Source organism: Schistocerca nitens, chromosome 8 (genome assembly GCF_023898315.1).
Source record: "Schistocerca nitens isolate TAMUIC-IGC-003100 chromosome 8, iqSchNite1.1, whole genome shotgun sequence".
Lineage (NCBI taxonomy): Eukaryota > Metazoa > Arthropoda > Insecta > Orthoptera > Acrididae > Schistocerca > Schistocerca nitens.
This window is the reverse complement of record NC_064621.1, coordinates 299,256,173-299,544,530: the sequence shown is the minus strand read 5'-3', so window position 1 is coordinate 299,544,530 and position 288,358 is coordinate 299,256,173. Positions and strand designations below refer to the sequence as shown.

General features: G+C 42.2%; 1 protein-coding gene across 3 annotated transcripts; it reads left to right on the top strand.

Annotated features, from left to right (window-relative positions):
* The first annotated feature begins 65,850 nt into the window (after positions 1 to 65,850).
* LOC126198965 (uncharacterized) lies at positions 65,851 to 285,482 on the top strand. Of its 3 annotated transcripts, XM_049935617.1 has the most exons (7): positions 65,851 to 66,009; positions 245,356 to 245,520; positions 259,920 to 260,025; positions 261,126 to 261,428; positions 263,737 to 264,005; positions 284,806 to 284,983; positions 285,070 to 285,482. In XM_049935617.1, exons 3-7 carry the CDS (start codon positions 259,936 to 259,938, stop codon positions 285,208 to 285,210), a joined length of 981 nt encoding a protein of 326 aa, XP_049791574.1. In that variant the 5' UTR covers positions 65,851 to 66,009; positions 245,356 to 245,520; positions 259,920 to 259,935; the 3' UTR covers positions 285,211 to 285,482. The 3 variants fall into 3 exon arrangements, with proteins under 3 accessions (XP_049791574.1, XP_049791573.1, XP_049791575.1); XM_049935616.1 differs by lacking the exon at positions 245,356 to 245,520; XM_049935618.1 differs by lacking the exons at positions 65,851 to 66,009; positions 245,356 to 245,520 and adding an exon at positions 259,709 to 259,833.
* Positions 285,483 to 288,358: the final 2,876 nt, after the last annotated feature.

Here is a 288,358-nt window from a genome sequence, read left to right as displayed (position 1 = left end):
TTGTTTTCTTTATTTGTGTGTGAGGAATGTTTCCTGAAAGTTTGGCCGTACCTTTTTGTAACACCCTGTATAAATGATCTAGTAGAAACTGTCGGATGCTCTTTAAGGCTATTCGCAGATGATGCAGTTGTCTATACCAAAGTAACAACCCCAGAAGATAATAAGAATTTGCAGAACGACCTTCAGAGAATTGATGAATGGTGCATGCTCTGGCAGTTGACCCTGAACGAAAAAAAAAGTGTAACATATTGCGCATGCATAGCAAAAGAAATCCACTACTGTACAGCTACACTATTGATGACAAACAGCTGGAGACAGCGTCTGTTGTAAAATATCTAGACGTAACTACCCAGAGCAACCTTAAGTGGAATGACCATGTGAAACAGATAGTGGGAAAAGCAGACACCAGACTCGGATTCATTGGAAGAATCTTAAGGAAATGTAAAGAAAGAGTGGCTTATAAGGCGCTTGTTCGCCCGATTCTTGAGTATTGTTCATCTATCTGGGATCACTATTGGGTAGGACTGATAGAGGAGATAGAGAAGATCCAACGAAGAGCGGCGCGTTTCGTCACGGGACCGTTTAGCTGGAGAGAGGGCGTTACGGAGCTGCTAAACAAACTCCACTGGCGGATGTTATAAGAGAGGCGTTGTGCATCACGGAGAGATTTACTATTGAAATTTCGGGACAGCACTTTTCAGGAGGAGTTGGACAACATATTACTTCCCCCCACATACATCTCGCGTATTGATCACGAGGGGGAAATTCGAGAAATTAGAGCCAATACAGAGGCTTACCGACAATCTTTCTCCCCACGCACTATTCGCGAGTGGAACAGGGTTGGAGCGATCAGATAGTGGTACTTTCTTTAATGTACTACAATTAATCTAATACAGTCTGTTATAATGACTTTTTTGGGAGAACTTTCAAGCTCTTGCTAACTGGGGACAGGACACTCATGGAGAAGTGCAAGCGAGCAGAACCCTACGGATAAAGGACAAGGTGCTCTGAGAAATGGCGAAGGCTTTTCAGGTAAAAATGCAGAGGGTTGCACCTACTGTCTAGGAAAACGGAGAACCGAACACCCGTGCAGTGGCGCATGTGTTCCAGAGCCAATCAGTATGGAACAATACGCGCAAAGGCGGAAAAAATAGTAAAAAAGGTAGATCCAGTTGGGAAGTTGTGCTTTTTATGGCCTGTGTCCTGTTTCAGAGAGGTGCACTGAAAGCTTTAGGTCTATTGCAAAGAATTTCTGAGAAGCAGCCGGAAGGCGTCAGGACTTACTCAAAAAGAACTTTCTGCAAGATAGCAGTCTCTTGATCGTCCTAAAATACACCAAAACAGGACTCTAAAGAGTTGTAGATTGCAAGTGACGAACAGACTGTTTCCAGCGAAAAAAGTCATTTTTACTCAAATCTTTTCCCATACCCAGACAAAACCCTGCAATAGCTGAAAGTGCCATTGATTGCTGTGCTGTAGTGTAACGTCAGTATGTCGTAGCATTTGATGTTGACGTTTTAGAGAACAATCGGGCAGACTGCGTGCAGTGTAGCCCCTCAGGAATTACCTGAAATCAGTAACGGGTAACATCAGTCCATACTACATTAAATTTAATGGAGCATACCTAATCACAATGAAATAACCTTAAATGTTACGATATGGTGCTAACCCGAATTTTGAGTCCGATTTTTGGGTTAACAAATTTCATATATTATAGGTATAAGCTCCCAAGATAAGTGTTCACTTTTTGGAGGTCAAAGGTTGAACTTAATACGTTGTACCGTTTTTATTTTGTGCTGCATGCAGTTTTGAAAAATCGTTTCTGGAGTAGAATCTGTTTAAAGTTTAGCGAAAACTTTTATATGTGTTATTAGTTCAATTTGCATAAAAACTACATGTTATTATATATTTTTGATGTTGCTGAACACAATTCTGAGGCTATATTTTCAAAATTCAAAATGGCTAATCCAATGTGGTGGACCAAAAATGATGTTTTGACCAATTTTAACCAAAATTTGGCCAAACAGAAGTGTTTTCGTTACTTACGTTTAGTGTGCAATTCATGATCGTATATCAATTCTTCCTCTAACTCGAATTGTTCCTGGAGATCAATTACCTCGTTCTTTTTGGCGAGAAAAGCCAGTCTGGCGGAGATGGATATGCTGCGTCCGGCACGTTGCACATGTTGTTCGGCAGCTTTTTCAGCGAATACGTTTGTATACATACTGCAGTATAAATCATCTTGTGAACCTGCGTCACTCCACGACAAGTTTCCTACCTAAGCCAGACGTCCCCGGTTGAGAGCGTCCCACGGCGGCTGTGTCACTGCTTCGAACAATTGGCTGTAGAAACGATTGTAACCCACGTATTAAGAAATCTTTTCGTGCCAACATTCCAGACACATAAAACTTTTAAAAAAGGCAATTAAAAATCGAATGTTCGACCATTTAGAATGAGAACATGGCCTTGGGTACCGATTAGTCACAGTCGATCCAGAGCAGAGATGTTTTTGCACTCCGCAAAATTGAAATGAAATTGATGACGAAATATGGATCAGTTTAATAAAATGAGTTCAAAATGGTTCAAATGGCTCTGAGCACTATGGGACTCAACTTCTGAGGTCATTAGTCCCCTAGAACTTAGAACTAGTTAAACCTAACTAACCTACGGACATCACAAACATCCATGCCCGAGGCAGGATTCGAACCTGCGACCGTAGCGGTCTTGCGGTTCCAGACTGCAGCGCCTTTAACCGCACGGCCACTTCGGCCGGCAATAAAATGAGTTTTAAAATGAGCATTTAAATGAAATAAGAATGTTACAAAATTTATATAAGCTTGTAAATGTGCCAGCTTGGCAAGTGAGGTCAACACTTGCATCTCATACTGATCCTACCGATCAAATAATAAGGCGTTTCAGCTGTAAAAAATGTAAGCTTCTAAGTCAATGTAGTCAAAAGATACAGCCACTTACATCACATATTTTGGTACTCATAAACTGACTCATGAATAGTTATAGATGAACTATTTCTATACACATAATTACGTTTGTGCGGAACCTCAGGGCACGAGGCCTCCTCCTACTTGTCCGGTTTTTTTATTGGTGTCCAGCTCTATCCAAATAATTAGTATACGTATTATTTATTAGAGACACCGCAGTGGATGATAAAAATTGTAGAGAGAGACCAAGGCTCGAACACAGTAATCAAATTCACAAACATGTACGTTCCAGCAAATATGCAGAGATGAAAAGGCTCGCACAAGATAGATTAGCGCGCAGAGCTGCACCAAACCATCCTTCGAATTGAAGACCACAACAGGATAAATGTAAGAATGGTCCTGCACTCATGGCGTATCTTCTGCTTTGATTTTTCTCCTTTGATGCATCGCTACATACCGGGAAAAGGATGGCGCTTAAGCTGCGTCAGTGGTTTACTTGCGCTTGGCCCCTTATGCTCCCAATACCATAAACAAAAGCCATATTCTGTTATCGCTTGCACTACTGACCGGTGGCACATTCGTATTGCTCAGCACGGACTATGGTCTCTTACCCAGAGTCTTCTTAGACTTCGAACGTAGCATCTATCTGACGTTCCAAAGGGCTGTTAATCGCCACATCCGCGTATCAATGGAATTGGCTGATACAGCTGTCTATCATCTGTTTCTAAGTCGCTTCAGTTAAAACCAGTTAGCAGGAATACTAAAAGCGCGCGTAATCTCAACAGCTGTTAGTGGAAAATGTCATGTTTTTATCGAGAGAACTTAAACCATGGTCAAGGACTCTACCGGCGATAAGATTGTTTTCCGACTCGAATGACAACAGGCGAGCCGTTATCGCGTTTAGCACCGTCAGAGACAGTCGGCGAAAGTTGAGAGGCTGTCCTTCAAGTAGCAGAACACGTCGCTTTCCATCCATCCCCAAATGTAAAAATTTAGTCGACTCTGGAGCCCGCGACGTTGGTGACCGATAAATGTGGCTTGTGCGTTTGATCACCGTGTAAAATTTAGATGTGTTATCTCGCAGGTATGATGTGCAATGGGTCTCCTAGTGTTCAAAAAATATGCCCTGTACTCTAGACAGAGAAACTTCTTTTAATGACAATAGCAACTCACACATGCATGATTTCACAAGACAAATCGGTGAGACGAAATGACCTATTTTAACCAGTTTTCGATCGTAACATGCACTTACAGAGACTTGTATTGAAAATGTATCACCACAATGTCCATGTCGTTTTCAGTCAGTATTCAATATAGATATTAAAAAAAACTAGACAACTGTGAGTAGTACTCAAGCTCTGTGGGTTCCGTGCAAACTTCATTACGTATATATAATAATAACAATAATTTCGTGTGGCTCGATGTCCAGGTGCAAGCACTTCTATTGGATGCCACTTCGGCGACTTGCATGTCTCTACCTACCATTGTTATGCAACTGGGCGAAGAGGACCTACAGTCCAACGTGGAATTTCACATCGTCAGGAGTTGAAGGCTAGGTTGGAAAGAAGACTCCAAATTCGTGTTCTAACCGAGATTCGATCCGGTGATCTTTCGAATTTCAGACTTGAGCTTTACCACTAAACCACCATTCCCGACCAGTATGTAAACAGTTCACCTACAGAATTTGATGAGTGAGTAGACGAGTATCAAAATATGTGACATATGTAGTCGTTTCTTTTGATTGCATTGACTTAGAAGCTTGAATTATTACATCGTCAAGGGACAATAGATCTTAGTATTTGACATAAATTTCAGCTTGATAGCCTTACTCGTTCCTGCGAAAATCAAGGACAGAAACAGCGAAAAGAAAATTATATAATGTAATGAGAAGTCGACAATTTTCGGATTTTTTTCCTTTACTTGAACTGTGAAAAAAGCTTCTTGCCAAATTTGATGATTCTACGCCAAAGGGAAGTTCGCTTTAGGTTTTGGCAAATGAGTTTGCGAGTATCGAAATATGTACATATATGGCCGTCTCTGTTGACTCCATTGACTTAGAATCTTAAAGTTTTCACATTGCTAAGGGACCGTGAGCCGTGCGTGGCTCGTGTTCCCGTCATTAGGTATTTTACACCCTGTTTTTAACGTACTTCCACCTCACTACGTTAATTTAAATTACTTCTGTCAATGAGTTGCTGCTTTGCCTGACCGTGAGCGGCGTTAGCAGCCCGTATCGATATATCCTCTCTCGTAGCAATATATCCGCTCTCGTAGTATCTTTGCTTGACTGCTATTACTTCCCGATCGTTGTCTGTCGTAAGCCAGTTGGTCGCAGTTCGGGTTGCGAATTCAGGTCGGCCAGTCAGTTGGAACGCGTGTGAAACGCAGTCCGGACCTACCGGTCGGGGAGTTGTAATGCGGCAGGATGCAGTCTGGTTGGAGCAACAGTGAGGTCTGCGTCGTCATGGCTCGCCCCACAATTGCCGCCAAGCATCACTTGAGCCGGGCCACGGTCTGGGTGGATCGTCGGTCGGTTTGTTTGTAAAGGTTATTAAATTAAAATAAATGTCAATTAGAAGAAGAAACTGACTTCAACCTTTGGCCCTTTCCACAATCCTATTACCTGTTCTGCCCAGCGGGTTTAGCGGGCGTATCAGACCATAGACATTAGTACTTGATTATCATTTCAACTTAATACCTCTACCCGTTCCTTAGAAACAGGAGTCTTAACAGCTGGACAACCAAAGGGACACCAAAGTGATACCATAAGGGTTCAATTTTTACCGACTGAGGTACGAAATCCTAAAAACAGCTTTATCGGTGTACATTATGAATGGAATTAATGGGAAATAAGCAGTTACCCACGCCAACCTTCCAAATTCATCGCCTGCATTACGATGTTGCATTCGCAAATAAAACCTTTCTAAACTTCTGGCAATTAAAACTATGTGGCGGACTGGGACTCGAATCTGCAACCCTTGCCTTTTGCGGGCAAGTGCTCTACCGAGTGAAATATCCGAGTACGAATCACAGTTGTACTTCCACCAGTATCTCATCTCCCACCTTCCAAACATCACAGAATTTCTCTGTAAATCTTAAGGGACTACAGCGCTGGAGGAAAGAAAATTGCGGAAACTCGATTTAGCTGCAGCCATTACATTTTCAGAAGGCCTTGCCCCGCAGGCTGTAAATATTTGAAGAACGGCATTATTACTGCCAAGTGCTGCTGATAACATTTCTTTATTTAACAACCAGTTTCGGGACACAGGCTATCACCAGGTGCATAAAAGCAAATACAACATTACGTTAGGCGTTATCAGATCAGTGGCGTGATACAACAGTATCCGTGAATTCATCACTGTTGTCACATAGTAATATAAATTCCACCAACAATCATGAACTGTACAGTACAGTGTTCTAATTCATGCTACATCAACAATCAGTATTAGCGCTGGGAATGGTGGCATTTTACACACTACGTACTGAGTATGTACAATGCCTTCGTTCCTAGCGCTAATGCTGATTGTTCATATAGTGTGAATAAGAACTCTGTGTGGCACAGCTTTTGAGTGTCAAATGGCTCTGAGCACTATGGGACTTAATTTCTGAGGTCATCAGTCCCCTAGAACTTAGAACTACTTAAACCTAACTAACCTATGGACATCACACACATCCATGCCCGAGGCAGGATTCGAACCTGCGACCGTAGCGGTCGCGCGGCTCCAGACTGAAGCGCCTAGATCCGCTCGGCCACTCCAGCCGGCCTTTTGAGTGTCGATGTAATTTATATTACGAGGGTGATCCCAAAAGTAAGGTCTCCTACTTTTTTTATAAGTACATAGACCTGTTTATTTCTACAATGGCTTACATCAGTTTACGGCTTGAACATTTAGCTATTTTTCGATATAATCACCATTTCTGTGGATGCATTTTTGTAGACGCTGTACCAGTTTTTGTATGCTCATGTCATACCAGTTCGCCGCCATGCTGTTCAGAAAGTTATGAACCTCTTCTTTCACCTCGTCGTCGGAGCTGAATCGCTTTCCGGCCAAATTTTCTTTTAACCTAGGGAACAAGTGATAGTCACTGGGCGCCAAGCGAGGAGTATAGGGTGGGTGGGTGATTATGTTCCACTGAAACTGTTGCAGGACAGCAACGGTTTGCCGAACGATGTATGGGCGATCGTTGTCATGGAGAACGTGTACGCCCTTGCTCAACATTCCTCTTCTCCGGTTCTGAATTGCCCGTTTGAATTTCTTCAGTCTCACAGTACCTATCAGTGTTAATTGTGGTCCCAGTGTGTGCTCTACCGACTGAAATATCCGAGTACGAATCACAGTTGTACTTCCACCAGTATCTCATCTCCTACCTTCCAAACATCACAGAATATCTCCGGAAATCTTAAGGGACTACAGCGCTGGAGGAAAGAAAATTGCAGAAACCACTTTCCGATCCCAAAAAACGATTGTCATGGCTTTACCGGCGAACTGTGTTTGAATTTCCGCGGCTTTGGCGAAGAAGGATGCCGCCACTGGCGTGATTGTTGTTTAGTCTCAGGTATATAGTGGTATGCCGAGGTTTCGTCACCCGTGACAATTGAGTACAGAAAGTTGTCCTGTTCGGCTGCAAGCCGGTGAAGAAATGCGTAGGAAGCATTAACTCGTTGCCGCATGTGGTCCTCAGTCAGCATGTGTGGTACTCATCTTGCGCACACCTTGGGTATTGCGGTGCTTCGGGAAGCCTCAGGAATCAACGTGCATAGATCATCCGGGGTGATCCGCCGATCTTCACCCATGCTTTGCTCAACCTTCAACACTGTCTCCTCAGAAATTGACGGTCTCCCGCTCCTTTGTCCGTCGTGAATTTCGGTCGACCAGCTACAAACTCTCTACGCCATTTACGAACATTTTTGACATCCATGCACGCCTCACCATACCCTTCCGTCAATTGGCGATGGATTTCAATCGGCGCAGTGCCCTTTGCGTTCAGAAACCAAATAACTGCGCGCAATTCGCACTTGGTGGTAACATCCAACGGGAGCTCCATTCTCAACGGCTGTCAAGCCAAGACTGAGCGCCTCAGCACGGCGTGCTGGTGTTTACACGCAGCGAGTGAAGCACTCTTCATAACAGTGTGACCAACTGCCACAAAAACAGAGCTCTGTACTTATAAAAAAATAGGAGATCTTACTTTTGGGATTTACCCTCGTGTAATGTGACAACAGTGACGAATTCACGGATTCTGTTCTATGACGCCACTGATTTGATAACGCCTAACATAATGTTGTAAATGTTTTTATGAAGCTGATGATGGTCTGTGTACCGGAACTGGCTGTTAAATTGTTTTTTTTTCTCAGCTCGTTAGCATCTACCAACAAGGCAACACAACGTTTCACACAGCTCGCATTGCAGGTGCGTGGTTCGAGGTTCGAACAGCACCAGTATGAGTTTACCGTACTCTCTTGGCCACCAGACGCCCTGGATTTAAATCCAATAAAGAATGTGTGAGACCACTTCGATTGAGCTGTTCGCGCTGCGGATCCTCGACCGAGAAATTCAGTGCAGCTGGCCACGTCACTGGAGTCGACATGGCTCCACAGCCATGTCGGTACCTTCCAGAACCTCACTGACTCTCTTCCTGCACGTCTAGCAGCGTTTCGCGCTGCAAAATTTGGTTATTCAGGCTTTTGACAGGTGGTCACACAAATGTTACTGGACAGTATATAAATAAACTGAAGAAATTAGTGTTCAGGGTCGCAATCCAGTGAATTAGTGCAAAAGAAAAAATACAAAATAAATGAAAGTTAGATATCAAACTGTCTTCAGTGTCTTGTGAATTCGATCAATCAAGATATGACCTTTTTTCAGTTCTCTGTCGTCGACGAAACTAGCTGTTTAAAACATTTTAAGTCCCGAAGCAGAGAGTGAGGCTACTTGGTAAAGGAAATTATTTATTAGGACTGAATTAAACGAAATTTACCATGAAATATAAGCAAGAGTAATGTACTGGTCATATGTGTAATGAACAAAAGCCAGATAAATGCGATAGTATGGTCGTGTCCCGGCAGTCAGTGTTTTGAATGCATACACGTTTCGACGAATTTGTGCTGATAAAATTGACATATAATGGTCTTAGTTTCTGAGTCTGGATTATGCTCATAATCCTATCATTACACTCACAACAGGGGACTGTGGCATTAGTGCCTATGACCAGAGAAATGAGTATGTGTCACTAAGATTTTAGTTTACCTAAGGATGAACTAAGAATAAATTGTGGCATCTGAAAGTAAACAGAATTTAGTCCTAAAAATATTTCATTGTGTGACAAATCGGTAGTTTGCTGCGTTATCATTCTTCCAAATTCGAAATTTTTGGCGACAGTTTCATTTTTGAGTAACAGGAAGCAATTTTTCAATGGCGCCGCAGCTTAGTTTATTAAAACACAGACTCGGCAATGTGATCCAGTACAATACATAACCTAAAAAAAAAAAACCGGACAAGAGCGAGGAGGATGGCACTCTGAGAGTTGCGTACAAACTTGACTATGTATAAGGGGCGATCAGAAAGTTCCTATTCAAATGCCGCAGAGTGCAGAATCGGTACGACAATCAGACAAAATCACTGCGAGCATCGAGGCACCAGACGCACCAGACTGAAGATATTCGTCTGATAAAACTCGGTGCTTTGCTGCTTGAAGAAGTCTGTACCTGTCCGTATGGAATCGTCGATCCTTCAAGACATTTTTTAAGGAACCGAAGGCGTGATACTCACATGGGGGGAGATCAGGAATATAGGGAGGGTGCTCGAGTGTCTCCCACCGGAGACTTCTGCGTTACGACTTTTGTGATATGGAGCCGTGTTTTGTAACGAAGCAGCAGTACCTTTTGGTGCACCACTCCACAACCGTGGTTTTCGATACATATTCTGCCCCATACACATGTTTCATTCCCCGATCATTGTGTACCGGTGTTTATCCTTCGGCAGCCAAGAAAAGGATAACAGCACGTTGGTCCCATTTGGAGGCATTTGGTAATAAAGTCACCGTAGTCCGCGTTTCCGCATTTACCGCATGCACGTTGGGGAAAGACACGAATGTCACACTGATCTATTGTCTACATGTTGGTGCTTATAAACCCACATCTGAATCGCGCTACTTTGTATATAAGTTTCAGTAACAGCCTCAAACGGAAACTGTTTCATCGTCCCTTATACACAGACAATAATAATTTCGTCTGGTTCAGCGGTTTGATACGATCCTTTCCACTGAATGTCATTTCGACAACTTGCGTGTCCTGCCCTATCTCAGTTATCCAACCGGCGAAACAGCACCCACACTTCAACGCGAAATAACGTGTTGTTTCTGGCGACTCCCCACATCGTTGAAATTTGAAAGATAGGTTAAAAAGGAAACTGGAAAATTCGTGGTCCGACCGGGATTAGATTCCGCGACGTCACCTATTTCTGGCAAGCGCTTTACTGCTAAACAACCAAGCGACAAGAATGCATTTGTGTAGTTCATCTACAGCATTTCATTAGTGATTTTGGAAATATCATTACATTGATTTAGAAGCTTAAATGTTTCAAAGGACAGTACACCTTAGTACCTGGCATGTATTTCAATTTAATACCAGTACCAGTTGCTGCGAAAAAGTAGTCTACATACGGACGGACAGACAGAGAGACGGACAACAAATGGTAAAATTTTTTTGTGATATAATAACAGATTTACAATTTTCGGATTTTTTTCTTTACTTGTACTGTGCAACCTTACTCCTTGTCGAATTTCATGATTCTAGATCAACGGGAAGTTCGCTATAGGTTTTGATGAGTGAGTTTGCGAATTATGGGAACATGTGACATAAAAGGCTGTATCTTTTGACTGCATGTTAAAATGTTCACATTGCGAAGAGACCGTAAACATTAGTATGTGACATAAATCTTAAGTTGATAACCCTTTCCGTACCTGAGAAAAAGGGGTCTTAGTAGTTGGACAGACAGACAGAGAGACAATAAAGTGACCCTGTAAGGGCTCCGTTGTTGACGATTGAGACATGGAACTCTAAAAACAGCGACGGTCATCAGTTCTTTTCTAATAGCAAAAAAGAAAAAAAAAGGGACATACGAGTTGTGGGACTTTTAGCTAATAAGCAAAGTGCGCTAGCATTTATCTTTTCAAAGCTTTAAGCCAAGTTAATTTCTGATATATTACGCAAATGGTTAAGATGTGTATGAAAAACGTGCACAAAATCCACGTTACTTCTGAACGCGGTTTGCCAGTACTAGCGATGTACTTACGTTCAAATCTGCAGAGCAAAATGCTGCCGCTCAGTCTCTCTAAGATAGTCGATAGAGTTCGGCACTGAATGTCACACCACTGTTACAGCGTTTGATATTGGGTTAAACGAAATAAAAATGTAGGTTGGATATGTTGCATCCAAGGTCAGACTCAAATTACCAGATACGTTGTTTGTTTATTACGAAATACCGTTTGTTGTCTTCGGGGCAGCGATCAGTGTCCTACGGCGCTGTAATAGCATACAGAGAGCCAACACTTGGTTCAGTATAATTCATATTTATTTATTTATTAACAAGGAGTTGGCTCATTTACTGAATCTTGAAGATGCATAGGCATCTGCAGATGGGGAAGGGGGGGGGGGGGGAATGGAGAAGGGGCAGAAGTTCTCCAACTCCCCCCCCCCCCCCCCTCCTGGAACGCGGAGTAGAGTGTTTATATTATGCACCGCAGAATTCTCATACACTATGGATAACCATCTATTCTCTGGGATATAATAAGTTTCTCGTGTCATCTATAAAATTTAGCTCTTGTAGCTTGACACGTCGTGAAATTGACCAACTCATTCATATCATAAATGGAAATTGTAGCAACTTGCCCCCTTTCCTCGATAAATTTCTGCTGGCGCCCATGCATATGACCCTTCAATTGTCGTATGCGGATTTACAAATCTTTCTGCCTAAAATGGGCTCGTATCGCTTAGTTAATGCAGCTAAAGGGAAGGAAAAATCGGCTTCATACACTGCTCTTCAACACGGGCAGCTCGTTATGGTACGGTATTTTCTAGCCGTGCACGCCAACCATGAAGTGTCGCATTCGCAGCGCCGTAACTTGACACTTCGTAGACCGCCGAAGCGCCGAGTTGGTGTGTGGAATTCTCTCCTCAGAGTAGAGCCCCGTCTCAAACAACGGCCGATAGACTATTAAAATTAAGCTGATTCTTGTTTTATTGTTGATTGCGTTTACTTAAACTTATGTATGGACGTTTTTTGGGTTCATAAACATTTTATTTTTATCCGTTATTACTTTTATTGTAATTTCATGTACTGACATGTTCCATGACCTCGGACATTTGATACTCAATTTGGTCCTACGGAAGTTGACGTGTAAATAAATAAATAAGAAACTAGAAAATATCATTGTAATGACAATCAGCGTGAGTACAAAAAATAAAAATCTTCAAATGTGTGTGAAATTTTATGGGACTGAACTGCCAAGTTCATCAGTCCCTAAGCTTACACACTACTTCAGCTAAATTATCCTAAGGACAAACACACACACCCATACCCGAGGGAGGACTCGAACCTCCGCCGGGACCAGCCGCACAGTCCATGACTGCAGCGCCTTAGACCGCTCGGCTAATCCCGCGCGACAGTACAAAAGATCTTCGTATTGTTGTTGCTTCCTCTGTGTGTGACTGCTAATTAAAATTGCTGCGAAAATAATCAGTTCCACTGGTGAACTGCCAATATACAGGGTGTACCACAATTAACGCATACAGTTGAAAGTACACGATACTAGGTGCAAAAATGGGCTCTAAAACGCATACTTAAAGAGCTATGAGCACTTCTCCATCTTCGCTACTATGACACACATCTCTTCTACTGAGCAAGTGCCCATAGCTCGTAAGGTATGCACTTTAGAGCACATGAGTACCGACACTTTTTTGCTTGTGGTATCGTCTACTTTCAGCTATATACATTTACTCCATTAATTACGATACACACTGTAAAGGAATTAGAGAAACCACCCTATACCGGAGCATTGAGAGGAATTCTTTAATCTGACCACAACTATGAAACATAGGTTTCTAAATAGTAATCAATATCCTGGCATTATTACAATTCACCAAAGGAAAAAAAAATCTTGTTTTACTGGCCTGTAAGCACACCATTACAGCCATTACAAATAAAAAAGTTGAAACAAACATAATTTGCACTGAAAATTATGTCAACTGTGTTTTTGAACTCAACAGGTGTACTCTTATTGATTTCATAGAAACAGTAACACGATAAAAATATTCATGACACGTGGCTGTTTAACTCTCACATCAGCTACATGCAACTTGTGGAAGCAACGTTTGTGTGACAGTCAGTTAAATTGTGTGTAAAAATGAACAATGCCTCCGCCTATGAAATATAGGAATTAATGCCATTCTCTATGTGTGCCCTTGTTTCATGAAGTGTGACAGCCCATTAAACAGTAACGAAAGTAAACAGCGCTAAAGCATGTGAATTGCGGTCGGTGTTCGATTGACCAACGTAAAAGGGCATACTGTGGCTAATATTCGTTACGAATTGCGCGAAAGTTATAAGCCTTCACAATAAGCGGAAGAAACAGATCGTATCGCGATTAGCACATATGAAAGTGACGGTCAAGAAAATGTAAGGTGTTGCTTTATCACTCAGGTTGACAATCGTCGTTTCACAATTCCGCAACTTTCGAATTGAAATTCTAGATCAGGACATTGTACCTGTTGTTCTGACATAGACTTCACCATGTCTCACACATCTTAGATTCTATTGTAAGGATCACCTGTTGATAATGTAAATGCTTTGAGCTGTTCTATATGGGACAGTCAAATTAAAAGAGGCAGTCGGAAAAAATTAAATAAACTGTTTATTATTTGAAAGATATTCACCGTAATTGTTAATACATTTATCCCACTGTGAGATCAAGTCGGCCAACGTCTTTGTGGAAAATGTTTGCTGTTACCTACGGAACAATAATTGTACTCTGGCGTGTACTTCTTCGTACTAAGCAAGTCAACGGGCACGGATGTCTTTCTTCAGGCCCCGCCCACATGTCGCCAAGGTTGTTTCGACTGCGCTGCAGAAGTTTCGCAAGAAAGCCCTCACACTTCCTCCATACAGTCCACATCTCTCCCCATGCGATTTGCATATTTCTGGAGCCCTGAAGGAAGAAATTCGTGGCTGTCGATTTGCTTCGAAGAGGTGCACGCCTGGGTACTATCATGGTTTTGTAGGCAACCGCACACATTTTTCCATGAAGGCGCTGACCACCTTGTCCGATTATTGGATAAATGTATTAACAGTTATGGCGATTACTTGTAAAATAATACTTTACTTTCTTTTTTTCTATATGTCTCATTTCCATTTTACTTTCCTGCACAATAACGTTTCTTAGATCTGTGATACGTTGTCTTTTGACCTTACAACTAAATTGCGAAATCGTTTTAAGATTGTTGTTGTTGTGGTCTTCAGTCCAGAGACTGGTTTGATGCAGCTCTCCGTGCTACTCTATCCTGTGCGAGCTTCTTCATCTCCCAGTACCTACTGCAACCTACATCCTCTTCTGTTTGTTAAAATTGCTTTTCTGCTGTTTCTCTTAGTAATAAAAGTATTTTCCTACCTTTTCCTTTGACTTCATTTTCGAAAGGCAGCAATACTAAACCTACATTGCAGCACTGGCAATGTGGATCTAGCGAAACTTGCCATGAAACGAAGTAAGTCGGGAAAGATTTATTTAACTTAATTTTTTAATTTAAATCTCCGCAATTACTGCCGACAAGAAACAGTGGTTTGAATGGAGAAGTAGAGAAGCACAAAATACTGCCTCTCGAGACAACAACAGCCCAAAACACGCGGCTTTCGCGAGAAGCTGTCCCCAGCCAGTGTTAAAATAGCGAACGTCCTTCGCTCTGGCGCCTGAGTCTGACATCAAAAGAGAAATCCGCCAGCCATGGGTCAGGACTCCGTCCGCAATTCCCAGTGGCCGGATGTCACATCACCTCCTGCTGTTGTGAGTGGTTGGGCTCCTCAAAGCCCAAAGTTTCTTGCTCGTCTCCCACATGAAATGAACAGAATTACGATATGCATTCATGCTACACCCGATCATGTCCATGCCGGTATATACAGCCGATTACCTACTTTGCATGACAGTGTAATAAGGTAGTGAAATGACATTAAATTTGCGTGTATGCAAATTCATATTATAAAAATGCAAGATAGACTGGTCTGACGGGCCTTAATAAGTGTACGAAGAGGCCAGAGCGGCTACCGTCTTGCACCTTTTACCATGGGAAAGACCACAGTGCTCATTTAATAGCAGGCTGAGTTGACCTGGGGCCGTCCTGAAGGGATTGGAAAGAGGAAAATCCCTATCCGGGATTGAATGTGGGATTTCCAGGGACAGAGTGTAATGCTCTACCCACTAGGCCACTACGGCCACAATTACCATAAGAAAGAGAAGTACCTGTTGTGGCGTTCATGATATGCATGGTGAGGCCTTCTAGTAATTGTAGGTTAGGGGTTTGGATGGGGAATAATTGAAAAATGAAGATATAGAAAAGGATGGGGAATGCGCCTGGGGGGTATGTGTAGGTCCAAAAGATTAGGTGAACTTCGAAGATGGGATGGTATACAGCTGATGGGGTAGGTAGATTTCAGAGGTGACTTTACAATCTGGAAGAGGAAGGCGGTTCAAACTGACCAGGGAAGGCATGTGAAGAGTTTGGAGATGTGAGGAAGATGGAATGTGCTGACACAGGATGGGGACACTGTAGCGTTTTGGGAGATGAAGGACGGGCAAATGTGTTTTTGCGTTCCTGTGTTCTTGGTGTTTGAGGAGGTAGAGGATAAGGGTGGGTGAAGGGAGCCAAAATGTAAAGTAAAGAGTAGTGCATGCTGCAAAAGATTTGAAAAGAACATAAATGAGTGGAGATCCGTGCAAAGTAGGGATGAGACGGATGACGGTTGATGCATGCATGGATAATGGTTGTGGAATTTAGTCTCCAGGTTCGTCTGGTTAATAGCTTCTGTGTATTGTGTACTTTCATGTTTAGTAGGTGGGGAATCCAAATAAGGTTTTCATCGACTGTTAGTCTTATATATTTTAGTGAGATGGATGGGACAGTCAGACATCATGGTGAAGGGTGTCTCAGATAGATTATTTTATGTATGACAGGAATAGTACAGCTATGGCGAACTCGGCACACTTCCCATGTGACTAGCACCTGAGAGAGCCCATTTCGGTTGCCTAAATGCAGAGTCAGAGCTGTGGTGGCAGCAGTATTAGTGTCATGCCTATCCCCTGTTCTAAGTGATGATCTGAGTATCTCTTGGAAATAGGCAAATCAGAGAGCTTTAATAAAATGAAACTATACGGTTCCAGAGGCCTTTTCAAGTCTCAAGCATCTATGATGTATATATGCAGACGGAAGTGACGAAAGAAAATTTGTACCAAGGTCAAGATTCAAACCTGGGCCTCCTTCTCACTAGGCAGATGGGCTAACCGCAATGCCACCAAGTGGGCTGAGGCGTGAATGGAAATTTTGACTGAGGAGGCAGGCATGCTAGGGTAGTCTATGCAGCTGTGCAAAGCCGCTTTGCCAGGGTAGCGTTGTAGACAGCCCGTCTGCCTAGTGAACAGAAGACGCCAGGTTGGCGTAGTGGTTAGTGCACCAGCCTACTGAGCAGCCCGGGTACAAATTTTCATTTGTCGCTTCAGTCTACATATACAAGGTGTTCATTTTAACTGAAGATATTGAATATCTAGAAAACTACACATCGAATCAAAAAAAGTTATAGTTCCAGCCTGTTTGTCTCAGAAGGGAACATCCAATGATATCACATTCGACATCCCACTCCACCCCGTGACGGGGGGAGACTTTGAAATCTTCAGTGTGAACCCCATTTTTTTCTGAAGCATTTTCTTTGTTTCGCCACAAATGGCGCTGTAATCGCAGGAATAGAAATGGGTACGACATGAATATCCAACGGCACGTGGAATCCCATCTCCATGTTGTGAGGGTAGGACAGGCCAGAATTTCATAACTTATAATTGGAAACCTACCTTTGATTGTGGCACCATGCACAATCATCAACCCGGCTCCAGGGAGGTAGGGTCCCCTTCTCTATTCCTCCACTGGGGTAATTCCTGTCTGGCGCGTCTACGTCGCGGGGGTGGGCATCCTACACTTCAGTAGGCCGGAGTGCTAGGATGGCTGAGTTCAGGCAGGGACCCAATCCCGTGGGGTATAGCACGGAACCCATGCCCAGGGTTACGGGTGAAGACCTTAATGGCAGCGACGGCGGAGAAGGAAGACTTCGGAACGGCGTAGCAGGCATATGAGGCAACCTTCCTTTCTGGGGATCAAATGAGAAGGGAACCACTGCCTTTTGGTTGAGGAGAAACTCCAAAGGCTAATGGAGACAACCCCAACAGAAAATCCTTTCTTGCGTTAGGCCTAGCAAGCCAGTAGGAATGTCTTCATACATTGCTTTCAAAACACAGACGAGCCTTGTAACGAACCACTCAGTATTTGACCCCACTGCTTCTTCAAGTACTAGTGCGAATGATGGGAGACCAGATGGTATTATCAGAACAAGAAGATGAAACCAACTGGACTAAAAAATAACCTAAATATTGGCACCCTTAATATATTAACCCTCAATGGAAAAATGGAAGAAATGACAGAGTTACTAACAGAGATAAAGTTAGATATATTGGGATTAAGCGAAACTAAATGGAAGGGAAAAGGTGAGAAGAATTTTAGAGGAGGAGGAAAATTGTACTGGAGTGGGAATAATAGGTGCTGGAAGAAATGGCGTGGCATTGATGGTGAATAAGGACGTACAACGCTGTGTTGGAAGTGTGAGATGTATATCAGACAGGATCATAATCTTAAACGTGAGATTCCAAAAAGAAACACTAAAAGTAATCCAGATTTATGCACCTCAAGTGGAATGTGGCGAAGAAGAGAAGCTGGACTTCGAAAATGTGTTAGAAAACCATATAGAGAGTGCTAATATAGTGATGGGAGATTTTAATGCACAGGTAGGCAAAGACAGAAAGGGATTTGAGCAAGTATTGGAATGTTTTGGATATGGAGGCAGAAATGAAGAAGGGGAAAGACTCCTGGATTTGTGCCAGAGGAGTGGAATGAAAATAGCAAACAGCTGGTTTATGAAGAGAGAAAGTCATGTTATCACCAGATACAGTTGGGATGGAAGAATCAAGAGTGTAATTGATTATATTCTAGTATATAGGGAATGGGGAGAGAAAGTAACAAATGTGAAGGTAATTCCAAGTGTGAGTGCAGATGGAGACCATAGATTACTGGTGTGATAATGGAAAATGAATCAGTGTGTGAAAAATAGAAAACAGAAGAAAGTGATGAGGATACAGGACTGGAAACTGAAGGAGAGTGAACGTGCTGAGAAATACAGAGAATTAATCACACAAAAATTTCCAAAAGAAGTTTTCTGCGATGTGGAAAAAGAATGGAGTTTATTCCAAGACACTTTAGTCGATGCAGCACAAAAAGTATGTGGTAGAACATCTGTAAAGGAAAAAGTAAGACAGACAAGTTGGTGGGATGATACCACAATCCAAGCAGTTAGAAGAAAAAATGGAGAAAGTGGTGGAAAACTAAAAATGACGAAGACCATAAAAGATATGTAGAGGAAAAGAAGAAGTGCAAAGAAATAGTGGAAACAGCAAAGAAAAAGGCATGGGAAGAGTTTACAAAAAAAACTTGAAGAAGATGTGAAGAGCAATGATGAAAAATAAAAGGAAGGCTTCTGAAGTACCAGTAAACGTGGAAACAGAGGACGGTACCGTGATTGAAGATCCAGGGAATATAAAAGATCTCTGGAAAGAACATTTTAAGAAACTGTTAAACGCTGAGGAGCAGGTACATGAGGAAACAACAAATAATGGAGAAACTGAGAGAAGTTGGGAAGCAGAATTAGGACAAATTACATGGGAAAAAATGTAAAACGCTGTAAAGAAGATGAATGGGGGGGGGGGAAGGACCTGATGAAGTATCAGTGAACATGATAAGAGCAGCAGGTCCAGTGGGAATGCAGTGGCTGCATAGAGTACTATCAAGTGTGTGGAGAAATAATACAATATCTGACAATTGGAGAACAGGAGACATTGTTCCCATCTTCAAGAAAGGCAATAAAAGACTTTGTAAAAACTACAGAGGAATAACCTTTATGATCATACAGCCAAGATTTTTGAAAGAATTTTACTAAATCGAATAAGTGAAAAGATAGAAAAGGAGCTGAGTGAAGAATAACATGAGTATAGGAAAGGCAGAAGCACGATAGACCTGATATTTTCTATCCGTCAACTGATGGAAAAAAGTTGGGAGTATAACAGAAGGGTGATAATCGTTTTTATAGACGTAGAAAAGGCATATGACTCAGTTAACAGGGAAATACTCTGGGAAGAAATGAAGAAGATAGATATAGAAGATGGATACATTAATGTAATAAAGCCAATGTACAGAGGACACAATTGTAGAATTAGAACACCACTGGGGAACTCTGAATACTTAGAAATAAGACAAGGACTTAAGCAAGGAAATATTCTATCTCCTGCACTTTTTAATGTTGTAATGGATGGAATGAATAGGGCAGTTAAAAATATAGTAAAAGAAAAAGACAAAAAGATGATTTTTGCAGATGATATGGTAATATGGAGTGATAAAGAGGTAGATGTACTGTTACAGCTTGATGCGTGGAAGGTATGGATTAAAAATAAATAAAGACAACAGTGAAATAATGGTATCTGGAAGAGAGAAAGGGATCAGCGGAAACATTACCTTGAATGGAGAATCCCTCAAATTGGTAGAAAGTTTCATTTATTTAGGGAGTGAAATATCTAGGGATGAAAGAATAACTAAAGAAATTAATAGGAGGTTACAGAAGGGAGGTAGTTTCTACCAAACAATAAAACACCTGATTTGGAATAAGGAAGTTTCACAAAAAGCAAAATTCGTATAAGAATTATTACTTTCCTATTGCCATCTATGGTGGAGAAACATGGAGAATGACAGAAAGGGACTGGAGCAGACTGCAAGCAGGGGAAATGAAATTACTCAGAGCAGTTAAGGGAAAAACAAGAATGGACAGAGTAAGGAATGTAGAGATTAGAAAGGATCTTAAACAAGAAAGTACGAGAGAAGAAATTAAAAAAAAAAAAAAGAGATTAAGATGGTATGGGCACGTTAAGAGGATGCATGGGCAGAGACTCCCCAAAATTATGGAAGAACTAAAGACGGATGGGAAAAGACCTAGAGGGCGCCCAAGAACACGGTGGAAAATGGGAGTGAGAATATCTGTAGAAAGGAGAGGTGTGACCTGGCAGCAAGTGGAGGAAGAAAAGTGGTGGGAGGACCGAGCCAAATGGAGAGGGCTCGTCAGCACCCAGATCCGGCAGTAGCTGGAGCGGGATTCGGATATAGATAGATAATTGGAAACCCCATTAGCAATGTTGTATTCCTCCGACATGTCGAACAGATGACTTCTCGACGGGCCTCTGCGGACGTGGCCCGGGGCAAACGCTATTCTAGTTTTCCAATTAGAGTTAAGAGTTCAAACATGGTACCACCTACTTCAATACGCTTAGTGACCCGTGCATGGGGGCTTAATTATAATTAAATGAAAATAATTGTTACTTTTTTGTGACTGTTTGTCCGATTACGAAGTCTCGTACCGGTTGGCCCTGACTAGTATTATTACGCTATCTGACTGCATAGAACAACAACAAGGAATGAAATGGAAATTTTCATTAACACAATTAATTAATTAAGTCCCCAGCAACTATAAAACCTACGAAACCAAAGCACAAGTGTAACTGTTCTGTGTGTGGAAGTATGACTCAACGTACACATCTGGCACGGTTCTTCTTCAAAAGACAAGAATTTCAAATACCATTTATACTGAATTAATTAAAGAAAATACGAATACCATAATTACTCAAGAGAACCACAATTACACTCTAATCCAAGAACACAAGCCAGATGCTTTGTTGACTGAACCTGTTATGACACATTATTTAAAACATGGAAATAATGAAAAATAAATCAAGTTTCGTTACCTTCATATATTGACCAAAATCACTCTAATCATTACAATATATCTCCACACCGACTCGCTATTACCACATCTCAACAAGAACTTTTCAGTATCACATCTCAGCAAGCACTCCCTACTAGCACATCTGAACACGAACTGACTACTACGAGTCCTGGACAAGCACTGACTTCTAGCACATCTCAATAATGACAGCCCGTGGAGGCGGCGGAACAATGCTCTCTAGCGATCTCTGGCGCTGTGGCTCAGTGTAGCCACCTTTCATATGCCCTTCCTCCACGGCTAGAATTTGATGGTATTTTTGCCAGCATTGGTGGTGAAAATACCACCAAATTCGTCAAAAAAAATACAGACAAAAATAAAAGATAATATTAATACGTAAATATCATATAACTAGATAAAATTTTGGCTTTGCACTGACCTTTCAATAACCTAATATATAAAATACAGTAAGCAATACAAATTCTTTCATACATGTGACTTTACATAATAGTTTACACAAGTATTATGTGGTTAAACAGTTCAATCAATAGCGTCAGCAATGACGAATACGTGCAAGTAAGAGTCTCATAATTTTTCACTAACAGTAATACACAAAAAATCAGTTTATACAAATATTCACATAAACGCTTTCCATAGCTCAAGAATAAGCAGTTGACAGTTCCAGCAGTAGCACCCAGCAATGGTCAACAGGTGCAAATACCAACAAGTAACATTTTTTCAATAGAAACAGTCCATCAGTGGCACCCAGTACTGTTGAATAGGTGCAGACACCAACAAGTAACACCATTTCAGTAGAAGCAGTCCATTAGTGGCACCAGCAATGTTGATCAGGTGCACACAGCAACAGGTGACTTCATTTCAGTAGAAGCAATCCATCAGTGGCACCCAGCAATGTTGAGCAGGTGCAGACATCAACAGGTGACATCTTTTCAGTAGAAGCAGTCCATCAGTGGCACCCAGCAATGTTGAGCAGGTGCAGACACCAACAAGTAACACCATTTCAGTAGAAGCAGTCCATCAGTGGTACCCAGCAATGTTGAGCAGGTACACACAGCAACAAGTCACATTTCTCAGCAGAAGCAGTTCCATAAAATACACTGTCACTGATCACACTGTTCATCAGAGTTTATAAGCAGAAATTAAACATGTCCTAGTGGCACCAATATTGTAGAAAAGGTACAAGTAACAGTCCATAATTTTTTTTTTTACAATCACTGATCACACAGTTCATCAGCAGAAATTAAACATATCCAAATGTCACAGATCATGTTGAAAAGTGCAGCACCATCACTAACCAGACAGTTCAGGCATGAACAATAGTTTGAATACACATACAATGCTTTTACACTAAACATACAAATCATAACAAACACACAAATGATATCAGATAATTGTCCTATTAACTATTACAATACACAAATACAGTTAACCTATAATATTTATGGGTGTCAGTGCAAGCCACAACAAACAAGTGAAATAATATTTAGGAGATAGGTTGGGATCGCTTCTCTGGGATTATAAAAGGAAAACACACAAAACACACTCACTCATCTTTCATCCACATTAGTGCTACTGTGTAATTGAATAGTGTTAACTGTGTAAATGCAATTCTGTCAAAATTTTATGTTCATCCTGTGTATCAAGTAGTAGTGGCAGCAATGTATAACAGTCAATAATAGTTAAGTCAACGTCATAGTCATCATGTCAAGACCAATGTTTGCCAAGCCAGATCAAAATGTACGGTTGCTGAACAACTGTCAGTGTACCAAGATATGCAAATGCTTCCTCTCTCAAAAAAAAAGTATATACTGCTTAGTGATTTAACAAGTGTGTGTATAGACAATCTTCCTTCCACTTTAGTGTTCTAGTCTGCCATCTTCATCCTCCTTGTTCCATATGGACCAACAAAAAAAAAAAAATATGCTCCTCATTTACTTTACCTCTTATCCACCAAAACTCCAATAATCATCAACTTAATCTCAATACTTCACTAATACATTTTCAATACGTCGATCATCAATATCATTTATCTTACCTTTTGTCCACGAAAACTCCAATAATCATCTACTTCACCTAATCTCAATACCTCAATAATACGTCGATACATATAAACCTCAGCACCAATATCATTTCACTTCCATAACAACTCTTTCCTCTAGTCAGTCTCCTCGAACAAGTACAGACAAAATCCTAGTGCAACTTCAATTCATCATCCCATACAATCCGAAGACACAGTGTCCACACACAACCTCTGTGTAATCCATCTGACCCAAATTTTCTACTCATTATAAATTACAAGATACATTTTGGTTCCTTGTCCATCATTAAATAAAAGAAATGCATACATGACCTCTAACAGACTTAGTTCGAATAACTCTCAGTAATTAAGTACGATTACGGAGTGTGAATGATCATAATATTTCACAGTGTGTACACCACTTCAAGAATCATAGCAGAAGCAAACATGTGGAGTATTTTTTGTGTCAAGTGTCACTTCCTATTTCAATTGCTCGCGAAAAATGCAGTGTAATACTGTCAATGGTCTAAACCTAGTTTTGGTATGTCATGTCGTTAGCTTCCTTCCTATTAGCATAAATTTATACAACTTCCATAAAACCTCAGCTCATGTGACTTCTATGACTTTCTTGTACTAATGTCGTTCGTCGAATTATAGCAGTTCATTTTCTTATCTTAAAAATATAAGGCACTGAGCGTAAGCAAAACAAGCAATAGCGAGTAAATATACCAGTAGAGAACAGAATGTCAACAAGTGGATGCAGCACAATCCCTACAACGAGGCTCTGCCAAGCGAACAATCTATAATTAATACAATAGTGTGACCTAAACTCTATGTACGTACACAGTATATCAGCATTTCTATATTCTAAATTGAAGAGTAGTTATGACAACAAAACAGAAACGTGTAAATATGCAATCCATACGCACAACAGCAAACATGCCTTACACAATAAACAGATCATTAGCATCACATCGACATAAGCAAATAAATGTTCATATGTAATCTTAATAAGTACCCATGAAGGCGCAAGCAGATAAATCACAAAGTATAACTTACATATCTAACCACATCAGCACAATTAATCAGGTGACAATTATAATTTAAATAAATAAGCACAGCAGGCACATAATTAAAAAATATGACATCAGTGAAAAAGCATAGCAGCCAAGCGATGCATAATATACACAAGTAATAACACTGTTCATTAATCAATAATTGTCAAAATCAGCAAATGTACACAAGCACGTCGCTTCACAAGTAAATTCATAGAACATGAAATTTAGCACAAAGTATGAATCACGCGAGCAGCAAATTACGTCTAAAGTACGTACCTAAGTGGAATTATGTTACCTGAAAAATAAACTCAATTAATAGTTACCCTTTTTAGTTTATTACCTTTTTTTTTCGAAATTACATTCTTCCTGAAATTTTCTCCAAAGCAAGTCGTCTTAACGTCGGACACGCACAGAATTTACCTGAAGGTCTTAAATACTTTATACAACCGTATCCTGAAAAATACTGAACGTTAATAACATAATTTATGAAGTCCTTATAGCTTTATACAGAATTTATTCGGAGAAATTAAACTGTGTATTTATTTACGTCTGTCAGTGCATTCGCACTGAGCGCTCGATCAGCTGTAGGCGCGTGACGTAGGAAGTGATTGTTTGCGGTCAACGACTGCCTTGTGCGGCGCGCAGACTGACTGTTGCTTTGAATATGTGCCGCCGCCAAAACACAGCGCGGTATCCTTGTACTCTCTCCATGTTTACGTAAACTGTTGGTTTCTCACAAGTAGGTCATTCCACAAAAATTTTTACGTTTGATATATGATGTATTCCTTTAGAGCGTCGTGATTTAAGAGTTTCTACTTCAACAGTGTTATCATGAATAATTTTGCGAACTCTATATGGACCGTTATAAAGCAGAAAAAATTTGCGACACAATCCCTTTCCTTTGTGAGACAAACGATGAGACTTAATTAATACCTTCTGACCAACTGACAAAGTTTTTAAACGACCAGGACGTTTAGCTGATTTCTCTCTTCTTGCAGCCGCAGACGCAATATTTCGTAGGGCCAGGTTCACAACTTCAGAATGCCGCAGTTTTCGTGCAGGCGGAAAAGGAACGATTTCAGAAATGCGATTTGTCGGTGCTTTATTTTTTAATATCAGTGTAGGCGGTAAAGAAGTTGAATCATTAGGGAGTTCATTCAGAATCTTTTGAAAAATATGAAGATACTGATCCCACGTTCTGTGATTCTGATGACAATAAAGACGGCACAATTTATTTATTTCCTTCATCCATCTCTCTGAAGCATTAGATTGAGGGTGAAAAAGTGAAATGAAAATTGGTTTAATCTTCCGACGCCGTAGAGTACGAAGCCAAATTTTAGAGCGAAACTGTGATCCATTATCTGATATAACCTTATCAACATGACCAACTTCTTTAAGAAAATGTTTGATGAAAGCGTTAGATACTGAACGAGCTGTTGCTTTGCGTAAAGGTGTAAAACACACATATTTTGATGTCAACTCCACTGCTACGAAAATGTACGCAAAACCATTAGTAGAACGAACCACTGGACCGAACAAATCGACTGCAGCCATGTCCTTTAATTTCGCTGGAATGATAGGAAACAACGGTGCTCTGTGAGAAACAGTTGGCGGCTTAGCCATTTGACATAATTTGCATTTGGCAAGAACGGATCGAATACGTTTTTCCATATTACTGAAGTAGCAATTTTCTCGTAATTTATGAAAGCATTTTCTGGGACCAAAGTGCGCATAACTAAAATGTGTGTACCAAATCAATTTATTGACCCACTCATCAGGAATACAAACTAACCAAACAGAGTTTTCGACCGATTTTCGTTTAAAAAGAATATCATTGCGAACTAAATAATGCTGTCTAATCGCTACGCTTTCCTTTCTCCTCCACTTCTCCTTAATGTCCTTCCAGATTGGATCCTTGTTTTGCTCCTTAGCGATGTCCTGGAGCGAAGACGAAATAAAGTTCTCAAACGCAACACCTTGAATGTACATCAAACAACAATGGTTATCTTTGCAGTCCTCTTCAGCACTTTGTTTCAAACCCATAGGTGCACGTGATAAAGCATCAGCAACAATATTTGAAGATCCCTGTATGTAAACAATACTAAAATCAAATTCCTGTAGATACAGCGCCCATCGTGACAATCTGCCATGAGTTAATTTTGTCGACATAAGAAATTCCAAAGCTCGATGATCAGTGTAAACCTTAGTATGTCTACCAAACAAAAATGTGCGAAATTTTGTGAAAGCCCAAACAACAGCCAAAGCTTCAAGTTCCGTAATCGAATAATTCTTCTCTGATTTAGAGAGAACACGACTTCCAAATGCAATAGTCTTCTGTACTACAACGCCGTCTTCTTCTACCTCTTGAAATAAATGTGCACCTAGGCCTTTGTATGATGAGTCCGTCGCCAAACAAAAATCTTTAGATAGATCCGGATGTGAAGGAAGTGGAGCAACAACTGAAGCATCACGAAGTTGTTCAAATTCTGATTGAGCTTCCTCATCCCAACACCAATTAGATTTCTTTCCAGATAGCTCACATAAACGAGGTGTGGCCAAATTGTCCAATCTAACAAAGCGTCTAAGAAAATTACAGACACCAAGGAAACTACGAACATCACGTTTTGTGGTTGGAACAGCATAATTACGAATAGCGTCTAGTTTCTCTGGATCAGGGAGAATACCTTCTGTAGAAATAATGTGACCGAGAAATTTCACCTGAGAACGACCAAATTCAGATTTTTCTAAGTTCACTGTAATGCCAACTCTTGCAAAAATACGTAATAAGTAATCCAAAATTTTGTTGTGCTCACTCCAAGAACGTTTAGCAATAAGAATATCGTCAACATATGAAGTAATATTGTCACGAAGATAAACAGGTAAAATTTCATTTAAGCTACGAATGAATGCTGCAGAAAATATAGTAAGTCCAAACGGTAATTTCCGAAGTCACTTTTGGGTAAAACAGTCAAATCCGGTTAATCTTTACCTACTGTCTAGATAGATGGATAGTAGAAGAATTGTTTTTATAGATGCAAAGAATAGTGAAAGAGTAGGCAGCGGTGCAGAAAACTAAAAGGGAAAAAGCACCACTACAGCTCGGGGCCCTGTGATCGCTACTGCACATATTCACTTAGTGTAGTGAATCCCCTGAGGACATTAATAGCTGCACATAAATTTCAGTTTGTGACTTAGTAGCAAATTTGGCGGAAGTGCGTACGTAAATTGATCTATCCATGAACATGGATGTATGTCATTCTTAAAATTACAAAAGATCCTAAATTTCCGAACAGTCAAGAAGTGTTTACAGTCAAAGCTTCCGCCTCGCGGCGACAAAGACCTACCGCGTCTGTCCCAGTCCCAATGTCGATTATTGTCAAGTTCGCGCGCCTGGCGCTCTCTTGTTGCATCCCGTAAATGAAACAGATTACTTTCTTCACACCCTTCTGCTAAACTAACACTTGTCAATTTATCTGAGATCTCCTCAACTCTTTCCGATGAGTCACTTAATTGTTCTTTCTGATTATTTACGTCTTCCGTAAGTGTCGCGAGTCGGTTTTCGGTATTGTCACATTTTGTAGTTAACTGTCCACACTGTTGCGTTAAGTTATTTATTCTGTCATTTGGTACGGATTCCTCGATTCTTTCAATTATTTCTTCCTTATCGTGTGCTCGTTGTAAATTTAACTCTGAAAAATTTTGTACTATCACGCGATCTTTTTCTTCCCGTTCTCTGTCCTGTTCCTCTTGTCTGATTTCTGTTGAAATTAAGCTATTATTGTGAGCCTTCAAAATCGGTTGTACTTCTCTAATTTCTTTGTTTGATTCATCTTTCATGTTTTTGAAACATGTCCCTGTTCGTGAGCCTAACTGTGTTTCCATTGTTTCCATCTCGGTTTTACTTGTTCCTATTTGTGAGCCTAACCGTGTTGTCATTGCTTTCATCTTGGTTATAATTGTTCCTAATTCAGTTTTCATTTCAGATCGAAAATTTAATATTGCACTCATCAAATGCTCCATAGTAACTGGTTCGAAATTCTTTTCGCTCCTAACATTTCCCGCAAAACCAGTTTCCTTCGTCATGGCTGTAAAGCTATCTGTGTTCGATACTGTTCCAGAATCTTCTATCGTTAATCTCGTATTCTGTGAATTTCCTGATTGAGAAAAATTTTGAAATGGTTCCGGACTATTTTCCCGACTTATTACATTGTTTTCCACTTCATTATTCAACATACTGTTCTCCTGTGTTGGCGAGTTCGCCATGTTAACAATTTCGTCATTCTCACTATCCATCATTTTTGCCTTTTTCATCGATCGCGTAATCATTTACAAAACGTACAAAACTCGTCACTATATGAAAATTACACACAATGACACTATATCTCCAACAATACCATTCACACGAAATGTTTCCCTCAAACACGATTAATCGAACAATTGAAAAAATTGCACTAAATTGTCAAACCCGTAGACAAGACAACAAAAAAAATAAATTTTGAAAAAAATACCATTACAAGAATGCCAATTACCACATCTACACATGCAAAATAGACTACAATTACTAAACTACAAATTACTACAACAATACTACTGTCTACTATTTTTACAATCAGAAGAATTCCAAGGGACGATCCGAAGCAGCGGTCGCCACGTGCATGGGGGCTTAATTAAAATGCAATGAAAATAATTTTATTTTTCTGATTTAGTAGCTGTCTGTCCGATTACGAAGTCTCGTACCGGTTGGCCCTGACTAGTATTATTACGCTATCTGACTGCATAGAACAACAACAAGGAATGAAATGGAAATTTTCATTAACACAATTAATTAATTAAGTCCCCAGCAACTATAAAACCTACGAAACCAAAGCACAAGTGTAACTGTTCTGTGTGTGGAAGTATGACTCAACGTACACATCTGGCACGGTTCTTCTTCAAAAGACAAGAATTTCAAATACCATTTATACTGAATTAATTAAAGAAAATACGAATACCATAATTACTCAAGAGAACCACAATTACACTCTAATCCAAGAACACAAGCCAGATGCTTTGTTGACTGAACCTGTTATGACACATTATTTAAAACATGGAAATAATGAAAAATAAATCAAGTTTCGTTACCTTCATATATTGACCAAAATCACTCTAATCATTACAATATATCTCCACACCGACTCGCTATTACCACATCTCAACAAGAACTTTTCAGTATCACATCTCAGCAAGCACTCCCTACTAGCACATCTGAACACGAACTGACTACTACGAGTCCTGGACAAGCACTGACTTCTAGCACATCTCAATAATGACAGCCCGTGGAGGCGGCGGAACAATGCTCTCTAGCGATCTCTGGCGCTGTGGCTCAGTGTAGCCACCTTTCACCCGCTTTTCAAATGACCGTACACTGGACAGAAGCATATCTGTGGGAACGTCAGAGCAGGCGTTTCTGATGCGGACGACCTTGTCTTTAAACCTGTTGGCACTTGCTGGTACACTATATCTTTTACATATCCCAACAGAATGAAATCCGGCGACATAACGGGTCAATTAATATGGACACCTCTGCCGTTCCACCGAACAGTGTAAACACGGCCTAAAACATAATGTGCATCAGTTGCGCAACCCGCTGGGTAAAAGTCATGCTGACACCACATACGTTGTCAAATGTCCAGGGCTACATCCTGAACTAGCAAGGTATATAGTACCGGTAGTTCCTGTTCCAAAAATGTTCGATATTTGCGTCCATTCAACGTGCCGTCAATAAAATACGGACCAATGAGTTTGTTCCCCATGATGCCACACCGTACGTTAACTGCCCAAGGACGTGGATTGTCAACTTGCCGTAAAAAGTGGGGACTGTCTACACTCTAGTAATGTATGTTATGCCGGTTAACGCTACCATGGTTTGTAAATGTAGACTTGTCGGAAAATAGTACCTCGGTAAAGAATGTACGGGTCGTTTGCATTTGTTGACGTGCCCAGTCACAAAACACTACCCGGCTATGGAAATTGGCGCCTTGAAGTTCTTGATGTAGTGACACATAGTATGAATTATACTTATGACGATGCAGTGTTCTGACAATACTACCCACGAACATACCGGAATCGCGGTGTCATTGCCGGGTGCTTATCCGTGGGCTGTGGTGCAATGCCGCTAGTACGGCTATTTCATTAGTTTCTCATGCAACACGTTTTTTCGCTTCCTTTTGCTGGTCTATATGCTGCCAGCAGACATAAAGCCGTTCACAGCCTTGTAAAAGAACGAGCGAGCTTTCTCTGGTAAACGTCCGGCATATAAAGCAACAGCAGCCTCAACATTTCTGCTACATTCTCCGTAATTCAGGACTGTTCCATGTCTGCACGGTACGTCAGTGCCGGTCGCTGTGTACTGCCTGTTATGATAACGTCCCCTGTTCGATATATCGGAAGAATACAATGTGTCCGACGTGATTATGACCGCACGATGGGAATTAACAGACTTGGAACGTGGAGTGGCGTGTGAATTCCTAAGGGACCAAACAACAGAGGTCATCGGTCCCTAGACTTACACACTACTTAAACTAAATTACGCACCACGCACACCCATGCCTGAGGGAGAACTCGAACCTCCGGCGGGAGTGGCCGCGCAATCCGTGACATGGCGCCTCTAACCGCTTGGCCACTCCGCGGAGTCTACAGTGTAAAGAGAGTGCCAAGAATACCAAATTTCAGGCATTACCTCTCACGACAGATAACGCAGGGGCCGACGGTCTTCACTTAACGCCCGAGAGCAGCGGCGATTGTCAGTACTAACAGACAAGCAGCACTGCGTGAAATAACAGCAGAAATCAATGTGGGACGTACGACGTACGTACTCAGAGTGCGGCGAAATTTGGCGTTTATGGGCTATGGCAGCAGACAATCGACGCGAGTGCCTTTGCTAAAAATACGACATCGCCTGGAGCGCCTCTCCTGGACTTGTGGCCGTTGGATCCTAGACGACTGGAAGACCATGGCCTGGTTAGATGAATCCCAATTTCAGTGGGTAAGGGCTGATGGTAGATTTCGAGTGTGGCGCAGACCACGTGGACCAAAGTTGTCAATAAGGTACTATGCAAGCTGGTGTTGGCTCCATAATGGCGTGGGCTGTGTTTACATGGAACGGGCTGGGTCCTCTGGTACAACTGAACCGATCGTTGACTGGAAATAGTTTTGTTCGGGTACTTGCAGATCGTTTGCAGCCATTCATGGACTTCATTTTCCCAACAACACTCCATGTCACCGGCCCACAATTGTTCGCGTTTGGTTTGAGGAACTTCCTCATGTCTGAATAAAATCTTCTCGGTTTTCAAGCCGTGTCAGTTCGAATAAAATTCTCGACCTTTCGATGGCTGTTCCCGCCATCGTCGTCAGGAGTAAAACTACTGACTGCCGGGGCTGGCGCGATTTTCTGCTACTCTAGCCACGATTACGGCTTCTGGCACCAACCAGAGGTCGGAAACTACGCGTGCGCGGTAGGTGAGTTGGGAAGCTCGTAATAGCTCCGTCCCGCCGCGGGACCAAGGCCTACGAGAAAGACAGGCCGCGGAGCGTACGTCACGAAGGTAGTCCTGTGCTCGCTCGCTCGCTCAAATCAACAGACAATCTACGTTTCTACACCTGTTAACTCGTAACTAGGTGTGTCCGTACAAATGAAAACTGAATCTTCTACTGGAATCCGCAATTATGGAATCTTACTGTTATTAGTCCTATAATGATGGGAAGTCCGTGGGCTTATTTATAATTTGTTACGGCTGTACTGGCGTACAGTAAAGTAAAATCATGCTAAAATGATTATCAGTTGCATAAGGCACCACTTCCAGCATGTAATGAGTACTGTTAAGCAGAAAAGACTAAATGTTATAAATAAGCCGTTACACCATTTATATCGAGTATTGATCTTAAATTAAATTTTGCTTTAGTACTGTTAATCAGTAAGACTTCATAATAGCAGATTCCAGTGGAAGATGCAATTCTCGTTAGTACTTACACACCCATCTACAAGTTAACTGGTTTAGAAACGCATTTTGTCTGCTGAGCTGAGCTAGTTCAGGACTACTTTCGTGACGTACGAACCGCGGCCTGTCTTTCTCGTGGGACTCGTGCGGGACTGAGTGACGTCAGGTGGCGCGACGTTTGAAACTGCCGCTCCCGCCTCCCTACAAGCGCTAACCATCCGCCGTTGCTTCCTTTCGACGTCCAAAGCCGGCCCCCATGCCCTACTCAGTGGTACCCCTCGTCTCTGTTAAAACTGTTGCTGTTCATTCTAATCTCAGCCGCCTCTTCTGTAACGGAATCCCAGTATATTGGCGCATGGGCCGAGACTCCCGTGTTCTCAGACTGTTTTTTGTGTCCTTTTTCCAGGAAATGCTCAGCTATGACCGACTTGTCAAGCTCCCTTTGTTTAACGTGTCTCTTGTGTTCCGTAGAACGCTCTGCAAGCGTGCTAATTGTCAGGCCTGTATAGATGCTGCCACACTCGCAAGAGACACCATACACACCGGGCACACGAAGAGCTGTGTCGTCTTTAACAAGGGCGCAACACATCTCGCATCTTCGGAGCGGGCCAGAACACTGGTCTCATTCCACGTCTCTGTAGTACACATCCTAATTTGCTGATCCTTGCCCCACAGTATGGCAGGAAAGCCGCCAACTTGGCTTTTTCTGCCGATTCACAAAGCGTCCTTCTTCGGTGGCACCTGAAAGCGTTTGTAATGCCTCTCTTGCTATAACCATTTTCTCTAAACAGGTGTCCCAAATGCTGCACTTCAGACTGTCGGTGGTCGTCGTCAGAAATAACTTTTACTCTGCGTATTAACGTGTTCAGGACCGCTTTCTTGTGTACGGGGTGGTGAAAACTATCGGCGTTCAAATATCGATTAATGTGCGTCGGTTCATGTACACTGAATTACCAAGCTGGCCTCCTGCCTTCCGCTCAACTAAAACATCCAAGAACGGTAGCTTGCCATCATTTAATGTTGGGATGGACACCGTTCATGTGATCCACGAACTGCTGCAGTGTATTTTTATCGTGAAGCCATATCAGAAGGTGTCACTGACGAACCTTAGTAAGCAAGACTTCAGGGCCTGCTCCGCTAAGTGCTCCATGAAGGAATCCACGACTGCAAGAGGCAGTGGTAAGTAAATCGCTGCGCCATCCGCCATTTCATAGTATTCGTCGCGGTATAAGAAGTCCATTGTCGTTGGAACATGATGGAACGACTTGATGACGATTCCAGGTGGAAACTGTTGGGCCAAAAGATCCAATGTGTCTTGTACTAGCACCATCACACAACGTCCAGACTAAACATTAAGTCGTTTCAGCCTACTTTAATATTCTTGAGCGTTTCAACAAAGGCTGCGATTTTATAACATGGTATTCGCACGACGCAGCTGAGGACGTCAGACCAACCGCCACCTATATATTGGCGAAAGCTAAGCCACTGAAATCTAATAGTCAGGAGGAACGACCTGGCTTACGCTTACTGCGTGTGAGCGAGGATTCGGTTGTCCTGCCATCCGACAAAGGAAATGCCACTGTGGTTCTGAACCCTGAAGCACCTTAAGGTGCTACATTTATTAGAAGATAATGCGTACCGGGAGCGTAGTCACGATCCGACACGCGCCATAGTCAGGACGACATGGAAGTTATTAAAGGACCTTCGTTTACCGAATGAAGAGGTGAAGAAATTAATGCCTAGCGCCGCCAGACCTCCCAGGATTTATGAAATTCGCTCTCCGGCGAAGAAGAATATCTTGGATAGATAAAATAAAGCAGTGAGCAGGATAACCAAGTGCAGTTCAATTACGATATATAAATGTATAGAAACTGCGTAGGAATATTCATAGAATAAGGATTCGATATCTGATCGCCAACATATGATAATGGATAGGCAGAAGAAGGAGAAGAAGAAGAAGTCGTCATGCTTATTTGCTTTATGACTGCAGTCGCTTGAGCGGTATTCTAGAACTACACTCCTGGAAATGGAAAAAAGAACACATTGACACCGGTGTGTCAGACCCACCATACTTGCTCCGGACACTGCGAGAGGGCTGTACAAGCAATGATCACACGCACGGCACAGCGGACACACCAGGAACCGCGGTGTTGGCCGTCGAATGGCGCTAGCTGCGCGGCATTTGTGCACCGCCGCCGTCAGTGTCAGCCGTGGCATACAGAGCTCCATCGCAGTCTTTAACACTGGTAGCATGCCGCGACAGCGTGGACGTGAACCGTATGTGCAGTTGACGGACTTTGAGCGAGGGCGTATAGTGGGCATGCGGGAGGCCGGGTGGACGTACCGCCGAATTGCTCAACACGTGGGGCGTGAGGTCTCCACAGTACATCGATGTTGTCGCCAATGGTCGGCGGAAGGTGCACGTGCCCGTCGACCTGGGACCGGACCGCAGCGACGCACGGATGCACGCCAAGACCGTAGGATCCTACGCAGTGCCGTAGGGGACCGCACCGCCACTTCCCAGCAAATTAGGGACACTGTTGCTCCTGGGGTATCGGCGAGGACCATTCGCAACCGTCTCCATGAAGCTGGGCTACGGTCCCGCACACCGTTAGGCCGTCTTCCGCTCACGCCCCAACATCGTGCAGCCCGCCTCCAGTGGTGTCGCGACAGGCGTGAATGGAGGGACGAATGGAGACGTGTCGTCTTCAGCGATGAGAGTCGCTTCTGCCTTGGTGCCAATGATGGTCGTATGCGTGTTTGGCGCCGTGCAGGTGAGCGTCACAATCAGGACTGCATACGACCGAGGCACACAGGGCCAACACCCGGCATCATGGTGTGGGGAGCGATCTCCTACACTGGCCGTACACCACTGGTGATCGTCGAGGGGACACTGAATAGTGCACGGTACATCCAAACCGTCATCGAACCCATCGTTCTACCATTCCTAGACCGGCAAGGGAACTTGCTGTTCCAACAGGACAATGCACGTCCGCATGTATCCCGTGCCACCCAACGTGCTCTAGAAGGTGTAAGTCAACTACCCTGGCCAGCAAGATCTCCGGATCTGTCCCCCATTGAGCATGTTTGGGACTGGATGAAGCGTCGTCTCACGCGGTCTGCACGTCCAGCACGAACGCTGGTCCAACTGAGGCGCCAGGTGGAAATGGCATGGCAAGCCGTTCCACAGGACTACATCCAGCATCTCTACGATCGTCTCCATGGGAGAATAGCTGCCTGCATTGCTGCGAAAGGTAGATATACACTGTACTAGTGCCGACATTGTGCATGCTCTGTTGCCTGTGTCTATGTGCCTGTGGTTCTGTCAGTGTGATCATGTGATGTATCTGACCCCAGGAATGTGTCAATAAAGTTTCCCCTTCCTGGGACAATGAATTCACGGTGTTCTTATTTCAATTTCCAGGAGTGTAGAATCATGTGTATAGTTTCCGTACCAGATGCAGACCATTTTCTCAGAACTTTTAAGAGCCGATAAATGCTGAAGGATGACTGACTACCTTAAAAACAAAGGAATGATGATAGCACTCGAGCGCTAGCTGTGGTGTAACGGTCACGTTCTGGGTTTGAAATTGCAGCTACCCGCAGGATCTTAGTTCGGTCTTGGCGATATTTTGTATTTTAACAGACTCAGCTACAATTCTGCATACTAAGTTTTATGTACACTGTTTCCACTGCATCGCTAGATATATTTTTAAGGTCTTGCCGAAGTACTTGATCTTTAAATGTATACACACCTACTCCAGTATATCACACACGTTAAAGTTCTAGTAAAATACAATGAATAACCATGAAATCTTACTGATGTTTGATGTTGCGAACGTAATTCATCAGAGTTAATGCTAAGGCCAAGCGTTTCAGTTAATCTAAATAGTCTGTAAAAGTAAAGCGTACAAAATTGTAGAAAAGAAAGTCAAACGTTTGGTGAAATGATTTGCCTAAAAGTATGAAATAAAATTATTAGAGAAACGTCTGATGCACCTCATTTTCTGTTAGTGATTTCGATCATCATTCAAATGCACACAGAATTTTCTCTGATCTATTTATTTCTTTTACACAAATCATTTCACAAAATATTTGACAGATTTATTTCATTTTTTATTTTCAAGTTTTATTCAGAAAGCATGATCTTCCTGACACCTCATCTGCCATAATGTCTTCTGTTCTCTAAAATACTAACTTTGGTATTTGATACGAAGGAAGCCTTTTTGACATTTAGATACCGCAACAATGCATCTTTCTATGTGCAAAATAGCAAGGCTTTGAACAGTTGAACTTTTTGACACTTCATTTACATAGCTGGGCAGCAGCTTTTCGTGAAGTATTTCAATTTTTCCTCAACTCAGTAATTAAGTTTCCCTTAATTACCTGATTACTTTCAATCAGTCAAATATTTTCGCGCAAACTTAGACCTCATGATGGTCACTTTGATACCCCGTTTGCTTGTTTCTCGCTCTTTGAAAATTCGGACGAAACCTCATGGTGTTGTTTTCTATCTACTCGTGCGTTTGATAAAAACATATCGAGTGTTAATCATACGATAAACTAGTCTTCGTGTGTGCTGTCATTTCCAAAAAAACGTCGTTTCTATATCTCTAACTGTTTATGAGATACGATTTTTGCGACCACTTCATTCCCGAAGCGTAGGAAGGGTTCGGACGCGCCGCGAGTGACCCGTCCGCGAATATAACAACCAATATCTCTAGAATGAAAAGAGATATAATTCCGCTCTCTACTTTAAATACATTTTAGATACACTGGTTACGTTTCATACGTAATAATGTATGGCCTAAAATGCACTACACGCAAAGTCTACGCCGAGTGGTTTTACCTCTGCAAACTCTTAAGAATTTCGTGCAGTCATATACTCAGTTTCGTACAGCACAGTAACTATGACGAATAGCGAAAATAAATTCAGACCTTCAGCGAGCAAAGATGTCAAGCTGTAAGATGCGGAAGAATCAAACTTTTTCACCAAACAGTTTTCTTACAATCAGATGATAAGTATTTCATAGCTTCCGGTTGCGTTCGCTCCACTGCTTTGCCGAGAAGACGCGTGGCTGTCGCGCTCACTGCCGCGCGTGCAGCAGCGACGAGATTCAAACACGTTTGAATTCAAACGTCGCCTGTTGCAGAGGAAGGAAGCGCCATGGACGTCGCCCACGTAGGACACTTCCGTAACCATACCTGCGGTGGTGTTTCACCGTCTGAAGGTGTCACGCGCTTTCGGTCGCATACGTAGGACGCGGTACTTTCCAGAGAGCGACTGGCGCAGCGCAAGGCGTACGAAACGGTCATCCATGGGTCGAGGGATCGAGTGCCTAGGCGGAAACTACGTTTATTTTCAGTTTTTACGTACTTGCAATGCAATAATCCTCAATATATTAATTTTATAAATACGAGGGTAAGTCAATTATTATCCGCAAAGTAATTATAAAATTTTATTGTAATTAAATAGGAAACTTACAAGAACATCATTTTTCGACATAGTCTCCCTGCGTTTCAACGCACTTGGTCCATCGTTGTACAAGCTTCCTGATGCCCTCATAAAAGAAGGTTTTCGGTTGAGCTGCGAGCCAGGAATGCACCTCTTCTTTCACTGCTTCGTCCGAGACAAATCGACGGCCCCTTAATGCCTGTTTGAGTGGACCAGACAAGTGATAGTGAGAAGAGGCAAGATTGAGACTATATGGAGGATGATCCAGTACTTCAAATTTGAGTTTCTGGAGCGTTTCAGCAGTGTGGGCAGCAGTATGCGGACGCGCATTGTCGTGCAACACAACGCCTTTTGACAGCAATCCTCGGCGTTTGCTTCGAAAAAATGGTTCAAATGGCTCTGAGCACTATGGAACTTAACATCTGAGGTCATCAGCCCCTAGAACTTACAACTACTTAAACCTAACTAACCTAAGAACATCGCACACATCCATGCCCGAGGCAGGATTCGAACCTGCGACCACAGCAGTCGTGCGTTTCCGGACTGAAGCACTGAAGTGCCTAGAACCGCTCGGCAACCGCAGCGGCCGTTTGCTTCGAAATGCAAGTTTTAGCCTGGTAGTAAGCAACTCACTGTAACGTACATTGTTTATTGTTATGCCCCTTTCCCCATAAAGTTCCAGTACTGGACCTTGTGCGTCCCAAAAAACCATAAGCATCAGATTTCCTGCGGACGGTTTGGTCTTGAACTTTTTCTTGCACGGCGAATTTGGATGTTTCCATTCCATACTCTGCCGTTTACTCTCCGGCTCGTAATGATGGATCGATGTGTGAAATCTTATGGGACTTAACTGCTAAGGTCATCAGTCCCTAAGCTTACACACTACTTAACGTAAACTATCCTAAGGACAAACACACACACCCATGCCCGATGGAGGACTCGAACCTCCGTCGGGACCAGCCGCACAGTCCATGACTGCAGCGCCGAAGACCGCTCGGCTAGTCCCGCGCGGCATGATGGATCGATGTTTTGTTACCAGTAATGATCGTGTCTAAGTATTTGTCCCCTTCGTTACCATACGAATCCAAATGTTTTTTTGCAGATGTCCAAGCGCCCTTGTTTATGCAACTGTGTGAGTTGTTTTGGGACCGATCTTGCACAAACTTTATGAAACCCAAGTCTGTTGTGGATGATTTCGTAGGCAGAACCGTGATTAATTTGCAGACGATGTGCCACTTCAATAGTTAATCGCCTGTCTAAAGAAAAGATCACTGAACGTTGCTCTTCTTTGGTGCAAATAGACAGCGGAACAGCCATGATTAACAGCGCGACAGCGGTAACGAAACTAACCTAGCAGCTTGAAAACTGCAAAGATATAACAACAAATATAACTAAATTGCGGATAATAATTGACTTACCCTCGTATTTTCATAAAAGACACGACAAGGAAAGACAAAGAAAACTTTGTGATCGCAAATAAATACCCACAAAGGGATTTAAGACGTTCACGAGAATTTCGTATATAAAATTATATAGTTTCATTATTTTACAGTTGATGATTCACACGTTTTGGGGTAATATTCAACGTAAAAACAGGAGAAACAGTAATCTTCTCGGCATCTAGCAGACGTTATAAGCGAGGCATTTCTACAATTACAGTGTTGTTTTAAAGTTCCTATACAAAAACAAACTGCGTTTACATTCATTAAAGGTTCTTTCTCATCGCAGAGTTTCGCAGCAAACGATGCGAGCGCATCATTTCGCCAAATGTTGACGAGGATAGCTGGTACAGTAACGTGGAATGTATTTTGATGCAGTCTTGTGATACGATTTCTTTTTGTCTCTCCACGAGAAAAGAGCAGCTTTGAAGCGTTTTGATCAAATTCTTTGGTTGACGTTGAAAACAGGGATCGCAGGATTGCACTAGCGGAGTGCATTTTGAGGGAATCGCTTTAATACTGCGCGTTGAGAAACCTCATTCACGTAGAAAAATCTCTTGGTATTATTGTCGACCTGTATGTTCTCTCCTCAAGTCAATTAACACAAGAAGTTTGTTGTCCTGTAAGTAGGCTTTTGTCACATCAGACGCAATAAATTGAGCTTTAGCTCGGTTTATTTGCCATGTAAGTAACGTAAAAACTGAAAATAAAAAAAAATTGTTTGCGGCTAGGAACTAGATCCCACGACCTTCTGATTACCGTATGTTCTCTTCACGCTGCGCCAAACGCTGCATGAAAATTGCTGTAACAGATACCGCTGTCCCTTTGTGAGTGTTGGACGACCAGTAGTTTGATGTTCTTAAGAATAAGTTGCGAGTTCGTCTTTTACTCGTTCTTAATTGCGCAGGCATGCAAGGATACCTATGCAACACATCTCTTTCAGCAGCAAACGTCATCCGTTTTTCTGGGTGCTACAACGAAGTATCTGTTATAAAACATTTAAACAGAAAATGAATTGGCAATAAGATGTTTTAATTAATACGATATAAATAAGTAGTGACTTGTTAATTTACCTTATTTATTAATAATTATTATTCGTCGTGCAGTGGTTACAAATCTCCAACCTTGAGTCAGTAGTCCAACTAATAATACAGAAAAATATGTGCAATTGCGAGAGGACGCAAGATTACGTGTAGCTCGATAGCAAAATCCAGGCAAGATAGAATTCCTTAACAGACCAGAATGATAAAACAAGCCCTGGGAGATAGATTCACACCAGCGACTTCATATCTTTGTAGACAATGATTATATTAGTTGCAATAGAGATGATGTAATCAAGCAAAAATTGTATACATTCACTTCAAAATAGTGGTGAATACTACAGGTTACAAGAAAGGAACAATTCAGTTCGCTGAGTGGAGATACTTGGTCATTCGTTTTACATGACCTTACAATTAGTCAGTGACGATACTTTCCTGCAGGTATCAGCGTTACCATCTTAATCTGAGAGTGTTGCTGGCCCTATGAAACAAATATTTTCTGCATACCGAGGGCACTAGCAGTCGTATTACGCTTCATAGTCTCGAACATTCTATCGCAATTTTTTAGAGTTCCGTCAGTAAAAATGAAACCCCTTACATGATCACTTTGTTGTCCGTCTGTCTGTCTGTCCGATTCAGGAATGGGTGATTGAAATCTATGTCACATACTAAGGTCTATGCTCCCTTTGCGTTATAAAACATTTAAGCTTCTACGTTAATGCAATCAAAAGATACGGCCATTTATGTACATATTTTGACACTCGCAGATGCACCCATCAGACTCAGAATCGTGAAATTTTGCAGGAAACGAGATTTCTCAGTGTAAGTAATGGAAAAAACTTAAAACTGTTAATTTGTGATTATATAACACGAAAAAATATTTTTTTGTTTTATCCGAATGTCTGTTTGTCCGTTTGTTAAGACTTCTTTTTGTCAGGAACGGTAGTTGTACCATGCTGAAATTTATCACATACTTAAGTCCAAAGTCCCTTGATGGTGTAAAAAAATGAAGGTCCTACATGAATGCACTCCAAAGATACGGTCATTTATGTCACATATTTTGATATCTTGCCAGTATCTATGTCGATAACAGGCAAAAACCATCGAAATTCTCGGTTCCCGGGATAGACAGACCATCCACACTGAGGAGCCGAAGAAACTGGTTCACCTGCCAGTAGGGCCCCCGCGAGTACGCAGCAGTGCCGTAACACGACGTGGCATGGACTTGACTAATGTCTGAAGTAATGCTGGAGACAATTGACACCATGAATCCTGCGGGGCTATCCATAAATCCGTAAGAGTACGAGGGGGTGGAGCTCTCGTCTGAACACCACGTTGTAAGGCATCCCAGATATGCTGTATATTTTTCATGTCTGGGGAGTCTGGTGGCCAGGGGAAGTGTCTGAACTCAGAAGAGTGTTCCTAGAGCAACTCCGTAGCAATTCTGGATGTGAGAGGCATCGCATTGGCCTGCCGGGATTGCCCAAGTCTGTGGGAATGCACAATGGACATGAATGAATGCAGGCGATCAGAAAGGATGCTTAGGTGCGTATCACCTGTCAGATTCGTGTCTAGACGTATCAGGGGCCCCACATCACTACAACTGCGCACGCCCCACACCATTACAGAATCTCCACCAGTTTGAACAGTCCCCTGCTGACATGCAGGGTCCATGGACTCATGAGGTTGTCTCCATACTCGTACACGTCCATCCGCTCGTTAAAATTTGAAACGAGACTCGTCTGTCCATGCAACATGTTCCCATCAACAGTCCAATGTCGGTGTTGACGGGCCCAGGCGAGGCGTAAAGCTTTGTGTCGTGCAGTCATCACGGGTGCATGAGTGGGCCTTCAGCTCCGAAAGCCCATATCGATGGTGTTTAGTTGAATGGTTCGGACGCTGAAACTTGTTGATGGACCAGCACTGAAATCAGAAGCAATATGCAGAAAGGTTGCACTTCTGTCACGTTGGACGATTTTCTTCAGTCGTCGTTGGTCCTATCCTTGCAGGATCTTTTTCCGGCGGCAGCAATGTCGGAGATTTGATGTTTTACCGGATTCCAGATATTCACGGTACACTCATGAAATGGTCGTATGGGAAAATCCCCACTTCACCGCTCCCTCTGAGATGCTGTCTCCCATCGCTCGTGCGCCGACTATAGCACCATGTTCAAATTCACTTAAATCTTGATAACCTGCCATTGTAAAAGCAGTAATCTATCTAAAACAATCGATCGATCGATTATAGCGACTATACCAGACACTTTTGTTATATAGGGGTTGCCGACCGCAGCGTCATATTCTGCCTGTTCATATCTCTGTATTTGAATACGCATGCCTGTACCAGTTTCTTTTGCGCTTCAGTGTATATACATAATTACGTTTGTATGGAATGCTCGGTGCACAAGTCTTACTCGCACTTTCCGGATTTATTTAATAAAATCCTGTGGGTATCAGGCCGCACCATTATGAAGCACTAAAAGAACTATTGGTGTTTAGTGTTTGGTAATGATTCGATCTGATACCCACTAAAATAGCTATTAAGCAGAATAGAGATTGAACCAAAACGCATTGTATTATAACTTAGCTATGTGTGCAAGTAAGACAAAGATAATGGCTTTCAAAGGAAGGAATCCAGTCAGATCGAAAATAATAAAAAATGAGAAAATTCCAAAACAAGTATCCCACTTTGAGTATCTGAATATGATATTAGTTTTACTAGGACAAAGAGAAGAAGGTTAATAAATATCAGGTTATCTGCAGAATAATTGGAAGAACTTCTGCAAGGAAAACAAGAAGAGAAACACAAACGAAATTCTATAAATTTACGGCTGTACCTACTCTTGTAAATGGTTCCGAATCATGAACAGTAACAAAGAAAAAATAATCACGTACACAAGCAGCAGAGATGAATTTCATGAGATATGAAAGAGGCTGCAATACAATGGATAAACTAAGGAATGAAAGAATAAGATTAGGTTTAAAAATCATTTCAGTTAATGACAAGACAGAAGGGAATAGAATGAAATGGAAATGTGACAGTGATAGAATGACAGAAAATAATTACCAAAAAAGATAATGAACTATCGGCCGAATGGAAAGAGAGAACTAGGCAGACCTTGCAAAATATCAATGGGTGATAGAAACCAGAACAAGCGATTACGACGCCTAATCCTTGGAAGGAGATGATGATGACGATGATGATGATGGTGGTGATGATGAAAACAACTATTACACTGAGGTTACGGCCGTCTTTGTAGCGATTCTCTTCAGGATGACTAAAATTTTGGGTTCTGAGAATGATGGTCTGCCTTGGACATACCGGCTTATTTCAGTTACCACGTGACGTTGGTTGCCATCTAATAAACTCGTATACATTCCCGGAAGCCAGCAGTTTAGTCGCCCTGAAGAGAATCACTACTAAGACGATCGAAACGACGACATTATACAATCATGCTCATAAATTAAGGATAATGCTGATACATGGTGAAACAACGCTCTTTCACCTCGGCGGTCGTCGCACGGTGGAGCTGGCAGCAGTCCAGATACGCAGAGGTGTGTTGGTGCATGTCATAGTACGGTGCAGCGAGTAAGTGTGTAGACGTTTTCAGACATGCTAATGGTGACTGTGTGTTGAAAATGGCTCAAAGAACACATATCGATGACGTTATGAAGGGTAGAATACTACGGAGACTTGAGGGTTGTAACCTCCCCACAAAATTCGTTCCCATTTAACCTCCCCACAAAATTCTTTCACATTTAACCTCCGCACAAAATTCATTCACATTTAGTGTAACCTCAAAACAGAAAAATTCCTAAACCTCTCAACAGTAAAAATTATAATTATGTCGTTCACATTCAGTGTAACGTTCCAACAAAAAAAAAATAATTCAGTAACCTGGTAATAATACAATGCACCTAACCTCTCAATTAGATTGTCGCTCACTTATGACTTTTCAATAATTGACTGTGAATTTAACCTGGTAAATTTTGGACGTCAGCAGTGCTGCGTCATGGCCCTGAAAGATCATTCTGAATAAAAAGAGAAAAATTCTTACCTCAATGAAGTCGCCGGATAACGCATATATATCTGCTCTTACAATAAATTTTTCTGGCACGGCCCTGTGCAATGCTGGCCGATAGATTTGTCATTTGTGAAAGGGAAACAACTGATTTTTCTTTTGCAATAATCGGGATGATCATGGATTGGAGAAATTAGTAAATTCTTTAAATTGAGATGAATGGTTGTTAAAAGTTATTTTTTATGAGAAATATTATTATTAGGAGATTTTTAAAAACATTTACATGGGAGTTGAAATAACATTACTACATATGCGCGAGGCTGCTTTTTACTTTATACAATAATGCTCAGGCTCCGGCATCGCTGCACCGCGACCGGCCCAGCCAACACGATACACCACACCAGGCTAGAGCAGACTGCAGACTAGCAACAACTTACTGCTTCAGCTACACAGTTCCTACTGCAGTCAACACTGCTCTCTGGTCAGAGATTCTCTTATACCTTGCATATCGCAGGCAGCGCATGAGCAATACATCGAAATTACATCTGCTCGGACCTCTTACATAACCCTCCACTGGGGGGGGGGGAGGGGGGGGGCAAAAATTTGGCAGCGATGGTGAGTCAATTGGACTTTCCATGAGCAACAAATTTTTCTATAATCTACTTAATTAACTAAGTCTACAGTCACAAAGTGTATACATATATGTATAAGTGCAGAACATGAAATGAAGTAGAGTGCACATGCACTGAGTACAGAACATATCAAGAAATGACAAAATGTATACGCAATGAGTACAAAATATATTAACAAATGACATAAAGTGCACACGCACTGTATTTACCGTTTTACAAGAACAAGGAAAGGAACGGGAAGGATTGCATCCTGGTTGTAGCACAGTAGGTTGCACGTACCTGCACTGAAAGTTCATATCTTTCTACAGAAGCACAACACCAAGTGAGATAATCTGAAGTTCTCTTCCCTGAAGTATTAATCAGTGTAGCCAAGACACTGAAATGTCGTATTAATATTCAATGTTATCATTTTGGTAGTACATTAGGTACACCAAACAGTGGGACGATAATAACATCTCCATTGTTCAAGGTGGTGGACAGCATGATGTGTCAACACCACATTCTTGTAGAATCCATACTCTTTCACCAACGTAGAATTAGTGCAAAATCCAAATACAGTGCACCATGATCAGGAGGATGGACAGGACAAACGGATATTGCAGTAATTTCTGGTAATTAGGTCAGAAGGTGAAAGACATTAAGTCTTATGCTAGTCATCATTGAGAATTACACTAGTCTATCAACCGATTTGAGTAATTGTTGGCACTCATTGCCTAGTTACTAAACATTTCTGTACTATGTATGGAGTATTACAGAACATTATTCATAAGTCATCTGATTACAGTAAATATTGGCACTCATTGGCCAGTTAAAAACCATTTTTATGCATTATTCAGAAGTGACCATTCAAAGCAAGAGTTAATTAATGGCATAGCATTTACATAATTCATCTAATTATAGTAATCATTGGCATTCATTGGCCAGTTACTAAACATGTAGGAAGTATTGAATATTACAAAACACTATTCATAACTCATCTGATTGCGGTAATTATTGGCACTTATTGGCCAGTTACAAACCATTTTTATACATTATTCAGAAGTCATCATTCAAAACAAGAGTTAATGAGTGTAGCATCAAGCTACTGGTATTCATACATAATATCATGTAAGTGACATAAGACGAATTTAAAATATAAGAAACAGTGGCATTCATTGGCCAGTTACTAAACGTGTAGCAAGTATTGAATATTACAAAACATTTTTCATAACTCATCTGATTGCGGTAATTATTGGCACTCATTGGCCAATTACAAAGTATTCATATAGTTTTATAAAACATTATTCAGTATTATTCAGAAGTCATCATTCAAAATGAGAGTTAATTATTGGCATAGCATTTATAGAGTATAACAAAAATATTATTTACAGAAATTATTGGCATAGCATTTATGCATTATTACAAAACATCATTCAGTATTACTCAGAACTCATCATTCCAGTGACTTAGGACATATTTAAAATGTAACACACTGTAACTATTACTCAAGGTCTGTGGTCCAATAATACATAGATATAATGGATTCAATACATCTGAGAAATTTGCATTATATTTAGAACTAGAAATACATCTTAAACTAGTAGCATTATTTGGTTGTATGCTGGTAATAGCTGGGACTGGAATTTTTTTTTGTGCTAGCAATGCATTGCGTTGGGATCGATAATTAATTGCTGGGGCATGAAAATATTTGCTTTTGACTTATTGCTGCAAATAAGGATTAATAACGTCAGTCGTCATGAGTCAGCTGTAGCAAGGTTATGAAACAAGTAGAGTATATGTGATGACATTCATGAATGACACACACAAATGGGTAAAAAAATGCAAGTACTAGAACAGGTTTAATGACTAACTGCTTATAGCACATTAATTTCGTGAATAGCTTCTCCTGGAAAAAATACAAAATGGATTATTGAGCTGAAAGAAGAAACGCATATTATGCTGAAAAGTAGTGAACATCGAATTAACAGGTAATGAAACGTGTACTCAATTTGTATGTACTCTAGCTGTCCTTTCCAAAACATTCACCCATTATACCATGTGACATAAGACATACTGTCAAAACGAACTGCAACAAATACTTAAATAACTACATAGCATCTCTTAACTAATAGTAAATATATAAACTTCATCATTATTCTCATCTGCAAGGAAAAACTTCATTATTCATATTACCATAACTTCATTACTATCATCACCTGCAAAAAAAACTTCATTATTCATATTAGCATATTCTTCATATAATTATTCATCATCATTCATTATCATCTGCAAAAAAGACACTTCATTATTCATTATTCATATTACCATTTACTTCATACAACTATTCATAGTATAGAGTTTCTTATTTCTAGCATATTTCATCACTAAAACTAAGATGTGTAGTTCTGTCTGACAGCCTGCATCAATTGCGTCGTATTCTGAAAGAAAAATAATTAGTTAAGACTGCTATCATACGATGTGTATAGTATAATCTTGTTAATGCTTGTTAATTCTGATCCATTTACTCTTCATGCCAAGGTATTGCATTTTCTTTCGTTCATTCCGAAGGTGAAATTCCCATTGCATAGTAATCCACTGTGATTTGTTTAGTTTATTCCTTTTACACGTTATTGCTTTCTGAAAATGATGAATAAGGATTAATATCTTGCATTTAAATCATATACTCATTAAATAAAAACTTGTTTCTAGTGATATAATTAAGCATACAGCATAGCATGACAGAAAACGTATTAGGTCAAAACACACAGTCTCATAATGCAGTAGCCAAAAAAATGTAGAATAGCCAAGATATTGAGATATACGAAAAATGTCAAAGTCATCTGGTGTTTGTTACATCTTAAACATTTCATAATGCATACAGACAAAAATTCTACTTTCGATAGGAAAACAATCATACATACATAAAAAATGGAAAATGTGCACGGTCTGATATATAACGACAAGAAAAGCGACCTGCTAACCTTACCTTGCCGGGCACTTGCCAAGAAAAAATATGATCATTATCAGTAAGTAGTCACATAGCTAGAATTGCATAAGTGGTCATAAAATATGTAAGTTTATCTGGAAAAAATGTGCACGGTCTGATTTGTAACGACAAGAAAAACGACCTGCTAACCTTACCTTGCCGGGCACTTGCCAGGAAAAAATATGATAATCATCAGTAAGTAGTCACATAGATAGAATTGCGTACAGTATAATGGTTTCTAATGGTAACATTATTCTTGTCTTGCCAAAGGCGTTTAATTTCTTTCCACACGTTGTCTTTGCTCTGCTCCTGTGCTATGTCTCGTAATGATGCCGAAATAAAATTTTCGAATGCAACTTGTTGAATATACATGACGCTAGAATTTGCTTGGCAGAAGTTGGTTGCGATGTCTTGCTGATTGTTGCTGAGAGAACGGGATAGTGCGTCTGCTACAATATTTTGTGTACCGGGAATGTGAACAATTGTAAAATTAAATTCCTGTAAATAAAGTTCCCATCTGCTTAACCTGTCATGTGTAAATTTTGCTGAAAGTAAAAACTGGATAGCTCTATGATCTGTGTAAACGTTCGTATGTCTTCCATAAAGAAAATGCCGAAATCTCGTAAATGCCCATACAACACATAATGTTTCAAGTTCTGTAACAGAATAATTGCGTTCAGCAGGTGACAGAATGCGACTCGCAAAGGCGATGTTTTTAATTACTGTAGAACCATCTTCTTCAATTTCTTGAAAAATGTGTACGCCTAAAGCGGTGTTAGAACTGTCGGTGGCAATTGAAAAATTTCTAGTTAGATCTGGGTGTGATAAAAGTGGTGCATTCAACAAAGCTTGTTTCAGGTTGACAAATTGAGACTGTGCTTGGCTATCCCAGGACCAAATAGTGTTTTTACCTGTCAATTGACATAATCTAGGGGTGTCTAAAGCAGAGTAATGAATAAATTTACGAAAAAAGTTAATTAAACCCAAAAAGCTGCGTAGTTGTTTCTTCGTCGTAGGTAGAGTAATGTCACGTAAAGCTTGAAGTTTTTCCGGGTCAGGCGCAATGCCTTCTGCTGAAATTACATGTCCAAGACATTTTATAGAAGTTTTACCAAAGTGCGATTTGCTAAGATTAACTGTGAGTCCTTGTGCACGAAAGGTTTGCAACGGTTGTTCAAGAATCAGATTGTGTTCAGACCAGTTAGCTTCTGCAATAAGAATGTCGTCTACATACGTTGTGATTCTGTCTTTTAGTTCTGTCGGAAGTATAGTATTCAAACCGCGAATAAATGCTGCTGAAGAAATAGTTAAACCGAACGGTAATTCGCAAAATTGATAACAGTCACCAAAACAGAGAAAAGCTGTGTACTTTCTGCAGTTCGGATGGAGCTGAATTTGCCAAAATCCCGAATTCAAATCTAATGTGGAATAAATAGCAGTACCATGAAATTTCTGTAGAAGTTCTTCTAGTGTCTGTGGGCGATCTGTTTCATTAATAATAATGTCATTGATGTGGAGCGAATCAAGTACGAGGCGAAGTGAACCATCCTTTTTCTTAACAATATGGAGCGGGTCTATGTACGGACTAACTGCCGGTTCAATAATTCCTTGGTCAAGCACAGCTTGAAATTCCTTCTTAACTTGATCTCTGTGAATATAAGCAATGGGATAATGTTTGGCTTTAAATGTGTCGTGCTGTTTAACTTGAAATTCATACATAAAACCGGACATAGTACCAGGGACGTTGTCAAAAACTGGAGCTTGCTGTAAAAGAATTTTGCGTAGTTGCGTGCATTCGTCGTCTGTATTTGCACTGCTCTGTTTAACTCTCATAACGTCATAGTCGGCTTCGTCTGGTGTATAATAATTGTGAATATACGTATCTGTGAACAATGTGGAATGACAGTCCGTGTTACGTGATGCAGAAATAACCTCTGTCCGATTAATTGTTTGTTCTTCTGCAGATAAAGAGTGCTGAAATTCTAATGCCAGTTGTACATTTTCATCCTTTAACATTAAATAGGAATTTTGAAAGTCAATAATTGCGTCGTGTTGTACCAGAAAATTCGTACCTAAAATAAGGTCTGTTGTCAATAATGGAACAATCCAAAAATTTGAGTGGAACGTATGACCTGCAATACAAAATGATAAGTGTGTCTGTAACTTTACATCTACTCCTTTACCAGATACTGCTCCTTTTACTTTAATTTTGCCTAATGGTAACGTAGGATAAATATTCTCTTTGTTACATTCGTTGAAAGTTTCCTCATTTATAACTGACATAGGTGATCCAGAATCGATTACTGCTGAAAATTTGGATGATCCAATCTTTACTTCAATGACAGGGTGGGAAATGGTTTTTTGAATAACTGGTTTTTCCTGCAAAAGTGTCTCGGATGTCGTCAAAAGTAATAACATTTTCGTGAACAAGATCCTCTGTGTCAAAAGTATTGCTTACGCTGCTGGAAGATGCAACCTGTACCGTATCTAGTCAAATTCTTCCTGACGTGCTGTTATTTGCGGGAGGATGCTGTGGCATCTCAACTATTTGTACTGTTCTGTTATTTCGTCCTGACGCATTAGGTTCGGGATGATACCTACTGTCTGGTTCATTCATGATAATCTGTTGTTGTGGATGATTTTGCTGCTGGTAAGACCGACTGTTACGCTGAAAACTGTGCTCATTACTTTTACGTCTGTCATGATAGTCATTACTATACGGCGCGTTGCGATAGGAGTTGAAATGATGTGTTTTCTGTACGTACTGATTTCCTTGTTGCTGTGTATTACTATTTGGTGGAGCCGACGCTATACGTGTAGGCGGCGAAACATTAAAGCTTGGTTGACCTTGCACATTACATTGTTGGTTAGGTATGCTAACCGGCTGGTTTTGTTGTTGTTGTTGGGAAAAACCTCTATTGTTACCAAAAGGTGGTTCCTGTTGCTGATAATTTTGACGATACTGATAATTAAAATTTTTTTGTTATTAAAATTCTGGTGGTTGTCATTCCTGGAGCGTCGATCACCTTTGCTATTGAAATAGCGTGGCTGATCGTAATTACTATATGTTTGTTGGCCTTGGTTATGACGTGAAAAATGTTTGGTTATGAAAGAATAGTCTGATTGCTGAACTTCCAAAAGCTGTAAGAGATCTCTAAATGCCGAAATATTTTCTTTATGCTGACCCGTTAAAAGTGACACTCTTAATGATCGTGGTAATTTAGAAATACATAATTGAATAAGTGCAGATTCACTTTATGGCTCACTTAAGTACTGGTTTTGTTGGACCATGTGTTCAAAAAATTGCGTGACAGTGGGAAAATTTGAGTTCTCATAATTCGGTAAACTAATTAGTTGATCCTTGTTCCGCGCTGTGTCGTCTTCGACCAATACGCTGACAGAAAAGCATTCTGAAATTCTTCTACCGAGTAGCATTGTCTCGCGATCGGTCTCATACGAGTTGCCGGTTCGCCTTCCAAAAAACTGCAAATAAATTCAAGTTTGTGTGTTACGGGCCAAGTTGGTGGAAAAGCAAAGCTAAATTGTTGTATCCAATCCAAGGGGTGAATCTGTGTTCTGTCATTTTTAAATACTTTAAATTTCCTAACGGATAGAAAGTGCTTGTAATCAAAATTTTCGTCTCTGAATGTCTGAACAGGTTCAGGATTGTATGCTAGCCTGTTTGTCTGTGACTGTTCGGAATCTAAGTCACGTACTCTCTGTAAATTACCTAAATTATACTGGCTGTGTGAGTGTGAGAAATGTTCCGAATGTGGCGTATGCTGTGCCGTGTTAGAGGCTGAAATATTTTTCATCTCCGTCAATTCGTGCTGTAAAGTTGACAATTTTCTACGTAATGTATTATTGGACCAACCTATCTCACTGATTGTCTGCTGTAAATTTTGGAATTCGGGTGTTTGATTAAACGAAACTGGTGACGTATCGTCTGATTTGGTGTCATTATTATTTTCAACAACATCAATACGACTGGCCAATTCGTCATATTTTTCAGTCAGTGCTTTTACCTGATCATCGTTTTTAGTATCACAAGCATTAATTTGTTTTTGTATTTTACGTGTGGTTTTGTTCAATTTTTTAACGTCTGCCTTGATGGCATCGGAATCCTGTATTAGTTCCAACTTTTCAAGTCTGTTGGTCATTGTCTGAAAGTCTAATGTGTGTGTGTCTGTTTTTGTTCTAAGATCGGAGATTTCATCATGCAATTCGGTGTCCAACTGTTTGATTTCGTCTGATACTGTATCAATATTGTTGTCTACGTATGTTTTTGCTTTCGAAAACAATTTACGCTTATCTTCCTGTCTCTGTGCAGTAATTGTTTCCACGACTCGTTGCTTTACTTTATTCTGTTCCTGTATAAATTTACGGTAACGCGTTTCACTGTTTTGTAGGTGGTGATTAAAACGTTCGTCAATTTGGCTGTTCTGTTGATCAAATTTCGTGTCTACTTTCGCATCCAGTGTGCGTGAAAGTTCTGCTGACATTAATTTAAACTCGTCGCGTAACTGTGTTGCGTTTTCAGAACATTGTTTAGCGACTGCACTAATTTCATCTCTTAAGTATTTTAGTTGTGGCTGCATGTGTATTACTTTATTCTTGTGCCACAGATCTAATTTCTTCACTACTGTTCCTAGCACAAGCCTTAATTTCCTCACGTAATTGTTCTTTAGTATCATGACATTGCACGGCAACGGCTGTAATCTGTTCACTAAGTTGTTTGTTCTGTTCATCAAGTTGTTTGTTCTGTTCATTTAGGTTGTCGTGTTTTTCATTCAACTGTTTAAGATTTTCATTAAGTTGTTGGAAGTTGTTGTCTTGTTTTTCATTCGACTGTTTGAGATTTTCATTAAGTTGTTGTTTGAGATTTTCATTAAGTTGTTGTTTGAGATTTTCATTAAGTTGTAGCAATAGTGCCATAACTCGATCCATGTCAAAATTAGCTGCTGTATTCTCTGTGCTGTGTGATGGTGTATGTGCATTTGTCACGTTTTGTGTACCGGTAACCATTTGGTCATTGTCTGATTCACAAAAAGGTTTCCCAGTCGGATGTGCACTGTTGGTCACTTCATCGGAATCAAATAAACTTGACGTGTTTTGTGAATATTGTTCACCTTCGTTAGAATCATTTATCTGTTCACTGTGTAAATTTTGCAAACCAGGTGTGTTAAACTGGGCAGCGTTCATTGTAACGGAACGTGCCGCGTCATCAATTGTTAAATTTACTGTGGACATAATTGAATTTGTTTGCTCATCATTAGGATCAGCGTTCATTGTAACGGAACGTGCCGCGTCATCAATTGTTAAATTTACTGTGGACATAATTGAATTTGTTTGCTCATCATTAGGATCACTAGCGATCACTAGTGATCGGCTCACACTGATTATCATTAATTAGGGGATTATCACTATTACACTGAGTGTCGCAAGTATTATCGGTCAAATTATTCGAGTCGGCTATTTCACTCATTGCACATCGCGATGTACTGTTAACAGTTTTTCGCGGCATTTTTCACAAATCAAAAATAAGCACAAAATGAAACAAAGACGAAGCAAAAATGGAACAAACACAATTACAACAAAGAGCAATAAATTGCCGCTGATCTGTGAAAGAAAGAGTGACAAATTAGTAAATGCGTTGCGCCAGATGCAAACTACATTTAAGTAAATAAGAGCAGATATATAACTGACTACTTCTCAGAAATTCACAAAGAAAATACGATCCTCGCCGGTTGTCGCCAAGTGTAACCTCCCCACAAAATTCGTTGCCATTTAACCTCCCCACAAAATTCTTTCACATTTAACCTCCGCACAAAATTCATTCACATTTAGTGTAACCTCAAAACAGAAAAATTCCTAAACCTCTCAACAGTAAAAATTATAATTATGTCGTTCACATTCAGTGTAACGTTCCAACAAAAAAAAAAAAAAAAAATCAGTAACCTGGTAATAATACAATGTAACTAACCTCTCAATTAGATTGTCGCTCACTTATGACTTTTCAATAATTGACTGTGAATTTAACCTGGTAAATTTTGGACGTCAGCAGTGCTGCGTCATGGCCCTGAAAGATCATTCTGAATAAAAAGAGAAAAATTCTTACCTCAATGAAGTCGCCGGATAACGCATATATATCTGCTCTTACAATAATTTTTTCTGGCACGGCCCTGTGCAATGCTGGCTGATAGATTTGTCATTTATGAAAGGGAAACAACTGATTTTTCTTTTGCAAATAATCGGGATGATCATGGATTGGAGAAATTAGTAAATTCTTTAAATTGAAATGAATGGTAGTTAAAAGTTATTTTTTATGAGAAATATTATTATTAGGAGATTTTTAAAAACATTTACATGGGAGTTGAAACAACATTACTACATATGCGCGAGGCTGCTTTTTACCTTATACAATAATGCTCAGGCTCCGGCATCGCTGCACCGCGACCGGCCCAGCCAACACGATACACCACACCAGGCTAGAGCAGACTGCAGACTAGCAACAACTTACTGCTACAGCTACACAGTTCCTACTGCAATCAACACTGCTCTCTGGTCAGAGATTCTCTTATACCTTGCATATCGCAGGCAGCGCATGAGCAATACATCGAAATTACATCTGCTCGGACCTCTTACAGGGTGGTCGAACACAGCAGGTCGTAGCACGGGCCCTCCGTGTGCCACAAAGTGTGATCTCACGATTATGGCAACCATTCCAGCAGTCAGGAAACGTGTCCAGGCGCTACAGTACGGCACGTCCACAGTGTGCAACACCACAAGAAGACCGATATCTCACCTCCAGTGCCCGCAGACGGCCACGCAGTAGTGCAGGTAGCCTTGCTCGGGATCTTACCGCAACCACTGGAACAGTTGTCTCCAGACACACAATCTACAGACGACTGAACAGACATGGTTTATTTGTCGGGAGACCTGCAAGGTGCATTCCACTGAACCCTGGTCACAGGAGAGGCCGTAAGTAAAGCCTGGTGTCAAGAACGCAGTAGATGGTCATTGGAACAGTGGTCCCAGCTTATGTTCACGGACGAGTCCAGGTACAGTCTGAACAGTGATTCCCACTGGGTTTTCATCTGACATGAACCAGGAACCAGATACCAACCCCTTAATGTCCTTGAAAGGGACCTGTATGGAGGTAGTGGTTAGATGGTGTCGGGTGGGATTATGATTGGTTCACGTACACCCCTGCATGTCTTTGACAGAGAAACTGTAGTAAGTCAGGTGTATCGGGACGTCATTTTGCACTAGTATGTTCGTCTTTTCAGGGGTGCAGTGGTTCCCACCTCCCTCCTGATGGATGATAACGCACGGCCGCACCGAGCTGCCGTCGTGGAGGAGTACCTTGAAACAGAAGATATCAGGCGAATGGAGTGGCCTGCCTGTTCTCCAGACATAAATCCCGTCGAGTACGTCTGGGATGCTCTCGGTCGACGTATCGCTGCTCGTCTTCAAACCCCTACGACACTTCAGGAGCTCCGACAGGCACTGGTGCAAGAATGGGAGGCTATACCCCAGCAGCTAGCTGCTCGATCACCTGATCCAGCCGGCAGGGGTGGCCGAGCGGTTCTAGGCGCTACAGTCTGGAACCGCGCGACCGCTACGGTCGCAGGTTCGAATCCTGCCTCGGGCATGGATGTGTGTGATGTCCTTAGGTTAGTTAGGTTTACGTAGTTCTAAGTTCTAGGGGACTGATGACCTCAGAAGTTAAGTCCCATAGTGATCAGAGCCATTTGAACCATTTGAGCCTGATCCAGAGTATGCCACCCCGTTGTGCGGCCTTGTACGTGTGGATATATCCCTTATTGATGTCGGGGTACATGCGCAGGAAACAGTGGCGTTTTGTTGCACATGTGTTTCGGGAGGGTTTTCTCAAGTTATCACCAATACTGTGGACTTACAGATCTGTGTCGTGTGTGTTCCCTATGTGCCTAAGCTATTAGCGTCAGTTGTGTGTAGTGGTGCCACGTTCTGTGGCACAACATTCTGCAATTTTCCTTAATTTATGAGCATGAGTGTAGTTGGTATAGTTTTTCATAATGACGCGGCTCGATACCGTAAAAAGATTTTAATCAAACTGACACTGGTCATGAAATCCAGCGGGCGTGTATTGTATGTACAGTTCACCGTACTAGGTTCTGTCAGCCATTCACATATTGTTGAAGATACGTCAGTTTCTCTCGTGAAAATGGATTTTCAATCAGCATGAGTAAGATTAGATTCCCTGCGTGGGTATCTAGATTGAGGTTTCCCGTGACTTCCCAAAACTGCGTAAGGCGAATGACACTATAGTTCCTTTGAAGCATATACGCTGTCACTAGTTCTCTTACCTCCTCTTAAAGACAAGATCGGGACAGCAGTCACAGGACCTCTCAGAAGGCAACCCAGTCAAGGAAACGTTGGCTGGTACACTCCTTTTTCTTTTTTCAACTAGGTGCACCGCTGACGGATCAGCTGCAGGCTGGGCTGAAACCGGTACGAGATAAAAACAGCGCGACGAGCTGAGGATCAAATTCGCTTCGTTGCGGTCACAGTTCTTGCCACACTACCGCTGTACCTGTGTATCCCTCGCAATAACTCGTCACCAGTCTTAGCTGATGTTTGGCCATCTCCCTGACAGGAAGCTCTATTACGTTGTGCAGAAAACTGTGCTAAGGAAACGTTTACTGCCAGGTGTCTGAATATGTCTTGTCGAGTAAGAGCAGCTACAAAATATCACGTTCCTCCTTTAGCATTCTCTTCTCATATTTGTATTGTTGGGAAGGCGCTATGTCTGTGAACGAAACTGAAATCAAGGAGTAATTTTCAGAATTTTTAAATTAACATTAGTCTGCATGGGGATGCTTTTTATGGTTCAAATGGCTCTAAGCACTATGGGACTTAACATCTGAGGTCATCGGTCCCCGAGACTTAGAATTACTTAAACCTAACTAACATAATGACATCACACACATCCATGCCCGAGGCAGGATTCGAACCTGCGACCGTAGCAGCAGCGCGGTTCCGGACTGAAGCGACTAGAACCGCTCGGTCACAGCGGACGGCGATGCTTTTTATGGGCGAAGATTGTATAACTCCGCAGTCGTGTCGATTTGTAGAAACGTTGAAAAAATTTGAACAAGCGACGTATGCTGCCTCCTTTCCTCTCGACAGGAGTTGCAAAAACCTGAATTCATTCATTTTCCTAACCCCCTAAACGGTTTGTGGGGTAGCTGGGAAAATCACAGAAATTCGAGCTTATCCAAAGACTTATCGACAGCTGCTCTACCAGCTCACTTTTCGCGATTGAAACAGGAATCGTAGTGATGCCAAAGTACACTCTACAATACGCTGGAAAGTGGCTTGCAAATTATGACCGACAACGCCTGACAACATGCGTCAGCGCATTGTCAATGCATGTGCGAACATTACTGAAGGCGAACTACTGGGAGGAATGTCGTTACACGTATTGCCAAATGCATTGATGTTGACAGACATCATTTTGAGCATTTATTGCATTAATGCGGTATTTACAGGTAATCACGCTGTAACAGCATGCGTTCTCAGAAATGATAAGTTCACAAAGGTACATGTATCACATTGGAACAACGGAAATAAAATGTTCAAACGTACCTACGTTCTGTATTTTAATTTAAAAAACCTACCTGTTACCAACTGTCTGCCTAAAATTGTGAGCCATATGTTTGTGAGTATTACAGCGCCATCTACCACTAAGCGAAAAAAGTGGTCCAACTAAAACATTCATATTTCTTTACGTACTACACGAATATGTAATAAAATATGAGGGTTCCTATTTAAAAAAACGCAGTTGATATCCGTTTGACGTATGGCAGCGCAATCTAGCGGGCCAACGATAGCACCATCTGATTTCCCCCTTCAAGCTAGACAAGTTTCGTTCTTTGTAGTTTTTTCGTTTGACGCTAATTTCGTGAGATATTTGGCCCGGTCACAATCAATGGACCACCCAGTATATGCAAGTGTAGACAATAATCCTAACTGTTCTTACATTACTGTACCTATGTAGTTTTTGCTCTCTACGTTTTTCTCTGCACGTAAAACGTTTTTCCCTCTCACAAGAAGACAAGCAAGTTAGTGTTGATTAAATGATAGGCATCATGTTTATACTTTCATGTTGTAATTATTTCATTTCCAGCACAGTAATTTCTACTTACAGCATTACGGTTTCCGTACCTATTTTCGCACGTCTCCTCATCGGGTCACAGCTTGGATTCCTTTTGTTTTCCATAAATCTGAAAGGGAGCAAAACTGAGTGGGAGAAAATTGTTTCTTTAGAAAAGGGTGTTAATAATAGTTTCATTGGGTGAAATACATTATACCGCTCTGGCAGGTTTTCAAAATTTGGCCGTCATTGCGGTACATTTCTTACGTTTTCGAGTAGAAACCGTAAAGCAAGTGTGTAACAGATACAGATTTGCAATTGCTAAACGATTAGCAAACGTGTTTGTGCCATGCAGTGTACGCAGATCAGATTACGACCGAAACAAGTAGGTTACAAGTTGTGTAATTGCTTGGGTGCATTGGACGGGAAACATATCCGCAGTGAAAAACTACCTGGGACGGGTTCAACTAAACAGTACCACTCCATAGTACCAGTCCATAGTACCGTTGGCATGCAGTGATGCTGATGGCTTATTCATTATCATTGAAATTGATTATGCAGATAGAAATAGTGATGGAGAGATATTTTGTGCTTCAGCAACCAAACATTGGATTACAATTGGAAGATTAAACTTGCCATTGCCTTAGAGATTACTAGATGATGAAAATGAATATGATTTCCTTATTACTTTGTAGGAGATGAAGCGTTTCTATTATCACGCAACCTGATGCGACCGTACCCACAAAGAACACTCGATAATGTGAAGAGAATTTATTGTCATAGATTAAGCATAGGAAGAAAATCTGTGGAATGCGCATTTGGAATGCTGACACAGGAGTTCCAAGTGCTGATTAGTCCTATTCGTTCTCGAACTACAGAAAGAGTGGTGTGCAGTGCAAACTGCAATATTTCATTCGAAAACATGAAGGTATCCAATACAGTTGTGGTGAACGATAATACAACAACTCCGAAACGCCAACAGTCAGAATACAGCCAAGGAAAGACATGCACTACATCCTCATTCTACTGCTAATAAGGTAAGGAATCATTTAGCCAACTACTTTATGACACCTAATGATTCCTCCCATTTCAGTGGAAGTAATGCATCAACAATAATCAGGATGTACTATAATTTTCTATCTTTACAAATTTTTTTATGTGTAATGTGTATTTCTGTAAAACTTAAAAATGAATTTCTGCACGTTTTTATTTATGTGTTAATACGTAATTAAAAAGTTTTAGTTACGTATTTATTGCATTTATAAATCGTTGATTAGTTTTTCAATAAAATGGATGTTAAAGCATATTGAGTAGGACGTATTTATTTTATGTTAAAAATTTTAATTACTGATAATGAACTTACCTGATAGATTAATCTCCTTGGCTACTTCGTGTCATGCTGTCACCTCCTTCCTTGAAAATGCTTTCAATTTGCAATTTTATAGTTCCGGATATTTCTCCATTTCTCCCAGTAATTTCTAATTAACGATTTGTTCGCACTTTGCGCAACCCAATGGCTGGAATGCAACAGAGAGGCTGGGAGACTCGATTCGGCGACAAGCACGTCGGGACACATAGTATCCAAGTCGCGGCGACTCTGGGGCGCCACTACTGTAGTTTCCCCGTCTGAACGATCACACCTAATAGGACATGCCGGGTCTCTTGGTTGCAGAGTATCTCAGTCACTCGGAGACTTAAATATCCTCATGTGAATAGGGCCTAAGAGTACGAGGTGGTGCAGATCTCTTCTGAACAGCACGTTGAAAGGCATCCGTGATATGCTCAATAATGTTCATGTCTGGGTAGTTTGGTGACCAGCGGAAGTGTTGAAACTCAGAAGAGTGTCCCTGGAGCCACTCTGTAGCAATTCTGAACGTGTAGGGTGTCGCATTATCCTGCTGGAACTGCCCAAGACCGTCGGAATGCACAATGGACATGAATGGACGCAGGTGATCAGACAGGATGCTTACGTATGCGTCACCTGTCGGAGTCGTATCTAGACGTATCAGTGGACCCATATCACGCCAACTGCTCACCCCCTACACCATCACAAATCCTCCACCAGCTTGAACAGTCCCCTGCTGGCATGCAGGGTCCATGGCTTCATGAGGTTGTCTCCATACTCGTACACGTCCATTCGCTCGATACAATTTGAAACGAGACTCGTCCGACCAGGCACATGTTCCCAGTCATCAGTAGTCCAATGTCTGTGTTGACGGGCCCAAGAGAGGCGCAAAACTTTGTGTCGTGCAGTCATTAAGGGTACACGAGTGCACCTTCGGCTCCGAAAGCCCACATCGATTATGTTTCGTTGAATGGTTCGTGCGCTGACATTTGTTAATGGCCCAGCACTGAAATCTGCAGCAGTATGCGGAAGGGTTGCAATTCCTGCACGTTGAACGATTCTCTTCAGTCGTCGTTGGTCCCGTTCTTGCGGGATCTTTCTCCGGCCGCAGCGATGTCGCAGATTTGGTGTTTCACCGGATTCCTGATATTCGCGGTAAACTTGTGAAATGATCATACTGGAAAATCGTCACTTCATCGCTACCTCGGAGACGCTGTGTCCCATCGCTCGTGCGCCGACTATAACACCACGTTCAAACTCATTTAAATCTTGATAACCTGCCATTGTAGCAGCAGTAACGATCTAACAACTGCGCCAGACACTTCCTGTCTCATATAGGCGTTGCCGACCGCAGCGCCTTATTCTGCGTGTTTACATATCTCTGCACTTGAATACTCAAGCCTATACCAGTTTCTTTGGCGCATCAATGTATGGGCGTTGCCGACTGCAGCGTCATATTCTACCTGTTTGTATTTCTCCGTATTTGAATACGCATGCCTATACTAGTTTCTTTGGCGCTTCAGTGTATGATCTCAAAGAATAGTAATGAAATGATGTGAATATAAAATTTAGCCAAAGTAGATAATTTCAAACACAAATAAATAAAGAAATGTTTAGACAGAAACTGAAGAATAAGAAAAGCTGGGACACAAATGAAATTATTCTAGAAAAGAGGAAGCCAAACAAAAAATTAAATTCGTAGTTCTGCCCCATCATGGAATAATTTCTAGTAAAACAACCAAAACTCTCAAAGATTCAAATATCAGAATTGGGTTCTGTTTTGAAAACAATATTATTTATACTATAAGACACGCCACTAGTGTAACGGGCTCATTTAGTGAGTCACGGATATACAAAATTGGACGTGACTATTGTGACGAAGTATACAGGGTGGTCCATTGATAGTGACCGGGCCAAATATCACACGAAATAAGCATCAAACGAAAAAACTACAAAGAACGAAACTCGTCTAGCTTGAAGGGGGAAACCAGACTGCACTATGGTGGACCCGCCAGATGGCGCTGCGTTTTTTAAAATAGGAACCCCCATTTATTATTACATATTCGTGTAGTACGTAAAGAAATACGAATGTTTTAGATGGACCACTTTTTTCGCTTTGTGATATGTGGCGCTGTAATATCACAAACGTATAAATACGTTGTATCACGTAACAGCCCGCCAGTGCTTCATCATACATTACCCGTGTTAAAATGGACCGTTTACCAATTGCGGAAAAGGTCGATATCGTGTTGATGTATGGCTATTGTGATGCTGCTCGGTATCCTGGACGACATCATCCAAGTATCTGGACCGTTCGCCGGATAGTTACGTTATTTAAGGAAACAGGAAGTGTTCAGCCACATGTGAAACGTCAACCACGACCTGCAACAAATGATGATGCCTAGGTAGGTGTTTTAGCTGCTGTCGCGGCTAATCCGCACATCAGTAGCAGACAAATTGCGCGAGAATCGAGAATCTCAAAAACGTCGGTGTTGAGAATGCTACATCAACATCGACTGCACCCGTACCATATTTCTATGCTTCAGGAATTGCATGGCGACGACTTTGAACGTCGTGTACAATTCTGCCACTGGGAACAAGAGAAATTACGGGATGATGATTAATTTTTTGCACGTGAACAAAAATAATAGGTAAAAAGTGAAATCAATGTATCAGGTAATAATTCTTTTAAAAGCCAGTTCATGTGTTCTTACATAGGTTGAGCATACTGCCAAACGTGTTGTGCTGTGTGAAACTAGAGTAATCTCTACTATATTCCGCTAGCTACCTAGTGGTGTGTGGCGGAGGACACTTTCTGTACCAGTCACTTCCCGATTTACCAGTTCCAGTCGCGAATGGTTCATGGGAAGTACTGTTACTGGTAATCCTCCATCTGGCCTAGAATCTCTCTGATTTTATCTTCATGGTGTTTTCCCGAGATATACGTTGAAGGAGGCAAGATACTGGCTGACTCTTCCAGAAATTTACTCTCTAGCAACTTAAACAGTTAACCACGCCGTGAAGAAGTACACCTCTCTTGCAGTGTCTGCCATTGGAGTTGGTTGACCATCTCTGCGACGCTTTCGTGCTTACTAAACGAACCTGTAGCGAAACGCACTGCTCTTCTTTGGATCTTCTCTATTTCCTCTATCAGCCCTATCTGGTTCGGATCCCACACAGAAGAGCTATATTCAAGTAATGGCCGGACGAGTGTTTTGTAAGCTACTTCTTTTCATGTTGTCCTTCATTTCCTGAGGATTCTGCCAACTAATCTCAATCTGGTATCTGCCGCACTCGCAATTAATTTTATGTGATCATTCCACTGCAGACCGCTCCGTATGCATACTCCTATACAGTTTATGGAAGTAACTGCTTCCAGAGACTGTTCTATAACCGTGTGATCATATAATAAGGGGACTTCCTGTCTGTTTATTCGCAATACGTTACATTTGTTTATACTGAGAGTCAATTGCAACCCCCTGCACCAAGTGTCAATTCTCTTCAGGTCTTCCTGCACTTCGCTACAATTTTCTAGCGCCGCGAGTTCTCTGCGTTCAAAAGCATCATCTGCGAAACGCCTCATGAAAAATAATGAACTATAACTCTCCCATGGGGCACGTCCGAACGTATTTTTCTCTACGTTCAGAATGACATGCTGTGTTCTGTTAGCTGGATAATGATGATGATTGGTTTGTGGGGCGCTCAACTACGCAGTCATCACCGCCCCTACAAACTCCCGATTTTTACATAGTCTATTTTTTTTACCCAATCCAATCTAGCCACTGTCACGAATGATGATGATGAAATGCTGAGGACAACACAAACACCCAGTCCCCAGGCACAGAAAATTCCCAACCCGGCCGGGAATCGAACTTCGGACACCATGATCCAGAGGGAGCAACGCTTGTCACTAGACCACGAGCTGCGGACTGTTAGCTGGAAGCTCTTCAGTCCAGTCATAAAGTTACCTGGTATTTCGTACGCTCGTATTTTGTTCTTTAGGCGGCAGTGCGGAACGGTATCGAATGCCTTCCTGAACTCAAGGAACACGGCATCTGCCTGGGCGCCTTCTGCGTCTCGTGGACCAACAGAGCGAACTGGGTCTCACATGACCGTTGTTTTCGGAACACGTGTTGTTTCTTGCAGACGAGATTTTTGGCCAGTCAATGTAAAGTAAAAGAATCACTAAGTACAAAAAAAAAAAAAAAAAAATGGTTCAAATGGCTCTGAGCACTATGGGACTTAACTTCTGAGGTCGTCAGTCCCCTAGAACTTAGAACTACTTAAACCTAACTAACCTAAGGACATCACACACATCCATGCCCGAGGCAGCATTCGAACCTGCGACCGTAGCGGTCGCGCGGTTCCAGACTGTAGCGCCTAGAACCGTTCGGCTACCCCGGCCGGCCACTAAGTACAGAAAGGAAACACGTCCAAAATTTTCTAAATTCATTTCTTTGCATCAAAGGAGTCCAACTGGGTAGGCATATCGTTTACTATGGGCAACAGAATTTGTCCGCAGTCAATACAACGCCTTTAGCAACAGGCACAATTAACTGCTTTCTGCAGGAAGGGAAATGTTCTAGTCGTGTTCCCTTTCGGCTGACAACAGTATTTCCTAGGCAGCGCTGGTGTGACCAGGTAGCTCTGGTGACGTCTGATTATATAGCATTTGAAACAGCTGAACTGTTTGCGTTCGGTGCGAACTAAAACATAACCCAATAGTAGTGCGTAGCGTATTTTGTTAGTTTGTTTCGTGAATTATTAGCTTCATGAGTAATTTGAACTCTTCATAATGAGTTCAACGGAAGAAGAAACTGACATCAGAAAAAAGAAGAAGGGAAACATTAAAGCTACAAATACAAGAGAAATACGATCAAAAAGACAACGTTTCGGGTAGAGAACAATTGAACTGAAAAGGACAACTTTTTCCAGCTAAATAGCCAGAATCAAAGAATTGCGGCCACTGTATTTCGAGTGAGAAGGCTGCTAGATGTCTCGTCAGTAAATGTAAGCATTGGCATAAGTGTGCACTTTTACTATATCTTGTGGATTTTAACAACCTGACAAGCATAAAAGGAGTGCTACATACGTAGACATACCTAGTCCCACAAGATGCAGTTTAGCTGCGCATACTTCTTCAAGTCACAAACCTGTTTGTAATTTTATTTTTGACAATCTTGTGTCGAATACGCAATATACTCTCCACTAAAACGTTAACATGCCGTGAGTAATCAGTTCACAATGGAACATAACGTACAACCAGAAAAGTTTTTGGAGATGTGAAGATGAAAGTCTTACCTGTCCAAACCGGTCAATAAAATACAGTTTTGAACACGATCTTCACTATAAAAAATTTCTTTAAAGTTCGTATAGACTGCCTCTTCTCATTTATCGTTATGAGAACTTCAATCAAACAGTTCTGCCCTATTAGAGTATCATGAATTTAGTTTCAACAAAGATACGCTGCAGGTATCTCAAAGTAAGATCAACACCAATAGCCTTCGAGCTGATTTCTTTTATTTGAGGAATACTCGGATGAATCTAGAACTTCCTGAGGAACCTGTCTACAATGCCAAACATTCATTAACATCTTAAAAATGGATTACTGTATACTAAGAAATGTTTAATTTAGATTCTTGAAGAAAAGATGCAGTTTTGGAATGACATTTTGAGATATTCGACAGCAAAGAGAGATGAAATTGACAAGAATTCTTCAGTCAATGCGTTTATTTTGGTGAAATAGTACCTAAAATGTATTTAGCTTGATGAAAATATGTAACTTAAATTTGTACCGTCAAAATGTAAGACTTTTAATTTTTGTTCCACATGGTTTACTGCAAAAAGAAAACGTGAAGAATGGCAACAAAATTTTTAAGCTGCCATGTTGGATGAAAATTACGTAATCTGAAGCACCGTACAACCACATATTTTTAGAAAAAATAGAATAATTTTGCTTTAGAGTTTTGTATGCATTAGTTTTTTGTCCCTCCTGTAAAATTTGTAGAAGCGGACTTGTTGCCTTTCTGCAGTTAGCATTTCAAATGAGCACAAGTAAAAATTAGGTTCAAAATGGCTCTGAGCACTATGCGACTTAACTTCTAAGGTCATCAGTCGCCTAGAACTTAGAACTAATTAAACCTAACTAACCGAAGGACATCACACACATCCATGCCCGTGGCAGGATTCGAACCTGTGACCGTAGCGGTCGCTCGGTTCAAGACCGTAGCGCCTAGAACCGCACGGCCACTCCGGCCGGCAGTAAAAATTAGGAAACTACGAGTATCATTGAACACCATGACCTATGACATAAGCAAGAAAATAGTTTATGTTTTAAGATACTTCGTAGATATTAAAACATTACTATACCAAAAAATATACCAAAAATGTAACTATTGTAAGATATCAAAAAATAATATTGACTAAACAGTTTGATTTCAGACTTCAGTATTTCCAATTGCTGGATTATAATTGAACAACACATTACTAGCTGCATTTATACCTCCTTTATAAGCTCTGAAAAAATACCGTATAACTTCCCACAGTTTGAGCACTTCACAGTTGAACGGGCTCGGCAAATATTACCGGCGTATTAGTTACGCTCCCGTCCGCTTGGGAGCGCGTCGCGCGCCTCACCGTTGCCAACCCACCCGCCTGCGCGCTGCAGTAGCCGCTTCCCTCTCAGTCAGGAAAGCGCAGCCTGTCCGAAGGGAAGTGTCAGCCCACTGCGCTTCCTCATCGGGCCGCCGCTACAGCTGCGCGTAGCGTACACCACAATTGCTTTGTCGCTTGGGGGAAACACAAATCTCGAGGAACGCACTATCATCGAACACTGCAGGTAAGAAGCGCCGGTCGCTAGGCTCACCTGTTGTAATTGATGCAATTTACCATGCCGGCGTTTTATAACACATATCCGTCTGTCACTCAGTAAGAGATCCTGCAAGGGACTGGCGGCGCTACAGGTGTAGCGGATATGGTTGGTAACGATGCGGTGGGTGGCGTGACTCCGCGCAAGTTAACGTTTAACTGTAAATATCACGGTAGACAGTACAAGCCGGTATGAAGAAGTACACAGTGATAGCACGTTGGAAATCCGTAATTGTGCGGAGCAGTCAGCTTAAAATATAGGCGTAACCACTACGGCTTACTGAACACGTTTCTTACAAGGGAACCTCCCCATCGCACCCCCCTCAGATTTAGTTATAATTTGGCACAGTGGATAGGCTTTGAAAAACTGAACACAGATCAATCGAGAAAACAGGAAGAAGTTGTGTGGAACTATGAAAAAATAAGCAAAATATACAAACTGAGTAGTCCATGGGTAACATAGGCAATATTAAGAGTGACGTGAGCTCAGGAGCGCCGTGGTCCCGTGGTTAGCGTGAGCAGCTGCGGAGCGAGAGGTCCTTGGTTCAAGTCTTCCCTCGAGCAGAAATTTTATTTACTTTATTTTTGCAAAGTTATGATCTGTCCTTTCGTTCATTGATGTCTCTGTTCACTGTAATAAGTTTGGCGTCTGTGTGCTGCGACCGCACCGCAAAACCGTACGATTAGTAGACAAAATGACGTGCCTCTCCAATGGGAACCGAAAATATTTGATCGCAAGGTCATAGGTCAACCGATTCCTCCACAGGAAAACACGTCTGATATATTCTATACGACACTAGTGACTGCATGTGCGTCACATGACAGGAATATGTTGTCGACCCACCTAACTCGCACACTTGGTGAATGGGTAAAAAGATTCTTCTACCTTGCCCGATTTAGGTTTTCTTGTGGATGTGATAATCATTTTCAAAAAAGTGATGAAAACATAAGAGTTTGTCACATAAACTGCAACAAATGAATGCAACAGTTTCACAGTCGCACAGTTTTCTCTGTGCTCTGTCAAAACATTTGTTTTTAACGTTTTCAAATTTTTGCGTGTGTAGACCGTCAAATCCTGCATATGTCCAAGCAAATCTGAACATGTCCTAGAATTTCGGAGAGCGAAGTTAATTATGTGTGAGTGCCTGAACTTTGATAATTGTCTGAAAATAAAAAATTAAAATTTTCACTCGAAGGAAGACTTGAACCCGCAACTGCTCACGCTAACCACGGGACCACGACGATCCTGTACTCACGTCACTCTTAATGTTGCCTATGTTACCCATGGACTACTCAGTTTGTATATTTTGCTTATTTTTTCATAGTTCCACACAACTTCTTCCTGTTTTCTCTATTGATCTGTGTTCAGTTTTTCAAGGCCTATCCACTGTGCCAACTTATAACTAAATCTGAGGGGGGTGCGATGGGGAGGTTCCCTTGTTAGAGTGTAGTATGTGTTGCAAAAATTATTCATTACAAAGATACTTCTAACTGTCGCTTTCTTCGTTTTCCGCCGTTCCTTCATTAATGAAGCATCTTCAGTGCATGTAATACATGTTTTTATACACATAATAAATACATTTTACAGTAGCTACAAGTATAATAATGTTACTTTTTCTTAAGCCACTCTTGTTTGTCAAATCAGAAACAACTTTCGCAGCACAAATTTCGTAAGCTTAAAGTTTTGGTGTTACTTAGGATTCCCAGTGTTGTTAGTTCATATGTATCATCCTGGAGACGTGTTTTGGAGACAGAGTAAACAATCTCCAAGATGACTCACTTTAACTAACAACTTTGGAAATCCTTAATAACATCAAAAGGACAATTTACCCTCACGAAACTTGGCATGTAAAAGTTGTGTGTAACCGGAAAAACAAGAGTGACTGAGAATACTTGATGGACAAGTAGCGGCTCCGGTCTCGTAAGCTGACATACGGCCGGGAGAGCGGTGTGCTGACCACATGCTCCTCCGTATCTGCGTCCAGTGATGCCTGTGGTCTGAGGATGACACGGCGGCCGTCGGTAACGTTCGGCCTGCATGGCCTGTTCGAGCGGAGTTCACTTTCATATATTAAAACGAACATGTATTACAGGCCAGAGATGATGCTTCGTAAATAAAGGAAGCGAAACGCATATTGCAAAAAAAAACAGCCTTTCATTTAGTTCCAAAGACGGAACATACCTCCATGAATATTTCTAGCTGTGACTACATTAAATCTGACTCGGTGTAGTTCCATTTCAGAATTGGAATTGTTACGTTTCATTCATTTCACAGCTGTAAAATTTTCAATGAAATCTGAAACCAATTAGGTAGCCTTAACAAGAGGTATTGTATTGTGTTTTTGCTCTGGGTTGATAAATTTGGAAGCAACCCTATACGTTACGTGCACCTACTACCGTACTCGAAACGAAAATAAGAAACATAACGGAAATTGATCAGATAGACACCAGGTGATAATGGAATTTTTCTCTCTGGTATTGGATGCTTAGAATCATTACGCAAGAGATTCAACCGACGGAAAACACAACAAACCACTACTTGGCACTCCGAGCTATTCCGCTAATAACTGAGCCTCAGCCGATGCCAAGGGTAAAGTATGCCGAGTGATGATGTATTATTTTACGGAAAGCAAAATCGGCCAAATCCGCTTGAATTTACTTTTTTCTTGCAGTTTGTCGACAATTGCTGTTCAGAGATTCTGAAAACATTTCTAATAATCACTTTCCGTTACACAGGGAGTGAGTGATGGAGACGCTAATAACAGTTTCTTAGTGCTACTTTCATGCCAACGATTGCCAGGGAGCCATTGAGTTTGTGAAAAGTATTCCTACCATAAGTATGTACTATAAGTCAATCCTATACTGTACTTTAACTGCGTGTGTTCAGTGTGGAGTGGAAATGGTCGTCAAGTATAGAACTTTGAATGAAAGTTGTTTCTTAGAAATCAGCTTTTCGAAGTGCGAGTGACGTCATATTGTCTGCTATTGTACCGGTAGCCGTTTTTTGTAGAAATCAAAATAAAAAAACTAGAATATTTCTAAATTAACATACGCAGTAGAGCTTTGATTACCTGAAACGAATGCCCAAAATTTGTTTGAGCTGAGACTCGTTTTACTCTCTCTCTCTCTCTCTCTCTCTCTCTGGCATTCGGGAGGATCCGCCTGGTCATTCAGATTTAGGATTTTCGTAATTTCCCCAAATCGCTTCAGGCAAATTGTTCCTTTGAAAGGCACGACAGATTTCTTTCCCCATCCCTAAAAAGTTTAGAGCTCGTTCTTTGTTTCTAATGAGTTCGAAGTCGACAAGATGTTAAATCCTACCCTTTATTCTTCTCTCTCTCTCTCTCTCTCTCTGTCTCTTCGTTACTGAATCGTTTTAAAGACGGCAGTAATACAGGATCACATTCTTGTTTGTTATTCTAACCACTTAGCAGCTGTCTCAAGGTTGCGGAAAACTTCCTCACTGGGTGGTTCTTTTTCATCACTGTCGTCACGACTTTCTTCCTTGTCGACGCAAGAGTCTTGGTCGTCGATAACACTGAGTTGTTATATCGCCTGTCGACTCTTGATAGCCACTGGGCGCGCGCGAATTTGAATTAACCGACTGGAAGGCTTTTGGTTAACCGATGTTTCGTCTGGTCGGTTTTCAGATAACTGATGTTCTGCAGGATTGGAAAAAAATCCATCCTGTCCCAATAGCGACAAGAATATGTGAAGCCCCATCGCACTAAACGCACCTAAATAGGCTTAGGCACGCCTCGAAAGATCAATCTTAATTAGATGTCTAGGAGCACACTGCAAGGCCAAACAACCGAAGAGTAGACAAGATGAGCAACAACATCGCGTTTCGGAAGCTGAAGTTCATCTTTAATTAGCTACCTATCGACATTAGTTTACTGTTGTTTTTTCTTTTTCTTAGCTGTTCGCAAAACTCCGTTTAATCGGAGAACGAGTTTCAAACGACGATTTTCCCGCGAATAATCAGTTTGTTTAGTGGTAACGCCAAGGAACTGGACCAGAAGTATTTCGTGACTGCTATGGGTTTATGATTCGTTCGATTACGTAAACCAAACGTCAGGGTTCGATTCTTATTCTCTTCTAAAATGACTGTTTTCTAGCGCGTAGTTGGTCTTGCGGTAGCGTTCTCGCGCACGGGGTACCGGGTTCAATTCCCGGCGGGGTCAGGGATTTTTCCTGCCTCGAGATGACTGGGTGTTGTGTCGTCTTCATCATCATCCCCATTATGTTCGGAGGAAGGCAATGGCAAACCACCTCCGCTAGGACCTTGCCTAGTACGACGGTGCGGGTTTCCCGCATCGTCCCCTACGCTCTTCGGAGTATGGGACCTCATCATCATCAATACACTCAATGTTCAAAAGTATCCGGACGCCCCTATGTAATGTGGAATTAAAAACTATATTTCGCAAGAGGCAGACCCGCCAGTATCAAAGTAGGCACGAATGATTGTGTTGTCAGTAGAGAAGCAGTACCATAGAATGGGTCTGTCACGAGATCACAGTGTCTTGGAACGTGGACTAGTTATTGGATGTGACCGGAGTAAGAAAATCAGGAACATTTCAACCCTTCTAAAGCTACCAAAATCAACTTTTGACGATGTGATTGTGAAGTCGAAATATGAAGGAACGACCACAACTAAACGAAGACCATGCAGGCCTCGTGGACTGACGGACGGATCATCGAGCATTGCGGAGGGTAATTTCAAAAAATCACATGAAATCAACGGAAGGAATCACTCTTGAGTTCCAGTTTGCTACCAGCAGTCCAGCTATCACAGCGAATGTGAGTACGTAAAAACAATGGGGTGCAATGGCCGAACAGCTCCTCATAAGCCACACATTTCAGTGGTCAAAGCTAAGCGACGCTGGAGGTGGAGCAAAGAGCGACACCACTAGACAGCGGATGTCTGGAAACGAGTGATTTGGACTGATGAATCACAATATACCTTGTGGCAGTAAGAATGCCTGGAGAACCGTGCCTACTATCATGTGCTGCGCCAACAATGGAGTACGGAGGATGTGGTGTTGAGGTACGAGGGTGTTTTTTGTCTGTCGTGTGCAATCTCCTTATTGTGCTTAAGAAAACTAAAAAGATGAAGGATCTGAACACATTTTCCAGCACTATGCCCTTCTTACAGTGGAGGAATATTTCTGATACGACTATTGTTTGCATCAGCATGACAATGGAGCCTGTTATTAAGAAGCATTTGTGAGGCAATGGATTGTGGACAATAGCATTCGTGAAGTGGACTGTCCTGCCTAGACCCGATCTGAACCCAATGGAACACGTTTGGCATGAGTTAGAATATGGACTTAGCTCCAGATCTCAGCGTCCAATCATTACCTTCGCCGGTTTCGCCTCTGGAGGAAGATTGGACTGCTATTCCTCCAAAGGTATTGAGGCACCTCATTGAAAGTGTCCTCAGCAGGGGTCAATCTGTCATAAAGTCGAAGGCGGGACGTACCCCTTATGAATGTTGTAACCTCCCCACAGAAATTTTGAAAGACTATATTTATTAGAAATGGTGCCACAGCTAAGTGTGACCTTCCCACAGAAATTTTAAAAGGACAATACTTAATAGAAATGGAGCCAAAATATTAATGACAAAGACAATTAAACAAAATTTAGCAATCTGACCCAACTATAAGTTCCCATTAAATAATGAAAGATAATCCCATGATAATGAAACTACAGTGATAATCAAAACTCAATTTAACCGAAATGTCGGTCTTTGGCCCTGTGCAAAAATCAGTATTAATTTCTTACCTTAGTATAACTGCATGTGAAATATCTGCTCTTATTCTGCGCCAGGAGGAGATGCATCGCAATAATTAAATTTTTTTGAAGTTAACTGAAAATTTTCTTTAAAGGAAATGGAAGGAATTCGAATCATTGTTTAGTTAAAAATTGCTTTGAAATCAGATTATTATTGGGGCGATTTGAAAATTAATTACAACGAATATAGATTAGATTATGTGATGAGCGCAAAGCTGCATGAATACTTATTTAATAAAATTATACCTCATCCTGAATCTCGACCATTGCTGTGCCGACGCCCGCCGACTGCTCTGGGCTACCACTACTCACAGACTCCTAGCACTAGTGAGGACTGACTACTGCAGACTGACTGACTGCTCGCTACTGCGAGTCGAGCGCAACTGCTCTGGTCAGAGATTCTACAATGTCTCAGCATCGCTGCCGCACAACATACGTGTTTCATAACCCTCCACTGGGGGGGCAAAAATTTGGCAGCGATGGTGAGTCATTTGGACTTGCCATCGTAACAAATTTTTCCTTTAATTAATTAACATTTACAAAATATTTGGATGTAATACATGAATTAAATGTTGTGCGCATGCACCAATTACAAAACATTACAGACAAGACAAAATATAAGTATAAAACAAATCAGGAAAAATGTATATACAAATTATTTGACAGATAACAAAATGCACACGCACTGAAAAGTTCTTTAGCAGTTTCATAACAGGCAAAAAAAAATCATGTTGACAAGTGTCATGAGTGCACATGCACTGCAGTGGAGAACATATCAGTAAAAAACGAAATGTATATACAATGAGTAACAAGTGACATAAATCATAAAAGGTATACAGAATGAACACAAATCATATCGTAAATTGGGAAGAGTGCAGAGGCACTAGAGTTCAGTTGAAAACATATGCACATGCACTGAAAAGCTTTTGAACATTTTCATAACAAATAAACACAAGGGTAAATAATCATCAAATCACAAAAAGTATATACAATAGAGATGACAAGAGTGCACACATACTGCACTTCAAAACAAATCGAAAATGTCTTTAGTATTTTGACAACAAATGGCAAAAATCATGTCGACAAGTGACACAAGTGTACTCGCACTGGAGTTCAATAAATCGAAAAAATGTATAGGCCATGAACATAAATGATGTTAGCTAAAAATGTTTTTCACTATTAGGATAGGAAAGGAAAGGATTGCATCATGGTTATAGCACTTTAGTTTGCACATAGCTGCACTGAAAGTCCATATCTTTCCACAGAATCACAACTAAGTGATACAATCTGCAGTTCCGTTCCCAGAAGTATTTATCAGCGTATCAAGACAGTGAAACGTCGTAGTATTATTCCATGCTATCATTTGGCAGTACATCAGGTACACCAAACAGTGGGACCATAATAACGTCTTCTTCGCTTACGGTGGTGGACAGCATGTCGTGTCAACACCATGCTCTTAAGAGGCACACCAACGTAGAATTAGTGCAAAACCAAATATAGTGCTCCATGATTAGGAGGATGTATAGGACAAATGGATATTACAGTAATTCAGGGTAGTTAGCTCAGAAGTTGAAGGACATTAACTAACAGACAAGCCTTAATAGGTGATTACATAAGTAGTATGCGGCATACATAGCTCAGTTATTGAACATTTCTGTACCATGAATGTAATATTACAGAAAAATGTTCATTAATTAATTTACAGACAAGAGTGGCAATCAATGGCCATCAAGTATTGAGTATTACAAAACATTTTTCCTCATTCAAATGACATATTTACAAATAATTATTGGCACTCAGTGGCTAGCAATTATTGATTAGTACAAAACATTTATCATCATTCAGTATTATCGTGAGAAGTCATCATTGAAAAATAGGAGCTCATTAATGGCATAATTACTAACAAAACATTTAGTTACATTAATTATTGGCACTCAGTGGCCTAGCAACTTTTATCATCATTCAATATTAATAGGAGAAGTCATCATTGAAAACAGTAGTTAATTAATGGCATAATTACTAACAAAACATTTAGTTACATTAATTATTGGCACTCAGTGGCCTAGCAACTTTTATCATCATTCAGTATTAATAGGAGAAGTCATCATTGAAAACAGTAGTTAATTAATGGCATAATTACTAACAAAACATTTAGTTACATTAATTATTGGCACTCAGTGGTAATTATTGGCACTCAGTGGCCATCAATTATCGAATTAACAAGTCATTATTAAAAATCAGTTAATTACAATCATAGCATTAAGAATCATGGGCATAATAAGTAGTCTCATTACAATAAGAAGTCATTATTCAAGTGACATACTATTCAGAGCTAATTAGTATTATGCAGAATTATCATAAACTAGTGACATTATATGGGACTGGTAATACATTTTGTTTTTTGTGCTAGCAATGCATTGCTTGCGTAATTATAAGGAAAAACAACAAAAAAAAAGAGAAAAAATTGCTTCTAGGTTGTTCCTATAAATGAAAAATGTGTAACGTCATTCGTCAGCTGTAGCAAGGTTGTGACACAAGGTATTATATGTGATCACGTTTGTAAATTATATACAAATGGGTAAAAAAAATAAATTGCAAGTACTAGAACAGGTATAATAAGTAACAAGTTTAGTAAGTATCATGAAAAGCTTCTCCTGGAAAAAATACAAAATGGATTATTGAGCTGAAAGAAGAAACGCAGACTATGCTGAAAAGTAGTGAACTTCGAATGAACAGGTAGTGAAATGTGTATAAAAAATATGTGTTCCATAGCTGTCCTTTCCAAAACCTTCAGTCATCCTACTACGCAATATAACACCTGCTGTCAAAGTAAACTGCAACAAATACTTAAATAACTACATAGCATAAATACATAACTTCAACATTATCCTCATCTGTAAAGAAAAAACTTCATTATTCATATCATCATAACTTCATCATTATCATCACCTGTAAACAAAAACTTCATTATTCATAGTACCATATTCTTCATCATTATTCATTATCAGCATTCATTATCATCTGCAAAAAAAATCACTTCATTATTCATCACATAACTATTCCTTATACCTAGCATATTACATCACTTAAAACTAAGATGTGTAGTTCCGTCTGACAGCTTGCATCAATCGCTTTGTATTCTGAAAGAAAAAATTAGTTAAGACTGCTATTCTGCGATGTGTATAATATATTCTGGTTAATGCTTGTTAATTCTGATCCATTTACTCGTCCTCATTAGCTTATTGCATCTTCTTTCGTTTATTCCGTAGGTGAAATTCCCACTTCTGTTTAATTCATTTCCTTTACGCATCATTTATTTCTGAAATTGATGAACAAAGATTAATGTCTTGCATTTAAATCATATACCCATTAAATAATGACTGGTTAATGGTGACACAATTAAGCATACAGCATAACATGACAGAAAAACGTAATATGTCAAAAGCATAGACAGTGTTCAAAGGCAAAAAATGTACAGATAATATCACAATGCAGCAGCAAAAAAAAAAATGTAAAACAGTCACGATGTTGAGATATCATAGGGCAAAAAGTCAAAGTCAAATGGTGTGTGTTATACCTTAACTAGTTCACAGTGCATACAAACAAAACATGAAAACAATCGTACATACATAAGAAAGACAAAATGTGATATTCGTTGTGCTCAGCTTGTTAATTAAAGACTTCAATGGAGAGAGAATTTGATAAAATTAATGCGTCATTACAGAGGATTACATAATTATTCATAAAATGCGTAAGTTCATCTGGAAAAATATGCACGGTCTAGTGTGTAACGACAAGAAGAGCGACCTGCCAACCTTACCTTGCCGGGCACTTGCCAAGAAAAAATACGATAATCATCAATAATTGTTCACATAAATATCTGAAAATGTATTACAGCGTGATAAATCATAAAGTATGTTCATGTAATAAACGGTTTAACATTGGAGATATGGTGATTGCCTTTCGATTTTCTGGTTCTCAAAGTTTCGACGTGTACAACATTAGGGTGAGGAATGCTGCGAATCCGATATGGACCTGCGTATAGAAGTTCAAATTTACTGCACTTACCTTTTAATTTACTGGATAAATAGTGTGTTCGTACTAATATCTTCTGTCCAATGTGAAAGTCTCGGCGTCTACAAACCTGTTTTTGCTGTCTTCTCCGGCGCTCTGCGGCACGTTTGATGTTGTTCAGCGCAATGTCAATTATTTCGTGGTGTCGTAATCGACGAGATGTAGGAAAATTTACTAACTCTTTGATTTTGTTTGGTGGTTCAACGTTTTTCAGTATAACAGACGGAGATAGCATAGTGGATTCATTTGGAATGGAATTAATTACATCTTGGAATGAGTGTATGTGTGTGTCCCAATTAACATGTCTTTTGTGGCAGTATATTCTACACAGTTTACCAATTTCTTTCATTAGTCGTTCACAAGGGTTCGAAGAAGCGTGGTACTTGGATATATAGATCGGAGAAATGTTTCTAGCTCGTAACATGCGTATCCATATAGCAGAACGAAATTGTGATCCATTGTCAGAAATTACTTTCATCACATGCCCTACATGAAATAAGAAATGCTTTACAAATGCTTTCGAAACAGTTTTGGCAGTAGCTTTACGTAACGGAGTGAAAGTAACAAATTTTGAAGTGAGTTCAACAGCGACAAAGATGTAGCAAAAACCTCTGTTAGTTCTCGGAATTGGACCAAAAATGTCTACTGCAGCCATATGTCTTAATTTAACAGGTATAATGGGATATAATGGAGGAATGTGTGAAGTGGTGTCTGACTTAGCTTTCTGGCAAATTTTACATGACGCTAAAACTCGTCGTATACGTTTTTCCATATTTGTAAAATAACAGTTCTGTCTCAGTATAAGAAAACATTTTCTAGCTCCGTAATGTGCGTAACTTAAATGAGTATACCAGATTAATTTGTTAACAAGTTCGTCAGGAATGCATAATAACCAATTATTGCTGTCAGGATGAGAGCGGCGAAACAGAATGTCATTGCGTACAGTGTAGTGGTTCCTAATCGTAACATTATTCTTATCTTGCCAAAAGTGTTTAATTTCTTTCCATACATTGTCTTTGCTTTGCTCTCGTGCTATGTCCTGTAATGACGATGAAATAAAATTTTCAAATGCAACTTGCTGAATGTACATGACACTGAAATTTGCTTTGCAGAAGTTGGTTGCGACGTCTTGCTGATTGTTGCTGAGAGAACGAGAAAATGCGTCTGCTACAACATTTTGTGTACCGGGAATGTGAACAATCGTAAAATTAAATTCCTGTAAATATAGTTTCCATCTGCTTAATCTGTCGTGAGTGAATTTAGCCGAAAGTAAGAATTGGATAGCTCTATGGTCTGTGTAAACGGTGGTGTGTCTTCCATAAAGAAAATGCCGAAATCTCGTAAAAGCCCATACAACACATAATGTTTCTAGTTCAGTAACGGAATAATTTCGTTCAGCAGGTGACAAAATGCGGCTGGCAAATGCGATGTTTTTAATTACTGTTGAGCCATCTTCTTCAATTTCCTGAAAAATATGTACACCTAAAGCTGTGTTGGAACTGTCGGTGGCAATAGAAAAATTTCTAGTAAGATCTGGGTGCGATAAAAGTGGAGCATTCAACAAAGCATGTTTCAGGTTCACGAATTCACAATGTGCTTGCTTATCCCATGACCAAATAGTGTTTTTACCTGTTAATTGGCATAATCTAGGCGTATCTAAAGCAGAGTGATGAATAAATTTGCGAAAAAAGTTAATTAAACCCAAAAAACTGCGTAATTGTTTCTTCGTCGTAGGAACAGTAATGTCACGTAGAGCTTGAAGTTTTTCCGGATCAGGCGCAATGCCTTCTGCTGAAATTACATGTCCAAGAAATTTTATAGAAGTTTTACCAAAATGCGATTTACTGAGGTTAACTGTGAGTCCTTGTGCATGGAAAGTTTGCAATAATCGTTCTAAAATCAGATTATGTTCAGACCAGTTAGCTTCTGCAATAAGAATGTCGTCTACGTACGTCGTAATTCTGTCTTTAAGTTCTGTCGGAAGTATTGTGTTCAAACCGCGAATAAATGCTGCAGAAGAAATAGTTAAGCCGAATGGTAATTTACAAAATTGATAACAGTCGCCAAAACAGAGAAAAGCTGTGTACTTTCTGCAATTCGGATGAAGTTGAATTTGCCAAAATCCCGATTTTAAATCTAGTGTAGAATAAATAGCTGTACCGTGAAATTTCTGTAGAAGTTCCTCTAATGTCTGTGGTCGATCTGTTTCATTAATAATAATGTCATTAATGTGACGTGAATCAAGTACAAGGCGAAGTGAGCCATCTTTTTTCTTAACAATATGTAGCGGGTTTATGTACGGACTAACTGCCGGTTCTATAATTCCTTGATCGAGCATATCCTGCAATTCTTTTTTAACTTGTTCTCTATGAATATACGGAATAGGATAATGCTTTGCTTTAAATGTGTCGTGCTGTTTGACTTGAAATTCATACATAAAGCCGGACATAGTACCAGGTATGTTGTCGAAAACTGGAGCTTGCTGTAAAAGAATTTTGTGTAATTGCGTTCGTTCGTCGTCTGTATTTGCACTGCTTTGTTTAACTTTATCGGAAATCATCTGCATTACGTCGTACTCAGCTTCGTCTGGAGTGTTATAGTTATGTACGAACGTGTCTGTGAACAATGCGGAATTACAGTCTATGTTACGTGTTGCGGAAATGACCTCTGTGCGGTTAATTGTTTGTTCTTCTGCAGATAGTGAATGCTGAAATTCTAAAGCTAATTGCACATTTTCATCTTTTAGCATTAAATAAGAATTTTGAAAATCAACCACTGCGTCGTGTTGTATGAGAAAATTAGTACCTAAAATTACGTCTGTTGTCAACAAGGGAACAATCCAAAAATTTGAGTGAAAAGTATGACCTCCAATACAAAATGATAAATGCGTCTGTAATTTAACGTCTACTCCTTTACTTGATACTGCTCCTTTTACTTTCGTTTTGCCTAAAGGTAATGTAGGATAGGTATTCTCTTTGTTGCACTCGTTAAAAGTTTCCTCATTAATGACTGACATAGGTGATCCGGACTCAATTACTGCTGAAAATTTCGATGAACCAATTTTAATTTCGATGACAGGATGTGAAATAGTTTTCTGAACAACTGGTCTTTCCTGTAAAAGAGTGTCTCTTATATCATCAAAAGTAATAACATTTTCGTGAACAACATTCTGCGTGTCAAAGGTAGTGCTTGTGTTATTGGAAGATGCGATCTTTACAGTATCTAGTCAAATTCTATCTGACGTGTTACTATTATCAGGAGGATTCCGTGGCATTTCTACTATTTGAACAGTTCTATTACTTCTTCCAGACGTGTTACGCTCCGGATGATACCTACTGTCGGGTTCATTTACTAGAATATGTTGTTGCTGATGATTTTGTTGCTGGTAGGACCGACTGTTATTAAACGTACGCTGATAATTGTGCTCGTCATTTTTACGTCTATCGTGATACTCATTCCTATACGGTGCATTACGATAGGAATTGAAATACTGTCTTCTCTGTACGTAGTTATTTTCTTGCTCCCGTACGTTACTATTTGTTGGACCGGGGACTATACGTGCACGCGGCGAAGCATTAAAGCTTGGTTGACCTTGTGCATTCCATTGTTGGTTAGGTATGCTAACCGGCTGGTTTTGTTGCTGTTGTGAAAAACCTCTGTTGTTACTAAAATATGGCTCCTGTTGCTGAAAATTCTGACGATATTGATAATTAGAATCTTGTCTGTTATTAAAGTTTTGGTGGTTGTCGGTCCTAAAGCGCCTGTTACCTTTCCTATTGTAATTACGTGTCTGATCATAATTACTATAAGTTTGCTGACCTTGGTTGTTATATGAAAAGTTTTTATTTACAAAGGAGTAATCAGATTGTTGTACTTCCAAGAGCTGTAACAGATCTCTGAATGCTGAAATATTTTCCTTTTGCTGACCTGTTAAAAGTGACACTCTTAATGACCGCGGTAATTTAGAGATACATAATTGTATAAGTGCAGATTCACTGTACGGTTCACTTAAATACTGATTTTGCTGGACCATGTGCTCAAAAAATTGCGTCACACTGGGAAAATTTGAATTCTCATAATTTGGTAAACTAATTAATTGATCTTTTATTCCGCGCTGTGTCGTTTTCGACCAATACGCTGACAGAAAAGCATTCTGAAATTCCTCTACCGAATAACATTGTCTCGCGATCGGTCTCATACGAGTTGCCGGTTCGCCTTCCAAAAAACTGCAAATAAATTCAAGTTTATGCGTTACAGGCCAAGTCGGTGGAAAAGCAAAGCTAAACTGTTGTATCCAATCCAGCGGGTGAATCTGTGTTCTGTCGTTTTTAAATATTTTAAACTTTCTCACTGACAGAAAATGTTTGTAATCGAAATTATCGTCTCTGTGTGATGGAACAGGTTCATGGTTGTAAGAGAATCTGTTGAACTGTGATTGTTCAGAATCAAAGTCGGGTGCTCTTTGTAGATTACCCAAATTGCACGCGTTGCGCGAATCTGACAAATGTTCGCAAAGTGGCGTCTGCTGTGATGCGTTATTAACCGAAATATTTTTCATCTCTGTTACTTCCTGCTGTAAACTTGACAGTTTTCTACGCAACGTGTTATTAGACGAATCGATTTCATTAATTGTTTGCTGTAAATTTTGAAATTCAGGTGTTTGGTTAAATGAAATCGGTGAAGTATCGTCTGATTTACCGTCATTACTTTCAATCACGTCAATACGACTGGCCAGTTCATCACATTTTTCAGTCAGTATTTTTACCTGATCATCGGTTTTAGTGTCAGTGGCATTAATCTGGTTTTGCAATTTACGTGTAGTTTCGTTCAGTTTTCTAACGTCAGCCTTGACAACATCGGAATCCTGTGTTAGTTCTAATTGTTCAAATCTGTCTGTCACTGTTTGAATATCTACTGCGTGTGTATCTGTTTTTGATTTAAGATCAGAAATTTCATCACGTAATTCTGTGTTCGACTGTTTGATGGTATTAATTTCGTCGGACACTGCAGCAATATTGTTGTCCACGTATGTTTTCGCTTTCGCAAACATCTTACGTTTGTCTTCCTGTCTCTGAGCAGTGATTGTTTCCATTACTTGACGTTTTACTTTATTTTGATCATCAATAAATCTGCGGAAACGCGTATCACTGTTTTCTATGTGAAGACTAAGACGTTCGTTAATTTGAGTGTTCTGTTGTTCGAATTTCGCGTCAATCTTTTCATCCATTGAGCGCGAAAGTTCTGCTGTCATTGCTTTAAACTCGTCGCGTAATTGTATAGCTTTTTCAGAGCATTGTTTAGCGACTCCGCTAATTTCGTCTCTGAGTGTTTCTGTTGCAGCTGTTTGCAATTCCCTTAATTCCTGAGCAACAGACTTAATTTCTTCGCTACTTTTTCGCGAACAAGCCTCAATTTCCTCGCGTAACTGTACCTTAGTGTCATGACATTGCGCAGCAACGTCTCTAATTTGTTCACTTAACTGTCTGGAATTGTTGTCTAATTTTTCATTAAGCTGTCTGGAATTATCGTCTAATTTTTTATTGAACTGTTCGTTCTGTTGTTTGACCTGTTCACTAAGTTGTTTGAGATTTACATCATTGTTGTCTAATTTTTCATTAAACTGTTCGGAAGTGTTGTCTTGTTTTTCAAGAACTTGTAACAATAATGCCATCAATTGATCCGAGGTAACATTACCTACTTTATTCACTGTACTGTTTAATGGTGGATCTAAAATTGTCTCGCTTTCTGTAACCATTTGGTTATTTTGAGATATACAAAAAGCTTTGTCAGTCGAACGTACACTGTCGGTCATTATTTCGGAATTAAATAAATCCGTCGTACTTTGTGTATCCTGTTCTTTTTCGCTAGACAAATTTGTCTGTTCGTCACGTGAATTTAGTAAACCGGTTGTGTTAATCTGGGCAGCGCTCATTACAATAGAGCGTCCCGCGTCATCGATTGTCGTCAAATCAACAGACGACATAACAGAGTTCGTTTGTTCATCATTAAGACGAAAATCATCATGAGTGATTGGAACGCATTGATTGTCAGTGAACGCAGGATTGTCATCATTACACTGCGTGTCACAATTACTATCGTTCACGTTGTTTAAGTCGGTAAATTCATTCATAATACCTCGCGATACACTATTCACAGTCTTTCGCGGCATTTTTACAATAGTCACAATTAATCACAAAACAAATAAGCACAATGCAAAAGCAACACACCAATACAACAGAGCAACGAATTGCCGATGATCTGAGGAAAGAAAGTCACAAATTAGTAAAAGCGTTGCGCCAAATTATAATTATATTTAAGCAAATAAGAGCAGATATCTGACTGTTTTTCAAAAGATTCACAACGAAATACGATCCTGGACTGGGTGTCGCCAAGTGTAACCTCCCCACAGAAATTTTGAAAGACTATATTTATTAGAAATGGTGCCACAGCTAAGTGTGACCTTCCCACAGAAATTTTAAAAGGACAATACTTAATAGAAATGGAGCCAAAATATTAATGACAAAGACAATTAAACAAAATTTAGCAATCTGACCCAACTATAAGTTCCCATTAAATAATGAAAGATAATCCCATGATAATGAAACTACAGTGATAATCAAAACTCAATTTAACCGAAATGTCGGTCTTTGGCCCTGTGCAAAAATCAGTATTAATTTCTTACCTTAGTATAACTGCATGTGAAATATCTGCTCTTATTCTGCGCCAGGAGGAGATGCATCGCAATAATTAAATTTTTTTGAAGTTAACTGAAAATTTTCTTTAAAGGAAATGGAAGGAATTCGAATCATTGTTTAGTTAAAAATTGCTTTGAAATCAGATTATTATTGGGGCGATTTGAAAATTAATTACAACGAATATAGATTAGATTATGTGATGAGCGCAAAGCTGCATGAATACTTATTTAATAAAATTATACCTCATCCTGAATCTCGACCATTGCTGTGCCGACGCCCGCCGACTGCTCTGGGCTACCACTACTCACAGACTCCTAGCACTAGTGAGGACTGACTACTGCAGACTGACTGACTGCTCGCTACTGCGAGTCGAGCGCAACTGCTCTGGTCAGAGATTCTACAATGTCTCAGCATCGCTGCCGCACAACATACGTGTTTCAATGTCCACTGAGAGATGTCCGGATACTTTTGATAGCACCACCTCTAACAATGCTTCACATAAGTAAAAACTGGAATTTGCACTAGCGGTATGGCGTACTCTACATCTACATCTGCATGGATACTCTGCAAATCACATTTAAGTGCCTCGCAGAGGGTTCATTGAACCACCTTCACAATTCTCTATTATTCCAATCTCGTATAGTGCGCGGAAGGAATGAACACCTATATCTTTCCGTACGAGCTCTGATTTCCCTTATTTTATCGTGGTGACCGTTCCGCCCTATGTAGATCGGTGCCAACAAAATATTTTCGCTTTCAGAGGAGAAGGTTGGTGATTGGAATTTCGTGAGAAGATTCCGTCGCAACGAAATGTCCATTCTTTTAATGTGCGTCCCAAATCCTATGTCATTTCTGTGACACTCTCTCCCATATTTCACTATAATACAAAACGTGCTGCCTTTCTTTGAACTTTTTCGATGTACTCCGTCGGTCCTATCTGGTAAGGATCCCACACCGCGCAGCTGTAGTCTAAAAGAGGACGGACAAGCGTAGTGTAGGCAGTTTCCTTAGTAGGTCTGTTACATTGACTAAGTGTCCTGCCAATAAAACGCAGCGTTTGGTTAGCCTTCCCCACAACATTTTCTGTGTGTTCTTCTGAATTTACGTTGTTCGTAATTGTAATACCTAGGTATTTAGTCGAATTTACGGCTTTTAGATTAGACTGATTTATCGTGTAACTGAAGTTTAATGAGTTCCTTTTAGCACTCATGTGGATGACCTCACACTTTTCGTTATTTAGGGTCAACTGCCACTTTTCGCACCATTCAGATATTTTTTCTAAATCGTTTTGCAGTTTGTTTTGATCTTCTGATGACTTTATTAGTCGATAAACGACAGCGTCATCTGCAAACAACCGAAGACGGCTGCTCAGATTGTCTTCAAATGGTTCAAATGGCTCTGAGCACTATGGGACTCAACTGCTGAGGTCATTAGTCCCCTAGAACTTAGAACTAGTTAAACCTAACTAACCTAAGGACATCACAAACATCCATGCCCGAGGCAGGATTCGAACCTGCGACCGTAGCGGTCTTGCGGTTCCAGACTGCAGCGCCTTTAACCGCACGGCTACTTCGGCCGGCTCAGATTGTCTTCCAAATCGTTTATATAGATAAGTAATTGCAAAGGGCCTATAACACTACCTTGTGGAACACGAGAAATCACTTCTGTTTTACTCGATGACTTTCCGCCAATTACAACGAACTGTGACCTCTGACAGAAAATCACAGATCCAGTCACATAACTGAGACGATATTCCATAAGCACGCAATTTCACTACGAGCCGCTTGTGTTGTACATGGTCAAAAGCCTTTTGGAAATCCAGAAATACGGAATCGATCTGAAATCCCTTGTCAATAGCACTCAGCACTTCATGTGAATCAAGAGCTAGTTGTGTTTCACAGGAACGATGTTTTGTAAACCCATGTTGACTGTGTGTCAATATACAGTTTTCTTCGAGGTAATTCAGTATGTTCGAACAGAATATATGTCCTAAAATCCTGTTGCATATAGACGTTAACGATATGGGCCTGTGATTTAGTGGATTACTCCTACTACCTTTCTTGAATATTGGTGTGACCGGTGCAACTTTGCCGGCCGGTGTGGCCATGCGGTTCTAGGCACTTCAGTCTGGAACCGCGTGACCGCTACGGTCGCAGGTTCGAATCCTGCCTCGGGCATGGATGTGTGTGATGTCCTTAGGTTAGTTAGGTTTAAGTAGTTCTAAGTTCTAGGGGACTGATGACCTCAGATGTTAAGTCCCATAGTGCTCAGAGCCACTTGAACCATTTGTGCAACTTTTCAGTCTTCGGGTACGGATCTTTCGTCGAGCGAACGGTTGTATATGATTGTTAAGTATGGAGCTAATGCATCAGCATACTACGATTTAACAGTAATTGGCTGCATGAGCTAGCTCTCATATCGCAGGACGAAGAGGTTCGTGACTATCAGAGATTAAGTGCTAGGGTGTGTGACAAACCTTGGGGCTGAAGACACCTTTCCATAATTTAGGAATATCTACCTCGCTGTTACCAAACACCTGATTTGTAGAGATATACAATAATGAAAATAGGGTTAATAATAGTTCTCTCGATTAAATTGAACTTAATGATTCATTTGAAAATGTCAACGCACGGGTAGTCGCTAAACTTTGACGAAACACAATGTACAAAGTTCTACACATCTCAGAAAACGATAGTCTCCGTAACTGCAGTCCATTCAAAGTAGTGGTACCGTTCAGGTTTTGGAACCACAGACTGATCACTGAAAGCCAACATACTGTACTTAATGGAGCACCTATGTCAGTTACATTTTCAGAACACGCTACCACATTTGTATGTATATTAAGAAAGAAGAAATTCCACAGCGTGCTGAAAAAGTAATGACTGCGAATTTTTCTATGTGACAATTTTAAAATCATTTTAAGTAAAACATTCCTTATTAACATTGCAAATCTTTTATTTTGATGTCTACGTAGTTGCAGCCCTCTGCCACTAGTGAGCTCCGAAGTGTAGCGTGTAACATGGCGGTGTCTAACGTAACTATCTTGGTGCGTGAGAATCAGCTTCTGTAATAGTTTCGAATTCGAAGAGTTCGGTCACGCATGGAGCGCCCTCCCCTTCAGCATCACAATGTCACACCACACATCAGCGAAGCGACATGGGCAACAATCCGATGCCTTGCTTTCACTGTCATCGATCATCCTCCATACAGTTCCGACTTCTTCGAGGACTCCGCTTTGATAGTGATGCAGTGCAAGCAGAGGTAAGGTTATGGCTCCGTCAACAAAGACGGTCTACAGAGGCAGTATCAACAAACCGGTCTCTCGTTGGGAGATACGTGTTTATCGACAGGGTGATTCTGTTGAAGATGTGAGATGCTAGTAACGTTTGTTTTATTTAAAAAGTTTTACGAGGTTTCTCAAAAACATTCTGAGACATAACTTTTCAGTAAGCCTTCGAAGTTTATTCTCTAAATTTCCCTTCACTAATGAATAGTGACGTGTTTTAGGGATACGAAAGAGTGTTATGACTTATGGCTTATGAATATCCTACAATGGTGGTGTTATAAAGCTTGAAATTTTGACAAATGATACATCCATTCTTGACTTTTGTCGTTAACGTTTCTTTTCTCAAAAAATTGCATGCAGCATGATTATAATAGACTAAAAATTATTTCTACAAAAACTTAAAGTATATAACATTTATATAGAAAGAAGTCAAATATTTCGGTGCAAGTGTATTCAATAAAACAGAAAGAAGATTGGCATTTAACGTCTCGCCGACGACGATGTCATTAGGGACGGAGCCGAAGGTTGTTTGGGAGGAAAGAAGGGAACGGATATTAGGCGGGTGCTTTTCCAAGAAACCACGGAAAACTTAAATCTGACTGGGCGTATCGGGAACTGAACCATAGTCAACTCGAATGCGTGTCAAGTGCCTCAACTACTTGTAATACAAAACTAACTTAGCTACGAGTCCCCCACGGTTCGTTTTCATGCCACACTTTCATATGACTCTCATACCTTTTACTCTAGCGTCAGTAAACAAATATCAAGTTATTTCCATTTAATACACTTTCAGAAGGAACAGGGGAAGAAACATTCAGATGAAAATATAACAAAGAATTGTGTTTAGGCATAAGAAAAATTTAAGGCTGTGCCTGCGTCAAATAATGTTATGTAAGACCTTATCAAGGCAGTGACTTCATACCGGGAAGCAGCTGATGGGGTGACAGAGGAAACTGGGCCAGTCTTCGACGGTTCACATTCATTTTTAAACAGCTGTCAGCCGACGTATCGATTTCTTCACTGTCTCTTCCCGTTACACCAGAGCTAAGAAGCTATACTGAGAGTATCAGTTTTGCTGATAACTTTTCATTGTTTAAAGAAAAGGGGTATGATTCCCGTTCGTGCTGTTTTTTCTGTTTACATGGTTAACGTCAGGCGGGTTGGTGTGGGGGGGGGGGGAGGAGGGGGAGGGACTGTTTCATCACTCACCTTTTATGAAACAAATGCAGCTAAAGAGTGCCCACACACATTCTTTACCTCTGTATGCATTGTTGAGCCGACAGTATGTTCTTAGATTCCACCTTAAATCATTTTCACTAAATGTTATGAAGGGAAGTTGGTGAAATATCCCGTCAACACCAAAATCTTTACAAAGTTTCGTGAAGCTAATGTGGCGTCCTAATTAACTGTTCTCTTATTTTTCAATTAATAATAATAGTATTTTTATAATCACACCACTTGTTTAAAAATCTTTCTAATAGGACGACCAATAATTGATATTCCGAAGAATAAGCTGCAGGTTCGTCCTTAACTAATTACCGCTAGCGTGCGAGAATAGCTATAAAATTGCTCTCTCGCAGCAGCATACATAGTCCTTTTTACTGGACACCATAACGAAAATACTATTGCAAAATACTTAAACAGAAAGTGGATTCTATGATTAGGTTAACACTAATAAGTTATAAATAAGTCAAGACTTGTTAATTTATCTTATTTATTAATAATTATTTATCTTAGTGCACTGCTTACAAATAACAGGCGCTGAGTTAACAGTCTAACTATTCTATACTACTACACAAGGCAAGTCCATGAACTATCTACACTACTGGCCATTAAAATTTCTACACCAAGAAGAACTGCAGATGATAAACGGGAATTCGTTGGACAAATATATTATACTAGAACTGACATGTGATTACATTTTCAAACAATTTGGGTTCGTAGATCCTGAGAAATCAGTACCCAGAACAACCACCTCTGGCCGTAATAACGGTCTGGATACGCCTGGGCATTGAGTCAAACAGAGCTTGGATGGCGTGTACAGGTACAGCTGCCCATGCAGCTTCAACACAATGCCACAGTTCAAGAGTAGTGACTGGCGTATTGTGACGAGCCAGTTGCTCAGCCACCATTGACCAGACGTATTCAATTGGTGAGAGATCTCGAGAATGTGCTGGCCAGGGCAGCAGTCGAACATTTTCTGTATCCAGAAAGGCCCGTACAGGACCTGCAATATGCGGTCGTGCATTATCCTGCTGAAATGTACGGTATCGCAGGGATCGAATGAAGGATAGAGTGCGGGTTGTAACACATCTGAAATGTAACGTCCACTGTTCAAAGTGCCGTCAATGCGAACAAGAGGTGACAGAGACGTCTAACCAATGGCACCCCATACCATCACGCCGGGTGATACGCCAGTATGGCTATGACGAATACACGCTTCTAATGTGCGTTCACCGCGATGTCGCCAAACACGGATGCGACCATCATGATGCTGTAAACAGAACCTGGATTCATCCGAAAAAATGACGTTTTGCCATTCGTGCACCCAGGTTCGTCGTTGAGTACACCATCGCAGGCGCTCCTGTCTGTGATGCAGCGTCAAGAATAACCGAAGCCATGGTCTTAGAGCTGATAGTCCATCCTGCTGCAAACGTTGTCGAACTGTTCGTGCAGATGGTTGTTGTCTTGCAAACGTCCCCATCTGTTGACTCAGGGATAGAGACGTGGCTGCACGATCCGCTACAGCCATGCGGATAAGATGCCTGTCATCTCGACTGCTAGTGATACGAGGCCGTTGGGATCCAGCACGGCGTTCCGTATTACGCCCCTGAACCCACCGATTCCATATTCTGCTAACAGTCATTGGATCTCGACCAACGCGAGCAGCAAGTCGCGATATGATAAACCGCAATCGCGATAGGCTACAATCCGACCTTTATCAAAGTCGGAAACGTGATGGTACGCATTTCTCCTCCTTACACGAGGTATCGCAACAACGTTTCACCAGGCAACGCCGGCCAACTGCTGTTTGTGTATGAGAAATCGGTTGGAAACTTTCCTCATGTCGGCACGTTGTAGGTGTCGCCACGGGCGCCAACCTTGTGTGAATGCTTTGAAAAGCTAATCATTTGCATATCACAGCATCTTCTTCCTGTCGGTTAAATTTCGCGTGTGTATCATTTCATCTTCGTGGTGTAGCAATTTTAATGGCCAGTAGTGTGGGAGTATGCATACGGAGAGATTTGAAGTGGAAAGACCACATGAAATTAATTGCGGATAAGGAAAGTACCAGACTGAGATTCATTGGAAGAATTCTCAGAAAATGCAGTCCATCAATAAAGGAAGTAGCTTGTAAAACAATCGTTCTGTGGTGTCACCGCTAGACACCACACTTGCTAGGTGGTAACTTAAATCGGCCGCGGTCCTGTAGTACATGTCGGACCCGCGTGTCGCCACTGTGGGATCGCAAACCTAGCGCCACCACAAGGCAGGTCTCGAGAGATTGAGGAGACCTCGCCCCCAGTTGTACGGACAACATAGCTAGCGATTGGACGTGCTAAGCCTTGCTCTCATTTGCCGAGAGATACAGTAGAATAGCCCTCTGCTAAGTTAAATGGCGACCACCTAGCAAGGCGCCATTTGTATCAGTGCCAATAGCTTACGAGTATGCAGGAGAGATGTATTCCAACAAGAGAATAAAGTTAAGTATTAAAAAAGCTACGTATTTTTCTTTAGTGCATTTATAAGTCTCATGTTCCAGACTTCACGCCCGTCTGCGTTAGCCTTGCGTGCCCTATCGGCTACAGCATTGTGTCTGGGCTGTATGGTCTAGACACAACACGTTCGACCAATACTTGAATATTGCTCGTCATTATGGCATCCGTACCAGATGACTGATAAAGGAAATAGAGAAGATCCAAAGAAGAGTAGCGCGTTTCGTTACAGGTTCATTTAGTAGGCACGAAAGCGCCAAAGAGATGATCAAGTGACTCCAGTGGCAAATGCTGCCAGAGAGGCGTTCTGCATCACGATGTGGTCTACTGTTAAATTCCGAGAGCGTACGTTCCTAGAAGAGCCAACAAAAAAAATGTATTGCTTCCTCCTAAGGATGTCTCCCGAAACTACCATGAAGATAAAATTATAGATTGCACCACACACGAATGCTTACCAGCAATCTTTTTTTCCGCGAACTATTTGCGTCTGGGACAGGAAAGGGGAAGCGACTGGGGTACAAAAAGCACCCTCTGCCACATACTGCTATTTGGCTTGTGGGGTGTAGATGTAGATGTACGTCCTTCGGAGAATTAGAGTTCTTGCTACCTCTGTAATGACCTTGTGCTTCCTTTCTTCTGATGAAGTCGTCGACATGACGTTAAATACTAAGCTCCTTGTTGTCTTCCTTCATTAATAAAAATACGCTACTTCCAATCATGCTCATGTTTGCTTTTTGTCACGAGATCGGACAAGTTTCGAAATAAGTTCACTAGACAAAATGTTGGTCATTCCCTTAAAAGAGCACGCTGTTTGCCTTGGAATGCTGTAAATGATGAACTGTTAATGTGGGACACCTTGTAAGGTACCATCTGACACGAACAATTGTCGCCATCCTTACAAAAGGCCTCGCAGTCGCTATATATGTATGGGAATTGGATACACGCCCTAATCTCCTTCTCCACCCTCTCTCTGTCCACCTTCCCCTCCATCTTTCATTGTCCATCTCATTTTCCTCAGCATCTCTTCGTCCATCAGCTTTTCCCCCGCTCTTTGTCCATCGAGGTAAAAAACAAAACGCCACATTTTCACTGCAGACCACAGTACAGCATTTTATATCTCAGTCGGTTTTAACAGAAAACCTGTACACTATTGTTTAAAAATTTATATAGCTTATGTCTGTCTGAATGTTTAATAGAGTTTCGGGTAAAAATTTGAAGTAAATTGTCAATAACTTTTCAAGATTTTTGCTAACTTTATTTCCCCATTATACAGGGTGTCCCACTCAAACCTCCCTCATTTCAGGGACCCAGGAGAGAAAACCCACAGTAGATACGACAGTTAATAATGCACCACATTGTAGGGCATCTCAGAGAATTTATATTCCCACGTCAGAAGTGCCAAGTATCGTCACCAGCCGGCCGCTGTGACCGATCGGTTATAGGCGCTTCAGTCCGGAACCGCGCTGCTGCTACGGTAGGAAGTTCGAATCCTGCCTCGGGCATGGATGTGTGTGATGTCCTTAGGTTAGTTAGGTTTAAGTAGTTAAGTTCTATAGTGCTTAGAGCCATTTGAACATGAGCGCCACACTCGCCTTTTACAGCCCAGTAAGTCGGCCATAGCCGAACATTGTATTTCCACAGGACATGCTATGGATTATTCTGCCACGAAAATCTTGGCTCCATCGAGATCCTTCTGGGATTCAGTTGTTAAGGAATCCGTGGAAATACGTTTGGCGGAGAATCTCATTAATCGTGATGGCGGCTTTCAATTGAATAAGGCCTGGGACCTGTTGATTTCTTTAACATCAAACAAAAGAAAACTTTTTATGGCTTCTGACATGTCGAGCGACAAGTAATTTTAATATTGAAATTGTGCATTTTATTGTTTTGGACACGTCTGCGTGCATGTTTTACTTGTATCACGCATTCGTTTGTGCTCCATAGATGCAGTAATATTGTAGAGGGCCTTGGAATCGACAGGTGGCGCGCATGCAACGGTTACTTGCGCATGTGCGTCTTGCGGCACTTTTACGTATAAATAGAGCGACTTGCACTAGCAATCTCCAGTGTCAAACACTCGCCTGAAGATGGCTGTAAGGTTGTCAGCCGAAATATCGTGGAAAGAAGTCGACGAGATCCGGCTGCAATCCCGAAATCTTGTGGAATAATTAAGTAATGGTATAGGAAGTTTCTGGCCACAGCAAGTGTTCTGAAAATTTTGGCGGTGCACGTTACGGAGTTTCAGGGGAGACAGTGGAGGACATCAGACAAATGTCTCTCAGAAGGCCACGTAATAAGTCAATTCGTCAAGCATCTAAGCAACTTGATATATCTCAATCAACATTGTGTTGTCGTTCACCAGCGTCTTCGTATGTGTGCTTACAAAGTGCAAATTCTGCAACATCTGACGCCAAACGACAAACCACGCCAACAACGATTGCTGCGGATATGCTGCAGCGTGTTGATATGGATACCACCTTCCTGGAAAGATGTTTATTGTCAGATGAAGCAACCTTTCATCTATCTGGAAGGGTTAATAGGCATAATGTTCGGATGGGGGTTCGCAAAATCGTCACGTTGTCATTGAAAATGTTCGTGATAGCCCTAAACTAAACATCTGGTGTGGGCTAATGCATGACGAGATTGTTGGGCCGTTCTTCTTTGAGGAACAAACAGTGAATGGGTCAGTGTATCTGGACATGTTGGAGCAGTTTGTGTATCCTCAGATACAAGACTTGCAACCCAACATAATTTTTCAACAAGATGGAGCTCTGTCGCATTGGTCAACGGCTGTTTGCAAGTTTCTGGATAGGCAACTTCCCAATCATTGGATCGGACGCGGAGGACACATTGCCTGGCCACCACGTTCATCCGACATTACGCCGCTTGATTTCTTCATGTGGGAATTCGTGAAGGACCGGGTGTGTGCAACCAAAGTGGACGATATTCCTACGTTGCGACATCGTACCACTAATGCGATTGCAATAATAACAGCGGAAATGTTACAAAGAACTTGGCAAGAAATTGAATATAGACTCGATATTCTTCGTACTACAAATGGTTCACATGTAGAGGTGTATTGATGAAAAATAATTTCTTTGAGATACTCTACAATGTGGTGCACTTTTCATTGTCGTATCTACTGTGTTTTTTTTTTTCCTGGGTCTTTGAAATCAGGGAGGTTTGAGTGGGACACCCTGTACACAGCGTATAATATATAGCCTTTGTTCATCGAAATGATTATCAAAGTAACGTGTAAAAATTTTAGTAAACTGGTCAAGTACTTTTCGATATTTGTGGTAACAACGACCTGTCTATAAGTAGTAGTATAGATCTGTTGGACTATTCACCCAGAGCCTGTTAATTGTAAATACTGCACGAAGATAAATACGAGTAATTATTAATAAATAAGATAAATTAATAAGTCTGGACTTATTTATAACGTATTATGGCTAACCCATTCATGCTAATTCATTTTCTGCTTAAGTATTTTGTAATGTATTTTCGCTGCGATGTTCAGTAACACGGACGACCGAAGTCACTGCGACAGAGGAATTTTATATCTGTTCTCGCATACCAGAGGTAATAAACGGACGAAATAACACTCGTTGATACACTGATGGGTTCTTAGCTTTACTCCTGGAGAGGCCGAAATGACACCACAAGCTTTAAAATATTAGATCACGTTATTACAACTTGAATAAGATGAAATATGTGCATAACTTGTAACAATCCATGGCTAAAGAAATGGTTCAAATGATACAGTAGAAGGTACTAGTCTGTTCTCTCAGAGTACAATTCAGTTTAATCTTTTACGTAGTTTGTCTAACACAACTGTTACACTGATGATACAGTAAAGAAACGACGCTGTCGCCTTTGGCGATGACTGCTTATGATCTGAGTGGCACTGCGCGCAGACGTTAAGTACGTGTGCTGATGCAGTAGCATATGGAAACTCTTCTGGACGGGTCTACGCCGTCGTTTCTTTCGCCGATGCTGCTGGCAGCCACTGCGTTTCCTTGGGCTTCCATTGCAAAGTACCAACTTTGCCTTGGCACCTATCTCTCCGGACTACACCACACGAAGCATACATTGATCATACAATGAAGGCTTTCACGACCGGATGGTACTGTTGTTGATAATTCATTCGGGTTATATGGCCGTGGTCCATGGAATTCTTCTATTCCTAACGTTTCGTCCAATACTTATATGGCCGTGGTCCATGGAATTCTTCTATTCCTAACGTTTCGTCCAATACTTATTGGACGAAACGTTAGGAATAGAAGAATTCCATGGACCACGGCCATATAACCCGGAAGAATTATCAACAACAATACATTGATCAGTCAGAACATCAGGACCACCGACCTACTATTGATATAAGCCCGTCCAGGCGATAACAGCGTCACTTAGCGAGGAATGACTACTTGTCAGAGACACGCACGTTGCCCATAGTATCAGTGACCTTGACAAAGGGCATATTTTAATGGTCCTGAGTCTCGGCACAAGTATTTCGGAAACAGCACGACTTGTCGGGTGTTTTACAGGTTCTGAGGTGACTGTCTTCAACACGTGACGAAACCAAGGTGAACTCGTGTCCAGACGTGTTTGGTTGGGCGGCCACCCTTCATTACAGATGGTTCAAATCAAATGGTTCTAAGCACTATGGGACTTAACATCTTAGGCCATCAGTCCCCTAGAACTTAGAACTACTTAAACCTAACCAACCTAAGGACATAATACACATCCATGCCCGAAGCAGGATTCGAACCTGCGACCGTAGCAGTCGCACGGATCCGGGTTGAAGGGCCTAGAACCGCTCGGCCACCACGGCCGGCCCATTACAGATGTCGGACGTCATAGATTGGGCAGACTGGTGAAACAGGACAGGCGCCGGACTGTGGCAGAACTAACGTCAGACTTAAATGCTGGGCAGAGTACAAGTGGTGTCTGAACACGCAGTGCACCAATGGGCCTCCGCATCCGACTACCCGTGCATGCACCATGTGAACACCGCGACATCGGCAACTACAATTGAAATGAGCATGTGATCATCGGCACTGGACGTTGGCCCAGTGGCAGAGTGGTCTGATGAAACCCAATACCTTCTTCAGATGCCGATGGAGGTGTGCGAATCCGTCGTCTTCCAGGGGAACAGCTCCTTGACACCTGCACTGCTGAACGAAGACAAGCAAGCGGCGGCTCCATTATGCTCTGGGGAACATTCACTTGGGCACCCAAGAGTCCAGTGGAGCTCGTGCAAGGCACCACGACGGCCAAGGGGTATCGTGCACTGGTTGCAGACCACGTAGACTCCTTCATGACTATCGTGTTTCCAGACGGCACAGGCATTTTTCAGCAAGATAATGCGCCGTGTCACAATTCAGGGAGTGTGATGGAGAGGTTCAAGGAATACAGTGGCGAGTTCCGATTGATGTGCTGACCCCACAACTCACCAGATCTGAACTCGATCGAACACATCTAGGATGTGACTGAATGTGGTGTCAGAGTTCATCTCCCTCCTCTCCAGACATCATGGGAATTAGGTGACGTGTGTGCAGATGTGGTGCCAACTCCCTCCAGCGACCTGCCAAGGCCTCATTACTTCAAAGCCAAAGTGCCGCCACTGTTATCTGTGCCAAAGATGGACATATCGGCTATTATGTAGGTGGTCTTAATGTTCTGGCTCATCAGTGTATGTGTTAATTGTTGTAGCATATCCCTGCTCTCTGTGGCTGGTAAAATTTTGGTAGAATTCTGTTGAATTGCCTCCAGACTCTTTCCGAGACCGTACTTCCTGAATCTCAGTGTGGATTTCGCCCCTCCAGAGAAACTATTGATACGGTCTTCTGTGCACTACAACTGCAGGAGGAGTGTGGGGAGCAACATAAGTCTTTACTATTACTGTTTGTGACCTATAAAAGGCGTTTGATACGGTGCTTAGAGAAGCTGTCTGGAAGGTCTTAAAACGGTTTGGCTCCCCTGAATAGTTTGTTCGGCTGATTCGAGCTTTCCATAATGACATGACTGGGCAAATGCTGTACCAGAATAAAATATCTGACGAATTGCCTGTTGCTAAAGGGCTCAAAAGAGGATGTGTCTTCGCATCAACATTGTTTGCTCTGTACCTAGCAGCCATTCTTTGATACATCGTATGCAAACAATCAGGTTTAGAGCTTGACAGAGAGCTATTTAATCATTCCAGGCTCCATTCTAAAAGATTTACAAGTGTTGTCAAGGTTAATGAACTGCAGTATGCAGCCGACGTTCATCTACTGCTCAAACACCAGCAGAGCTGCACGTGTCAGTAAATTGTTTTAGTACTGCATATGAACAGTTCGGCAGACCATCAATATCCAAAAAACAAAGGTACTCGCACAGCCAGCTTCTGGAATTACCTTTCCAGATTTCAAAATTTCTGTTTCAAGCACACCTTTGGAACAAGTCGATCACTTCCTTTAACTAGGAAATATATTTTCATTTAACTGCTCATTGGAAAAGGGCGTGTAGTGCAGAATTCATGCTGGACGTGTCGAATTTGGACGTCTCCTACAGCGGGTTTTCCTGAATAAAGATCTGAAACTATGCACCAAACTGATGGTGTATCGAGCAGTTGTTTCTATGCTGCTCTATGGTTGCGGAACCTGGACGCTGTATCGCCTGATCCAAAGAAACTAGAATGCTTCAACCAACACAAGCTCAGGTACATTATTAACATCAAATGTGATCAAATCCTTATCAAACATTACTGTTGTTGAGAAGGCGAAGATGTACAGTATAGAAGCCATCGTTACTGGTCACCAACACACATGGATTGGGCATGTCAACACATGAGAAAGAAACAATTCCTCGACAAATTTTGTGTAGTGAAGTGAGCATAGATACAAGGCTCAGAGGTGCTCCTCTGAAGCTCTATAACACGGATCCAGCCCGAGATTAGTTTCAGTCCGACGCGCGGAGGAAATTCGTGAGGGAAAGCGAAGTGCTTGCTTGCACTGTATTCCACCCATGACACATTTTCGGATATTCCCCATGCTGTTGTTCGTATTATTCTAGCTTGTCTTCCGTGTAATACAGCCGATATGTGCTAAATACAAGCTATTTAGACTTGTAAACTTTCTTAAATTGAACAAAAAAAGCATAATTCAATTAGCGTTACAGAAACAACCCCAATAGATCAATCATTAAATCATTTTTCGACCAATGTTTGAAAAAGATGCTTTCTAATAATGGTTCTGGGAACACTAACAAATAATTCTTGTCCATCGTGGACGAATTAAAAACTGCAAGTGTTGAAAATAGGAATTAGCTGTAGCCAGTCGTCTTTATAGTTGTTTATTTTTCTAGGATGACATTTCAAGATACCCATCTTCATATGTTTACATTAATTTTATTTACGTGTCGTGAACATCATTTCTTTACTAACGGCTTTGCAGAATTTTGCAACGGAAGTTTTTAAGTCAGCTATTGTATGAGGGTGGTTTGAAAAGTTCTCGGAACGGAGCAGAAAAACGTACTTACATCACTGAAACTTTTATGTTCCAGTGTAGTCCCCTTGTAGATTAATGCACGTGGTTCGACGATGTTCCAGTGCCTTGATCCCATCTCGAAAATGAGTTTCCTCCAAGCCTGCAAAATAGTTGTGAATTCTGGCTATCAATTCTTCGTTTGAAGTGAATCTTCGTCCACCAAGAAAAATTTTCAGTTTTGGAAAGAGATAGAAGTCTGACGGAGCCGTATCAGGCGAATAAGGCGGATGTGGCAACATACCTTAGTTCGTGTAATTTTGCCATGGCGACGGCACATATGTGCGGGCGCGTCAAGAGTCGCACCCATCTTGCAGATAATTTTTTCATTTCAAATTCTTCAGTTAAAATGTGATATACCCTTTCATATGACATCTGGCAAGCGTGAGAAATTTCACGCACTTGCAATCGGCGATCCTCCATGACCATTTTGTGCACTTTTGCAATGATTTCTGGAGTAGTGACACATCTTGGCTGACCAATGCGCGGATCATTCTCTAAGTTTTCCCGACCAAATTTAAATTCATTTGTCCACTTGGCAACAGTCCGCCAGTGTATTCTGGAAGTCGGCATGAATGTCCTTTGCTTTTGTACCTTTTTAACGAAGTTCTTGAGCACTGCTCGAATCTCGATTTTTTCCATCTTCACAGATCACTATGCAGGAACAACAACAAATCAACGTCATCGCCACAGCTCTCTTCCAAGAGCACTGACGTCGTACGTGTTTACAGGCACAGTCCAATGAATATCACGTGAACAACTCGTTGTACTAGCGCTGACCTCTCATGGTGATTCGGAGAACTTTTCAAACCACCCTCGTAAAACATCGTGAGCGAAGAAACAAAGTTGAAGACGTGTAAATAAATATAAACGTCTAAAAATAAAATGGAAGTGTATGTTGTCTGTTTTTCAGCCACTTTTCCCGCATTCGTAGATATACAAGTAGGGTAGGTTAAATACCGTCTTTTGCAACTGTAATGGTCTTAATAAGACTTTCATTAGACTTGCAAAAGACTGTAATTAACTTGCATAATTTGTAAAATGAATGTACCTTAAAAACATGCTTTGAGGCACAATTTGTTGGCGTGGCGTGTGGGGAAACGGGTGCCTTTCATATCGGTGCGTTAGCCCACAGGCATTAACGTCACTGGCGCTGTAGTTCTGACTTTATGTGCTAGGAGCGTTACTGTCACCTCACCTGACGAGCCAGCCCGCCAGCTTGAGTATGTGAATCAGGCCCGCGTGTCACTAAAGGTTGCCAGCGCTTGCGCTATACGGACAAAGTCAAGAAGTATCTGAACAGTCTAAACTTTGACCCTGGTAACTGGTACACCGCAGCAGAAATTCATAATCACTGGCGCATAATTTCTTTAGCTGCTGCCTTATATTTAGAGCAGGAACGTCGAAGGCAGGAACACGTCAGAGAGGTAAACTTTGCCAGGCCCAGCCACGCCCTCCACCCTCCATCATGTGTAGTCTATGTGGCCAGGATTGGTCTGCTAAGCGATCAAAAGCATCTGCACACCTGAACTGCGGTGCAGTAATGGAAATGCAGAAGAAAATTGAAAATTCGGATACGAGTATCAGCCGACGACGACAGTACCAGGTTGTCATGTGACTCTACCGCTGACGCAAGTCATGCCAGTGAAGTACTATGTATGTGCCAGTAGGTTGTAAGGGAACAGCGCAATAAGAAGGTCGAGGAGGAGGCGTGACAGAATGACAAAGGAGCTATTGTCTTAGGACATAGCGATGACTACACCACACCGAGAATAATTATGGCCGATTTGTCGGTGTATCAATGCGGGCTGTCTAACATGTCTAAGAGGAATTAGTACGAGGGCTATTTGTCTATTAAAGTGCGATCGGACGCAAAATGTAAACCACAGTGAAATACAAAAATGTTTTATTGAGAACAGTTAGCTACGCCTTCCAGCTGCTTCTCCACATAGTCGCCCCTCCGACTTAGAAATTGTTGTAGTGTTGTACCAACTTTCCAATACCCTCGTCATAGAAAGCCACCGCCTGTGCTTTCCACCAATTCTCTCCGCTGGTCTGCAGCTCGTTGTCTGTGGCAGATTTTTGTCTTTATAACCAGCAGTTCGTGTGAGCAGAGTTGAAAATGAGAGGGAGCCAAGTCTGGGCTGTATGATGGGTCATCAAATACCTCCCATCGAGAAGGATGCAGGAGCGTCTTCATTGCCCCTGCAGTGTGCGGCCGTGCGGTAGCGTTCTCGCTTCCCGCGCCCGGGTTCCCGGGTTCGATTCCCGGCGGGGTCAGGGATTTTCTCTGCCTCGTGATGACTGGGTGTTGTGTGATGTCCTTAGGTTGGTTAGGTTTAAGTAGTTCTAAGTTCTAGGGGACTGATGACCATAGACGTTAAGTCCCATAGTGCTCAGAGCCATTTGAACCAGTGTGCGGCCGAGAGTTGAAAAAGCGCGTGACCGCTACGGTTGCAGGTTCGAATTCTGCCTCGGGCATGGAGGTGTGTGACGTCCTTAGGTTAGTTAGGTTTAAGTAGTTCTACGTTCTAGGGCACTGATGACCTCTGAAGTTAAGTCCCTTAGTGCTCAGAGCCATTTGAACCATTTAGTTGAAAAAGGAAACGTGTGAGGTATGTTATGCGGGCTCCATGAAATCAGGCCAAACCTCTCAGCAGGCTTTCATGCTTGGCAGGAGACACTATGTTCTAGGCATCTTTACGTTCTAATTGTGCTTCCAGAACTGAAAAGAGCGATGTGACGCTTCTGACGGCCATACGAGACACACTGCACAACACATCAGCACAAAGTTTCATTGGGTTTTCACTGTGGTTTCTATTTCGCGAACGATCGGACATTTGCCGTGCCTTGGCAATGGCAACAGATTTCTAACGAGATAGGTGTCAGGACATCTCAGCCAGTTTCCGAGCGACTATTACGGAGGGAACTGCATACAAAGGACATTTGAAGTTGTGTACCTTGCAAAAAGACTATTGTTAATAGCGGTACCTAACGTTTTCGGACATGGCACGCGCAGTTGTACGGGCTTTGTTTATTTGCGTTGTAGTGTCATACTATTGCGCTACGTCGTTTAGTCATCAGTGAAACAATTGGTCGGGGATCTTTGCTTCTTGTACAACTCGAAGCACTTTGGTATCTTGTTACAGACTCGGGGTATTTTGTATTAAACTTTGGAAATTTTCAGTGTGGCTGGCCCGGAGTGTCTGCGTCGAGGAAAGTGTTAATTGTGCATTTTTTATTGTTTTGACATTTGAAAAAATTGTTTCAGCATCGGATAGGTCTACAGAAGAAATAAAAAATTTGTGCGCTAAACATTTTTTAATAGCTCCACTGTTAAAATGACTGCAACTTCCATAAGCACAAAAAATACTATGGGACTTAACATCTGAGGTCCTCAGTCCCCTAGACTTAGAACTACTTAACCCTAACCAACCTAAGGACATTACACACATCCACGCCTGAGACAGTATTCGAACCTGCGATCATAGCAGCAGTGCAGTTCCGGACTGAAGCGCCTAGAACCGCCGGCTTCCATAAGCACAATTCTGCGTGCTGGGACTGTTACTTGCGTATGCTCATTTAGGCCAATGTCTGAGGCTAGGTTTCGAAGCGGATTATGGAACAAATATATCTTATTGCCAATAGATTTGCACGTTATTGTCACATTGCGTTAGATTTTTACATTTAGGGCCTACTAATGAGGAAATTATACTTTTAATAGATGAATGCGAAGTGGAAGACTTCAGTGTATTTCCGACAGGTGATTGGAGAAGCGCTAATTTTTTCATCTAGTGAAGAAAACGTAAGTGGATTTGACGAAGAGGCATCAAAGAAAATATATAAACCAGAAAATATACCATGTGATGATAAGAATATACATGGGTATCAGCAGTGTCTGACTTGATGATCTGCACGCCTCTCATTGCTGCAGCTGCTAGAAGAGAGCAAGAAGATGATGAGTGACGTGTAAAATTTCTTTTTTTTTGTAAAAAAAAACGTAATTGATGTCATAAATAACATAAGATATAAATATGTAAAATAGTTCTGACCCATTCTATCGTATGGGTTCTGGATTTTTGTGCAAATAAAAAATAAAAATTTCGTACCTATTAATGTACCATACTATAAGCGGCGATCAAAATGTGTCTTTTTGAAGGCCGTGCTGTCCAGAATCGGTGTGCCAATCTGGCAAAATCGCCGTCAGCATTGACACAATCATCCCATTGACATACCAGGTTGAAGATACCCGTTCGGCAAAACACCATGCCCTGCTGCGTGAAGAAGTTCGTAGCTACCTGTTGCACATCCTTATCGGGCACGAATCGTCGACGCTTTAGCGCCTTTCAGGGACCGAAGGCTTGATAATCGCATGGGTAGGGTCCAGGACTATAGGGCGGGTGCTGAGTTGTCTCCCACTAGAGTTAGCTTAACTTTTGGCTGGCCTCCCAGTTCGACCAGCACGGAACTTGGGGAGTACCATTCCACAGCGTGTGGTTTTCGACAGACATTCTCCATTCTCCAATGGATGTCCTTCTGTGTGTGTCCTTGGCAGCCAAGAAAAGAATAACAGCACGGTGATCCTGTTTGGACGCATTTGGTGCGAGAGTGAGTCAAATGAAAACTTTAAATATTTTTTTAAATATTATTTATTGTGCAGAAGTGGTACAAAGCTGTATCACTTTTCAACTTAATCTCCCCCACGCTCAATGCAAGTCCTCCAGCGCTTACAAAGTGCATAAATTCCTTTAGAAAAAATTCTTTTGGTAGTCCGCTTAACCACTCATGCACTGCATGGCGTACCTCTTCATCAGAATGGAACTACTTTCCTCCCATCGCGTCTTTTGGTGGTCCAAACATAAGGAAATCACTTGGGGGCAAGGCCTGGTGAGTACGGTGGATGAGGATGACACTCAAAATGCAGGTCTGTGATTGTTGCAACTGTTATACGGGCAGTGTGGGGGCCTTGCATTGTCATGTTGCAAAAGGACATCTGCTGACGGCAATCCACATCGCTTTGATTTGATTGCAGGCCACAGATGATTTTTTAGGAGATCTGTGTATGATGCACTGGTGACAGTGGTTCCTCTAGGCATATAATGCTCCAAAATGACGCCTTTTTCGTCCCAAAACAGAGTCAGCATAACCTTCACTGCTCATGGTTCTGTTCAAAACTTCTTTGGTTTTGGTGACAAGGAATGGCGCCATTCCTTGCTCGCTCTCTTCGTTTCCGGTTGGTGGAAGTGAACCCAGGTTTCGTCCCCAGTAACGATTCTTGCAAGGAAGCCATCACCTTCTCGTTCAAAGCGCCGAAGAAGTTCTTCACAACCATCAACCAATCGTTCTCTAATTTCAGCAGTCAGCTGCCGTGGCACCCATCTTGCAGACACTTTGTGAAACTGGAGCACATCATGCACAATGTGGTGTGCTGACCCATGACTAATCTGTAAACATGCTGCATTGTCATTCAGTGTCACTCGGCAGTTTTCCTACACTATGGCTTCAACTGCTGTAATGTTCTGTGGAGTTAAAACTCGATGTGCCTGAACTGGACAAGGAGCATCTTCCACTGAAGTCACACCATTTGCGAACTTCCTACTCCATTCGTAGACTTGCTGCTGTGTCAAACATGCATCACCGTACTGAACATTCATTCGTCGATGAATTTCAATAGGTTTCACATCTTCACTACACAAAAACCGAATAACAGAACGGTGTTCTTCCCTGGTGCAAGTCGAAAGTGGGGCTGCCATCTTTATACTGATACTGCGACGGTATGTGTGCATCTGCACTATGCTGCCACCTACAGGCCATTCTGCACGCTGTTTGTAGCACGCTTACCAACTTACAGGAAACGGCGCGAAATTTCGATTTGTTATTATAAATTTGAGGTTTTCATTTGACTCACCCTCGTACTAAAGTCGCCATAGCTTACGTTTCCGCGTTTACCGCACCCACGTCGGAAAGACAGGAATGCGACCCTAATCCCATGCATATATGTCGGTGCTTGTATACCCTCATTGCAGTCACGCAACGTTGCGTATACGTCACATCAACATCCTCAAACGGAAACGTTTTGATTACCCTATATATGAATATTTTTGTTAGAAAATCTCATTGATTTCGAAATTACCATTCCGAGTTTGACCTGGGGTCTGAAAGGGATAAAGCTGCAATTCATCGTTGGATCAAACAAAACAAACTGGGCAGTAGCTGACAAAAGACGCGTAGTGTGCTCCGACCACTCGTAAATTTGGCTCTTTTCAAATCACGTAAGGCGTCAAGAGGGAAGGTCCAATAGGGCGTTTAAGCTGCCGTGTAGTGGGTGGTGTAATTCAGACCAGAGGCGGTTCTGTGAGAGATTGGGGTGTTATCTTACCATGACAAGAGCCAAGTACTGAAGAACGCGAACCACGATGTTTATTTCAACATAGTTGGTGGCCCGAGTGTTACCATCTCTTCAAAATCTTCATGAAGGGTACGCTGTGGACCCTGCTGTCTTCAAGCCGTCTTCACAGGGCTGCACGCGTACCGTTCTTTAACGACGACTCAGGCGTCCAGTCGTAACACTAGGTGAAACTTAACAATCGACATCCTCGCAAATATTTAGAATTACGGGGTCTAATGATCTACGAGAGGCTTCAGCTAGCTTCTGCAAAGTTATGGATTCTGTTCCTCGCTGAATTGGGGGCGTTATCAAGGATAGAGTAGATGTTACACGGTATAATTGTGATGTCTCCTGGTGCGTGACTACTGTTTTGTCCAGCGTGTTTCATACCCCCATTACTAAAAACTACTGACTTGAATGCAAACGTATTTTTCCTTCGATTTGTGAACTGATAGTTATTGAAGAAATGAATTACAAAAGCAAGTATTAGAACGAAGTATGAGAACGAAATGAAATGTGACCCTTCTTCTTCTTCTTCTTCTTCAACTTCCTTATGCTGAAAGCGTCGGGGTAGCCTCGCACTAGCCATTTCTCCCATTCCACTCTATTCTCGCACAATCTCTTCATTTCCACGATTGTTTCCACGCCCTTGTATGAGTTTCTCGGACCCCGTCCTCCAATTTGACGAGGCGTCTTTCTCGTACAGCTCCTCTTTGCACACGCATTCCAATACTTGTTCAGCTTTCCTTTCCTCTCTCGTTGTCTTAACATGAACATACAGTCTCAACTGAGGTTCCTCAACCACAACACTCATTGCTTTCTTCTGTCCGGTCTTTTCTCGTATTATTTCATTTCTAAATCTATCTGTTCTGGTCTTTCCTGCTGCTGCCCTCATGAATTTAATTTTTGTGGCAGTAATCCTACTTAACTATCCGTACCATACGCTGTAATTGGTACCATAACTGCAGTGTGACTTTGCATTTTAGTTTTCATACTTATGTCTTTCTTCGCTACTATTGTGTTATTGGAAATGGAAATAAACGTTTGGCGTCATTGGCCCGGGCAGGTCCGGCCGTCTTGGTGCACGTCTTATTACATTCCACGCCACAACGGGCGAGCTGCGCGCCGGATGGGGATGAAATGATGATGAAGACAACGCAACACCCAATCCTTGAGCGGAGAAAATCGCCGACCCAGCCGGGAATCAAACCCGGAACCCTTAGGAAGGCAGTCCGTCACGCTGACCATTCAGCTATCGGGGCGGACATTGTGTTATTTATCTGATAGAACGCTGAGACTGCTTTCGTAATTCTATTTAGCACTTTCTGTCGTATTTTATTACTACTGAGTATGGTGTCAGGATATTCAAACTGTCTACTTTTCCAAGAAGCTTCCCATTACGGACTGTATTTAGTGTTTCTTCCTGTTTATTCTGTTTTGCAACCCACATTACTTTGCTTTTATCTACATTCACTATCATTCACTTCCTCTATGACACTTGTAATTATGATTTTTCTCAGTGTAAATTCGTGAGCTGGATGCCCAGGTTACAATTTCCCGTTTGTGAGTACTTCTAACAACGACTTTCTAAATGTAGCTACAGAAATATGTTTCAATAGTTCAGTTGAAGAAGGAAGAAAATATATTAAAAATGTCATTCCACAAAACTTTAAGCCACTGGAAGTAGCGCCAACATCCTTCACTAAATATAATTGAAGTATAAAATTAAAAAAAAGAAGTGCGAGTAGGACCCGGGTTATGAGATTTTAGTACAAACTTAAATATGTACATGGGTTTTGATAAGAGAATTGGCGAGTATCAAAATGCGACATAAATGACCGTATCTTTTGATTGCACTGACTTAGAGGCTCACATTTTTGCATCGCCAAGGGATTGCAACTTGATACCTCTACTCGTTCCTGAGAAAAAGGGGTCTTAGTATAAGGACGGTCGGGCAGATGGACAACAGGGTGACCCTGTAAGGGTTCCGTTTTTACCGATTGAGGTACGGAACTCTAAAAACGAAAGCTCTTATGGCAGTCGTTTTGAATCTGTTTGCGTCCACGGCTCCGTTTCCCCCAAACACCCACGGCTCAGTTCCACATGTCATCCTACTCGAAGTGTGGGGTAAATAAACTAAAGTTTCGAAAAAAATGAATAAGAACAGTTATTTCTTATTTGACAGTTCGAATACATACTGGCCATTAAAACTGCTACACCAAGAAGAAATGCAGATGATAAACGGGTATTCATTGGACAAATATATTATACTAGAACTGACATGTGATTACATTTTCACGCAATTTGGGTGCATAGATCCTGAGAAATCAGTACCCAGAACAACCACCTCTGGCCGTAATAACGGCCTTGATACGCCTGGGCATTGAGTCAAACAGGGCTTGGATGGCGTGTACAGGTACAGCTGCTCAAGCAACTTCAACACGATACCACAGTTTATCAAGAGTAGTGACTGGCGTATTGTGACGAGCCAGTTGCTCGGCCACCATTGACCAGGCGTTTGCAATTGGTGAGAGATCTGGAGAATGTGCTGGTCTTGCGGTCGTGTATTATCCTGCTGAAATGTAGGGCTTCGCAGGGATCAAATGAAGCGTAGAGCCACGGGTCGTATCACAACTGAAATGTAACGTCCATTGTTCAATGTGCCGTCAATGTGAATAAGAGGTGACAGAGACGTGTAACCAATTGCACCCCATACCATCACGCCGGGTGATACGCCAGTATGGCGATGACGAATACACACTTCCAATGTACGTTCACCGCGATGTCGCCAAACACGGATGTGACCATCATGATGCTGTAAACAGAACCTGGATTCATCCGAAAAAAATGACGTTTTGCCGTTCGTGCACCCAGGTTCGTCGTTGAGTACACCATCGCAGACGCTCCTGTCTGTGACGCAGCGTCAAGGGTAACCGCAGCCATGGTCTCCGAGCTGATAGTCCATGCTGTTGCAAACGTCGTCGAACTGTTCCTGCAGATGGTTGTTGACTCGGGGATCGAGACGTGGCTGCACGATCCGTTACAGCCATGCGGATAAGATGCCTGTCAACTCGACTGCTAGTGATAAGAGGCCGTTGGGATTTAGCACGGCGTTTCCTATTACCCTCATGAAACCACCGGTTTCATATTCTGCTAACAGTCATTGGATCTCGACCAACGCCAGCAGTAATGTCGCGATACAATAAACCGCAATCGCGATAGGCTACAATCCGACCTTTTGTCAAAGTCGGAAAGCCGGTCAACTGCTGTTTGTGTATGAGAAATCGGTTTGAAACTTTTCTCATGTCAGCACGTTGTAGGTGTCGCCACCGGCGCCAACCTTGTGTGAATGCTCTGAAAAGCTAATCATTTGCATACCACAGCGACTTCTTCCTGTCGGTTAAATTTCGCGTCTGTAGCACGTTATCTTCGTGGTGTAGCAATTTTAATGGCCAGTAGTGTAATACACTCCTGGAAATTGAAATAAGAACACCGTGAATTCATTGTCCCAGGAAGGGGAAACTTTATTGACACATTCCTGGGGTCAGATACATCACATGATCACACTGACAGAACCACAGGCACATAGACACAGGCAACAGAGCATGCACAATGTCGGCACTAGTACAGTGTATATCCACCTTTCGCAGCAATGCAGGCTGCTATTCTCCCATGGAGACGATCGTAGAGATGCTGGATGTAGTCCTGTGGAACGGCTTGCCATGCCATTTCCACCTGGCGCCTCACTTGGACCAGCGTTCGTGCTGGACGTGCAGACCGCGTGAGACGACGCTTCATCCAGTCCCAAACATGCTCAATGGGGGACAGATCCGGAGATCTTGCTGGCCAGGGTAGTTGACTTACACCTTCTAGAGCACGTTGGGTGGCACGGGATACATGCGGACGTGCATTGTCCTGTTGGAACAGCAAGTTCCCTTGCCGGTCTAGGAATGGTAGAACGATGGGTTCGATGACGGTTTGGATGTACCGTGCACTATTCAGTGTCCCCTCGACGATCACCAGTGGTGTACGGCCAGTGTAGGAGATCGCTCCCCACACCATGATGCCGGGTGTTGGCCCTGTGTGCCTCGGTCGTATGCAGTCCTGATTGTGGCGCTCACCTGCACGGCGCCAAACACGCATACGACCATCATTGGCACCAAGGCAGAAGCGACTCTCATCGCTGAAGACGACACGTCTCCATTCGTCCCTCCATTCACGCCTGTCGCGACACCACTGGAGGCGGGCTGCACGATGTTGGGGCGTGAGCGGAAGACGGCCTAACGGTGTGCGGGACCGTAGCCCAGCTTCATGGAGACGGTTGCGAATGGTCCTCGCCGATACCCCAGGAGCAACAGTGTCCCTAATTTGCTGGGAAGTGGCGGTGCGGTCCCCTACGGCACTGCGTAGGATCCTACGGTCTTGGCGTGCATCCGTGCGTCGCTGCGGTCCGGTCCCAGGTCGACGGGCACGTGCACCTTCCGCCGACCACTGGCGACAACAATGATGTACTGTGGAGACCTCACGCCCCACGTGTTGAGCAATTCGGCGGTACGTCCACCCGGCCTCCCGCATGCCCACTATACGCCCTCGCTCAAAGTCCGTCAACTGCACATACGGTTCACGTCCACGCTGTCGCGGCATGCTACCAGTGTTAAAGACTGCGATGGAGCTCCGTATGCCACGGCAAACTGGCTGACACTGACGGCGGCGGTGCACAAATGCTGCGCAGCTAGCGCCATTCGACGGCCAACACCGCGGGTCCTGGTGTGTCCGCTGTGCCGTGCGTGTGATCATTGCTTGTACAGCCCTCTCGCTGTGTCCGGAGCAAGTATGGTGGGTCTGACACACCGGTGTCAATGTGTTCTTTTTTCCATTTCCAGGAGTGTATATTTGAATCAACTTTTAATGATACCACATGTTAGTCTTGCAACGAAATCAATGATAAGGATGAGCTTGCTTCATCATCATCAGTTTTTAATCTCGGCTAAAGATAGAAAACTGTGATTCGCATGGTCTTTCTTTTTTTATTTCATACGTGATCTATATTTTATCTTTCTGATTGCCAATGCTGAAGAATCTACCTCAAATGGTTCAAATGGCTCTAAGCACAAGGAGACTTGACTGCTGTGCTCAACAGTCCCCTAGAACATAGAACTACTTAAACCTAACTAACCTAAGGACATCACGCACATCCATGCCAGAGACAGGATTCGAACCTGCGACCTATCTACCTCAAGTAAGCAGTTTGTTTGAATAGTGCCAAGATTCGTAAGGGCTTGTTACCTATTTGCCGATACTTCTGTTCCACTAAGCTCCAAACCTCAAGCAATGATAAGGAAACGATCTTCGATTGCAATATGGAGTCTGAAGAAATATCAATAAACTGCTGTTGTTTAGCAGTGATAAGTGTTAATGTAGTTGCTGAAACGATCTGTGATCCAGTTGTGTTGTCGAACCACTTCTGGAAAGTACTTCAGAAAGTAATCAGTAAGTTCTGCTAAATGCTCCACAAATAAAGACTTCCGTTCTTCACTCAAGTGAAAGCCGCTAAACCGTGTGAAGAGCAGCGTACACGTATTGTGTATCTCCTTCTTCCACCATCGTAGTTTCTTTCTGAAGGCTGAAATTTAGTGTGACAGTTACACCATGTGTTTCATTAAGCTGAAGGGATACATTCAATGAATTTAGTTTTTCAAAGATGTCACCTAGATACACCAGTCTAAAAATTCAAAATAAAATCACTGTCTACAGACTTCTCGGAACTCAAATGTATCTCTCGAACATGGTAACTGTGAAGTTCATTCCTGAAAACATACAATCTTTTCAAAACATTCTCACAAGAAAGCGGGCGAGACTTACTGCAATAAATTAGAGAAATTGCCTCAGGCCTCATATCAATGCACATTTTTTGAAATCGTCTTAAGTCACCTACTTTTATTAATTTCAGATTATTTTACTCCTCACATAATTGCTAATTTTGAAAAGAAACAAATCATCCTCCTGACGTATTTATATTTCCACTCAACAATGTTTTATGGACTGACTGTACGGGATAACTCACCACTTACAAAGTACGACTGCAAAAAAGCGTAAGAATAACGTGTTATTCACACGCGGTCGTCATGTGGATACCTGCTCAAGGAGGTACGCATTTTAACTGAACCGCCACAATACATATATTCGCTGAAATTCGTCATAAGTAATTCATCACAGTTTGAGAAGAGCAGTGATTCCCATACCGGTAACACTAGAGGAATAAAATGACCTTTATTAGGCATTATTAAAGCTGTGAAGTGTGCAGCAACACCAATTTTTGATTACTTCCACAACATAAACTGCCTCACAGATAGAAATGCACGTTTCAAAGTTTTAAATCTACCTTAACTACTACTGAACAACTTCTTCTATTCCACGGACGAATTTTTATTTAAAATTTGTTAGCCTGGGATTAAAAGAAAGAAAACCTTTTTGTAATATGGTTGCATGAGTAGGACTAAAAAAATTGTGTTCATTAATGTTAACACTAATTGTGCATATATATCCCGTAGCCGATAAAAAGAATCGTTCAAATGATCTGTGGAACATGTAACTAAGGAATTAACCATTTGTATTCATTACCTGCAGTGTTTTTGGATTTAGGTATGCCAGACTGAAAACTGAAGTAGACGTGTGCTAACGAGAAACCCTTGACAATTAAGATAGGATTCGGACGTTGTGACAAAAGTGAACATTCTGGTGATTGCAGATGGTGTTCTTCTTCACTGCGTAAATATACTTCTTGGCGGGTATAAAACAACGAAATGTTTCTTAATGATTTGCCCACATTTAAACAGATGTTTTATTCATTTTTTCACTACAGATCTATAAAACGTGCCACCGACAAGGTACATGTAATAATGTTATTTTAAATGGAAATGGGGAACTGTGATACTTATACATCAGTCGGAAACACAAGGTATATTGTTAAACAAAACTTGTAGTGACGCAATTACTTGCTCGTCTTTTGTCCATCATAAGTAGAGAGTACAACTACAGCAATTTACGACAAGATTGCATCATATTAGTTTCCTGATGATGACCTTGTAAAGTGAATACCGAGCCGTAAAGGAGATAAACATTAGTAGAACGTTAATTTTTTGGTATTTATGTTGTAAATACGAAAAGAGCTACGTAATGATTCACGTAAAAACACTGTTGTGGAAGGCCGGCAGTGGGAGTCTCACGAATGAGTCTGGTTTTAGTGGTTCACGGTAGATGTTAAGTGTGAACACACATTCGGCTTCGTGTGTCGACAACTAGCTGCCTTTACGTTTAGTATAGATCTTCTACAGATTCTTCCGTGTTCCGCCACAATTTGGCGGAGACAGCATCTGTTACGCAGATCAGAGGCACAGGACTACGAATGCTGTCGAAGACTGGCATAGGAAACTAAACTCCTCAATAAATCAAAATATTCGAGCGTATACCTTTTGATAAATAAGGTGAAGGAGGAAGCAGTAAATGCTACATTTGAAATTAAAACAGATTCCATTGGCCTGCCTCTTCAAAAAAAGAAGAGAAAGTACACAGATCTTGAAGAAAGTTAAAAAAAAGACGTAAGAATATAGGCCTACAACGACTCGGACTTAAGACAGTATTAACAATCTCTGGATTGCTTACAAAAACTTAAGTGAGGAATAAAAATTCGTAAACTAAGACAATAAGCTGATAATTTGCTGCAGTAACGTTGCAGAAAGAAAAAAAGGATCCGGTGAACCGCACTGCGCCGACCATTGTTATGGATTATATACCAGGTATCTCCACCCCAGAGGAAGACAGTGATGGACATGGTTAGCACGTTCAAATAGGCGGCAGTAATTATTCGGACACGAAGAAGCTTGCACAGGATCGACTAGTGTGGAATGAAGTATCAAATCTCTTCGGACAGAAGTCCACAACAGAATTTCTATTCTTGTTTTACGCTTTTTTTTTTTTTAAAAAAGTTACAGAACCATCCGCCGAATAAGGACGTTGAAGCAGGTAGGGTCATTTGAAAGAAACCCGATGTGTACCGCCAATGAGATCGTCGCAAAACATCCTTTCATACAATCATTATCCACAACAATACATATATCACATCGCATGTCATAATAACATATGACTCTAGTGCAGAAGATTAACACGATCAGCCAGAACATTATGTCCACCGACCTACTATCGATGTAAGTCCGTCCAGGCCATAGCAGCGTCACCTGGCGACGTATAACTGCTAATTAGACGCACGCACGGTGCATGTAGTATCAGTGAGCGTGCTGTCCGTGCGTAGAATGGGGTAGAAGCGCGATCTATGCGGGTTTGACCAAGGGAGGATTGTAATGGCCCGGAGGCTCGGCACGAGCATTTCGGAAACTGCACGACTTGTCGGGCGTTGGGGGAGTGCTGTGGTGTGTTTAACAAACGTGGCGAAACCAAGGTAAAACCACGTCCAGACGCCGAGGCATTGGGCGGCCACCCATCATTACGGATGTCAGACGTCGTAGGCCGGGCAGACTGGTAAAACAGGACAGGCGGCAAACTGTGGCGGAACTAACATCAGACTTTAATGCTGGACAGAGTAAAAATGTATCTGAACACACAGTGCAACGAAGCTCCTACTGAAGGGCCCCCGCAGCCGACAACCCATGTAAGTGCCAACGTTAGCATACTGACATCGGCATCTTCGACTCAAATGGGCACTTGACCATCGGCGCTGGACATTGACGCAGTCGCTGAGCTTTGCATGGTCTGATGGATCCCGATACCTTCGTCATGCCGATTGGTGGGCGTGAATCCGTCGTCTTCCAGGGGAACAGCTCCTTGACACCTGTACTGCGGGACGGAGACAAACTGGCGGCGGCTCCATTATGCTCTGGGTAACATCTACGTGGGCATGGGTCCAGTGGAGCTCGTGCAAGGCACTATGACGGCTAAGGAGTACCGCACACTGGTGACATATCACGTACACCCCTTCACGACGATCACGTTTCCCGACCCCTGTGGTATTCATGCGCTGGTCCCCCAACTCGCCAGATATGAACCCAATCGAACACATCTGGGATGTGATTGAACGTTGCGTCTGAGTTCATCGCCCCCTCCCCGGAATTTACGGGAATCAGGCGATCTGTATGTGCAGATGTGGTGCCAACTACTTCCAGCCACCTACCAAGGACTCACTGCTTCCATGCCACGACGCGTCGCTGCTGTTATCCATGGCGAAGGTGGACATACCAACTATTAGGTAGGTAGTCATAATGTTCTGGCTGATCAGTTACGTGGAACTGAACGGCAGTTCTTTCCAGCGACGCAAATCAGGAAATCCACGGGTATAAGTGACTGTGACAAAGGTAGATTTTTATGGGTCACTACCTGACAACGAGCATCTCGGAAACGGTAAAGCGGGTCGACTGTGCATGTGTGTACTGTCGTGAGCACCTATGGAAGGTGGTTAAATGGTGGTGGAACCACCGACAAGATGCTGGGCGTCCTTCCCTCATCAGAGCTTTCCCGCTCTGTAAAGCAGTAGAGGCGCCGCTGGGTGGCAGCGCTGGCGATAGGACAAAGCTGGTCCAGGCACAGGTATGCAGAGAACACCGTTCAACGTACATTTCGAACAATGGACTATCCCTACGTTTCATGTTTATCCAACGATATCGTCAATTACAATGGGCACGGAATCGAGACTGACTCGTGGACCAATGGAAACGTGTCACTTGGTCGGATGAATCACGTTCCTTGATAGACCAAGTCGATGATTTTGTCCGAATATGGCGTCATCAGTGCGAACGGTTTCTCGAAACATGCAACGAGACGCGGATACAGGCCAGTGGGGCAGTATTTGCTGTGGCAAACATTCACTCGGGCTCTCATGGGACCTGCGGTTGGAATCGAAGACACCATGAGAACTGCGAATTACGTGATCATCGTTACATACCACCTGCGTTCCTTCATGCCTTATGTCTTCCCCGATGGTTGTAACGTCCTTCGGATCTTCGGTCTTGGCTAACACTCAGCGGTAGAGCAATGAGATTGTTCTTTCTTATGTATCGGTATCGACGTTACAGAACATTGATGAACTGAACTTGTGACTTGTGCGAGATATTTACTTCACCAAATGTCGTAATTATATCGTTTATAATCGATGGTTTATCAGTTGCTGTTTAAATATTAATGATAAGATCAAATTAGTTCCAGCGGCACCAAATTCCCTATAGACTGGTTGTCATCTCAAATCTATAATCAGTCGTAACAGTGTTATTCCTAACGTCAAGGAGTTTCTATATAAGCGCCGAGCGCTTCAGTCAAATAATATCGCAGCAAGTTATATCTATAAATAATATCATAAAACTTGAATGATAAATGCGTGAATTGCCACGATATGATGGTTTATTACACAATATTAGTCACTTCCTAACAGAGCCGTGAGGAAGCAGCTTTCCCAGGTGTTGAGGAGGATTATAAATTACACTCCTGGAAATGGAAAAAAGAACACATTGACACCGGTGTGTCAGACCCACCATACTTGCTCCGGACACTGCGAGAGGGCTGTACAAGCGATGATCACACGCACGGCACAGCGGACACACCAGGAACCGCGGTGTTGGCCGTCGAATGGCGCTAGCTGCGCAGCATTTGTGCACCGCCGCCGTCAGTGTCAGCCAGTTTGCCGTGGCATACGGAGCTCCATCGCAGTCTTTAACACTGGTAGCATACCGCGACAGCGTGGACGTGAACCGTATGTGCAGTTGACGGACTTTGAGCGAGGGCGTATAGTGGGCATGCGGGAGGCCGGGTGGACGTACCGCCGAATTGCTCAACACGTGGGGCGTGAGGTCTCCACAGTACATCGATGTTGTCGCCAGTGGTCGGCGGAAGGTGCACGTGCCCGTCGACCTGGGACCGGACCGCAGCGACGCACGGATGCACGCCAAGACCGTAGGATCCTGCGCAGTGCCGTAGGGGACCGCACCGCCACTTCCCAGCAAATAAGGGACACTGTTGCTCCTGGGGTATCGGCGAGGACCATTCGCAACCGTCTCCATGAAGCTGCGCTACGGTCCCGCACACCGTTAGGCCGTCTTCCGCTCACGCCCCAACATCGTGCAGCCCGCCTCCAGTGGTGTCGCGACAGGCGTGAATGGAGGGACGAATGGAGACGTGTCGTCTTCAGCGATGAGAGTCGCTTCTGCCTTGGTGCCAATGATGGTCGTATGCGTGTTTGGCGCCGTGCAGGTGAGCGCCACAATCAGGACTGCATACGACCGAGGCACACAGGGCCAACACCCGGCATCATGGTGTGGGGAGCGATCTCCTACACTGGCCGTACACCACTGGTGATCGTCGAGGGGACACTGAATAGTGCACGGTACATCCAAACCGTCATCGAACCCATCGTTCTACCATTCCTAGACCGGCAAGGGAACTTGCTGTTCCAACAGGACAATGCACGTCCGCATGTATCCCGTGCCACCCAACGTGCTCTAGAAGGTGTAAGTCAACTACCCTGACCAGCAAGATCTCCGGATCTGTCCCCCATTGAGCATGTTTGGGACTGGATGAAGCGTCGTCTCACGCGGTCTGCACGTCCAGCACGAACGCTGGTCCAACTGAGGCGCCAGGTGGAAATGGCATGGCAAGCCGTTCCACAGGACTACATCCAGCATCTCTACGATCGTCTCCATGGGAGAATAGCAGCCTGCATTGCTGCGAAAGGTGGATATACACTGTACTAGTGCCCCTCCTGAAGAGGGGCAGCAGCCTTTTCAGTAGTTGCAGGGGCAACAGTCTGGATGATTGACTGATCTGGCCTTGTAACATTAACCAAAACGGCCTTACTGTGCTGGTACTGCGAACGGCTGAAAGCAAGGGGAAACTACAGCCGTAATTTTTCCCGAGGACATGCAGCTCTACTGTATGATTAAATGATGATGGCGTCCTCTTGGGTAAAATATTCCGGTGGTAAAATAGTCCCCCATTCGGATCTCCGGGCGGGGACTATTCAAGAGGACGTCGTTATCAGGAGAAAGAAAACTGGCGTTCTACGGATCGGAGCGTGGAATGTCAGATCACTTAATCGGGCAGGTAGGTTAGAAAATTTGAAAAGGGAAATGGATAGGTTAAAGTTAGATATAGTGGGAATTAGTGAAGTTCGGTGGCAGGAGGAACAAGACTTTTGGTCAGGTGATTACAGGGTTATAAATACAAAATCAAATAGGGGTAATGCAGGAGTAGGTTTAATAATGAATAAAAAAATAGGAGTGCGGGTTAGCTACTACAAACAGCATAGTGAACGCATTATTGTGGCCAAGATAGACACAAAGCCCATGCCTACTACAGTAGTACAAGTTTATATGCCAACTAGCTCTGCAGATGATGAAGAAATAGATGAAATGTATGACGAGATAAAAGAAATTATTCAGGTAGTGAAGGGAGACGAAAATTTAATAGTCATGGGTGACTGGAATTCGTCAGTAGGAAAAGGGAGAGAAGGAAACATAGTAGGTGAATATGGATTGGGGGGAAGGAATGAAAGAGGAAGCCGCTTGGTAGAATTTTGCACAGAGCATAACTTAATCATAGCTAACACTTGGTTCAAGAATCATGAAAGGAGGCTGTATACATGGAAGAAGCCTGGAGATACTGACAGGTTTCAGATAGATTATATAATGGTAAGACAGAGATTTAGGAACCAGGTTTTAAATTGTAAGACATTTCCTGGGGCAGATGTGGATTCTGACCACAATCTATTGGTTATGAACTGCAGATTGAAACTGAAGAAACTGCAAAAACGTGGGAATTTAAGGAGATGGGACCTGGATAAACTGAAAGAACCAGAGGTTGTAGAGAGTTTCAGGGAGAGCATAAGGGAACAATTGACAGGAATGGGGGAAAGAAATACAGTAGAAGAAGAATGGGTAGCTCTGAGGGATGAAGTGGTGAAGGCAGCAGACGATCAAGTAGGTAAAAAGACGAGGGCTAATAGAAATCCTTGGGTAACAGAAGAAATATTGAATTTAATTGATGAAAGGAGAAAATATAAAAATGCAGTAAATGAAGCAGGCAAAAAGGAATACAAACGTCTCAAAAATGAAATCGACAGGAAGTGCAAAATGGCTAAGCAGGGATGGCTAGAGGACAAATGTAAGGATGTAGAGGCTTGTCTCACTAGGGGTAAGATAGATACTGCCTACAGGAAAATTAAAGAGACCTTTGGAGAGAAGAGAACCACTTGTATGAATATCAAGAGCTCAGATGGAAACCCAGTTCTAAGCAAAGAAGGGAAGGCAGAAAGGTGGAAGGAGTATATAGAGGGTTTATACAAGGGAGATGTACTTGAGGACAATATTATGGAAATAGAAGAGGATGTAGATGAAGACGAAATGGGAGATAAGATACTGCGTGAAGAGTTTGACAGAGCACTGAAAGACCTGAGTCGAAACAAGGCCCCGGGAGTAGACAACATTCCACTAGAACTACTGATGGCCTCGGGAGAGCCAGTCATGACAAAACTCTACCATCTGGTGAGCACGATGTATGAGACAGGCGAAATTCCCTCAGACTTCAAGAAGAATATAATAATTCCAATCCCAAAGAAAGCAGGTGTTGACAGATGTGAAAATTACCGAACTATCAGTTTAATAAGTCACAGCTGCAAAATACTAACGCGAATTCTTTACAGACGAATGGAAAAACTGGTAGAAGCCGACCTTGGAGAAGATCAGTTTGGATTCCGTAGAAATGTTGGAACACGTGAGGCAATACTGACCTTACGACTTATCTTGGAAGAAAGATTAAGAAAAGGCAAACCTACGTTTCTGGCATTTGTAGACTTAGAGAAAGCTTTTGACAATGTTGACTGGAATACTCTCTTTCAAATTCTGAAGGTGGCAGGGGTAAAATACAGGGAGCGAAAGGCTATTTACAATTTGTACAGAAACCAGATGGCAGTTATAAGAGTCGAGGGGCATGAAAGGGAAGCAGTGGTTGGGAAAGGAGTGAGACAGGGTTTTAGCCTCTCCCCGATGTTATTCAATCTGTATATTGAGCAAGCAGTAAAGGAAACAAAAGAAAAATTCGGAGTAGGTATTAAAATTCATGGAGAAGAAGTAAAAACTTTGAGGTTCGCCGATGACATTGTAATTCTGTCAGAGACAGCAAAGGACTTGGAAGAGCAGTTGAACGGAATGGACAGTGTCTTGAAAGGAGGATATAAGATGAACATCAACAAAAGCAAAACGAGGATAATGGAATGTAGTCAAATTAAGTCGGGTGATGCTGAGGGAATTAGATTAGGAAATGAGACACTTAAAGTAGTAAAGGAGTTTTGCTATTTAGGGAGTAGAATAACCGATGATGGTCGAAGTAAAGAGGACATAAAATGTAGACTGGCAATGGCAAGGAAAGCGTTTCTCAAGAAGAGAAATTTGTTAACATCGAGTATAGATTTAGGTGTCAGGAAGTCGTTTCTGAAAGTATTTGTATGGAGTGTAGCCATGTATGGAAGTGAGACATGGACGATAACTAGTTTGGACAAGAAGAGAATAGAAGCTTTCGAAATGTGGTGCTACAGAAGAATGCTGAAGATAAGGTGGGTAGATCACGTAACTAATGAGGAGGTATTGAATAGGATTGGGGAGAAGAGAAGTTTGTGGCACAACTTGACTAGAAGAAGGGATCGGTTGGTAGGACATGTTTTGAGGCATCAAGGGATCACAAATTTAGCACTGGAGGGCAGCGTGGAGGGTAAAAATCGTAGAGGGAGACCAAGAGATGAATACACTAAGCAGATTCAGAAGGATGTAGGTTGCAGTAGGTACTGGGAGATGAAGAAGCTTGCACAGGATAGAGTAGCATGGAGAGCTGCATCAAACCAGTCTCAGGACTGAAGACCACAACAACAACAGTGCCGACATTGTGCATGCTCTGTTGCCTGTGTCTATGTGCCTGTGGTGCTGTCAGTGTGATCATGTGATGTATCTGACCCCAGGAATGTGTCAATAAAGTTTCCCCTTCCTGGGACAATTCACGGTGTTCTTATTTCAATTTCCAGGAGTGTATATGCTTCGTAACTATCGCCAAGTTCCATAGTCCATTAGTTATTACGAATGAAAATTGTCTATCTGTGTTCACTTCCTAAATAGTGTTAACTTCGGGTTATCTAATTAAAAGTCACTTCTGTCTAATATATGCAAGTCCTCTATCTGAATTCTAAATAACGTAATATTTGAAGTCAAAGTATCGTTTCACTGCGACATAGTAGATCGCAGTAATCAATTCTGAAAAAAAAAAAGAGCCGGCCGCAGTGGCTGAGCGGTTCTAGGCGCTTCAGTCTGGAACCGCGCGACCGCTACGGTCGCAGGTTCGAATCCTGCCTCGGGAATGGATGTGTGTGTTGTCCTTAGGTTAGTTAGGTTTAAGTAGTTCTAAGTTCTAGGGGACTGATGACCTCAGATGTTGAGTCCCATAGTGCTCAGAGCCATCATAACCATTTGAAAAAGCAATCTAATTGCGCCTACATATACTAGCATTCAAAAGAATGACCTGGTTCGGCTAACTCTCGCAACGTAGTGGACAATGGAGTGAATTATCCTTAGCAATTACTCACGAATCTCAAAAGAGTACTCACACGGAGTATTCTTTGGGAACGTTGATTCTTGTAGTGTTGGCAGAAGAGCCAACACCGTGTTGCTAGAGGAGGCCGAAATGCACGCGTTTAATTACACGCAGACTGGCGTGAGGTCTGGAACAATTAAAGGAGTTGAGTCTAATAAGAAAAGAACGTAGTTCTTGGAATACTTAACTTTAATCCATATTTGGAGTACATCGCTCTTGACTGTACATGCTTCAATATAAATATCAATTGAATACGGCGCCTTGCTAGGTCGTAGCAAATGACGTAGCTGAAGGCTATGCTAACTATCGTCTCGGCAAATGAGAGCGTAATTTGTCAGTGAACCACTGCTATGAACGTCGGCTATACAACTGGGGCGAGTGCTAGTAAGTCTCTCTAGACCTGCCGTGTGGCGGCGCTCGGTCTGCGATCACTGACAGTGGCGACACGCGGGTCCGACGTATACTACCGGACCACGGCCGATTTAAAGGCTACCACCTAGCAAGTGTGATGTCTGGCGGTGACACCACAAATCTAGTTTGCGAATTTTCATTATAATGATTTTGCGATTTACTATGATTTTGAATTTTTAGTTTGAGTTTACTGGAATCCTATATTTCTTTCGTATGTAAATAAATTACCAAGTATTAGATTCCTGATTCAGTTACTGGTTAATATCCAAATAATAGTGTTAACTGGAAATTTGTTTGCTTGTTCATTTTTCATGGAATTTGGAACTTGTTTTGGGGGAAATCTTTGGGAATTTTGGAGCTAAATTTTGATTTTCATTTCTCGTCCGAGGAAGTGGCATTACACGGTGGTGGCATCTTGCGGCAGAATAACGGTGAGAGTCACAAGGCCAGACTAGCGCTTCAGTGTTTTGAGCAGCATGGTAGTGGACTCTCCAAATTCGCCTGATCTGAAACCGATGGTACAGTGTGGACTACTATCTGGCATCCTCAAACCACTGGACCGTAATTGACTGGAATTGTGTGACCTGTGCTTAGACGTCCGGTGTCACATACCTCCGGAAAGTGATCAAGGACTTATAGAATCCATACCATGAAGAACTGGCGCAGTGTTGCGTTTGCAAAGATCTACAGGAATACTGTTAAGACGGTGCTCATAATCTTTTCTCTCATCTCTCTCTCTCTCTCTCTGCTGTGGCAGGCGGCATGGAACGCTTGCAACTGTCACAACGGTTAATACATTTCTCGGCGGGTCGTGAAACATATCCCAACTACTTGTGCAGGACAAGTGGAAGTAACGGCAAATATGTGTTTTATGGTGTATAAAGGAAACCACTGGACGATTCTGGTTATTTGGAAAATCAAAGACGATGACAAAGATCGCCTGGAAGTTATCAGTTTTTACAATCTTCTATGAAGTGTAGTATTGTTTGGTGGCGGGGTGACAGATCCTCACTCTCACAGGGAGCACACTTGCAAAACCGACCTATGGGCAGCTCATAGGCAGTGTTTCAGCGGGCAATGGGGGAAGTAGACGGACCAGCAGCAGAGGTTGAACTCTGGAGGGGTTACTGTCACTAAGGCGTCTTCTAGTCAGGTACACATACACGTCATGCATACCTGACTTATGCTTCCCAAATGTTCCTTAAATCACCTAAATAATAGGTCCTATATGCTTGTATTGTATGTTAACCGGGGACCTAGAAACGACGGAGAAGACACCGTCCCCGCTGCAGCCGCAGTGGTCCACAACCCCACGACGACTACCGCAGTCCACTTCACATCTCCGCCGCCCCACACCGAACCTAGGGTTATTGTGCGGTTCGACCCCAGGTGGAACCCCCCCCCCCCAGGGAACGTCTCACACCAGACGGGTGTAACCCATATGTTTGCGTGGTAGAGTAATGGTGGTGTACGCATACGTGGAGAACTTGTTTGCGCAGCAATCGCCGACATAGTGTAACTGAGGCGGCATAAGGGGAACCAGCCCGCATTCGCCGAGGCAGATGGAAAACCGTCTAAAAACCATCCACAGACTGGCCAGTTCACCAGACCTCGACGCAAATCCGCCGGGCGGATTCGTGCTGGGGACCAGGCGCTGCTTCCCGCTCGGAATCCTGTATGCTTACTATCATGGCAGTTCATTTTCTTCGACTGCCTTGTCCAACTAAGCTTGTGTCCGCCTATAATCTCGCAACTTCCTGGCAGATTAAAACTGTGTGCCCGACCGAGACTCGAACTCGGGACCTTTGCCTTTCGCGGGCAAGTGCTCTACCAACTGAGCTACCGAAGCACGACTCACGCCCGGTACTCACAGCTTTACTTCTGCCAGTACCTCGTCTCCTACCTTCCAAACTTTACAGAAGCTCTCCTGCGAACCTTGCAGAACTAGCACTCCCGAAAGAAAGGATATTGCGGAGACATGGCTTAGCCACAGCCTGGGGGATGTTTCCAGAATGAGATTTTCACTCTGCAGCGGAGTGTGCGCTGATATGAAACTTCCTGGCAGATTAAAACTGTGTGCCCGACCGAGACTCGAACTCGGGACCTTTGCCTTTCGCGGGCAAGTGCTCTACCAACTGAGCTACCGAAGCACGACTCACGCCCGGTACTCACAGCTTTACTTCTGCCAGTACCTCGTCTCCTACCTTCCAAACTTTACAGAAGCTCTCCTGCGAACCTTGCAGAACTAGCACTCCCGAAAGAAAGGATATTGCGGAGAAGGTTCGCAGGAGAGCTTCTGTAAAGTTTGGAAGGTAGGAGACGAGGTACTGGCAGAAGTAAAGCTGTGAGTACCGGGCGTGAGTCGTGCTTCGGTAGCTCAGTTGGTAGAGCACTTGCCCGCGAAAGGCAAAGGTCCCGAGTTCGAGTCTCGGTCGGGCACACAGTTTTAATCTGCCAGGAAGTTTCATATCAGCGCACACTCCGCTGCAGAGTGAAAATCTCATTCTGGAAACATCCCCCAGGCTGTGGCTAAGCCATGTCTCCGCAATATCCTTTCTTTCGGGAGTGCTAGTTCTGCAAGGTTCGCAGGAGAGCTTCTGTAAAGTTTGGAAGGTAGGAGACGAGGTACTGGCAGAAGTAAAGCTGTGAGTACCGGGCGTGAGTCGTGCTTCGGTAGCTCAGTTGGTAGAGCACTTGCCCGCGAAAGGCAAAGGTCCCGAGTTCGAGTCTCGGTCGGGCACACAGTTTTAATCTGCCAGGAAGTTTCATATCAGCGCACACTCCGCTGCAGAGTGAAAAATCTCATTCTATAATCTCGCAGTTTGCGATTTTTTAACTCTAAATCTTCCTCCCTCACTTTCGAATAGCCTACCAGAACGGAGATTTATTTACAGTGGACAGTACCGATCATAAAGCTTCATGATGCGTAATGGTGCATAAGAGTATGGGTAACACACACACACACACACACACACACACACACACACACACACACAGAGAGAGAGCTCACTTGGACGTGAGGAACATCGGATGCATATCAGCGAAAATATGTGTGGGGCTCTACAATTCATACTGCATGTAGCCACAGTCCCATTGAGGGTTTCTCGCATCTTTTTGCGAGTGATAGTGTCTTCCCACATTTCGGTTGGTACACACTACGATTTTCCATCCATTGGTTGACCATACAGTCCACAAATTTCGTGACCTTCCCGCCACTCGGTTTTTTGCTGTTATTAACATCCACCCTTCGTCAACACTGATTGGTGGAAGACGTGCCACTGAATCACACATGAGGCAAAACAATTGGACTTCTTCTATACTCGTGTATTCCTCCATTAATTATAGTTTTTTATTTTCTTCTAAAGACTGTTTGAAGTGAAAATTGCAGTGGACAGTAATGTTTCGGGGAACACTGTTTTCATAGCTTTGTGGCCGGTGTAAAGTGTTGCAGCGCAATTTTCTAAGGCCACCTGGGAATATTATTTTTCAGCCCAGAGAAAGTCAAAAAAAATGGTTCAAATGGCTCTGAGCACTATGGGACTTAACATCTACGGTCATCAGTCCCCTAGAACTTAGAACTACTTAAACCTAACTAACCTAAGGACATCACACAACACCCAGCCATCACGAGGCAGAGAAAATCCCTGACCCCGCCGGGAATCGAACCCGGGAACCCGGGCGTGGGAAGCGAGAACGCTACCGCACGATCACGAGATGCGGGCAGAGAAAGTCATTCATATGTATTTTGACTTTAACATGGGAACAAAGCAAATAAAACAGAAAAAGAACTTTCGTCTCTTCTTCTGCGCTTGCGATGTCAATGTGTTTCGAGCAACTGTCAAATGTCCCGTGGGAAGAATAAACACGTAAATCTTCCTGTACAAGCTCTGATTTTGCTTAAAGCACAGCATTTTTTCTTCAACAATTCTTTATTGAACATTATGAGAATTACACACACACATACCCTATTTTTCTACATAATCTCCATCCCGTTATTTGGCCCTCCTCCAGCGTGAAACAAGGGCGTGTATGCCCTGTCAGTACCGATCCTTGTCCTGGTGGCGGAGCCAGTGCTTCACTGTGTGAATCACCTCCTCATCGTCCTCAAAATGTCTTCCACGAATGGCATCCTTTAATGGCCCAAACAAGTACTCACTGCAACATGTCAGGTGTGCCAGACGTGGATGGTCTCCCCGACCGTTGGAAATCGTGGAGCTCCGCCGAACCGCCTTCTGATGACCTCACCATCCGTGCCCAGCGACTAACTGTACCTCTGCCGACAACAGATGCTCCATAGACATTGCACAAGCGTTTGTGAATATTCCCCACAGTTTCTTCTCTGCAGTGAGAAATTCAATGTCGGCACAGTGCATGTAACGTACATCACCTAAAGACGTCATTTAGAAACTGTCCTACAGTTACGCTATCTGTCGGAAGTAACGGAAACCTCGCAAGCTCACTCAGGAGACTTCGAATAATACACTACTGGCCATTAAAATTGGTACACCATGAAGATGACGTGCTACAGACGCGAAATTTAACCGACAGGAAGAAGATGCTGTGATATGCAAATGATTAGCTTTTCAGAGCATTCACACAAGGTTGGCGCCGGTGGCGACACCTACAACGTGCTGACATGAGGAAAGTTTCCAACCGATTTCTGATACACAAACAGCAGTTGACAGGCGTTGCCTGGTGAAACGTTGTTGTGATGCCTCGTGTAAGGAGGAGAAATGCGTACCATCACGTTTCCGACTTTGATAAAGGTCGGATTGTAGCCTATCGCGATTGCGGTTTATCGTATCGCGACAGTGCTGCTCGAATTGGTCGTGATCCAATGACTGTTAGCAGAATATCGAATCGGTGGGTACAGGAGGGTAATACGGAACGCCATGCTGGATCCCAACGGCCTCGTATCACTAGCAATCGAGATGACAGGCATCTTATCTGCATGGCTGTAACGGATCGTGCAGCCACGTCTCGATCCCTGAGTCAACAGATGGGGACATTTGCAAGACAACAACCATCTGCACGAACAGTTCGACGACGTTTGCAGCAGCATGGACTATCAGCTCGGAGACCATGGCTTCGGTTATTCTTGACGCTGCGTCACAGACAGGAGCGCCTGCGATGGTGTACTCAACGACGAACCTGGGTGCATGAATGGCAAAACGTCATTTTTTTTCGGGTGAGTCCAGGGTCTGTTTACAGCATCATGATGGTCGCATCCGTGTTTGGCGACATCGCGGTGAACGTACATTGGAAGTGTGTATTCGTCATCGCCATTCTGGCGTAACACCCGGCGTGATGGTATGGGGTGCCATTGGTTACACGTCTCGGTCACCTCATATTGGCATTGACGGCACTTTCATCAGTGTACGTTACATTTCAGATGTGTTACGACCCGTGGCTCTACCCTTCATTTGATCCCTGCGAAACCCTACATTTCAGCAGGATAATGCACGACCGCATATTGCAGGTCCTGTACGGGCCTTTGTGGATTCAGAAAATGTTCAATGTTGCCCTGGCCAGCACGTTCTCCAGATCGCTCACCAACTGAAAACGTATGGTCAATGGTCGCCGGGCAACTGGCTCGTCACAATACGCCGTCACTACTCTTGATGAACTGTGGTATCGTGTTGAAGCTGCATGGGCAGCTGTACCTGTACACGCCATCCAAGCTCTGTTTGACTCAATGCCTAGGCGTATCAAGGCCGTTATTACGGCCAGAGGTGGTTGTTCTGGGTACTGATTTCTCAGGATCTATGCACCCAAATTGCGTGAAAATGTAATCACATGTCAGTTCTAGTATAATATATACTAGAATATAATGAATACCCGTTTATCATCTGCATTTCTTCTTGGTGTATCAATTTTAATGACCAGTAGTGCACCTACGTAACGTTTCGCATTCGTAGCATTGTTTTGGGTCGAGAAAAAAAAAATGTGATCCATTACTTTCTTGGTAACCCTCGTATTATGATGATTATCTCCCTCTATGTAGGTTGGCAACGATAAAATATTTTCATATTCAGAGGAGATATCCATGACGGGCCTGAACCATGGGCCAGTTCTGCAGGTATCTCTGACGGATATGGCCCGCTGATCTGAGGCCCATCTCGTTTCCCACTAATATGCAGGCCCCGTCCGTCGGATTGAGTCTTTCCGATCTTCCCGCAGGCCGTGTTCGTTCGCGTCTGGCGGCAAATCGCCGGGTTTTCGTGATTTAACCACCGACCCAGGCTGCCGTGCTTGCACGACAGGCCAGAGTCGGAGGGCAACGAATTTCAGGAGTTGCCACTGTGTCTTCCCGCAAAAAGTTGCACAGCGCAGCGTTTTATAGGCATTTTATTTGTTATATTACATTTCTGCACTTTGAAAGTATTTTATATCTCCGAGAGAAAGTTTGGACGATGTTAGGAAGAAAATTGTGGCAGTCGCCTGCTGTTTGTATGCAAAGTATTCGCGTGTTTCTCGAAAGAAAAATCGTCCAAAATGAGTCAAAAATGAGTCAAAAATGGATTGCTCAAAGGCAACATTCCAAATATATAGGTCTGATTCACAAATGTAGGCATTGCACAGAGAATCGTGAAGGTTTGAGATGCTAAGAAGAGAATTCTTGACCCTTTGTACAGTAATCAGGAGTACCTGTAAAATAATGGTCATAACACAGTTATGGTAATAGCCTACAATACGGAACATAGTACAAGCAACATAGTACAAGCTACATTTTATTGGCGCTCTCTAACTAAAGTGTTGGTTTATACAACTCATCCTCCGCCCCTCGCCACCCCCGCCCCCGCCCCCCCCCCGTCCCCCCCCCTTTTACGCTTCTTTCAAGAGTCTTACTTTTCTGAGTTATTTCTGAAATTATTGGAAATATTTTAAATCCGTCAAACACAAAATGTGTGTTTTTGTCTGCAACTGGCTTTCGTTTCAGTGAAATAAAATCATCAAATGGTTCAAATGGCTCTAAACACTATGGGACTTAACATCTGAGGTCATCAGTCCCCTAGACTTAGAACTACTTAAACCGAACTAACCTAAGGACACCACACACATCCATGCCCGACGCAGGATTCGAACCTGCGACCGTAGCAGCAGCGTGGTTCCCGACTGAAGCGCCTAGAACCGCTCGGCTACAGCGGCCGGCTAAAATCATCAGCAGTATTCTGTAAGGGAACATATTTACAATCTGGCTTGCTTTCTGCACTTGAAAACATTTCGTTACAAAAGATGTTATGTGACTTACGATACGATATTCCAGTGTCAGGGTTATTCTGAATTACTATGCAATGTTCCTTCGCACGTGCATGCATGCATATTGACAACCATCATCTGTATAATGGAATGACAATGAAAACTTGTGCCGGTGAGGAACTCAAACCATGATTTCGTGCATATCTGAATTATTATTTGGAATAACACAGGCACTGCGATATCGTATTTATCCGCCGACACCGGGCAAGCGACATTCAAATAAAATGTCTTCCCTGTACAGGAATATACGTAATGGTGACACGTGGTTGACGACATAGGGAAGATTGGGTCTGGTTGTGAGTCGTACACGGATAGCCAGATTCTAAGGCTCCCGCTAGCGATAAGTGGAAAATCAGGGTTCGAGTCCCTGTCCTGCACAAATATTCATTGTCGTCATTTCATTATGCAGCTGATGGTGGTCCACATGCGCAACGGCGAATAAATTTCACGTATACGATATATTATGCCAGATTTTGGATCACATCAGGAAAAGCCGTCTGCTTCCACGTTTTGGAGACATTTCCGCGTTCGGCACTGTTTTAAATGAAGATTTGTTTTCCGAAACTTTATTTCAAATTTTTAACTTAAGTTTTATAACGTTTTGATTCACAGTTGGAATACTGCCTAGAAATGTTTGAACAATCTCTTTTTACGCCCTATTTCTTTCATTGCCCTTTGCTGAATGTTCATGTCACTTTTAACAGACAAGGTATTTCACTGAACAGTTGTATAAGTTATTCGGTGCGGACATTGGGCCGCGCTCTTTACTGTACTTGTAGCAACGAAAACTTGCTGTCACCCGAAAACCACACATTCTTCACGGTGCTTTATTAGAGGAACTCTAATGACGTTAAAAGCTTATGAGAAAGCACGTTCTCGATATGAAAAGAAATTTGTAATTTCTTCACTTATCTTCCTGCAAAGCTACACTAATTCTCATTTCACCAGCTGTCAAATACTCTTAAAAAATCATCATTCAGTGGCAAATAGTTGGTGCAATATCGTAATAGATAAGAAAAGTTTCTCACGTTTACCATATGACAAAATACGCTTCTCTGTGCATGCTATCATTTGCCACAGTCTCGTTTCGGTATCTCGAACCGTTTATGAAATATGAGTGATGTTATGAATATTTCATTCTCGTGCGTGCGCAAGCGGAGCTGAACGCGCCATATACAATCAGTTTTCCTGAGACTGGAATTAGATATTGAGCTTGATCTCTCCCTAGTTAAAAGAAAAATTCAATATGTCAACTAAATTTCATATGCTGCAATATATGGTCTAAGAGCCACCAAACGCAAATTCATAGCGACGCCTAGTTTTAATTGCAGCATATTCGAATTTCACGCAGTGTTGCTTATATGCGAAATATCCTAATAACTATGACCGTTAACGAAATTAGAAGCACTTCATCATGAGACTGAATACAAGTCTATAACTAACGTAAAAAAACCTTGTTTTGACCGAATAGTTTCTTTAAAATCGAGTGAGAAGGATTGCAGCGTAGCGATGTGTGCGTGCCGTTCCGTCCGAGTAGCGCTTCAGCCACCGGCTTAGGCTGTGGTCACAGTGGCTCCGATGTCGGTTGATCCCACCGACGTCCGACATCTCCCAGAGACGGCCGATCTTTTCAGATCAATACGCCACTACGTGCGCAGTCACACTAAGCGGATCTTATCTCCCGAACGTACAGACGTCGGACGACAATCGGTGAAATTCAAATCAGTGTTTTCTTCGGTCAAATTGATAAGTTTGATCCAAGAAAGAGTGAGTTTGTTGCATCCTGAAGACGAACGTAACATAATCGGATTATAGTTCGGAATCTGTGGACTAAAATCGCAGGGTTATTTGAAACTTCAAATAGGCAAAATCGTTATTGGAAATTTTAGGCATAGATTATAATCTCAGAAAATAATTTGTTCAAATGAAAAGGGTGGCGTATATTAAATGATTACGGGTACTGTACTGGATCCTTTTTGTAGTAGGTTGGCATTATTTGTCTACAAATTATTACTATTACTGCTCATTGGCGTTTCATGCCAGTAGGTCAGTGATTCTGTTAATATGAAGTGATTTGCAAATGTTTGTATGATATACGTATATTTCCATTTTCAAGTGCTTTAGGTTTACAGAGTATCTTGTGCTACACTTTATGCTTGTCTTTCACTCGTGTGCTAAATGACAGTCATTAAAGGTTAACTGACGTCGTCCTCAAAACATTAAATAAATAGAGCGAAACGGAGTGTTCGTAACTTCTTTTCAAGGCCACCACGAATTATCTCGAGTGTGTAACAGACGTTTCTCCCGTCATGTCATATATTCCACAGACTGACTGAACGAGGCCCATTGCAGAACCCCGCAAGTGTGCGTACCCGCTACGATGCCGGATCGCCGGTTCCAAGAACTGCCCGCTAACGATATCAGGGTTGTCTCCACTAACGCACGGGCAAGGACTGAAGGTGTTCAAGAATCCGCCGGAAATATCCGTGGTGTGCCGCTAAAATCCGCTCGTGTGAGGCGAACTATACAGGGTGTTACAAAAAGGTACGGCCAAACTTTTAGGAAACATTCCTCACACACAAATAAAGAAAAGATGTTATGTGGACATGTGTCCGGAAACGCTTAATTTCCATGTTAGAGGTCATTTTAGTTCCGTCAGTATGTACTGTACTTCCTCGATTCACCGCCAGTTGGCCCAATTGGAGGAAGTTAATGTTGACTTCGGTGCTTGTGTTGACACAGATTTTCTGTGAACGTTTGGGCAGGCATTGTTGGTGATGTCTTGATTGAGCCCCATGTTCTTCCACCTACGCTCAATGGAGCACGTTATCACGATTTCATACGGGATTCTCTACCTGTGCTGCTAGAACATGTGCCTTTACAAGTACGACACAACATATGGTTCATGCACGATGGAGCTCCTGCACATTTCAGTCGAAGTGTTCGTACGCTTCTCAACAACAGATTCGGTGACCGATGGATTGGTAGAGGCGGACCAATTCCATGGCCTCCACGCTCTCCTGACCTCAACCCTCTGGACTTTCATTTATGGGGGCATTTGAAAGCTCTTGTCTACGCAACCCCGATACCAAATGCAGAGACTATTCGTGCTCGTATTGTGGACGGCTGTGATACAGTACGCCATTCTCCAGGGCTGCATCAGCGCATCAGGGATTCCATGCGACGGAGGGTGGATGCATGTACGCTCACTAACGGAGGACATTTTGAACATTTCCTGTAACAAAGTGTTTGAAGTCACGCTGGTACGTTCTGTTGCTGTGTGTTTCCATTCCATGATTAATGTGATTTGAAGAGAAGTAATAAAATAAGCTCTAACATGGAAAGTAAGCGTTTCCGGACACATGTCCACATAACATATTTTCTTTCTTTGTGTGTGAGGAATGTTTCCTGAAAGTTTGGCCGTACCTTTTTGTAACACCCTGTATGCCGTCCTACGGGAGGATGCAGCTAACGTTGAAGTGGACAAGGACGAGTCATCCACCATCACGAGAGACAACCCCGTCGGCACACCGAACGAGCAGGTTATTGTGACCTGCGCTCTCCAGCGGCCTTTGTCGGCGATATTTGGTTCGGAAGCCATGCAGTTTCTTTAGAAAAATGCCTGCCGTAATATAGTTGCATCAACTCTGTTAACGATTTGCGACGAAAAGCAGAGTACACAGCGCAGAAGATTCTGGACTCGTCAATGGCTTCAACAGTGAATTGCTGGTAGAGGAACATTACATAATGCTGTACTACGAACTGAGATAGATACTAGTGGAAATTATTCGTTAACTCCACTAAATTTTCGTCCCATTTTCGGTTTTAAATTCAATATAGTTAAGGTACAGTGCCTAATGTCAGTTTGGGCATGCATAATATTCATATTCTCGATGTTGCATTGATTATCAACACCCTGAAATAACATACTTCATCACATATATTTCGTAATGTAGATTCGTTTCGTAACTTCATTCGAAAGGAAGAGGAGATTTTTCCGAAGCTGCACACCGCCATTGAAAAAGATTTTTACCGGCAATATAAAACACGAGCTAGTCCATAAACCCAGATATGGATCTGTTACAGAAATTTCCATAATGGTAAAAACTTCCAGTGTGTAACTTGTGTTTATTTTCTGACATAGACTTGCAGCCACGTTAAGAATTGGAATCACTGGGCAAACAGTTGTTGGCCTTTGCAACACGAATTGCAGCGAATACATCATTTACGATTAAACCATAGAGTTCAATTAAGTGAATAAGAAAGACCCAGAATTTTTTAGAAAACATATAGTTAAAAAAAAAAAGAAAACTGGAGAGAGGTGGACGCGAAATGCTACCTTTGTCTTTGCAGCAATCAGATCACGACGCTACCAACTGCGCTACAATTAAGACATATCTACCTGCTCTCCGTGTATGACATACTCTCTAAAGTCCATATCTACAGATATCAGTATTTGATATTTAATATGCAAATTGTGCCAAAAGACGCGCTTTTGATAGATCGCTGTGCCGCAGCACTGAAATGATATACTTTCGTAGCACACAATTCATAACACTGAAAACATCAACCACTGGAAGCCGTTACCTACCGATATGTAGTTTTCTACAATTTGCTATAACAAATCGTAGCTGGAACGTGTTTTCGAGAGATCCTAAATTTGTTGATGTTTTGAAACAGCTTATTGTAACACGTGCTCTGTGGGGAAGAAAACCCAGCAGACACGATATTTCTACGATGTTCCGCTTGTGACGTAAAACGATGTCACAGCTCACTGGTCACGCTCCTCTCCACCAGGCAAAAATCTAACACGCCAGATTCCTTATTTCACACGCCGCATTGTAGTGGAACGTGGAATACCATACTGTGATGTCACCAGCCTCTCGTCCACGTTCGTTGTCACGGCTAAAGGGTCGGAAACACCGTGGTCGGAAAGCCCACGCAGCCGAAGTCCCACGGTATCTGCGGCACCTACTGAAAGGTTGGGAGTGCTGCGGTCGGAACCCCCACGTAGCACCTCAAAATACTGCCTTCCAGCCTTCACGGCCTCTTTCTTTTTTTTATCAGTCTTCTGCTTTTGCAAAAAACTGACAATATGTACTCGAAGTCTGTTTTTATCCTCTACAGCACCCTCGAGTAACAAAAAATTTATTCCCTGTTGTCTTAACACGTGACTTGTCATCCTGTCCCTCCTTCTTGCGAGCGTTTTCCGTATCTTCCTCTTCTCGAAGATTCTGTGTAAAAATTCCTCACTTCTTATCGTATCAGTCCGCCTAATTTTAAACAGCCTTCTTTCTGAGATTCCTTTTCCAATTTTCGTTGAGTCAGGGACTCACGCCGCTGTTCTGCTAACGTACACGCTCAAATTATGGCCGATATTTGATACTGGTAGACTTCTCTTGGTCAGAAAAGCTCTCTTTGCCTGTGGTAGTCCGCTTTTTTGTCGTCTTGCTTCGTTCTCCATGTGTTATTTTTCTTCCATTGTAAAAGGATTCATACATTTTGTCTACTTCGTGGTCCCCAGTTTTGGTAAGTTTATCGCTAATTTTACATCTCTTACCTCATTATTTTCGTCATTTTTCGGTTTACTCTCAGTCCATTTTGTTTCCTCATTATCGTGTTCGTTGCAGCAGTTGTTCCTTACGCACACTGAGGTTTGTTACCGCCTTACTGTTCTGTAACAACAAACGACGACTTGTATTGGAAGAATATGCCGATGCTGCAGTTCTGTCTCGCTGATCCCCCACTTTTATCATTTAATCCACTGGTGGGCAAGTCATGACCCACCTGCCGGATCCCGCCCGCTACTGGTTTCAGTTCGAAACGCGAAAAAAATTGGTGGGCAGGAGAGAAGCGCCCGCATTGTACTCCCAACATGACGCATTTTCGATTATTCGCCATTCTGTTGTTCGCATTATTCAAGCTTGGTTTCTGCGTAATACAGCCGATATATATTAAGTTTCAAGCGATGCAGGCCTTCTAAAATGTACATACAAATGCTAGCTTAATTTATTTAAACTATCCGGTCTAGCACAAGATTATTTTTGCATGAATACTTTAAAAATGCTTGCAGATAGTATTCGCAGACATTAACACACTAAATTTCGAACACACTAATGACCAGCATGTGATGAAAAATCGCAAAGTTACTCCTAATTCTTTGTCGACCGGGATTGCCTGTCCATTGCCGTATTTTGTTTATCAATCCTTTCTCGCGTTAACATTAGTAAATAATTCTTGTCTATTGTGGGCGTATTGGAACGTTGCAACAGTTCAAGTTGAAGGATATTTATAATGAATTAGCTGCAACCATTTTCTTTTTATGGGAATTAATGTCCCATGATGACATTTCAAGAAGCTTGGCACTTCGTCTTCAGATGTTTGCATTTATGCATCGTGGACAAACTTTCTTTACTAACAGTGTTTCAGAATATTGCAGTTCAAGTTTTTAAGACCCTTTTGTAAAACTCCGTAAGTAAATAAATAATGCCCACGACTCGTAAAGAAGTGTAAACATCTGAAGGTGGGGTATACGTACAGGGTGATAATTATTGAACTGTATGAATTAAAATCGTCCTAACTTCTGAACGGTTTGCGGTAGGACGTTTGAACTGCGCGGTTGGCCGCGGCTCATGATGCAAATTATTATGCTCTGTATAGTTCAGTTTAGCGACGAAGCCCTGTTTCATATGGATGGGTTCGTCAGTAAGTAAAACCGGCGCGTTTGGGGGGGGGACTGAGAAACCGTATTTCGCGATCGAGAAGCCTCTTCACCCTCAACGGGTGACTAGTGCAATGTCCAGTCACGGAATAAACGGCGCGATATTCCTTGATGACACGGTGACTACCGATCCGTACGTGAAGGTTTAAGAAGATGATTTCACGCCATTACCCAAAGTGACCCTGATTTCGACAAGATGTGGTTCATGCGAGACGGAACTCGACCCATCGGAAAAGGAGAGCGTTTGATGTCGTGGAGGGCAGTTTGGAACTGCATTCTGGCTCTGGGGGTGCGCAAGGTCCACCGTCATGGGCCTCAATTGGCCGCCATATTCTCTCGGTCCGAACACATACGCCGGCCGGTGTGACCGAGCGGTTCTAGGCGCTTCAGTCCGGAACCGCGCTGCTGCTACGGTAGCAGGTTCGAATCCTGCCTCGGGCATGGATGTGAGTGATGTACTTAGGTTTGTTAGGTTTAAGTAGTTCTAAGTCTAGGGGACTGATGACCTCAGACTTTAAGTCCCATAGTGCTGAGAGCCATTTGAACCATTTGAATCTGAACACATGCGATTCATTTTTGTGGAGCCATATTAAAGACGAGGTGTACAGGAATAACCCGAAGACCATTGCTGAGCCACTCAGGAGGTCATACACTGCATCGAAGTTCAGACACTTCAGCGGGTCACGCAGAATTTCGCTATTCGTTTGCGCCACATCGTCACCAGTGATGGCATGCGTACTTAACATGTCATAACCCAAATCCGAATATCTTTAGTGAAGTTTGCATATTCAACAAAGTGTGTCATGCCGTAGTTTCTAACTAATTTGCTTTTTTCCATGTAGTTCAATAATTGTCGCTCTGTAAAATGAATGTACTCTCCAAAATGCGAGTTTCGAGACCTAATTTGTTGACGTGGCGTTTCGGAAAGGGGTGCCATTCATAATGACGCGTTTCCCAATGAACATTAACGTCACAAGTACTGTAGTTTTAACTTAATGGACTAGGAGCACTGCTGTCGCGTCTCGTGACGACCCGCCAGGTGAGCTTCAGCATGTGGGTGGGTTGTTTGGGGGGAAGAGACCAAACAGCGAGGTCATCGATCTCATCGGATTAGGGAAGGACGGGGAAGGAAGTCGACCGTGCCCTTTTAGAGGAACCATCCCGGAATTAGCCTGGAGCGATTTAGGGAAATCACGGGAAACCTAAATCAGGAAGGCCGGACGCGGGATTGAACCGTCGTCCTCCCGAATGCTAACCGCCGCGCCACCTCGCTCAGTTCAGCATGTGAATCAGGCCCACGGGCAACAAAGGTTGCCCATGCCTGATGTAGTCTCTTGCAAACACACCTAATGAACGACGTCGCACAATCCATCCTCGTCTTCAGTGGTTACCCAGAAAGTAGCACATTCGACAAAACACCACCCCGGGAAGCGGTTCCGTTGGAGGCGTTGCAACGGGACCTGGCGTGGAAGTGAAATTGCTTAATCACCTTGTAGTTAGATTCTGCTGACGGGGTTCGTTATGGCGCGCCGTATCACGCAAACGCAGAACTGCCGCTTTCCCGGTAGTGGCCCTGCGGAAAACAGGGCACTCGCCAGAAATCTGGCCGCTCTGTAATCTCGCGACGCGTCACGCCAGCTAGAGCGTCAAACGTGCGCGCCTCTTTTCACGAACGAGATAGTGCATGTCTTTGTCAGCTATCACTGACACCGGGGCTGAGACTAGCAAAAATACGACGGAACGCGAAAGCTGCTGTAAGCGCTGCTTAGGGAATACCTTTCGTTAGGAGAAATGCCAGTATTTCCACTTGTTTGGTTCTGTCTGTCTTTCTCTATCTGAATTACTTTCGTTTTTGCTTTGTTTATCCTTAAACCACATTCAGTGCTAAGTATGCAGCCCTTTCCTTGAAACAGATCTTCCAGGTCTTAGATCCGGCCATCTGTGGAAGCCAGCATTGCTGTGTGTTCTCCTTGTACTTGTATTTCTCCCTTCAAAATTTTCTGTAATTGCTCCTTTGTCATACAGATAGAATTAGAGTGCTGATAAGCTGCTACTCAGTCTTTCACCCTTGTCCCACAGACTTGTCTTAATTGATCTTCCACTTTTCTTACACCCACATGGATTTTGTTGACGTGTGTTATCCTGTCTATATAACTTAGCCGAAATCTTCTAAGGGCTATAACACCTTCTTTCACCTTACACTGTCGAGTTTTTTCTCAGTCCAAAATTCTAGAAAGATATCCTGATTTTTCTTCAATCTGTCGTCCACTGCTAACTACAATGTCAGTATTGTTGCTATTATTCATAAATTTAGACAACATTGTCTATGGAGAGCCGCGACCTGATGCTATATTGAAGATAAAATGAACAGTCGAGGCCGGCGCTGTGGCCGAGCGGTTCTAGGCACTTCAGTCCGGAACCACGCTGCTGCTACGGTTGCAGGTTTGAATCCTGCTTCGGGCATGGATGTGTGTGATGTCCTTAGGTTAGTTAGGTTTAAGTAGTTCTAAGTCTAGGGGACATGACCTCAGATGTTAAGTCCCATAGTGCTTAGAACCACTTGAACCATTTTTGAACACTCGAGATGGCAATAAAATTTGTTTATTGTTATTTAAAAGCCATATTAAAAACTTTTGGCCCCTACCGCTCCTCGGTTTTCTGGTGATGCTACGATCGTACACTGCAGTGCAAATATTATTGCAATCTCAACTGTTCATTTTAACTTAAATTGTTGCTCTTATACCTTTCCCCTTCCTGAAACCAATGTGATCTTTGTCCAGCTCCTCGTCAACTTTTCTTTTTATTGTGTATATTAACTCTTGTCAGCAGTTTACTAGAGTGAATTACCAAACTGACAGCCCGATAGTTCCTCGTTTATTTTGATGTGCTTTCTCTGGTAATGTGTTAATAGCGCTTTTCTGGAAATCTGATGAAAAGTCATCAGTGTTATAGATCTTTGGCACCAACCAAGAAATTCTAGTTCTTAATCTCCCAGAGATGTAAGTATTTCAGGAGTATACCATCAACTTCTGCTGACTTGTTTCCGCTCAAATCATTCAGTGCTCGAACAGATTAGTCGACATGGAAGAAATAAGTAATCCAGTAATGTTACTTCCTCCTCTTCTCGATAGTACAGGTCTTCCATGTACACTTGCCTCCTATCTGCCTTTTCTTTCACGTTTGATACGAGGGGTTCCATATGAAATTCACGGAGTAACATCTTTATATGTTTTACTTCTCCAGTGTACATTTACTTATCCTGTGCAATGTGTCGGTTATTCCTATTTTCATATCTTTCTCAACATCCTGGCACGTTTCCCTCACCATTTCTGATTTAAAATGTTTCCTTTTCCTGTTAATTTCACCCTAGGCAATTTAAAATCCTGTTTCCCAATCTAATTCTTAAAATTTCGGTTATTTTCTTCTTCCACCCGTATGGTCGCGTTTTTCTTCAGTCAACCATCGCTTCTTTCTTCACTGATTTCGCAATTGCCCTGCCCAGCGTTAATATTACTTCATTCTTCATTAATTTGACTCACTTTCCAGTGAAGTACTCGACACTTCTACTTGACCTTGATCACTGCTTCAGAGAATTTCCATTTCGTCGCACTCCATCCTAAATTTTCAGTATTTCATTGCTCGTTTACTCCTTTTTCTTTACCCTCTAAAATTTCAGCCTGCGATTCATCACTACTAGGTATCTATCAAAGCCTGTGTCCACACATCAGAATGCTTTGTAGTCCAGAATTTCATTTCAAAGTCTTTGTGTAAACTTGATACCTTACTACCACAGGTCCCCGGGCGCTAATGACCATAGCAGTTTTGCGCCCTAAAAAAAAAAAAAAAAAAACACCACACACAGGTCCCATGGTGGCCCACATGAATGCCCCCATAGCTTTATACTGACCCGACGGTCTGCATCTGTGACGTGGTCCATGTTCCGAGCAGCCGCTCGCCTGGATGACGTTTTCTCATCCAAAAGCACAAGAGGAGAAGATATACTTCGAAAAGGCCAGCACACTTCAGTTTTAAGAGAAGATCTCACATGTGGTAAATATGCAAATGAGTCCACATCTCTCATATGCTAAAATTGTGCCGAACTACTTCATTCACAGTTCGCCAACACCATCTCTATCTGTAATTCAGTTGTTCATTAGTGTTCACAGGACACTGATCTTTGCATTGAATGCAAGTATCTCATAATAACAACTATCAGAGTTGTTGACCTAGTAGATAGTGTCGAAGTTCCATGTGTCTTTTCGCGGATGATGCTGTAGTATACAGAGAAGTTGCAGCATTAGAAAATTGCACCGAAATGCAGGAAGATCTGCAGCGGATAGGCACTTGGTGCAGGGAGTGGCAACTGACCCTTAACATAGAAAAATGTAATGTATTGCGAATACATAGAAAGAAGGATCCTTTATTGTATGATTATATGATAGCGGAACAAAAACTGGTAGCAGTTCCTTCTGTAAAATATTTGAGTGTGTGCTAACGGAACGATTTTAAGTTGGATGATCGTATAAAATTAATTGTTGGTAAGGCGGGTGCCAGGTTGAGATTCATTGGGAGGGTCCTTAGAAAATGAAGTCCATCAACAAAGGAGGTGCCTTACAAAACACTCGTTCGACCTATACTTGAGTATTGCTCATCAGTGTGGGATCCGTACCAGGTCGGGTTGACAGAGGAGATAGAGAAGATCCAAAGAAGAGCGGCGCGTTTCGTCACAGGGTTATTTGGTAAGCGTGATAGCGTTACGGAGATGTTTAGCAAACTCAAATGGCAGACTCTGCAAGAGAGGCGCTCTGCATCGCGGTGTAGCTTGCTGTCCAGGTTTCGAGAGGGTGCATTTCTGGATAAGGTATCGAATATATTGCTTCCCCCTACTTATACCTCCAGAGGAGATCAAGAGTGTAAAATCAGAGAGAGTCGAGCGCGCACGGACGCTTTCCGGCAGTCGTTCTTCCCGTGAACCATACGCGACTGGAACAGGAAAGGGAGATAATGACAGTGGCACGTAAAGTGCCCTCCGCCAAACACCGTTGGGTGGCTTGCGGAGTATAAATGTAGATGTATATGTAGTTGTTATTTCTCAGTTTGAGCATCGTCAATTGCCTTTGGTAAAAGCGCTCACAAGGTCTTCATTACATTAGTGGCTTTCCTAAAATTTGTGAATCACTTTCACAAAAGCAACACTCTTTGAAATGGCAAGCCATTTCCTTCAGCAATGACGTTGGTCTCATAGACAGCACAAAGTGTTCATTGCCTTCCTTTCTTCTGTATTCAACCCAATATGTAGAATGCCAGAAGTTTTTCAGTTGGCACTGAATCTTCTTTTCCTCAAATAACGAAAACAATCCCAAAATATGCAAATATTAAAAGTGCTACATTCAAAGCAACAAGTGCAAGAGACAGAAAAGCTAATTTCCTAGTGATGCACCGTTGTGGTAATGAAGAAAAACAATACGAACTTGTAGATACATGTAATAGTAACAAGAATTCTTTGTACTTCATGTCTCTAGATCACGATATGGGTAATTTCTCTGTCACAGAACCAGATTTCATATCCGTCTCGGCGAATTAAATCTCCACTATGTTCTTATCGCTATCCTAAATAATTTGAACAGAGGCCTCTTTCTTCAGTTCCACGCATCGTTTGTGTCGAACGATGGAAACCAATTTTCCCTATGCTCAATTCAACGGCAACTAGCCTGTAAATTAACGTACCGCGTATTTCGGTAAACACGTATAAGCTGTCTGATGAATTTATAAATTCTAACAGGTAAGTGTTTTCCAATAAAAAAAGCCAACACCAGATTGTGGCTAATTGCTGTTGTACACTGTAAACATTCAGTATCTCATAATAGCCATGGTTCTCCAATAATTCCATTATCTGACAAAATAGCATAAACGTCTTTTGTTAAGGAGTATGATTTTTCAAACATCTTTTCATTTGATTTTTGTTAATTACCCAAATGATAATTAATTAGTAATACTTGCTTATTATGTAGAAGAACTTCAACTCCGATTAAATAAAATTAGCGTCTTTAGTAAAGAGTTTAAACTTACAAGGTAAAATCTTCTAGGTTGTTAGGCCACCATTATGTTCCTCTTCAGTTTATTCTACACAGTCGATGTTTCGAACCTTCTGCAGTGATATTCTTTACGATGTTCTGCTGTTCAGTTAGAATGGTTTCCAAAAAACGAAATTTTGGGCACTACCAAGAAGAGAACAGGGAGCAGGGTTGTCATTGTGAATGTGATGTACTTAAGTCAGAAAATCAGACGCCTACTAGAAAAATGGGCTCATGATAAAAAGGTAAAAACTGAAACTGACACTGCAAAAACTCGCACAACTGACGTGTAATCACAGCTTTCAGTCTACCACAGATTAGTGAACTGTAAAGTGTTGTTTTACCTGTACTGGTGTATGGAGGAGATTCCTGGATGACGAAAACCTCAGCCATGAAGAGGAAGAAGGCGTTTTAAATGTGTGTAACATTGCTTCCGTCCAGACCCCGAAACTTCTGTGACGCCGTGTGAAGTACTCTTGGCGAGGTGGGCCGCACGAGACAAATTGCGCAATTTGTTGCTCCGCAGCCTTCAGGCATCCATTCAGAGCATGAATGGCCACCAGCTCGAGCATGCCGACCTATCCGACTGTGTGTGGACGCTGGCGAATGCTTTAGTGGACCCTAGCTTTCTTCACTGACGAATTGCGGACTGCCAAGTAGTGGGTGGGACTAGTACGTAGAGGTCCGCTGGTGGAACAGATGGTCTGCAGATCCATCGCCCATACTGAGGCGAACAGGGTGGGCATACCCACTCGGCGGACAAGTCAGCACACTCGTCCCCCTGTGTATGGAGGGCCTTTAGTCGGAAACGTTTACTGGCGGACCAGGATTTACTCTCTGCACTGTTAAAAATTTAGTGTCAGTCTAAATAAGGGTCACCTGCCTCACATTGATTGGCGAGACAGAGTTAAAATTGTCACTAGTCCTATACCACTAGTCAGTGCCCTGTAGCAATCCAACTACTTTCAAAAGGCTCTCAGACTTGACTACAGGATTGGAAAAATAGCACAGTAGACATTACTATAACGTCTCTAACCGGTTCCTAGCATCTCCTGAACATACAAAACAGGTAGTAGTCTATAGTTAAAAAGCAGGACACACACAAAATCAAAAGTTTCCACTGGAACTAATGAAATGTGTTGTCTTCCATAAAACCTCACCAGGTCTGCCTTGTCATTATCAAACACTGCCTCCAGGCAGCTGATGACTCCACATTCCGATATGAGGCCCCTGTCCACCTGACAACTGCTCACTCGTCAAGTACCCTTTCTCTCAAAAACCACAAAATAGCTGAGCTCTTTACATCAGCTGGAACCGGTTTTACTCTGCTTCAGTAATCTGCACACATTTTTTTCCTGTCTTGGCCGCAGTTTATTTCCGATTACACGTTTAAGCACTAACAACGGGAGCACACTTACCTGTCATCATCAGTTTCGTCCAATTTTATGATATATGCAGGGCTTGGCCAGAAATGAGTGACAGAAATGGGAGCTCCAGATAGCCAAACATTTAGAAAACAGCATTTTCAACACGGGTATGGCAGGGCTTGAGCCATCTACATTGACGTAGATTATTGGTAGCAGTTAGTGCAATGGAAAAAGTACGGAATAGTTATCCAAGGATCGCGAGTTAGTTTTTAGACAGAAATATTTTTTTCTGTTTTTGTCAATTTTCACATTACTTACATCGAAATAAAGCGAAATAACTCCCAATATTTTGTGTTTATTAAGATTTTGATGAAAGGCAAGAAAAAAGGAAGGCAATGGAAAATTTGGCATTACAGGGACTGTAAGGTGTACATGAGAACTTCTTTTACAAAATTAAATACTTTTACTATTGTATAGTTGATAATCATCGTAAAAACATGGAAAGCAGTACTTTTATCGGCATCTTGCAAACATTATAAGCGCGACATTTTTACAGTTGCATGGTTGTTTTAAAGTTTCTATAGAAAAACAAAATAGTTTATACTCATAAAAGGTTCTCTTTGATGGAACAGTTTGGCGGCAAACCACGCGTAACGCAACATTTCGTCAAATATTGGTGAGGATATCTGGTGATGTACAATGGAACGTATTTTGATGCAGTCTTCCCTGGATACGAGTCTTTTTCCCTCTCGATGAGATAAAATCAATTTCGAAGGTTTTTGATCAAATTCGTTACCTGACGATAAAAACAGACATCGTAGGCCTGCAACAGCGGAGTGTATTTGAGAGGAATCCTACCTTTGAATTTTATTTGCAATCCCAAATTTTCCTATGCCTTTCCTTTTCATGCCTGATATGAAAATCTTGCAAATACAATATACTGATCGTTATTTCGATATATTTGCTGTGCAAGTGACGTAAAAATTAAAATTAAAAAAGAAAAAAGTTTCAGCAATGGAACAACAGGTTATCGTTCTGTAGTGTCTCCGCTACACTAACCGATGGCTAAGACTAGGCTAACGTAAATGGTTCGTGCCTCGCCCAAATAGAGCCAAAAATGCTATTTTTTTATAATCGCTTGTCCATCTGGAGCTCCCATTTCTGACACTCTCATTTTTGGCCAATCCTGACATATACCACAAATTTTAACGAAATTGGTGACGACGAGTAGGTGCGGTGTCCTTGCCAGCCACCCTAAGGTCTTTTGACTAATCTCCCAATATACTTCATTTTGACTGTAATGGCTGTTCCATATTTTAATTAATTATTGCCGAACAAAAAGGCTATAGAAGAGCTCTTTCTGGCGTCACTAATCCCACACTGATATCCATGAATATAAGTAATATAAATACAAAAATATGGTTGCTTGATTTGAGGAAAGCATACAAAACTGCTGTGTGGCGGTCACGAAATTACACTAGTCACAAGAATGCAAAAGAAAATACTTTCTGATTCTTCGCTTGCATGACCCTTTTAAATAGAGTGTTTCAGTTTTCCGGAAAATAAGAAAATGGATTGTTTCAAGAGTAGAACATGAAAACGGTGACAATCCTGCTGTGTTGGGTATTTGAAAAATCTCCAGTGATCCGGACATTGGCAGCATGATCATAAAATTGATTATCCTTTATTTCAGTTATGCTTTACTCAAACATTCCATTAATGAGCGAAAGAACGCCTCGAGTTGCAGAGGAAATCAATAAATTAGTTACTATATTAGCCAAATATTTAAACACGAGGGCGTGCTGTAAAATAATGCCTCGGAACATTCTACATCTTTATTTTTCATGCCTACATTTTTATTTCTCAACTTAGTTACCCTGGTGATAAACACATTTCTCACAATGAGAGGTCAGTTTGTTGATACTCTCACTGTAGAATGTTTCACTTCGTTAACGAGGCCACACCTCTCCTTGCACCGCTTTATCCCTATCAAAAGGAAATCCTCTAAGATGTTCTTGAAATTTGGGAAACAGATGAAAATTGGATGGGGCCAAGTCGGAACTGTATGGAGGATGATCGAGGACAGTGAACCCAAGGCATCGGATTGTTGCAGATGTCGCAGCTCTCGTGTGTGGTCTGACATTGTGATGCTGAAGGTGAGGGCGCTCCATGTGTACGAACTCTTAGAATTCGCAACTCGATTACAGCATACCCTTTCTCATGCACTGACGTAATTACATTACACATCGCCATGTTACAGGCTACATTTCGGAACCTTCTAGCGACAGAGTGCTGCAGATTTGTAGACATAAATAATAAAGATGTAGAATGTTAATGATGGTTATTTTATTTAAAAAGCTTTAAGACTTTTGACATAAAAATTTAGTGGCATTAGTTTCCAGCACGTCCTCTTATTTAAATGTTACGTATCAACTGATATTAAAATGTAGACTGCCACTAACATCTCAGTATAAAACGAAATGCATTTTTACATATGTAGTATCTGAAGTGATGCATTACATACTAGCATTTATGTTAAAAGTCAGTGTTATAGAGATATGTACTGCAAGTATGACAATGTATTTCCTCCACAGGGCTTGAATATCATGTGCACTTACGGGTGCTACATGTGGTCTATGTAGACAACACAGGTACAAGTAGGGCCTACAAAAATGACATATTTGGGTAATGCATGCAACCAAACTTAGTGCTGTTAATAGTCGCTTGATGATGCATGTCCATGCTACCACGCGCCCTGATTTAATTTATAACGCCATGGACAAATGTTAGTTCATTCGAATTTCACCGGCAATATCTCGTGCAACGCATAGTGCCATTGTATACATTGCATTTTTGAACATAGTGTTTAATAAGAAATTATGTCTCATCTCAGTGAGTATTTTTTGTGTATTTCCGATGTTCCCTAAATTATTTTACGTTTAAGTGATGTCAAACCTTCTTTAAAATAACAATAAAGTTGGACTGCTGCATTTGGAGATGGTGCCCAACCACACAATTTGCCCCGGGCTCAGTCCTGGCTCTCAGCGGGCTTCGAATTTCAGACGATGAAAAGCACAGGAAGCAGCAGGCAAACACCAGAGTTCTACCCCCAGGTTGGATAGAGATCACTGATAACAACAGCTGAGAATAGAGAGTAACTTCCAGCACTTACAAGAAGCTACTGATATAGACAATAGGTGCCGTCCGTGGCCCGGTGACGTCATGAAGCACTTCGGGCGAGATGATTACGGCTGCTGCCCGCTGCCGCCCCGGGACAGAGTTCGCATCCGCGCCCGCGGAAAGCCGCGCTCTGCGCATGTGCGACCTTGAGTCAGCCGGTCAGGCGGGCAGCCGCGAATCGCGTGACGCACCACGCGTCCAACACGTGGTCGGCGCAGGAAGCGATGCAGGCGACGCGGCGCGTCGGAAGTTCAGCAATTGACCGGACTAGTAAGTAGGGGCTGCAGGCTGCGCGCATTGCGTGGGAAAATTCCACAGCGCACAGTTCCCATTATGTGCAGATCGGCGACGGCAGCGGACAGCGAGCGGTAGCACACAAGACGTTGGCGTTTTCAAAATCTCTGCGCTATTCCTCCAACGTACAACAGAGCTCATACTACGAAATCGTCAATATGTTTCGAGAAAAGAGGTTACGATGAATATAAACGAAAATAAATCAAAGGTTATGAAATATGTAATAAATAATTCTAGTGTAAAAGTTAGACTGTGTATATCTCTTGAAGCAGCGTTAACTCACAGCGCACACATTACCCCAAACTATAATCATTCAGGACTTGATAATGAGAGCTCTTAGTGACTACCAGCAAACTTTACACATAATTTGAAACCTTTTTTAAAGTTTGTCTCGCTGTCACTCCAACAAAATAATGAAAGAGAACAATGAAGGCTCGTGCAAAATTTTACCAGTGTGCTGCAATGTGGTGGCCTATTGCCATTCGACTTGCAAGGCCAGTAATCGTAACTAAATTGAATATTTAATTTTACACAAGTAAACTGAACTGTTTAAATGGATTTAAATTTTATAACTGATTGTTTCATGTGGTGAGGAATACAAGAAAATGAAAAAAAAAATTATAGTTGAAGCGGGGATCAAATCGGAGCCAACGAACCGCCAGTGGGTACACTTGGCCACTGCACTACCGAGCCAGTATGTAAACTGCTGCTCAATCCATCATCCTCTACAGGTTACCTTTTGCTACAGTCCACTCAGGCGAAATATTCTAGGGTCTTGAAATGGGCATCTACCTGCATCTACTCACATAGTTTAAGCAGTTCAGTGAGCCTCGTTCTATGCCCTCTTGTTACCTTTACACTTGGAGCAGATACACCTTACTCTTTAAGTCTCTCTTTATCCTTCAAAGAGCTACCGGAACAGGGCATTTTTTGCAGATCTACAGAAACACTTTCATACTAAATTTCCTTTTAGACTCGTTTTTTACCTCCGTCACCAGTCTTTTGACATACAAAGGTAGCTATCGCAACTAAATGTAATACAGTAATTTTACGTATTTAAATTGAATGTTTGAACATATCTAAACTTTTTGAGTTCTAGCATTGTCACGAATAAAATAAACTGGAAGAAAAAGTATGGTAGCGGTGAGAATTAAACCTGTGCTGGTGCATTGCCAGTTAGTCACCATGATCATTTCGTCACGGCGCCGTTACATCAACTGGTCCTCTACAAACCCTCACACGCAAGAAAAAGAAAAATACTGACCTGGTGCTGTGAGCAATGTAGCTCTCATAGTGCTAGAAGTTATCGTCTCACATCAGAGGATGTGCAGTCGAAATCACGGCTACATTCTTTCTCTGAATTGTTCGTAGCGCGGCTAACCACTATTTCAACACTTGGTACTGGTTTCTAGTTACCATGGAGAGAGCACAATTAAACATGTTTTCGTCGGTTTTATTTGCATACCAGCACACATTCGAAGAGAAATAGAATAATTTTAGTGCTCTTTCTGGCTTGCATTCGAATAGAAATGGTATAATCTTAGTTTGGTTTCCACCTCACATTTGAAGAGAAGTGGCACAATTTTAGTGCAGTATTTAAAATGTGGTGTAGTACATTAGCACATAACTGGTCACCAGTGAAAGGCCGGCCGCGGTGGTCTCGCGGTTCTAGGCGCGCAGTCAGGAACCGTGCGACTGCTACGGTCGCAGGTTCGAATCCTGCCTCGGGCATGGATGTGTGTGATGTCCTTAGGTTAGTTAGGTTTAAGTAGTTCTAAGTTCTAGGGGACTGATGACCACAGCAGTTGAGTCCCATAGTGCTTAGAACCACTTGAACCATTTTTGAACACTCGAGATGGCAATAAAATTTGTTTGTTATTTAAAAGCCATCTTCAAAACTTTTGGCCCCTACGGCTTGAGCTGACCGCTCCTCGGTTTTCTGGTGATGCTGTGATGCTGTCAACAGTAAAAGAAGCGGTTCTGAATAATAGACATTTAATGTCGAATATACTCGTAAATTTGTTAGGAAGACTTTTCTAAAGATATTTGTGTCGAGTGTAGCCTTCAACAGAAGTCAAAAGAGGACGATTAGTGGTTCTGACTAGTAGAGAACAGACGCTTCTGAAATGCTGTGCTACAGAGATCGAATAACTAATGAGGAGGTACTGAGTCAGACAGGGAAAAAGATGGTGGCCCAACGCCAATGAACTGTTTTTACAGCGCACATGAAGCATCAAGGAATCGTCAATTTCATAATAGAACGATATTTGAGGGTTAAAATTGTAGAGGGAGGCAGTAGCAGGTTGAAATGGATGTACGTTGCAGTAGTTACTCACAATCAGAGGCTTCTAAAGGGAAGATTAGTGTAGACGGCTGCACCAACGGCAAAGACCAGAACACACATTTCTGAGTCACCTGTAACAACGCAAACACAATACTACACCGGAGAAGCATTTATCACAGTCATCCACGCGCCACAGGTATGCATTTTTCGAGCTTCGTTAATAGGCTGTAAGAGTGCAACTGCAAACCACCTCCATTTGGTCGATGTCGAGGAATGTAATGTGGGATTTCCGTGTTGTTCTCAATATTCACGTGTCGAGTGTGTGATTAGTCTTGAAGTTTGATACAGGACTCTTCGTACCACGCTAGTCTCTGACATAACGGCTGATATTAGTTGCAGAGGTGATAAAAGCTATCAGAAGGCTATGCAGAACATCACACAGACTGGGTGCATCATTGCAACTCCGTCGCACTAGCATCCTAGAGTGATGCTAGCACTCTAGTTGACCACTGACATGTTTGACGGTAGTACCGGAGGTGCATGCTGCTGTCATATTCCTCTCGCGACAGTTAACGTCGGCTTATAATCCGGAGCCGCCCCTTATCCTTCGTGTAGCTTCTCGGTTCTTCAGCGCATCCGTTTGTAGTGAGAGTTTCATTTTCCGTTGATCATTTGCACGACGAACCGTAATGATGTGAAAAGAGTCGTTTTATATTCCCATCACAAATTATTCTGTAAAAATGCCTACATGCTGACCATTTACAAGTTCTTTCCATCTTTCTTTAAATAAAAGAAAAGCAAAGGAAGACATACGTATGTGAGTCAGTAATTTCTACCCACCATCTTTTATATAATACAATAACAGAAATTCTTCTACAGAATAGGAGTGGTCAAGAAGAAACATTTTCAGTTTGTTAAAATTTTACTTTGCTGGTTGTCAGACATTTTATAATTTCAGCTGGAGCATTGTACATTCCTTTTTGTGTTAAAGATAACCTTGATATAGAATGTCGAATGTCATTTTTCCTTCTGGTAATATAATTGTATATATTATTATTCATTTTGAACTGCAGTGGATTACCTATACCAAACTTCATTGGGGAGTAAATATACCGGGTTGTCCAAAAGTCCGGAAACACCCTCATAAAATTAAAATGGAGTAGCAAACAAGGAAACAGTGTCTCTACACACGAGGAACGGGAAGGGGGAAACTTTATAGGCTATGCCACCAATATGGCGGCCATCTTGAAAGCCGCCATCTTGGATTCAACTCTAAAATTTCAAATGGAAATGTGATCATGTGACATATCGAACAGATAGAGAATTTCACCAGAAAAACAATGCCATTGCAATTTTAAACATAGCTTTATTCGTTCTCGGGCAGCGGTGGGATGCTTAGCAGCATGTGTGTTATGTGCCTAAGAGACATTATGCCGATGTTACACAGTCCCGAGAGACCACCAACAGTCATAGGAATGGCTCGATATGTTGTCCATTATGTTAGATTGTTAATGCTATCCTCCAAATCCAGTCCTGATGAACTTTGACCAACACATCTGGCTGAATTTGACCACACCCATCAACAATGCGCTGCTTTAGTTGATGCAAATCCCATATATTCACAGAATAAACCAGTGCTTTGACATGACCCCAAAGATAAAAATCCAAAGGAGTCAAATCTGGTGAACGTGGTGGCCACTCCACAGCACGACCAAACCACTTTTGAGGGAACTGCACATCCAGGTATGCTCGAACATTGTGCCCATAATGTGGTGGAGCTCCATCATGATGGAAGAATTCCGGAAATGTCCCGTCCTCCATTAACAACGAGGGAAACACTTCTTCATCCAATAACTTCAGATAATCGTTGGCTGTTAACGTGCCATCAATAAAAAAGGTCCAACGACTTTGGTACCCCACACACCTCACCAGACCATCACTTTTTGTGAGTCGAGCATTTTGGAAGCATCAATCCAGTGTGGATTTGTGTCAGACCAGTATCTGTGATTCTGTTCGTTCACTTCACCATTGATAAAGAAATTGGCTTCATCACTGAACAGCACCCGATACGGGAAACGTGGGTTTATCTGCAGCTGCTGTGTCACCCATTCTGCGAACTGTACCCAACAGTCTGGGTCATCCTTGTTCAGGTGTTGGATCAGCTGAATTTTGTAAGGGTGCCATTTGTGCTGCGATAAAATTCGCAGTATGGAGGTACGGCTATCCGCGACGAGTACTCCGTTGAGGACTCTTGATAAATGATGGCAACACGCTCACTGTTGTTGCTTCATCGGTGGCGGATTTTGGTCTTCCAGGCTTAGGTTTATCTGCGGCAGAACCTGTTGCTCGGAATTTGGCCAAAAGCTTGGCAACTGCGCTGTGGGTGATGGGCTGTCTGGTTGGGTGAGACTGGCCGGCCGAAGTGGCCGTGCGGTTAAAGGCGCTGCAGTCTGGAACCGCAAGACCGCTACGGTCGCAGGTTCGAATCCTGCCTCGGGCATGGATGTTTGTGATGTCCTTAGGTTAGTTCGGTTTAACTAGTTCTAAGTTCTAGGGGACTAATGACCTCAGCAGTTGAGTCCCATAGTGCTCAGAGCCATTTGAACCATTTTTTTGGGTGAGACTGTTTAAATCCTCAGCAATGACCCATGTGCTTCTTTCTCCTGATATCAAGATGATTTCAATGCATTCCTCATGTGTTAAGGACATTTTGTAACCTGTAAATAAGGAAACAATGATTAAAACGTTAGCATGAGTAAATGATACCTAACAGTTAAACACATGTAATATATCAGGCATGGGATAGTCACTTTGCACCGTTTCAGACTCCATTTTATGACTTCTCAGTACGTAATACTCACGGTGCCAAGCGCCCCACAGCTGCCGCAAATAATTGGCTATAACCTGAGAATGAATAAAGCAATGTTTAAAATAACAATGGCATTGTTTTTCTGGTGAAATTCTCTATCTGTTCGATATGTCACATGACCACATTCCCATTTGAAATTTTGGAGTTGAATCCAAGATGGCGGCTTTCAAGGTGGCCACCATGTTGGTGGCATAGCCTATAATGTTTCCCCCTTCCCGTTCCTCGTGTGTAGGGTCTCTGTTTCCTTGTTGGCTACTACGTATGGATTTTATCAGGGTGTTTGACTTTTGGACCACCCTGTACTCTTAAGCAGCAATCTGAACGCCTAATTCCTCAAACGGATGTCTACAAGATCAATGTGGATAAGCATTACGTATTAGTCTTACAACAAGTTTTTGACCAATGAAGACTTCCTTTCTTAAGGATGAGTTGCCTCCGAAAATTATTCCATATGTCATTATTGAATGGAAGTATGCAAAACGTCAACATAATGATTTCTCTCTCGCCAAGATTAGCAATAATTGTAAGTGCAAATGTGGCTGTAGTAAGTTGTTGTACGAGTTCAAACTGTGTTTCCTTTAGTTTAAATTCTCATCAATATGGACACCAGAGAATTTTGGAGCTGACTCCCCATTTATTATTGCCTCACCATGTGTTACACTTATGTTAATGTAGTACCTCTAGAGGTTCTAAACTGAATATGATGTCTTTTTAAATTTGGGAGTGAGATCATTCGCAGAAAACCAGTCAATGATTCTTTTAAGATCATTTACCATTTCTTCTGTTGCTGAATGTATGCTTCGATTGATTACAATACTAATGTCATCCGCAAAAAGAACTAATTTCACTTGTTGTGTATTAGATCGTTTACATGTAAGAGAAACAACAGCGGGCCTAAGACTGAGCCTAATGGAACGTCGTACCTGATTTCTCCGCAGTCAGAATAGCGTCCCCGGAATAAAATGATTTAATTAATAAGTACAGCTTTTTGCATGCTCTGGTTAGATATGACACTATCCTTTAGTTGGCTATACCATCAGTTCCATAAAATCTTCATTTGTCTAGGACAATGCTGTGATTCATACAGTCATACATCAGATAGGTCGCACAAAATATAACCGGCAGTATTTTGTCGTTTAATGCTTGTAAAATCGGGCGACTGAACATGTAAATGTCGTTGTTAGATAGAGCAACTCTTCGGAAATCCAAATTCTGATTTACTGAGGATATTATTGTTGCTGTAGTGGGATACTGTTCTTGAATACTCCACCTTCTCAAAAATCTTCGAAAATGATGTTAGCAGTGAAACAGGTCAGTTGTTATTGCAATTCTCCTACCATCTTTCTTATACAGAGATGTTTAACAATGGCATAGTTAAGTCTCTCTGAAAAAATACTTTGAGTGAGTGATGCATTACATAACTCAGGTAAGACAAGACTTATTACACTGTCCAGTCACTTCGTGACCAGCCTGCATAAATTGCTTAAGAATAGATTCATACTTGTATTGATGCAAAGTGTTTTACTGAAGGACGATATCACGCAGGGAATGCCACAAAAGCATTCTCCAGACCATAACGCTACCTCCTCTGGCCTTGAAGCTCCCGGTGATTGTTGCAGAGTGTTTGCTTCCAGAGGTTTCAAGCCGTACACGGATAAAACGTGATTCGTCTGAAAAGGCCACGCGTCACCACTCAGTGAACGTAGAGTTGTTGTTGGCGTGCAAATTCCAGCCTTGGTCGCCGATGAACAGCAGTCAGCATGGGTGAATGAACCAAGCGCCAGTTGCGAAGGTCAATACGCAGCAACGGTCGTTGAGGAGACATTGTTTGTAGCCCCTTGGTTCATTTGGGCGGTCGGTTGCTCAACAGTTGCATGTCTATTCGCCCGTACACGTCTTCGCAGCCGACGTTCGCACCTGTCATCTATCGCCCGTGGTTTGCCACAACTGCCTAGGCACCGGTTTTGCACGATATACACTCCTGGAAATTGAAATAAGAACACCGTGAATTCATTGTCCCAGGAAGGGGAAACTTTATTGACACATTCCTGGGGTCAGATACATCACATGATCACACTGACAGAACCACAGGCACATAGACACAGGCAACAGAGCATGCACAATGTCGGCACTAGTACAGTGTATATCCACCTTTCGCAGCAATGCAGGCTGCTTTTCTCCCATGGAGACGATCGTAGAGATGCTGGATGTAGTCCTGTGGAACGGCTTGCCATGCCATTTCCACCTGGCGCCTCAGTTGGACCAGCGTTCGTGCTGGACGTGCAGACCGCGTGAGACGACGCTTCATCCAGTCCCAAACATGCTCAATGGGGGACAGATCCGGAGATCTTGCTGGCCAGGGTAGTTGACTTACACCTTCTAGAGCACGTTGGGTGGCACGGGATACATGCGGACGTGCATTGTCCTGTTGGAACAGCAAGTTCCCTTGCCGGTCTAGGAATGGTAGAACGATGGGTTCGATGACGGTTTGGATGTACCGTGCACTATTCAGTGTCCCCTCGACGATCACCAGTGGTGTACGGCCAGTGTAGGAGATCGCTCCCCACACCATGATGCCGGGCGTTGGCCCTGTGTGCCTCGGTCGTATGCAGTCCTGATTGTGGCGCTCACCTGCACGGCGCCAAACACGCATACGACCATCATTGGCACCAAGGCAGAAGCGACTCTCATCGCTGAAGACGACACGTCTCCATCCGTCCCTCCATTCACGCCTGTCGCGACACCACTGGAGGCGGGCTGCACGATGTTGGGGCGTGAGCGGAAGACGGCCTAACGGTGTGCGGGACCGTAGCCCAGCTTCATGGAGACGGTTGCGAATGGTCCTCGCCGATACCCCAGGAGCAACAGTGTCCCTAATTTGCTGGGAAGTGGCGGTGCGGTCCCCTACGGCACTGCGTAGAATCCTACGGTCTTGGCGTGCATCCGTGCGTCGCTGCGGTCCGGTCCCAGGTCGACGGGCACGTGCACCTTCCGCCGACCACTGGCGACAACATCGATGTACTGTGGAGACCTCACGCCCCACGTGTTGAGCAATTCGGCGGTACGTCCACCCGGCCTCCCGCATGCCCACTATACGCCCTCGCTCAAAGTCCGTCAACTGCACATACGGTTCACGTCCACGCTGTCGCGGCATGCTACCAGTGTTAAAGACTGCGATGGAGCTCCGTATGCCACGGCAAACTGGCTGACACTGACGGCGGCGGTGCACAAATGCTGCGCAGCTAGCGCCATTCGACGGCCAACACCGCGGTTCCTGGTGTGTCCGCTGTGCCGTGCGTGTGATCATTGCTTGTACAGCCCTCTCGCAGTGTCCGGAGCAAGTATGGTGGGTCTGACACACCGGTGTCAATGTGTTCTTTTTTCCATTTCCAGGAGTGTAGTTTAACCGTGGCGATACACGAATAGTTAACAAATTAGTCTTTTCGGAAATGCTTCCACCCAATGATCATGGACTTTCGACGTCCGATAAATCACTTCGTTTGCGCATTACAACGACTGCACTGTTTTCCGCATCCCACCGACAGGCTTTATACACCCCTCACTGCCAGTGCTTCTGCTACCTACCGTCTGTGAGTGGTTACTCCGCGTTAACGGCGAAGATAGGCGGCGGTCACAATAATGTGACTGAACCGTGTGCGGAAACAAATCTTTAGCACTCGATTGGAAAAGCCATCAAATCCAGATGAGCTTTTATTTTTGAGAGAATATATAACTCTCTTAATTTCAGAAGGAGAGCTTGATGATACGTTAATATGACTGAATTTTATGAGCTCTGCTTTTTCGACATAATCCTGTAATTTTTCTCTTGAATTGTTTGTCCGTATATTTTCTACTATATTTAATAAAAGATTATGAAATTCATTTGTTTCCTTTAATTAAGTACCCTAGTAGTACTGGGTATAGGATTCAGGTCTTCTGTATGTCAGTCAGAAACGCTGGCATCTGAACCACGGAAGGAAGTCCTCAGGTATGTACAGTTGTGTCGGGGAGTGCCTCGATTTATGGCATGAGACCACACAGGCTAAGCAGGCAGGCATTTGGTATTATGAAAGATAAATGATGATGAGCGAAAAAGGAAGGAAGATCAGGGTTTAACGTCCCGTCGACATCGAGACGGAGCCCAAGCTCGGATTAAGGGAAGATGGGGAAGGAAATCGGCCGTGCCCGTTCAAACGAACCATCTCGGCATTTGCCTGAAGCGATTTGGAGAAATCACGGAAAACCCAGATTAGGATGGCAGGACGCGGGTTTGAACCGTCGTCCTCTCGAATGCGAGTCCAGTGTGCTAACGATTGCACCATCTAGCTCGGTAATGAGTGGAAGCACTACGACCACTGCTCACCACGAAATTAAATGCCGCCTGGTGGCGGTGCGCGTATGTGACACGACAGGATAAGGAAAGTGTACATGGTGCAATGAGAATCAAATCAAGACCCTAAGCTGTCTGCAGGCGTTGATATACATCGACGGGGACAGTTGAAAATGTGTGCCCCAACCGGGACTCGAACCCGGGATCTCCTGTTTACATGGCAGACGCTCTATCCATCTGAGCCACCGAGGGCACAGAGGATAGTGCAACTGCAGGGATTTATGCCTTGCACGCTCCCCGTGAGACCCACATTCCCAACTTAGTGTCCACACACTATATTCGTAGTGTCCCTGCCCACTACACTCATTACTCGCGGTAGACAATCTTTCCGAGTCCCGTAAGAGTTCGGGCAATGCGTGTGCATCCAGCACAGAAGGAGGAGGTCAATGGCCGGTTAGCCTTAACTGCATGAAGATGGAGAACAGATACCATCTTCATGTAGTAAACAGGGCGGTCAGAAATAGTCTGGAAAGCTTGTAAGGGTGTTACAGAGTAGATTGTGCTGAGAAATAATTGTTACGGAAAAAATTCTATACGTTGCGCAGTTTTCTAGTTAATTAGCATTGAAATTAGCCTACCATGCCGGCGCGAACAAATTCAAGTGGCCCCCCAGAGACGGTGTCAACAAACGTGGCCTTCGTATGCTTCTCTAAAACCGAACAAGAGGACGATACAGAAATTGGGCAAGGGGCAGTAGCAAGTATCGAATCCGATCCAAAAGCTGACCAGTCTCGTGCGCTATCATCTACGCTTTAACAACTGACACTAATTTAATTGTATCTGGCGGGCCGCTTGAATTTGCTCGCGCAACGGCCTGATTGGCTAACTTCAATGCTAATTAACTCGAAGTATTTTCTTGTCAGTTATTTCTCAGCAAAACCTACCCTGAAACGTACATAAACACTTCCCAGGTGTTTCTGACCACCCTGTACAAGCGCAGCATGGACGAATGAGGAACCATTCTAGCGACGATGCGGGCCTCAAATAATGAAAACTGCTGACATAAGCGACTTTGACAGAGGGCCGACTGCTGTGGCCCGCCGGAAACGACGAAGCTGATGATCTGTTGTCGTGAGCGTCTGTGGAGTTTGGTTAAAGTGCGGTGAAACGGCGAGAGGGCGACAAGGCACTCCTCATCACACAACGTTTAGGATGGAGGCTTGTCGCTCTCCAAAGCAGCGTAGTTGGTGATCTGTGGCAGGTCTGACGACAAAGTAAAATACTGGTGCAGCCACAAGTGTTTCAGAGCACGTCTGTCAGTGCACATTGTTGAATATGCTGCCCTGCTATGACGACCTCTACCTGTCCCCATGTTAACCCAATGAAATCGTCAATTACGACTGCAGCGGGCATCGAGATTGCACCTTGGTGCAATAGAAACTTGTCGCCTGGTAGGATGAATCACTTTTCTTGCTACACCAGGTCGCTGTCACGTAGACGGACGGCAGCCCCAAGTATGCTCCGCTCCATGGGCACAGACCAGGTAGGTCAATATTATACTTTAGTGGATATTTACCCGCTCTTCCATGGCAACTATGGCAGTAATCAAAGACAGGAAGACAGCTGGGAACTACATACCCGTAATTGCGAGCTATCTGCATCACATCATGTCTTTCCCGACGGCAGCGTCACCTTCCAGCAGGATAAATGTCCGCTTCGCAAGGTCAGAATATACTACAGAGGAGCATGACAGTGAAACTCACGTCCATGGCTTGGTGACCGAATTCGACAGATCTGAACTCAATACTGCCGGGCGCCGGATCCGCGTCCGTGAACCACTGCTGCGTAATTTACGGGCTTTGCGTTACCTGAGCGTAGACTTATGGCACCACATACATACGGAAACATACCAAAGACTTGTCCGAAGGCAGACCTACACGCTATTAAGCAGGTGGTCAGTATCTTTTAGCCCATCAGCGAAGCCGGCCTGTGTGGCCGAGCGGTTCTAGGCGCTTCAGTCTGGAACCGCGCGACCGCTACGGTCGCAGGTTCGAATCCTGCCTCGGGCATGGACATGTGTGATGTCCTTAGGTTAGTTAGGTTTAAGTAGATCTAAGTTCTAGGGGACTGATGAACTCAGATGTTAAGTCCCATAGTGCTCAGAGCCATTTGAACCATTTGAACCATCAGCGAAACTGTATATTGTTTTCAAAACCTTTTGTCATCTCAATGATCCTTTAAAGTTCGCCAATGAGAAATTTCTACTGTACACTAATGTACACATACTTCATCACTTCTTACTCGCGTTTCTCTTCCGAAAAAAAAAGTTCAAATCTGTGTGAATTCCTAAGGGACCAAACTGCTGAAGTCATCGGTCCCTAGACTTACACACAACTTAAACTAACTTGTGCTAAGAACAGCACACACACCCATGCCCGAAGGAGGACTCGAACCTCCGGCGGGAGGGACCGCGCAATCCGTTGACATGGCACCTCAAACCGCGCGGCCACACCGCACGGCTTTTTCTTCCGAATTTGGCCAACTATGTTCCGCGTGAAACTCGTGGCTTTTTGGTCTTTTTTCCTCTCTTCCTAGAACCCCCTCGTTCTTTCACTTTTTTTCTTTCTCTCCTCCCCGGAAACAAAATGTGTGGATCTCCTCGTTAGTAATTTTTCTTCAAATGATTTTATGCTGTTCACTTTGCTTCTGAGTTCTTCTGTTTTGGGTCACCTCTAGTGTAATAGCAGTTTCTTGTGTATCTCTTTTGACCTCTTCTGTCCACTTAGAGATGGACTTTAATGATGTGATGTAACTAAAGATAGTTTTGCTCAGTCAGAATTCGTATATTCTTGTTAGGTGTCCATAAAACTTCAACCATCGTTTCCGTGTTGTGTCAGTTAGATTTTTGGTGTACCTAGAGAGTTCCTCGTTTTTTTCTGTTCTTCCAGGTTATATCAGTAGTCTTATGAGGTCCCTGAATTTTCCTGAGAATCTCCGCCGGCCGGAGTCGCCGAACGGTTCTAGGCGCTACAGTCTAGAACCGCACGACCGCTACGGTCGTAGGTTCGAATCCTGCCTCGGGCATGGATGTGTATGATGTCCTTAGGTTAGTTAGGTTTAAGTAGTTCTAAGTTCTAGGGGACTGATGACCTCAGAAGTTAAGTCCCATAGTGCTCAGAGCCATTTGAACCATTTTGAACCTGAGAATCTCTCTCTCCTTCTGTTCGATTTCTTGCAACTGTCCCTTTTTATTTAGAACATGTATTGAGTACTTCAGGCTTTATAAATGAATTATAGCGCCTGATTTTGGCCGTGTAGGATATCGCTCGTTTGTTGTGTCTGTCTGTTCGTTAATTTTGAAGCAATGTCTAATTTTCTGGCTCTTCCTTTACTGCCTCTTCATCCCGTCCACTGATTTGCACCCACTGTCCTAAGGATTTGAATTTCTGTCCTTTTAATCTGATCTTCTAATGTTTCTCTCCAATTATTTCTGTATTTGATGTCTGTGTTCCATTTACTTTGTCTATTCATTTGAGACTCTGAGATCCGTTTTTCCAGTGATTTCATTTGAGATCTCCAGCGTTCTTTGCGCAACTCTTCGGTTTCTGGCTAAAAGGGCGTCATCGGCAAAAGCTAAACACCTGATTTCCAAGTTGTTTCCTTTCTTCTCAAGGTGTATTCCACTTATTCTTTCCAACTGCGCCACTTATTGTTTCCAACTGCGGAATTTCTTCCCACATTCTCACATTCTTTAGTTCAAAGGTGCTTAGAGATTTCTTCAAAAAACTTAACTTTCCAGATGTTTTCTGCCAGGGTTGTTTTACGATTCCCATCGCTTTTCTATCAATTTAGAATTCCTTTAAAACGTTAAATAAAACTTGTCTCTTTGGAAACCAGCGTGATTCTTATATAAAATATATGTACACATTTACAAATTAAGATAATATTCGTGTTGGTTTATCACCGTTGCGTAAGTTTTGCCTAGACAAGGTCACTTGTTTCCTCTGACTTATCTTTACGTGACGATATTTAGTATTCGTGAACATAACATGTTTTGTGGCTTCTGTACAAGAAACCGATCCCCACGTACTCATTATGGCTTTGATCAGTACCCAATTAAAGACCTCGCACTCTTGTCTCGACTTGATATCCCAAACGAAGAGAGAAAGGGATGCCAGGAGCGTTATAGGCAGAAAACTAGTGCGAGCAGAAAGCATGGAACAAGCACCTTCCGTGACACATTTGAAAAAACCATCCTGACCTTCGTCTGCCCGTCACATGCCTATGATCATCATGCAGGCATATTCTTGAAAGACCACAGTGTGTCTACCGTTCTTCAACGTGATGGTACATTTGTACACTAAATTGCTTTTCTGGATATGCCTTCTCTTACTTAAATCTGAAGACTAACGTTTAACGTCTCGTCGGCGACGTGTTATATGGGATGGAGTGCAAGCTCGGATTAGACAGGATCGGGAACTGTATGGCCATGTACGGTCCAGCGCACTGCGCAGTTTAATATGGTTTTGAAGTATGTCGTGCCACTGCTCACAATCCAAAATGGCGGTCACTTTACCACAAAAATCGGTAGTTAAAGTGCGGATTGCCTACATGCAGGGACAATCTCGTCAGTGACTCCATCAACCTTACGAATGATGTCAGGCAACACCCCCTTCCTCTCCAACCAACCACTGCGTCAGCAAATTAGAATGAAGTTTCAATAAATAAATACACAAATAAATACATAAATGCATTTAAAGAACCAGAGATGACGTAAAAATGATGGCAGGTTCGAAGATATGGAGTGAAAAATTACGTGTCTTTCAGCTGAACAGGCGGCAAGCTCAAAGATCTGCATTATTTCCACGAAATTCAAAGATATTTATGCACACATTCAAACCTCTGTATTTAAGCAGCATAGCGTTAAAATGACTACCAGATCCAACAACAATTTTTGTCTATAATGATATATTTTCATCGAGTAGTGAGATGGCATGTTGCATTGCACCAGGACCGCGATGAAGATAGTATCGGATAGCGGACACTTCCAACAGCAACCTAGAGTTACCAAAGTGTCAAAACGACTGGAAGAGTTCTTGAGTGACACATAGTTAGGGTCTGTTAGCTGTGTAGGGGCGATCTCAAAACGAGAAAATTATCAAAAGCAACAAATTAGATTTGATATCGAAATGTTTTAGGTCATCAACCAAACCATATTTCAACTAAAATCTTTGCCTTACCAATGTTCTAATTTTTCAGTGTATTCCTCAATGTCAAGAATTAGGTGTCGTGTTCCGTAATGTCTATATTTTTGCCCTATTTATGTGACTCACGTTTTACTTAAGCAAGAGCCGATGAGCAACTGCAAGAGGTCAGATTCGGCGGCAAGTACCGCAGTATTTCATGTAGCAGCCTGTTTTAAAACTTGCACTTCGATAATTCTCATACGAACATTCTGACAGCCCAGAGGCGTCGTTAGTGTAAATCAACCGGGGAATAAGCTTCGAGCAAAATGCACTACGACAAGGAACTGGATAGAAATTCAATCCTGCACTCAGGGTAACAACTTTCAGTTATTTTGGTTTCTCTTTGTCTTAAGTTGTCAGAAAATGAAAAGTTCTTTCATCACGCACTTACTGACAATGCTTCACGAGCAGTTACGTTGTGATTGTTACGGTCCGTTACTTTTCATCTGTTTCGTTTTTCTAGACTACATGACAGTTTCGCTTAAGGACCACGTATTCATGACATTACTGTTAGCACTTGTTGTTCCTTGTAGCACATTCTCATCACAACTGCTTCTCATTTCATGTTATTGGAAGCTGGAATCTGATTTAAACTGTATTTACTTACTTTTTTCCCACGGCTTGTGACCCCCTATTTATCGATCATTGAGTAAGTTTATCTCGCAATGTTTGTTTTTCTGATTCCAGATCGTATGTTATTCACGGCTTATGAAATTCCTTGTGGATATTCCCGATTTCCTGCCTTTTCACTTGCGTCATTATATGTTAGAGATGGTGCCAATGAAAGCATTTACAAGGGAAACTGTTTTCAGGTATATAACAATAAAAATAATGTTCTTTACTCATAATTTGAAGTGTCTGACGGTGATAAAAAAGCAAAGCGCATCTGGTAAATGAATTTGTTTGCAGTTCGCTTAAAACAGAAAAAAAATACAGCAGTTACTGAAGAGGAGGGCTGCACAAATAATTGCCACTGCTCTTCATTTACGGTGCTCGAATAAGAGCGCATCTGGATATTATTCGTAAGTACAATTTAGATCCAAATCATAATTACAGAAATAAAAGTAAAACTCGTTAGCCTATAGGTATTTCTGCTTCCAGTCAATGTATTGGCAGCCGGCACTGCCCCGTTTTCAAATCGTGAGATTCCCAGTACATAAACACAACGGCTAAGCAAACTTGAACTGGCAACATTGTAGCTTACGTGAGCGGAAACTGCAGCTTACTTCGCCATTCACGCTGCGAATTTTCCGTGTTGCCCATAAATGGAACAAAAAGGAAGAGCTGTTTAACACAGATCTACGCTAGCTTAGCGGTAAAGTGTTCGTCCTTCCAGCGGAAGAGTGAGCCAGTTTTCGCTTCTAATCTCGCTGGAGATAAGATTTTTACCTCTTCTGTGAAAGAGTCACTAGCAGGCAGTTCGACAATCAGTAAAGAAATCCTAAAACGACTTCTCGTCCCCATACGTTTTGTCGCTACTTTGATATTGTACCTTGTAGATCTAAAGATGAAAAACTTGCTGAATTGCACACCTGTTAGCACCTGCATTTTCTGCTGCTGTCAACTATACTGACTTAATTGTAGCACTGAATGATTTTTTAACTGAATTTGTTAGGTATCTACCGTTACTATTAAATTTATATGCTTTTGCGTAGTCCTGCACCGCTACTTCAGTATAGCTGTAGACTGAACATAGACAGAGACCGTTTTGAGGCTGAAAGTGCATAGCATTTTGCTACTATATGACTATCTGGTGTACTTCGTTTTATCAAGAGACTTTTTTCGTAACTTTATCATAATAAGTTTTAATTTATTTCTATCAGCACTAAAAAAACTCCGCCTGAAGAGGCCTCAGAAGGCCCAACGGTACCGACCGACCACCGTGTCATCCAGGGCCGATAGGCGTCACTAGATGCAGATATGGAGGGGCATGTGGTCAGGAAACTACTCTCCCGCTGTTGTTAGGTTTCGTGACCAGAGCCGCTCCTTCTTAGTGAGGTAGCTCTTCAGTTGGCCTCACAAGGGCTAAGTGCACTCCAAGTACCAACAGCACTCAGTGGACCAGGACAATCACCCATGCAACTGCTAGCCAAGCCCGATAGCGGTGATCGGACGGGAACCGGTGTTATCATTGTCGCAAGGCCGTTGGCTATATTAGTACGGTGAACACTAAATAGCATGTTTTGTTAGTTTACTAAACACAGCCGGCCGGAGTGGCCGAGCGGTTCTAGGCGCTACAGTCTGGAACCGCCCGACCGCTACGGTCGCAGGTTCGAATCCTGCCTCGGGCATGACTGTGTGTGATGTCCTTAGGTTAGTTGGGTTTAAGTAGTTCTAAGTTCTAGGGGACTGATGACGTCAGAAGTTAAGTCCCATAGTGCTCAGAGCCATTACTAAACACAACAATTAAACATAAGAGATAAATTAATTTCCCAAATGGTCTAAAACACTCTAAGAAAGCTCAGAAGTTTTCTACTTCACTACTGTAATCTATAGGTTGGTAGCACTTAAGTCTTCTTCCATGTTATGCTGTGTAATACAGTTAAAGCTGTGACGTTCAGTATATCGAAAAGGCGAGAAGTCTAGCAAATTCTGCCACCGACTGTACTTCGTTTTCCAGAACGCAAAGCTGAGTGGCTGATCGGACGTTCTTTAGAGTAAACATGCAACAATTTGTTAAAAAATGGTTAGTCAATTTTTTCCCACTTGTTGGCTTTCTTCCGCCATTCAGCAACATTTGAAATTCAGATCGTCTTTTTTTACATTTAAGATTAATATTTGCTCAGGGACTACAAAAAAGTATGGAACTGGACCGTTTCAACTGGAAATCACAATTTTCTCATGGACAGAGCTCAAGGTAAAAACACATCTTGTGAAAAGATGGAACCGTGTTCCCTGATGTGTGGCCTGGAAATACACACCCCCTACTCTGCCCTCACTGGGCCTAAGGCATCGAATTCATTTCTTACTACAGGTGTGATTCGACCTTGGCCCAGTCAAATGAAACCCGAACACCCTCTACAATGGAACCATGGAATAGCTTCTGTCAAAAGTAATGACGCTTTAAGACATTTATCCCACTGGGACACGAGACTATCAGTTCCTGTTTCGTAGGACGTGGTCGGCCGCGCCTCCACTTCCTCGTCCGACTGAAACAGACGTCCACGAGTGTCTTTCTTCAGGTCGCCAAAGACGTGAAAATCACACAGTGAAAGATCCGGGTTTTACGGAGGATGTTGCAGTGTTTCCCAACCAAATCGCTGAAGCGTAGCCCTCGTTCGATTGGCAGTGTAGGAGCAGGCGTTATCGTGCGACTGGATGCTTGCGTCCTACTGCATTCAGACAGCCCGTGGACCAATGGCAAAGCAAACGGTGGAAACATCCCGCATCTCTCCGCCAAAGAGATCCAAAGCTGATCACACAAGTTCCAGTAAGTTCATGATTACCTCCTTCGACTGCAGGGAGCCTTTGCTCGGCGAGTTCGTTGAGCGTGTAACCCTGATCAATGCGCAGCGCTATGAAGAGATTTTGCAGAAACTGCGGCGCGCCATAAAGTCAAAGCGCCCAGGAATGCTGTCGGATATGATACAAAATAATCATCTTCATAACTATTTACCTCTAGTATTTTAAAAAAGTAATCTACATTTTTGTATAAATAACTCACTAACTAAATATGCATTCATGTTCCCAGATTCAGCATAACAAATTTTAAGTGAATAATTACTTGAATTGCGTTATGTGTTATGCATTGATAAATTTCAGTGCCATTCTGGAAGTACAAAAGTAAAATATTAAGAAAAAATGATGATATTACATGAATGAAAATACTTTGTAAGTCTACTTTCACCAGAACTATGTAAAGCACAAAAGAAAACATATAAATTAACTGGACAAAGATGTATATAAAGGATTACAAATGTTAAATGTCGCCGGCCGCGGTGGCCGAGCGGTTCTAGGCGTTTCAGTCCGGAACCGCGCGACTGCTACGGTCGCAGGTTCGAATCCTACGTCGGGCATGGATGTGTGTGATGTCCTTAGGTTAGTTAGGTTTAAGTAGTTCTGAGTTCTAGGGGACTGATGACCTCAGATGTTAAGTCCCATAGTGCTCAGACCCATTTGAACCTTTTTTTGTTAAATGTCCATACGTACAGTATATACAATTACATATTTTGTTCAGAGACAAATTCAGAAGATGGCCGTTTTCGCTTGGCTTGATGTTTATACACATCCTCGGGAGCATCCCTTATCACAGTCCAGCAGTAATCTTCTAAAATAGTAGGGCTCCACTTTCAGGCATACCTCTTCTCAAATGTGGCAATATCTTGATGAAATCATTCCCCATGTTCATCACTTACTGCACCACAATCTTTGGGGAAGAAGTCAAGGTTACTATGTAAGAAATGCATTTTCAATGACATGTCGCAACCAAGTTTTTCATAAGATGACATGTTATGTACAATCTTCTTGTAATTTATTTCTCGTTTCTTCCCTAAGAACTGTAAACAGGCTGTCTTAAAACGTTCCCATGCATGCTTCTCATCACCTTGTATGATTCCATCAAAAGTATGGTCTCTAAAAAGCTCTCGAACCTGCGGGCCTACAACGATGCCCTCCTTTACTTTGGCATCACTTAAGTAAGGGAATTTTTGCCTTAAGTACTTAATCGTGTCACCATCTTTGTTCAGTCCCGTAACAAAGTTTTTCACGAGACCCAACTTGATGTGCGAAGGCGGGAGCAGAATGTTTTTAGGGTCTACTAGAGGTTCACTCTTAGCGTTTTTTACACCTGGTTAAAGAGATTTTATGGTGGGCCGGCCATTCATGTTTACTGTAATGAGATGCACAAACTCAGCTATTCCATTCACAGAGAAAGCAGCAATATTTAGTATACCCTAACTGGATACCTAATATCAGTGCAACCACTTTCAGGTCACCACAAATCTGCCACTGGGAGTCATTATACTTGATGGCTTCTAGTAAAGTTTTCATGTTTTGGTATGACTCTTTCATATGCACACTATGCCCAACTGGAATAGAAAGAAGCTCATTACCAATATGTAAAAGCACTGCTTTTAAGCTCAACTTTGACGAATCAATAGAGTCTCCACTCATCAGGGTTGTAATTAATTCGGAGAGCCTTCATTAGACCATTTATGTCTACTCGTGCCACGAGACTATCTTGCATGTAAAAAAAAAAAAGAGTGAATTGTTGCTCTCTTCTGCAGTAGAATGAAACATTTACATTGCTTTCCAGAAAACTGCGCTGCTGCAATCTTCATGCTAAAATCTCAGTCTTAGCTTTAGAGAGCTCCAAATCTCTAATGAGATCACTTAACTCATTTTGAGAAAATTTTTGTGGATCATCAGTTGATGACATATTTGGAAGAAACTGTGGATGTTGTGATATATATGGTTCAGGACATTCAGAATCCCCATCAGACGTAATCTCGTACTCTGTCGGTGGTGCAGGCATTGGCAATCCTTCCTCACGTAGAACTGGACGTATGGCAGATGAAATGTTAGGATAGGTAACTGTCCGCTTCTTCTTCTTATACATTCCCTCCTTGATAGGAGGAACCACACAAAAATTGCTGTCACTGACTTGGTAGTTGGCTCACGCCAGATCATGGGCACTGCAAAGGCCATGAACGTCCTTTCCCATGCATCCAATTCCTGAGGTTGCTGGCACAAGTACTGCAGATCACACGTGGAGCCCAGGGTTTATCCTGATCACCTTTTTTGCACCCAAAATAACAACTTAAGCTTTTTTAATCAATGGTGTTATTTGCTGTTTTTGTGAAGCAAATGTCACTTCTCTACACATAGCAAAATGTGTCAGCACTATTAACACAAACTCGTGACATTTTTGTTCACTTCAGTAGCAGTCAACTTGAACAACTGGTAGTTAATCTGGAAACAAATGTGCAAAAATTATTACTTGCATTAATATAGTCACTGAAGTTGAAAGGGAGGGGGACAAAAAGTTCACTGAAACTGGTATCAAAATGTTTATAACCAAAATATTGCACACAAGTAAGACAGGGACAATAATCCATTGTTATTATTATGTCTGACAAACCATTATAATATTTGATTTTAAACTTAACATAAAAATCCGCATATATTTATCTCACCGTAATAAAATAGTGTAAAATGAAAACTAGAGCCAATTTTGAATTGTCTTTGTGATATTTGCGATCAGCACATTAGAATTGATAGGAATTGGCTATTTTCATTCGATTGACATTTTCATTGTTGCACAGTGCTATGCTTCTGTTCAAAAATGGTTCAAATGGCTCTGAGCACTATGGGACTCAACTGCTGAGGTCATAAGTCCCCTAGAACTTAGAACTACTTAAATCTAACTAACCTAAGGACATCACACACATCCATGCCCGAGGCAGGATTCGAACCTGCGACCGTAGCAGTCGCGCGGCTCCGGACTGAGCGCCTAGAACCGCTAGACCACCGCGGCCGGCTATGCTTCTGTGGCGAACTGAAGAAAGACATGCGCGGACGTCGGTTTCAGTCGGACGAAGTGCAAGAGTGGGTAGCCCAGCTCTCACATAACAGTCGACTACAGACTGTTTTAAGCAGGTATAATTTGCAAAGAAAAAATGAAATCCGTAATGAAATTCACTCAAGGTAAAAAGGCACTGAAATCGATGACAGTTGTGGCTGGTTGCAAGGTAGTGATTACACGACCGGGAGACAATGGTTAGGCAGCCAAGCAAAACAGTACACACATAGCTATTAAAGGACACTTATAAAAGGAAGGAATAAAACACACAACTGAGGGCGAGCGGGAGAAATGTGGTCTAAAGGCGTTACAAGGATGTATATCACGACAGATTATGTGAGTGGTGCATGGGGACTTGGTGGTCCTCCTACGCTCGTAACTACGAGTGGCCATCATAATTTCAGGTGGTTAAATAGTCGCAACTAGTGGGCAACAAAGCCACGGATTGACCATTGTAGCACTCGGTTAACTATCTCCACATGGAACCTGAGCAGTAGGACCATGTGGTCGGGAGACTACCTGAACCAGTCACGGAACGCGTATAGACCGCAGACGGAATCGGGTCCGAATGAGCAGAGATCTTGCTTTGGGGGTTGTTTAACCCCTCGGGGTTCGGAGAGAACGCCCGACTGTGTGCTAGGTTCCATTTTCCATAGCCATCCTAGTGCTCATTGTCTGTTTTGGACAGGCTACTCCGAAGTTAGGTTAGTTAGCACTGCCTTCCTCTAACGGTCAGGATCGCTTCTCTGGCGCCATTGGTGAATCCATGCGGGAAGGAAGGTTCAAACTAGGGAAAACGGAGTGCCTTGCAACGGAGTACTCCATCTTGGTGAAAATTACCATCTCCTGGCAACCACGACCTGGAGAATTTGCGGGCATCTGTACTGTCTATGCGGTATCTCTTGTCCGCCCTCACAACACACAAAAAATCACGAGTAAATACAGTTAATTTTGACAAACTTTCATTGAAATAGCTTTTATGGACTCAGAAGCTGGACAGGCTGTAATCCAGATGAATGGATAATAGCTTGCTACCTGTGGAGTGGTTGCCATCACATCCTTTACCCTCATTTAAACGGATTGACACTCAACCAAGCAAGAAGCTATCAAATACTTACCTACTGTAGGCGACCAAATGGTATCCGAAGATGGCAGCTATATGAGAGGCCCATTTCTTTCCCCACACGAGGATTCTGCCAGTACCTGCTGAACGGAACGCTGTTGGCAAGTAGGTGTCAGCGCCTCAAGTGGTTTCCTCGTACTTATTTCCTGCCAGTGGAAAATATCTATATGTAGCGACTTGTCAGTTCAGGTGGCCATTTTCCTTGCTACCGGTGCCCACAGGCGGAGTTAACGTGCCTTTGCAAACTTCTGTAACTGACATGCGGTGAACAATGACGGGTGCGGTGGATGCTGCATGCTATAGCGAAGAGGTTGTAGCGAATAGTATGCATGTTCCCCGATTATTTTTGGGCAGCCCAGAAATCACGAGCAATTTTCTGTACGGCGGTTTTTTAGTGAGTTAAGAGTTTCATAGACGTTAATGTATGGAATGTGTCAACTGCACATATACTGGACACATACATAAAATAAGAGTGGAAAATATTTAAATGCCTACATGCTGGCGATTTACATGCTCTGTTTTATATTTAAATGACTATTTATATTCAAGAATTCGCCTATTATACAGGACTTGGTAAATATAAACATTTTTCCTTCTAGTGCGGTTTTTGTGAATATCTCTGTTACTCTAATTCAGACAAATTATTGCTAACATATAAGTGGATAAATGTACTGAGACTGGTTAATATTCACAGCTGCTTAGCGATACCTTAAGACGTACATGTGTGAACCCCACACACAATTCTAATTACTTTCTATTGTCAATGAATAGTCCAGACTTTTATCCCGTCCGATTAACTTCTCATACTGCGGTTCAGTCATGTAGAATTTTTTTTTAAAGACATCATCTTAGCCGTTGACACTAGAGATCATATATTTCACAATTGCAGGCTTGGCCTTTGAGCCATTTTCAGTGTTACTGCAAAAGATTTTGCTTCAGCACATGTCAGACTTTAAAATACTCAGACATGTGTACATGTCACGTCAAAACTAAGCCTTTTCACTGTAGATGTACACCTGGCGTAAAATTTTAAAGTCTCATATGTGCTGAAGCAAAATATTAGGCAGTAATGCTTGAAAATGCCCCAAAGAGCAAAATGACAATTGTGAAACAATTTCTACAGTCAACGCCGAATATGATCTTCAAAAAATTATCCCATCTGCCGTAAGCGAATGAAAAAATGAAAATACGTTAACTTACTGACTCGGATATCACGAAAGTGTGCTGTTACTATTCGCCAAAGTCGACGCGGACCCCTGTCATAAACGTAATATTGCTTATGGCAGTTGGTTTTGGCAGCGGAGGTTTGCCTCGAACAGTCTACTTTACTCTTAGTACTCGGCTGCAACAGTCAAACCAGTCCACTGCAGCGGGATCTGACACACCAGCTGGCGAGAGTGATACCTATCACCTAGTAAAGGAGCAGCATAGGCGTTCAGCTTAGACAAATTCTGTGCCATCATTGACGAAGAAGATAAACTTACCGTTGACCGATAGAAGGCAATAGAGCGCTGACGGCTGAACTTGGACGCAGTCTCCTATGAAAAGTTGCCACAGTACAACAGTTGGCACACTTTCAAGGACTCATGTCGATCACCAATCTTGACGTTCTAGAAGCCATAGGTAAGATGAAACTTGGGAAGGCGACTAGGTCAGACGATCAGCTAGTAGAACTGCGGAGACCAAGGCATTGGGAGGCAGATCGGTGGCTGAGAGATACCAAGAGAGGGGACGTTCAGGAGTACAACCTATCTGGAAGCAGAAGGGGATCCGTCTGAATGTTTCAACTACTGACCTGTGTGCCTTCTGTCACGTACCACGAAGATCTTAGAACGCACCATAGACAACAGAATACGCACGGTTGTCAATCATACTTCGAATACACCAAGACAATACCAAAACTCGAGTTTTCCTGAAAGTCGATGGTAAAATACCTTTTGAGAAACCAAGGCAACTAGGAAATAAATTTTTCAATGTCTGGCTATCCTGTACGTGTGCTGAAGTCTCTTTAGCAGCACGTTTAGCCTGACGGTCGATGGAGAAACGCTAAGTCCGTTATCTAATGTTGCCATCTGTTGCATCCTTGAGCCCCCGGTTCTAGATGTACCCTTGTCCGACCATTATAGTTTATTGATCAGCATCACATGGCGATTGATTTCATAGTGTGTTCTTGCTCATTTGCGTATTTTAGATTGTCAAGGTGTCCAGAATTAAAACAACTACTTCCCCGTTCTGTGTGTAATTCACGATATAATCATACAAACTGTCAACAGATGTCTGTAACGATTGTGTTCTTCTCGGAAGATGGCATTCCAGTCAACATACAACCACGCCAATAGTGGCGTTAGGGCACCTCTCATACGGAGTAGTGTTTGCCGGGTAGTCCCACATTCACAATCGTCGTGTACACACCCACTGACAGTGTAGCACGGCACAGAGAAGAAGCCTACCAGACACTCTGCGTTGGAGGGCCATAGGAAGAATGGAAGCAGGACAGTCGCAGACTGACGAGGCTCGATGGCTTAAGGTGAGTTGTTCCGTTGTTTCTCGAACGTGGCGACAGTTTAGAGAGACTGAAACGGTATCCCAAACACCAGTACAGGGCTGACCATGTGTGACATCAGAAAGAGAGGACCGTTTTTGGCTGTAAGGGCACGACGGTACCGCCTTAGTACTGCGTGGAAGCTGGCATCTGACCTCACAGCATTCACTGGACGAGTTGCATCGAGGCAAACAGTGTACAAAGAGCTTCGGTGGAGTGGTTTTTACGATCGGAGACCTGCTGTATGTGTACCTCTGATGCGTCTTCACTGAAGAGAACGTCTACAGCAGAGTCGTCAACATGCCATCTGGACGGTCGAACAGTGGGCCAATGTTCTTTTTAAAGACGAGTCTCGATTTCGTTGGAGAGTGATTCCCGACGGATTCGCATCTGGAGTGAACATGGGAATCGATTTCGGGATCCAAACATTGTGGAAACAGACCGGTATCGAGAGGAGAAGGAGATTAGTGTTTAACATCCCGTCGACAACCAGGTCAGTGGAGACGGAGCATAAGCTCGAATTAGGGGAGGGTGGGGAAGGAAATCGGCCGTGCCCTTTCAAAGAAACCATTTCGGCATTTGCCTGAAACGATTTAGGGAAATCACGGAAAACCTAAATCAGGATGCCCGGAGACGGGTTTGAACCGTCGTCCTCCCGAATGCGAGTCCAGTGTGCTAACCACTGCGCCACCTCGCTCGGTAGGGTTATCTAGGAGGATCCCTAATGGCGTGGGTAGGTATCATGTTGACCAATAGAACACCTCTTCATGAAATTGTATGGGTGAATCAGCAAGATTTAACTGGTGTCATATATCGTGACGAGATCTTGGGACCTCATGTGCGGTTGGTGCGAGGAGCGGTGGTTCAAATGGTTCAAATGGCTCTGAGCACTATGGGACTCAACTGCTGTGGTCATTAGTCCCCTAGAACTTAGAACTACTTAAACCTAACTAACCTAAGGACATCACAAACATCCATGCCCGAGGCAGGATTCGAACCTGCGACCGTAGCAGTCGCACGGTTCCGGACTGCGCGCCTAGAACCGAGAGACCACCGCGGCCGGCGAGGAGCGGTGGGCCCAGACTTCGTACTGATGGACGATAATGCTCGTCCTCATAATGCACAGGTGGTTGAGGTTTCCTTCCTGCTCGCTCTCCCGATCTGAATCCCATAGAGCACTCTCCAAGACTTGCGAACAGCTCTGCAGGAAAAATGGGCGTTATTGCCTCAACATGAGACTGATGAAATCATTTACAGCATGCCCCGTCGTTGTCAGGCCTGTTTTGTTGCCAGAGGTGGTCACACTCCGTACTGAGCACATTAACAGTTGTCAGAATGTGGGTAAAATCCGACAAAATGGAAAAAAACGAAGAACATGTTTGTCTACCTCTATGCGTATTGCAGTTGTCTACTTTCTGTATTCTTTACATTGTTTCTACTTTACTGTCACCTGTTTATAATGTTTTGTGGCAAAATAAACGTAACTTTGCAAAATTTTCGTTTGTTGCTTTAATTCTGGACACCAGTGTACTCCATTCGCCGTGGCTTTTGGAACAGTGTCTCTTCTAAACAGCAGCTACCCCAAATCCATTGCTCTTGATTGTAAAACGTTTGTGAGTCACATTAACTGTCCGGAGAAATTGGAGTGATTGGCTCTCCGATCCCGAACCTGTTCATTACTCACCTCGTGCGAATAAAATAACCTCAACCAGTACTTTTCGAAGTCTTTAGCAATACTGATATTGAGCTTTTCTTAGCGGGGAGGTATGAAAGATGATGATTGAAAAGAACGCCTGCTATGCATTAGCATCTCCATATCTGTTTACGTCTTGTTTGTGAGTATACGTAGTGCTCCCAGCCATCTGCCTGTACCATACGCTACTTAATGTGCAGCTTCTGCTGGCTCTTTTCGCATGGAACCATGTGGTACCCTATACCGTGTACACAGTTACGTGCGTCTGCACCGTGGTTCGGAGAACAGTTTGGTTGTCATGCCCCTCCTTAAGCAGTACGAGCTATTTCGCAATAGATGAAAAGGACATTGAGACCCCAGTTGCGATTTGAGATGCAATAGATAAAGCGAGTTCTCACTGTGCACATAGGCAGCGTTAGAGCTAGCAGACAGTCGCAACCTTCAACATCGCTTCTTATGAAGAATGTACGGGAGAGGATGTAGTGGATCTTGTAAAAACTACGTCGTGTACAAATTGCGACTTAACGCTTCCGTAAATAGGAACGAAAATTTGTGAAGATATTACGACCTTTATCAAAAAGGGTAAGAACTTGCCAGAGCTCATGGTGATTGATTAATCCGTTCTTCATTTATATTCAATGATCCCATATTTAACCATCATCATTAGCAGCAGCAGCAGCAGCAGAAACACAGTATACCATAAATGCACTAACTAGTCACCAACACGTGCTAGTTCAAATGCCGGCGCATTTGACACAAGCTGGCAGTTAGTTCAAACTAGAAAAGAATGCACAAGAATAAGAGACACCATGCCTAGCTAGCGTGTTTCGAGGCACTCTATGCTGTCATTGATACCGAAAGTATCAGCCCATCAGTAAATATGTTTTAGACGTCCCTAAAGGACAAGTGTTACTTTCACGATGGTAAAAGGACATTGCATATGTTGGTATGCGTATTTCTTTATTTCATTGCCAGTTTCAGGTTATGATAAACAGAAAACTCAGTATATAAGGTTTGCAAAAATACAATATAATCTTAAAGTGATATGTTGCATAAAGGCTTTGTGAGATGTCGCGGTCATTTAGCTGCACCATAACACTTTTGTCTTGCCCACAGCTTTTATTGACTTAGTTACGCTTTACTCATTTCGGCGTTACGCCAGTTTCGAAGGATCTACAATAAAATGGGTATACATGAGAAACATGTGATGACATCAATAGTAGTGGAAACATCAAGACAAGCAAATAAAAAGTGCCACTATCAGATATGACATACAGTGTCTTATGAATCAACAAATGACAAAAGTGCATTCCTTCGCACATAATATACGACAGATACTTATTTCCACAAGAAGAATAAAAATATTGGGTCTATAGGATCCATTTATTTTGTAGCGAAGATGCTGCTGACTAGTACTTAGGATGAACATTTTTAAAGCTAGTTCCGCTTTGAGCAGCTTACTGACTCGATCATAAGATTACAGATTTTTCCTCATTTGTTTTTATTATTTCTCTAACGCTGTTATGTAAACAATGATAATGTAATGCTCCTTGTACAGTTCATTAATACTCTACTACTCATGTCCTCAGCATTCCGTTATTTTACGGAATTGCAAGGAGGCTGTTTTATTATTTTTTCGTTTATGCGACGTGTAATCAGATTTTATTGAAATGTGTATTCCCATTATAATGGTCGTATGACATTATTAGCTAACAGCTGACTGATCCCATGACAATACAATCATTCCTCACACGCCAAATACAGCTTCAGAATTGTAACTTTTGTATTTTCTTCTTGGTATACAACACTGATTATACTTGATCATTATCCGTATCTGTGTATTGTTTCCTTGCTATCTATATTTCGTACTTACATGAGTATTTTTCTGATTTTTTTAAACGCTGTTTTGACTAATGATACAGACTTCATTATACCCAAGCGCCATATAGTTTACAACATGTAGACCTTACTTTTTACCGTTGCAGCTTGAAGCAACGAGTTTATTTATATTAGCACAAATTTGATATTTGAACTTTTGTTCTTCAATATTTTACAATGATCATAAAATTTAAATTACTTTTGTAGTGCTCAAAACATTATATATCATCATCGCCTTGCATTAAGTGCCGCCTGTTGCACTTCTTTTCTTAATCCTTTCGTGAGTCCATTTTAATCAGTTTGCAATTATATCTGACGACATTAAGACAGACGAGAGATTATGTATCAGTATGTGTTGGACACACTCACTTTTGCTATTCAATGAATCATAAGACTTTGGGTGTCATATATTTGTTAACTGTTGATTTTAATTCGCTAGTCATGGTGTATTTACTATTATTTTGCCATCACATGTTTCTCATATGTAACGATTTTATTGTAGATCCTTTGAAAATGGCGTACGGCTTAAGGTGTAACAAAATGTTAAAGACAAATGTGATATCATAATCTTAATGTTTTGCTCAATAAGATGTAAAAATCAGTTGACATAATTACTTTAAACTGTCAAAAATACTACTGTAAAACTAATACAAACTTAAAGGAGTGCAATGAAACGTATTCTAAGTATGAATTCGTCATTTAATAACGAAACAATAGCCCGAAGTGGAAGGACAAACTACCTAAGCAGACTACTTATTTCAGAAACTGAAACTACCTTAGAAAAGTATGAGGTAGGGTTGTTAGTACATATAAAAAAACGTTTAGAATAATGTAAGTGTTTAACATTAAAGTCTGTTTCGTTCATTTTGCTTCATCGAAGAAATTATAGCACATTATGTGTGCCTGGACTTTTGAAATACTGGTTAATGTCACCAGTCACAGCGGAGGTGGATAATCAGGATTGCACTACCGAGCACCTCCATTCCACCGGCATACCAGTATCCTACAGTGCCTAATCCGATAGCTTCCAGTTCGATGGATTACTCGCGCATGGCAACAAAACAAAGCCTTCTGCATAAAATATTCTTGGTCTTCTTACCGCCTCCTCGATTTGCGTAAAAATTCGAGCTTCAGACGACAGAGGGTCTCTTAGGTAAGAGGGTCTCGGGAAAGTACAGAAAGGGCTACAGTCTCAAATGGTGCAGGAAAACACAGGGCGAGAGTAGACATAGAAATATGCAGTATTGTAGAAGTAAATCGTCGTAACTATGTTGGGAAAGAACGAAAGCTCCAAGCATTGAAGCTCATATCATTATAGGTATCGAAAGCTGGCTAAAGCCGGAGATAAGTTCAGGCGAAATTTTTACAAAGGACCTAACGTTATACAGAAAGGATATGTTAAGTACCATTGGTGATTGTGGTTTTGTTGCTGTTAGAAATAGTTCACCTCGTAGTGAAATTAGATAATTCCTGGGAGTTAGTATGGGTGGAGGTTATACTTGAAAACAGGAATAAATTAATAATTGGTTTCTTTTACCGACCCCTGACTCGGATAATTCAGTTGCTGAACAATTCAAAGAAAACTTGAGTCTCATTTCAAATAGGTACCCCACTCACATAATTATACTTTGTAGTGACTTCAGTCTGTTGGCGAAAGTACACGTTTAAAGTCTGGGGTAGGTATGAAACATCATTCGAAATAGTATTAAATGCTTTCTCCGAATACCATTTTGAAAAATTATTTCAGAAGTTCACTCGAAGTGTGAATGGTTGCGAAAACATACTTAACGTCTTAGCAACAAATAGTCGTGAGCAAAATAGGGAGCATTATGATGAATACAAGAATTGGTGACCGCAAGGTCGTTGTAGCGAGAATGAACATCGTAATATACAACTCCATCAAAAATAAACGAACGTAACTTTGCAAACTTTTCGTTTGTTGCTTTAATTTTGGATACCAGTGTACTCCATTCGCCGTGGATTATATATATGTTACTCTGTTTTTGTCAGTCAGTGTGATTTCAGCGTTCGTGTAGAAACAGTCTTAAGACATCGCCCAATAATTTATCATTTCTATTTGTAGCTGTCTTTTGATGCTTTTTTTACATTCTGATTGTCTGTTTCACTTCTCCTGGATGATCTTTTTTTTTCGGTAATCTTTCCGATGTACGAGCGAGCTAAATTGCTCACCGTTTGTGATTCACTAATCACGAACGATGAGCAACCACTGTTGATTCCTACATTGTAGCTGTTCTGTCTTCGAGAAATGGATCATATTGACCAAACATACAAGAGCATCAATAATTTAACGATCGCAGGGCAGTGCAACGGGAATGAGGATATGGTCCACCGTCCGCGCGCCGGCTAGCGCTAACCTGTGAATTGGCTACACTCCACGCCTTAGGCAGAACACGCCACCTGACGCCAGAAGCCGACCAAGTCAGCAACAAACACTATGGCTTCCTATACGGGCGCCGCCGCTCTCGGAATATCCGTACACTCTGCCACAGCTTCGCACGGGGTGCACTGTAAGTATCCACGATTGGATTACTTGTCTGCCGTAGTAGTGATCAACTATATACAAAAATCAGTATATCTATTAATGAAAACCGTACCCAAATCCCTACAGTGGTTCCTGGGTTAGCTTTCACATATCGACAGAAAAATATGGCAGGGGATATGTATAGATATGCATATATTCTAGTCGAGATTCGTTACTCTCCTAAGTTGCGGCGGACGTTTACTGTTTTTCCCGCCAGATTCCGCCACCTCTGTGACTGATCAACTCGTAGCTCCAATCATTGTCGCGAGATGTCCCTCTAAGCGACAGTTAAATTCGGGGGAGATAACAATATATATTACACATTCGTCGTTACTGTAATGATTTATATATACAAACCTTCCTCGTAAAGCAGACTTTCAGTAAAGACATCGTAACGTCCAAAATATCGACCTTCAATGTTTGCAGAAAAACAAGGTAGGAGTGACGTTACGTCGCATATACGCTGCTGCAATGCTCTCAAACAGAAAGTTTGTCATCTCCCGTTATATAATATTTGTATTTTGCTTTTTACACCTTTAAATAAATTCATCATATTACCGGCCATTGATGTTTACACGTCGATGATGAAATCGAATTCTGCACCGATTATTTGCTGACATTGCACGTCTATACATCCATCCTTCAATATTTTCCCAACAGTGGGTGACTTGACAGAGACCTTGATTATTGAAATCTGTATTTCAGCTGTTCGAATTACTTTGCACCCCATAAACGTCCCACCTAGAAAATTACACGTCTACCCCATCTCTTAAGGCTGTCCTATGGTAGTTTTCTTTTACTCCTCATTGTTTGTGGTTTAAAACCGGATGGCTTTCTTCTCTGTATCTGACATACCCGGCATGGAGGGACTTACAAACGTAGTAGTCTGGTCACTTAAAACCGTATAATCCATTCATCGAAAATCACCCAAAGTCATTCGACCACACAATGGTTCTTCATCGAGGAAAGAGTTAGAAGTCATTGCATGCGACGTCAGGAGAATAGAGGGGGAGAAATGACATTGGATAGCGTAAGGAAGCAACCTGTGTCACTGTCTCTTGTGCAGAATGAGCTGGAGTGTTGAGAAGGAAAAACACCCCTTTGGACAGCCTCCCAAAACGCTTCGCTTTTGTAAATCCCACGCGTAATTGATGCTTGACGAGCACGCATGCGCAAGCATACTTGGGTAAGCATGCACAAATTCCTCTTTCCTTCACACAGCTCAAACATGCTTGTACAAGGGTCAGTTTGTTCTACAGAAACTGTAGAGCTCAGGTGATGGAGCGCTGGCTTTGGCAGCTTTTTTTTTGCATGTGTTATGAAAAGAAAAGGAGTAAAGAGTTGTTAAAGAAACGAAAATATTAGTTCTATATTAACTATTAGCATTGGACATGTCACAGAAACTGTCTCACAGTATTCCTGTTTTTCTTCACATTTTCTGCATGTCAAACTGTACTATTTGACGTGTCCCATATTATACTACAATATTTGTACAGAATGTACTTTAACAGGACGAAATAAAATTAAATCAAATCAAATTACTGACGAATGTTTCCACAACGCTTGCGCCAACATGAATAATCGAAATTCGATCTAGCATCAACCAGCTTGTACAGTCCTGATTCTTGTGCAAGTTTGTGCTCTACACACTGAAGCACACTTGGGCAGCACACTAGAGCAGTAAGCTTGCGCATGCTTGTTTGTCAAGCATGCAGTTACGTGTGGCCACCTTAACAACGTCAGGAGGTTCTGCTAGTTTGCTCCTGTAATAGTTCTCCCGTTATGAGGATAATCAGGTTGAACCACACTATGGCAGCCCCTCCACATTTAAAAAAAAATCTTACGGCCTCACCTTACCCGATAATTGCATTTTCGCCTTTTTCGTCAATGGTGAATTCACATGTTTCCACTACTTGCTTTGCTACTGTGTATCGAGGACATACTGACACACCCAGCACTGGTCCACCGTGCCTTGGGCGTCGGGCTTTTTGAATGGGTGTCAGCAGTACCAAAATCCGGCGTGCAAAACGCTGAAATCTGATCCATGGCTGACGTTCACTTTTTCCATCATTGTCTCGATTGTGATGCGCCAGTGCTTAAGCACCATGACAGCCACTTATTTAGCCATTCCAAGTGTAATATTTAAACGGGGGGTTGTAAATGCACTTGTTCAAAATGTGATCCACCATATCACTTACACATGCTCGGACAGGGACGTCAAGTGTCATGTTTAAAGGAGGCTTGATGTACCCTTTTAAAATTTACCGAACTCTGAAACACTAAAAGTTGGCTCCTGAATAAAATACTTTCCAGCAGAAAGACCTTCCACGATTAACAAACACGTTGAATTTCAGTAAATAATGTCCGCATTCACTTTCTCTAACACAAATGAATGCAACTTGCTTACCTCTTGTCTTGTAAAGCTATATCGCAGCCGTCATCCTGACTGGTTTCTTCTCTGTTGGCTGCAGGCTCTCTAGAGCATGCAGTAAACTGTATCACTGTGGCAAATGGAAAAGAATTCTGTCGAATTAAAAATGAAATTACAGAGGACTGGGACGCAATATTATTTTGTATCCATTTATAGAACCACAAAACCAAGAGAGTGAGTCTGAGAGCCAGCTTGCTATCAGCATTCAAAGTTTCCAGGTGTTAATTACACTCCTGGAAATGGAAAAAAGAACACATTGACACCGGTGTGTCAGACCCACCATACTTGCTCCGGACACTGCGAGAGGGCTGTACAAGCAATGATCACACGCACGGCACAGCGGACACACCAGGAACCGCGGTGTTGGCCGTCGAATGGCGCTAGCTGCGCAGCATTTGTGCACCGCCGCCGTCAGTGTCAGCCAGTTTGCCGTGGCATACGGAGCTCCATCGCAGTCTTTAACACTGGTAGCATGCCGCGACAGCGTGGACGTGAACCGTATGTGCAGTTGACGGACTTTGAGCGAGGGCGTATAGTGGGCATGCGGGAGGCCGGGTGGACGTACCGCCGAATTGCTCAACACGTGGGGCGTGAGGTCTCCACAGTACATCGATGTTGTCGCCAGTGGTCGGCGGAAGGTGCACGTGCCCGTCGACCTGGGACCGGACCGCAGCGACGCACGGATGCACGCCAAGACCGTAGGATCCTACGCAGTGCCGTAGGGGACCGCACCGCCACTTCCCAGCAAATTAGGGACACTGTTGCTCCTGGGGTATCGGCGAGGACCATTCGCAACCGTCTCCATGAAGCTGGGCTACGGTCCCGCACACCGTTAGGCCGTCTTCCGCTCACGCCCCAACATCGTGCAGCCCGCCTCCAGTGGTGTCGCGACAGGCGTGAATGGAGGGACGAATGGAGACGTGTCGTCTTCAGCGATGAGAGTCGCTTCTGCCTTGGTGCCAATGATGGTCGTATGCGTGTTTGGCGCCGTGCAGGTGAGCGCCACAATCAGGACTGCATACGACCGAGGCACACAGGGCCAACACCCGGCATCATGGTGTGGGGAGCGATCTCCTACACTGGCCGTACACCACTGGTGATCGTCGAGGGGACACTGAATAGTGCACGGTACATCCAAACCGTCATCGAACCCATCGTTCTACCATTCCTAGACCGGCAAGGGAACTTGCTGTTCCAACAGGACAATGCACGTCCGCATGTATCCCGTGCCACCCAACGTGCTCTAGAAGGTGTAAGTCAACTACCCTGGCCAGCAAGATCTCCGGATCTGTCCCCCATTGAGCATGTTTGGGACTGGATGAAGCGTCGTCTCACGCGGTCTGCACGTCCAGCACGAATTCTGGACCAACTGAGGCGCCAGGTGGAAATGGCATGGCAAGCCGTTCCACAGGACTACATCCAGCATCTCTACGATCGTCTCCATGGGAGAATAGCAGCCTGCATTGCTGCGAAAGGTGGATATACACTGTACTAGTGCCGACATTGTGCATGCTCTGTTGCCTGTGTCTATGTGCCTGTGGTTCTGTCAGTGTGATCATGTGATGTATCTGACCCCAGGAATGTGTCAATAAAGTTTCCCCTTCCTGGGACAATGAATTCACGGTGTTCTTATTTCAATTTCCAGGAGTGTATTTCTAGAGCACCGGAAAAGATCACAATAAAATCATCCACATAATTCTAAAATTGACGCGCCATTAACACAAAATTGCACAAGTACGTCATCTGAGGCAGTTTTAATAAATTATTCTTTCTCAGCCTTAGATCACATTTTACACATGTATTCACATATTGCCTTCTCCGAAAACGATCACAGACTAGAGGTGAGTTACCGTTAAGTTTGGCGCCTGCCCGCTCGATGGCACCTGAGACTGGTTCGTTGTTTACGCCAATGATTATCGGCATTAACTAAAATTTGTATTTAGATTAGGACGCCTGTTACTCACTCCAGCGTTCTCACAGTCTGAGACCCTCTATCGCGTGACATGACGTATGCGCTTCTCGCTACCTTACAGCGACGTGAATCTTCCTACACTGAATGTTAAAACGTAACAAATTCAATTAAATGTAGATGAAGAAATGCCATGAACGCCACATCATTTCTTTCAGAGATGGTCTGCCACTTTGTTCTTCGTCATTTAGCCTTTTTTTGACCACATGGAATCGTCTGCACGCCTGAAACGCTGTACCTATTTGACAGTGCAGAATTGACATCCAGTTCCACCAACTCGGAGGGGATTGTTCGAGCGTTGTTCCCCTTAAAATGCTAAAAGTAATTACTGCACGTTACTACACTTTATCATTCGGCTCCGCAATATTGTTTTGTCTCTTCTATATGCTTGCTGTGGTATTATAGCGTCGGATGTCAATATGTACCACGACTGCAGACAAACAAAAAAAGTTAATTATGTTTCATTACTATTTTTCGGAATATAACTTTATCTTTTGTATAGGACGAGGCATCTGTACTGCATCGACGTATCTATCATCAGACGTAATGCTGGATTCGCTTTCAGCGGTAGCGAAATTCAAACTTCTGCCCGGCCATTCCAATTAGGGTGTCTGTAGATCAGTTAGGACAAATGCTGGAACGGTTCCATTGAACAGCTTCACTCCTGTCCAGTCCGCGCTTGTGCGTGCTCCGTCTGTAAATAACGTATAGTCCTTCCTTTTATCAATACACTTTAGCAATGGCGAAGCAAGGCAGTTTTAGTAGGATACTCTGAGAATTACAGATTTCGAAAAAAGAAAAAATCTTAAAACAACTTGTGAAATAGAAACACTGCAAAAGTAGCTAAATTATATATTTCTACTAGGATTGAAGCTACTACAGAAATTGTTATAAATAAATACATAAAAATATCAAACCAGTACACATTAATAAAAATATAACACAGTGAACCAGCGTTATATCTTCTTATAAATTTGTTCTGTTCTCCTGTCCTTTTTCTGGGCGTAAACATCGATAACATGAAATATGAAGTCCTGCCGTATGTTGAAGATTTTACAGTTCCCTTTTCTACAGGCAAAATCGCAGTTTGACATTCTGTTATTTGTCATTGTGTTGCGAAGGTACGTTTTAACGTGTTTTTATGTACTCATGCTTCTTTCGCAAGACGCAGCGGTTGCTGGAATTGCAAGAACCAACAACAGTTATTTCATACATTCAGAGAAGATTTTTTTTTAAATCCATTGTTTATAAAGGATTTAAAGACGTCCTGAACCTATAGAGATTTATCCTCACTGCTGTAAATAAACTTAAGTTCTTTCAGTTTTTCACAGTCAAAGAAATGATACACTTTAAGTAGTTTTTCAACTTCGTATATTGGGAAATTGTTTGGTCTACTACAACCTGAGAACTTTTTCTCACTTACAGGTTCTATAAAACCTGTTTTACTGTGGTCGTATGTTTGCGACACTAATTTGTTTTTATCACTATTCCAACTGCATAGCACTTGCAACAAAACAATGGTTATGCCTTGCGCACTCCAGTTCATGGATACGTCGTAAAACTCTACGAATCTCTTTCTTATTTCTCGTAGCGCTTTATTTGCGAAATGAAAAGTTAATCATTTGATTTCTAGTTGAGACATCCGTTGTTTTGTTGGCTTGTACTGATATAAAAGGACTGTTTTTAATTTCACTTAAAATTTGTTCTGTAACTGCATCCGCAATACAGGCTATTAATTCATTCTGTGTAAGAGGAAGTGCCTTTAAATACTCCATCGGATGCTAAATGCTCTTTTATGTATGGTTCTTCCTTCCAACGCTGCCACTTAACCATGGTTTTGAAAATTGTGCCATTGTATTTGGAAACGTCTTACAAATTTTCCATAAGATTTTTTAATAGACAGACTTGGCGTCGGCTTTTGATACGTCACCAGGACTTTATCTTCCAAAGAAAGACGAGAGAAGAATGCAGGGTTTTCTGTTAAAAAATTCAGTGGATCTTGCGCCGTGCTAAGAAGCAGAGTCGAAATATGTCTCTTCATAATACTTCTGTTTTGATCAACCTTCTCATCATGTTTCAAAGCCTCCAGGCGTGTTTCTTCTGGAAGAGCATGGCTTCGATGGCAGTTTGAGGTAGTCAGCGGTACCATGCATGACAAGATAATGATAGAAATATTAGACAACTTATAGGTTCCCTCTCGACAACATAATGAAAGATAAATTGTCGATGACACCTCACACGTGACAGAGCACGCAGAAATATAGTTCAAAATCAGTTAATAACTGCCACTACTTACTACATTTTTACTACAGAATTCATGTTGCAGGTTTCACAACAAGCATCTCCCGTACTGTTGATACGAAAACCTATGGACATGTTAGTGAACTACCAACGTTTGAAATAAGTTAAAATGGCTCTGAGAACTATGGAACTTAACATCTGAGGTCATCAGTCCCCTAGAACTTAGAACTACTTAAACCTAACTAACCTAAGGACATCACACACATCCATGCCCGAGGCAGGATTCGAGCCTGCGGCCGTAGCAGTCGCGCGGTTTCGGACGGAAGCGCCTAGAACCACTCGGCCACCGCGGCCTGCTTTGAAATAAGTAAGGCTACTAAATTTTAATCTGAGGAACAGTGAAAATACATAGGCTATTTCCTATCATCTTGTAACAACATCCAATAATACAGTCACATTTATTTTCTATGAATTATGGATGACTTCTCGTTCTGTGTGTTTTAAGTAAACATTTAAATTAAGAGTTAATGGCTTCTCACTCTGTCCGGCTTACTGGTAGTGTGCTAGACGATGCGAAGTAGCGCTATCCGTTACGGAACTGCTGAATGACTTGCAGTTCCAAGGCGTGTATCCGCCTGCTGGCGAGAAGTAGAAACAAATCAAACGCCAGCTTTTAAAAACCGTATCCACACTGTAGAAGCCTCAGTCTGCCACGTGAAAGAAACGTTCTTACTGCGCATGCTCGTTAGAAGCACGGATTTCTGAGCCGCTATTGGTTGCCAAGCTAGAGGAGTGATGCATTGTAATACTGTCGGGTACATATACGAAGTTCACACGTAAAATATTTGAAAACATTTGAGAGTACGTGATCAGGTCCGATTAAATTCAGTTTGAACGAATTATTTTGGAATTTTTTGGGTGGGTCAGTCTTAGAGCCAAATGGACGCATCACCAGGGCGCTTTAAGAGCGTGATCATGGTAGTTCATCGAGTCTTTGCGGTATCGGCCAACCTTAGTCCCAGTGGCCCGTTAGAGACAACACGCTCCGTTTGTTGCCCGTTTCTCTTAGTGAACGTATTGCGCTCTGAGCACCTGCACGTCTGCTAAAAAGCATGTAACGTGGTATGGTTCTCGCGGTTGTGCAAAAAACTTTTCCATCGACTCGTGGTTCTCGCTGTGGAGAACACAGTTGCCTGCTCTCTTCCATTTTCGCTTCGGGATTGAAGTCAAATAACGTTAAGACGCCATCATGCCAAACCCCACTCGCGTTTTTCTTACAAGACATTTCGAAAGCCATGGAATAAGCCAGGTAGATGTTGCGTATCTTGACTTCCAAAACCTATTTGATTCAGAATAACACCAACGTTTATTAACTAACGGCCATAACATAAGCTCTCAAACGAAATTTGTGACTAGACTAAGGATATCGTGTTAGGTAGGACCCAACCCAGAATGTTATCTTGGAGTAGAGTCGTCAACAGACGTGAAGTGTTGGGACACTTCATGTTCTTGTTGTTTATTAATGACCTGTTAGACAATATTAATGTTAACCTCAGACTTTTTGTAGATGATGCATTAATAATGAATCACTGTCTGAAAAGTTTCTACAGATTTCCAGTCACATCTTGATAAGACTTCGAAGTGGTGCATAGATAGGATACTAGCGTTAACTGTTCATAAACGTAAAATCGTGTACATTCAGAAAAGGCAGAAATGTAATATCATATTACTACAGTATCGAAGAATCACAGCTGCAGTCCGTCAACTCATACAAATATCTACAAGTAATAACTTGTGGAATATGAAATGAAATAATCACATACGCTTAATCGTAAATAAAGCAGGTGGGAGGCTTAAGTTATTGGCTGTATTTTGGAAAAAACGCAAACGGTCTACAAAGGTGATTTGTTACAAATACTCGTGCTGCTACAAATAATCCATTCGTTATCGAAGCTCTATATTTTCCAAAATATGTGATGGATGCATGTATAGAAACTTTAAGTCACTAACTACAAATGTTCTATGAGAGCACGATGCACGTCGAAGCGGTAGCCATGTTTCATCTTTGTCCTTAACGTACGCCCAAAGGAAAAAGTCACAAGGTGTTAGATCAGGCGACCTGGGGAAGGGGGGGAACTACGCCCAATCCAGCGATGTGGAAGTTCGTCGTTGTCCCGTCTTACTGGAAGAGCAAATTCTTGGAATCCATAGTCAGTTGCGGATACAATCACAGCTGAAACATATCAAGGGAACAGGTAGCCATCAGTGTTTTCACAGAAGAAAAACGGCCCATTCAGCTTCGCCTGTGACATGGCACAGGAAACTTTAACCTTCGGTGAATCTCGTTCACGTACCACAATTTTATGAGGATTTTCAGTGCCCCGCATTCGCACATTGTGGCGATTAACCTACCAGAAAAATGGAGGTTTGCTTCGTCATTGAATATTAGCTTGGACGGGAAATGTTCGCCCTAAAGTGCTTCTGCTTCTTGTATTGAGATGCAAAATTGAAGGCGCCGGTCATAATCGTCCAGTTTTCATTGTTGCACGAGTTACAGACGGTACGGTCTCAAATGTAACTACCGTCGCAAAATCTTTGCTGCGGTGTTCCAAGTTGGAGGCTTGCGTGGATCATTGAATTTTTTGGACTGCGTTCGGAACTTTCCTTCATCCTCTCCAAAGTTTCATCTAACACATCTGGTCGAACGTTGCTTTTCTGTTTACAGAGACTACCAGTGCACCTAAATTTTGGATACCAATAAATCCTTCTGAATGCACGCTGCACTGTTATCACAGATAAACGTCTCGCATATTCCAACACACACAAACTTTTTTCTCGATTTGTAGCCATTTTGTCAAAGCACTGAACTCGTAACAACTGGCGGCCACAATGCAAACTCAGTGAGTTTACGACTCTATTCATGCATCGACCATATTTGTGCTAGTAATACGAGAGTGATTTGAAAAGTTCTCGGAACGGAATAGAAAAAACGTACTTACATCACTGAAACATTTTTCAAAAGTAGTGTCCTTGTAGATTAATGCTGTTGGTCCAACGATGTTCCAGTGTCTTGATCCCATCTCGAAAATGAGTTTCCTCCAGGCCTGCAAAATAGCTGTCGACTCCGGCTATCAATTCTTCGTTTGAAGCGAATTTTCGTCCACCAAGAAAAATTTTCAGATTTGGAAAGAAGTGAAGTCGACGGAACCATATAAGGTGTGTAAGGCGGGTGTGGCAACAATTCATAACTTAGGCTTAGATCGTGTAATCTGCCACGTGCCGTACATGTGTGCGGGCGCGCATCAAGAATCACGGTACCCATCTTGCAGATAATATTTTCATTCTGATTCTTCAATTAAAATGTGATATACCCTTTCAGATTACATCTGGCAAGCGTGAGCAATTTCTCGCACTTTCAATCGGCGATCCTCCATGACCATTTTGTGCACTTTTGCAATGATCTCTGGAGTAGTGACATATCTTGGCCGACCACGGCGCGGATCATCTTCTAAGCTCTCCCGACCAAAGTTAAATTCATCTGTCCATTTGGCAGCAGTTGAATATGAAGGAGCAGAGTCCCCCAGTGTATTCTGGAAATCGGCACGAATGTCCTTTGCTTTCATCCCTTTCTTTACGAAGTACTTAATTACTGCTCGAATCTCGATTTTTTTTTTCCGTCTTCGCAAATCATTACGCGGGAAATACAACAGAACCACGCCACCGCCACAGCTCTCTTCCAAAACTGAAGTGGCACGTGTTTACAAGCAACAGTCCAATGAATATAACGTGAACAACTCGTTGTGCTAGCGCTGACCTCTCGTGGTGATTCTGAGAACTTTTCAAACCACCCTCGTATTTTGGAGGATATACAACTTTGAAAACGGAGGAATCATTGTAGTAGCCCTCTTTTATTTTCACGCTTTCTATATTCAGTGTTGACGAGCACAATTTAAACTGTACAAAATGTGTTTGAAAGGTACATTTTTTTGGGTTGTTGGGTAAACTTTAACTCAGGACCAATGTACAACAATTTTTAGATAAATGTGGGATGCTGCTGATATTACCTTGTGCAGCAAGCGAAGACGATGTCCTCGTGCCAATCGGAGACGGGTGTCAGGCAAGTAAACCACAGCCATGTTTATGATGTGCTAGAAATTACCATTGAATCAACGTACAGGGTAGTGGACTGGTTCTTTGGCACAGTACATACGAGGAAGCGACAGAGAAAAGATTGGGATTTTCTTTTCGACTCATGTAAAAGTTCGCATCTACCTTGACTGCAGGGCGGCGTCGGAACTGCTATTGTGCCAAGGAAATGCCACCATATTCCGTGAACAGCGAGACAGGCAAATAAATTAAACTTACGTAATCTGTAGTAGTAATCGGCTAAACCTGTGCAAAGTACCTCTTACAGGGTGCCTATCTACGGCTTTCAGGGGGAGAAAAGCCTGAGTTTCAATGTTTCATGTAACTGGCCGAATTAAAAAATTTAAAATGTTGTCATAACCTACTCATTAAGAGGTAAAATATTATGTTAAGGGTATAACACAGTAAGTAAAGTATTAAAATTAATCACCCAGACTGTATTCATCCAGTTTAGGGGAATGAGAGCTTTTCTTTCTTCCAACAAACTTTACATCCAATTATAAATCTTTTCGAAACTTTTTCTCGCTGACAACTCCCACAAAATAATGAAGGGAAAAGAAATTTACCACTTACATTTTCGCTGTTGATGCAGTAAAACTTCAGCATCCAGGAATGACGGTTCTATTTACTACTAAGACTATTCGCAATACATTTGCAGATCGTATCGACATGTGTACCCCTGAATGTACCCGCAAGATTGGAATTAGAAATGTTGTGCAGATGGAGCTTTGAAGTCAGGAACCTGAAAAAATGAAAGTGTTTAATTTATACCGTGGTAAATGGATCCTATATCACTAAGACGAAGAGGTGTCCAGTGTAGTTCCTCGAAGACTTCAGATGCTCTCTTCCAGTTCTACGCAAAGGCCCTCGGCCCATCGAAGCAACTAAATCCAATGGTGTTATGTCCTGTTTCTAACACATACTGGAAGCTCATCACGCTTATTACAAGGCGTTAAAAGAAGCTGAGAAATTCAAAGCAAATAATGAGTGCAGCGAAAGTGAACTTTGAATACCGAGATTAGTGTTTTCAAGTCTTAAACCTATTAGATTTAATTGAATTATATTTCTTCATTAGCATGTTGCCTTAAATTATTTTTAACGTCAAATTTTCCCGTAGCCAGTGAACATTTTTAATACTGTGAATAAGATGGTATCTACATTTTACGGTCACGATTAATGTGGAAGCTACCGTTTAATTTTTCGAATTAAAAAAATATTCCCATTTTGTAACTATACCAGGAATTCTTTATTGTTCAAAAATTTAATTAAAATAGGAAGACACAATGGGACATTGTTAATGTAATGATTATATGTTTGTAAAATACTAAACTGTCACTTACCATGTTTTACCCCAATCCCCTTTACCTATACACGAGAGTTCAGTTCTTTAAATAACTGGAGTCGAGTAGGGGTTTTTGGAGTACTTGGTACAGCCACACTATTGCCGTTTCTACTCTGTCGTTCTAAATGTGCAGTTTAGTAGAATTGAAGACAATAATTGCTAAAAATATATACGAATTTTGTAATCAACAGAAACTATACGTCCAAGAGGAGCAAGTGCGCCTCCCCCTCCTCCCGCCCCAGTCCCTCGCCGTCGTTGCAGGGCCTTTGTGTGGGGAGGCATCACACGAACGAATGGCTTCCCGCATAACGTAATCAAGGAAGCCGGTAAAATACAATTGCCGATAACCACCGTAGTAAAGACGGGGGCGTGCTCCAGGCTGTTCTCGCAAACTTCTTGACGGAATGATGCGTGCACAAAAAGCAAAAGACGACGACGACAGGAGCATCGTCATGTGGATCCAGGTGCTTGACTTTTTTGAAAGCTTTTATGGCTTGCTAAGTGTCGATTTGATGTGTGTCGCATCATCCGATAAACAAGACAGTGGAAGGAACAAACTGTCAGTGACAAGAGGATGTTAAGGAGGATTTAATCACTTGCTGAAAGTGTGTTGCGAGATTGACGCGACGGTTCCCCTTTCAAGTTTTTCACAAATGACCGCTAGGTGGCGCGATTCAGATGTGATAGTGCTATACGCGCAATCTAACTTGACGCTCGGTGGTGGTGGTGGTGGTGGTGGAGGGGGGGGGGGGGAAGGGTGCGTTTGGACAGGCAATGTTTTATGGCAATGTGTGACCGCAAAATGTTGCCGTCAACACTGCTGCAATTGCCAGTCAATTTTGCTGGCGTATCAAGCTGTTGCAGGTAGTTTTCGACGTATTGCCGGTTGTAGCTGGTGTTGTTCACCAAAATAGACAATATTTCGTATGGCCGGGCCATACCTATGTCTGTCCTAATCTGTAAATGCTTCCGTCTCACTCTGACCTTTCTCTCATCGAGAGTGCTGCAGTCAAGTGTTAGAGAAGTAACAATATTCGTTCGCTTCTGTTCTAAAGTTTGAGCGCGAAGTTGGTCACTTGTCTCGTTTCTTGTCTACAGTACAGGAGAAGTGGGCAAATGGGAGAACTAAAAATTTCATAAATGCGATACGTCTACGCCCATTGTCCATAGCTCATGGTTTAGCGGCGGGCACCGCTATCTCCAGTTCGCGTGGCCCTGTTTCAGTTCTCGGTAGGGTCGAAGATGTTCTTCTCTCAGGAACTGGGTGTTTGTATTGTCCTGATCATTTCCTCTCATCTTCATCGACACACAAGTCACCAGAGAGGCGTCGAATAGGAAGACAGGCGCCAGCGGCCAATAATGCCATTCTATCATTTCATCTATGACAAGAGCGATGGGGCGTAGAAAGTAATGTATTCAAAGATCTGCCGCAATGAGGTATACTTTATTATTTGAAATTTTTGAGACCTCTACAACATTTGCCCACATGTTCATAGGCATCTACTTGACAACGATCCAACAGCAGATTGTGATCTTTGTATACCTTACCTTTTTTCATCCCGTCGCTCTGGCCGTAGATGTGTCGCATTTATGAAATTCATAATTCTGTAACTGTTCTGGTGAACAGAAATAACACATTAATATAAAAATTGGATTCTTATTTTAAACCTATATTAATAAAATCCTTCAGTCCTCCTACCTGTGGTACTAAGGTGTTTACTGATGAATAATGCACTTTAGAGGTACATTAAACTTCTGTACGGATTACCAGCCGCTAAAAAACTGTGGGTGATACCCAGTCGCATTGTAACTGGTATATATTCTCTCAGATTTGTATTAGTTTCGGTAGTTCTCGGACCAGAGACTTGTACGAGATATTAAAAATCGCGTTTCGACATTCTGGTAAAATTCTGCAAAGGGTATGTTTTGTGCAGTATCAGTTCACGAGTTAGATTTTCTAAGCATTCCGATTACGTAAAAAAATATACAATAGGAGAGACGGACTCACTACCACTCGCTCGCTTTCGTCCATTTTGTGGAAACAGTGCGGCCCGTGTAAACACCTCTGGCTCGGAAATGTATTTCTGCAAATACTAGCTGGTAACAGTTGCCGGCAATGCTGCCTACACGAAGCTGCAAGTCGTGTGGCCGGCAGTGCTGTTGGACAATATTTACTGCCTATTTTGTCTCCAATATGCAGTCTCCATTGCCCGTGTAAACATATATTAAGGGACCACTCCCAGCACCAACCGTACAGAGTCTGAAGTTAGACTGCGTCTACACTGAGGAGAGACAAGTTATGGGATACCCACTTAATATCGTGTCGGACCTCCATTTGCCGTGCGTAGTGTAGCAACTCGACGTGGCATGGACTCAAGTTGTTTGAAGCCACCTCCAGAAATATTGAGACATGCTGCCTCTATTGTCGTCCATAATTGCGAGTGCTGACGGTGCGGGATTTTGTACACGAACTAATTTCTTGATTATGACCCATAAATTTTGTTGGGCTTCATGTCGGGCGATCTCGACGTCCAAATCATTCGCTCGATTTATCCAGAATGTTCTTCAAACCAATAGCAAACAATTGTGGCCCAGTGACATGGCGCAATCATCCAAAAAAATTCCATCCAGTCAGTGCTCAGTCCATTCCAAGAAAACACAGCCCACACCATTATGGAACTACCACCAGCTTGCACAGTACCTTGTTGATAACTTAGGTGCATAGCTTTTCGTGGGGTCTGCGCCACACTCGAACATTACCATCAGCTGTTACCACCTGAAATCGGACTCAGTTGATCAGTCCACGGTTGTCCAGTCGTCTAGCTTACGTGATATCGTGTTATCAGCAAAGACACTCGCGTCGGTCGTCTGCTGCCAGAGCCCATTAACGCCAAAGTTCGCCCCATTGTCCTAACGGATACGTTCGTCGTACGTCCCATAGTGATGTCTGCAGTTATTTCACGGAGTGTTGCATGTCTGTTAGCACTGACAACTCTACGCAAACGTCGCTGCTCTCGGTCCTTAAGTGAAGGCCGTAGGCCATTACGATGTCTGCAGTGAGAGGTATTGCCTGAAATTTGGTATTCTCACCACACTCTTGACACTGTGGATTTCGGGATTTGAATTCCGTAACGAATTCCGAAATGAAATGTCCCATGCATCTAGCTCCAACTACCATTCCGCATTCGCAGTCTGTTAATCCCATCAAGCGACCACAATCACGTTGGAAGCCTTTTCACACGAATCACCTGAGTTCAAATCACAACTACGCCTTGCACTGCTCTTTTATACCTTGTGTACGCGATACTACCGCCATATGTATATGTGCATATAGCTATTCCATGATTTTCGTTACCTTAGTGTATAGTACACTGCTCGGCAAAACTAAGGACGAGATAGATAAAGTAACATAAAATCATAACTACTCGCTGGAAATGAATGAAAATGTGGGAACATGGTGCCAGAGGTCTTCCCTTGTGCAAAGAAAGTTGGAAGTCACATGGCCTGAGGTCAGAGTGACTCTAGTGCCAAATTCGGTTGGCCCTGCACAGCGAGGTAGTTGAAGGAACGGGAAAAGACAGTGTGCCCAATCAGTGACAAGTTATGGTGCGTTGTGTTCATCAGAGCGTGGCCCGGACACAACATCTGGATGATCCCACACGGGGAAGAAACGTCGGTAAAAGTGGAATGTGGACGAAGGGTGACGAGTGTAGCCTATTATCACAGCATGGAGAGCGTGTGGCACCACAGGCACTGTTGCCCGAAGGAAAGGAGTTTGTCGATCACGCTCAACTGCAGCAGCAGATGACCACTACATTCTGCAACAGGGAAGAATGGACCAACGTCAAACACCGGGTGCAATTGCAACCACATTTAACAGGACTGCAAGGCACGCAATTTCACGCTCCACAGTAGCACGGCGAGTGGATGGAAGTGGTCTCTTTGCTCAACGTCCCCTTGCGTTGTATTACGTTGACACCTGTACACCAGTGGCACCGTTCGACGCTGACGCCCCAATGGTGAGCTTTTCTTTCTCGGCGTGATGAACAGTTTAAGCATAAGTATGATGTTCCTGTGGGGAAGAAAGAAAACAGTATCTAGCTGTATGAATCGGCTTTGGGTCATATGGTGGTGATTTCCTTTGCCTGCTACGGGAAAATAAAAATTATTCTCACAGAATATCAGTGGCACCATTTGCGATAGTATCATGAGCGTAGGGAAGGAGGAAGGAGATTAGTGTTTAATGACCTCGTTGTCGACGGGACGTTAGAGACGGAGCGCAAGCTCGGGTGAGGGAAGGATGGGGAAGGAAATCGGCCGTGCCCTTTCAAAGGAACTATCCCGGCATTTGCCTGAAGCGATTTAGGGAAATCACGGAAAACCTAAATCAGGATGGCCGGAGACGGGATTGAACCATCGTCCTCCCGAATGCGAGTCCAGTGTGCTAACCACTGCGCTGAGCGTAGGGACTGGACCAAAGTGGATTAGGGTCGTGGCCGGCCAGAGTGACCGAGCGGTTCTAGGCGCTACAGTCTGGAACCGCGCGATCGCTACGGTCGCAGGTTCTAATCCTGCCTCGGGCATGGGTGTGTATGATGTCCTTAGGTTAGTTAGGTTTAAGTAGTTCTAAGTCTAGGGGACTGATGACCTCAGATGTTAATTCCCATAGTGCTCAGAGCCATTTTGAACCATTAGGGTCGGGTGTCGGGTGCTCTCCTCTGTTGACGGTATACTCCGTTTGAATAGTGATCCTAGACGCACTCTCATATGGCGAGAGGGTATACTGCCGTCCAAAGCTGTATGCTCACCGGTCAACTTTATTGTGACACTATAATCCTTCCCCAAGTGCGTCTTTTGAGGGGTGCATTCGGCCCTGGGTTCATTTTTATGGATGACAATGCGCAACCGCGTTGCACAGCGCAAGAAGAGGAGCTCTTGGAATGTGAGGATATTCGGTGATTGCACTGACCTGCCATTCCCCCGACTTAAATCTCACTGAGCACATGTAGGTCGTGTTGGAGAGACGCACCAACCACCATTCAGGGATGGAACGCCCTACCACAAGAACTTCCTACCAACCTTGTGGCCAGAGTGGCAACATGTCGCTGAGCATGCACTGCCGTTTGTGGTGATCCTACACACCCTATTAACAACCATCTCCCGCCATTTGTATTGTCCAGGCGCCATCATAAATAGTGGTTACAGATTTCTGTTCCGTCTCATTGTGTATTTCTTTCATTTATCTTCTGTACTATACTGAAGCAGTTCTTTCAATGTGTGGTCCAAGTTTCCTGAAGCTATGTTACTTGGCCGTGACGCTTCATACACTAGTTACTTTCATCCTAAAGTTTTGCACACAGTGTATTCTTGAAACTTCCTGGCTGTGTGCCAGACCGAGACTCGAGCTCGGGACCTTCGCCTGACTACCATTATGAGTTCGACTTGTAACGCCGGAAATGCATATCCTCCTATTTCCATCTATTGTACTGTAAGTTTTTTCCTTATTTTGTTACCTGAATATATGACCTTTCTGTGCCTTTATATATTGTAATTGTTTTACTATATATATATATATATATATATATATATATATGCATTTATGTCGATGTATAATTGGTTTGTTTCGTAAATATTATTTGTATTTTTACGCTGGGTCTTGCCTAGGGAAAGCTGCTATCGAACGATTACATCGATAGGTCGTGTGAAGAATCAAAGTGTGTAGGATCTTTGGTAGTGTGAACTCTGCCGCGTGGAGCGCGGGCAGGGCAGTTGGGGTCTGGCTGGGGTAGCGAGTGGAGCAGGTGTGTGGTGTGCCGCTCCCGCGAGTTGCCGCGCTTTCGGGGTTAGCAGCATGTAATTGCGCTCGACTCGCGATGATAGTTTCTGACATGGTGTCGCGGACGGGAAGCATTAGCTGACGCACATCAAGAGCCCGTTTCGCCTGGTGACCGTGTCGAGAAGAAGGCGCGCCAGCATCCAGCTTCTGCAACAGCGACGGCCGACAATGAGTGACTGTCGCCACCTCCTCGATCGACGGCTTCAAACCTTCAATCAACTAACAAGGAAGACTAAAAGCACGTAAAGTTTCAGAACTGTATGGCAGACCTCAGCTTTTCAAATTGTTCCATTTGCCTCGCAAAATTACAGCAACTTAGTATGAACCTTTGTTGCTCATTGTCCCAATGGCAATACCAAGCAGGGTCCCTTCCATTTCCGAAATGAACCCGAGTGTCGTTGAAATTCAGACGCCAGCATTCAAGTACTGTCATTGCATTTCATTACTTTAGTTTCAAAGTGCAGTTAAAGCATTCATAGCTGGCTACAATAGTTAGATTACACAAGCACAAATTAAGAGTGCGAGTTTTGTTAGCATATTTTAGCTTACCTGTGACTGCAGCTCAGCTTGGTACGTACTAAATTTTACTATTGTTAATTATTCAGAATCATTTAATTCAAGTTCAAAGTTAAATCTCTTGTTTCTAAATTGCGTAGAGTCAAGTTGCTTTTGAAATGATTGTTGAGGTAGTCCAAGACTAACCGTATTCTGCTGGATTTCGATGTGCTTCAGAAAGAAAGCTCACTATTAACTTCAGTCACTAAATTAACTTTCGATTTTCCGGTTTTATTAATTCTTTTGCTAAATTAAGTCAGAGTGTAGCGAAATTTATTACTTCTGACAAACTTTCAGTTTTCACACTACACGTGTCAACCTTCAGTTGCCACGCTTCTAGTGCTAATTATATGTGTAATAACCTTTCTTTTTCAGTTACTATAGTAATTGTCCTTAGGACTGGCGACCGTGATTTCCCCCAAATCTCAAATATCTAATTACCGCTAGTTAATTGTTGACGTAACGGCCGCACATTTACTTTCTTTATTAACTTTACCCCTTTTCAAAATTAATTTCCACCAGTTTCATTTGCATTTTTCCTTTCATTTAGATGTAACCCTTTCCTCCCTCTTTACCGACAGATTAACTTCGGTGACGATTGCTTTCCCAAATTTCCCATTAGGTACACGCGGTTTCATTTTTCACTGTCATTAAGGTCGATAAGTGAAGGGGAGGTTACAGACTCTCGGTCTGGCACATCGTTTTAATCTGCCAGAAAGTTTCGTATCAGTGTACACTCCGCTGCAGAGTGAAAGTCTAATTCCGGAATTTACTATTGCTTTAAAATTTGTTATTTATTATTATTAAAAAGGATTTGCCTGTACGTTATTGTGAAAACAATACCAGCTTCGAAATTGACCGAGTAGTTTGTTTACAGTCAGTGTTTAAAGAAACAGTATTGTGAAAAAGATGGAAATTTCACATGAAGGTTTTCTTCGGATGAGTTTTTGCGGTTTTCCTAGCTCAAAAGCAATGCCTCGAACCGCTTCATTTAATTTTTTTTGTCAGTCTCGGTAAGAAAATAATGTTTACATTTGTGTTGCAGAATTTCGTCATAGTCGTGCTTACGCCAACGATGGATTTTTCAAGATTGACCAAAACAAAAAACTGATGCCGCCCGCAGCATGATTTAAGACGATCGGAATGTCATTTACAGTGAGATATAATCATCTTTAGGAATAGCGAAGACAGACAAACACTGAGTTTTGCATGTACCTTTAGTCTAGCTGTAAAAAAGATCCATCCGCGATGAACTCGGGACAATTTGACTGCAGCTCAAAAACCGGCCTCATGTTAGTTGGCTTAAGGAAACGCTCGGACAACTCGACCAGTGGTGTGCAGAATCCGTAGAGAACAGGAGACGAACTTTGGATATATTATTACGAGCCGGAAACTAGAAGAGATCATTGATCATTTGTTTGGGTGTTCAGAGATGTACTGAAACCAACAAAAGGGGTCTTTCGCGCAGCATTTCCATGAGCATGATGGCTCATTCCTTTGGTTGCACTGCACATGTCGCGACCATTGTTTTATGGAGTCGAAGAACCAATCGTGCTGAATGGTATGCAATAATTTCTTTCTATCCATCAATGATGTCAGGAAAACAACCGAAAACGACGCTTATGCTTCGCCATAACAATCAGTGATTTTCTGAACCACAGCTAGCAAACAATTAATTATTTGATGGAGTTGACGTCTTATAGCTGATATTCACTTGATTATTGCCTAACGATCTCTTATGTTCCCTTGTATCAGTTGGCAAAAGAACTCTTGGACAGCGATTTTAATTATCTTAAGGTGCTGTTTAATAAGTCCAAAAACCATGTATCTGAGATACCAACATCAGAGTGGAAACAACATTCCAGAATCTGGCCGAACGTATGTGAAATCACATGTATTTAGTAGGCAAATATACTGCCTGACAGAAAAAAAATGGAACACCCAGAACAAATGGTCGGATGTCAGTGTAAGTTCTTCGCGTACACGCCATCCACAGTTACGTAAATGAATAGAGGTGCAGTTCAGCCACAGGTAGAATGGTCAGCAGACTGCAATAACATTGCTCGTGTTTGGTGTTGTTACCAGGCCTGGTAAGGTGTATAAGGGATGTAAACAGCGTCAGATATTGAGTGATCACTGTGAAGACGACAGAGGTATCGCATGATCCTGTGAGATGGCGTTATCACCTCTTGATAGTCTGAAAGGGGCTTCACTGTGGGTCTCCATTTGGCCAGCTTTTGAATTGTGTAATATCCAGAGTTGTGGGGGCATTCAGATGTGGTAGTGGCCCAATGTTAGACTATGTGGGAACGTGAGAGCAGGAATACTCGTCGTCAAGTTTCCAGTCGACACGTCTGACCACAAAAAGGGAGGATCGCCGTATTTTGTACCAAGCGTATGGTTACCCTTTCACATATGCGCCTGCCATCCGAGAACAAGTAATGGACTCGCTACAGCATCCAGTGCCATGCCGCACCATTGTTGGGAGACTACTAGCAGCAGCCAGATTAGGGAACAGCTGCTGTCGTTAACATCGCATCACCAACGGCTGGGTTCGGAGTGATACAGTGAATGGGAAGCACGGACCGCTGTTGAATGCCATCGCATTGCGTTCAGCGATAAATCGTGGCTCTACACTATAGCAAATCTGGGGAGAGGTGCTGTTCTTCCAATGTATTGAAGAGACACAGCGGTGTTACTTCTGACGTGCCGCGCGGGTTTAACCGAGCGGTCTCAGGCGCTGCAGCCATTGACTGTGCGGCTGGTCCCGGAGGAGGTTAGAGTCCTCCCTCGGGCATGGGTGTGTGTGTGTGTGTGTGTGTGTGTGTGTGTGTGTGTGTGTGTGTGTGTGTGTTTGTCCTTAGGATAATTTAGTTTAAGTAGTGTGTTAAGTCCCGTAAGGTTTCACACACATTTGATCATTTTTGAACTTCTGACGTCCGCGGGGAGCGGGACCAACGAGAAATACGGGGCCCGCAACGAACTTTTGACGTCACACTAGCAGCCGTCTTGCCCGCCATACATCCCGAACGCTCGGCTCCCTGCACGGCTCACGAAAAATCAATATGTTAATTAAAAAGGTGCCACTAAAGGTCTTAACTTTGTCCAGTATTATTGAGAGCCTGCATATTTAATTACGTAGTTAAGAACAATTAAGGGAAATTCGGTAAAGAGTACGCAGTTTGTATTTAACCGCTCATATCTAGTAGATGAGAAGGTTAAAAACTTTTCTTATAGCAAATTATTGCTGGTTTATTTAGGAGCAACATATATCAGTTACAGCTGCCTAACTTTAATCAGAAATCTTAAACATCAACATACGTAAGACACTGGTCCTTCGTGCTCTTAGCCACTTCGTCTAATAAGAGTATGCGACTCGTAGTCAAAGAGTACGCACTAACATAAATAACAAGAAAATTCACCATGTTCTTCATAACCCGTGCATTCTTCATGCCACCATTGGGAGCAGTTATCACGCTTAATCCAGTCTTCCGTAATATACTCCTTGTAGGTGTAGTGGACTGACAAGGCAGCCAGTCCACAGAGACGGGTAGCCGAAAGGGCACACGTACACACACGCCGACTGGCGCGAAGTCTGGAACAGGATACGTGATGAATGTGATAAAGAAAAGAACCTAGCTACTAGAACACTTAACTTTTATATCGTCCTTTGGTATACAGCATTCTTGATGATACAAGTGAGACTATCTTGAGATACATGCAATGTTACAAATGGCGCCTTGCTAGGTCGTAGCCATGGACTTAGCTGAAGGCTATTCTAACTGTCTCTCGGCAAATGAGAGAAAGGCTTCGTACGTGTAGTCGCTAGCAATGTCGTCCGTACAACTGGGGCGAGTGCTCGTACGTCTCTCGAGACCTGCCTTGTGGTGGCGCTCGGTCTGCGATCCTGACAGTGGCGACACGCGGGTCCGACATGTACTAATGGACGGCGGCCGATTTAAGCTACCACCTAGCAAGTGTGGTGTCTGGCGGTGACACCACAGTAGGCTTCATCAGACCCTGGGCAATTCAAAACGTTAGATCCCTCCTTGGATTTGGACCTGGTTGTTCCTCAAGATGATGGTGCGGTTAGGTCCAGATTAGGCCTAGAGATTCTACGTTGTTTGTTACTGGTACCTGCATTTTCTCTCTTCGTGGTTTTGTCTGGTTTAGCTTATTTTTCTAATAATGCATTTTTGTACGGACTCCCAGACAAAATTTCGGATTTTTTCGCCATTTTCTTCTTTGTTGTGGGTTTATCATATTTTGGCAGTGAATAAATACTGGATAGGCATACACCTGTTCGTACATCTGCACTCTAAACTTCATTTGTGTCACGTTCTTTTTTTCCCTGATGACTGCACAGACAAAACATCTGCCACTGAGGAGCAACATTTTTCCATGGGTCCCTGTTGAACTCCTGTGCCTTCTTCAGTTTTTGGAAATTCGGCTCTCTCAGTGATTTCTGATGGAGATATGTCTTCTGCTATGAAGACTTGCAGACTGAACGGGAATATACCAGTTGACTCGAAGGATTTCTCAGCTATTTGGATTGCGGCTACTCTAGAATATGCAGCTCGAAACAAACCATTCCTACCTGTCTGCCTAATGCGACTTCCTGGATTAGTAACAGGAACAAAGACGGAGGGGTGGAGGGTTAAAAATACGCTCATCCTCTTTCTCGCTGTCTTACAGCGTACTCTTAACCGATGCGCCACTCCGTTCAAACAAATATCACAAATGATAGTCACTGTTTCGTTCCACTGTTTGTCGTGCCGTGGTTTTTTCTTCACAGAACGGTGGTCCTTTTGGCAAATAATTTGATTTTCTAGTGCACACCTAGATAGTGTTTATTGCTTACGAAATACAACTTAAAGATCACATAATTTGGGACAAAACTCATATTTACCTGCTACAACCAATGAATCTCGTGGAGCTTTTCATGATTACAAGTGACGGCGTCGCTATAGAAGCAACAACTAAATGTCGTTTTTCATTGATCAGTGTCGCCAATACAGAGAAAATGCCACTGCGAACTGTTGCCAGATGCGTACTCTTACCCGACCTTACCCTACACTTGTCTAAAATGGTAACTCGCTCCCCGTCTGAGATGGTCGATGATAACTCGTAAGACCCGTAGAGGCACGTGATGTGCGAACGCAACAGGGCCTGTACATCTCGTTGGACCCAGTGGGGAGGCGTCATGTATGACTTTGGGTCACTACTCGTAGAGATTGAAGGAGCTCTGACGGCACAACGGTACGTCGCAGACATCCTGTGTCTTCATGTGTTATCTTTCGTGTGACTGTATCGTGGTGTCATTTTTCGACAGAGAAATGCTCAGACATTGCACGTGCCTCTATGAACTGGAGGTATGATGGTCTGTCATTGCTAGCAAGATCCCCAGATCTGTTTCAACAGAATATGTTTGATCAGCTCGGACACGAATTCTGTCCGAGAGCCGGTATCCATGATATCGAGGATCAGTTACAATAGTTGTGGGTAAGCTTGCTTCACGAGAGGATACAACATCGTTACAGCACTCCTCCCGACCAAATCAGTCCATACAATCAGAACAGAAGGGACACAGTAATAATGATAAGTGGGCTCTTACTGCCAATTGCTTTGTAAACTTTACGCGATTTTTAATCTCTGAAATAACACCATAGGTCCTCCCAATCCATTAAGTTTTGAAGTTTCGTTCCCTAGCTTCCTCTTCCAGGAGATTACTTTTTTCCTGCCGTGTATTTTAACTAGTAAAGTAGTGAACTGTACAAAAAAATAGATCTCCTTTTATTGTGTTTCTGATAAACGAAAGGAGGTATTCACAAGCGTTTGGAGAACGGTGTCGACTGAAACAATACAACGGAAACTGCATGTACTATATTTGCGAGGCGTAACTGCTGTTACCCAACCTCTTGAAACTAGGCGAGTGCAACTACGAGTCCTCAATGGCGCAACACGAAACCTTGACTAATGACAAGTGAACTAGTAATACATTCTGTTGTGTCAACTTTTACACAAACTCCCACGAGAAGTGTTTACGTATGGAGAACATTAAAGGAATTGTACAATGTAAACTTGCTTCTTGCATCTGCGCAGTACGGCTGAGCTTCTGATGTTCTCCAATAGCTATGTCATGGTTTGCAGTAGGTCTTAGGATTAAAATGAAAGCATAGACTAGGTAAGGGGCATGAAACAGTTTTAGATCATAATGATCATTCAGTGGCGTAGGTACTGGTCCGAGCAGAGGATTGTATCATTCAAGATAATAAAGGTCCACATCTCTCGCAGCGTACAAATCACGACGTTTAAACACCACGGATTTTCTCGGCCTTACCTTCCTTCAGCAATTCCTCAAGTTGTTTCAGTACTAATCGCTCGACATTATTTCGAAGAGAGCTCAGATGGACCGGCGAACACTGCTTCGGCAAATTATAGGAGAAACATCTCTTTGGCTCCATGTTTTTGGTTTGGCACCAACATCATTTATACGTAGGATTTTACTCGCTGTACACTTTGTCGTTGCGTCGAGCATGATTCATTTTTTCATTAAATTAACCATCTTCGTCGCTCGCAGAAAGTGACAAGTGTTAGTGATAAGGAAGAGCCCTAAGCGTATTATAGCAGAAACGCGAAAGAAAATAGTTGCTAAATATGGGAATTGCAGTAATGTTTCTGATCTCTCCGAGTAGTCGATATAACGAAACCTATAAAATTTGCTATATGAAAGAACAGAGATGGGTTGAATACGGTTGACGTGGATAAAAGAATGATTGTGTTAACGAAGCAAAGGTCTCAACTGTTTGAAGAAGCAGAGAAATTATTTTCAGCTTGTGACCAAATAAATATAATTTTGCAGAACGTTAGGAAGTCTTTCCTGTTTAATATTATTGTCATGGTCTGCCAAATACCGCCGGAAAATTAGTTTCTTGATGATTCACTATTGTGAATTTTACGCTAAAACGTTACGCCCTGGTGTATAAAACCTAACAGCATGAAATAGTGCGACACCGAAATTTCTTAAATTTCACTTGAACTGTAGCAGAAACAGTCACACCAGATATTTATGTCACTACAACGTTGACGTTAAGTTGAGAACCAAAGATAGGGTCCACACACTTGAGGTACCTAAAGATACGAAAATCACAAAAATTTCAAGAAAATAAAAGAAAAACAGTTAAAAAGAAGAAGAAGAAGAAGAAGAAGAAGAAGGAAAAAAAGAACGCAGGGACCTTTGACCATAGTCTGTTACCATGTAAATATAAACACCTATCGTGTGAACTGTCAAAATATTACAGGAAATACAATATTACATCAAAATATTACGCCACACTGCATAAAACGGCACAAAATCGACGTGAAATCGATATATTTGAATTTCACGAAAAAATATAACGAGAACAGTCACTAGATAGTCACACGAGATTTATACATACGACAGGACAGGGTAGACCTAAGTCTCCTTCTTACTTACACAATTTAGAAATATAAAAATTAATTACAGCATAGTTGTTTGTGTAATTCGTAGTAATGAAAATTATGACTGCGGTTTCAGTTACACCTCAATAATTCACAAAATTCTACACTTAATTCTTCTTAAGTCTAAAATTTCTATAGAACTATAGCACATTGTAGCTCTCAATCTTTGTTTACGCAGATACTTGAAAATATAAATCTTCCGAAACAGCTGTCGTAATAATCAATAAACGTTTTAAGCAGTGATACTGGAACCTTACTTACAATGTCAATTAAAATTATTTTGTGTTTATGAAGAATAGCTTGTTAGAGATAATATGCGAGAAGGCTTTACTTTCGCACTGTGATTTAACGGGGGAAAAATCTAGGGTAGCGAACACGAATTTTAAGCACATAGAAGCTGATTCGAGAAATTTCGTGGACGAAACGGAATACGTACTGTCTTTAAGCTTGAAAAGGCTGCTAGTTTGGATAAAAATGCAGTAGATTTTGAAATCGAATTTGCGAACTTTATCAACTCTGAACCGTACGTACGTACGTTCCAGTTCTTAACAAGCAATTACATGAACCAAGAGAGGAAGTCACTGCCTGTTTACCAATAATGAAGGACAGTCTGTTTTCTGACTGGTTTGGTGCACCTCGTCATGAATTCCTCTCCTCTGCCAACCTCTCCGGCTCAGAGTAGAACTTGCATCACACGACCTCAGTTATTTTTCTGATATATTCTGTCCTCCCCTTCAGTTTTTCCCCTCTACAGATTTCGCCAAGTGGACTACTATGTGTCTTAACACACATGGTATCATGCCGTCCTTTCTTGTTGTCAACGTTATCCACACTGTTGTCTCCTCGACGATTCGGTAGAGAACCTCCTCTTTACTTATCAGTGCATCTAATTTTCAACGTCCTTGTCCTCTGCACATCTGAAACGCTTCGATTCTCGTATTTTCCTGTTTGTCTATAGTCCATGATTACCTTCCATACAGTGTGCTTCAAGCGTAGGTTCTCAGAAATTTCTTCCCCAAAATAAGGCCAATGTCTGATACTAATAGATATATTTTGGACAGAAATTCCGTCTTTGCCTGTGATAGTCTGTTTTTTATTATCTCTTTGCGTCTAGCATCATGTGATATTTCGGTTCCATGGTAGCAGACTCCCTTCACTTCCTCTACTTCACGGTCCTCAATTTTGATGTTAAGTTTTTCGCTGTTACCGTTTCTGCTGCTCCTCGTTACTTTCATCATTCTTCGGTGTGCTTTCAACTCATGGCACGTGCTCACAAGACTTAATTTCGTTTAAGAGATCTTGCAGTTTTGTCATTGAGGATAGTAGTGCCATCAGCGAATCTTATCGTTGCTATCCTTTCACTCCGAATTTTAATGCTACTCCCCAGCTTTTCTGTTATCTTCGTCACTTCTTGTTCGATGTATGGAGAGAATAGTAGCGACGAAAGACTGCATAGCTGCCTTATACATTTTCTAATCTTACCACTTCGTTCTCGGTCGTCCATTTTTATTCTTCCCTCTTGGTTCTTTTGCGTAGGCGTATTATATACAGTATTACCCGTCTTTCCCTAAGTTTAGACATATTTTCCTGAGATTTTCGAACATCTTCCATCATTTTACATCGTGTGAGGCGTTTACCGTGTCGACAAATCCTTGAGCGTGTTTTGATTTTTCTCAAGTCTCGGTTCTACTATCAAGTGCAACTTCAGAGTTGCTCTCGTGGTGCCTTTAAATTTCCTAAAGCCAAAATGATCGTCATCCTACAGGTCCTCGAAGTTCTTTTCCATTTTTCTGTACGTTATTTTTGCGGCAGTTCGGATATTTGAGCTGTTAAGCTGATTGTGCGGTATTTCTCACTTGCCTGCCCTTGCTATCTTCGGGATAGTGTGGATGATATTTTCTCCAAAGTCTGATGGTCTTTCACCATACTCATAGTCTCTACAAACTAATTTGGCTAGTTTTTTAGTTACCACTTCCTCCGATGATTATAGATAATTACGATGGATTGTTATCTATTCCTTCTGCCTTATTTGATCGAATGTCTTCCGAAGTACTGCTAGACTTCGATCTGGATTCTGTATGTCTCCCATATCGTTTCAAAAAACTCACGACACTGAACTGCGTTAACTGGATTTTATTAGTACCATCGGTTTCAGTCGTAAGCTATCATCTGATACGAAAATCACTTAAAATATTTCATTTGTCATGAATATTGAAACACAAAGCGTTGAATATTTTAATCCACATGAAACACGCAATAAAAACTCATTCATAACGTTTACAAGCGCAGCAATCGTCCTGTTCATATGAAGTGACAACATATTTCACTATTCATGAAAATGAAATGTTTTACGTGATTTTCGTACCAGATGATGGCTTACGGTCGATACCGTTAGTACTAATAGAATCCAGTTAATACAATTGAGTGTTATTAGTTAACTGAAACATGTATCGACTGCTGAAAATTGCCTGAAAAAAAAAAACTAGGAAAATTCTTCGATATCGACTCCCATTTCTTCTCTAATGTACTCATTCCACGTGTCCGCTCTCTTCCCTACGTAACCTTCAGTATAAATCTCCAACTGCCTCAGGTGAAAGCTGTCACAGAAAGTGCCCTTGAGATAAGATCGTTACAAAAATGGCTCTGAGCACTATGGGACTTAACATCTACGGTCATCAGTCCCGTAGAACTTAGAACTACTTAAACCTAACTAACCTAAGGACATCACACAACACCCAGTCATCACGAGGCAGAGAAAATCCCTGACCCCGCCAGGAATCGAACCCGGGAACCCGGGCGTGGGAAGCGAGAACGCTACCGCACGACTACGAGCTGCGGACTAAGATCGTTACCTCGTCCAGAACAGGATGTGCTATCCTCTTGTTGTACTCCTTTATTTTCCTGCACCTTCCTGCACCTTTCTGCACTTCTTTCGTCGATCAGTTGAAATATTTCTTCTGTTACCCAAGGTTCCTTCGCAGTTACCCTCATTGTGCCCATATCCGTTTGTCCAAGTTAGTATACGCTAATGCAAGTGGCGGTAGTAATATTGAGCGTCTTTCCTTTTACCACTCTGAAAACCCGCTCCCTTTTAAATGGTTCAAATGGCTCTGAGCACTATGGGACTCAACTGCTGAGGTCATTAGTCCCCTAGAACTTAGAACTAGTTAAACCTAACTAACCTAAGGACATCACAAACATCCATGCCCGAGGCAGGATTCGAACCTGCGACCGTAGCGGTCTTGCGGTTCCAGACTGCAGCGCCTTTAACCGCACGGCCACTTCGGCCGGCCGCTCCCTTTTAAACGCAATAAAGTGCTATAAGATAAACTGCCGGTTTTATGGAAAGTGCATAGAAGGCTTAGGTAACAAGATTACTCCTTAGGCGGTGGCTGACTGGCGTTTCTGAGTCAACTCTCAATGAACGCCTTGCTAACAACAATTTTCTTCCATTCCAGGCCTCCCTACCTCAGGAAAAAGAATCGAGAAGGTACCGGGAATAGAGTCCCTAAAAATATTCTCACGATCATTATTTTGTGAAAGCACCTATCACAGTGCCAGGAACTGAATCAAAAATAACAAACAGTTGCGCAACGTTGTTATGGATCTTACTTTGAAGCAGCAGTCTTCCGCTTGCTTCTCTTCCTGTAATAGGTACCGTCGTGGCCACCAGCATCAAACCAGTCATAAGCCTGTGACCCCTGCCCCCTCCCCCCCCCCCCCCCCTATTGAATTAGTGAGGGCATGAACGTTTGACCTGCAATACCTATAACACCTATTTGTGAATTGACTTATTTTTAGGAAGGGAGAGACTCGGGGGGGAGAGGGGTGCGGGAAGCATAGGCTCTCCCCCCCCCCCCCGCCCCCCCGAGTCTCTCCCTTCCCAAAAATAAGTACTGCTAGGTACTACTGTACAAACTCCCATTGAATTCTGCTGTGGATTTATATGTATCGACTGTTGGAGGCCAATGAAAGTACTGTAAACTGACCTAGACCTACCTACATACTCTGAAAATGGCTTAAGTGCATAGCGGAGGGTACTTCCCATTGTAGCAGTTATTACCTTAGGCTTATTACCGTTCAGTTTAAGTGTGGAGCGCGGGAAGAATGATTGCTTAAACACCTCTGCGAACGCTGTAATTAGTCTTACCTTGTTTTCGCATTCCTTATGGGGGCGATGTCTAGGAAGTTGCGGTATATTCCTAAATACATACTTGTCGGTTCTTGATAGCAGGATTTCACGTGATAGATTGAATCTGTCTTCAAGCGTTTGCAACATATTTGGGCTTTTTTTATTATTATTTTTTTTAGCACTATAGGACTTAACATCGGAAGTCATCAGTCCCCTAGAACTTAGATCTACTTAAACCTAACTAACCTAAGGACATCACACACATCCATGCCCGAGGCAGGATTCGAACCTGCGACCGTCGCGATCGCACGGTTCCAGACTGTGGCGCCTAGAACCGCTCGGTTTGGACATTTTCCTGGCGCTCTTTGCTAGATTTTTTGCCCTTTTCCTGGCACTCTTAAATAGATCAAACAAACCTGTAATCATTTGCGCTGCTCATTTTTTGTATATGTTCAATGTCCTCTGGTATAATACTGCTCAAATGTATGGGACCTTTAGCTGATAGGACTAAGATAGGATGCGCAAGTGCTAATTTGTAGACTGACTGATTTCCACAGTATACTCCCAACGAACTGAAGTTCGCCATATGACTTACCTCCAAGTGGAGCTGCGTGATCATTTTATTTTATACAGATATTTGCACGAGATGACTGACTCGAATTGGGACTCATTAGTAATGTGATCACTAGCTATTACTTTTTCTCGCTTTGTGAAGTATAGTTTTACATTTCTGGACATTGAAAATAAGCTGACAGTCACATTGAAATCTTACTGAGAACTGACTGGACATCTGTGGAGCTCTCTTCATACAGTAATTCATTACAGATAACTGCATCATCTGCAAAAAATCTGAGTTTGCTATTAGTATCGTGTCCTGGGCTCTTAATGAACAACACGAACAGCAACGCTCATGACAGACTTCACTGTGGCACGGCTGATGTTACTTCTACGTCTCTCATTGACTCCATACAAGAAAACATGCTGCGTCTTCCCTCCAAGAAAACATCAATCCTCTCACAATTATTGTCTGATACCGGATGTAATCGTACTTTTGTTAGTATACGTTGGTGTGATACTGTGTCAAATGCTTTTCGCAAGTCAAGAAAAACTGCATCAAAACACTAGATTTGAACCACAAGTGGCAGTTCCCAAAGAACTCTGCAGTTTGCCGTAGCCCACTTTACTACCCAGTAACAAACCACCACACTGTTTAGAGGAAATAACATGAACAGTTGTCCAAAACTACTCCAAAAATTCCCAAGAACTTAGAGATGAAACTTCCTAGGAGATCAAAACTGTATACCGGGCCGAGACTCGAACCCGGGAGCTCTGATGTTTGGATGTTAAGTTAAAGCTGTGAGGGCGAGCTGTGATTCGCGCTTGGATAGCTTAGTCAGCAGAGCACTTACCCGCGAAAGGCAAAAGTCTTATATTCGAGTCCCAGTGGGGCACGCGTTTTAATCTAAGCACTCTCCGCTGCAGAGTGAAAAATCATTACGTAACTTCGAGAGATGCTTGACATCATATCTATTAAGTGCAACCCGTAATACAGGTCGACCGTAACAGAGTTCAGGGGACGCTTTACCGTCAGTTGTACGGCAATATCCAATAAAACTTACAGGCTCCTAATTAAAACAAATTTGTCATTGAAATGTTATATATTTCAACCTAGGTTATGAATCAATAATAAAAAAGCCGTCTACAAGACGGTCGCTTTGTTCGCCTACGCTAGTTTGTCTAGACTCTGTAAACGTTACAGATCATTTAAACAGCTGGTGACGTCAGATTCAAGTGATCTGAAGATGAAAGGGGAGATATGATACTGCGTGAAGAGTTTGACAGAGCACTGAAAGACCTGAGACGAAACAAGGCCCCGGGAGTAGACAACATTCCATTAGAATTACTGACAGCCTTGGGAGAGCCAGTCCTGACAAAACTCTACCATCTGGTGAACAAGATGTATGAGACAGGCGAAATACCCTCAGACTTCAAGAAGAATATAATAATTCCAATCCCAAAGAAAGCAGGTGTTGACTTGTGAAAATTACCGAACTATCAGTTTAATAAGTCACAGCTGCAAAATATTAACGCGAATTCTTTACAGACGAATAGAAAAAACTGGTAGAAGCCGACTTCGGGGAAGATGAGTTTGGATTCCGTAGAAATATTGGAACACGTTAGGCAATACTGACCATACGACTTATCTGAGAAAATAGATTAAGGAAAGGCAAACCCACGTTTCTAGCATTTGTAGACTTGGAGATTGAAGGAACTAGAAGAAGACGTCAGAGGATGAGATGGATCGATGGCATCACAGAAGCAATGTGTTCCAACCTGGAAGGTCTACGGGAGAGAGTGCAAGACAGGAAAAAGTGGCGTGATTTGGTTCATGGGGTCACGAAGAGTCGGCACCGAATAGAGAGAGAGAGAGAGAGAGAGAGAGAGAGAGAGAGAGAGAGAGAGAGAGAGAGAGACAGAGACTTGGAGAAGGTTTTAGACAATGTTGACTGGAATACTGTCTTTCAAATTCTGAAGGTGGCAGGGGTAAAATGCAGGGAGCGAAAGGCTATTTACAATTTGTACAGAAACAAGATGGCAGTTATAAGAGTTGAGGGACGTGAAAGGGAAGCAGTGGTTGCGAAGGGAGTGAGACAGGGTTTTAGCCTATCCCCGATGTTATTCAATCCGTATATTGAGCAAGCAGTAAAGGAAACAAAAGAAACGTTCGGAGTAGGCATTAAAATCCATGGAGAAGAAATAAAAACTTTGAGGTTCGCCGATGACACTGTAATTCTGTCAGAGTCAGCAAAGGACCTGGAAGAGCAACTGAAGGGCATGGACAGTGTCTTGAAAGGAGGCTATAAGACGAACATCAACAAAAGCAAAACGAGGATAATGGAATGTAGTCGAATAAAGTAAAAAAAATGGTTCAAATGGCTCTGAGCACTATGGGACTCAACATCTTAGGTCATAAGTCCCCTAGAACTTAGAACTACTTAAACCTAACTAACCTAAGGACATCACACACACCCATGCCCGAGGCAGGATTCGAACCTGCGACCGTAGCAGTCCCGCGGTTCCGGACTGCAGCGAATAAAGTAGGGTGATGCTGCGGGAATTAGATTAGGAAATGAGACGCTTAAAGTAGTAAGAGTTTTGCTATTTGGGAAGCAAAATAACCGATGATGGTCGAAATAGAGAGGGTATAAAATGTAGACTAGCAATGGCAAGGAAAGCGTTTCTGAAGAAGAGAAATTTGTTAACATCGAATATAGATTTAAGTATCAGGAAGTCGTTTCTGAAAGTATTTGTATGGAGTGTAGCCATGTATGGAAGTGAAACATGGACGATAACCAGTTTGGACAAGAAGAGAATAGAAGCTTTCGAAATGTGGTGCTACAGAAGAATGCTGAAGATAAGGTGGGTAGATCGGCACAACTTGACTAGAAGAAGGGATCGGTTGGTAGGACATGTTCTGAGGCACCAAGGGATCACCAATTTAGTATTGGAGGGCAGCGTGGAGGGTAAAAATCGTAGAGGGAGACCAAGAGATGAATACACTAAACAGATTCAGAAGGATGTAGGCTGCAGTAGGTACTGGGAGATGAAGAAGCTTGCACAGGACAGAGTAGCATGGAGAGCTGCATCAGACCAGTCTCAGGACTGACGACCACAACAACAACATCGATCCGGATGACCGGGTCGCAAAATGAAAATAAAAAAACCGACTTTCACTCGTTGCAACGATAACTTCGTGTTTTCTGCTGACATGTATTTCAGACGAAATATGCTCAAGTTTTCAACTTCCCCTCACCGCAGTGGAAGATTTTTTCTCTATCGCAACGCAACTTTCTTTATTTGAATCCGTTTAATTTGCGCCCCTTTGTGTGGGACAGATTATCCGGAGAGCCGAAAAATCGATTGGCGACTCGTATGGGAGAGGCACGTCATTAAAAATGAACGTCTCTCACCGTCGCCCGTCTCACACAAAAGCGCGCGCGCGCGCGCGCGCGCGCGCGCGCACACACACACACACACACACACACACACACACACACCTTTCCTCTACCTCCTCTCTATCCCTCCCTCCCTCCCTCGCCCCCTTGTTTGGTTGTGTGTGTCATTCTGTCTTTCTACGACCGTACTTCTAAATCCTAATGGTGTTTAGGAAAGGCCTCGCACCCAGTGCTACTAAATTAGTGAGGACGTGACCGTTTGATCTGCAACACCTATTTGCGAGTCGCCTATTACATTTAGCCGGGTCCGCCAACGCGCGCTAGTGCGGGGTTATCGACGAGAAGGTTGTCGGTTTGACTCCAGACTATGAAATAATTTTTGCGTCAGCGGAATTTGAATGCTGGAAGAGGGGAAGAGAAGTCGTAACGTGCAGTTGCCTAATGAAGAGGCTGTGTGTCAATTCCGTGGGGGTAATCAGCAGTCCAGTTCCTAATGTATCGTGTAAACGGTATGGGAGATTTAACAGGGATCCATCAATCGGGTTGGGACATTACGGTCGGAATAGTATATGCTTACAATATTTCACCCGCTGCCTTTCGCCGTACTGTCATACCGTCACCAATACGAATTTCGCGCGCAGCCGGAGCCGCTTACGCCAAAGAACTACACTAAACCCAAAATATATGCTCATATAAAATATGGCTTATATGAAAATCTTGGAGTAAGGCTCAGTCAAACACATATCCGTGTTCTTTGTTGCGCTCCTGGACAAAATATCAGTGGGAGAGCCGCACTATTCCTTAACTTGTTATCCGTGAAAGTATACGAGGTCTAATAAAATGTTAACTTGTATAGTACTAAACGGCCAGCTAAAATACTCACCGCGTCACCAGGTTTCGGATGCAGCTTGGCTATCTATTGGCTTCCAGGGGCAACAAGAATTTGATTTTCATTATTTATATAATTATCGACCGAATTTTAAAATTTTAAATGCTGTCATAACCTACTCATTAAGAGGTATAAGCTTACGTTAAGTGTGTAACACACTAAGTCCAGAATTAAAGTTATAATCTGTGTATATGTCTTGAGACAAAGTGACACCCAGCACGCAAATTACCCACATTGTATTCATCCACTGTTTGAGAATGAGAGCAGTTGGCAACTACCTGTAGAATTTAGACATAATTTGAAACTTTTTCGAATTTTTTTCTCGCTCACACTCCTCATAGAATAATGAAAGGAGATATGACGTCATAAATATTGAGATGCTTGCAAAAGGCGTTCGTTCATACGAATGTAGTAAGAGTTTTAAGATTTTGTGATGTATCTCACTTGTTTCCTAAAATTTTAGGGAGATGTTCTTAATGTTTTAACTGAGTGACTGGCTGACCCTGTTTTTCTAAGCGCTCAGCCACTCACATTTCCCTGTGCCTTTCTTTCACCTCTTCTATGGTTTTACATCTGATTTAATCCTAGGTACAGCACCTTTCATCCTTTTTCAGCTGTCTCCAGGTGTGTGAGGTAGTGATTCTGTGGTTCAAAGTGAGTGAGATGGCAGTGCGTGAATGAGTGTCGTTTTACAGATTTCCTCCAGAATGTTTGTAACAATTTTTGAGAGATTATAACCACATTCGTTGTTTTTTATGAGTGTAATGGCGCTGATAACCTCTTCGTTGAGCGCCTGTTAGGTCCAAACACACACGCACACGCACGCACGCACGCACGCTTAACGCCAAATACTTAGCACTTTAACTCTTTGCAAAGAAATCTGACGTTTGGAACTGTTCTGCACACTGCATCCCTATTATTTAAAATGTCTCGGGTGAGCGTTTACTGGTGAAAGAGTAATGTGGCTATGGTTCTCTCTGCCTTCTCTGTTCCGTTTCTCGTGAATGAAAACCATTACGGCACTGTCAGCAACATCGGGCACAGAAATTATGAAGTTAGAAAATAATTAAATAAGTTTTAGCACATCGATTCGCAGTCGGTCTAGCAGCTTTTCGAATTTCTTGGCACCTGGCTGTAATCTGTAAACGCAATAAACTTGAAACTTACGCACAGAATGATTAATAAAACTTTACTAAAATTCTAACTGACGAAGTATTCCGCCACAATGTTCGTGCTTGCTCTGTGTCTCTCGACTGTGACACTCAACTTTCCGTAATGCAGAAGGAGAAGACAGGGATAGAGTGAACGTTGCGGTACGGTCGCAGTTCCCCCGACCTAGGTCACCGTGTTGCGAGCACCGCAATGCAGCTGATTCATTCCTCTTGTGTGTCTCCAGACTTCTCCGCGAAGAAACCGTTACTCAGTCGTGTTAGATGTGTTACATGATGTCGGTAACTTTCCTGCGTTCTTCTCATTTTTCCTCCTCATGTACATCCTTTAACAGACATAACGAATATCACAAAGAGAGTATTTTCGTTCCGTCGTAACAACTACAAGAAAATGCGTGTCTTTTTAACCGAATACGTTTTGTTTGATAGAGGTAAAGCATCATCAGCTGTCTGTATTTCAAGATACTTAGAATTTGGTTTGTTTTTAAGATCGAGAAACAGCTCTTTGACAATCTGTTGGTTTTTACTTACGGTAACTTTTGCTTGGTTTCTCCCCTACATCAGGAAATTCGTCTGCTAGCACGTCTTTGGTTTCTTTCTTCATTAGACACTGATACTTGTAGCCTAATTTTTCACTGCTTTACAAAACTATGCATTTTTTTAAGTTTTACACAGCACACGTTTTTACAGTGTATTTTTATAGTTCTAGGTGTATATTGTGTTTTGTAGTGTTGCCAACATTGCCACTAGTTTGTCTTTGACCTATACTTTTTGTAGTTAATTATATACGTGTTATTCTATTTTATTACAGTGCTGTGTATTTATATACTATGTAAGAGTAATGAAGTAAAAATAAGTCATAAACATTGCTTACAAAACAAACCCCTCAATACAAAAGCGCATCCCAAAAAACTTCAATCAGAACCAGATAGATACCAACAATTTGGTATCTATCAGCTCAGTTGCAAATATTGTGAAGAAATATACGTTGGAACGACTAGCAGGATACTTGACACTAGATGTAAAGAACACACCAGAGCAGTGAAATATGGTACAACAATACAACATCTGCAGATCACCTAAAACAGGCATACTACAGAACAAGCAGTATTGAAAAAGATACGAACATCACAAGAACCAGTAAAGATACACTTCCTCCTTTCCAAAAAAATTTCCACTTACGCAAAGCATTAACACAGAATAAACAATTGTTCAGTGATCAAATAAGTATTGGGAACCAGATACTATGTAAAATAATTGAAAAAATCACATGGAAAAGAAGAGCCTTTTAGATCCTTCACCCCCTCCCCCTCTCCCCCCCCCCCCTCCCTGCCCCAGTTCCATTACACTTCTAGCTCCTCATATTATTTTCCTCCAACTCACTCTTCAGCACACCACAACATACTTATGCCCACTCGTCCTTGCCTCTCCCTCTCCCACCTATTCATCACAAAAAAACGGTCCATCACTATTCCTTCATTACTCTTACACTGTAATATAATTAAATAGAATAACACACTTACCGTACAATTAACTAAAAAAAGATATAGGTCAAAGAAAACTAGTGGCAATGTTGAAAACACTACAAAACATAATACATACTTAGAAGTATAAAAATAAACAGTAAACATTGGTGTACGAAAAAATATGCTGTGTAAAATGTAAAAAATGCGTATTCTGCAAAGTAGCGCAAAATTAGGCTACAAATATCAGTGTCTGATGAAGAAAGAAACTAAAGCCAAGTTAGAAGACGGCATTTCCTGACGCAGGCGAGAAACCAAGCAGAAGTTACCGTAAGAAAAAATCAAAAAATTGTTAACGAACTGGTTTTGGATCTTAAAAACAAATAAAATTGTAACTATCTTAAAGTACGGACTATTGATGATGATGAACCTCAATAAAATGAAACACGTCTGGTAGAGAAAAAAGGCATTTTTTTGTAGTTGTAACGACGGGACGAAAATGGCCTCAGGAATTGTAAAGCACCTACGGGCAATGTAGCCACGCAAATGAAGGATCAATGGTACTTCCTACATTTGCGGTTCGTCCATTCGTGTGCCTCGAACGATACTGTCACTGCTTTGTTCCATAGAAGTCATACACGCTTTTCTTCAGCTGTTACCCCTTAGGATCTTGTGTGATTTTTCTTGGTGTCACATAGAGATTCTGAAAATGGCTGAAGAATGTCAGTCTACTTGCTCTGTGATATTTCCATCAGTATTTAAATTTCACTTTTGGCAGGATCTTTCTGTCGGAGTGCCTTTCCTTTCGATTATATTATATAGATTTCTTAGCAACTATGCGAGGGCGATTAGGAAGATAACCTCCGTTTGGCTGTAAATAAACTTTCATGGAAAAAATGCTGTTTACATCTTTTTACCATTTTTCAACATAATCACCATTTTAATTTAAGCCTTTGTCATTGCGTTCCATTAATTTACAAGGTTCTTCATCATAAAATGTAAAATTCTGCCGCCTGGACAAGTAGCCAATCTTTCACGGCATTTCGAAGTTCGTCGTCATTAAAATACAGCGATGCAAGCCGTTTTTTCATGCGAGCAGAGGAATGAAAATCACTTCCCGCCAAGTCCGAGGTGTATTCTCTTCAATCCTTATGTAGCACAGACGCTACATCGAACTTTTTTTTTTCTAGCTCAGGGAGTAAACCAAATTTGTTGTGCCTAATTGTATCATATTCTTTACACCTTGTGCTTTCGCTGCATCGGTTGTTTTCCGTCTCTGCTTGTTCCCAGTAGGTTGCACGATGTGCTTTAAAAAGGTGTTCATCGCAGTGTCAGCACATCTTCGAAAAATAAAGGTAATTCGTGTTTGTTTTTAGTAAATTTGGACTAGAATGCTTTTCAGCCCTGCTGCAATATGCTAACAGACCGTGCGCTGTCGAGTTAGTGATCGTTTATTTCATCACAATGATATAACGATGTACAGATTTCGATGGTAGCGCTGCGACTACAGTTGGCAACTACTTATATTTTGACATTCCAGTGACGTTTTCATAACTTTTAGGCGATAATATTGCGTTTTCCGAATGTTACACATATTTTAATTATTTTCTAACATAAATAGTATTCACCTTGAATATGCTGTAAAATTTTTATGAATCAAACCAATTTTTTAATTTCAGTAGTTCAGTCGCATTTTACCCGAGAACAATGCATCGAACAACAATACAAACTTTTTATTCACAAAATCATAACTAAGGACTGAGGAGTTTATGGAACATAAAAAACGTCAAATTTTAATTGCTTCAAGATCTGTTAGTTTTCAGGTACTGTGAGAACGAGAGTTGTCATAAAAAAAAAAAAACGCAGGATGTCAGCATACCACGACGTTTGTTTTCAATGGTTTGCTCAAGTTTTTTCAGTGTTTCACAGCAGACATCTGAAGTGCTCCATAAAATCAGCTAGCAAAACTACCTCGTCTTCCCAGGAAAACATAGTCATAACTTTTCTCGAAAACAAAGTTTTGCAAGCTTTTTCAGCTTGCATGGAGAACTAAGGCAGAGCCCATTCGTTTGGTTTTGTGGAACTCGGTGAGCAATTTTGGTATCCGCCGAGCACAGAACTTTTGGTAGCCTAAGTTATCAGTGACAACCTCATACATAGCTGTACGAAAAAATTGCTGGAATTTTTCAGAAGGCTGAGATGGTCCATCAGCGATTTTCACCTACTGTTCTGTCAATTTTGTTGACCAGATCATTACTCCCAACAGAAGGCCTACCACCCGTCTCTTCATCATGAATGTTTGTACTACCACTTCCAAAAAATAAGGCCACTCATAATGTTAGCATCAGATGCAGTACATAATTGACGATGAATGTCTGCTGAAATGTTTTGCACCTAAAGAAGTCTTATTACTGCCCGCACATCGTATTTCGCGAGATTTTTTTTTATTAAAGCGCTCATGTTTTGTGGTTATAACGAGCGAATGCACTAAAGAAAGAGGTTCACAGATTTACAGCTGGACGCTTTCTGAATCAGAGAACGCAGACCTGACAATGGCGGCGCTCCGCGCACAAATACTAGCTCCACAATAGAATGGCAGTCAGAATCCTCGCCGACTACGCTGGCCTGTAGGTGCGCAGATGGCAGCTCATGCAAGGGGGAGCGGTAGTTGTGAGGGCTGAGGGCAGGCGCTGAAGTGGAAATGCCGAGAGCTGGAGGGGAAGTGCCATTCTAAACGGAAGTCTAGACACACGTTTTTTGTAAGTATTAAGCTGGGCCCCTCCACGCCCACGCGTGGACGGTGATCATTCTAAAAGATCTGTCACCGCTGCATTGGTTAGTTCGGGTTGGGTTTGGGTTTGTTTGGGGGGAAGAGACCAAACTGCGAGGTCATCGGTCTCATCGGATTAGGGAAGGATGGGAAAGGAAGTCGGCCGTGCCTTTTCAAAGGAACAATCCCGGCATTTTCCTGGAGCGATTTAGGGAAATCAAGGAAAACCTAAATCAGGATGGCCGGACGCGGGATTGAACCATCGTCCTCCCGAATGCGAGTCCACTGTGCTAACCACTGCGCCACCTCGCTGGGTGCATTGGTTTCCACTGTATATGCAGCGACTTATTTTCGCCAGGCTTGTTATTCTTTTGTAACTTTCAGAGAAGCATCACGAGTAAAACCTAAACATTTCTCTTGCAGTCACGTTAAAATTTGCTTCTTTTGCCAAAACGCAGTGGAGTTTAGTCTCACCTCACTAACATGCTGTGCAGACGCAATTACGACAAAATTCTGAAACAGTGATTTGTGAGGAATTGAGGAAAAATAAGATCAGTATCTTACGAAAAAGCACATCCCCGGTATAAAATAAAGGTGTAATGTCTTCACTTATATTCTTTCAAAACCCATAGTATTTTTTTTACTTTCAACATTGCAACACAGTCAGCAATCGTGATAATCTAATATATAAGAAACTATCAGCCTCGATTGCGGTAATGAAACCAAGCTTTACCTAGGTTTCAGCCCAAATAATTGAGCCTTCTTCAGAAGATATACCTGAATCTATAATTTGTCTAAGAGGGCATGGTCTAGAAATAAAACCAAAACAGCCTGAATACGCGTAGTCACATTTTATAAATGCGGTACATAAGTATATCTTTTATGCGGTACATAAGTATATCTTCTGAAAAAGGCTCAATTATTTGGGCTGAAACCTATGTGAAGGTTGGTTTCATTTCCGCAATCGAGACTGCTAGTTTCTTATATCCCCATAGCATTTCTCGTTTCACCAGCTATTGATGGTCCTCACAAATTACATTCGTTCATGGAGAAAGCCTGTGGTTGGTAGAATAACACAGTAGATAATGAAGTTTTGCATTATAACCATACGGAAAAATACTGTCATCTTTACGAGCTATCATTTGACAAAATTTCATTTCAATATCTCAAACCGTTTGGCATATGAGGAATGTTGTGGATATTTCATTCTGGCTTCATCGCTAGCGCGGCGCCATCGCAAACGAGTGTGCTTCATCAGATCAGTTTTCTCGAGATTGCTGACACGTAGACCTCCACACAAGTCTAAAGAAAAATTCAATATCTTAGCTAAATTTCATATTATGTAAAACACACCAAACGCAAAATCATAGCGAACCCTATTTTTCATTGGAAACTTTCTGGAATTTCGCGCAGTGTCGTACTTCTACGTAAATATCACAATAACTATGACCATTAACGAAATGATGGGCATATCGTCATGAATCTGATGTATAAAGCTACAAGAAAAGAATTTTTCTTTTTTACTGTGTAATCTGTACAATCGTCTGAGAAAGATTGCAGGGCGTGCGCCTCTATTCTACCATCGCCGACTAGCCGAAAAATGGCGGTGTCCGCCTCCCCTTCCAAACAAATGAATAAACTCACCCACTGCTTTGGGTGAAAACTGGTCACTGCAAATAAACCACCATATCTTGCGCAGACTCTACTTTCCGAAACGCCCTCGCATTTAGGAATTATATCTGCTCAGTTCACTGGCGAATTGGTGCAGGACCTTCTTCATGCGATGTTGGCAACCTACGAAATGGCAACTATCTCGTTCAGAACACTTGGTGGCTTAAGATAGGTCTGCAGAAGTGATTATGAATTACATATTTTATGTAAGATGTGACTACCGTTTTCCAGAATATACGTACTCAAGCAAAATACTATGTAGTGACAGATAACTTTCGACAATAGCAGCACCAGAACGTTGTTTGTTCACAAGAACTGACCAAATCCGAAGCACGGTAGTATGTTTACCTGAACACTTCCAACTTCTGCCGATTCTGACCTAGGGAGCACTGAGTTTAAAGAAGGTGACCAAACTGTTCAACGGTCCGGTGTTATAACGCATTTTTGTCTTCAGGGTGTAATGGTGGATCCATGTGTCGTGTATTGGTGCAGTTCCGAGCTAATGAGTGAGGACTCTAAAATATTTATGAAAATGGATTGTTGTACTGCTGGAAAAATTGTCTGGCAGCGACGACAGCGCCCGTGAAGGAATATGTCAGTAGGAATGAGGTGTAGAGATGGGCAAAACTGTTCTTTTCAGAGATTGGATCAGAACTGTTCACTCCCTGAAATGAATTAGCTCTTTTTCATGACTCACCACTCATTTACAAAAGAAAATAAATGAAAGGCACATTGCCCTTTAAACTTGGGTTATTCCAGTACTATACCTGTATTTTGATCTTATTTGATCCTATTTTGAAGTAACACAGATAATGAGTAAGAATTTTGTATTGTTTATTGAAATTTCCACGATATGACAAAGTTTTTGATTATTGATTTATTTTGCACTAGCGTGGTTTTTTGGGTGATCGGAAAATGTTGTAACTTGAGATTTACATTAACAATATATTTGGCTATAATGTATTAAAATTTCATTAACCTCATACAAATACATCGCAAGCCATATATTTTTCCTTTCGAAGACGCCTAAAATCGCAAAATCCGTACCAGAATAAGAAAAAAAAATATAAATTTGACTGTAAAACGAAAGTGATGCATATAGCCATACGCAGAATAAAACAAGGAAAATATTGGTGTATCACATTTTGCGATACGTTTATCGGTTCGCTCGTAATTAAAGCGTAAATTCGAGTGTCCATAATAAAAATCCTATAGTAAGAGGAGTCATCAGGAACCTAATCTAATCAGTTTAAACAAATAAAAATAAAATAAAAACAATTGATGTATACATAACATAATAATGTAATATACATAGCGGTATTACTACGAAGAACAATATCCAGTGGGGACAAACTCCGATGCAGAGGCGCTGAGTCGAGCAGGTCGAGCCGCGAGCTTTATTACTGCGTGAGCTGAGACCGCAGAGACCAGAGTGACACCAGAGTCGCTTTGCTCGACGCTCTGGCTAGAGTCGAGACGGTGGGGTGAGCGTTGAGCGGGCGAGTTCCGAGGGTGGGGGAAGCGGTGAACTCACCCGCTCGGAGCCAAATCGTCCGTTCCCTTGCGAGCCGGTTTTTGCAAGTAGTTCCAATGTTATCCGCTAGGTGGCTCTCTGTCCTGTTGCTCGCATCAACTGCCCAGAGGGCAGGACGTGCGACTGAAACGATCGCCGACAGAGTGCGATGCGAAGTTAAGCTGCGCCAGACACTGCACAGTGCACACGGCAGACGACGCACAGAGACTGCCCGGCATATGTGAAACACAAAATCCAATGGGGCACTGCACAATGCAGGCAGCCAAGGTAGAAGCAGGGCAGAGGCCGGCGCTGGCTGTGTTGTGTGGCGTGCACTGTGCTCTGACCAGCAGAGGCGCTGCTGATATGCTCCGCTCTCTCTCTCTCTCTCTCTCTCTCTCTCTCTCTCTCTCTCTGCCGTGGGAAACGTTTGGAGCTACCGTTCTTTTTTTCTGAATCACTGATTGTTCACTCCTTTGAAAGATTGAACTCTATGAATTAGTTCAAGAGCGGATCCCCCATCTCTAATGAGGTGGCAATGCGGAGCTGCGTTCTGTTGGTAACTTCGGGTCGCATTCGGAGCGAAATGTCTCGACAACGCTGCCACTAACGTCCATTGTGTGTCTCACAACACACTTCGCGCCGTAGGTTTCTTGTAATAAGGCAGATTCCGTTCTGTCACGGGTGAATTATTTCATCTGGCTAGGCAGCTCGTTCACATCGTTCTGAAACCGGTATTTTTGTGCCCACACCAGTCGCAAAGATGTTCTGAGAAGAACTGAGTGCTAGAATGCGATAAGGATCGAGCTCACACAGACATCGAACTGAGACATTTTAAGTTTTGTGTTTTTTGTCTTTATTTCATGAAATTGAGCACATTAAAGAGTCACCTTTTTGGTTTATAAATAATTATTTGTAGCCCAGAAAATATAATTAAACTCGTCTTCTAATATACATTATTTATCTGAAAAATGTCAGCTCCAAATTGCTAAATCTGGAAAATTAAATTTAGAAAACGGGTTATACTGTACTGGATAGTACCGGATGAAAATACGCTCATCGGTACAATGGTGGGTCCTTTACTTTACCTACCGATTGGATATCATAACACATAAAATATTAGTTCACTTTGTTAGAAAATACATACGGATAATTACTGAACTTTGTACTATTAATTTCCACAGGAATGTCATGAGTGTGTACAACTGCCTCAAAAGATTAACTTATCACTTGATACAGACTAAATAAAAGTCTCTCACTAAGAGTACGTTTGACGTTATCTTGCACGTTGTTCTGCCTAATACACTGAATACACAGCTGGCGTACCATAAGACGATGCTGTCATCTTAGTCGATGGTCACAGACTGAGGCTGAACAGTCCTGTCAGCAGTAAGTAGAAGCGCGGTTGTGGTGGCGTAGAGGAACGTTTCTGGTCGTGGTTACGCCGGTGTCGCTCATTCGTCAATGCTGCCTGCAGCGGCTGTCTTCTCTTGTGGTTGTGTTGCGAGGTACTACCTTGCTTTGCAACTGTGCTCTTCCGACGACACCAGAGGTTACTTTTGGAACAGTCCAGTTTTAGGCAATTATTTGTTTTAAAATGCAGCAACGTTCAGATTTACTCTAACATGTATTTACTGTTACATTGAAGGTATGCTAATGGTGTCTGGGGTCCTATTTACACGAACTCTTAGCAGCCGTCTGTATCGAAACCTATACTTACTCTGCTGGCCATTGAAATTGCCACACCACGAAGATGACGTGCTTCAGACCCGAAATTTAACTGACAGGAAGAAGATGCTGTGATATGCAAATGATTAGCTTTTCAGAGCACTCACACAAGGCTGGCGCCAGGTGGCGACACTTACAATGTGCTGACATGAGGAAAGTTTACAACCGGTTTCTCATACACAAACAGCGGTTGACCGGCGTTGCCTGGTGAAACGTTGTTATGATGCCTGGTGTAAGGAGGAGAGATGCGTACCATCACGTTATCGACTTTGATAAAGGTCGGATTGTAGCCTATCGCGATTGCGGTTTATCGTATCGCGACATTGCTGCTCGCGTTGGTCGAGATCCAATGACTGTTAGCAGAATATGGAATCGGTGGGTTCAGGAGGGTAATACGGAACGCCGTGCTGGATCCCAACGGCCTCGTATCACTAGCAGTCGAGATGACAGGCATCTTATCCGCATGGCTGTATCGGATCGTGCAGCCACATCTCGATCCCTGAGTCAATAGATGGGGACGTTTGCAAGACAACAACCATGTGCACGAACAGTTCGACGACGTTTACAGCAGCATGGACTATCAGCTCGGAGACCATGGCTGCGGTTACCCTTGACGCTGCATCACAGACAGGAGCGCCTGCGATGGTGTACTCAACGACGAACCTGGGTGCACGAATGGCAAAACGACATTTTTTCGGATGAATCCAGGTTCTGTTTACAGCATCATGATGGTCGCATCCGTGTTTGGCGACATCGTGGTGAACGCACATTGGAAGCCATACCGGCGTGATGATATGGGGTGCCATTGGTTACACGTCTCGGTCACCTCTTGTTCGCATTGACGGCGCTTTGAACAGTGGACGTTACATTTCAGATGTGTTACGACCCGTGGCTCTACCCTTCATTCGATCCCTGCGAAACCCTACATTTCAGCAGGGTAATGCACGACCACATGTTGCAGGTCCTGTACGGGTCTTTCTGGATACAGAAAATGTTCGACTGCTGCCCTGGCCAGCACATTCTCCAGATCTCTCACCAACAGAAAACGTCTGGTCAATGGTGGCCGAGCAACTGTCTCGTCACAATACGCCAGTCACTACTCTTGATGAACTGTGGTATCGTGCTGAAGGTGCATGGGCAGCTGTACCTGTACACACCATCCAAGCTCTGTTTGACTCAATGCCCAGGCGTATCAAGGCCGTTATTACGGCCAGAGGTGGTTGTTCTGGGTACTGATTTCTCAGGAACTATACACCCTAATTGCGTGAAAATGTAATCAAAAAATGGTTCAAATGGCTCTGAGCACTATGGTGCTTAACTACTGACGTCATCAGTCCCCTAGACTTAGAACTACTTAAACCTAACTAACCTAAGGACATCACACACATCCACGCCCGAGGCAGGACTCGAACCTGCGACCGTAGCAGCAGCGCGGTTCCGGACTGAAGCGCCTAGATCCGCTCGGCCACAGCGGCCGGCAAAACCCTAAACTCTCTCGAACTGCCGATGAAGAGTAGTTTTCTTGAAATTGGGCTCTGGAATATCATTATAATGTATTGTATCCGACACTCTGCGAAAAATTCTTTTCGTTTTCATTCTTATAAAGTCGACGCCTTTGAGTTACAGTTTTCACAGAATGTGTATATTTCCTTATCGATCTCTTCCTGCTGTTATGACTCCTGTACAAAGAAATCTTTTTATAAGATCAGTTCCTCCATTTTCTAGATCGATAAATTTTGACTTTTGATAGCCATGTTTTCCTCTTTGCTCTACATGAAGAAATTTGTAGGCTTCATTTTCTAACGTTTCTCCAACGTGAGACTTGCCACTAGAATAATCAATGTCATTAGGTGTTTCATGATGAATGCCAGATATTTACGTACTTCGATCTCTCCGACAGCAGATAAAAACCTCCTGGATGTTGCAGATACATCACAAAATGCTTTAGCGCGAATTCTTACGGAAATATCGTTCGCATTTCCACTGTCAAAATATGCAGTATTACTATGCACTCTACTGCATGCTTTACTACGCACAATACCAAGCAAAAAAAAAACACCTTTTGCAAATCATAGTTTCCTAGTTTATAAAACTCTGTAAAGAGACCGTCCTTATCAGTCACCGTTAAGTGTGTAATGTTCGCACCAAATCAGATTAGCTTTCGTAGTCTTCACAGCACAATCGCAACCACCACCCTGGTTTCTTGCCGAAACAGTTTTGTTAGTTTTCTCTCACCTAGTGTAGGCCCACATTTTTTCACAATTTTGCCATTCTTTTCTTCAAGTCTCATCATTTCTTGCACGTTTTTTTAGATTTCTCAAAACTAGTAAGCACAGAATCATCTTCACCGTCAGCTTTGACGTCAACACTAAAGCTTGTACCTGCAAGCGCATATGCTTCTACTAGCTAACGTAATGTTATCGACTGGCTTAGCTCCCTCTTGAACAGGTAGATAGTTATTCAGAGATATCACAAAATCTGTCTCTTGTAAAGTGGAAGAGTAAAACTGGGTAACAATTATTCGTATATTGTAGGATAATAAATACGTAATTGTAATACTCAAATACGTCAGTAACTCATTTTTAAACAGTTTTTGGGTTAGCTCCCTCTCGCATTCTACCGCACAATTAGAAAAAACACTGACAAATCTAAGTAGAAACAAGGTCTTTGAAGTACACGACATTCCCTCACAATTATTGAGATCTTTGGGAGAGCTAGTCATAATAAAACTGGTGGAAGCCGACATCCGGGAAGAACAGTTTGAGTTAAATAGAAATATACACTCCTGGAAATGGAAAAAAGAACACATTGACACCGGTGTGTCAGACCCACCATACTTGCTCCGGACACTGCGAGAGGGCTGTACAAGCAATGATCACACGCACGGCACAGCGGACACACCAGGAACCGCGGTGTTGGCCGTCGAATGGCGCTAGCTGCGCAGCATTTGTGCACCGCCGCCGTCAGTGTCAGCCAGTTTGCCGTGGCATACGGAGCTCCATCGCAGTCTTTAACACTGGTAGCATGCCGCGACAGCGTGGACGTGAACCGTATGTGCAGTTGACGGACTTTGAGCGAGGGCGTATAGTGGGCATGCGGGAGGCCGGGTGGACGTACCGCCGAATTGCTCAACACGTGGGGCGTGAGGTCTCCACAGTACATCGATGTTGTCGCCAGTGGTCGGCGGAAGGTGCACGTGCCCGTCGACCTGGGACCGGACCGCAGCGACGCACGGATGCACGCCAAGACCGTAGGATCCTACGCAGTGCCGTAGGGGACCGCACCGCCACTTCCCAGCAAATTAGGGACACTGTTGCTCCTGGGGTATCGGCGAGGACCATTCGCAACCGTCTCCATGAAGCTGGGCTACGGTCCCGCACACCGTTAGGCCGTCTTCCGCTCACGCCCCAACATCGTGCAGCCCGCCTCCAGTGGTGTCGCGACAGGCGTGAATGGAGGGACGAATGGAGACGTGTCGTCTTCAGCGATGAGAGTCGCTTCTGCCTTGGTGCCAATGATGGTCGTATGCGTGTTTGGCGCCGTGCAGGTGAGCGCCACAATCAGGACTGCATACGACCGAGGCACACAGGGCCAACACCCGGCATCATGGTGTGGGGAGCGATCTCCTACACTGGCCGTACACCACTGGTGATCGTCGAGGGGACACTGAATAGTGCACGGTACATCCAAACCGTCATCGAACCCATCGTTCTACCATTCCTAGACCGGCAAGGGAACTTGCTGTTCCAACAGGACAATGCACGTCCGCATGTATCCCGTGCCACCCAACGTGCTCTAGAAGGTGTAAGTCAACTACCCTGGCCAGCAAGATCTCCGGATCTGTCCCCCATTGAGCATGTTTGGGACTGGATGAAGCGTCGTCTCACGCGGTCTGCACGTCCAGCACGAACGCTGGACCAACTGAGGCGCCAGGTGGAAATGGCATGGCAAGCCGTTCCACAGGACTACATCCAGCATCTCTACGATCGTCTCCATGGGAGAATAGCAGCCTGCATTGCTGCGAAAGGTGGATATACACTGTACTAGTGCCGACATTGTGCATGCTCTGTTGCCTGTGTCTATGTGCCTGTGGTTCTGTCAGTGTGATCATGTGATGTATCTGACCCCAGGAATGTGTCAATAAAGTTTCCCCTTCCTGGGACAATGAATCCACGGTGTTCTTATTTCAATTTCCAGGAGTGTATGAACACGCTAGGCAGTACTGACTTACCTCAGACTGAAATAAGGCAAACGTAAGTTTATAGTAGTTGCAGTAGGTTTGGAGATAACTTTGACAGTGCCGACTGGAATACACTCTTTGAAATTCTAGATTTAGCAAGAGTAAAATACAAGGAGCGATAGATAATCCGCAACATGTGCAGAAACCAGACTGTGGTCATAAGAGTCGAAGAACGTAAAAGGAAAACAGTGGTTGAGAAGAGAGTGAGACAGGGTAATAGCGTATCCTTGATGTTATTCAGTCTGCACATTGAGAAAGCGGCAAAGGAAACAAATAAGAGATTTGGAAAGGGGAGAAGAAATAAAAACTTTCCAGGTTTACCCACGATTTCGTAATTCTATCAGACAGCAAATGACTTCGAAGAGCAGCTGGACAGAACGGATAGTGGGTTGAAAAGAGCATATAAGATGAATATCAACAAAAGCAAATCAAGGGTAATGAAATGTAGTCGAGTTAAATAAGGCGACGCTAAGGGAATTAGAGAATAACACGAGAGCAGATGATCAATTTGTATCCAACTTAAGGCAGCGTCAAATGGTTTAAAATCCACGAGCCGTCGGCCGAGTACTCCTCGGCCATTATCAAGCGGAGACTGTCTTTTGGTTGCTGCTACCGTGCTTACATAGCCGCGCTGCCTTCTGTGACATCACTGATGCTCGCTCCAGCGCCGTACAGGGTAATGTTTTGGCTGCGTGCTCGCCGCCCCCGCTCCAACCGTCCGATGGTCGCGACCCAAGCCGTACGTAGCTGCAAACCACCGTTTTTATTCAGGGTGTTGTCACAAATTTTTATCTTGATGCTTCTTTTATCATGCTATCCCAGAAAGTGTTAGTCCGTGTAATAACAGACGTCTCGTCGAACACCATACGAAGTTCGTTTTCCAGAGCATGCTCTGCTACCGCTGATTTCTCAGGTACTGAAGGTGAAAACATCTCTCGTGTTATAAACAGCGCTGTTAAATAGTACGCACAGTCTGTCCAACATAAAACTGTCGACACCCACAGGGACGGACCACATCAACCAATCGACTACATCCATGACAACATAAAGTTAACGATGGAGGTAGAGGCAGATGATGCCTTCCCGTTCCTTGACGTCCTCGTCCACCGTAAAGCAAATGGGTGTCTCAGCCACAGTGTTTTCGAAAATCCACCCACATCGATCGATATCTGCTCGCTGACAGCTGTCACCATCCGCCGCAGAAACGTTCTGTTCTCACACTCAAATCTCCAGTTGTCAGACACTCAGATTGGTACTAAACGTTGTATGTCGATAGAGTATCAACCAAAATATCGATTTAGTTCGTGCTGTGCGTTGTCGTCCAGTATAACATGTCCAAACGATAATTAAAAGCAACATTAGAACTACGGACCACTGAAAAGCGTATCAGTGAGTGACTGCTTTGTATATCTAGACCCCTGCCCACTTTGCTCCCGAGACCACTTCTTCAATTCCTTTACCCTAAAAAAAAAAAAATTAATTAAAAAAAATTGAGTTGGTAGCATGTCAGACTATCGTACCGAAGGTTCCACGTTCAAACCCCACTAATAACAGTTTATTTCAGCTACTTACACGTGGTGCTGTTATGTTGGTGAACATTTTCCTGAGATGTATGAGGACTTCCCTGAGCTTGTAGCAATGTTCTTTTGGCAGTCTGATTTCGCTTCGTTGGTTGAAAGTAACTTACTTTACTTTCACTTTTTCGTGTCCGGAAACTACAATTTGTTTGCCCAGTATTGGGCAATGTCCAATGCTTCTTCTTTAGCCAGCCATAGATCGTCGAGGGTGCATCTGTGCGGGCAGGCAGGGCATTGTAGATGTTCCATGTCCTGTCGAGTGCCGCAGTCGCATTTGTCATTTTCGTCCAACAAACCCCATTTGATCAGATTAGATTTCACAGGAGCCACCCCAGTTCTGATGCGGTTAAGCATTCTCCAGGTTTTCCAGTCACCAGAAACGCCGCTTGGTGGGTCCTCTCTTAGTGGATAGTAGATGGAGGGCTCATCTAAGGCGCAACTTAGGAAACGGCGTCTGGATTTGAGTCTGCTGGGGCCACACTCTAGGCCAAATATTGAGTGACGAGCATCAAAGGTTTGTTTTAGCTTCTCGGTATGTTCATGGGCTTTCCTACGTGAGTCAGGGTTTGTGAAACCTGCGGCCCTGTAAAGATTTTCTATGGGGGTAGGTTTCATGCAGCCTGTCACTATCCTGCATGTTTCATTCAAGCTAATATCTACCTTTTTTGCGTGGGCGGATCTGCACCATACCGGGCAGGCATATTCGGCAGTTGAGAAGCACAAAGCTTGGGCTGAAGTTCTGACCACGGTAGGTTTGGCACCCCATTTGCTGTTGGACAGCTTTCTTATTAGGGAATTTCGTGCTTCTACTTTTTTGCGTGTTTTTTTCGCAATGATATTTGTATGTCAATGTTCTGTCCAGCACGACGCTAAGGCAGGTGGGAGTATCTGTGTGTCCTAGTAATGTCCCATCCCAGGTAACATGGAGCCTGTACTCTGCCTGCCTCGAGTTCACATGGAATGCACTTACTTGAGTTTTGGAGGGATTGGGTTTTAGAGAATTCTCTTTGTAATAGGTTGACATTGTAGAAAGGGCGGTTCCTAGTTTCTCCTCGATGGCTTCAAACCTGTTGCCTTGAACTGTTATTGCCAGGTCGTCTGCATATACAAAAGTTTTGGTTTTGTCTGGAGTTGGTTGGTCATTTGTATATATGTTGAATAGGATTGGCGTCAACACGCTCCCTTGGGCGAGCCCATTTTTCTGATTCCGCCAACGACTCTTTTTCCCCCTCAAGCATTACGAAGAACTGTCTATTTTGGAGCAGGGATTCGATTATCTTGACTAGGTGGTAGTCTTTCAGGGTCTCGTAGATTTTATGCAATAGTGTCCGGTGATCTACTGTATCATAGGCGGAACTTAGGTCGACTAGTGCCAGCACGGTGATTAGTTTATTCTCAAACCCATCCTCGATATATTCCGTCAATGCTAGAATTTGACTGGTACAGGACTTTCCAGGTCTAAAACCTGCTTGGTGTGGAATTAGCTTCGAGTCAACGATCTTCTCTATTCTGTTGAGGATCAGTCTTTCATAGAGCTTAAACAGGTGGCAGAGAAGGGTTATGGGTCGATAGCTCTTCCGAGACTCTGGGTCCTTCCCAGGTTTAAGGAGAGCCACCACTTTTGACTTCCTCCACAGCTCCGGGATTTGAAAGGTTTCACGGCACACATTAAAAAGTCCAAGTATCCAGTCCCTGGCGCCAAGGCCGAAGTTTTTAATCTGTTCCACGCAAATATCATCAAACCCAGCGGCTTTCCCATTCTTCATGGTATTTATGCCATTGTTCAACTCTCTCATGCTAAATGGTTTCTGGAAATTGGTGTTTTCCGTTGGCAGTAGGCGTGTGATTTTAGTTTTCTGACGTTTGGAGTTGAGCTTGCCGTTTAGAAGGAATTGGTTGGCCACCTGGTTTGGAGTTACGTTGGCCGGGGCCTTGCTTAGCCTTGGGTCACCATCCAGTTTCTTAATCAGGTTCCAGGCTATTTTGCTACTGTGGGACATATCCATTCTTTCTAGGGTTGCTATCCACTTCTTCTCGCGTGCCTCGTTGAGGGCTGACGTTAAAGCTGTGTCACAGGTGATGGTTTCGTAACTGAATGGGTCTTCCGCGAACAGTACTTGATACTTCTCCAGGATGTCCTTTGAGGCATTTGAGAGCCCTGGGATATAGTGTTGTCTGCAGCCCCTAGGAATATAGCGTCTAGATACCTTTCGCAAAGTCTCAACAAAGATAAGATAATTATTTGGTGTTGGGGTCAGACTGGCTAATTCCTCATCCAGCGCTTGGTAATATTCTGACCACCTAGCCTTTTTAAAGTTGAATCTCCTACGGAAAGGTATTTTGGTTGTTTTGATTGTTGAGTAGACTTGGATTCCAATAGGTCGATGTTGTGTCTTTGGGATTGCATCATATACTCTTTTGCAGCAGGTGTCGTAGATGTTCCGGCTGACGAAGCAAATATCGGGATTGTAACCTCGCTTCCAAATTTTGCTGTTGAAGGAGCAGGGGAGCTTGGGGTCGTGGAGAAGTGAAAGGTTATTTGCCTCAGCCCATTGTTCTAGCAGCTGACCATTGGCGTCTGTCTCATCGTAGCCCCAGGTGGTGCTGCGGCTGTTAAAGTCGCCCACAACGAAGTGTGTCCTTTGATTGTTGAAGCTTTCTGGCGTTGAAGTGTCTAAGTTCTGGCCGAGGGGTTTATATACGGAGCACATTGTAAATGATCCACTCTCTATCGCTAACACTTCAATGTTGTTGGTGGTTGTCTTACTCGTGGAAGAGAGCAGCATCTCGGGTCTGGTAAATATTGCGCTCCCATACCTTCTGTGAGGTGCTTCTACTGCCAAGCGCATTTCTTTGATATTGGGTCTGTTTGCTGTTTCATCTCTATGCGTTTCCTGCAGGCACAGTACGTCCCACTTTTCTGATTGGCATAGTTGCGATATTACATCCTCCTTATTCTTGGTGATTCCCTCGACGTTAAGGCTGACGATCGTCAGGGTTGGCCCTGAAGAGGACCTGTTTTTGTTTTTGGCCTTTGATTGCATTGGTTTCCGGCGGTGGAAGGAAGGTTTGGCCGTTGTCCGATTGGGCAACGTTTCCGGGGAGCGCCGGCATTTTACTTTCTTCTATGTAGCATGTAAGTAAAATGCACACGTGGAGGCACCTTCCTATAGAGTACATTTGTATAGACAGATGTAGTGTGCTGTCGGACATGTGCGACAGAACACACACCACTCCTGATGAAGCAGCTTGATCATTTGTAGTTTCACAGAATAAACATAAACAATCGGAACAGTTCAATGAAGAAACAATTGCATCACACGCGCGAAAGTATTAATACTCCCATATAACACTTTCACCGATATTACAAAAAAAAGCCCTTGTTGGGATTTGACCTCAGCATCCAAGGTACGACAATCTATCGCACTACCAACTTTACATATTACTTCTCAGTTATACGAGGGTAAGTCAATTATTATCAGCAATTTAGTTATATTTTTGTTTATTTTGGTAGCACTGTCGTTTTAAGTTGATGACGCACGATTTGTTTGGTTTTTTGTCACATATTTGCAGTTTTGAAGCTACTAGGTTAGTTTCGTTATCGCTACCTTGTTGTTAATCATGGCTGCTGCGCTGTCTATTTGCACCAAAGAGGCGCAACGTTCAGTGATCCGTTTTTTGCGGTCGGAAGGCGTATCAGGGGCCGAAATTCATCGAAGACCTTCGGTACAGTACGGGAACAGAGTTTTGCCACAACGGAGTGTCTACGAATGGACTGAAAAATTCCGAAATGGTCGCACAAGTGTTACGCACGATGAAGGAACCGGACGATTGTTTACCGCCACAAATGAAGAAACCATTTAGCGTTCACGTGAAATGATTCTCTTAGACAGACGATTAACTATTGACGAAGTGGCACATCGTCTGCAAATTAGTCATGGTTCTGCCTACGAAATCATCCGCAACAGACTTGGGTTTCATAAAGTTTGTGCAAGATGGGTCCCAAAACAACTCACACAGTTGCATAAACAAACGCACTTGGACATCTGCAAAAAATATTTGGATCGCTATGGTAACGAAGGGGACAACTTCTTGGACACGATCATTACTGGTGACGGAACATGGATCCATCATTATGAGCCGGAGAGTAAACGGCAGAGAATGGAATGGAAACATCCAAATTCGCCGTGCAAGAAAATGTTCAAGACCCAACCGTCCGGAGGAAAACTGATGCTTACGGTTTTTTGGGACGCACAAGGTCCAGTATTGGAACATTATGGGGAAAGGGGCACAACAATAAACAGTGTACGTTACAGTGAGATGCTTACTGCCAGGCTAAAGCCTGCAATTCGAAGCAAACGCCGAGGACTGCTGTCAAAAGGTTTTATGTTGTTGCACGGCAAAGCTCGTCCGCATACAGCTGCCCACACTGCTCAGACGCTCCAGAAACTCAGATTTGAAATACTGGCTCGTCCTCCATATAGTCCTGATCTTGCCCCTTCTGACTATCACTTGTTTGGTCCACTCAAACAGGCATTAAGGGGCCGTCGATTTGCCTCGGACGAAGCAGTGAAAGAAGCGGTGCATTCCTGGCTCGCAGCTCAACCGAGAACCTTCTTTTATGAGTGCATCAGGAAACTTGTACAACGATGGACCAAGTGTCTTGAAACGCAAGGAGGCTATGTCGAAAAGTGATGTTCTTGTAAGTTTCCTATTTGAGTACAATAAAATTTTATAACTACTGTGCGGATGATAATTGACTTACCCCCGTACTTTTCTTGCGCTCCGTAGTTCTGGTGTTAGTTTTAATTGAAGTTTACGTTCGTTCTGCTGGACGACAGCACATAGTACGAACTAAATCGGAGTTTTGGTTGATACTCTGTCAAAATACGTTTGGTACCAATCTGAGTGTCTGACATGCGGAGGTTTGAGTGTGAGAACCTCGGTGGATCGAGTGGATACCGTCTCAGGCGCTGAAAACCTGCTGAAGGAACTGAGCCACTAGCAAAAAGTATTCAGGGACAACGGCTACGACTGCTGCCAGATTTCGCAAGTCATCTTTTCGAAAACACGTAAGCACAAAGACTCCGAGGAGGACTCAAAGAAGCTTGCGTTTTTGTCGTTGTGTGGCTCAGTAACAGGAAAGATTAGCCGGTTCCTATAGAACCATAAAATCGATTCGGTCTTCAGGGCTCCAGCAAAAATTTGACAACTCGTGAGTCCTGTGAATGACAGTGTAGACCTCAGAATGCCAGGAGTATATAAAATACCGTGTGGGTGTGGACAGTTTTATGTCGGACAGACTGTGCGTACTATCGAATAGCGCTGTATAGAAGACATTCTATTTTCACCTTCGGTACCTTGAGAAATCAGCAGCGCCAGGGCATGCTCTGGAAAACGAACATCGTATTCTATTCGACGAGACATCTGTCACTATACGGACTAGCAGTATCTGATACAGCGTAATACACTACTGGCCATTAGAATTGCTACACCAAGAAGAAATGCAGATGATAAACGGGTATTCATTGGACAAATATATTATGCTAGAACTGACGTGTGATTACATTTCATGCAATTTGGGTGCATAGATCCTGAGAAATCAGTACCCAGAACAACCACATCTGGCCGTAATAACGGCCTTGATACGCCTGGGAAACTGTTGTCCTGACTATCTCATCACCGCTCGTTCCGCAGCCGTGCACTACTTTCAACTTTCTGCACTAACTGCCCGTATGATGCTCTCACTGCCCCCCCCCCCCCCCCTCCCTTCCACCAGTGCTTCGGTCTTTCTCAAAGTCCCAAAGATTGTGATAAATTGTACAGAGAATGCTTAACCCTTAAGAACACGCTTGGGGTAAAATATGCCCTGCTATAGCTTTTATATGTTGTAAGCATTGTTAAATTCTAAAACTATGACTTTCCACATACCTTTCAACCAAATTGTCCCCCCGCCTAACAATGTTAAAGTTAAGTTTCACACATTTGTTGCTGAATAAAGGTGTGTCTTCCAGTGTCTGGTAAAAAAAATACTCCACGAGCGTGATAACGTAGCCACTGACCTTTGGACATAGGTTGCAGATTCGAAGATGATAAAGACTAGATACACCATGTAGAACATCGTACAAACAAATATGAGATTAATATTGAGTCTGAGAGCGAAAATGACCACATTCAGAGAGTAATCATAATAAGATACTGAGCAAGAGGCAGACAGTCTTGATTCAGAGGACATGGCTGAAAAAATCAAACAAGCTGTAAAAGAAAGTTTGGCACTGTGTGGAAAAAAATCTGTACCACCAAGAAACACCCTCACTTACCAAATCTGCTGTGAGGCACATCACTGAAGTGGAAGAGCAAAGTGTCTTCTGGGAGATGTGAGGTGTCCCCAGAAACAGTACCAGAAAATCAAACTTGCTGCAGGTTAATCTGTAAGGAAACTTAACTTTCAATTTTCAAATAACGTATCGGCGATGATTCTGATTAGATGTAAAAAAAACAAATGCTCCAAATACACTGTCTTCGTGACGTTTAATTTTTGTCATTATAAGAATGACTGTTTACATCTTAAAATCATTAAAATACTCTAATGTTATGATTTACACACGTACATTCCAATTTCCTAATAATCGTTTCATGAAAACACACTTTTTTATAACTGGGGTAAACAATACTCCGCTCGTGTATTAACGTCACAAAAATATGCACGTTTACTTGCAGGTTAAAATAAACTCACAAAAATATGAAATTTTAATCAACATACACCTTGCACCTGGAAATATTGCAGTGTCAGTTCGGTAGCATTCTGTCTACATGATCACACGGTAACACTTTTCCTTCCCATCAGTGTAATGAGAAGAGTCCATTTTCCACTATCCACTAGCACAGGACCTGGACAAAAACTATGGAAACACAGCGAGAAATTCGTGCTTGAACATAAATCCAGATGTTAACCAAGCCTGCAGGTTGCGCTGTTGTATTTGACCACGAACGGCACCTTCCCAATATTCTCAGCATGTTTCAAGTGTCAATCGTGGTCAGAACATTGTCCTGTGTAACTAAGTGCTTTATGTCGGAGCTAAATGAACTATGACGTGGGTAAATTATTGTGCCTCCCTAGCCAAAATACCAACGTATTTGATCTTTCAAGAAGCATCATATCGAAGATTTATACAGCATACAGGAAATGTGGACTTTTTTTATTTATTAATTGTCGGAACGGGCCTATACAGCCATCTCAATACTGTAAATGTTTGTTTCGACAATTCAAAGTGTATATTAGTTTAAGAAGCACTCTGATGCAAAATTTCACCGGAAAAACATATCTTACAGTCACAACGCGGAAGAACGTGTGTGTGGAATGATCGTAACAGACGGTCACTGAAGAGGACTGTGACGAAAAATAAGAGGATGACATCTGCAAAAGTCACTGCAGATCTGAATATCTCCCTCACGAACGCTGTCAGCGCCAAAACATGAACAGAGCTCCATAAGCAGAGAAATACTGGATGAATTGGAATTCCAAAACCACTCCTCAGTGATGCAAATGCCTATAAGAAGAAAATGTGGTGCCGAGGCCACAAAACCTCCTCTACGAAAGAACGGAAAAAAATTCATTTGGTCTGATGAGTTTTGTTACATGTTGTTGTGGTCTTCAGACCAGAGACTGGTTTGACGCAGCTCTCCATGCTACTCTATCCTGTGCAAGCTTCTTCATCTCCCAGTACCTACTGCAACCTACAACCTTCTGAATCTGCTTAGTGTATTCATCACTCGGTGTCCCTCTACGATTTTTACCCTCCATGCTGCCTTCCAGTGCTAAATTGGTGATCCCTTGATGCCTCAGAACATGTCCTACCAACTGATCCCTTCTTCCACTCAAGGTATGCCACAAATTTCTATTTTCCCTAATTCTATTCGATACCTCCTCATTAGTTATGTGATCTACCCATCTAATCTTCAACATTCTTCTGTGGCACCACATTTCGAAAGCTTATATTCTCTTCTTGTCCAAACTATTTATCGTCCACGTTTCACTCCCATACATGGCCACACTCCATACAAATACTTTCAGAAACGACTTACTGACACACAAATCTATACTCAATGTTAACAAATTTCTCTTCTTCAGAAACGCTTTCCTTGCCGTTGCCAGTCTAAAATGTTATATCCTCTCTGCTTCGACCATCATCAGTTATTTTGCTCCCCAAATAGCAAAACTCATTTACTACTTTAAGCGTCTAATTTCCAAATCTAATACCCTCAGCATCACCCGATTTAATTCGACTACGTTCCATTATCCTCGTTTTGCTTTTGTTGATGTTCATCTTATATCCTCCTTTTAAGACACTGTCCATTCCGCTCAGGCGCTCTTCCAGGTCCTTTGCTGTCTCTGGCAGAATTACAATGTCATCGGCGAACCTCGAAGTTTTTATTTCTGCTCCATGGATTTTAATTCCTACTCTGAATTTTTCTTTTGTTTCATTTACTGCTTGCTCAATATACAGATTGAATAACATCGGGGAGAGGCTACAACCCTGTCTCACTCCCTTCCCAACCACTGCTTCCCTTTCATGCCCCTCGATTCTTATAACTACCATCTGGTCTCTGTACAGATTGTAAATAGCCTTTCGCTCCCTGTATTTTACCCCTGTCACATTCATAATTTGGAAGAGAGTATCCCAGTCAACATCGTAAAAAGCTTTCTCGAAGTCTACAAATGCTAGAAACGTAGGTTTTCCTTTCCTTAATCTATTTTCTAAGATAAGTCGTAGGGTCAGTATTGCCTCATGTGTTCCAACATTTCTAGGGAATCCAAACTGATCTTCCCCGAGGTCGGCTTCTGCCACTTTTTCCATTCGTCTGTAAAGAATTCGTGTTAGTATGTCGCACCGTGACTTATTAAACTGAAATTTCGGTAATTGTCGCATCTGTCAACACCTGCTTTCTTTGGGATTGGAATTATTATATTCTTTTTGAAGTCTGAGGGTATTTCGCCTATATCATACATCTTGCTCACCAGATGGTAGAGTTTTGTCAGGGCTGGCTCTCCCAAGGCCATCAGTAGTTCTAAAGGAATGTTGTCTACTCCCGGGACCTTGTTTCGTCTTAGGTATTTCAATGCTCTGTCAAACTCTTCACGCAGTATCATATCTCTCATTTCATCTTCATTTACATCCTCTTCCATTTCCATAATATTGTCCTCAAGTACATCACCCTTGTACAGACCCTCTATATACTCCTTCCACCTTTCTGCTTTCTCTTCTTTGCTTAGAAGTGGGTTTCCATCTGAGCTCTTGATATGCATACAAGTGGTTCTCTTTTCTCCAAAAGTCTCTTTTTGTTACATAATGTTTCCAATTTCTGGCCCAGTTTACGTTCCAAGAGTGAAACACGGCGGGTGTTCAGTGATGATATGGGCAGTCATACCGTGGTATTCCACAGGCAGGGTCGCATCACAGCCAAGGATTATGTGACAATTTCGGCTGATCATATCCATCCCGCAGTATAATGTTTGTTCTCCAACGGTGATGCTGTGTTCTAAGACGAGAGGGTCGCTGTTCACACTGCTTGCATCGTCCAGGATTGATTTTGTGAGCACGACTATGAACTATTGCCTTTGTGACATGCTTCGGAGACAAGCGTGGGTGATCGCTATCCACCTTCCTCGTCGTTACCTGAACTTGGCCTGCTTTGCAGAAAGAATGGTGTAAGATTCCCTTGAAAACCATACAGGACCTGTATTTATCGATTCCGAGACGACTGGAAACTGCTTTGAATGCTAAAGGTTTTTCAACACAAATTAGGCATGGCAAAGTGTTGTGTTTAAGATATTTCCATATTTGTGTCCACTCCCTGTAGGCTATATGCAGGAGGGTACCTGTAATAAATGCATTTTAAGTGCTGTGTTAGCTTCGAGGTGTGAAATCGAAAGGATGAATGGAGAGAGAAACACAGTAGCGGAGCAGTCGACTCTTACCGAAACGCACCACGAGGGCCATTACGCTTAACGCACCCATCCGGTGGACGGTAACAAACTGTGACCCCCTTCAGGACCGAAACCTGGATGCGCGCCTATCCATCGCTCCCATATGCGCCATTATCATTTAAAGGAAGAAAGAGTTGAGTCCGACGTCCCGTCAGCGACGAGATCTTTCGAAGTGTTGCATAATCTGGGACTGGGAATGATAGGAAAGGAAATCGGCCACGTCTTTTTCCGAGGAGTCATGCCGGCATTTCCTTAAGAGATTTGGTGGAGCCACAGAAAACTTAAATCTGGATGGCCAAGCACCTGTCTTTCACAATACAAGTCCACGGTCTTGCCTCTGTGCACCTTGTTCGGTGTTATACGTTGAAAGACTCTCCCATGAACACTCTGTGCCATCACTCCCTTCCCTCCCCCCGCCCCCCCCCCCCCTCTTTCCTCTCAGATGAATTGATCTCAATTTATTGTATGTGTATACTGAGAGGGATTAGCAAGCGTTGTAAGGATAAGAAGTAGAAGAAAGCGTTACAGGATTAGGAATGAGAGAGAAGAAAGCCTAATTGAGTTCTGCAATAAATTTAAGCTCGTAAATACTTTGTTCAAGAACCACAAGAGGAGGAGATATACTTGGAAAAGTCCGAGAGATACCGGAAGATTGCATCATGCTCAGACAGAGATTCCAAAATCAGCTATTGGATCCTAAGGGGTACCCAGGAGCAGATATAGACTCAGATCCCAATTTAGTAATGACGAAGAGTAGGCTGAAGTTTAAGAGACTAGTCAGGACGAATCAATGTGCAAAAAAGCGGGATACGGAAATACTAAGGAATGAAGAGATGCGCATGACGTTCTCAGAGGCTATAGATAATGCGATAATCAAAAGCTCGGTAGACAGTTCGGTGGAAGAGGAATGAACATCTCTAAAAAGGGCAGTTACAAAAGTTGGAAGAAAAAGCATAGGGACAAGGAAGGTAACTGCGAAGGAATCGTGGGTAACAGAAGAAATACTTCAGCTGATCGACAAAAGAAGGAAGTACAAAAACGTTCTGAAATATTCAGGAATGCAGAAGGTATGATATAAATAGGAAGTGCAGGGAAGCTAAGACGAAATGGCTGCATAAAAATGTGAAATCGGAAAAGCAATGACTGTCGGAAGGACTGACTCAGCATGTACAAACGTCAAAAAATCTTCGGTGAAATTAAAAGCAAGGGTGGTAACATTAAGAGTGCAATTGGAATTACACTGATAAATGCAGAGGAGAGAGTGGGTAGGTGGAAAGAGCTGGAAAAGTTCTCTGAATGCCTCTACGAGGGGGAGAACTTGCCTGATGACGTGATAGAAAAAGAAACTGGAGTCCACAGGGAAGAGATAGGGGATCCGGTATTAGAATCACAATTTAAAAGAGCTTTGGACGACTTAAGAACAAATAAGACAAAAGGGGTAGATAACGTTCCATCGGCATTTCTAAAGTAATTGGGGGGGGGGGGGGGGGGGAGGCAACAAAACGACTACTCACGTTGGTGTGTAGAATGTATAAGACTGCCGATATATGCCCAGACTTTCGGAAAAACATCATCCACACAATTCTGAATATTACATGACCAGACAAGTGCGAGAATTAGCACACAATCAGATTAGCAGCCCATACATCCAAGTTTCCGGCAGGAATAATATATCAGAATGGAAAAGAAAGCTGAAGATCTTTTAGACGACTATCAGTTTGGCCTCAGGGAAGGTACAGGCACCAGAGAGGCGGTTCTGACATTGCATGTGAAAATGGAAGCAAGATACGTTAATAGGATTTGTCGACCTGAAGAAGCGTTCTACAGTGTTAAATGAAGCAAGGTGTTAGATATTCTGAGAAAAATAAGGCAAGCTATAGGGATAGACTGGTAATATCCAATACGAACAAGAACCAGGAGGAAACAGTAAGAAAAAAAATGGTTCAAATGGCTCTGAGCACTATGGGACTTAACTTGTGAGGTCATCAGTCCCCTAGAACTTAGAACTACTTAAACCTAACTAACCTAAGGACATCACACACATCAATGCCCGAGTCAGGATTCGAACCTGCGACCGTAGCGGTCGCGCGGTTGCAGACTGTAGCGCCTAGAACCGCTCGGCCACCCCGGTCGGCAAACAGTAAGATTGGAAGACGATGAACGAAGTGCTCAGATTAAAAAAGTTGTAAGACAGTGATTTATTTTCTTTCGCCCCTACTGTTCAGTAGGGACCAATGAATGAAATAAAAGAAAGTTTCAAGGGTGGGATTAAAATTCAAGGTGAAAGGAAATAAGTTTAGCTGATGACATTGCTATTCTCAGTAAAAGTGAAGAATTACAGGATCTGTAGTGTGGAATGCAGCGTCTAATACGTACATGGTTTGGCATTAAATCGAAGAAAGACGAAAGTAGTGCAAAGTAGCAGAAATGGAACAGCAGGAAACATCAGAAATAGGGAACACGAAGCAGGAGAAATTAAGGAATTCTCCTACATAGACAGCAAGATAACTCATGATAGATGGAGCAAGGACGACTTAAAAAGCAGCCTAGCACACACAAAAAGGGCATTCCTGGCCTAGAGAAGCCTACTAGTATCAAACTATGGTCTTAATTTGAAGAAGAAATGTCTGAGAATGTATGTTTTGGGCCCAGCATTGTGTGATAGTGAAACATGGACTGTGGGAAAACCAGAACAGAAGATAATCGAAGCATTTGAGGTATGTTGCTACAGAAGAATATTGAAAATTAGGTGCACTGATAAGATAGGGAACGAGGAGGTTCTCTGCAGAATCAGCGAGAAAAGGCATATATGAAAAACACTGACGAGAAGAAATCCAGAGATGATAGGACGTATGTTAAGACATCAGAAATAACTTCCATGTTACTAGATGGAGTTTTAAATGAAGAAACTTTAGAGGAAGACAGGGATTGGAATACATCCAGCAAATAAAAAAAAATGGTTCAAATGGCTCTGAGCACTATGGGACTTAACATCTGAGGTCATCAGTCCCCTAGAACTTAGAACTACTTAAACCTAACTAACCTAAGGACATCACACACACCCACGCCCGAGGCAGGATTCGAATCTGCGGCCGTAGCGGTCGCGCGGTTCCAGCCTGAAGCGCCTAGAACCGCTCGGCCCAGCAAATAATTGAGGGCGTAGGTTGCAAGTGTTACTCTGGAGTGAAGAGGTTCGCACAGGAGAAGAGTTCTTGCCGGGCCACATCAAACCAGTGAGAACACTGATAAATAATAAAATAATAATAATAAGCTGATGCTTCAAGCGAGACAGATGTGACCAATCTACTCTCTCCCCGAATTGTTGGCGGTGGTTGAGCGGTCGTGAATGAGTTGCTATCGGCTATGCCTTTAATTCAGTCACTGATGATGCCGGCCGCGGTGGTCTCGCGGTTCTAGGCGCGCAGTCCGGAACCGCGCTGCTGCTACGGTCGCAGGTTCGAATCCTGCCTCGGGCATGGATGTGTGTGATGTCCTTAGGTTAGTTAGGTTTAAGTAGTTCTAAGTTCTAGGGGACTGATAACCACAGCAGTTGAGTCCCATAGTGCTCAGAGCCATTTGAACCATTTCAGTCACTGATGTCTGTCAGCATCTACGTATGCGAAGGCTTGCTGACAAGTAGTGCCTCCGAATTTATATGAAAACTCTTAAAGATTTTTGAATAAAATAGATGTTATGAACATTCTGCGTCTTTATTCTTCATGACTACTTATTTATTTCTCAACAGTCACTCTGGAGACAAACAAATTTCTCTCAGAGAGAGAACAGTTTATTGATACCATCACTGTAGAATATTTGACGGAGCCACAATCTCACCTCTCCTTGCACCGCTTCATCAGTACCAAAGTAAAGTTCTCCCAGATGTTATCTAAATTTTGGGAACCGACGAAAATCGGATGGAGCCAACTCGGGGTAGTATGGAGGTGATCGATGAACCCCAAGGCTTCAGATTGTTGCAGATGTCGCAGCGCTCATGAGAGGTCTGGCATTGAGAATCTGAAGGGGGGAGGGGGGGGGTTCCATGTGTCGACGAACCCTTCGAATTCGAAACTCGATTACAGCATATTGTTCCTTGCGCACTGACATATTTACGTTACACACCGCGATGTAACACGCTGCAGTTCGAAGCCCTCTAGTGGCAGATGGCTGCAAGTACAAGTATGTAGACAAGAATAATAAAGATGTAGAATGTTAATAATGTTTGTTTTATTTAAAAAGCTTTTATAGTTTCCACTTAGGAAATACGGAGGGTCAAGTGTTCGGTAGGAGGGTGCCTACAACCAATTTAACACTATTTCTGGGCCTTTCCATTCTTGAACACTTGAACAGCATGTGGGAAAAATTAACTCCTAAATTTTTCCGCGTGAGCAGTGATTTATCTTATTTTATTACGACGGTGACTTCTTCCTGTGCATTTGGGAGTCAACAAATTATTTTGGCATTCGGAGGAGAAAACTGGTGACTGAAATTTCGTGAAAAAATTCTCGCCGCAACGAAAAACGCCTTTGTTTTAATGACTGCTACGCCAACTTTCTTGTCTTATCCGTCGTACGCTCTTATATATTTCGTGATAATACAGAACGAGCCTCTCTTTGAAATATTTACATAGCCTCCGCGATCTCATCTGGCAAGGATCACATACTACACTACTATACTGCAGAAGAGGACGGACAAGCGTAGTCTAGGCAGATTCTATAGTAGAGTTGTATCTTCTGTGTGTTCTGCCAGTGAAACGCAGTCTTCAGTTCGCTTTTCCAGCAACATTTTCTATGTGATAATGCCGATTTAAGTTGTTCGTAATTGTAATCCCTAGTTATTTAGTTGAATGGACAATCTTTAAATTTTTGTGATTTATTGAGTAAGTGAAATTTTAACTTTTTGTTATGGTACTCATGTGTTGGGCCTCACATTTTTGTTTAGGATGAACTATCACTTTTTGCAGCATGCAGATGTCTTGTCTAAGTAATTTTACAATTCTTTGACCCTATGACTCTCTGACCAGACGGTAAACCACAGACACCGTGATTCACAAACAATCTGAGAGGGTACTCAGATTGTCTCCTAAATTATTTATGTAGACTCAAAGCATCATCCGCAAACAATCTAAGAGGGTCCTTACACTCCTCCTCCATGACGAACTGACGGTCTTGTCTCTCAGTGGGATAAATGTATTAATAGTTATGGCGGTTACTTTGAAATAATAAACAGTTTATTTATTTTTCTGCATGTGTCTCGTTTTCATTTGACTGCCCGTTGTAGACAAAGAACAGCAGACAACTTGTAACAGTTCCCTAAGGAATCCTAGATATCTCTTCAGTTTCGCTATATGACCTCCTGTCGATTACGACGATCTGTAACATTTCTGTCGGGAATTCATGAGTGCAGTCACACAACAGGGGCAGATACACCACAGGTACGCAACTTTATTAGCAGGCGATTGTTGCAAAAGCCTTCTGGAAATACAGAAATGTGGAATCAACTTGCCAGTAGTACTCACTACTTGGTGTTAGCAATCTGTTGTTTCACAGGAACAATATTTTCTGCATCCATGCCGGTTGTGCGTCAATAGATCGTTTGTTTCGAGATATTTCGTAATTCTACGATACACAAAAGTTGATCTACTAGTAGTGCAACCCCTACGTATGTAGTACAAAAAACCAACGTGCTACTCTAGCATTAGCCAGCTTGAATCTTGGTGCTGATAAGAGTGAGAGGGGCTATTCCAATAAATCAGACCTGAAAGTGTACTTGTAGCAGCAAGGGCGAGGGGTGGGTTGGAGGTTTCCTGAGAGGTTGGCGGGGGGGGGGGGGGGGGGGGTTCAAAATGGCTCTGAGCACTATGCAGCTTAACTTCTGAGGTCATCAGTCGCCTAGAACTTAGAACTAATTAAACCTAACTAACCTAAGGACATCACACACATCCATGCCCGAGGCAGGATTCGAACCTGCGACCGTAGCGGTCGCTCGGTTCCAGACTGTAGCGCCTAGAACTGCACGGCCATTCCGGCTGGCGGGATGGGGGGGGGGGACAATAGGTTAAAGACCTGTCAATTAAAAGAGAACAATAGGTTAATGATATGTCAATCAATGGAGAACAATAGTTTTGCTCCTGAGTGCATACCTCCCCTGATGTAGGCAACCCGCACTAACAAAATGCGCTGGTGCCATGTTGTCCCCCTACTGGCCTTACAACCAGGAGTGATGGTTTCGTGTGTCATTTCATAGCAGAACCCCTTTGGTTGTCATTCACGGCACCCTTACAGCATAGCAGCACGTCGACGATATTCCATGCCTCGTTTGTCCATCTTGGTAAACCATCCTGGGCTTACATTTCCGTAAGATAATGCCCCGCCCGCACATGACGAGAGTTTCTACTGCTTGTCTTTGTGCTTACCACACCCTGTTTTGGCCAGCAAGGTCGCTGGATTTCTCCCTGACTGAGAATGTTTGGAGCACTATATGCTCAGTTGACCTGCTCAGTTGTGAGGCTCTTACACTTGAATAAATCATACAATTTTTCTGGAATTGTAACCATTTGTTTATTTGTACATGTATAACAAATACACCAAATTCCGTCCCATTCGGACAGCTGCTTTCTGGTGCGTCTTTCTTTCTATTCTTTTTTTCTTAGGGTGTACATCTCCTTAGTGCTATTTACGCTTACAGTACATTGAGTTCATATAGTGAACGTAAAAAGTATTGAGGCACCTTACATGTTTGTTTTGAAGCTTGTACAGGAGACAATTCGCTGCACTACAAAAACATAGACTAAAAATGTAGGTGTTGTAAGTTTTGTTTTCTGTGTCAAGTGCTAAAAGCTAAAAATGACAAACGCCTTACGCCAGATAAGAAAAAAAATGTAGGGAGTCTTCTGTTTCTGACAGCCAAAAGGGGTTTAATGCGTAACAAAAAGCAATAATAGGATGCTTTCGCAGGTAAATTCACGGATTCCGGCTGAAAGCATTTTTTGCATACAGGGTGCTTCAATACCGTTGCATGAAACGTCTAGGGATGATAGATCAGGTCAAAAGTGACGTTTATCTTTAGTACTAGTCAGGAACGACAAGGTTTCACCGAACTAGCAGAGTCTATTAACCAGGTGCCCCAATAAGTTGATAACGTGATTTCCAACAAGAAAACTTTGAAAATCGGTATCTCTAAGTGGAGAAATATATTTTAGTAGCGAATCTAACAAACGTTGTTCCTCATGACGTGATCTATCGCCCTAGAAGTTTCATGCAAAAACTTCGAAATACTCTGTGTCTTCGTTTAACTGACCACTAGGGTAACACGAAGGGCCCGCGGCCACGAAGTTAAGATCTAATAAAAGTTCGGCAATTCGTGAAAGCAGCGTACCCGCGTACCCAGTACGCGGGTAACCTTTAGGGGAGAGAGAGGAGAGAGGAGAGAGGAGAGAGAGAGAGAGAGAGAGAGAGAGAGAGAGAGAATCGAGAATCATCCATGACATTTCACACGTCATTGCACTGCATAGTTGTTATAAGGCATCCGTAGAAATCTGCGTCACAGTTAACACCCGTGTAAAGCATAGGTACTGATAAGACACTACTAACAGACACCGTTTAGCACGTTTTTATTAGGTCGCTGTCCTGTCTGTTTGTCCGGCACAAACTGATTTTAAACTAATTTCTCAAAGAGCTAGACTTGAAACTTTCAACACTGCTCAGAACTGGATGACAATGCAGTAATAACTAGCTTTCTTGTTTGATGTGTGGCGGAGGGTACTTTGAGTACCACTATCATTTCCTGATGAGGAAGAGACTTGAAACTTTCAGCATAGCCCGAACTGGATGACAATGCAATAACAGCTCACTTTAGTGTCTGATGTGTGGCGAGGTGCTTTGTATACCACTGCTATTTCCCCCTTTTCCTGTTTCACTTGCCAATGTTTCGTGGTAAGAATGGTTGCTGGTATGTCCCAGAGTGAGCTCAATTCTCCCTAAATTTTACCTTCGAGGTATTTTTGTGAAGTAATCGTAGGAATAAGCAACGTATTGGCGGACTTAGATGAATAGAAACTGAAATAATGTTGAAATTTGCCACGTGTGTCTGTTGCCATCGAAATGTTTTAAATCGATTGAAAAATTTGATACACACAAGACTGAAAGCCAGTAAATAATTAGTTAAATAAAAACTTTATTACAACATAACATTATAGCGTAAAATGGACTAAAAAGTGTATAAAATAATTTCTCCTAACCCCCATACAAATAGTCCTGAAAATTTATGCTTGTGAGTTTTTAATAGTTATAAAAGTACTTGCTGAATTTAAAACGAAAAACTGGGGCGCATGCAATATATAGTTGATGAATGAATAGTTCACCTGACTATTATCTATTACATGGGCCCACGTTTTTCGTTTTAAATTCTACAAGTATTTTCATAGTTATTAAAAACTCACAAGCACATATTTTCAGGACTATCTGTATGGGGCTAGGAGAAACTGTTATATGTTTTAGTCGGTTTTAAAATGTGTTATATTAAAAATCTTTTATTTAAATAATTGCCTTTCTCCCCTTTGCCTCCTTTACACTTTCCAGTCAGCCGTTGTGGTGCCTCCAGATTGTAAGACTTTTCCTCTGCCCCTTGTCCACTCTGAATCATAGGCAGTAAATTTTAATGTTCTTCTTTTCTTCCTTCCAGCTGTAGGTTTTTCTAGCGTGGACCAGCCGACCTTGGCAGTGATCTTGCGTTACCGAGAAACTGACCTAGTTGCACAGTGCCCTTTATCTCGGTTCCAGATACCAGACGCAGCCACTTATCTCTAGCATTCTGTAGTGGCCACGATTCAGCAAACTGCACACGATAAGAAATAATATTCCCAGAAGGCACTGCGACCGTTACGGGCAACGGAGCGCGTCACGGAAGGGGCAATCAAGTTTTTTTTTTCTGAAAAACTTGGTGCAGTAAGTAAAACACGTGCATAGAAACAGAACTCAGTAAATTTTACAAACTTTACTGCCTCCAAATAACCATAAGTCACATTTTAACGAATACAGCACGGACGCAATTAAAACTTCGAGGAAGGCGAATGAAATGGAGAAGCGAAGAATCAAATTCTTTCTACCCGCTCTGAAATGACAAAATCTGTATGCGGTAGACCTGTCCTCATTGTACCTACGTAGATTTTCAGTTTTCATTTGTTTACACCTTTATGCACATCCTTACTTTCCAAACGATCACACTTATGTGTCGCGGGTGGATTCTTACTGTTCTGCGAGGGATACTTGGAAAAAAAAATTTGATTGACTTGGTTCTTAAAAAAATGATTTTTTTAAATATTTGACAGCTTCTTCCTCATGTTTTGGGAGTTTATTGCCGTGTAGATTGTTGAGTTTTACGCAAATCGTCATTAATCACTAAACATTGTGAAGATCGGCTTAGAAATGCATTTGGCGAAGAAACCTCATGTAACGCATAATCGGTCTTTTCTCAGTGACAACTTTCGTGAAGGACGCCCGAGAACTGCTGTTAGTGATGAAAATCTTGTCGCTGTTAGACGACAATGCTTGAAGATCGACGGCCAACGTATGAATTTATTCAGGCGACGTTCGGTATTGGTATCAGTCAAATCCAAAAAAAGATGTATCAACAGTTCCTACGGATGTTAAATTTATTTTATGTCGGGATCTTTCCGTTGTTAAGCCTATGTAATATCCTACCAGGGTACAATTCGAATGGGCACAGCTGAATGGGTAAGTGCCGAAAGCCAAAAAATTAAAAAAAAAGACGTGGAAAAACTTTGTTATGGATTCCCCATAAACTGATTCCCGATCGAAAAGAACACCGCATTGATTGGCGCTGAAAAACTCCGGAAAAATCCCAAGGCGGCATTTCAGATATCTCTGAAATGTCGTTTCTAATGACGAACCTTGGGTTCACTGTTATGATCTTGTAAAGAAAAGTCGATCGGTTCACTGGGTATTGCGAACAGAACCCAAGCCTATAAAAGTCCGACAAATTCGCAGAGCTTATGATAGTCCGTAGCATTTTTTATAAAACGTGTCATATCGTAACTGTAACATTATAACATAGGACGCACCGTTACTCCCGATTACTACAAAAATGTCTGTTTATCGCAGTTTTCTGAAAAAGTCCATGAAAATTGACCAAAAGGAAAAATAATTTTAGATATCTACAACGCATCGGCACGTACAAAACTGACAACTGAATACCTGGATGTCCGAAAGGTCAGCACTATCTACCCTACACCATCCAGCCCTAACCTAACACCGTGCGATTTCTTTTTTGTATCCGAAAATTAAAGATAAAATGCATGGAATCAATTTTTCGTCATCATATGAAGCACGTGAACATTATAAAAACCAGGTTACTGAAGTGCACCAGGGAGAATGGCATCACTGGTTGCAAAACTGTGTTGGTGTTAAAGGGAAATATTTTAAGAAAGAATAAATTCATTTAATATTTTTTTGAAACTGATCCTTGTTTGAGTTTCTAGAACTTCTCAGTATCGGCCTCGGAGTAACAGCTTAGCTCATTACTAGTGCAGTGCGGACAGGAAGCGGCAGAATTACGACGGGTATTGTTCCACAGAACTATGCGTTCCGCCGACCACATTTGCCAAGCTTGTTTCGATTACACTGCAGAAGTTTCATTGGGACGTTCTTACCCATCCTCCATACCACGTCGATCTCTTCCCATGTGATTTCCATATTTTTGGTGCCCGGAAGAAAGACATCGTGGCCATCGATTTGCTTCGAAAGCAGTCGTGCACTGCTGGTTCCGTAGGCACTGGAAACATTTTTTCCGTAAAGGCATTGACCATCTTGCATCAAATGTATTAGCAGTTATAGTGATTACTTTTGACACAGTGACCAGTTTACTTACTTTCTTTCCCTCTAACTCGTTTTCATTTGACTGCCCCTTCTAGGTTTAGCGTGTTGTTCTGGTTCACCCGCGGTCAGAAGCCGGAATTTGGTTCTATTTATTTAGCCTACGGCTAATATACACAACTGTCAACACATATATACAAATCAGGTTCAAAAATGGTTCAAATGGCCCTGAGCACTATGGGACTTAACTACTGACGTCATCAGTCCCCTAGAATTTAGAACTACTTAAACCTAACTAATCTAAGGACATCACACAAATCCATGCCCGAGGCAGGATTCGAACCTGCGACCGTAGCGGTCACGCGGTTCCAAACTGACGCGCTTAGAACCGCACGGCCACACCGGCCGGCTACAAATCAGGAACAATGCCCTTGACGAGTTTATATGTATAACTGAATGTCCAGTTCTTTAATACAGTGCACAGCCTCTGGTGTTGCTAACAGGAAATCACCTTTGTTATCATGATATGCTCGAATCTGAGGGTCGCTGACGATGTGAGCGAGGCGTGGGGCTACACAGTCACAATCTGAATTGGGCAGCTTGTTCCACTTGTGGAATGTATCTTTGTAGTGGTCATAGCCTGTTCGAATTCCATTTAGGGCAGTACATATTTTTCACGGTAAGTGAGAGGCACTTGGGAGCTTAGCACCTTAGCATAGGCGCATGTGTGTTATTGCTTTCCACCGACCTTTCCATTCTTCGAGGTTTAATAGCTCTGGCAACCATGCCAGAAGCATCACGCAAGTTCTGACGTCGTGATAGTAGCCTTTTAAGACTTAAGTGCGGCAGGTCTCTATGCGTGGTAGATTAGGATTCCTGGAGACCTTGCTGAATTCCCTCGTAAGAGCACTAGACATGCCTTCTGCTTGATTAGCTGAGTGGCAGCGAGCCCGGGTTCGATTACCGGCCGGGTTGGAGATTTTTCTCCGCTCGTGGACTGGGTGTTGGGTTGTCCTCATCATTATGTCATCATCACCGGCACGCAAGTCGCCCGATGTAGCGCCATCAGAAATAACACTTGCAACTCGGCGGCCGAACTTCCCTGGGTGGTTCTTCCCGGCTAGCAATGCCACACGATTATTTCATTTCAATAGACACGTGCAAAATTGACGGGCTAACATGGAAGCCAATGAAATGAGGTAGGCTTGACAGCGCCAGATATTATGCGCATGGTATTTTTCGTTGGGTGTCTACAAGCTAGTGGTAACTACGGTACACCGATGACACATTCTAGTGGAACTTGCAAAATAAGCACCCTGAAGAAATGGTCCAAATGAATGTGACTTCATTCACGTATTATGCAGACGTACAGTTTAGATGATCAGAACATAGGGTGATACATGTGTTAAGACAGATTGTCTTGCACAACGGTCTCAGTATATATTGTTTAGTTTCCTTAGCACCAGTGCAGTCCAACCGTGCGTTGAGACTATCATGTAGGTGTCAGATGTCAGTTTGGGAGAGCGCACCACATTGTTTATACACAGTGCAGTTACATTTTGATCGCCAGCTATGGTAAGACGTCAAAGTGCAGTAACCACTCACAGACGGCAGGTGGCAGCAGTAGCAGTAGAGGGTATACAAGGTGCGACAATAAAGTAATGAGACTGATTTTCTTTGCAAGATGTGGCAACCCTGCAGACTTGCGTCGGTACAATATCTTTGACCTTGGTCTATAAGCTGCTTCTAGTCCAAGCGGCACATCGATGCAACTGCTCAGTCGTGAGTTGTGCTGTAATAAGTTAACACGTGTTTGTGTCTCCCATCACAGAAATGGAACACATAATATTGCGCAATGGCATGCCATTTCTTTTTGCATTAAATTGGGTGAAAACGCGACAAGTTATGGTAAGCTTCAGAAGGCTTTTGGAGAGGAGGTTATGTCAAGAGCTCAAGTTTTTCGTTGGCATAAAATGTTTAGTGAAGGCAGAACGAATATTGAAGATGAAGATGGCAGTGGACGACCATCAACCTTACGGACGGATGTTAACTTGGCCATGGTGCGTGAACTTGTATGATCTGATCGAAGATTATCTGTGAAAATGATTGCAGAAGAACTGAACATCAATCGAGAAACGGTTCATCTAATAATAACTGAAAATCTTGGTATTGCTGATAATTGGATTCTGCATCACGATAATGCGCCATCCCATACTGCTCTGTCAGTACAGCAATTTTTAACCTCAAAACAAATTTCAGTACTACCACAGCCACTTTATTCACCAGATATCGCTCCGTGCGACTTTTTTTCTATTTCCAAGAGTCAAAACGGTGGTCAAGGGACACCATTTTCAAACAACACAAGATGTCCAAAAAGCTGTGACGAGGGTCTTGGAGGATATTGCAGAATATGAGTTCCAGAAATGTTACTATCAATGGCAGAAGCGCTGGAAAAAGTTTGTGCAATCAGAAGGGAACTGCTTTGAAGGGGAGAACACTAAACTTGACTAAAACAGTAAGCAACATTTTTTTCGCATTAGTCTCATTACTTTATTGTCGCACCTCATATAAAGCGTGTTGGGGGGGGGGGGGGGTGCGGCAGAGAAACAGAACACTCGTTGTCATAATGCGGAAACGGAGCGATTTATCTGACGTCCAAATAGCATGTTCGTTGGCTTTCGGGTCAAGTATGGAAGCAGTTTCGAAACGGCTGAGTTTCTAAACTGCATCCCGCCGAATGACGGCTGCAAAGATGTATAGGAGCCGAATAGACGTGCAACTGTTGAGCAACTGACCGCCAATGAACCAAGGGACTACTTACAGTGTATCCTCAAGGACTGTTCAGCGAACGTTGCTGCGCGTTGGCTTACACAGCAGGCACCTGGTTCATGTACCCATCATGCTGACTGCTATCCATCGGTAAAGAAGGCTGCATTTTGCACGCCAGTACCGCAGCTGAACGTTCACTGAATGGCTACAGGTGGCCTTTCCAGATGAATCAGTTTTTATGGTCCTTCGGACCGATGGCCTTCGGCGTGTATGGCCCTGCAGCAAACGTTGGAAGGGTCTGGGAGGAGGAGGAGGAGGAGATTAGTGTTTAACGTCCTGTCGAGAACGAGGTCATTAGAGACGGAGCACAAGCTCGGATTAGGGAAGGATGGGGAAGGAAACCGGCCGTACCCTTTCACAGGAACCATCCTGTCATTTGCCTGAAGCGATTCAGGGAAATCACGGAAAACCTAAATCAGGATGGCCGGATGTGGATTTGAACCATCGTCCTCCCGAACGCGAGTCCAGTGTGCTGACCACAGCGCCACCTCGTTCGGTGAAGGGTCTGTGCTGGAGGAGGGGGCATTATGTCTAGGGAATGTTTTCGTGGCATTCCCTGTGTGATCTGGTCATTCTGGAAGGTACATTAGATCAAAACAAGTATGCATCTATTCTTGGGGACTACGTCCACGCCAGCCGGAGTGGCCGTGCGGTTCTAGGCGCTACAGTCTGGAGCCGAGCGGCCGCTACCATCGCAGGTTCTAATCCTGCCTTGGGCATGGATGTGCGTGATGTCCTTAGGGTTAGTTAGGTTTAATTAGTTCTAAGTTCTAGGCGACTGATGACCTCAGAAGTTAAGTCGCATAGTACTCAGAGCCATTTGAACCATTTTTGACTATGTCCACCTCTACATGCAGTTTGTTTTCCCACAGCACGGTGGCATCTACCAGGTGGCCAATGCAACGTGTCAGACAGTTCGCGCTATACGTGCGCGGTTCGAAGACCACGAGGATGGTTTTACCATACTTCCCTGGCCACCAAACTCACTGGTTTTAAACCCAGTCAAGAATCTGTGGGACGACCTCGAACGAGCTTTAAGCGCCATGGATCCTCAGGCGAGACACCATGCTCAGCTGGCAATTGTACTAGAGTCAGCATGATTCCACATCCCTATCAGTACCTTTCAGAACCTATTTGAATCACTTCCTGCACGTCCCACAGCGGTCCGCGTAGCTAAAGGTAATTATTCAGGCTTTAGACAGGTAATCACATTAACGTTACTGGACAGAGTGTATGCTCTATTTTGTACAGGTCCCACGCACTTGAGCAATATTCCGGGATAGGTCGCACAAGTGTTTTGCATGTAATTTCCTGTGCAGACTGATTGCATTTCTCTAATATTCTATCAATGAATCGCAGTCTGCCATCTGGTTTACTTAGAACTGTGCCTACCAGTACGTGAACGTTCCCTTTCGTATTCTCCCAAGCTGCTACAACCAGCTATTTGTTTGAATTGACGAATACCAAAAGTGACTCATTGATACTTCGGTCGTATAAGATACTCAGCCGAAAGCAATGCTACGAATGCCAAACGTTACATAATACGTATTAATTGAAGTCTCTTGAGTGAGCGCGCCAGGTTTCCATCACTTTCAACTGATAGCGTAGCTGCAGGACAGTTTCAAAATGGCGTCTGTAGGTGATGTACGTTACAAGCAACGTGCCGTCATTGAATTTCTCACTGCAGAGAAAGAAACTGTGGCGAATATTCACAAACGCTTGTGCAAAGTAATGGAGCACCTATTGTCGACAGAAGTACAGTTAGTCGCTGGCGCACGGAGGGTAAGGTCATCAGAAGGCGGTTCGGCGGAGCTCCACAATTTGCAGCGGTCGGGGAGGCCATCCAAGGCAGTCACACCTGACATGCTGCAGCGAGCTGATGTCACTCGAGAGGACAGACACATTACGGCAGCTGGCGCTGCATCTGTCAATCAGCAGAGGAAGTGTGGATGCAATTATCCGCACTCTTGGATAATCAAAAATGTGTGCAAGACGGGTCCCGCGGTGTCTAACGGTGGATCACAAATCGCACAGAAAAAACATTTGTCTTGATTTGTTCAACGTTTTGAAGATGGGAAGGCCTTCTTGTCCCGGGTTGTGACAGGTGATGAAACCTGGGTTCACCATTTTCAGCCCGAAACAAAACGACAGTCGATGGAATGGCGTCATTCCCACTTCCCACAGAAGACAAAAAATCAAAGCAACTGCTTCCGTCGGTAAGGTCATGCATGATCAGCGTGTCCTGAGACTGTGAAGTTGTGATTCTCATTGATGTGATGCTAAGAACCGGTACTATTAATTCAGAAGTATATGTCAACACATTAACAAGACTCAGACGCGCTTCTGGCGGCTTCGGCGCCACAGCAACCCAGGAGATGTTGTGCTGCAACACGAGAACGCTCGGTCCCACACAAGTCTCAGGACTGCTGCCGTCGCAAAACAGGGTTGGGCAGTGTTACCCCATCCACACTACAGCCCTGACCTAGCCCCCTCGGTCTTCTACCTGTTTGCGCCAGTAAAGGATGCCATTCGTAGAAGACATTTCACACAGTGAAGCACTGGCTCCGCTATCACGACAAGGATTGGTACCGACAGGGCATACACGCCCTCGTTTCGCGCTGGAGGAAGGCCATAGAACGGGATGATGATGATGATGATGAGGTCCCATACTCCGAGGAGCGGGAGACCCGCACCGCCGACTAGGCAAGGTCCTAGCGGAGTTGGTTTGTCATTGCCTTCCTCCGACCGTAATGTGGAAGAATGATGATGATGAAGACGACACAATAACACCCAGTCATCTCGAGGCAGGGAAAATCCCTGACCCCGCCGGGAATCGAACGCTACCGCAAGACCACGAGCTGCGGACGTAGAAGACGATGCAGATAACGTGGAAAAATAGGGTGTGTAGATAAAACCCCATTCTTTCGTTATTTATTTAGTTTTTTTATTTACAATTCAAGTTCCGCAGGACCAAATTGAGGAGAGAATTTCCAAGGTCATGGAACGTGTCAGTAGATAAAATTATAACATAAAAGTAATAGCAGATATAAATAAAATATTTATGAACTCGAAGAAAGTCATTTCATAAGTTTAAGTAAGGACAATCAACAATACAACAAGAATCAGGTTATTTTTTCAAGGAACTCCTCGACAGAATAGGAGTGACCCATGAGCAAACTCTTCAGTTTCTCTGAAAGCGCGTGGATTACTGCTAAGATTTTTGAATTCGAGTTGTAGCTTATTGAAAATGGATGCAGCAGTATACTGCACACCTTTCTGCGCAAGAGTTAAGGAAGTCCAATCCAAATGCAGGTTTGATTTTTACCGAGTATTAATTGAGTGAAAGCTGCTTATTCTTGGGAATAAGCTAATATTGTTAACAAGAAATGACGGCAAGGACTATATATATTAAGAGGCCAATGCCAAATATCCAGACTCGTGAACAGGGGTCGACAAGAGGTTCGTGAGCTTACACCACTTATTGCCCGAACCGCCCGTTTCTGAGCCAAAAAAATATCCTCTTAGAATGAGAAGAGTTCCCCCAGAATATAATACCATACGACATAAGCGAATGAAAATAAGCAAAGTAGATAAATTTTCGTGTCGAACGATCACTCACTTCAGATACTGTTCGAATAGTAAAAATGGCTGCATTAAGTCTTTGAACAAGATCCTGAACGTGGGCTTTCCACGACAGTTTACTATCTATCTGAAGACCTAGAAATCTGAACTGTTCAGTTTCACTAATCATATGCTCATTCTCTGAAATTAAAACGTCAGGTTTTAAACTGTAAAAACTGAGTCTTACTTTGATTTAGCGTTAGTTTATTTTCTACAAGCCATGGACTTAGGTCATGAACTGCACTATTTGAAATCGAGCCAATGTTCCACACAATATCCTATACTACCAAGCTAGTGTCATCAGCAAACAGAAACATTTTATATTTATCCGTAATACTTTATATAAACAAGGAACAGGAGTGGTCCTAACACTAATCCCTGGGGCAACCCCCCGCCCCCCCCCCCCCCACTTGACCGTACCCCACACAGATCACCATCACAGCCATTCTCAACATTGTGAATAATGACCTTTTGCTGTCTGTTACTAAAGTAAAAGGTGAACCAATTGTGAGCTACTCCCCGTGTTCCATAACGGTCTAACTTCTGGAGCAATATTTTGTGATCAACACAGTCAAACGGCTTAGTTAAACCAAAAAATATGCCTAGCGTTCGAAACCTTTTGTTTAACCCATCCAGTACCTCAGAGAGAAAAAAAAAAATAGCATTTTCAGTTGTTAAGCGACTTCTAAAGCCGAAATGTACATTTAATAGCAAATCATGTGATATAAAATGATCAATTATCCTTACATACACAGCCTTTTCAATAACTTTAGCAAACACTGATGGCATAGAAATAAGTCTAAAATTTTATAAAGCGGCTTTACTACTGAGTACTTTAATCGTCCAGGAAACTGACCAGTCCTAAAGGAAAAATTACAAATATGGCTAAATACACGGCTAACATGTGCAGCACAGTACTTTAATATTGTGCTAGGCACTCCATCATAACCATGAGAGTCCATAGTCTTCAGTGATTTAATTGTTGACTCAATCTCCCACTTGTCTCTATCACATGGGAGTATTTCAGACATCAATCGCGGAAAGGCATTTGCCAAGAGTTATATGATTCCCGGTAGAAGCTAAATAGTTATTTAATTCTCCAGCAATGCTCAGAAAATGGTTGTTAAATTCGGCACATATATCTGATTTCTCAGTAACAGATATATTTTTACTGAAAAGCTGACTTTATATAGTCGACCTTGTGCTGCTGACAACACACTTCCTTCACAACTGACCAATTGGTTTTAATTTTATCCCGTGAATTAGATATTCTCTTTGCATACCACATAATCTTTGCCTTCCTAATAACATTTTGAAGCACCTTACAATACTGTTTGTAATGGGATACTGCAGCTTGATTGTGACTACCTCTAACATTTTGCTATAATTCCCTCTTTGTTCTACATGATATCCTTATCCCACTAGTCAGCCACCCGGTCTGCCTATTACTGCTAGTACCCCGTTTAGAACATTCTAAGGGAAAGCAACCCTCAAAGAGCATGAGAAATGTATTAAGGAAAGCATTATATTATGAAATTACAATGAATTCACTACGCTTAGCTGCATAAAGACGTTGATATACGTCAACGGGGACAGTCAAAAATGTGTGCCCCGACCGGGACTCGAACCCGGGATCTCCTGCTTACATGGAAAGACGCTCTATCCATTTTTTTTTATTCATTTTGTTCGATATTGGTCGTAGCGTTTTGGTCTGGACGGACGTCACAAGACATCCGTTCAAGTTGATCGTTGATTCTTTGACTCAGTTTTTTTATTACAGAGAGTGTGCAGCCCTCTGACCGAACACTCTGAGCGACCGTGCCGGCGTCCATCTGAGCCACCGAGGATAGTGCGACTGCAGGGACTTATCTCCGGCACGCCACCCGTGAGACCGACATTCCCAACTTATTGTCCCGCACTACATTCATAATGCCCCTGCCCATTATACTCATTACTCGCGGCTTTTTGCCGATTACCGTAAGAGTTCGGGCAGTGTTTGTGCATCCGCGCGCACACACACACACACACACACACATATATATATATATATATATAATCTGTTGTTTCGGACATAGGAACAGTTACCATCTTCATATACATTATATTTATCACCTATGTTATCGGCACTATAAACATCCTGCCACTCTTGTTCCCTGACAAGGTTTCAAAAACTCTTTATTGCTGTTGGATTAACTTTCCTACACAGTTTATAATTACATATGACATTTGTTTGAGTAGAAAAGCCTTTTAGTGTTAAAATTTGTGCATCATGGTCAGAAAGGCCATTCACGCTTTTACTAACAGAATGCCCATCTAGTAATGAAGAATGAATGAAAATATTGTCTATGGCTGTGCTACTGTTCCACTGCACCCTAGTTGGAAAAAACACAATCTGCATCAGATCATTTGAATTTAGGAGATCTACCAATATCCTTTTTCTTTTACCATCATACACAAAATTTATATTGAAGTCGCCACATAAAACTAATTTCTGGTACTTGCTACAAAGTGAATCAAGGGTCATCTCTAGTTTGATTAGAAATGCTCTAAAGTTAGAGTTAAGGGACCTATAAATAACAACAATTAGATGTTTAGTTTCAGTAAATTCAACTGCCCCTGCACAACATTCAAATATCTGTTCAGTGCAGTTTATGGACTCAAAAGGAATACTATTTTTTTACGTACATAGCCACTCCCCCACCCCGCAAGGAACTCCTTGAAAAACAGCCAGCTGATCTGTGTGTAATTCTCATTACATTCAACACAGAATTGTCGAAGAAAAAGAATGCGGTGCATCACTTTCTGGGCAACCAACGTACGTTTTGTGACGCGAAAGCTTTTACGTTTCTGGTGATTTATAGCAAGCTTCCAGTCTTTTAGCACTTTCAAATCTTGTCAAAATCTACGTGAATATTTAAGCAACTTTTACAGATAGTAATTCGTGGCATATAACTGCAGTAGATGACCTGTGCAGTTCGTGATGTATATTAATCACCTGACACTAAATATTTGAGACTTTTTTTGGCTTGATAGATGAGCAAAAAGGAATTTGTGTCGAACAGTACGAAGAAATGCTGGGCAAATTTCACGAAGGCAACTTTAGGCTTGTTTCTGATGTTGTTGATGGCAATTAAATTCAGGGTCATTTCTGTTTAGAAATTGTGTGTCAGTAAAAAATGTGAATCTTCCTCGTAAGCACCTAGTAACGAAACTGAAGCAGCCAAGAAGTGTCAAACGAGAAATGGTGGCGACTTCCTTCTCTAGAAGCGGTCATATTGCAGCTGTACTTCCGGAGAAGCAAAGGACTGTCATTCACTGCTTATGTCAGTGATACACAACAGTATGCCTACGAAAAGTTCTCGAAGGACAGAAGGGAATCATTCTGCATTATAACAGTGCGCCTGCAGACTCGGTCACTCCTATCGATTTGTTCCTGAAGTACACGGATGTTCAACACGTGACTCATCCTCCCTACGCTCATGATCGTGGCTTTGTTCCATGTGATCATTTCCGGTTCGCCACAAGGAAAAATTCCATGAACTGAAGACGATTCACCATCCATGGAATAATCTGAAAATGCTACGTAAGTAAGCTTTCAGCACGTGACGAAAATTAATCGAAAAACTGTCTCCAGATCTGGTTTACAACAATTCAGTAGCGCATAGTTACATTGCGAGAGCTTAGAGATAAAAAAGAATAATCAAAGCAGTTTTATATTTTCTATTGTTTTGCGTTAAGTCGCTCAGATCTTTCATAGTGACCCTTCTGTGCAATAACTTAATAACGCGCTAAGCATGAGAGAAAGTAGAAATTCAATTTCCGGAGGTGGAATGGGTGAGACACCCGATCCGTATTCGAAGAGCGCGGGATATGAATCATGTCTGGCAAACCTGATTTAAATTTGGCTTTATTTCCCCAAATCACGTCACGTGGTGTGGACTTTTAACACACCCACGGCTGTTTCTTACCCATTTCTGTGAAGAAATGGGTAAGAAACAGCCGTGGGTGTGTTTGCTAGTAGGCCCATTTCATCTTCAATGACCTAATCTTCTATGAAAAGTTCAAGCTCCAATGTTTCTTCTTACCGCATTAACATACTGATAAGATCTCGTTTCAGCATGGCATTTCTCCAACTTGAGTAACGTATGTGCTAAATGTGTTACTTGTAGTATATGGATGATATCAGAGTAGTCTCATTTTGAAAATGAGCGAAATGTGGGTCCCAGTTATTGGTTTCGTGCATTACAATCAAAAACTCATTAATCGAGTTAAACAATGTGCTCCTCACTTCTAGCCTAGCATAAATCGCAGAATTTGACTCTTATGTTATCAGAAATAAGTACATTGGGCTCATATTTTGCATGCTGGAGGTACACAGCCCAACAGACAAAGAACTTTAGTTACTATTGCTTAACTCTGGACATTTGTGTGCAGCCTCTCGAACTGCTCTACAAGCAGCCCAGCAGTCTTCCCCACCACTCTTCCCTAGTTGTGTCTGACCCACGCACTCTTGTATACGCTTCCAAGCAGATTATTTCTATTCAACCTTTTTTGCGTCAGAAATATTTATCAAGCAGCAAGGAATTTATTTTGTCTAGAATGTTTCTGTCGCCTACTCAACTGTGGTGTCATTTTGTAACTCCTCGACCAGTAGCATATATGTGCATTTCGTCATTTTATTTGTTTCCGCGACTTCTTAAATGTATTCTTAAACACAGTATTTTAATTAACTGACGATAAATTCTATTGTAGAACTAAGTGGAAGATTTTCATTTTTACAATGGCAATATCAAGTGTCGAATCGACACACGAGACACGCTCGAATGGTGTAGTACGTAGACTGCTGTCCGCGAAAGACAGGTGCTCATGTTTTAATTGCGACCGAGGAACATTGTTTTAGCTTGTCACATATAGTAAATAGAGAAATATTTTATTTAAACGTCTTTTTCGTTTATGATGATGCTATGACCGACCAATGTGTTCTGTCTGAAGCTATTGCATAGCAATTTGAGATTAGGACAAAGTTATAAGCCTGAAGTTGGTGCTAGATATTATTTTTATTTCTAAATCCTACGAAAATAATTATGAAACAGTAATTTTTCTTTGCTGGTTGAAGAGAATCGATGGCATATTATCATTTACGAAACACCGATTTTGTTGAGACTTTCATTGTCAGTTGTTTATTGCATATATCACTATTTTTTAAGTCGGTAATCGAATTCAGTGTACTGTAAAAGATTTACGTACTATTATGGGTACAATATAGTCTATTCAACAGTAATTGTTTCGGATTTCTCGCGGTGTTCAATGTAAATAAAAACAGTTACCGTTGATGTCTTCCCCTGTCGTTATCGTCAAAGGGCGACTGTTGTTGTCGATGGAGTATGTAATTACACAACGAAAATCAGAAGTAGGACAGAGATATGAAGTATAATCATTTGACATATACTTTGCTTGAGACGCGAGTATGCTAAAAGGCCCGCGTCGAAGTGCCGACGCGAAATGAAATGCAGCCAACCGTATGAAACCAATAATCGAAGCGTAACGCGACGCAGAGACGAAAATAACATGGCGTTAAAACATAACTGGAATGATATACGTATTGCGTAGCTCTGATGGAACGTTCAGACTCATTTTACGAAGCTTTAAGTTCAATTTGAGGTAATTTAAAACATTACAAATGAACCATAAGTAATCAAACTGTGTAGATTTTATCGACTACTGTCATTCGTGTGCAGATACTCTTTGACAGATTTGTCATAACGATGGTCCTCTACAGCGCTTTATTAACGAATAGTGTTGCGATATTGTTTTTGTTACAATAATTTTGTTTGTAATGCACATGCTGATATCATTCGCTTGCTAGGTTGATAATATCAGGAAGAATCATAAGCGCTTAAACACTTTGATTTTTTTATGCATTTCATCCAAGGTGACAGCGCATTCGATGAACTACAGAATAGTACCGACTCTACTGTAAGTGCTTTAGTAAAGTACGTATATAGGCATGAATACTTGTTGTAGGCGAAAAATAACTTTTATTATTTTTCTATTTTTTTCAGATATTGGATGTAAGCAATGAGACTGTACAGGACAGCCCTCACCGTCATACTCAAAGGCACAAGTGCTGCGGGAACTACTTGTGTCATAGATAATAACCATGCCAACGTAAGTAGGGCCTAATATATATTTTTTTAGATTTACAGAATGCAAACAAACCGACTTTGTTTTTTTCTTCTGGTTGTATACAACTGCCGTATTGGTTTTCTGCACCCTGGATATGCTAGTGAAGACCCTGTGGCTTGCAAACTACGATTTTACATAATTATCAGGTTATCGTTAGATCAGCGTCTGTAACTTACCACATGATGGTAATTATTATTTTTTAGCATTGCAGCTATGTGGTAGTACAGTGACTGCCATCTCTACAGTTTCATGTGATACAACAGTGCTAGCTTTAAATGCATCCTTGACTCTTTAAAAGTACATATATGCATATTCGGTTAAAGTGGACCCATAAAATCTTGGTTGTGGTGACAGACTGATCTGTAGCACAGCCTGAGGTTTAGGTTAGGTGGTAATGTGTGACAGTTTGGTTGCGAGTTGGTGAAGTCAATGAATGTCAAAACCAAATAACTACATTGTTGTTTGAGCATTTACTAAATTTGCTAACTAGAAACTGGTTCAGTTATAAGAGGTTATTTGCCAATTTCTATAGTAGCCCTCAACATGAACGCACTCCAACCCCCGGCCCACGCCCCCCCCCCCCCCCCCACACATATATATTATATCCAATCCACACAAGTGACTCTGTTTCCCCTCTCAAAGAGCAGCTCTCCTTCAGCCTGACATAATTATTATTCAGTTGGTATCATTAGTTCTCACTCCTCCTCTCTTCATCCAAAACCACATAAAATGAAAGTGACTTCCATTCTGCTATCTTTTCAGTGTACTACATCATATAATAAGACATTTTCACATTTCCAGATTATTTATTAAATGTATACGGAGTAAGGTACACAGGAGCCTCTTTTCAGCCTTCTTTTCCTTGCACTGCATACTGTTTTTTCGAATTTATCGAGATTCCAATGTCTTTCATTTATTGATTTACACCATTAAATTCCAATGAACATTGTTAATAGGTTGATGACTGCATTACCTATGGACTCGTTACTTGTTTGACATAATACATTGCTGATACAAGAAGCAACTTTGTGAGTTATATTGGTAGGCAGATAAATACTAATGCATTTGTTTCTGTTTTTCAGAAATTTCTTCTTTCTGCACCAAATTCAGCATTGCTCTTGAGTTTTCAGAGGAGCTATACAACTAATGAACTTTCAAAAAATCTACAGCTGACAAGCAATGATGAAGTAAAAATTGACAAATCTTTTGGGTTCAAAATTGTTTCCAAGCCTACAAACAAACCACTGGTAGTGTTGCTACCTTGGTTGTTAGCACAACAGAAACATATCATGAAATATGGAAGATTTTACTTGGACCAAGGGTTTGATGTGCTAAAAGTGTCTCTGACACCATGGCAGCTGCTGTGGCCAACTAAAGGCAGCCAGGTAAGTGGAGATGGTCTTCCATTTTATAGAATATCTCACAGAATAGAGAGAAAATGAAGAATAGTATTATGTTGTGATTTGTATCATAAAATTCAACAAAATCTGTCTTTTAGGGGGAGAATGTACAGCATTATTGTAGCCGTCTAGTCCAAACTTATTCTTGTTGTTCATGACAGGGAAATTACTGATGGTTCATTTTATTGGTATGCCTTTTAATGTTGGCCATTCAATAAATATTTTCATATTCTTATTAAAAGAAATAAACCTGAAGAACGGTGATTGTCGTATTAATAGAGACACAAATAGCGATATGAAATACTAAGGCTGAAATTTTCTGCATTGGAAACCCCTTCCTAAGAGTTAAAAAGAGAGAAAGAAAGAGTACTGTAAATAATAACAATTTAAAACATAGAACAAATATAAGTAAAATAAATAACTACATTAATGATAAATGCTTAAATATATTAAGTAGGTGTGTTGAAAATACTCTGACAGCACACTGTGTACACCTTATTTTCCAAAAATGGTATTTCAGAAATCACCTTTATTACACGTGGGTGTATGTAGCCCAAAAGCTTCTTTAATCTTTTTCTGTAACATAAGTTTTCATTTTTCAGAATGAATTAACAGTGAAGGGTAATTTGCAAAATTGCAAACTATTACAAAATTCGACTATACGGTTTTCAAGAATGTTAATTACATATCATCTTTTACACGAGAAACATTTTTATGTATCATTCTATTGAAGATATCCAAACCTAATGTGCCAAATTACATTTTAGGGACGAGAAAATACATATTGCATAATTTTTACCCTCCTCTATACACCCACCAAGTTTTATCGAGATCGATTATTGACACTTGGGAATGTTCCCTTGTAAGTGCGTTCGCCACTCAAAACTATTTGGTTACTTAATATTCTCATCAGACAAAACTTTTACAGGACAGCAGTAACATAAAGACATTATGGTAAGTAAGACAGACAGTTATGGATGCACCTCGTATGTAATATCAGTCGCATGTTCTGTCCTCCAAACTAATACTGAACCGATACATCTCTCTGGTGGAGAGGATTCTAGTTCAGTTTGTGAAGATAATGCAATTTGAAGCAGATACCTGAATTATGCTTGAGAGCCCATACTTTCAGTATAAACTTTGCCCAGTCTCATTTATAAAGGTCAGTTTCTATAAACTTTTCTATGATTATTCCTTCAAACAATCCATTGTCTGTTTCTTTGCCAGATTTCGAAACAGGGGTCACTTCTGGACAGAAAGGATTGGCCTAGAAAGGATATATGGATTGAGTCTTTAGTAAAGGGTGGCAGTCACAAAGAGTAGACAAGAAAGCTACATGTCTACTTTCGCAATCAGTGTTTTGTGTCCTCTCATCTGTGCTACTTCTATGACTGGCCGTGAGCATCCACAGTAATTTTTCAGGGAGTGCGAAGCTCATCTAAAATTGGCATTTTTTATATAAATAATTTGGTCAGTTTCAGGATGTGTCATGCAATAAGGATTACCTATGTGACACAAAAAACTTATTATATTCCAGAGAATTGGTGGTTATCTACTCACTTCTGTAGTGAATATAAATTCTGTACTCCAGATCCCAGGGTGGAGCTATTATAAAATTGTCTAAGTCAGTGGTAATGAAAAGGTAGAAAAGGGGGGGGGGGTTATGTACATGGAATCAGACATTGAAGATTCACTGTTCCATAAAAGCAGCTACATATGGAAAGAAGTTTCCTTTTATTGGTGGCTTGCCTCGTAATAGAGCTGTCTTACAAATAGCAATAGAGGAGTGAACTGCTTAAGAATTGTTTAAAAAATAAAAATATGTATCAATTTTCAAGTCATATTCTAAAATTTGAGGAACTTCTGGGGACAAATATCACATAGAAAACTTAAGGTGGGATAGATAAGGAGACCTATAATCTGGATTTTGCAAAAAAAGTGTTCTGTATATCATATTTGTTAGTGCCTAGCCTTGGCTTTAAATCTTTTAGTTCTGAGGAAGTATTCTTTCTTGCATGTGGTGTACAGGTCTTGCCCATGTAGTAGAAAAAGTATATTGGCAAGTGTGTACCAGTGTACTTACGGCCATGAAAGAGATCCTTGTTGAGGAACATGGCAGTTATATGGGAAATGTATTGAAAACTGGAGCTCCATAACAAGTTTGCAACAGCAGTGATAATTTTAGCACCCTAGCCTTTCCACCCATTCTTGCTCATTACTGCTCCATTTTCTCCTAGAATATTAGCTATTAAAATATATATTATCTCTTATTCAGATATTTTTCTGATTTCAGCTAATTGCAGAAGATCTCCTGCAGTTCCTCCATTTAAATAAATTTTACCAGCCTCTTCTTCTGCATGGCTTTTCTGTTGGTGGCTACTTATGGGGAGAAGCACTAGTTAAAATTAAGCAAGACATGGAGCTATACCAACCAGTTGTGGACAGAATTGCTGGTCATATCTGGGACAGTGCAGCTGACCTGACAGAAATGCCACTAGGCTTCCCGAAAGCAGTTTTCCCAAAAAATTTAGTACTGCAAAATGCATTTGAGAAGTACATCAGGTATTTATATTATAAATCAATGTGTTCAGTACTGTAGCAAAACATAGTTGTGCAAAGTTATTTTTAGTTCCTTCATTATACATGGCATTATTATTGTCCTTCATTGGCACTGATAGACAAATGTTTTACTGACGTAACACGTGTTAAGCCAGTAGTCATGTTGGGGCTTACTGACTATTTTGCTGGGGTATTATACTTGACTGAATACTGGAATATAAGGAAAAGATGGGGATTGGAAAATACAAAGAAATGTAAATGTTGAACAACAACAGCATTGGCAGATTTGCAGCCTTACCTGGTTTCATTGTAGGAGGGGTTATACAAAAGAAATGTTAAAGATGTCAGTAAATTACACTACTTTGAACATATTATAGCCTATTGTTGAATTTATTCCTCAAATGAATGAATAGTACATGGATGTGAACTTTAAAACTTTCCCGGTGTATAGATTGTTCCATAAAATTTTGGGCTGAATGATGGATATTGGTAACTTGCTGCCACAACATTTTGGCACAGTCTTCTGGCCATCTTAAGGCATATAATGGCGAAACTACACTGAGCCCCCATGTTTAAACTGCATTGGTGCATGTGTGGCATACCAGTTGTCACTAAGCGTGCATTGACAGAGTACGCGCATATCTGCTGCAAGTCTGTGCGCTGCTGGGAGTGTCCTCTTCAATATCAGATCAATCATCTTTACATGGTAAAGCTGCAGTATGACACCAATAACACAGTGAAGATTTTATGGAATAGGATTCCATGCATTATCTGATTGGAAACCACCAACCCGATTGTTAAGGGACTTGGAATGTATTATTTCCACTGATTCATTGATAATGGCTTTGTAAAAGTTTGAAGTATATGTATTTCATTGAGTGACCAGTACGATTACAGCTTTATGTGATAGAAGTTATGTTGTTATTGAGGAGGTCAGTATGCTACTTGTATTCCACAACACATGCCTGAGCAGTGTACTTCGTTTGTACTATACATGATTTTCCACACTCAGACAGAATCTTATAAACACCTGCTTTGTGCAGATTTCTGATGAAAGACAAAAGATCACTTTAACCTTACTTTTTCTGGCTACTCTTGCCTATTTTCGGAGAAATATTTTCAGTCTATGGTAGGTAGGCTGTCATTTTGAAGGACACACCTTCCTCCTTGTTGTGCTAATTGTATGTTTGTAGTGCTCTTTGTGTCTCTGAGATCAGTATCAACTTTCCAGCTACACAGCTTCAAGGTGTTCCAATTCCGCTTACAGGTTATTGCCACCTGAGATGGTATGGGTCAGTGAATCATGGTGTTCAGAATGCCCATTGTTTGTGCTGGATGCTGGCAAGTAGTAGCCTGTAAATGCAGGTCTGTAGATGTTACACCAAGATGTCTAAAAATACTAAGATGTAAAAGTAGGAACAGAACTTCATTCTCAATCTCCATAGTAAATTTTATGTTTTCTTTTATGGAATTTAGTGTTGAAGGAACTCTCAGACTGTCCAAATCACAAGGTCAAACTATAAAAGTGTCAGCATATCACCAAAATGCTGCTGGTTTTAAAACTTCAGAGTTGAGTGTCCACTCTCAGAATCTTCCACAGAAAGGTTCTAGGGTAAATGACAGACGCCCCATGGCAACACTGTCACATAATAAAACATTCATTTTATTAATATAGTCCTCCTGTGATATAAGTGAAACTCCAAAACAGCAAGTCCAGTATCGCAGAACACTGTAATTCTACTGGTCATTCAACAAAATACAATGAAACAAAAATTTCCTGTAGGAAGGCGGCTCCACACGTAGAGGGCCAGCAATATGAAAGTGTGGAGAGGATAAGGTTAGCGTAAGTATTGCAGCAGAAAGTAGGCAGATAAAATCCACATTGACAAACAGTGTTGCTGAAGAGAAAAACTGGGTTCATTTGCCTACGGTACATATTTTACATTAGACGTATGAGGAGAATAATATATTTAGTACAGATTTTGATCAGTCGTCTTCGTGAGAGAAACCTTACATGTTGATGATGCTATGTCAGCTGCTCCACAGCCACAGTCTGCGTCTTGTCACTAGCTAAGAACAGCTGATGCAATTTGGTGAAAACATAAAGTACCACTGCACGCACCCCCCCCCCCCCACACACACACACACACTCTACATACAAAGAATACAAAGAAAATGTTTCCTTCGAAACTAGTTACAATATTTGACATTTTGTGTGATTTGGACTGAATTAAAAGTAAAACTGTAACACACAATTGCTTGATGGTTCCTGAATTGCAATTCATTGGAAGCATGCAAGCTCTGCACTTTTCCATGACAAATAATAGCAGACTGTGTAGATGAAAATGTGAAAAAGCTGACTTCCTTTTTGTATTTTTGTTCACAAACGTGTTATGGAGTGCCAGCGGCCTTGCCACAATAGTAACATTGGTTCCCATCTGATCACCGAAGTTAAGCACTGTTGGGCTGGACTAGCACTTAGGTGGGTGACCATCCAGTCTGCCGAGCACTGTTGGCAAGCTGGGTGCTCTCAGCCCTTGTGAGGCAAACTGAGGAGCTACTTGACCGATAAGTAGCAGCTCCGGTCTTATAAACTGACGTAAGGCCAGGGGAGAGGTGTGCTGACATGCCCATCCTTATCCACGCCCAGTGATGCCTGTGGACTGAGGATGACACAGTGGGCAGTGTTGTCGGTTGGTACCATTGGGCCTTCATGGCCGTTCGAGTGGAGTTTGGTTTTTAAATTTCTTATGGCATCATATTCTTAGGTAACTATTCATAGAGGAAGAAAACATTTGTTACACGAAGGAAAATGTGTGGTGGCTGCTTGAGACCTCTTGAAGGCATCTTATTAAGTAGTATGAAGATTCTTTTCAATGATAAATTGCAACTTGAAAATGACAGCAACATTCCTCATTACAATAGTAGGAAGAGAAATTCTTAACACTAATCATCACTCATCCATAATGCAGCACGGAAATGAGTGAGGTATTCAGCCACAAAAATCTTCGACAGCTTATTCTTTGAAGTGAAGAATCTAATGGCTAACAAAATTAACGTCAGACACAAACTGAAATAATTACATCTGTTTGACTATTCCAATTTTCTTTTTTTAAAAAGTGATTTCATAATGTGTGTGTGTGTGTGTGTGTGTGTGTGTGTGTGTGTGTGTGTGTGTGTGTGTGTGGAAGGGGTGTATATGAATGTAGTTAGATGTAAACCATTGTGCATAAAAAAAATTACTTTTAACAAAGGTTAATGCAAACGACTGCAGTATAAATGGTTAGTATGGTGTCAAATTTTTTGCTGACAAAGAGCATTATGAGTATGAACTAGCTCAATCCACTCTACATGGAGACACCACATTTGCTATCCATGAAAAAAGCAAAGAATTTACTATCTTCTTCGAACACCAAACTACCTAGCTGGTTGTCTTTGGGCAATATATCAAAACTTACTGTTATGTCATTTATAACAAGTTAATGTCTGCTTACTTCATAAAATACAATTTCCCAATCAATAAAGGCTAGGATGTTCTCATAAACTATTTAAGCAACTGATATTTTGACAAACAGGAACATTTTTTAAACCATAAGTCTTTAAAACCAAGGGCTAGTGTTACCTTACATTGTTTTATAGAGTCTGTCATAGTACTGTCATCACTGATATCTCTGTTGGTATCCAAACATCTGACTGTCTTGTATCCATCTTCACCTTACTGTCAAAGTCTCCTTCCTGAAGCTTTTCAGTGTGGTGCACAGTCTACCCATACTGATGTGGGAATATTTATTGCTTCATGCACAAGCGATTCAGCGTCCTCTGTCTTGAATGTTTTGTTGTTTTCTGCCACACAGATTTGGACACAGGTTAAAGCTATCAGATTATACTAGCAGTGGTATGGGGGTAAATGCAAAATTGTGTGCCACAGTCACTTGCAAGGAATTTAAGGCTGAAAATTTCAAAAGTGAAGCCATTATTTAAAAACGGTGACAAGTATAAGGTAAAAAAACTATTGCCCAATATCTCTCCTCCCAGCATTTTCAAAAATATTAGAAAATCTGATGAAGCACCAAATCAACAAATACCTAAATGACCATAATTTACTAAACAGAAATCAGCATGGCTTCCAAGCACGTAAAAATACCGAAACAGCAGTAATGTGCTACACTGAACAAATAATCAAAACTCTAGAAAAAGATTATAGTGTAGTAGGAATAAATTTAGACCTCTCCAAAGCTTTTGACACTGTGAACCAGGACATTCTTTTAGAAAAATTGGAAGCATTGGGTATACATGGGATAGGAAAAAATGGTTTGAATCATACCTAAAAAAACAGAACGCAGGTTGTAGGACTGACATCAACTTACTCCAACCACAAAATAAATGCAGTATCAGAGGCAAAAAATGTAGAAACAGGAGTACCGCAAGGCAGCATCCTAGGTCCCATATTGTTTGTTTATATAAATGATTTTCAAACCTCAGATGATGCAGCCAAAGCAATAATGTTTGCAGATGATACTAGTGTGATAGTAAGTGCACCAAAGCAATTGCTACCAAGAACTGCTGATAAAGTACTAAATTACATCCACTCTTGGTTCAATGCAAACAGGTTGACATTGAATGTAAATAAAACAAATTATATGCAGTTTGGGAAAAGATGTCAAAATTTAATCTCGATCTGGTGTGGGGTGACAAAACCTTAGACAGAGTGACATCCACAAAATTGCTGGGGATTCATGCGGATGAAAACTTAAATTTTAATGACCACATAATAAAACTTGCACAGAAACTTAATTCAGCCTGTTTTGCCCTCAGAATTATTGCAAATGTTTGTACCTCAGAGGGTGCCAGAATGGCATATTTCAGCTATTTTCAATCTCTTGCCACATATGGAATAATATTTTGGGGTTCCACAACAGGGCGCCTAAAACAAATATTTTTGTTGCAGAAGAGGGCCATCCGAATAATAACTCAGTCACACTGCAAACCCATATTCAAAAAGCTTCGAATACTTACTATACCATCATTATTCATATACAAATGTGTATTGTATGTCAGGACCCACATTGCAGATTTTCAGACAAATGCCGACTTTCATAACTACAATACCCGTAATAGCGCAGCACTCCATACTCAGCGAACAAAAAGAACGAATACACAAAGGCATGTGAGCCACATCGGTGCAAAACTGTACAACGCACTGCCAGTCAACATCAGGCAGAATTTATAGTAGAACAATGTTTTTATTCTGTAAATGACTATGTAGGTCAATATTTTTTTTCTGATGATATTTATAAAGGCAAAATGGAAAATACTTTATCTGTACCTAATCATTCATTACCTAATCATTCATTACATTTACATACTTAAAGGACAGCTGTTGTGTGATGTAAATATATACTTAAGCAGTGTTGTGTATATAAGGACTTGCCGTTTAGGGAGGACAAAACTAAAGCCTTATGAAAAACAGACTATGCATTTAAAATAACAAGCAGGGATGTATATAGGCTATATTAATTTCATTGTATTATTATTAACTTCATTGTATTACTTTGTTTTGTACTTTTTTACGTATATATTGTTTGTGTCCCATTTCTTTGAAATGGCTTACATGTACCCTTGACAACATCCATACAATATTTATTGTCAACGGATGGATAAATAAAATAAAAAATAAACAAAATAAAATAAATAAGTTCATAAGTTTTGTCACGCATCTGCCGTAAACTGTGCAGAATATATTTATTTTGAGTTAGAGCACAATACCATCTTTCCTGTGTTTGCACTCAGTACTTTTTCTGTAACAGCTGAATGATAACTGACATTGTCCATTACACTGACTAACTTCGGAGCAGAATATAGCAAGAACTGTCCAGTGAACCACATCTTACAATTGGCAGCATTCATTTCCAATGCAGAAGATATTATTCAAGAACCTTTTCCCATAGGAACTGTAAAACTGTCGGTACCAATACTATATTATGAGAAGGAAAGTTGCTAGTCACCATATAGCGGAGATGGAGTTGGGGATAGGTACAACAAAAAGACTCAAACAGTTAAGCTTTCAGTCATTAACACCTTCAACACTAGTAAAACAAACAAACGAACACACACACACACACACACACACACACACACACACACACACAACTGTGTGTGTGTGTGTGTGTGTGTGTGTCTAGTGTTGAGGAAGGCCTTAATGGCTGAAAGCTTTAATTGTGAGAGTCTTTTTGTTGTGCCTATGGAGTCATCATCTCCACTATATGGTGAGTAGTAACTTTCCTTCGCATAATATTGTTACACTCCAGCCTGGATTTTCCATCAGTACCGTAAATCATTTTTCAGCAGGTTTCTTTGGGATGATTTTGATTCATCCATTTCTTCTAGGTAAAACACTTTGAACTATCTTCTTATTTTGTTTTGTGCATCATTCTCATGAATGTGACTCATGCTGCAGTTATGTCACTTCTTTCCATTCAAAACAGCCTTCCATCATTACTTTTGACATATTTGAAACCAGTGCCTTTTTAAAATTCTTTGCATTGACAAAGCACTACATTCGAAGTCAATTTTGCTCATGCATGATAATAACAAGTTTTTATAGTACTGGATATTCACTATTTATACAGGGTGTTACAAAAAGGTACGGCCAAACTTTCATTCCTCACACACAAAGAAAGAAAATATGTTATGTGGACATGTGTCCAGAAACGCTTACTTTCCATGTTAGAGCTCATTTTATCGGTCACCGAATCTGTTGTTGAGAAGCGCACGAACTCTTCGACTGAAATGTGCAGGAGCTCCATCGTGCATGAACCACATGTTGTGTCGTACTTGTAAAGGCACATGTTCTAGCAGCACAGGTAGAGTATCTCGTATGAAATCATGGCGGTGAATCGAGGAAGTACAGTACATACTGACGAAACTAAAATGAGCTCCAACATGGAAATTAAGCGTTTCCGGACACATGTCCACATAACATCTTTTCTTTATTTGTGTGTGAGGAATGTTTCCTGAAAGTTTGGCTGTACCTTTTTGTAACACCCTGTATACATTTGAAAAAAGTCGCCTTGAAACATCCTTTTCAAAACCATCAATTAGTTTATAGGTTTCTTGTGACTTTAGTACTTTCCAGGTGACACTAAACCAGGGCTTCACAACATACGTGCTCGCGGAGCAAGCTGTGAGCAGCAAGGCGCGAGCACGGAGCAGCGCGAGCACGCTACCCCCACTACAGGACCAGAGCGGAGAGTGGGTAAAGTCACGTGGGGCACACAACAGCTGCCGCCAGTCAATGTAAATCCGCGGCCACGTGCAGGGATATCACTCACGAATTATTACTGCGACAAATGAAACAAATAAAGGAGAATGTACACATGCCACATAATTTTATTAGCTTCGCATTAATTTCTGAACTGTTAGACAATAAAAGGTGTCACTGAAGTGTGGGATTCTCGGTTATCTTGTACTTTTTGCCCTTTACAATTGCGTCTATGTTCGGAGTAATTGTTCTTGTGCATTTTAGGCGCAGCGTGCAGTTTAAATTTTGATCAGACAATGCATTTCTCAGGCGCGTCTTGTTACATTTCATTGCAGAGAACAGTTGTTCACAAACATACGTGGAACCGAACATTGATATTATTGTCGCCGCTAGTTTGTGCAAATGAGGAAATCTATCCTGAGGGAAGTGTCTGTAGAATTCCAAAATGTTTTTCATGTTCTGAAAGTTGTCTCTGTATTCTCTGTCACACTGCAGATCAATAATTTCTTGCTGCAGCTCAGGACGAATCTCTTAAATATTCGCTGAATATGGAGAGAACAGATCAAAATCACTGTCTAGTGCTGTCAGATCTTGAAAGCGCTGATCAACTAAACTATGTGAATAACGTTCACAGTCTTTGTGAACATCTTGCATGGATGATAATTTAGGAAAATGAGCTAGGTTTCCTGTTTCCAGCTGACTCACCCAAAGTGTCAATTTCATTTTAAAAGCTCGTATTCGTTCTATGAAATGAGTAATTAGCAGATCTTTACGTTGTAGTAAAATGTTCAAAGCATTCAGATGGCTAGTTAAATCTGCTACGAAAGCGAGATCACATTCAAACGTGCGCGCGCATTTCCCCTCCCTCCCTACTCCGCGACCTTGCACCTGCTCGCGAGCACGTGCCTGAGCAGACGCGAGTACTCACGCTCAAAACCGGCCAGTTGTTAAGCCCTGCACTAAACCAACTCCTGACATAGCTACAGCTCTGATATATTTGTTTATAATTCACTCTGCCGTTCTCTTGTTAACACCACTTGCTTCTGCAGTCCATTCATGTGTCTTCAGAATATCAACAATTGATTCACAATTGAAGAAGTTCTATATATATATATATATATATATATATATATATATATATATATATATATATATGAATATAACAGAGGGAAACATTCCACGTGGAAAAAATATATCTAAAAAGAAAGATGATGAGACTTACCAAACAAAAGCGCTGGCAGGTCGATAGACACACAAACAAACACAAATATACACACAAAATTCAAGCTTTCGCAACAAACTGTTGCCTCATCAGGAAAGAGGGAAGGAGAGGGAAAGACGAAAGGATGTGGGTTTTAAGGGAGAGGGTAAGGAGTCATTCCAATCCCGGGAGCGGAAAGACTTACCTTAGGGGGAAAAAAGGACAGGTATACACTCGCACACACACACATATCCATCCACACATACAGACACAAGCAGACATATTTAAAGACAAAGAGTTTGGGCAGAGATGTCAGTCGAGGTGGAAGAGTAGAGGCAAAGAAGTTGTTGAGAGACAGGTGAGGTATGAGTGGCGGCAACTTGATATTAGAAATTGAAATTAGCGGAGATTGAGGCCTGGCGGATAACGAGAAGAGAGGATATACTGAAGGGCAAGTTCCCATCTCCGGAGTTCGGATAGGTTGGTGTTGGTGGGAAGTATCCAGATAACTCGGACGGTGTAACACTGTGCCAAGATGTGCTGGCTGTGCACCAAGGCATGTTTAGCCACAGGGTGATCCTCATTACCAACAAACACTGTCTGCCTGTGTCCATTCATGCGAATGGACAGTTTGTTGCTGGTCATTCCCACATAGAATGCATCACAGTGTAGGCAGGTCAGTTGGTAAATCACGTGGGTGCTTTCACACGTGGCTCTGCCTTTGATCGTGTACACCTTCCGGGTTACAGGACTGGAGTAGGTGGTGGTGGGAGGATGCATGGGACAGGTTTTGCACCGGGGGCGGTTACAAGGATAGGAGCCAGAGGGTAGGGAAGGTGGTTTGGGGATTTCATAGGGATGAACTAACAGGTTACGAAGGTTAGGTGGACGGCGGAAAGACACTCTTGGCGGAGTGGGGAGGATTTCATGAAGGATGGATCTCATTTCAGGGCAGGATTTGAGGAAGTCGTATCCCTGCTGGAGAGCCACATTCAGAATCTGATCCAGTCCTGGAAAGTATCCTGTCACAAGTGGGGCACTTTTGTGGTTCTTCTGTGGGGGATTCTGGGTTTGAGGGGATGAGGAAGTGGCTCTGGTTATTTGCTTCTGTACCAGGCCGGGAGGGTAGTTGCGGGATGAGAAAGCTGTTGTCAGGTTGTTGGTGTAATGTTTCAGGGATTCCGGACTGGAGCAGATTCGTTTGCCACGAAGACCTAGGCTATAGGGAAGGGACCGTTTGATGTGGAATGGGTGGCAGCTGTCATAATGGAGGTACTGTTGCTTGTTGGTGGGTTTGATGTGGACGGACGTGTGAAGTTGGCCATTGGACAGGTGGAGGTCAACGTCAAGGAAAGTGGCATGGGATTTGGAGTAGGACCAGGTGAATCTGATGGAACCAAAGGAGTTGAGGTTGGAGAGGAAATTCTGGAGTTCTTCTTCACTGTGAGTCCAGATCATGAAGATGTCATCAATAAATCTGTACCAAACTTTGGGTTGGCAGACCTGGGTAACCAAGAAGGCTTCCTCTAAGCGACCCATGAATAGGTTGGCGTACGAGGGGGCCATCCTGGTACCCATGGCTGTTCCCTTTAATTGTTGGTATGTCTGGCCTTCAAAAGTGAAGAAGTTGTGGGTCAGGATGAAGCTGGTTAAGGTAATGAGGAAAGAGGTTTTAGGTAGGGTGGCAGGTGATCGGCGTGAAAGGAAATGCTCCATCGCAGCGAGGCCCTGGACGTGCGGAATATTTGTGTGTATATATATATATATATATATATATATATATATATATATATATATATATATATATATATATATATATATATATATATATATATATATATAAAAACCACATTAACTTGAGTCAGTACGAAAGTCATGCAGAATTCCTAAGCCAAAGAAGCTAAATGACTTTAGACTGATAAGCAACAAACAGTCATCTGACACTGACCTTTGTCACTGAAAGAAGCAGTGATGTCAGACAGTGTTGAAAACTGGCTGAAAGCAATACAAGAAGAGTTACAATTGCACAAAGGGAACCACATATGGGCATCAGCTGTTTCACCTTCAGATGTTGTTGTTGTTGTTGTTGTTGTTGTTGTTGTTGTTGTGGTCTTCAGTCCTGAGACTGGTTTGATGCAGCTCTCCATGCTACTCTATCCTGTGCAAGCTTCTTCATCTCCCAATACGTACTGCAGCCTACATCCTTCTTGATCTGCTTAGTGTATTCATCTCTTGGTCTCCCTCTACGGTTTTTACCCTCCACGCTGCTCTCCAATACTAAATTGGTGATCCCTTGATGCCTCATAACATGTCCTACCAACCGATCCCTTCTTCTTGTCAAGTTGTGCCACAAACTCCTCTTCTCCTCAATCCTATTCAATACTTCTTCATTAGTTACGTGATCTACCCATCTAATCTTCAGCATTCTTCTGTAGCACCACATTTCAAAGGCTTCTATTCTCTTCTTGTCCAAACTATTTATCGTCCATGTTTCACTTCCATACATGGCTACACTCCAAACAAATACTTTCAGAAATGACTTCCTGACATTTAAATCTATACTCGATGTTAACAAATTTCTCTTCTTCAGAAATGCTTTCCTTGCCATTGCCAGTCCACATTTTATATCCACTCTACTTCGACCATCATTAGTTATTGTGCTCCCCAAATAGCAAAACTCATTTAGTGCTTTAATTGTCTCATTTCCTAATCTAATTCCCTGAGCATCACCCGACTTAATTCGACTACATTCCATTATTCTCGTTTTGCATTTGTAGATGTTCCCTTCAAGACACTGTCCATTCCGTTCAACTGCTCTTCCAAGTCCTTTAATGTCTCTGACAGAATTACAATGTCATCGGCGAACCTCAAAGCTTTAATTTCTTCTCCATGGATTTTAATACGTACTTTGAATTTTTCTTTAGTTTCCTTACTGCTTGCTCAATACACAGATTGAATAACATCGGGGAGAGGCTACAACCCTGTCTCACTCCCTTCCCAACCACTGCTTCCCTTTCATGTCCCTCGACTCTTATAACTGCCATCTGGTTTCTATACAAATTGTAAATAGCCTTTCGCTCCCTGTATTTTACCCCTGCCACCTTTAGAATTTGAAAGAGATTATTCCAGTCAACATTGTCGAAAGCTTTCTCCAAGTCTACAAATGCTAGAAACATAGGTTTGCCTTTTCTTAATCTAGCTTCTAAGATAAGTCGTAGGGTCAGTATTGCCTCACATGTTCCCATATTTCTACGGAATCCAAACTGATCTTCGCCGAGGTCGGCTTCTACCAGTTTTTCCATTCGTCTGTACAGAATTCGCATTAGTATTTTGCAGCCGTGACCTATTAAACTGATAGTTCGGTAATTTTCACATCTGTCAACGCCTGCTTTCTTTGGAATTGGAATGATTATACTCTTCTTGAAGTCTGAGGGTATTTCGCCTGTCTCATATATTTTGCTCACCAGATGGTAGAGTTTTGTCAGGACTGGCTCTCCCAAGGCTATCAGTAGCTCTAATGGAATGTTGTCTACTCCCGGGGCCTTGTTTCGACTTAGGTCTTTCAGTGCTCTGTCAAATTCTTCACGCAGTATCATATCTCCCATTTAATCTTCATCTACATCCTCTTCCATTTCCATAATATTGTCCTCAAGAAAATCGCCCTTGTATAGTCCCTCTGTATACTCCTTCCACCTTTCTGCTTTCCCTTCTTTGCTTAGAACTGGGTTTCCATCTGAGCCCTTGATATTCATACAAGTGGTTCTCTTATCTCCAAAGGTCTCTTTAATTTTCCTGTAGGCAGTATCTATCTTACCCCTAGTGAGATATGCTTGTACATCCTTATATTTGTCCTCTAGCCATGCCTGCTTAGCCATTTTGCACTTCCTGTCAATCTTATTTTTTAGACGTTTGTATTCCTTTTTGCCTGCTTCACTTACTGCATTTTTATATTTTCTCCTTTCATCAATTAAATTCAATATTTCTTCTGTCACCCAAGGAATCCTAGCAGCCCTCGTCTTCTTACCTACTTCATCCTCTGCTGCCTTCACTACTTCATCCCTCAGAGCTACCCATTCTTCTTCTACTGTATTTCTTTCCCCCATTCCTGTCAATTGTTCCCTTATGCTCTCCTTGAAACTCTGTACAACCTCTGGTTCTTTCAGTTTATCCAGGTCCCATCTCCTCAAATTCCCACCTTTTTGCAGTTTCTTCAGTTTTAATCTACAGTTTATAACAAATAGATTGTGGTCAGAGTCCACATCTGCCCCTGGAAATGTCTTACAATTTGAAATCTGGTTCCTAAATCTCTGTCTTACCATTATATAATCTATCTGAAACCTGTCAGTATCTCCAGGCTTCTTCCATGTATGCAACCTCCTTTTATGATTCTTGAACCAAGTGTTAGCTATGATTAAGTTGTGCTCTGTGCAAAATTCTACCAGGCGGCTTCCTCTTTCATTTCTTACCCCCAGTCCATATTCACCTACTGTTTCCTTCTCTCCCTTTTCCTACTATTGAATTCCAGTCACCCATGACTGTTAAATTTTCGTCTCCCTTCACTATCTGAATAATTTCTTTTATCTCATCATACATTTCTTCAATTTCTTCGTCATCTGCAGAGCTAGTTGTCATATAGACTTGTACGACTGTTGTAGGCGTGGGCTTCGTATCTATCTTGGCCACAATAATGGGTTCACTATGTTGTTTGTAGTAGCTTCCCATACTCCTATTTTTATTCATTATTAAACCTACTCCTGCATTACCCCTATTTGATTTTGTGTTTATAACCCTGTAGTCACCTGACCAGAAGTCTTGTTCCTCCTGCCACCGAACTTCACTAATTCCCACTATATCTAACTTTAACCTATTCATTTCCCTTTTTAAATTTTCTAATCTACCTGCCCGATTAAGGGATCTGACATTCCACGCTCCGATCCATAGAACGCCAGTTTTCTTTCTCCTGATAACGACGTCCTCCTGAGTAGTCCCCACTCGGAGATCCAAATGGGGGACTATTTTACCTCCAGAATATTTTACCTCCGGAATATTTTACCCAAGAGGACGCCATCGTCATTTAATCATACAGTAAAGCTTCATGTCCTCGGGAAAAATTACGGCCGTAGTTTCCCCTTGCTTTCGCCCGTTCGCAGTACCAGCACAGCAAGGCCGTTTTGGTTAATGTTACAAGGCCAGATCAGTCAATCATCCAGACTGTTGCCCCTGCAACTACTGAAAAGGCTGCTGCCCCTCTTCAGGAACCATACGTTTGTCTGGCCTCTCAACAGATACCCCTCCGTTGTGGTTGCACCTACGGTATGGGGCACCTTCAGATAAGAAACCAATACATGCAAAATGGGTGTTTAAAACAAAGAAAGATCTGAAAGGACACATCGTATGCTACAAAGCACAGCTAGTAATAAGTTTGTGCTCAGAAGCAAGGGCTGGACTATGATGACACACATACAATGGTTACAAGATATAACTCATTAAGATTTTTATTTGCAATGGCTGCTAAGTATGATCTTCATGTTGATCATATTGATGTTGCCACAGTTTTCTTACAAGGTGACTTACATCGAGAGATTTATGTGACAGTTCCAGTAGTAGACCCTATTACAAAGACAATAAAAGATTCTGGTCTTAAGAGACTAATAAAGGCGGTACATGGATTAAAGAAAGGTGGTCACCACTGGAACTGACATTAGACAGTGCACTTTCGAATCTAAACTTCAAGAGATCAACAGATGACCCTTGTGTCTGTTCCAAAAGTCTCAGTCATTTTAATAGTTGCTGTTTATGTGGATCATATGTTAATTTTCAGTAACAATTCACAAGAAAAAGAAGTTTTCAAAAACTTTTAAGAAAAAAATTGAGCTGAAAAATCTTGGTGAAGCTGCGAATTGGGTAAGGTATTCAATTACTGGGAATTGCAAAGGGGGTTGACCAGACACACATGTGGAGCAGATTTTCAACAGATTTAAGATGAAAGAGTAGTGCTGTGGTGGAAGTTTCAGGCCTACTCTCAGGTTTAACCAAGTTGGACTTGTGAAAGACCTACTCTCCTCCTCACATTTCCTACAGTTGAAACACTTCTTTGCCACCAGTCCCTCCAGCCAAAACCAATCCAATTCCAATATTGAAACCCATCTGTCCGAAATCATACCACCATCCAACTGGGACACTCCCACCTAACCATGCCCTGGTGGTCATCTTCCAGGAATTCCTAATTTCCAACGAGCGAGGTGGCGCAGTGACCAACACATTGGACTCGCATTTGGGAGGACAACAGTTCAATCCCATGTACGGCCATCCTGATTTAGGTTTTCTATGATTTCCCTAAATTGCTCCAGGCAAATGCCAGGATGGTTCCTTTGAAAGGGCACAGCCGACTTCCTTCCCCTCCTTCCCCAATCCGATGAGACAGATGACCTCACTGTATGGTCTTCTCCCCCCAAACAACCCAACCCAACCCCTAATTTCCAACCAGGCCTCACCATCCTTCCCCAGTCCCCTCCCTAAGAAAAACAACTTTTCAACAGAAGGAAAGACTGCACTACACAGCCTAAAAATGGATCCTGACCGTATCATCATGCTAGCAGATGAAGGTTCTACCACTGTTGTGATGAACCGGAGTGACTACCTGGCGGAGGGCCTCTGTTAGTTGTTCTACACCTCCACCTACAAGATCTGCCCGAATGACCCCACCCCAGAAGTGCAACATAATCTCCAGTCCCTGTTGAAATCCTTAAGCCTTTCCCAGAACCTCTCCCCTGAATCCATCTTCCTACTCACTCCAACAATAGCCTGCACACCTACCTTCTACATGCTCCCCAAAATCCACAAACCTAACAATCCAGGATGCCCCATTGTGGCTGGTTACAGTGCCCCCACCGAAAAATCTTGGCCCTTGTTGATTAACATATCCAATCAGTTGGCCAAACCGTAACCTCCTACATGAAAGATACCAACCACTTCCTGCATCGGCTCTCCACCATCCCCACATGCTTACCTCCCGAATCCCTACTTGTCACTGTTAATGCACCCTCCCTATATATCAGTATCCCTCATGCCCATGGCCTTGGCGTGATTGCACACTATCTCTGCCAATGGCCTGCAGGCCCACCACTCATTCCTTGTACACCTACATCCTAACCCATAACTACTTTACCTTTGAAGGGAAAGTATACAACTAAATTCACGGTAAAACCATGGGCACCCGCATGACACCCTCCTGTGCCAACCTCTTCATGGGCCACATAGAGGAAACATTCCTAGCTTCCCTAAACCCCAAATTCTGGTCTGGTTCAGGTTTCTTGATGTCATCATTATAATCTGGACTCAAGACCATGACACCTTACCTTCATTCCTCCACAATCTCAACACCTTCTCTCCCATCCACTTCACCTGGTCCTCCTTCCCCATCTGCCAGCTTCCTAGATGTTGATCACCTCCTCTGATGGCTCCATCCACAACTCAGTCCACATCAAACCCACCAGTGACTAACAGTACCTGCACTTCGACAAGCTGCCACCCCGTTCCACACCAAAAAATCCTTCATATAGCCTGGCCACTCATGGTAGGTGCACCTGCAGTGATGAGAACTCACCTCACGGAGGTCTTTGCAGACAGGGAATAGCCTCCAGACCTAATTCACAATCAGATTTCCCATGCCATATCCTCACACACACCTGATCCTCACATCCCTCACAAGAACCAACTACAATGATGCTGTCATTATGTAATGAGTGAACCTTGTCCTTTGTCAGGGCTTTGATTATCTATCATGATGCAATGAAATGAGGGTCATCATACCCAAGATACTTCCAAAGTGATGTTCTGCTGTCCACCCAACCTTTACAACAACCTAGTCCATCCCTGTGCCACTCTGTCCCCAATCCCCTGCCACAGGGACCATACCCCTGTGGAAGACCCTGATGCAAGACTTGCCTAATCCACCCACCCACTCCAGTCCTGTCACAGGCTTATCCTACCTCATCAGAGGCTGGGCCACCTGTGAAAGCAGCCATGTTATATACCAGCTCTGCTACAACCATTGCACAGCGTTTTACATTGGTTTGACAACCAACCAGCTGTTAACTTGAATGAATGGTCACCACCAAACTGTTGCCAAAAAACAAGGAGGACCACACAGTGTCACAACATGCAGCAGAGTGCAACATGTGAGATTTCAATGACTGCTTCATAGCCCCTGCCATCTGGATCTTCTCCACCACCACCAGCTTTTCTGAGGTGAGCAGATGGGAGCTAACCTTGCAGCACATCCTTCACTCACATAATCTTCCTAGCCTACACACAAGGTAACTCTCTAACCCCCACCCCAAAAGCCCTCACCTAATAGAGTGCGTGTGTGCATGCGTGCACACACTGTCCACTGCCCAAATACCCCCACCAAATTTGTGTCCCCACATCAGCTTCTTGTGTGCTGCTATCTCATGCCCTAGTCTATGAAATCATGTGGCCAGCTGTCTTCCACCTGCCCCCTCTGCCTGCACCCCTAGCTAGCCCACATATGGCTCCCCACTCTCCCACGGGCTGTTAGACACTTCCCACCTTATCCCAGTATACTCACCTAGGCCAGTAAAGAGCTGGCAGTTGACTGAGAATGCAGGGAGGCAGGTGTGTGTTTTTCCTACAGCTAGAAAAAGAAAGTGCATTCAGAAAGTTAGCAAAGCTCCATACCTTTTATTTGTGTGCCTATCGATGACACAGCACTTCTGCCTTTTGGGTGAGGCAGCTCCTTTATTCCTAAAAACATTTTGTACAGTGAATCTTACAGTTCCAATCAGATACCGCCAGAAAATTACTCTTAACCCTTATGAACTGTGGGCTTGTACTGTGTCATGACCTGTGTTGGTCAGTTTAGTATACAGGATTCTTGCAAAGCACATATGGAACATACTTGCAACAGCTGAACAACTTAAGTTTTCAGAGCAATGTCAGTACTGGCCACTCCATAGTCTTTACTAGTAAGAAGATAAAGGACATCGTGATACACGCCATGAACTGCATTTAAAAAGTATTAGTTTTGAAATGCATCTCATGGTATACAACAAGATTTTTAGTAAGAAGATTTTGGCCTTACTTAAAATATTTGTATAAACAGTTACAAATAATCTACTGGGCAGCAGTGGATGTGTTTCTCAATTTAGAAATCAGTGTGTTTTCAAACAAAAATATTCATAGAATGATATTAATGGATAAGAATTTTTTTTTGTCCACAAATATGCAGCACCCTTACAATTGTATGCGTCAGGACAACCTCACATACTTAAATCCTTTCTTACAATGAGATTCATGAAAGCAGTTAATATTGCCTGCAGCAATGAATGGAGTTAGCATCCTAGCATAACCTCGTGCATTTTCTGGTTGATATATTTTGTTTGGTGACTCTCTGTCAGATTCACTTAAGGTATCTTCACACTGAAAACCAACTCCAACAAACAAAATCATATAACTATTGTAAAATGTTGACAACCGTTTCAAACTCTTGCAAACACATGTTCAGCGTTTTTATTTTTTGTTGCAGAGAAGCAATGGAAATGGATTCTGACTGTGAAGATTTGCCATTTGTTATGGTGGAGATGATGCTTTTGCTCTTTCAGAGTACATGATGAAACCATTCGCATGATGGCAAGAGAAAGGCAACGAGGAAAGAATGTATAATTACCGAATATTTTGTTGCTAGAAGAATTGTGGATAATTTTTTTGGAATACTGTTAGCAGTTTTTTGGTGTATTAGAAATAATATGCACTTAAGTCCTGAAAAATCAACATTAGTGACTTCTGCAACTGCATCTCTGCACAATTTTCTTAGAAGAAATAAAGAAAGTGCCACAGTTTACTCACCACATGGCAGTTTTGATGTGGAAGATCCAGAAACAGGCAGGGTTTCGGATGGCAGTTGGAGGATATATCCGCAAAATAAATGTCTTCAGAGAAAGGGAGGCAACGCAGGAAGAACCGCAAAGAATATAAAGATAAAGGATGAATTTGCAACCTAGTTTGTATCGGATGTTGGTAAAGTGAAATGGCAAGAGTAAATAAATACTGAGTGAAAAGACAAATCTAATTAAAAACTTCCGATCAAAACCCTTATACCTGTAGTTATTAACAACGTAAGTCATTAATTTACAAACTACTTTGTAGCATATTTTGACAAAATGGTATGAAAAGAGAAATAAATAAATTTCCGACAAAAATACAGCTGTAACTGCAAAATTTCCGACTAAAAGTCTTACAGCTTCAGTTACGTTAGTGAATGACATTTTACTTAAGATTGTAAATATTTTTCTCCCTGGCTTGTTCACGCCTTTCCAATACTTAATATTTTCATGAAATATCCATTTTGGAACGTAGACCTCAGTTGTCCCAGGCCCACTTTTAGTTTTGACCATTTTACAATGCTCACGGTTGTACTGGTTTTTCATATTTGTCCATTTCCTTTCACATTCCACTAACGGTACACCAATTCTATCCAAAACTTCTTTCAACAAATCTTTCCTTTTATATCTGTCTTTATATGAAGAATCAGAAGGATCCTACAGTGGTTTCCTCATTTCAATTTCTAACAAAAACTGAATTTTTGGATCTGTTGATGACTCGTGAGTTGCCATTGTCGAAAGAAACACATCAGACGATGAAAGAAACAGAGCAGGTGAAGAAAGAAACACAGCAGACACAGCAAATGTGCATTCGCAAGTCGCACAACTCTGCCGTGTTTTTGCTCACTGATCATAAACTACAAACTAGAGACAAAACTTCCCTCAACTGGTTGTTCAGACTCATGACTTCAAACAACTGTTGACAACAGTTGAAAGCTAAGTCAAACTTTGATTGAAAACAGTTGTTAACATAGTTTGTTGGAGTTGGTTTTCAGTGTGGAGGTACCTTTACATCTTCTTCACCAAAATACAATAAAATTGGTGCTTCTCCAGTCATCTGTAGGTAACCTACTGAAGTCTTCCAATTTGGATTCATCTGTAGTCTGATCCATGAACAATGGTGCTTCGCACAGGTTGAGACAAGAACAGGGAGTTCATTGTTTGCTGGCTCCAAGAAATGGTTGCAGTATGCACATACATGTGATTTGTGCTTTATGAAAGTGTGTGTCCTGCAAATTATGTCTCTCGCTTGCTTGTGTAGAATTTGTCGCCCACCACCACCATCAGCCATAACAATGCACGACAAATGGAATAAAATTTCACTAAATAACTCATTATGATCATATTTAATGCTCGCGCTACATAGAATATTCACATCAGAATGCTCAGAACATTGCTGAAAGTTCATTGGCTGTCAGAGAATGCGTGAAGTAGATACGCAGAATTAGCCTAAACTTGACTGCCATCATTTGTGCCTCCGACTATAACAACACTTGAATTTTCTCATCAATATGCACTAAAACTAAGGCATGTAACAAAAATTGTACAGTTAATAGTAATATGCCTTATCCATTCCATAATCTGCTCCAAATCCTAACCTCAGACATTACCTAAAACGAGCATACTCCAGTGACATAGTCCCAACATGCACAACTGTGCATATTAAAGTTACAGTCATCATAACTATGAAACTATTTAAGATTGTTTGGTGGACTAATCTGTAATTGTTTCTGTAGACTTTTCTGATTTTTAAATTTTTTTATTCAGACATCAAGTGCAACAAATAATGCACAGTATATCGCATCTGTAACAAGATATTGATGTGCTCAGAGCTGCATGCAAAGCAGTGATTCATGCACAATTGTTTCATTAGAACTCAATGACATAGTACCATAATATAATGCTACAATGCAAATAAACTGCACCAACACAATTGTGCACAATTGTTCTGAAAGGGTTATAATTTCTTTTTAATCAGTAGAATGGCAGTTACAATACAAAACATTTCAGGGGAGTCCGACAGTGGGATCGGAGCCCACATCATCTTTTGGTATTAAAACATGAGTCACATGAATATTAGTGTATTCTATAAGAAAATATTACTCCTAATTATAACAGAATACTTCTGGCTTCATTTATTATTTTTACAGACATAACTGAACAATATTTAGATAGTACAAACCCTGATAATCCGGAGCTTGCTGTATTTGCTTTCTGTTCCGGAGTAAATATAGTAAAATTCAACTAAAAAAACATCAATTATTGATCTGTAATTGAAAGTCTGCTTTGAGAAGAAACTCATATCCCATCCATTAATAGGAGTAAAATCATCTACATTGTACACAGTGGAAGTGAGACACTTAACTGAAGTAGAAATACAGTTAAGAATTTTTTGGGTTACGTTGTATGTTTTCAGTGTGTGGTGATAATTTTTTGCAGGTACCACTTGAAGACATTCCATCAAGCCGCTACTATTCATTACATTCGATCAAGTCAGATGTTCCATACCAGCATTGTTCGTGCTCCAGCTCTCTTGCTATTTTCTAAGACAGATCCAATTGGGTGTGCTGAGTCAAATCTCAGAGTACGTGATACATGGGAATCTGTTGGCATGAGGGTAAGTTGATGAGCAGTCTGTACTAATGGTTTTAGTGTGATTGTTAATGTGTTGAACAGTATTTACTTTATTGATTCTTTTTGTAGGTTTATACAAAATGCTGGGATGAATCACCTCATGTTGGACACTTCAGAGCACATCCACAAGAATACATGGCTGAAATATATGCATTTCTCGATAAACTAAATCTTGTGCAGAACCCAGAGAGACAAAAGGTTCAAATATAAAAGACATGGAAACACTGTAAATCAACAAAGTGCACAGTATTACAAGAACACTGAATGATGTGACTATTTGAGTGAAAAAAAAAGAAAAGACTACAGTTTAGCTTTTATCATCACTTGATGTGAGGCTAATACTTACTGACAAAGTTTGAAAAACTTTCATTTTTAATAATTTTGTGATATGATAAACGTTTTTCAATAATAGTTTAAATGTTTCTTTAATTTATATCACTTATTCATATTTGTAATGTGAATAAATGTCAACTGTTTTGTTACCTTTATTTTGTTTAAAAAGAGTAAGTGTCATTCTGACTGTGTGTTATCAACCTGCGTTCACATACTAAATGCCATGATTTCCCAGTTGTGAACACACTGTGTATCTGCAGAAGGCAATGTTTTGTTGTGATTGGATTTCCTCACAAATAGAAATGAACCTAGTCTTTAAACATTGTAAATCAAATGTTTTATTTATTAAATATGGTTAGATATGAATTCATCAAATCAGTTAATATAGAGGTAGTTATCAGTGATCGCAAGGCAGTGATAGCAACTATGATTACAGGTATTAGGAAGGAATGTTAAGACAGGCAGGAAGATATTTTTGCTTAGCAGGTGTGACAGGATTCAAACTGCAGAGTATCTAAGTAGTCAATATTCAGTGCTGATGATGAAGATATGGAAAAAATTGAAAAGCATCATTTAGTATGCCATAGACAAATATGTTCTAAGCAAGGTTTTAAGGGCTGGGAAAGACCCACCATGGTTTAATATCCATGTCAAAAAACTGCCCTGTAAACGAAGAGAGCATCACAAATTCAGGAGAAGTCAAAACCCAGCTGACAAACAAAAGCTGAACAAAGCAAAGCTGAGTATAAAGAGAGTAAGAAGACAAGTGTTCAATGACCTACAAAGTAAAATTTGTCAACTAGTCTGACTAAAAACCTATGAGGTTTTCGTCTGAGGTACAACCAATAAGCAGTTCAAAATCCCCTATTCATTCACTCGGTGACCATACAGACATCGAAATGGAAGGTAATAGAGAAAGGTGGAAATCCTGAATTTGTTCTTCCAAAACTGATTCACCATGGAATGTCGTAATACAGGCCCTCTTTTCAGTCATCATATGACTGTCAAAATGGCAGATATTGAGACATCTGATCATGGAATAAAAAAGCAACTACAATCACTTAGTCGAAAGGCATCAGGAGCAGATGAGATAACTGTAAGATTCTAGAGACATTATGTAAAAGAACTTGCTCCCCATCTAGTTCACTGGAGAAAGGAAGGGTATGTAATAACTGAAAAAAAGCATAGGTCATTCCAATTTTGAAGAAGGGTCATAGGACAGATGCACATAATTATAGGCCTAAATCATTGATGTTAATCTGGTGTAGAATTATGGAAAATGTTTTATGATCAAGGATTATGTTTTTGGAGAACAAAAATCTCATCTATAAAAAGGAACATGGATTCTACAAACAGAGATCTTGCGAAACTCGGCTCATTCTGTTCCTTCACGAGATCCACACCAATGAAGATAAAGATGCTTAGGTTGATTCTGTGTTTCTTGACCTCAGGAAGGCATTTGACACAATCAAGCACTTCCAGTTAGTGAAAAAAAAATGAGCTTACCGAGCATCAGTCCAGATTTGTGACTGGATTCAAGACTTTCTTGCAGGTAGAACTGAACATGTCATTCTTAAAGGAACAAAATTGACAGATGTAAAGGTAATTTCCAGATGACTGCAAGGAAGTTTGATAGAACAGTTACTGTTAACATTGTATGTAAATGATGTGGAAGGAAGTGTCAGAAGCTCTTTAAGACTGTTTGCAGGTGATGGTGGTGTGAATACAACAGTACCTGCTCATCCTTGAAAGAAGTGACTTACAATGTACCTGTTCAACTGAGCTTTGAGTGGTGTTGATCAATCTGGGATCCTTACTGGGTAGGACACATGGAAGGGAGGGCAGGGAGAGGGAGGGGGGAGGGAGGGGGGGGGGGAGAGAGAGAGGCAGAGAGAGAGAGAGAGAGAGAGAGAGAGAGAAAGTATCCAATGAAGAGCAGCGCATTTTATCATGAGATCGTGTAGTTGGCATGAGAGCATTACACAGGTTCTCAACAAATAGTTCCAAGGCAGACATTACAAGAGGTGTTGTACATCATGGAGAGGTTTACTATTGAAATTTCGAGAAAGTTTGGGGCATCTCAAAAGGTACATTACAACTTCAGTATGTTACAGCGTTCAAGCTAATTAAAATATTCAGCCATGTCTGTCTCACTTATGTGACAGACAAACAAAGTTTTGTTGGTGTGTGTTCCAGGTTCTCATGAGTGAAGCACAACAACGGTTCAAGAAGAGGCTCAATGTGCGGAGTGGTTTACTCAGACCAAATTGGCACCTACTATCGTGGGTGTCGATATGCGGGTGGTACAGGAATTTTGTGCAGACAGGAAGCATTGATGAGAAGGATCATACAGGATGACCTGGAACAAGTGAAGTTGACACAGAATTGATATAGGTGGCTTTGAATGTTCACTGCAGAGGTCTGTTCAGAGGGTGTTGCAGGAGCTGCGAACCCCAAGGGCGACCACGCAACAGGTCTTTGAGAAATGTTTGAAGGTGTATCAATACAGATTGCAACTGTGCACCAAACAAGCCACAACATATGCAATTCGTTGTGGATATTCTCCACTGTTTAGAGGAGGAGGATGGCAATTTTCTAAACAACCTAGCATTTTCTGACAAAGCAACATTCCAAGTGTGGGGTAAGGTAAACCAATGGAATGTTCGCATTTGGGCACAACCTATCTGTATACTGTGATGTAACTGGTATGTAGCAGCCTGAAAGTGAACATGAGGTGTTGTTTGATGGTTGATCACATTCTAGGGCCATTTTATTCTAAAAAAAAAAAAAAAAAGAAGAAGTTAATTCTACTTTGATACACTGGAGCTGTTTGCATTACCACAGATATGACAAGACAGCCTAACACTCACCTGTGAACCACATCAAATGATTTAAAAAATCATTGCCACAGTTGAATACAGACTAGATGTTGTGTGTGCCACTGAAGGCACACACATTGAAGTTCATTGAATGGCATAAAAATTTTGTGAAATAGTGTGTCACATATGTCATGCATGGTGTGAAT

Coding starts and splice junctions, on each gene's coding strand:
- LOC126198965 (XM_049935616.1), top strand. CDS start 259,936: ATGAGACTGTACAGGACAGCCCTCACCGTCATACTCAAAGGCACAAGT. Junction 261,429..263,736: donor GGCCAACTAAAGGCAGCCAG/GTAAGTGGAGAT, acceptor TTCTGATTTCAG/CTAATTGCAGAAGATCTCCT. Junction 264,006..284,805: donor GCATTTGAGAAGTACATCAG/GTATTTATATTA, acceptor AATTTTTTGCAG/GTACCACTTGAAGACATTCC.